The sequence below is a fragment of the Electrophorus electricus genome, chromosome 13 (assembly GCF_041902795.1).
Source record: "Electrophorus electricus isolate QZ-2024a chromosome 13, ASM4190279v1, whole genome shotgun sequence".
Lineage (NCBI taxonomy): Eukaryota > Metazoa > Chordata > Actinopteri > Gymnotiformes > Gymnotidae > Electrophorus > Electrophorus electricus.
This window is the reverse complement of record NC_137509.1, coordinates 3,042,076-3,276,950: the sequence shown is the minus strand read 5'-3', so window position 1 is coordinate 3,276,950 and position 234,875 is coordinate 3,042,076. Positions and strand designations below refer to the sequence as shown.

Sequence of the window (234,875 nt, the reverse complement as noted above, 5' to 3'; positions counted from 1 at the left end):
TCATTTAACATCACCATTGATGAAAAATTGCATTCATACATGTAGTGTTAGTCTTATGTAAGCATATCATCAAGTTTGCCTTTATTGTTGACCAAGTTATTTGCAGTATACCATAGCTGAAATATCATTCCTCCAGGACTCATCGTTCAAAATGCAACATAACATTAAGTGACAAAACAGTAAACACAGGTACAAAGGCACATCCCAGTGCAGGATACAGGACAGTGCAAAAACACAGTACTGTCTACATAATTACTGTAAACATCATTGGCAGCAACATGGCACACAGTGTGGTATACTGGTTTAAAGAAATTATTCTATTATTAAGAGTCTGTGCAGTGTGGCTTGATTTGGTGTATGCAGTGTACAGTAGCAGCAGAATGTTACTGAACAATAGTCCAATGGGTGTCTGAGGGAAAAAAGCTCTTACACATTCTAGTGGAGATAGCTCGGATACTCTGGTACCTTCTACCAGGTGATAGGGTGAATAATCCATGGGAGAGGTGGGAGGGGTCCTCGACAATGCTGGTGGCTCTGCAGTGTTTAATGTATACTGACTGAGGAAAAAAACATGCTGATGATACTCTTTGCTGTCTTCACTGACCACTGTAGGGTCTTGTGTCCTTGATGGTGTAGCTACCACATAGTGCTGCACCTACACAGCATGCTCTTATATGTTAGGAAAATGAAGTTTGGATCCAACATATTTGGCTCTACTAATCAGATAATCAGATACTACTAAAAGGCATGATTAGCTCAATCATATGTGCTGGAACTAAACTCTGCAAGGCAGCAGATCTCCTGGACTGGAGTCATTTTTTCTAACTCTATAATGTTTCACACTGAAGGCCCTCTACAAAGGAGTTGGTAAGTTTATTACACCATCCTGTGGTTAAAATGAGGATTTTCATAAGAATCATTTAATATATATTTGACTTTTCACATAAACCATACTGGCTTTTGAAATTCCCTGAATGCAGTTTCTAAACTCTGCAAGGCAGCAGATCTCCTGGACTGGAGTTATACTTTCTAACTCCATAATGTTTGACACTGAAGGCCTGCTACAAAGGATTTGTTAAGTTTATTACACCATCCTGTAGTTAAAATGAGGATTTTCATAAGAATCACTTAAATATATTTGACTTTTCACTACTGGCTTTTGAAATTCCCTGAATGCAGTTTCTAAGTGCTGATCGTGACCATTCACACATACCCAGACCCATGTGCTCTCTGTCTGGCACTGCTGAAGACACGGAAGTGCTATTTCTTAACAAAGTGCAGCGTTTGATTAGATACTGAGCTAGTTTGGAATATGAATAAAGCGAAGAGCTGCTAAGCCAATGAGAATATTTTTACCATTCATGAGTGCATATCAGAAGAAGAACAGAACATTAATAATTTTGTGTTTGGGAAAAAATGTTTTTGCATTAATTCAGTGCATTAATCCTCAAGCATTACATTTTTACTTTGCACTGCTGAAGTAAATTTGTTACAAGTTAAAAATCAAATAAAAATAAGATTTTATATATATATATATATATATATATATATATATATATATATATATATATATATATGTAATACACACACACACTAATGTAGTTAATGCAGATTAAATTGTAATTTTAACTGAATTAGAAAATATAAAACTAAAGCTTGAATAAATATTTTATTTAACCATGATAACTATAAATTTGCTATCATAAGAGAAATTCATAATTACAGTTTTGTAAGATTTTATTATATTTATTTATTTATTTGCTCTTTTGAACACACCAGCTGTATGTTGGGGGCGCACATAATGAGTGGACCAATAGACCTGTCATACAAACTCATGCATATACAGTACATGTTAAGAAATGTTAAGGTTTATTTTTAGAACGATAATGAGTTTTTAATAGCAATAGTTTTTTTTTTATTATAGCAAACAAACATTTATGAAAGAAAGACATAAGTAAACAAATAGGCTACAATAATAAGTTATAATGATATATAAGAATATTGAATTACAATTTTACATCAAAATGTATAGCGTACGAACAATGTGCAGTATGTGAGCCATCACTTAAATGTTTCACACTTGGCTAGGCATATGGGTAAAAATCAAGCCAAAAACATAACAGACTATAAAACATTAGGATGTTCATGGTGAGAGAAAATTAGAATAACAGAAAAATCTATTTATAAAAATGAAATTTAAATGTAAAAAATCCATAAAAAATACCGAATGAGCATGCACCTTGTACTGTTATCACCCTTTTAAAAATGATTATTCTTTTAATTGTACTATTTTGATTGTGGCTATTCAAAAATATTCAGCAGCATCAAGTGATCTTTACTAGATGATGTAAACTGGATACATCATTGGCAAAGTTACGGAGTATAAGCCTAAATATCTCTTTAGTTCAGATCCTGGTCCCTCCTGTCCCCTAAAGCCACAAGCTAGACTTCAGAAAACCTTGAGTACAGCAACACCACAAGGAACGGAACAACATATCCTGTAAAAACTACATTTATCATAGATTGAAGATTTAAGTTTCACAATGTTGCACTTTCTTCAGACACCTAAAAGAGAAAGATGCTTTATAAGGTCTCTTTACACATTAATTAGAAAAACATACATTTTTATGGCATTTGCATGAATGGCTTAACCTTAGTGTTCAAGCTATTGATAAAAATGTTCATTTGAAATGTTAATTTGATATGTCCTATAAGGCACATCTTTAAGAATACCCTACAGTCTCATCTAGGAAATGTTAAGGAATTGCTAGTGAACTGTCTTATCAACATGTCTGTAATGAATCACTCTTACCTGTTATTCTTTTTGCTGTGCCTTTTGCTAACCTGAGCATATGTTGAATCGGTGGGTTTAGTGGAATCACCTGGAAAAGAAGTAGAATGCAAAGACTTTTACACTGACTCAATGTCTAAAAACACTGCAGAATACCCCCTAGTGAGCAAAACATTGTTGAAATGGGATATACGACTCTGAAATTTGTTCATATTCCACATAATACAATCCTGGTAACAATTTGTGTTTTATTAATTTAATGCACATGTCAGTTCTATTGTTAAAACCTCCTACTTTCATCTTTGTAACATAGCCAATATTGTAATAAATTTTCCATCCTGTGTCTCTAACCCTGCTGCTGTGTCTCTTGTGCATGACTTTGTTTTTAGTCACTTGGAGTATTGTATTTCTCTTCTTGTAGGTATCAGTCCAAATGATCCAGAATGTTGCTGCACCTTCTGACTCACACTCGCTGTCACAACCATATTACACCTGTTCTCTAAGATCTTCACTGGCTTCTTGTAAAATACTGGATCCAATTTAAAATCCTTATGCTCACTTGCAAAACTCTTAATAATTTCATTCCTTCCTTACAAACCCAACTGTACTCTCTGCTCATCTTCAGCTGATCTGTTAACTGTTCCTTCTTCTAACCTCCATAGGTTTGGTGAGCATCCTCCAGATCAGCTCCTCATCTCTGGGCTGCGCCTCCTACAGGTTTGTCAGTCGAATTTTCTCTGCATGTTCAAAATAAATCTCAGATCTTAAAACTTACCACCAACCTGCTCTCTACAACCCTGTTTCTATTTCTTGTTTGTCCTTAGGTATTCTCTGTTCAGTATTAATGTAGCATCTCATGTATTATATTATTAAACACCCATTAAAGACTCTTGGCAAGAAGTCACCAATAAATGCCTGTTTCCTTCTTGCTGCACCATCCCATGAAGCCCATACAGGTTTATTACGGGCCACTTAAAATTTCTGGTATGGGCCGCCATGGGCCCCACACAGAAAGCAGAAATGCTGGCTACCCTAGCAGCAGTAGCACAGGGCAAAGAGAGACACTTTGGAGTTTTCAGAAACTGGGCACAGCTCGATAAGATCATACAGCTGTACAGTGGTGTAGAGCTTATTATGGTGCAGTACATCCTTGAGCAGCACCATGCAACATCTATTCACAGGCATCTCAACACACACATGCATACTTGTTCTCTTGCTTCCACACACACACACCTACAGAACAGACATTCATATGTATATAGACATATCAGTATATTAGCACACACACTGACAGTCTCATCTTTTTCCCCTCATGCTCACTACCCCCATCACCCAGCAGTGTACATTCTACCCCCATCACCCAGCAGTGTACATTCTACCCCCCATCACCCAGCAGTGTACATTCTACCCCCCATCACCTAGCAGTGAGTTTACATTCATTTATTTAGTTTAACTAGTTTTGTTGCTACTATTGTGACTATTGTACTTTTCTCTTCAAAAGTGAAAATTAAGTTCTGAGTACATCATATCAGTGCCCTCCCTGGTCTTCTCTAACAGTGCACAACAGACATGCATTAGCTTTCACACAATAAAGTAACAACTTATGGAACAGCTTCCACAGTGACTTTTTTAACACTACAGGAGCTGGAAGCATTCGGTCTATTAAATGCAAAAGTGAATCTATGATTCACAACAGAGTATATTCAGATACACTGTTTCAATCTCAGTCTCACCCGTTTGTTTTGGTTTCTTCATGGTTTTCATTTCAATTTCAGCATAAGTCACTTCACTGGGTTCTGCACCATCTGTGAAAGAGAGAAAATAACCTCATTATTTCCCCACAGTCATTTACCATCATAATCCTTTTAAAGAACTCTGCAGTTCTGGGATCAGACATCCCACACTACAGGCCTCCAGTCACACCCTGTAGTCTTCCATCAGGCAGACACTTCACTGCTTAACCCCACACAGACTACTCTCATTAACTATAAAGCTTAACCCAATACAAACTACTGTCCTCAACCAATTACAATGATGTGTTTTGTGTGGTCTATAATTTCCCAGAGGCCAGAGAAAACACGGATCATGTCTTCCTGAGGAATTTCTATATTGTCCAGATTCCATTGGCATCTTATCACTTAGTATATAAAAGAACATTTTCACTACTTTTGTTGCCACGTTTGTCACTAATGTTGTTAGAAACACTGACAAATTTACACATTTCCAAGATGCAAAATAAAGAGCAAAAGTAAATTAGTGTTTAATAAAACCATTTTCTTGCTTTATCTGGCATTTATGAAGTGGAGCTGTGATGTTCTACTGCTTACCCTTTTCTGACTTCTGTTTCAGTTCTGAGAACATCACATCAGTGCCCTCCCTGGTCTTCTCTAACAGTACAGAACACACATGCATTAGCTTTCACCACAAAAAAACAAGGTATATATATTTCATACACAAGCCCATCGCCCCACCTGTTTGTTTTGGTTTCTTCTTGGGTTTCATTTTAATTTGAGCATAAGTCACATCACTGGGTCCTGCACCAGCATCTGTTAAAGAGAAAACAAACTGCTTTCCCTCATTTTCATTCTAATTTCATAATCTTTTAAAGCTGCAACATGTAAATTAGTGGAATTACTGAGTCCAGAGGAGAAATAAATACACTGTAAAGCTTAAAATATTCCAAAGTCATAGCAGTCAGATCAGATTTGGTGGGAATCTTTTGGTCCATATCACATGCACATGCTGTGTACTGACAGCTTTGAGTGAGAAAAATGAGAGGCTTGAGTGAGAGGAGTGAGATGTTTTAGTGAGAGAAGTGAAATATATTTCAGAGAGAGGTTGTGAAAGGAGTAAATTGCTTGAATGGGAGGAATGAAAGGTTTGCTTGGGTGAGAGGTTACTTTCTTTACAAATGTTTGCAAAGTCCATGTTTGAGTTTCAGACTAAAACAGCACATTTTAGTCTGAAATTTATAGTGACAAATATACTAACAAAGAGGATCACGTAACATTTATACATTGATTTCCAACACTACAGGACAAATGTTTATGGTCAAACTCACCTCAAACCAACACTATAGGCTGCCGATCAAATGATTGTGGGGTACCTTTTGTCATAGCACCACAAACACAATTACATCATCTCCCAAATGTTTTACAATGCAGACCACACATGCTGCCATCTGACCAAAGAGCAGATTTCCAGTGTTCTAGTGTGCATTGGCTGCGTTCTTTTGCCCAAGACTTTTGCCCTGCTAGAGAGCAGTAAAGCATGTATTTCAGCTGAAATCTGTGGTTCTGTTAACTGGTGATTTATTAGGCTAATGACTTTAATATGCTTGTCCTTTTCAGTAGAGGTACCTTCCTTTCCTGGGGTATATGCATAGGAGCCAGTTTCATTGCAGCAATTGGTGGTTTTGGCAACTGCATTTATTTAAAAAAAAATTAAAAAAAACTTTTAGAGGTTTTGCTATTTTCCTAACTGACTAGCCATCACTTTTTAGAGTAATTATGGTTTGACTTTGTCTTTGCTTAGTTCAATGTAAGATTTTGGCCAAATAAATCCCTTTGTATCTACTCTACCTTGTATCTACTCTACCTTATATTTAAATATAAATAATTATCTCTGGTATTTAGACTAAGGACGGTTTTGGGAATTTATAGCATTTCTGTTACCTTTGTATTCTTATAAACTGTTGTATATGTATTTTACATATATAATTATGTGAAAATTACTATACAAAAGATAAATATTTAATTTTTGGTAGGTGTGTACAAACAGATACTGTACATCAAGTATAACTGATACCGGCATCAAACAGACATTACTGCAAATAATCTGTCAACAATCATTAAATGAACTATAACCCTGGGTTACAGTTATTGATGGTGGTAAAAAACATGTATTAACATTATAGTAGTAATGTGAACCTTATAGCTCATAAAACAAGGGCAAATTCCAAACATCCAACAACTGATGGTATATTTTTATCTTTAAGTCTGCAAGATACAATCTGTTAGTTTCTCTCCAACTCTCTCTCTCACACACACACACACACACACACACACACACACACACACACACACACACACACACACACACACACACACACACACACACACAAGATTGTAGTAAAATTGTTAATATTGGTCTTTATTCCTTTGTTTTGGGTTTTTTTGCTTTAAACCTTTGAGTAAACCACAACACTTGACCCATACATAGTATCATCTGTTTAAAATAATAATAATAATAATAATAATAATAATAATAGAGTTCATAATTTAGGGTGATACTGTATGGAAAAAAGAGACAATGTTAAGTGTCCCTCCATTCAGTCTTGTGTTCTTTTAAAATAATTTGTATTAAGTGGTATGTACCTTTACTGTGAAGTTTCAACTTTTTCAGCTCTTTTTTAGAGAAAGTTCCATCAGTTGGGCCTGTTAATGTATTATCTGACATTAACATCAGATGTCAGATATTTAGAAGTCAGTTTAGATAAGCAGAAAAGCAAAAAGTCAGTGTTCTTACTGCGGATATGCAGAGTTCTTACTATTTCCTATGTGTTTTGTTTTATTATTCACAGCATATACATACGTGTCATTGTTGGATGAAGCAGTAAAATCATTACAAACATAAAAGGGCATCCATTAAAGTAGTACATTTATTTGAGGTGAACTCTACCTGTAATCCTGTTATCAACATTGGCATAAATCAGATCACCTCCTATTAAAGAGGAAAGAAGGCCGTGTAAATAAAAGTGTTCATTTGAACAAAAAGCTGGTGAGTTCAGTAGAAACAGACCAACCTGCTTCCAGCAGTGAGGTTCCTGCAAGAGAGCTCTCGGGCCCAGTCCAACTCTGCCTCTGGCCCGTGGTCTGGCTAGTGTTCTCCTGACGTCCAGTAGGGGGAGACCGAGATCCTGTACCTCCTCACACAGTAAAACAGTCGTAAAGTTAACAGGATCACTGCTAATTTTCATTTAACAGTTAATGGAAAAGGGATAAAAATACTTTTTATCCTGTAAATTGGCAATGTTTCTGACAGCAAGAGCACATCCACCATGGTGTACAGAAGTAACATGTCTTTATATAGCCTGTATATAATTGTCATATGCTACAGATAAATGGATGCTTTCAAACCTTTGTTCTTCTTGTAGCTCAGGAACAGGATAAGTATGATAATGAGCAACAAGATTAAACTGAATCCAACAGCCGGTCCAACTATTACACCACTGGATCCAGGACCTAAGTCTGTGGAAGCAAAGTGACACATATTAATTTACATTCAGAGCACTTTATGCTTACTGAAATAATGTAAAAGAAATCAAATCTCATGAAATTTATTTCTCACCTCTGACTGAGACCCAGCTCTGTGGTGATTCTCTTCTCTCTGGGTATTCACAGTAGTAGAGACCCTCATCTGATTTTGAGATGACAGGGATGGTTATCTGTCCTGTGGTCTGGTTCCAAAAGAGTGATCCATCTTTATAGAAGTAAGATATGAGGTTAGAAGATGTTTTGTTCAATAAACATCGTAGAGTCAGAGAATCTCCCTCAGTCACAGGATGTACAGGACTGTCTAGGATCACATCACCATCTGTGAAAGAGATGCAGAAAACACAAAATGTGGAAAATACACACAAGTATTTTCACATGCATGAAATATTATTCATCTAATTCTACAAACAAATATAGTAGAATTATTATATTCTATCACTAGTCCTATGTTTCCTGAGATAAAATGTACTGGAGACCCACCATGCACTGTGATGTTGACAGGTTTACTGCTCCCTAAAGACTTAGACTGACACCAGTACACTCCAGTGTGAGATGTGGAGAGAGAGCGGATGTTGCATGTAGATCTTGTAGCTGATCCCTTGCCTGGTGGACAATTTGACAAACTCCTATTTTGTGTGTATTGCATGACTCTCCATGTAGTAGAGTTCCTCTGGTCCTCACAGCTCAGTGAGAGAGAGTGACCACTGAAGTGTTGAGTTCTGTTGGGAATGATGATCAGAGAGACTAGAGAAGACACACCTGCCAAATGAGACAAATCAAATGTTGCACAATACTGTTAAACTAATGCCACATACACGAACTGTTCACTGTACTATAGGAAAACTGATAGTTTAACTGATAGAAAATACTCAGACATTCATACTCTACAGTACTTTAAAATAACTAAATGATGGTATTTCTGTATTTAACCACCTTACCCCTAAACAAACCCTGTACACACCGGAGCTCAGTTCTCATCTCTTCACACTCTCTATTCACTCTGAGCCTTTTTGCAGTGCTTAATTCTACAGCTTTTTCTTAACACTGTATTGTTAACTGCATTGTCTTCATACAGTGTAATGTTAACTGCATTGTCTTCATACAGTGTAATGTTAACTGTATTGTCTTCTTAACTCTATTGTCCCAGTGTAAAAGCAGCAGTCCTGCTCCCTCACTCATGCAGGTGCTGCCTCGTACATGATGTCACTTGCAGATCCTGCTTATTTCTGTAGCTGGAATTCAGTAAAGCCTCTCACACTGTCTATGTAGTTTACTAAGAGTGTGCAGATATCAGCCTTTGAGCCAAAACCAGCCTTGTGCCACCTCTGTTATCTGCATGTTGTTTATACGTTCAGCTGTATATAGTATCACTATCACAGAAACTCTCTTACCAGTAATGTTTACCCAGAGCGCATCACTGTAGTGTGTGTAGTAGACTGGATTTCCTCTGCCAGCTCTACACCAGTACTGGCCTCCATCAGAAAGCTTCACTGCACTGATGGTGTAGGAGTGTGTTGCAGTGTCGGTCTCATTCTCAGGGTTCTGTGTGTGTTTGGACCAGTGAAAGCTCCATCCAGCAGACTGCTCCAGCTTACAGTACAGAGCCACTGGGTTTCCCATCAGTGCAGCTCCTTGAGGGCTAGATGTGAGTTCAGGTTTAGGTTTCAATGCTGATGGAAATGAAACAAATGATTCAGGTCATAAACTGAGTTCACATGCTGCTTCCAGACGCTTTACCACAGTCATTATATTTCAGAGACACAATCTATTAGGATGTAACATCTCAGCCTAAGTGCTGATGCAGATCTGCTCTCATGGTGACCTGAGGCTGACAGTAGAGATATTTAACTCAGACGGATGGACTGCAGCACTACTGCTGCCACTAACTCAAACAGAACAGCAGTGTATAAAGTCATGGAAGACACAGACTAAATATCTGGTGTCATCTGTAATCATACAATACCGGGATTAATAATAACTAAAGAGTTGAACACACTCACCTGATACAGTCACCGTAACAGCATCACTGGTGTGGGAGTAGCGGGATCCTCCTGCCTCTGTTCCTCTACAGGTGTAGTTACCTGTATGAGACTCTTCAGCACTACTGATTGTGTACACCTGTTCTCTGCTGACAGGACTGAGTGAACCCTCTTCATTCCAGCTGTACTGCCACCTAAAGACGCCTCTTCTCTGTATGTTACATCTCAGAGTGACAGTCTCTCCCTCAAATACCTGTGGATCAGGCTTTATGGAGGCCACAGCTTTTGGTCTTGCTGTGGAAAGATCATCAAATCCACTGAATCATTGCTTCTGTTAATGAAGTTGTTTTTATGTATATGCACAGAAAGAAGGCTATTTCTAAACTGTTACTAAAACAAATAATATGTAACAGTAGATAAGCATGAAGATTTTCCCAAATTGTGAAAATGACAAATAAATGTTGTAAATAACCTCCCCAAATTGCATTAGGCGCTACTAATATAAACAAGAGGGGGTGTTGATTTCCAATAAAATTATTCATCTCAAATTTCAGCCAGACATTATTCATCTAATATCTAAGCACAATGGTTAACATGGAAATGTTAAGGCCACATCAAGATCCGTTTACAAATGTGACAAAGGTGGAATCCTGACAAGGAAAACTTTTTTGGGAATGCAGTGATGTACTGATTTTATTACTCCGTTAAACCAAGCGTGGTGGAAACATACTGCACAGGTTGTAAAAAAAAATAAAATAAATTAGTAGTCAAAATTGAGTGTGAGCAATAGACACATGGCATATACTTCATTTGGTGAATAGGAGTAATTGCTGAGTATTTTTTTCATATATTGTCATTTTGTATAATTGCACTTTTTGTCTTGATTTGTGGATCTATATTTCTGTGTAAGTGTTACATGTGATGAATCAGTGGGACCTGCAGGAATTATTTTTGTGGGGGGAGGGGCAGGTGGTGGAGAAAGTTTTTGGGGTGTGTGATAAAATGAAATACAGCATATAGGAATTTCAGGTACACAAGTTAATACAATCTGATATTCACTCGAGAACAGCTAAGGAGTCTTTAACTGACCTATCAAATGCCATTTTCATTTGCTGTTAACTTTCACAAGCTGAATGCAACCTGACCCAAAAGAATGGTACTAGTAAATAATGAAAGGTTTAATTCTCAGTGGCTTCAATTCCTCCAACACTAAATGAGGCTGGAGAGTATTAAATGCAGAACTAAAATCAACAAAAAGCAAGTATGCATATGCTGTAGGGTCTTCTAGATGCTTCAGAATAAAATGTATGTATTGGTGTTAAGATCATGTTGCCTTTAGGAACTGGTATACTATTACTCCTATAATCTATTTCTGGTGGACAAGGAATTGCTATAATCGGATTAAACAATTAAATAATACAATTCTGCCATTCATTTTTGTAAAAATGGCTTATTGGAATGATGTAATGATTATGGTTATGCTTTTCTAAGACAGAAGGATCTGATCTCATGGTGACCTGAGGCTGACAGTAGAGATATTTAACTCAGACTGCAGCACTACTGCTGCCACTAAATCAAACAGAACAGCAGTGTATAAAGTCATGGAAGACACAGACTAAATATCTGGTGTCATCTGTAATCATACAATACCGGGATTAATAATAACTAAAGAGTTGAACACACTCACCTGATACAGTCAGTCTAACAGCATCACTGGTGTGGGAGTAGCGGGATCCTCCTGCCTCTGTTCCTCTACAGGTGAATTCACCTTCATGATAATCTTTAACACCACCGATATTGTACTCCTGTTCACTACTGATAGTTTTCTCTGAACCCTCTTTCTTCCAGCTGTATTGCCACCTATAGATGCCGCTTCCCTGTATGTCACATCTGAGAGTGACAGTCTCTCCCACAAATACCTGTGGATCAGGCTTTATGGAGGCCACAGCTTTTGGTCTTGATCGTGGAAATATAATAATATATTTCTAATAAAACATTGCTTAAAATAGTAATACTTTGATGAAGCTGTTCACATGTCTATGTACTATAAATCTACTGGTATCACAAAACTAGAGCTGCTTTTTCTACTGTATCAAGTAGATGTGAGACAGCTACAACACCCAATACAATCAGTGTGAGGGCTCCATTGGTCTGTGAGTATTTTGGCTCTTACTGACTTTGTTTGCATACAGGAATTAGCACCTTCATGGAAGTAATAAATATTAGGGATTGGCTACTCCTCCTTATGTATATCATCGCTAAACTATTTGTACTGCTGATTAATATCAAATATGTGAGTGACCTCTGCTAGCTCAGATGGCTGTACTTTCTTTTTAGCCTATGGTCTCACTTTCCAACATAATGAATACTTCTGCAACGTACACCGTATATCTAATGATTAATAACAATATTTAATTATAAATGTAACATCATATATTTTTCTAAATAATTTCAAAGCCAAAGTATAAGGAAAACAAAAAGGGAAAACTTACCTAATACTGTAATTTCAGCCACCTCACTGTAATGTGTGTGGTAGTTTCCCCTCTGTGCTCTGCAATAATACTTGAATCGTCCTACATAAGACATTATCCAACTTATTGTCTTGGAATGTTCATCTGTACTGGTCAGCGTTCCTGGTTGTCCATTGTATTTGTACCAGAGAAACTTCCATCCTACAGACAACTGTATATTACAGCTCAGTGTAACGATGTCTCCAGTGTAGACAGAGCTCTGAGGCTGCACCGTCACAGATGGTTTGGGTCTTACTGTTGATATAAAATGATGACTGTATCAGAGTCTCACACTACACAAGTAGAAGCCTTTACACCTTAAGATAGACTTTGTGTCTAATGGAGCACTTTGTTCAGTGAGATGAAATTGTCGCGATTGGCCCCTCCCTAGCATCCTGTCATCATGGTTACCGAGTCTCATGTCTTTGTTCGGTTTACTTCCCAGTTTTGTTTTCCATTCTGTTCTCTTCCTTTGCGTTGTTCTGTTGTAGCCTATTTCCATTTTTGTTTTCATATTGTTCCCTGTTACTATGTTTTCTCAGATTCCCGGTATTGGATCTCTGAACCTGGACTATTGTAACTACTCTGATTTTGGATTTGCCCCTAATAAATCTCACTCTTCTCAGCGAATGCGTCCGCCTCGTGATTGCTCTGTTACAGAAATGATGAATGTATCAGTTTCTTCATTTACAGCGCAAGTAGAAGCTTTATCGTCAGACGCTTTGTGTATAACACAGTATTTAGATTCAGTGTTTACTGAAAAAGTGTAAAATATTTGTATTCCAAAGTTAATGCTTGCTGGGTGATATTGTTTTCCTACTTGATGTTTTATAAATGCTGAACCAACTCCTGCTTAGTGCACAATATACATGCACAGCCAATTACACAACTCTGTGCTTAAAATAAATAAATAAACAGACATCTATCACAGTATGAGACAAGTCCCAGTGGAACAGCAAGTGACAAAAATTAATAAACGGAGAGAAATTTACACTTGGTCGTTTCATGCATTTTGTGTCGGAATGGCCTAATTTTAGAAGTAAAATTTAATACTGATGAAAACACAACTGTAAATTAGTGCTATATCATATTGATCACAGCAGGTTTGAAAGTATAGATCCTTAGTCATTCTCAACACCTAAGTACTGAGTGCATGGTGAGGTGATCCTGAGGTTAATGAATATTGAAGAGATGATCACACTCACCTGATACAATCAGTCTAACAGCATCGCTGTTGTGGGAGTAGCGGGATCCTCCTGCCTCTGTTCCTCTACAGGTGAATTCACCTTCATGATAATCTTTAACACCACCGATATTGTACTCCTGTTCACTACTGATAGTTCTCTCTGAACCCTCTTTCTTCCAGCTGTACTGCCACCTATAGATGCTGCTTCCCTGTATGTCACATCTGAGAGTGACAGTCTCCCCCACAAATACCTGTGGATCAGGCTTTATGGAGGCCACAGCTTTTGGTCTTGCTGTGGAAATATAATAATATATTTCTAATAAAACATTGCTTAAAATAGTAATACTTTGATGAAGCTGTTCACATGTCTATGTACTATAAATGTACTGGTATCACAAAACTAGAGCTGCTTTTTCTACTGTATCAAGTAGATGTGAGACAGCTACAACACCCAATACAATCAGTGTGAGGGCTCCACTGGTCTGTGAGTATTTTGGCTCTTACTGACTTTGTTTGCATACAGGAATTAGCACCTTCATGGAAGTAATAAATATTAGGGATTGGCTACTCCTCCTTATGTATATCATCGCTAAACTATTTGTACTGCTGATTAATATCAAATATGTGAGTGACCTCTGCTAGCTCAGATGGCTGTACTTTCTTTTTAGCCTATGGTCTCACTTTCCAACATAATGAATACTTCTGCAACGTACACCGTATATCTAATGATTAATAACAATATTTAATTATAAATGTAACATCATATATTTTTCTAAATAATTTCAAAGCCAAAGTATAAGGAAAACAAAAAGGGAAAACTTACCTAATACTGTAATTTCAGCCACCTCACTGTAATGTGTGTGGTAGTTTCCCCTCTGTGCTCTGCAATAATACTTGAATCGTCCTACATAAGACATTATCCAACTTATTGTCTTGGAATGTTCATCTGTACTGGTCAGCGTTCCTGGTTGTCCATTGTATTTGTACCAGAGAAACTTCCATCCTACAGACGACTGTATATTACAGCTCAGTGTAACGATGTCTCCAGTGTAGACAGAGCTCTGAGGCTGCACCGTCACAGATGGTTTGGGTCTTACTGTTGATATAAAATGATGACTGTATCAGAGTCTCACACTACACAAGTAGAAGCCTTTACACCTTAAGATAGACTTTGTGTCTAATGGAGCACTTTGTTCAGTGAGATGAAATTGTCGCGATTGGCCCCTCCCTAGCATCCTGTCATCATGGTTACCGAGTCTCATGTCTTTGTTCGGTTTACTTCCCAGTTTTGTTTTCCATTCTGTTCTCTTCCTTTGCGTTGTTCTGTTGTAGCCTATTTCCATTTTTGTTTTCATATTGTTCCCTGTTACTATGTTTTCTCAGATTCCCGGTTTTGGATCTCTGAACCTGGACTATTGTAACTACTCTGATTTTGGATTTGCCCCTAATAAATCTCACTCTTCTCAGCGAATGCGTCCGCCTCCTGATCGCTCTGTTACAGAAATGATGAATGTATCAGTTTCTTCATTTACAGCACAAGTAGAAGCTTTATCGTCAGACGCTTTGTGTATAACGCAGTATTTAGTTTCAGTGTTTACTGAAAAAGTGTAAAATATTTGTATTCCAAAGTTCCTGCTTGCTGGGTGATATTGTTTTCCTACTTGATGTTTTATAAATGCTGAACCAACTCCTGCTTAGTGCACAATATATGTGCATATCCAGGTACACACCTCTGTGCTTATAATAAAAAGATAAACACCTCTAGCACAGAGATTAATTTACACTTGATTGCTTCATGCATTTTGTGTCTGGACAGCCTAATTTTAGAAGAAGAATAAAATGATGATGAAAACAAACAACTGAAATTAGTGCTACATCATATTGATCACACTAGGTTTTAGAGCAACTCTGTTGTGAAAGTATAGATCCCTAGTCATTCGCAACACTTGAGTACTGAGTGCATGGTGAAGTGAGCCTGGGGTTAATGAATATTGAAGAGATGATCACACTCACCCGATATATACTATGTGCTTATTTAAGTAGTTTGGTTCACTGATATGAAATGATTAATGTATCAGACTCTGCCCTTAAAACACAAGCAGAAGCTTTATCATCTTAAGATGCTTTGTGCCTAGTGCAGTATTTACATTCAGTGTTTACTGAAGAAGTTTTAGTGGTGAAGCCTGGTAGGCAACACATTGCCTAAATGATCAAAGTGGTGTAACCAGTGTAAAATATTTGTATTCCAAAGTTGATGCTGGCTGATCTTGTTTTTCCTCTTGATGTTTCATGAGTGCTGGACCAAATCATGCTTAGTGTGCAGTATATGTGCATAAGCAAGAATGAGCAGAATGCAGCATCAAAGGGCTTTTCATGCCATATTAGATGTTGCCATTATCTGTCTCTTTTAACATGTTTCTACACAGTCAAGAGTGCATTATAGTGAGACAGTCCACAACCACATCCTCTCATTATAATTCCTCTCTGGCTCCCTGTTTTAGCACCAGAATGTTCTACATTTTGCAGTAAAGCTAAATGTAATACACCACCCATTGCTGGAGCATGTTAATCACACTGCTGTCATTGAAGTAATTTATACCAAATTTCCAGCTTGTTGCTCAATTTATTTTTCACATTCTGTGCACCTCTGTACTCATCTCTGTACTGTACTTATCTCAGTACTTATTCTAAAAAGTGCCAGTGGAGCAGCAAGGGATGCAGATAAATAAACTCTGTAGTAAATCATCATCATAAATTACCAAGCAATACTAAACAAGTATTTATGTCTGATGAGGGTGGATGAATCTGGCCTAAAACTCCACAAACACTGTAGCAGGAAAGGAAAACTAGCAGGTTTTATGACAGTGTGATGATAAATGGAATGGATGAGCCCTTCTATGTAGGGAAAGAGAGTTTGTTTTAAATACATCACTCATCCTTTACTGAGAGAGACACACATTTGTACTATCTTTGTCATTGCTCACAATTCAATAAATTATAAACAAATTACTAAAGTTTGTTCATTTGCCTATTATAAGATGAAAAATAAAATGATTAAAACAAACAACTGCAAAAATATTACTTCAGTTTGATCACACTGAGGTTATGTGAGTCACTCCATTGTAAGGATGTGTGTTCCTAATCACTCTCAATACATAGGTACTGACTGCATGGTGAGGTGAGGCTGAGTTTACTGAACATTGATCACACCTGCTTCTCTAATGCCATCGCTCTCATGGAAATAATTTATAAAGAAATATTTATTTGTGGATTGTTTGGTGATTTTTAATTTTTTTATGCCAATTACAAGATGAAGATTAAAGCAAAGTTGAGTAACTCCATTGTAAGGATGTAGGTGTCTAATCACTCTGTCAATGCATGATCACACTCACCTGATACAGTCAGTGTAACAGCATCACTGGTGTGGGAGTAGCGGGATGCTCCTGCCTCTGTTCCTCTACAGGTGTATTCACCTGCATCAGACTCTTCAACATGGCTGATTATGTACTGATTACTGTCTGAATCCTTTTTCCCACCGCTTCCTTCAGCAGAATGAACTGGATTATCTCCATCTCCTTTCTTATACCAGTTGTATGTCCACTCACTACTTCCATATTCCGGTATGACACATTTAAGAGTGACAGTCTCTCCTATGAAAAATTCTTTCCAGTCATGTTGTAATGAAAGTGTAGCTTTTGGTTGTTCTGTAAGAGCACAATATTTAAAAAATATTGTTCAATATTAAAGTTTCCCACTTGATGTTTCATGAGTGCTGAACCAAATCCTGCTAAGTGTGCAATACACATGCATAAGCAATTACACACCTCTGTGTAATATTGTTCAGTGTTAATGTTTCTGATACACGCTATGCATTCTACACTTTAACAAAAATAAATGATTTTTGTATAGTTACCTGCCTCGTTTTCCAAACTATCTAAATTGGCTCAATTTTCAGCTGTGGGAATTAATGCATATTTTTTTAGCTGACCAACTGCCCTGACATTTTACCTTGGATTGCCTTGGCACACATGTCTACTAATAAAAAGAAAAACTGCTCTTTTATAAGTACATTCCTTACTGATCCTTTAATACCTATTGTCATAACACAATACATATGGCATGTATATTGGCTAATTATTGATGTAGAAATACATGAACCAAAACAATTGTCACACCCTCTAGATCAGATCAGTCTGCCGATCAGTCATGCCTAATTATTGATGTAGAAATACATGAATTAGGCAATTAAAAAGATCATTCTTTGAACTAAAGCAATTGTCACACCATTTGCTACAGTCCCTCCTAGAGTCCACTGATCAGTCAGGCCAATCTATTAGCCACTGGGCACACCCCTGTCTGCACATACACTCTCATCCTCATCAGGAACTCTTTAAACGTCACTTCTACAATCCTCACTTTGCAAAGTCTTGTTAAGATGTCTCGTGTTGTAAGCCGTCTCTCTTGTGAATTGTCTCCGTGCCCCGTACATTCTTGCATTGTTTTTTCACCTTGCCATCGTCCGTCGATGTTGCTCCTGTTTGCCCTGCTGATTTTTGGACTGTGAGACTCTCTTTTGCATTGCCTGGTTTCCCACTGCCTGCCCCTGTTTAACCATGCTCTGCCTGACTACACTTGAAGATTTGTTTGATAGTATGTTTATTAAATGTTCACCTGCATATGCTTGCTCTATCTGTCCTTACATCAACATTATTTGGACATTCCAAGTTGCTATTTACAGACTCTAGTTCTGCTTTTAACACTTTTTGCTCCTTCCAGACTAGAGCCAAGTAGCCTTGGTCTTTATAAGTCTATCTGCAGCTGGGTATTAGACTTTCTGACACACAGACCCCCGAGCGTGAAGACTGGTGCTCAGTCACACTAAGCATGAGGACACCACAGTGATGCAGAATATTACAGCATGACACAGAGGAAGGACATGTGCAGAATAACACAGTATGAGATCAACACTGCAGAGTAACATAGTATTACCATTACATTATTACATCAAACCATTAGCTTACTATATACATATATGTGTTAATACATAACTGTGTATGCATTGAACTGTATTACTCTGCCCTTTACATTCACTACTTACAATGTTTTGAATGCTATGAATGTTTCTATCCAGCCAGACTCCATTTTTAGTGTAGACGTTGGGCCCACTGTAATAATTCAATAACAAATGTTCTGTCGTGGTGCGCTGAGTACACAGCAGGAGGGACACCACCACTCCACCCCTGCCCCCACCCACCACACCTGCCCCCTTCCCACCCTCCCAATTATTAATAATCATGAACACCTATTCCCCGTTTGCCCTCTTTTGTTCTCCACATTATTTAAACCCACATGTACGTGCCGTCGGTGCTGCACTTTTCCAGTCATCCTTTTCCTAGAGCACGTTGCCTTAGCTGCTCTCAAACTCCTTTGTTTGTTCTCAACACACTGAGTTATTACTGCTGCTGTGTCAGGTTGTTTACTCCAGTTCATTAGTAATGATAATAAAGACTCTCCAGCTTTAACTAACTACTTGCCCCTACATCACATGTTCATTACTCAGTATTAACCTCTCTGATCAGCTATTTACTATGTTTCAGGCAGTCAGTAAAATAATCACAAATTATGTTTATTTTAAATGTATATATTCTATGAAGTTTCAATATTAAAAGAATTATAATAATAAAACCTAATGTTCTTCAAAATCTGTTTGGAATGAAGGTTTTAAAAACACAAAGACCTTCATGAGTATACTGTGAGTTTCCCTTTTGTAGACAAAGAGTTAAAATGCTAATCTTATGCTCACTGAAAATACTCTTCTCATTTTAAATTCAGAACAAATAAGAAAAATTGAGCTCAGAATGTCACTTCCAGAATCCTTACATGTAGCAGGATGAGAGATCACATATACATCACGTAAATTACTTAGTGAACATGTTTAAAATATGTCAATATTGTATTATTATTACTGGAGAATTTTAAGAACTGATCTCCTATTGAATCTTATTCACCAGCATATTTGGAAGTTGTTCCCTGTTTCAGTCCACCCTCTTTGTGTATCTGTGTACATGATTACCGGTCTCTGAGTCTGCAACTTCAGTTTCAGTTGTTTGGTCACTACTGACGAGAGGTTTCGGATCTGAAACTAGGAGAAAAAGGAGGAAACTGAAGTGTGCGAACTCTGGTGAGGAAGGTGGACCCCAACTCTAAATGCATGAGTTCTGAGTGGTTCCCATCTGGCACCTGTATATTATGGGATGTGAGTTAATTCTACCTGTATATTATTGGGTGAAATTTCCTTCTACCTGTGCTGAAAGAACATCTTAGAGAAGTGGTGAGAGAGCTGCTCTGACAGATCTGTGAGGGCTGTAGGAAACAGACCAGCAGAACGAGCTGCTGCTCCTGGGAGACGGGTTTGGCTTCACAACCCTCAGCACCAAAAAGGACTCAAGTTAAGGAGTAAGTGGGAGCTGAGAGTTCAGGTAGGATGCTTCAGTATGAAGACTGGCTACCAGGGTGCTTCAGCATGAAGACTGGCTACCAGGGTGCTTCAGTATGAAGACTGGCTACCAGGGTGCTTCAGTATGAAGACTGGCTACCAGGGTGCTTCAGTATGAAGACTGGCTACCAGGGTGCTTCAGTGTCTGTTAGATTAAACCTCAGGCTGTTCTGAGAGACTGTTACACTTGATATTCAGGGTACATCAAGTCTTGTTTAAATAGCTGATGTGCACACATGGATATACTGGTGTGTTAACATTTTGTTATTGTTACTGCTGTTTGTCAGCTGATTCTAAATGGATGAGCTAAACAGACCCAGAAACTCACACTGGCTCATATTATTATTTTGCACATGTTTTGGAGGAGTTTCTGTTCCTGTCTGCCCTCTTCATCTATGTCTGTGCCTGGCATTACTTTTGTACTTTTCTTTCAGTTTCTGCTTTAGTATGGAGCTTGTGGCTACTTGCCTGTAAGTGTGAGGTATGTGTAATAAAGAGCAAAGACTCTGTTTCCTGTCTCTGAGTGGGTCAGCTTGCCATAGGGCCACTACAACATTGAATGCAACTGCAATATTTCAATATATCTTTGGTGGCCAATCTTATCTACCAAGGGCTGTGGTTGCAGGTTTTCATTCCAACCAAGGAGCAAAGACATTGCTATTACACTCAACCAGCTGGTTTTAGTCTTCATTAAGTGGATTAATCATATTGGGACTGGTCATTTTAGCTGTGTGCACTACCTTCAATGCACTTAACATCTGCAGACCCACTGGCCCTTGTGAATAAAACTGCCCACCTCTCAACTAAATGAAGATATGAGTATGAATCACCTTGAGCTTGTACGATGCAGATGAGCAGAAGCAGCACTAGAAATGTGGAGAGGCGTAAACAACATTATGCATTAATAGCACACATTCACTTCTATCACAGGCTCCAAGTGCCTTGAAGAGCTGAATTTGACTAAGTTTCACAGAATCTGTATTAATGCTGGTTCAAACACTATGCTACATTATTCTCAAATCCACATGTAAACTTATCCAAATCAATACTTGTTCATTTTGTACTGTTTTATCTGTTATCCTGTCACTCACTCTATGAACATAAACATCTTCCTGGAACAGACTAAGTAACGTCAATTTCTGAATACCTGTCACTAATTGATTAAATGATTAAATGAAAGTCCTGAAAACATTAACAAGCCAATGTACAAATATACCAACAGAGAAATCCAACTCCTGATATAATCAATAAGTAACATTACAATCCAAGTCTTTTCATTCAGAAAAAGAGAAAGTCAGTTGGACCTTATATTTCTTGAATGTCAAAAGTACCTTAAACTGAAACTCTCTACACTGACTTCAGCATACAAATAACTTAAAATCCAGCTGAGCTACAAAACTTGATTTAACCACACAGAAATTGATTACTCAGGATCCTCAGACTACATATTAACAACATATTAGCATTCACTCTAATAACATAATAATGGCATAATTCACTCACAGAGCAGCGCAGAGAGAGGACAGAAGTCCATACTGTCCTGCTAGTGACTGACTGACAATGAGAAATAATGAGTGTTAAAGCCTCAGCACTTCCTGTTTTCTTACAGTTAGACAGAGAGGTGCAGATGAAAATTCACCTATTTCTCATTTTTACAAAAACTAATTTGAGTTACACTTGAGTACTACATCATTAGCATATATAAAAATATATGCAATTGATACTTCAGCAACTACTTAAATCCTCTCCAATAAATAAATAAATAGTGATATATTAAATGCAAGGCATGTGACATCAGTTATTTTATGAACATACATTTTTGGAAATAGCATTTAATTAAATGAAGTTAGTCACCTACAATACCTTACAGTCTGATACAGTAACAAAGACAACTGGTCAATTAAAAACAGAACTGGCAAATTAGGCATTAATATAATTGCATATACTAAATACAAGTCAAGTAATGGCCATCTTCATGCACAGTACTTTGAAATGAGTGCTAATATGTAGAATCCTAAAACTACGTCCAAATATGGTGGTGAGGAGCAATAGCAACAGTAAGTTGCAGAGGAGGTACAGAGTGAACTGTTCCTGGCTCTGCATGTGTAGTGAGAAAGTTCTGTTACTGACACCCATAGTGTTGTATCAGAGTGTGAAATGTCGTAGTATAAAATCAGTGTTTAAATATGCTGTGTTCATGGGGTTAAACTCTAAACTGCTTGTTGCTTTTACCCATAGAATTGTTAAAATGAGGTATGAAATAAACTGTATCTATACAACTCCCTTTGTCCTTACTGCGGTGGTCACCATGGAGATGCATGCTGAGACTGAGTGCTGCTGTGTGTCTCTGTTCTCTGTCCTTTACCTGGTGAGCTGGTGCTGAGGACCAGCATGTTGGTAAACTGAGACTGGCCAGTATGTAGGTGACAGTCTGGACTACCAAAACTATTTCAGGGTTGTATCCTTTTATTCCATAATGTGTAACTTTATATACAGGTATCTGAAGTTTAAAAATAGATCAATTTAAAGAAGTCATTCATTGTGTTTCAGTTCCATCTCTGCTAGACCGAAATAGAACCTAAACCACATCCTCTTATAAAACAGTATGTCTCTGTCCAAGATGTGAATGTGGTATGTAAGTTTGGATGATGTGCTTGTAGCTTACTAACTGGCCATGCGCACATTTTTGTAAAGTTTTTATGAACATAAATATATTAATACTCATATTGGAATGCTGTTGTGTTCATGCAATTTATGACTGACATTTACCTGACACTTTTTTATCCAAAGCAACTTACAATTATGACTGAGCACAACTTGAGCAATTGAGGGTTAAGGGCCTTACTCAGGGGCCCAACAGTGGCAACCTGGCAGTGGTGGTGCTTGAACCAGCAACCTTCTGATTACAAATCAAACACCTTAACTGCTGAGCTACCACTGACTTCACTTGTGCACATAGATCATGATGCATTGAGTTTGCTGTGCTGAGATGCTTCTAACAAATAATACACTATACTGTTCTCAAATATTACTGGTTGAAATAATAAGTAAAATTACTGAGCCCTTGTTTGTTCTGCCACTCTCCCTGCATCCCTTCCCCAGACCAATCAGAGGCCTCAGACTGCTAAATCAAGATTGACCCCCTCCCCCCCCCCAAACTACTGACCACTGGTTTCCACTCACTTCCCCCCCTTTACTGTGAAGTCTGTGTGATTTGTAGCCTAGTTCTTTCTGTATCAGTGTTCAGAGAAATACAACTGCACAACTGGAGGCTTTTTAGGTGTCTGTTGAAGGCATCACTATGGCTGTAAGAACTGCTTCTGTGTCCTACACATCTGCAGAAACGGTCGTGCCACCACCCACTACAAAAAAGGAGCTGTTATGCCTCTTGCCTCCCATCCAGTCTCGCTCCAGTGCTCTACTTTTCTGTTCTATTACTCATCTGCCCTACCCCAGCTCACACCCTTAATTTACATCACCTGTGCCTCATTCCCAAACTCATTTATGCACAAGTATTCACTCCTCCTTCATCTTCACCAGTTTTACCAAGTTACTAAAGTTGTGCACTCAGTTACTGAGCTGTATTCGATTATTCCTGCCTGTATCTGATTATTGCTGCCTGTTGTCTCCCTGTAACTGTACTGTGTGGAGCATGGAACACAACCAGAGATTCTTTGTCCAGACTCTGTTCTGTGAAGTTCCTCTACAGCGGTTATGCATGTCCATGTCCTGTCAGAGATGAGGGTTACAAATGGTCAACTGTTATTCTGGACTGTATCAATATCAATATTCTACCATATACAAGCTGGAAAAATGTGAAGCTCAGCTCCTTATACAGCATTATATAACATAATGCTAAATACTATCAGATTAAACAATACACTAAGTACCAGCTTTAGTTTTATAAATTCCTAACACAATCTTCCTGTAAAGAATCTAAATATCTGCTGCTTGTGTTCAATAGGTTAAATCCTAAATTTGTCCATTTTAAAAGTTAAATCTGACATACCAGGCTGTCTTAGCAATAAAGAAGTTTATAAAGTTGGTTATCCACATTCTCATAACTTGCACTGTGGTATACAATAGCTCATTTTCTGCCCAAATTACTAATTTATTACAATTTGGGGTCAGATACATATTTAACTTTCATGTGCACCTGTTTCTGGTGTTGGCTGCAAATGGGATTGAGGCAATCCTCAACCCACTGAGCTGAACCAGCATAGAAGCCAAACCACAAGAACTCTCTTGATTAGTAAGTGTAAAACCTTGCCAAAAGAATTATAGCTCTGTTCAAGAAAACAAATGGAAACATTTCATAACAGACCCTTATAAATACAACATACTAATTTTCCAAGTTTGTTAAAAATGTAATGTTCTACAGCTAGAATTTGACCCTTTATAAACATAAATCATTACTAAATAACATGTGATAGGGTGGAGCTCAGCAAAGAAACAAATGCTGAAAACCAGTTTTCTTACACTGTTAATGAAAACTTACATGCAACGCAAATTTGCAGGCACACAACATACTGAGAGAGCCTGTTGCAGCTCAGTGGAAATAGAGCAGAGGACATAAAACTCAGAAAAAGCTAAAAAGAGATAAAAGACACAAAGTAGAATCAGCAACAAGTCAAATGAAAACAAAAAATAAAAGAGAAGAGGCAGTGAAACATCTATTCACAGTCTAATTAGTGGTCATCAGTGGTTACTGGAATGGGACTCACACATCATTACCAGCTCTGGTTAATGTTACACGATGCTGAAAATAACTGCAGTTAACAGAACATGCGATACCAACTAAGTGGAAGTACTTGGCAATGTATTTTGCCATACTGATGCAAACTTGACAGATTTTCTTTGTAGCCAGGCCATAAATCCACGGGTCTTAATAATAACTAGTTAGTTTAGGGAAAGTTAGACGACTACAAATAAAGTTTCACATGTGAGTTTCAATTATTATGAGAGTAGTAGTACTACTCTAATGATTATTATTATTGTTATTGGTTGGGGTGGCTCTGAAGAATATATCAGATGGGTTATACGGTTTGATTTATGTAGAATCCTCATTGAATAGATCATCTCAAAAACTGACGGTTCCTTTATTCAACAGTTTCACAAGCACACTGCAAGAGAAAAAGGAAAAAAATACACTTATTTCAAACAGTGTTACCCAAACAATTCACAATCTAGATCCACTTTCGTTAATGCACTTCAATAGCTAGATACGACACCAAAATACATTTAATAATTTGCCAATAAAATCAGTATAAAACCCAATCTACAACCGAAACATAGCATTACTCCCTTCACAACTCTTACTCGTAGATGTGAAGACACATTTCTCATGATTCAGGTTGTTAACTAACTAGCTGTTCGCTACCAAGCACATCAGCATGACCACTACAGCCAAACTTACACTAGATAAATGGTGTTCGCCGAGAGGGATCATATGCAAAACAAATAACAAATGCAAATTAAATAACATTACCTTATTCACCTTCAGCAGAGTGTTAAAAATCCATCTCGTATGCCATTACATCTGTTTGTTCTGTTGCCGGAATAACGGTTTCCACGCATAAACAGTCGATGCTGCCACGGCTCGAACAAGCAATTAAAACACTTCCTGTCCACAATATAGATTTAAGCATGTCACATTAAAAGTCTCACAAACCACGGAATAATCATTTAAAAATATTTCCTAAACAAATATCCTTTAAATATCCTTAACAACAGAGCAACCAAACAAATCACCAACAATTTAAATAAATAACGGTCACATCAATACACCCATTGGACAATGGCTGTTGTTTGTATTCCTATTTTTGTACTATACAACTCAGCGGTCTTACGGTGGCAGAGCCTCTAGAAAATGTCCCCATATAATCATTCAGTTCAGAAGCAGGACTGAGATTCTCTTGAGATTCTCTTCTCATGCAGATTGGAGAAGATGATTTAAAGCAAGCAACACCAGATTTCCCTTGCAAATCCACATATACATAAATTCTTAGAAAGAACTTCGAATTAAGTCGCCATTGTGGTATATTCATTCTGTAAAATGTGATTCTATAAACTATTTGAAATTAGTTGTTCCTCAGTATGGCTTCACAATGTACCTTGACAAATGTCCCACCCAGGTAGAATAAATGTCTTTATTATCTCTGTTGTGATTTCACATATGTTTAATGTCAGACCTACCCGTAATGTCACCTCTCATTTTCTGAGGTTTGTCTCACATCATGAATTCAGGATGCTATTGTAAAGAAATAGTAGTTTCATCCTTATGTAAACTAAGCTTGTCATCTTTTTAGAAACAAGTACATCAAGAATTTGAGGCAACTACATGAGAAATGTTTTATGTTTGTTAAATCTGCAACTTTATTTTATTAAAATGTTTCTTTTAAAATTTAATTACAAGTAAAACAGATTAGAAGATGCTAACTGTACACAAACACAAAGAACATTTTAGAAATAGCAAGAACATGTTTAATATTCTTAATACAAGTGACTATTAACATCAATTGAAACTTCAATCTGGAACTACAGTAAAAGCACCACAACCCCATTACTAGAGCTACAGTTACTGCCAGGTTTTATAAAAGAAGAAAATCCAGAAGGGGAGGTCTGCTTACAAGTTCCTCTTAGAGTAGTGGGAAAAGAGACCTCTCAGATGGAGCGATTCTTATGCAGAGGTTTATAACACACTGGATCCCAAGCTTACTGTTAAAACACATTCAGCACTATATTGGAAATAATTTCATCTCCTTAAGCAGACGTTTCAGCCTCTATCAGTTTATAAAGTCAGTTTTCTTTAGTAGTTAATTTCATTCAATGAACCATTTCTGAAGTTTGGTAAATAGATGTTCAGGAAATTGAGAGTTCTTACTTTGAGCTCTGAAGCATTTGATTGCCAAAACAAAGGACACTAGCAGATATGAAGAAGTTGCCAGTAGACTACTAAGGAGTCTGAGGACTGAGAATGGAGCTTCAGAATCTTACACGCATACACACACACACACACACACACACACACACACACACACACACACATTGTCAAAACATGGCCACCAATCATGAGTGGTGGCTGCAAGAGGCTAATAATGGTAGTCAACATATAAAACCTAAAAACAAGGTTTTTAGCTGTTTTGTTCCATAAACATTATAGAGTCAGAGAATGCACTGGGATTTACTGGACCACATTACATTTAAAGCATTTAGCTTATGTTTTGTCAAAAACAACTTACAATTCTGAATGAACACAACTTGAGCAACTGAGGGTTAAGGATCTTTCTCAGGTAGCCAATTTCACTCACAAGGAAGCTGTGCAACATCTGTTCTATATCTGCAGCGAAGGTCAACTGCTCACATCTGAAACGCATTAAGATTCATAGTAAGTTGTTTAAGTCTGGTCCTGTCAACAACATATAATTTAAGGAGATACCAAAATGTTTGGCACTGAAGTTAAATGCAACTCTAATCTGGTCTGGTTTGCATGGGTGATATACTCCAAATGTGGGTAAATAACACCATTCTTCCCCATCCATCACAGAAAGTGCTAGCTCAGTATGATCCTGATCAAAGATTTTTTGTATGAATGCCACAAAAAAGCGACTTACAGCTTGCTCTCTGTTGCTGGGGAGACGTGGTCTCAGTTTGTGAAAGGGAAGAGGAGCTACTCAGCTGTTAGAATCATCTATGCACATCTCTTTGTCCATTAACTGAATGAACTGTCTGTCCTGAATAGAGGCTGCGATCTTATGGTCATCATTTGTTTTCTCAAAAATTGTGCTTCCGCATGTTCACCCTTTTATAGCTGTCTTTTGTGGTGAATTTCTCTTTTAAACAGAGATAATTTGGGCAAGGGTGGAAATGAGGATTGCCATTGATCAAAATGTTTGTGTTATACACGTTAATAACTGCAGGCTTGTGGGTGGCACCCAAACAGATATCACCTATTACAGCCTAGCCAAGATCAAACTTCTGAGCATAAGTATGTTGTGTGGGACATTGTACTGGTCTCTTACCTTATGAACTTGAAGAATGTCATGCCCAAAGAGAAGGAGAATCTGGGCATCATGATCAAGTGGGGGAATGAGATGTGCAATGGGTTTGAGGTGAGGATGGAGTTTTGTGACCTCAGGAGTTGGTATCACAGATCTATGATCTGGAATATGATCACATTCTATGAGGGTAGGAAGAAGTACACTTATACTGCCATCTAAAGGCTGAGCAATAAAGTTCATAGCTCTTCTTCCAGCAATATCTGTGATCCTGGCACATGTCCCCTGGGAAACATTTTCGTGAGGCAGATCTTGGAACAAGATCTAGAGCTATTGACAGCTCCGCAGCTTTCCGTGCAGTTGGCGTTTACAGAAGGTAAGTCCTTTTCCTCCCTACCATGCTCGAGGTCAAGCCTTACATGCATCCATGGAGCTGGACCAGGATGAAGGGCAGCAACGTGCGCAGTGCTGTGTCACTCTACACCCAGTAAGGCTATCTTGTAATCTTTAGCCATGTGGATACTTGATGAGCAGCACCGGAAACATATACGCATCTCTTTTAGAAAAGCCTTATGTTCCTCAAGGGATTTGCTTCTAAAGCCTCTGCAGCGCTTGAGGGGATGCGGCTTTTTGTGGATTGGACAGTACCTGTCGACGTCTGCTTTGTTGCTGCCAGACTGTGACATTGTGGAAACACGTGATGGGAAGAGCTCAGTTTTGTGAGAAGAGATGAGGCCCTTGGAGTGGCCAAATCTTCTCTGGGAGTGTTCTGCCTTAACTGTTTTGCCACTGGATGAGTGAAGAATAAAGCTAGGGTCATTTTATGTGTGAACCTCTGCAGACAAACTGAGTAAAGGATGAAAATGGTGGATATGGCACTTGGTATTCCAATTTGTACTGGCCACCATGAGCTATCCATTTCTCTTGCAGCGCATATGTTCGTTTTAGAACTGTAAAATTAATCCCCCTTGCAATGTCCAAATAGGCAAGCCCAGATAAGTAACCCTCTAATTTTGCTGACTCTATTTCTCTTAACAGGTCTCCTAAGTCTCAAAGGATCATTGTTTCTGATCTTGGGGAACTCCTCAAGCCTTTTGAAAAGGGATCTCTCAATAATGTCTGGCAAACCAGAACACTCTTCGAAATATCGCCATGCCACACTGAGTCCGGCAGTAGGATCACTAACATGAACAGCTTTCATCTTTCTAACATACTCTGAAGACTGAAGACCGAGACACTTGTTCAGAAGGTCAAGTTCCTCATTGAAAGTCAGGTTTAGTCCTTCTAGAGCATTCACAAATGATGATTTCCATGCCCAGCAGTTTTTGGGGCAATCATCAAACTTAATGAGACCAGATGTGACAAGCTCCCGGCGGACTAGGTATCTAGAGATATCATTAAACCCTGTATGGTCTGGCATTTACATTATGATGCACGGCTATGACAGGTGTCTGTGGATGGTGCTGACCTTCCTGGGTGGGAAAGGGACTGTATGTTTGAGAAAATGGTTGGTGTGGCACGATGGGTTGGTTGCCTTTGTATGGCTCTCTAAGTAGATTAGAGGCTGGTGTGGCTTTTGGGCGATTACCATTTCCTTGAGCAAAATCATGACTTTCAACAACAGATATTTTGTCTGGGCTAAGTGGTACACTGTAGCCATCATGTGACTGATTTAGTGGTATGTGATCTTTGTCTTCTGACACTGTTGAAAGATTTTGATCCTACAGTAGCAAATGTTTAACTTGAAGTGCACAGATAAAAAAAGCAGTTTTCATATTAGCATACAGTTACCAATGCAAATATGTGCATTAGACAAATGTAGTGCAAACACCAGAGAGAACAGAACATAAATGAACTGTCTGTCTATATGAACAACAACCAATCAAGCAGACAGAGTGTAATAAAAAAAAAACACTGGATGGCTTTGAACTTCCTCAAACTTAATAGTAACAAATCTGAAGTCATTCTCATAGCATCTCCTTCCACTCTCAGTAAAATTTGTCAACCCACTCTATCCTGGATTTTATCACCTGCTCTGTGACTCAGGTCCATAACCTTGGTTTTATCATGGACTCTTGTGGCAAATATTAATAGCATCACCAAAATTGTCTTCTTACACCTTAAGAATATCACCAGACTGCATCCCTCACTCCCTGATTCTGTAACTCCATCTCATGCTTTTATTACAGCCAGACTGGAATACTGCAACTCAGTTCTGGTTGGGCTCCTTGCTAGTCTTCTCAAGAAGCTCCAATAACTGCAGAATTCAGTGGCAAGAGTTCTCACGCACACCAGATCACAAGAACACATAATCCCCAAGTTTAAAAAAATTTAAAATAAACTACTCTGGCTCCTGGTCCATTATCGCATACAGTAGAAAATCTTACTCCTGGTTTTTAAATCTTTACATGGTCTGGCTCCTGATTACCTTTCTGCTCTGTTGTCCAGACACAATCCCTCATGGCTGCTCCGGTCTGCAGATGCTCTTTTGCTCTCTGTTCCTCCTACCAAACTACACACGTATGGTGATGGAGTTTTTAGAGCTGCAGGCCCAAAGCTGTGGAACAACTACAGAGAATATTTCAAACTAGCATTCCACTAGCATGTTTATTATAAAGATACACTCCAAATATACACAATTACTGCTCTCTCTTGCTCTCTCTCTCATTGGTGCATTTAGTTCCGTTTTGTGTGACCTCATGTGAGGAGGTGGAGTTTCAACTTTAAGTGGATGTTGGGAGAAGATTGAAGAGAGAGGTTGTGTTCTAAATAGCCTACTACATACTAGTTATGTAATGATGGGCCCCCAATCAGTATGCTGTATGCAGTATGTGACCAAAATTAATTTTTCAAGTATGTGAAATGTACCCAGATAACATACTACTCTGGCCAAATATTCCAGTGCATGACCAGAGCAATCTTTGTGATGTACTCCAGTCATGCAACAGTGGCAGAAAAACTTTTCACAAGTGGGCAGAAACTTCAGATGTTCACGTGACCTCATAGTATGGTTTGCATTTGTTGCATACTGGATACTATACTGCATACTACTACAGGGACCAGTATACAGTATATACTGAGTGCAGTATGCAGTATACAGTATGTATTAGGCTATTTCGAACATAGCCAGAGTCAAACGTCAGACTACGTTGTTTCTGCCTAGAGGATGTCACACTGTACACACCCAACCACAATTTTTAAGCCTTTTTCCTTTGGAAGGAGGCACCTTAGAATTTAAGACATACATAAAGCCCTTTGTTAACATGGTAACTTCATTAGTGTAAGCTGTTAATAGACAGCTCTTAACAGAGTAGCTTACCAGGGGTGTGCCTATATGTTATACAACATGTACAAGGCCCAAGTGTTACACATGTTAGGTAAGAACTTTGTGCTGTCCATGTATTTATGTTCTATTTGGTTTTAGTTAGATAGGACAGGTGCTGCATTTCTTGTGACTTGAGCTTAAGGAACAGGAGTTTGGGTTTTGTTTGTTTCTTTTGTCTGTGGCTGAAAGGCACCTGCTAACAACCCTTCAGTTCTACAGTCTATGTGGTAAATACAGAACACTGACTAGAGACCCAACTTGGTCTCTTTATTTGTTACTCAATTTGCGATTTGTGATTTTTGTATAATACACACGGTTGTTCATAACATTTGTTTTGTCAATCAACCTGTCGTTCTACACACCTTCCACACCTGCCACATGTTTTCGTAACCCTCACTATCTAGAATTACTTTATTTTTTATTATTTCAATTATATTTTGGTTTAACCCAATAGAAACCATCAAGAGATCATCTAAATTTACATTGTACTGATAAAGTTGTTATAATACTATGAACTATTGAAAATGGCTGATAGTTTTGTTGTTCTGGTCAATTTTGTGTCTTATTTCTATCCAACAATTGACTCCTGGCTGGCCCTTCATTAGAGCTGTTATAATTTTCATTTCTTCTTGGTGGCCAGATCAGTGTAAATTCCTCTGCAGTAGTTCTGAGCATCAGTCCAGTTCAGTTCTGCTTTCACCACATAAAACTGGGGAGTCACACACATGGCTAGAGCCCACAGTCCTGTTAGAATAAAAACCTCCCATGAGCAGGACACTACAGTCCCTGATGTTTCATATGTTTCACTGACCTGAGAAAAGCAGGATGAAGTGCAGTGGAGCACAAGGTGTAGAAGATTCAGACATTACACAACAGTAATCCAATCTTTGCCTATCGTCTATCCACTATCAGGGATTTCAGATAATTAGAGAGAGCTCTAGCCTGAAGTGAGACAATTTTATTCTAAGATTGTGTAAATCACAAGGAACCAGATTTATAGATTTATACATTATACAAAAAGCACAGAATTTGTCATTTCTGAAAATGTATCCAGTTCACTAGTCTAAAATATTATTGCTTAAAACTGTTTAAAAGCCTAAAATGCTAGCTTTATCCTTTTTGGACCATCACACAGCACATCAACTGTCGAGCCTCAATATTTGGTTTATGAGCTCCACCTAGTGGTTCATGGAATGTCACTACACTGTTTCTACTGAATTAGAATTACACAATATCTTGTCAGTCCTCAGTGGCTACAGCACTGTATAGTTCATGGTTTTTCCTATTCTAAATCACCCTATTAAAATTATTTGATCATGTTCAGTAACTTATATAGTTGTATCTGGTATATTAGAGAAAACTCAGAGTTAAAGGTCAGGCTTTTATCCTCATCTCAACAGAAGTTACTTCACCAGAAATACCGTACACAGATACCATACACCTACTAAACTGTTCTGTGAGTTATGTGGATTCCAGAAACATTTTATTCCTGAAATTCTGCTTTTATGCAAGACATCATTTTAAATAATTGTAGTGATTTTTCAACAATACAGCACCAGTTAGGAGTTTCTAAAACACTAAAGGACTGAGTTGGGATTATGTTGTTACTTTACTAAAGTTCACATAATCAGTATTCAGTGTATAGAGGAACCATAGATCTGACGACATTATTGTTCCTTTAGCCAGCTTTCAGTGTTTTGCTTTATTTTGATGCTATTTTGATGAAACCAAACTGTGGAGTTAAAAGCATAAAGGATTTAGAAATTAAACACACTCATGAATAATCAAGATACAATTTATATCTTCATCACGAGAACATATGATGGAATTTAAAGTGAAGACAATCACATCTCTCCAGCCCTTTTTTCATGCTGATTTACATAAAGTTCCAGAAATGCAAACGAGTGTTGCTGCACCACTGTAGAATTTATCCATCCATATACAATAACCACACACCATTTCTGAAAGGTTATCCAATCCACTAGATTGAAAAATGTCTAATGTTTGGGGAAAAAAGGAGTCCGTCAGAGTCCTTCCCTGTACAGCCAGATTGAACATCATCAACTGTTCATCCTCTCACAGGGTTAAAGGTATAAAATCCCTGTTTGAATTTGTTCAGTGTCCTGACCCCCACAAAACTGCATTTCATAAACATTGAATCAATTCAAGAAAGTTCAATTAAAAATGTTTAGTACATTTTTTATTCTATAGGGTCTACAACCATGTTTTTCATTGCAGTAAACTAGTACTCAAGTTTTAGAAAGTATTTTAAAAAATGGAATGGGCCAGGTTACTGTACTAAACATCAGAGAGCATACATTTAACATCAAATAAAATGTACACGTGTGGGTGTATACATGCAGGATTAATAAATAAAATGAATGAATTGTGTATATCTAGGTGTCTGCTATATATAGCTATAGACAATGTCTTATATATAAAAACACTTTTAAAACCTTTTTTAAAAAGTCTTTTCTTACCTATAACTGATCGTGCAGCTCCTCTGTTAGTCTGTGCTTGGGTCTGCTATGTTTAGCCTTTGCTCTCTGTTCTTATAACCAAGCTCCCTACAACTGTATCTTTGGATTAATTTTTGATGCTTATTTTCATAAATTTCCATTTACCAAAATGCAAATTAAGATACACCAAATACAACAGTTTTGACCAAGTGACCACATGCTGAAGGCTATTACCAGAGCAGGGATGAAGCCCCACCCACAGCCAGACAACAGTAGGGCTCTTAGGAACAGCACATGACTGACAGATGAGGGCAAATTACAGAGACCATTACAGAGACCACCACCCTGAGACATATACAGAGACCACCACCCTGAGACCATTACAGAGACCACCACCCTGAGACCATTACAGAGACCACCCTGAGACCAGACACTGTGCAGGATAGGATGGAATAGGCCAATGAAAGGAAGGGAAGCCAAATACGCAGACCTAGTGGATCTGGAGAACGTGCTCTGTCTGTGTGTGTATGTGTGTGTGTGTGTGTGTGTGTGTGTGTGTGTGTGTGTGTGTGTGTGTGTGTGTGTGTGTGTGTGTGTGTGTGTGTGTGTGTGTGTGCCTGCCCATAGAGGTGGCTTGAAGACTGTATAAGGTCTATGGTCTCTTTGTAAGGTCTATAGTCTATATAAGGCCTATGGTCTCTGTATAAGGCTTACTGTCCCCTGGACATCACAAGTGCAAAGTATTCACAGTGCTTCACTTTTCCCACATTTTGTTATGTTACAGCCTTATCCCAAAATGGATTAAATTTATTTTCCCCTCAAAATTCTACACACAATATCCCATAATGGCAAAGTGAAAAAAGTTTGTTTGGAAGTTTTGAAAATGTATTAAAAATAGAAAACCCAAAAAATCACATGTACATAAGTATTCACAGCCTTTGCCATGACACTCAAAACTGAGCTCAGGTGCGTCCAGTTTCCACTGATCATCCTGCAGTTGTTTTGACAACTTGATTGGAGTCCACCTGTGGTAAATCCAGTTGATTGGACATGATTTGGAAAGGCACACATCTGTCTATATAAGGTCCCATAGTTGACAATACATGTCAGAGCACAAACCAAGCCATGAAGTCCAAGGAATTGTCTGTAGACCTCTGAGACAAGATTGTATCAAGGCACAGATTGGGGGAAGGGTACAGAAAAACTTCTACAGCATTGAAGGTTCCAATGAGCACAGTGGCCTCCATCATCAGTAAGTGTAAGAAGTTTGGAAGCACCAGGATTCTTCCTAGAGCTGTCCACCCGGCCAATCAGTGATTGGGGTAGAAGGACCTTAGTCAGGGAGGTGAACAAGAACCTAAGGGTCACTCTGACAGAGCTTCAGTATTGCTCTGTGGAGAGAGGAGAACCTTCCAGAAGGACAACCATTTCTGTAGCACTCCACCAATCAGGCCTGTATTGTAGAGTGGCCAGACGGATTAAAAGGCACAAGACAGTCCACTTGGAGTTTGCCAAAAGGCACCTGAAGGACTCTCAGACCATGAGAAACAAAATTCTCTGGTCTGATGAAACAAAGATTGAACTCTTTGGCCTGAATGCCAAGCGTCATGTCTGGAGGAAACCAGGCACCACTCATCAACTGGCCAATACCATCACTACAGTGAAGCATGGTGGTGGCAGCATCATGCTGTGGGGTTGTTTTTTAGCAGCAGGAACTGGGAGTCTAGTCAGGGTCGAGGGAAACATTAATGCAGCAATGTACAGAGACATCCTTGAAGAAAACCTGCTCCAGAGTGCTCTGGACCTCAGACTGGTGTGAAGGTTCTTCTTCCAACAGGACAACGATCCTAAGCACACAGCTAAGACAACAAAGGTGTGGCTTCGGGACAACTCTGTAAATGTTCTTGAGTGGCCCAGCCAGAGCCCAGACTTGAACCCTATTGAACATCTCTGGAGAGATCTGAAAATGGCTGTGCCCAGACGCTCCCCATCCAACCTGATGGAGCTTGAGAGGTTCTGCAAAGAAGAATGGGAGAAACTGCCCAAAAATAGGTGTGCCAAGCGTGTAGCATCATACTCAAAAAGACTTGAGGTTGTAATTGCTGCCAAAGGTGCTTCAACAAAGTATTAAGCAAAGGCTGTGAATACTTATGTACCTGTGATTTTTTTATTTATTTTTTTTTAAATACATTTGCAAAAATTCCAAACAAACTTTTTTCACTTTGTGATTATAGGGTATTGTGTGTAGAATTTTGAGGGAAAAAAATTATTTAATCCATTTTGGAATAAAGCTGTAACATAACAAAATGTGGAAAAAGTGAAGCGCTGTGAATACTTTCTGGTTGCACTATAAGAGGATGCAGCAGATAAGACCTCTAGATAACTGTGGAAGGAGTGGTCCAGGGAAACAGACGCAGTAGATAAGACCTCTAGATGACTGTGGAAGGAGTGATCCGTCGATGGATGCTACTGGGGCACAAGCTGGGAAATTATCACTGCCAGCTGGATTACCTGGGAGATGATGTATGATGTTTGAAAGACCGTAAACAGCCAGTGACCTTAGGTAACATCACTGATGTGTCCAAATTCATCGCTAGATGCAGGTCTTAGTTTAATAAGATGATTAAGTAGAGGAAAAACAATATACTGTGCAGTTCATTGGCCTCCTAACCAGGACTGATGAAAAACACTGGCATTGACTACAGAACAGAGGCTGTGTAGTGCCAGAGATATCCAATAGGTGGAGCTCATATACAGTTAGGCTGCACAGTTGATGTTCAGTGGGTCTGCAACAGGATTGTTATTTAAGCATAGCAGAATAAATCCATTTGGAAATCCATTTTAGTAGTACATTTTACTTTATAAGACAAAAGGACAAAGTTACTATAATCAGTTCCACAGACTCAGGCTTAAGTCTTATCTCATCATGTCCATCAAATAATCACACTTTATGGAGGGTACTGTTGGGGGCTCAGATGTTACTGTTCCACTTAAACTCATTTTATAGACGTAGACTAAACATATTCCAAACTCCATAATGATAAGCAAAAACCAATAGGAATTTGTTGTAGTGCAGCTCATAGGATCACTGACAATACATAAGCCCACAACATAAAATCACAACATGAGAATATATAAAACACATACAAATAAAACACACAATATACATAATGCAAAATTCACAAGTTCAAAAGTGCTCCATGTCCAGAGTCTCAATGAGTTTAAAAAGATCAATAAAATAAGCTGTGTGATAATACTTACTGCAAGAACCTGGTTGTAAAATGTCTAAAATCCAAAACCCCCCTCATCTTATCATACAGTACTGAAGGCAGGATTGTGATCTATAACTAATACATATAGTGATGATCTGGTTTAGTGGAGGGGTTTGAAGGGTACTGAAATAACTTTAATTATGTGTTTAACTATATGTACTGGTTACATCATGCGATGCAACCATGAATATTTAAAATGGTGTCTGAGAAAAACTTAACTCAAACTTTTTCAAAGTGGGAATTTAAATAGAGACTGGGTTATTCAGAATGATCAGGGCCCACAAAAATCTTATAACACATGTATGCACTGTATGTATTTACATATGCATGTATGTATATTCAAAATTCAAAAATTAAAAATGTATTTATATAGCACTTTTTACAACAAGCTTTACAAACGTAAAGCAGCTTTACAAATGTCCAAGTCCAAGCCCACAGTGAGCAAGACAAGGGTGACAGTGGCAAGGAAAAGCTCCCTAGAGCACGAGGAAGAAACCTTGAGAGGAACTAAGACTGAAAGGAGGGGCCATCCTCCTCTGGCTGAAAACGGACACCACAATGATAACAGTTTGAAGAGAAAAATGCATTAAATAAAAATAAAATAAGCAATTAATGATTTGTCCAACTTTCCAGAAGTCCTAGTCTTGTCCTGAGGTGTCCAGGACCCAGCCCGCAAGAGAACATCCATTAAGAGCAATGGAGAAGTAGTTGGCTAGGGTGGAGGTGTGGTGGGCTACAGCAGGGGACCTCAGGGGGTGGTGGGAGTAGCCAATGCAGCTGAGATGGGATGAGGCTCAGTAACATCATCACATCAGAGGTAGGTGTACCTCAGCAGAAAAAGAGACTAGATTAGGCATGTCCAGGTACAAAGGTGTGTAAATAAAGAAACTATTATGTGCAATGATGTAGTCTGGGCTGTTCCCCTAATACCATCAACAATTTCAAGTCTATCTAGTAAAAGGTTGTGATCTATAGTGTCAGATCAAGCAATGTAAGCAAAGAGACATAACCCTGGTCAGAAGCCAACAACAGGTCATTGATTACTTTAATTAGTGCTGTTTCCATACTGTGATTAAATGCAGCATGGAAAAAGCAGGAAAATGGCTACCAGTCCATTGAAAATGACTTATTCCTCTATAAACAATGTTTCCACAAAACCATACCATAGAATCAGTACTGGGAAGACCAGTAAAAGTTAGCCATGTTATTTGAGGGATAAAGGAGTCAGGGAGTCACGTATGGTGGCTGCAAAGACAGCAGGTGCATTTATTCATTCTCCTTGGTGACTTCAACCTTCCATCAGACAAGCTGCATTCCTCCTGCATCCTTCCACTGTTGACAGCATTTGACCTCACCCTCTACCACTCTCCTCTGACTCACAAAGCGGGCAATGTTCTGGACCTGATCTTCACCCATACCACCACAACATCAGACATCGCAGTCACCCCCCTCCACCTCTCGGACCATCACTTTCTATCCTTCTCTCTCTCCCTTCCTTCTCTTTCCATCCAGTCATCTCCAACATGTTCCTCCTTCCTCCGTCGCAATCTGCACTCCATAACTCCCTCTTCCCTTACTTCTACTATTTTGTCCACCCTTCCTCACCCTGACTCTCTATCCTCTCTCTCTTTGGATACAGTTACAAATACTTTCATTTCTACACTCTCCACATCAATGAATCTTCTGTGCCCTCTCTCCTCTAGACCCGCTAAGTCCTCCCCACCTGCCCCCTGGCTAACAGAAACACTTCACTGCCACAGGAGAGAACGAAGGACTGCAGAGAGGAGGTGGAGGAAATCTCACATAGATTCAGATCTTAGCTCATACAAGTCTCTCCTTTCCAAGTTCTCACTGGAAGTAACATCTGCAAAGTCATCCTACTACAGAGAGAAATTCGAATCATCATCATCTGATCCACGCAAGTGCTTCACTATTTTTTCTTCTCTCCTTAATCCTCCCCCTCCCCACCCTTCCTCATCTCTTACTCCAGAAAATTTTATCACCTTCTTTGAGAAGGTTGCAGCAATCCACCAGTCCTTTTCCTCTGTTCCCACTCCTCCAACTAATGTGCATTCCCCAACATCCAACTCTCTGACTTCTTTTTCTCCTCTCTCCACAGATGAAATTCTTCAACTCCGACTATATGTCCGCTGGATCCGATTCCTTCTGCTCTGTTCCAGACAACCGCAAGAGATCTGCTTCCTTTCATCTGTCATCATCAACAACTACTTATCTTCTGGATATGTGCTTACTGCATTCAAAACCGCCAGGGTGGTACCAATCCTCAAGAAGGCCACACTTGACAGCTCCAGCGTTATCACTTCTCTCTTTCCTCTCAAAAGCCCTTGAATGAGCAGTTTATAATCAATTGTCTCTTTTTCTCACCCAGAACAAGCTGCATGATCCCAATCAGTCTGGCTACAAACCGGCACATTCTACAGAAACGGCCCTCATAGCGGTGACTGAGAAACTTCATGCCGCTAAAGCTGCCAAACAGTCATCTGTTTTGATTCTTCTAGACCTTTCAGCAGCCTTTGACACAGTGAACCACAACATTCTTCTCTCTGTTCTTTCCAGGCTTGGTGTGACTGCTATGCTGATGACACTCAATTATTTCTTTCTTTTCCACCCTCTGACACGCAGGTCTCCAGATGTATTTCGGCATGCTTAACTAACATTGCATCATGGATGACAGCCCACCACTTGAAGCTCAACCCCAGTAAAACTGAGCTTCTGTTCATCCCAGGTACTCCCAACCCTTACCATGACCTTACTGTTTCCATTGAGAACTCCCTGGTATCACCATTCGAAGCTGCCCGTAGCCTGGGCGTAACTTTGGACAACCAGTTGTCGTTCTCAACTCACGTTTCTAATCTAACCCGGTCTTGCAGATTCCTCCTTTGTAACATACGAAGGATTCGACCCTTTCTTTCGCAGGAAGCTACCCAGGTGCTTGTGCAGTCTCTTGTGATCTCAAAGCTAGACTACTGCAACTCGCTACTTGCTGGTCTTCCTCTAAAAGCCATCAAACCTCTACAACTTGTCCAGAATGCAGCAGCACGACTGGTCTTCAATCTTAGGAAGTTCACACATGTTACTCCACTACTGTGCTCCCTTCATTGGCTCCCTGTAGCTGCACAAATCAGATTTAAAATCTTGATGCTTGCCTACAAATCCAAAAATGGACCAGCCCCTTCATACATGAGGTCAATGGTCAAAGCCAAACCTGTACCTCGAGTACTTTGAACCTCAAGTACTGCTCGGCTTGAAATACCTTGCTTCAGGTCTCATGGATGACGAGCATCGAGATTATTTTCTGTCCTGGCTCCAAGATGGTGGAATGAACTCCCGCTTGCTGTCCAGACAGCAGAGTCCCTTGCAGTCTTCAAACACAGACTGAAGACCCATCTCTTTGCAGAATATTTAAAGGGCAACTGACACTGCTCCCTTATTGACTGACTAGTTTAATACTTATTGTAGGGCATTATTTATGCTTTTTAACAAACTTTCGCACTTATTGTTTATAGAACTTATCATTGTTTAAGATAGACATTATGTATTTTGCACTTCTAGGGATCAGCATTCATCCCTGTATTCTACAGTATTCTAGTTCATTGGTATGTTTAATTCTAACCTACTATACTGTACTTATACTGTGTGTGTATATATATATATATATATATATATATATATATATATATATATATATATATATATATATATATACTGTGTGTATATATATATATACTGTACTCATAGATATATTCTATGAGTAAGTGACAAAGCACTTTTGTAAGTCGCTCTGGATAAGAGTGTCTGCTAAATGCCATAAATGTAAATGTTCTAAGCCTTGTGGCAAAACGTGTATTAAAATGTGTGAGTAGCAGGAAGTTTAACAACACCTGGCATGTCTGGCACAAGAGGAGCACATGGAACAATTACTTCGATTACCATCCTAAGGTCCTGTGTAAACCTTCAACCTTCAGCCCTTCCCAGATTAACAGTTGTATTATAAAGCAAAACTGTTTCTTTAATCACTAGATAGAGGATATTGCTTGCAGCACACTGGCTGCTGTGTTGATAGCTGAGCCTGATATGGTTCACAGTTTAACAAACCCACTTGATCTGTGTGTTTGCTAAAGTTTTGAGGCAAGCTCCTAGCCGGTAACTTCAGGTATCCAGGTCTGTGAGCCCTCATGCTACACCTCACTTATTGTCTGCGAAGGTATTTGTGTTTTTCCAGTTTTCCCTCTCAAGTCTGTCTCTCTCCTGAGGCTTCCCTTAGCCATTCAAGTTCCTCCTCGTGTTCTGGTTTTGTTTGGGAAGTTTTAGTTTGGTTTTCCCCAGTGCATCGGGGTTGCCATTCTTCCCGTGGTGTCCTTTGTTGTCCCTTTTTCCATGCTCAGCGTGGTGTTTAGAGTTTCCTTTTGTTTTACCTGATCCAAGATCTAACTGTTCTGCACACGGGCCCACCATCATTAGAGTATAGTTGCTCATCCAGCAGGGTGTCATCAACTAGATGCCCTGGGTTTGAGCCCATCTTACAGAGAATTAATTCATTTTGTCCTAATATTTTATTCACAATTATGAAATATGCATTTTTCATTTTTTAAATGTATGTATCTAAACAAAAAAGTGTTCTTAAGATGTTTATTAAGAGGCTAAACATTTTAAATAAGTATGAATGGTCATAGGAAAATATCTTTGTTGCAATATCTGTCTTTTTCATTGGTATGAGTTGAAAAACACAACCACATTAGTTATTATTATTAATATTATTATTATTTTATTTAGAATGATTCCTTTTATAGAGAACATCAATCTCTGTAGCATGTGAGCTCCAGAATGAAGGACACTAACAGATATGAAGAGGCTGAGGAGGCTGAGAGGTGAGAACGTCTGTACAACAGCCCTCACAACACAACCCCATGCAAATGCAACAACTACTCCCAGATGTATCAGTATTACAATGCGTCAAAATGAGCTAAAACCAAATGAGTGAAACAATCAAAGGCAGAGAATAAAGAGAATACTACAGCACATAGTATTGTTGTTGGACTCAAGGATCTTGAAAATTCAATTGTTGTTAGCAGTATCTATTTAATCTTCCTCTAAATTGGCTTTTCAAATTTCATGAACTTCTGCCTTGTTATACAAAGCAATCACATTTTATTGAATTTCCACTTTGCAAATGTATCAGTTTCCTTTAGACATCTGAGTGGTAAGACTAAAACTAACAAGTAGCCTATGGAACAACATAGATAAAAGTTCTGGTTAAAATTTTGGATAGAGTATTACTTCTTCTGTAAAGAATTACATATTCCTTCATTCTCTGAAACTTTAATACCAATGTTTGCTTAAAGACCAAGGAACCCTCAATCTCTTATCTTCTGCTAATTAAATTAATTTTACACTTCCATGTATGCAATATGAATACCGTTACAAAGTCCAATAAATGACAAATTTTGTTCCAGCAAAATTTCATACTTTTCCTTGTAAAATGGGTGGCCCTTTTCTAAAGATTATATAAGTTTTACTCTCAACAGCCAGAAAGTTGCTGCCCCTCTCATATTCTCTACCTTCCTGCTTTCAAATCCTCTTTGAGTCTGAGCAACATATACAGCTATCTATCTAGTAAAAGCCAAAGCTATCTAGCTATCAAGTAAAAGATGGAATGGTTATTCTAAGGACACACACATAGCTGTCGTGTTACACTTACATGTTGATTTTAATGTTTGTACATGTGGATCAATATACCGTATTGATTATCTTGGGATAACAGACCTAAGTTTGATTTTATAGATTTTATAGATCAGATGATCCTTCACACGTTAGAGCATCATAGTGACACCACATCTGCATCTTGTAGAATAACAAGTTAATTCTAAATGTATCAAAGCAGGCTTCACTGACCTTTTAAAGATACTAAATACCCATATGTTTATTTGACACAAATGACCATATTTTTCACAAATAAAAACTGTGGCATCCTAAACCAAATTCCTCATTTTTTCTTGAATGGAAATTGTATGAGGAGACTGTTTCAGTTATATTGCACAACTCACATATACTAATAGAACATAATTAAAACATTAATAACAGGAGTATATTATTGTGATATAATTTATGCAAGTGCCACTATGTCACTATGTACATTTAAGTACTGTAAGCATATAGGTAGGAAACCTGAAGAAGAAGAGACAGACCTCCACAGATTAATTTCCTGAAAGGGACTCACTTGCCCTTTATCACTGTTTTTCTTCAACAGGACTTCTGCTTGTATGGGACAAAGTGACAAACACTTTCCACATTCACTGTGTGTCTTATGTTCTGATCTATAATTATTTGCTGTTGGTGGATGAAAGATAAATATCAGCAACATAAATGAGAATGTTTATCAAGCACATGTACGCAACAACTATTTTTGCATGCATTGCCTAAATATGTGTGTGGTTTCATTGACTTGTACCGATTCACCATGGAGAGAATCCTGTACAGCTGCATCGGTTCCAGGTACAGTGGTCTCAACCACATGATCTCAACCACAGGAACTTACAAAGAGTGGTGAGGGCACGTGACCTCTTCACAGGCAAATGTAGTGGTTGGTGACATATTGCTCAAAAAGGACTAAGATAAAACAATAAACATATGCAAAATGTATTAAATACACATCACAATGCAATAAGGCCACTTGACTGAGAATTCATAGGACACCAGCTACTCAACTAGTACAAACTTCCAGGGACTGATAATAGGACCAAAGCAAAATACACATGTGAATTACTCCAAAGCCTCAAATCACTCCATGCTACCAAAGGGAAAGATGCCCTAATAGTGCTCAGCCATCATGTTCAGCATACACGAGGCCGCCACGATCCCCTCATAGCACCATATCCACACGGCATCTACTGCTAGCACAAACTTATAGCACGCACTTAAATGTGAACCCCCACTTGTAGGACCCTGCCTGCTGTTCAACACAGATACAGCAAGACAGGACCCTATCTGACACTTTACCTGCCAAACCTTGTAAAGCCTAATGGGTGTGTGCACATGACAAGGATTACCCATCTATGCATGAAACCTCACACTTACGCATGTGGAAGAGATGTCTATGTTTCATTTTCATTTAACATCACCATTGATGAAAAATTGCATTCATACATGTAGTGTTAGTCTTATGTAAGCATATCATCAAGTTTGCCTTTATTGTTGACCAAGTTATTTGCAGTATACCATAGCTGAAATATCATTCCTCCAGGACTCATCGTTCAAAATGCAACATAACATTAAGTGACAAAACAGTAAACACAGGTACAAAGGCACATCCCAGTGCAGGATACAGGACAGTGCAAAAACACAGTACTGTCTACATAATTACTGTAAACATCATTGGCAGCAACATGGCACACAGTGTGGTATACTGGTTTAAAGAAATTATTCTATTATTAAGAGTCTGTGCAGTGTGGCTTGATTTGGTGTATGCAGGGTACAGTAGCAGCAGAATGTTACTGAACAATAGTCCAATGGGTGTCTGAGGGAAAAAAGCTCTTACACATTCTAGTGGAGATAGCTCGGATACTCTGGTACCTTCTACCAGGTGATAGGGTGAATAATCCATGGGAGGGGTGGGAGGGGTCCTCGACAATGCTGGTGGCTCTGCAGTGTTTAATGTATACTGACTGAGGAAAAAAACATGCTGATGATACTCTTTGCTGTCTTCACTGACCACTGTAGGGTCTTGTGTCCTTGATGGTGTAGCTACCACATAGTGCTGCACCTACACAGCATGCTCTTATATGTTAGGAAAATGAAGTTTGGATCCAACATATTTGGCTCTACTAATCAGATAATCAGATACTACTAAAAGGCATGATTAGCTCAATCATATGTGCTGGAACTAAACTCTGCAAGGCAGCAGATCTCCTGGACTGGAGTCATTTTTTCTAAGTCTATAATGTTTCACACTGAAGGCCCTCTACAAAGGAGTTGGTAAGTTTATTACACCATCCTGTGGTTAAAATGAGGATTTTCATAAGAATCATTTAATATATATTTGACTTTTCACATAAACCATACTGGCTTTTGAAATTCCCTGAATGCAGTTTCTAAACTCTGCAAGGCAGCAGATCTCCTGGACTGGAGTTATACTTTCTAACTCCATAATGTTTGACACTGAAGGCCTGCTACAAAGGATTTGTTAAGTTTATTACACCATCCTGTAGTTAAAATGAGGATTTTCATAAGAATCACTTAAATATATTTGACTTTTCACTACTGGCTTTTGAAATTCCCTGAATGCAGTTTCTAAGTGCTGATCGTGACCATTCACACATACCCAGACCCATGTGCTCTCTGTCTGGCACTGCTGAAGACACGGAAGTGCTATTTCTTAACAAAGTGCAGCGTTTGATTAGATACTGAGCTAGTTTGGAATATGAATAAAGCGAAGAGCTGCTAAGCCAATGAGAATATTTTTACCATTCATGAGTGCATATCAGAAGAAGAACAGAACATTAATAATTTTGTGTTTGGGAAAAAATGTTTTTGCATTAATTCAGTGCATTAATCCTCAAGCATTACATTTTTACTTTGCACTGCTTAAGTAAATTTGTTACAAGTTAAAAATCAAATAAAAATAAGATTTTATATATATATATATATATATATATATATATATATATATATATATATATGTAATACACACACACACTAATGTAGTTAATGCAGATTAAATTGTAATTTTAACTGAATTAGAAAATATAAAACTAAAGCTTGAATAAATATTTTATTTAACCATGATAACTATAAATTTGCTATCATAAGAGAAATTCATAATTACAGTTTTGTAAGATTTTATTATATTTATTTATTTATTTGCTCTTTTGAACACACCAGCTGTATGTTGGGGGCGCACATAATGAGTGGACCAATAGACCTGTCATACAAACTCATGCATATACAGTACATGTTAAGAAATGTTAAGGTTTATTTTTAGAACGATAATTAGTTTTTAATAGCAATATTTTTTTTTATGATAGCAAACAAACATTTATGAAAGAAAGACATAAGTAAACAAATAGGCTACAATAATAAGTTATAATGATATATAAGAATATTGAATTACAATTTTACATCAAAATGTATAGCGTACGAACAATGTGCAGTATGTGAGCCATCACTTAAATGTTTCACACTTGGCTAGGCATATGGGTAAAAATCAAGCCAAAAAGACTATAAAACATTAGGATGTTCATGGTAAGAGAAAATTAGAATAACAGAAAAATCTATTTATAAAAATGAAATTTAAATGTAAAAAATCCATAAAAAATACCAAATGAGCATGCACCTTGTACTGTTATCACCCTTTTAAAAATGATTATTCTTTTAATTGTACTATTTTGATTGTGGCTATTCAAAAATATTCAGCAGCATCAAGTGATCTTTACTAGATGATGTAAACTGGATACATCATTGGCAAAGTTACGGAGTATAAGCCTAAATATCTCTTTAGTTCAGATCCTGGTCCCTCCTGTCCCCTAAAGCCACAAACTAGACTTCAGAAAACCTCGAGTACAGCAACACCACAAGGAACGGAACAACAGATCCTGTAAAAACTACATTTATCATAGATTCTCTGTGAGGCAGCTTTGACACTACTCGAGTCACTGATTGAAGATTTAAGTTTCACAATGTTGCACTTTCTTCAGACACCTAAAAGAGAAAGATGCTTTATAAGGTCTCTTCACACATTAATTAGAAAAACATACATTTTTATTCGGGTTTGCATGAATGGCTTAACCTTAGTGTTTAAGCTATTGAGAAAAATGTTCATTTGAAATGTTAATTTGATATGTCCTATAAGGCACATCTTTAAGAATACCCTATAGTTCCATCTAGGAAATGTTAAGGAATTGCTAGTGAACTGTCTTATCAACATGTCTGTAATGAATCACTCTTACCTGTTATTCTTTTTGCTGTGCCTTTTGCTAATCTGAGCATATGTTGAATCTGTGGTTTTAGTGGAATCACCTGGAAAAGAGGTAGAATGCAAAGACTTTTACACTGACTCAATGTCTAAAAACACTGCAGAATACCCCCTAGTGAGCAAAACATTGTTGAAATGGGATATACGACTCTGAAATTTGTTCATATTCCACATAATACAATCCTGGTAAAAATTTGTGTTTTATTAATTTAATGCACATATCAGTTCTATTGTTAAAACCTCCTACTGTCATCTTTGTAACATAGCCAATATTGTAATAGAATTTCAATCCTGTCTCTCTAACCCTGCTGCTGTGTCTCTTGTGCATGACTTTGTTTTTAGTCACTTGGAGTATTGTATTTCTCTTCTTGTAGGTATCAGTCCAAATTATGTTGTTGCACCTTCTGACTCACACTCGCTGTCACAACCATATTACACCTGTTCTCTAAGCTCTTGTAAAGGGAATACTATGTGCTTCAGTGATTCACATACATTCAGCACTATCCTGTTCCCTAGGAAAAATGTTTATGTAAGCAAAGAACTTTAAGGGAGTGAGACCGTAGATTAGATAAGGCGGAAGATGTCTCTCGCTTTATTGCCTGCAATCGCTTTATTGCCTGCAATTAAGGGATGACAGTCAAGCAAGATTCTTACCAGCCGGCCTGAAAGAGATAAGCAACGCTTCTGTGATTGGTCAAGGCATACAGTTAGAATTGTATATCAAGCAATGCTCTGTATGACTCGGGGCTTCTCTTGGTAGTGAGCCCCACACTCTGTGGAATCTTTCTTTTCTATTAAAACCTTTTTTACTTATTATCCACATCTGACTCCCCGTTTCATTGAATTTCCACCACAGAATTTGGCGTTGTCGGCAGGATCAGCGAGAGGCACCATGCGGAGCAGCGGTGACTAAACTTCGAGGACGCTCCTCAGAGAGAGAACTGAGCTGGAGAAAGAGGGAAACCCACAAGAATATGGGAAAGTACCTAACCAGGGAGTGACGTCCCGCTTGACTCCGGTGGTGTGCTCCGCCTGATCTAACGAACAGAAAGTAAGTGGTGAAGTTCAGTAATTTAATCCTAGAAGAAAGTGACATAGTGATCCGCCTGACTCTACCCTGGGGTGGGTCTGTAAAGTAGCATAGTACATGAGATACTAGGGCTTAAAAATAGGGTCTAGAGGACTCCGGAGTCTGGGACTCCGCCAGCCTAAGAGAATAGGCACACTGAGTAGACGTACTAGTGTAAGAAATAGGCCCGGGCCGACAGAACACCCCGTAGGGAAAGGAGTGGACTCAGTATACTAGCACGATTTGCTGGAGCGGAACTAATCCATATCGGGGGTAGATGGTGTGGATAATAAGATAAGAATAGGAAAATTGTAGAGAGTAGGTAAGTTTCCTTTGTTCTTTTGTTGCCTGGATCCAAGAAAAAAAAAAAAAAAAAAAAAAAAAAAATTGGTTATTATTATTATTATTATTATTATTATTATTATGGGTGCGGGCAACAGTAAGGAGTATGAGTTCAGTAAGGACAAGTTCTCCAGTAGCCTACTCTTTCAAATGAATAAGGACTACGGGGAACATGTAAACAAACATGTCCCATTTTGGATTAAATATTACGGTTTTAATGTCTCAGGGACTCTAAGTGTTGCATACCTGTTAAAATTAATTGAAAGAGTTAAGGTTAAGCCTAGGGAAGCTGATAAGAAAGCGCGGAAATATTTTGATGAGAACAGTGAAGACATGCTGGAAAAGGCAAAAATGTGGTTAGAAGAAGCTGAGAAAAGGCAGAAGCAGCAGGTAGGGCATAGAAAAGGTAATAATGAAGTGTCTCAGTGTGTTTCTTTAGCTGATCCTGACCTCGATGCCGCCCCGCCGAGAGCCCCCCAGCTGATTCAGCAACCACAAGCGCTAGCAAATCCACCTCCTTATCCGCAACCAGGAACTTCATTAACACCAAAGCCGTCTCCATATGACGAATTAAGACGACAACTGGAGGCAATAACCTCACCAGTGGCTCATCGCACTCGAAGTCACACCACTATAAAGCCATCTGCAGAGCCTGAGGTAGACTATGCCCCACAGTTCCCGATGGTGGAAGTGTCAGGACCTGAGGGAGTGATTATGGTCCACCGTCACTGGACTGCAGACGACATCATGAAAGCGGCCGATGGCCTGAGCAAGCCAGGTGACATCGGCGGACGACGCTTCGGACAAGAACTGATGGCATTCGTGCAGTCCTGCAGACCAACACAGGCTGAACTGAGACGGTTATTGATGATTCGACTCGGACCACAGTATAACCGCATTGATAGAAACTGGGTGGATGGAGATGTCCGTCTCCACCTGCCTGAGTGGAATGCACCGCCCCAAGGCCAACCTGACCTGAATGGCCCATACAGAGAGATGATAAGAGGGTGGAATCGAAAGGGTGGAAACAGCCTATCCAACCACCATCAACACCGATGTGATAGCATCATGCAAACAGAAAGATGACGAACCCGTCGCTGACTTTCTCGTCCGTCTGACGCGTGTCCACACTGACCATTGTGGAATTGACACACCAGCACAACGAGCAGCAGGACCTGGAGAAGTAGGTGCATGGGAAGCTCATTTGAGAAACAGCTTCCTAATGAATATGAGAAAAGACATCAGCGATCTCATTAGAAAAAAACTGCATAGGCTACAGCAGAGCTCCCCTATCTACTATTGAGGAGCATGCCAAGCATCATGAGACAATCCTGGGGAAGAAAGACGCCAGACGAGAGCGTCAACGAGCAGATACCACACACCAAGCGATGCTGACAATGCTCCAGACGGTGGGAGATCAAGGAGAAGGCCGCGGACGAGGAAGTAGTCGTGGCAGGGGACGTGGTCGCGGAAGAGGCAGAGGCAGAGGAAGAGGAAAAGGAGGAAAAATTGATTGGATGAAAGAGCAGGAATGCTACAACTGTGGAAAGCTTGGACATTTTGCCAGAAACTGTCCGGAGGAGGATAACTCGTATGACGGGGGCACAGATCAGGATCCCACAATCCACGAGTGACGGGCGGTGGAGAGGCAGGACAGCAGCGGACCACTGAGTGAAGACAGCAAAAGGGAAGTGACAAATTTAAATTACCAACTATTACAGCAGATTAGTAAAGGGCCAAGAGGCCTCCCCGAGGTAACTGTGAAAGTAGAGGGAAAAAATGTTAGGTTTTTGGTTGACAGTGGTGCCACCCACTCAGTGTTAAAAGAAGGATTAATAGAATGTAGAATGAGACAAGGATATGGGATAACCGTAATTGGAGTGGGAGGTCATCCCATTGATGAAAGGATGTCCGAGCCTCTCCGATGTAGTTTAGGGAAAAGCCAATTTAAACATAGTTTTTTGATATCAGAAACCTGTCCAATTAATTTGTTAGCTAGAGATTTAATGTGTAAACTTGGGTGCACAATTAGCAGCAACCCAGAGGGGTTGTTTGTTACGTGGGAAACACCTACACAGGGAGTCCAGCTAGAGGCAGGAGCCCCTTTGTACGTGTATGAATTGCAGTGCACTGCGGGGGAAGTACTAACACATTTTATGACTGAAGTTACTAACACGCTACCTGGTGAGCTGACAGTTAAACAAAGTGATTCTATTCACTGTACAATGAAGGTCCATGAGGGATGTGACGTTGATTTTGAACAGAAATTTGACTTAGGGGGCAGTGACAGTTTGATTATCACAGCCATAGCGTGGGACTGCGAGTGGGCTGCGGGAGTGGTGCAGCTCTCAGCTAAACAGAAATCTTTATATTCAATCTCACATGCAACACCTCATGTGTCGCTGGCTAGCGCACATGTTGACCCAGACTGGCAGAGAGTAGGGTTGTGGACAAAACGCGTGTTGAGCGCAACTGATTGGATAAAAGAACCCCAGTGTAAAATTATGTACAGCCCAAGCATAGAAGTGTGGAAAATGCCAACCCCGTATAGGCTAAGTTGCAGAAGGGGGGTCGAGCTTGTAAGTCCAAATATAGTAATTATGGCAGCCTCTGTTACCCTCTCAGAGGAGGAGGAAGAGGAACTGAAAACAGTTCCTGCAGGGTTATGGGCACAGGGAAAAAATGATGTGGGCTTAATAAAAGGATGTGAGCCTGTCCACATCACCCCAAAATCTGATTACAGACCAAGCCAGCACCAATACCCTCTAAAACCAGAGGCAGTGGAGGGCATCAGGCCTGTGTTCCAATCATTAAAACAAGCAGGAGTTATCGTACCATGCCCAGACTCACCAGTACGTACTCCAATTTTCCCAGTTAAGAAGCCAGGGAGAGATGAATGGAGATTTGTGCAGGATTTGCAGGCTGTCAACGCGGCAGTACACCCTAGAGCCCCAGAAGTTCCAAACCCGCACACTATTCTCTCTCAGATCCCACCAGACAGTAAGTGGTTCAGTGTAGTTGATTTGGCCAACGCTTTCTTTAGCGTACCTGTGCACAAGGATAGCCAATTTTGGTTTGCTTTCACTTTTGAAGGAAAGCCATACACATTCACGAGATTGTGTCAAGGGTATTGTGAATCACCAACCATTTACAATGCCGCCTTACACCGAAGCCTAGAGGCTTTAGAACTCCCTAAGGGAATAGCCTTGCTGCAATATGTTGATGATCTTTTGATTTGTGGGAGAACACGAGAAGCGTGTAAACAAGCCACGGTGGCACTGCTACATCATTTAGCAGGGGAAGGCCATAAGGCATCCAAATCCAAATTACAGTTCTGTAAGCAGCAAGTGCATTTTTTTAGGACATGACATCACTGAGCAAACGCGCATGCTGACTAAAGACCGAGTGAATGCCATTTTGACTATACCAAAGCCCATGACGAAAAAACAACTGTTGTCCTTTTTAGGAATGTGTTCCTATTGTAGGACATTCATACCATCCTATGCAGAACATGAGGGACCACTCAGAGATATAATACCGACAAAAGGGTCAAATTCCTCACAGCCGGAATGGACACCGGAAGCTGAGGCGGCCTTCACAACACTGAAACAGCTGTTACAAGTCATGCCAGCGTTGGGCATTCCCGACCCAAACAAACCATTTGAACAGACAGTGGATGTTAAAGGGCAATATATGACAAGTGTATTGACACAAAAACATGGGGACAAACAAAGGCCGGTGGCCTACTTCTCAGGAAAATTAGATACAGTCGCAGCAGGCCTACCTTTATGTGTAAGAGCTGTGGCAGCCGCCGAGAAGGCACTAGTGGCTTCCAGAGACATAGTAGGCTACGCTAAGCTTACCCTACATGTGCCTCATGCAGTGTCAAGAATACTGCAAGATCAAAAAGTGGCACATTTGTCCACTCAGCGATGGCTTAGGTACCACACTGCCTTATTAGACATGCCAAATGTTACTGTGAAACCATGCACAACTCTAAATCCCTCCACTCTATTGCCTACAGAGGAGGAAGGAGAGCCCCATGACTGCCAACAGGTGTTAGAAATTACAACATCTCCCAGAATAGATTTAAAGGAGGAACCAATATTTAATGCGGACCTGGAATTGTTTGTGGACGGTTCAGCTAAACGTGACTCTCAAGGCACTAATCAAGCAGCATATGCTGTTGTGTCACACACAGAAGTGGTGAAAGCAGAACCACTCCCATCTAATTACTCAGCGCAGGCAGCTGAACTTGCTGCACTCATATATGCGTGTAAACTAGCACAAGACAAGACCGTGAACGTCTGGACCGATTCCCGGTACGCGTGGGGAGTAGCACATGACTTTGGGGCCATTTGGAGACATCGCAACTTTCTCACCAGCTCAGGAGCAAAGATAAAGAATCACCACCTAGTAGCAGAGCTGTTGGAAGCAATTCAACTACCAAAGGAAGTAGCAATTATAAAGTGCGCTGCACACACTAAGGCAGATGACGCCGTATCAAAAGGGAATGCTTATGCGGATAAAGTAGCTCAACTCACAGCGTTACAACCGCTCCATACACAAATGGCACAAGCAGATACCGAAACCAGAATATCTACTAAAGATATCCAAAAACAAGCCACTCCACAAGATTATGTGAAATGGAAAAAAGGGGGGTGTAAACAAATAGGCGGGATATGGGTACACCAAGAAATGAACAAACCCTGTCTCCCCACAGCTTATATGAAAGGACTAATTGAGATTGCTCATGGGAGGAGTCACATGAGCAAAGGGGGGATAGTGGAGAGTATAACGAGACATTGGTATGCACCAGGAATAAACACACACACCCAAAATTTTTGTTCCCGATGTTTGGTATGTGCACAAAACACACCACACCGAGACAATCATACCAAACACGCACCCGCCGGACACCCGCCGCCTAGTGAGCCATTTCAACATTGGCAAATAGATTTTGTAGAACTAACACCAGCTGAAGGAAAGAGGTACATGCTTGTGTGTGTGTGCATGTTTAGCAAGTGGGTGGAGGCCTTCCCAACGGGAAAACAAGATAGTGATGCAGTAGCAAAAGCGCTACTGAGAGAAATTATTCCCCGGTGGGGGTTACCACAACGAGTGTCCAGTGACAATGGGACACCCTTCGTACACGAAAGACTAAAAGCTCTGACTAAATATCTAGGGGTAGATATGAGAAAACACTGCAGCTATCACCCTGCTAGTGCAGGGGCAGTAGAACGGACAAACGGCACCATTAAAGGAGGTCTAGCTAAATTAACGCAGGAAACAGGCATGAATTGGGTAAAATGCCTTCCCCTCGTCCTGTGGCAATGCCGAACCAGACCGCAGGCACGAACAGGCTTATCAGCTTTTGAGATAGTGTTTGGACGGCCTCCCAACACGGGGATCGGACCGCCCGACTGGGATACTAACCTGATCAATGAATCACTTTTGCAGTATTGTGTGTCTCTGCACAAATCTCTCTCCCATGTGTCTAAGCAGGTGAAGGCAGTTCTTCCCGAGGTGACGAATACGCCACTCCACACCCACCAACCAGGTGATTGGGTGCTGATAAAGGACTTCAGAAGGAAGCGGTGGAACCAGCCCAGGTGGAGAGGACCATTCCAAGTGCTGCTGACGACTAACACCGCCATCAAGACCGACGGAAGAGCGACATGGGTGCATCACACGCATTGTAAAAAGGCACCAGAAACGCCACCGCAGGACTAGCAAGATGCAGCACCTCCTGTGGATCAGCCTGATACTATCACGCATCAGTGTCATTACATCTAAAGATTGGTGTATACAAAAGTATGGAGGAGTAGAATTGGACTATATGGTGGGCAGTTCTACTGCATGGACTTTTGACTTATGTGACGTAATTAATTGTGCAGGAAAGAATTCATCATATCACCGATATGATACATACTTATGTTGGGATAAGGATAACTTCCATGTTTTTGCCATAACTGAAGATTTTAGTTAATAATTGTATGAGAATCAAAGGGGGGAAATGTAAAGGGAATACTATGTGCTTCAGTGATTCACATACATTCAGCACTATCCTGTTCCCTAGGAAAAATGTTTATGTAAGCAAAGAACTTTAAGGGAGTGAGACCGTAGATTAGATAAGCAGGAAGATGTCTCTCGCTTTATTGCCAGCAATCGCTTTATTGCTTGCAATCGCTTTATTGCCTGCAATTAAGGGATGACAGTCAAGCAAGATTCTTACCAGCCGGCCTGAAAGAGATAAGCAACGCTTCTGTGATTGGTCAAGGCATACAGTTAGAATTGTATATCAAGCAATGCTCTGTATGACTCGGGGCTTCTCTTGGTAGTGAGCCCCACACTCTGTGGAATCTTTCTTTTCTATTAAAACCTTTTTTACTTATTATCCACATCTGACTCCCCGTTTCATTGAATTTCCACCACAGCTCTTCACTGGCTTCTTGTAAAATACTGCATCCAATTCAAAATCCTTATGCTCACTTGCAAAGCTCTTAATAATTTCATTCCTTCCTGATTGTCTGACCTTCTCCTTCCTTACAAACCCAACTGTATTCTCTGCTCATCTTCAGCTGATCTGTTAACTGTTCCTTCTTCTAACCTCCATAGGCTTGGTTAGCATCCTCCAGATCAGCTCCTCATCTCTGGGCTTCTCCTCCTACAGGTTTGTCAGTCAAATTTTCTCTGCATGTTCAAAATAAATCTCAAATCTTAAAACTTACCACCAACCTGCTCTCTACAACCCTGTTTCTATTTCTTGTTTGTCCTTAGGTATTCTCTGTTCTAGTATTAATGTAGCATCTCATGTATTATATTATTAAACACCCATTAATTAAAGACTCTCTGCAAGAAGGAACCAATAAATGCCTGTTTCCTTCTTGCTGCACCATCCCATGAAGCCTATCCAGGTTTATTAGGGGCCACTTAACATTACTGGCATGGGCCGCCATGGGCCCCACACAGAAAGCAGAAATGCTGGCTACCCTAGCAGCAGTAGCACAGGGCAAAGAGAGTTTTCAGAAAGTGGGCACAGCTCGATAAGATCATACAGCTGTACAGTGGTGTAGAGCTTATTATGGTGCAGTACATCCTTGAGCAGCACCATGCAACATCTATTCACAGGCATCTCAACACACACATGCATACTTGTTCTCTTGCTTCCACACACACACACACCTACAGAACAGACATTCATATGCATATAGACATATCAGTATATTAGCACACACACTGACAGTCTCATCTTTTTCCCCTCATGCTCACTACCCCCATCACCCAGCAGTGTACATTCTACCCCCCATCACCTAGCAGTGAGTTTACATTCATTTATTTAGTTTAACTAGTTTTGTTGCTACTATTGTGACTATTGTACTTCTCTTCAAAAGTGAAAATTAAGTTCTGAGTACATCATATCAGTGCCCTCCCTGGTCTTCTCTAGCAGTGCACAACAGACATGAATTAGCTTTCACACAATAAAGTAACAACTTATGGAACAGCTTCCACAGTGACTTTTTTAACACTACAGGAGCTGGAAGCATTCGGTCTATTAAATGCAAAAGTGAATCTATGATTCACAACAGAGTATATTCAGATACACTTTTTCAATCTCAGTCTCACCCGTTTGTTTTGGTTTCTTCATGGTTTTCATTTCAATTTCAGCATAAGTCACATCACTGGGTCCTGCACCATCTGTTAAAGAGAGACAATAACCTCATTCTTTCCCCACAGTCATTTACCATCATAATCCTTTTAAAGAACTCTGCAGGGCATTACTCAGACATCCCACACTACAGGCCTCCAGTCACACCCTGTAGTCTTCCATCAGGCAGACACTTCACTGCTTAACCCCACACAGACTACTCTCATTAACTATAAAGCTTAACCCAATACAAACTACTGTCCTTAACCAATTACAATGATGTGTTTTGTGTGGTCTATAATTTCCTAGAGGCCAGAGAAAACACGGATCATGTCTTCCTGAGGAATTTCTATATTGTCCAGATTCCATTGGCATCTTATCACTTAGTATATAAAAGAACATTTTCACTACTTTTGTTGCCACGTTTGTCACTAATGTTGTTAGAAACACTGACAAATTTACACATTTCCAAGATGCAAAATAAAGAGCAAAAGTAAATTAGTGTTTAATAAAACCATTTTCTTGCTTTATCTGGCATTTATGAAGTGGAGCTGTGATGTTCTACTGCTTACTTTTTTCTGACTTCTGTTTCAGTTCTGAGAACATCACATCAGTGCCCTCCCTGGTCTTCTCTAACAGTACAGAACACACATGCATTAGCTTTCACCACAAAAAAAACAAGGTATATATATTTCATACACAAGCCCATCACCCCACCTGTTTGTTTTGGTTTCTTCTTGGGTTTCATTTTAATTTGAGCATAAGTCACATCACTGGGTCCTGCACCAGCATCTATTAAAGAGAAAACAAACTGCTTTCCCTCATTTTCATTCTAATTTCATAATCTTTTAAAGCTGCAACATGTAAATTAGTGGAATTACTGAGTCCAGAGGAGAAATAAATATGCTAAAGTATCTTTGTGCACCTGCAAGCTACACTGTAAAGCCTAAAATATTCCAAAGTCATAGCAGTCAGATCAGATTTGGTGGGAATGTTTTGGCCCATATCACATGCACATGCTGTGTACTGACAGCTTTGAGTGAGAATGTTCAGCTTTGAGTGTGAGGAGTGAGAGGTTTGGCTATGAGGTGTGAGAGGTTTTAGTGAGAGGTGTGAGAGGTTTCAGTGAGAGAAGTGAAAGATTTCAGTGAGAGTTTGTGAGAGGAGGAAGAAGCAACACAATTACATCATCTCCCAAATGTTTCACAATGCAGACCACACATGCTGCCATCTGACCAAAGAGCAGATTTCCAGTGTTCTAGTGTGCATTGGCTGCGTTCTTTTGCCCAAGACTTTTGCCCTGCTAGAGATCAGTAAAGCATGTATTTCAGCTGAAATCTGTGGTTCTGTTAACTGGTGATTTATTAGGCTAATGACTTTAATATGCTTGTCCTTTTCAGTAGAGGTACCTTCCTTTCCTGGGGTATCTGCATAGGAGCCAGTTTCATTGCAGCAATTGGTGGTTTTGGCAACTGCATTTATTTAAAAAAAATTAAAATAAAAAAATAAAAAAACAAAACTTTTAGAGGTTTTGCTATTTTCCTAACTGACTAGCCATCACTTTTTAGAGTAATTATGGTTTGACTTTGTCTTTGCTTAGTTCAATGTAAGATTTTCGCCAAATAAATCCCTTTGTATCTACTCTACCTTGCTAAATATAAATAATTATCTCTGGTATTTAGACTAAGGACGGTTTTGAGAATTTATAGCATTTCTGTTACCTTTGTATTCTTATAAACTGTTGTATATGTATTTTACATATATAATTATGTGAAAATTACTATACAAAAAGAAATATTTAATTTTTGGTAGGTGTGTACAAACAGATACTGTACATCAAGTGTGACTGATACCGGCATCAAACAGACATTACTGCAAATAATCTGTCAACAATCATTAAATGAACTATAACCCTGGGTTACAGTTATTGATGGTGGTAAAAAACATGTATTAACATTATAGTAGTAATGTGAACCTTATACCTCATAAAACAAGGGCAAATTCCAAACATCCAACAACTGATGGTATATTTGTATCTTTAAGTCTGCAAGATACAATCTGTTAGTTTCTCTCCAACTCTCTCTCTCTTACACACACACACACACACACACACACAAGATTGTAGTAAAATTGTTAATATTGGTCTTTATTCCTTTGTTTTGGGTTTTTTTGCTTTAAACCTTTGAGTAAACCACAACACTTGACCCATACATAGCATCATCTGTTTAAAATAATAATAATAATAATAATAATAATAATAATAATAATAATAGAGTTCATAATTTAGGGTGGTACTGTATGGAAAAAAGAGACAGTGTTAAGTGTCCCTCCATTCAGTCTTGTGTTCTTTTAAAATAATTTGTATTAAGTGGTATGTACCTTTACTGTGAAGTTTCAAGTTTTTCAGCTCTTTTTTAGAGAAAGTTCCATCAGTTGGGCCTGTTAATGTATTATCTGACATTAACATCAGATGTCAGATATTTAGAAGTCAGTTTAGATAAGCAGAAAAGCAAAAAGTCAGTGTTCTTACTGCGGATATGCAGAGTTTTTACTATTTCCTATGTGTTTTGTTTTATTATTCACAGCATATACATACGTGTCATTGTTGGATGAAGCAGTAAAATCATTACAAACATAACAGGGCAGCCATTAAAGTAGTAAATTTATTTGAGGTGAACTCTACCTGTAATCCTGTTACCAACATTGGCATAAATCAGATCACCTCCTATTAAAGAGGAAAGAAGGCAGTGTAAATAAAAGTGTTCATTTGAACAAAAAGCTGGTGGGTTCAGTAGAAACAGACCAACCTGCTTGCAGCAGTGAGGTTCCTGCAAGAGAGCTCTCAGGCCCAGTCCAACTCTGCCTCTGGCCCGTGGTCTGGCTAGTGTTCTCCTGATGTCCAGTAGGGGGAGACCGAGATCCTGTACCTCCTCTCACAGTAAAACAGTTGCAATGTTAATAGGATCACTGTTCAAGTTCATTTAACAGTTAATGAAAGGGGATAAAAACATTTTTTATGCTGTAATTTGACAATGTTTCTGACAGCAAGAACACAATCACCATGGTGTACAGAAGTAATGTGTCTATAAATAGTCTGTGTATAACTGTCATATGCTACAGATACATGGATGCTTTCAAACCTTTGTTCTTCTTGTAGCTCAGGAACAGGATAAGTATGATAATGAGCAACAAGATTAAACTTAATCCAACAGCCGGTCCAACTATTACACCACTGGATCCAGGACCTAAGTCTGTGGAAGCAAAGTGACACATATGAATTTATATTCAGAGCACTTTATGCTTACTGAAATAATGTAAAAGAAATCAAATCTCATGAAATTTGTTTCTCACCTCTGACTGAGACCCAGCTCTGTGGTGATTCTCTTCTCTCTGGGTATTCACAGTAGTAGAGACCCTCAGCTGATTTTGAGATGACAGGGATGGTTATCTGTCCTGTGGTCTGGTTCCAAAAGAGTGATCCATCTTTATAGAAGTAAGATATGAGGTTAGAAGATGTTTTGTTCAATAAACATCGTAGAGTCAGAGAATCTCCATCAGTCACAGGATGTACAGGACTGTCTAGGATCACATCACCATCTGTAAAAGAGATGCAGAAAACATAAAATGTGGAAAATACACACAAGTATTTTCACATGCATGAAATATTATTCATCTAATTCTACAAACAAATATAGTAGAATTATTATATTCTATCACTAGTCCTATGTTTCCTGAGATAAAATTTACTGGAGACCCACCATGCACTGTGATGTTGACAGGTTTACTGCTCCCTAAAGACTTAGACTGACACCAGTACACTCCAGTGTGAGATGTGGAGAGAGAGCTGATGTTGCATGTAGATCTTGTAACTGATCCCTTGCCTGGTGGACAATTTGACACACTCCTATTTTGTGTGTATTGCATGACTCTCCATTTGGTAGAGTTCCTCTGGTCCTCACAGCTCAGTGAGAGAGAGTGACCACTGAAGTGTTGAGTTCTGTTGGGAATGATGATCAGAGAGACTAGAGAAGACACACCTGCCAAATCAGACAAATCAAATGTTGCACAATACTGTTAAACTTATGCCACATACATGAACTGTTCACTGTACTGTAGGAAAACTGATGGTTTAACTGATAGAAAATACTCACATTCATACTCTACAGTACTTTAAAATAACTAAATGATGGTATTTCTGTATTTAACCACCTTACTCCTAAACAAACCCTGTACACACCTGAGCTCAGTTCTCATCTCCTCACACACTCTCTATTCACCCTGAGCCTTTTGCAGACCTTAATTCTACAGCTTTTTCTTAACACTGTATTGTTAACTGCATTGTCTTCATACAGTGCAATGTTAGCTGTATTGTCTTCATACACTGTAATGTTAACTGTATTGTCTTTTTAACTCTATTGTTCTAGTGTAAAAGCAGCAGTCCTGCTCCCTCACTCATGCAGGTGCTGCCTCGTACATGATGTCACTGGGAGATCCTGCTTGTTTCTGTAGCTGGAATTCAGTAAAGCCTCTCACACTGTCTATGTAGTTTACTAAGAGTGTGCAGATATCAGCCTTTGAGCCAAAACCAGCCTTGTGCCACCTCTGTTATCTGCATGTTGTTTATATGTTCAGCTGTATACAGTATCACTATCACAGAAACTCTCTTACCAGTAATGTTTACCCAGAGCGCATCACTGTAGTGTGTGTAGTAGACTGGATTTCCTCTGCCAGCTCTACACCAGTACTGGCCACCATCAGAAGGCTTCACTGCACTGATGGTGTAGGAGCGTGTTGCAGTGTTGGTCTCATTTTCAGGGTTTTGTGTGTGTTTGGACCAGTGAAAGCTCCATCCAGCAGACTGCTCCAGCTTACAGTACAGAGTCACTGGGTTTCCCATCAGTGCAGCTCCTTGAGGGCTAGACTTGAGTTCAGGTTTAGGTTTCACTGCTCATAGAAATGAAACAAATGGTTCAGGTCATAAACTGAGTTCACATGCTGCTTCCAGACGCTTTACCACAGTCATTATATTTCAGAGACACAATCTATTAGGATGTAACATCTCAGCCTAAGTGCTGATGCAGATCTGCTCTCATGGTGACCTGAGGCTGACAGTAGAGATATTTAACTCAGACTGATGGACTGCAGCACTACTGCTGCCACTAACTCAAACAGAACAGCAGTGTATAAAGTCATGGAAGACACAGACTAAATATCTGGTGTCATCTGTAATCATACAATACCGGGATTAATAATAACTAAAGAGTTGAACACACTCACCTGATACAGTCACCGTAACAGCATCACTGGTGTGGGAGTAGCGGGATCCTCCTGCCTCTGTTCCTCTACAGGTGTAGTTACCTGTATGAGACTCTTCAGCACTACTGATTGTGTACACCTGTTCTCTGCTGACAGGACTGAGTGAACCCTCTTCATTCCAGCTGTACTGCCACCTAAAGACGCCTCTTCTCTGTATGTTACATCTCAGAGTGACAGTCTCTCCCTCAAATACCTGTGGATCAGGCTTTATGGAGGCCACAGCTTTTGGTCTTGCTGTGGAAAGATCATCAATTCCACTGAATCATTGCTTCTGTTAATGAAGTTGTTTTTATGTATATGCACAGAAAGAAGGCTATTTCTAAACTGTTACTAAAACAAATAATATGTAACAGTAGATAAGCATGAAGATTTTCTCAAATTGTGAAAATGACAAATAAATGTTGTAAATAACCTCCCCAAATTGCATTAGGCGCTACTAATATAAACAAGAGGGGGTGTTGATTTCCAATAAAATTATTCATCTCAAATTTCAGCCAGACATTATTCATCTAATATCTAAGCACAATGGTTAACATGGAAATGTTATGGCCACATCAAGATCCGTTTACAAATGTGACAAAGGTGGAATCCTGACAAGGAAAACTTTTTTGGGAATGCAGTGATGTACTGATTTTATTACTCCGTTAAACCAAGCGTGGTGGAAACATACTGCACAGGTTGTAAAAAAAAAAACAATAAATTAGTAGTCAAAATTGAGTGTGAGCAATAGACACATGGCATATACTTCATTTGGTGAATAGGAGTAATTGCTGAGTATTTTTTTCATATATTGTCATTTTGTATAATTGCACTTTTTGTCTTGATTTGTGGATCTATATTTCTGTGTAAGTGTTACATGTGATGAATCAGTGGGACCTGCAGGAATTATTTTTGTGGGGGGAGGGGCAGGTGGTGGAGAAAGTTTTTGGGGTGCGTGATAAAATGAAATACAGCATATAGGAATTTCAGGTACACAAGTTAATACAATCTGATATTCACTCGAGAACAGCTAAGGAGTCATTAACTGACCTATCAAATGCCATTTTCATTTGCTGTTAACTTTCACAAGCTGAATGCAACCTGACCCAAAAGAATGGTACTAGTAAATAATGAAAGGTTTAATTCTCAGTGGCTTCAATTCCTCCAACACTAAATGAGGCTGGAGAGTATTAAATGCAGAACTAAAATCAACAAAAAGCAAGTATGCATATGCTGAAGGGTCTTCTAGATGCTTCAGAATAAAATGTATGTATTGGTGTTAAGATCATGTTGCCTTTAGGAACTGGTATACTATTACTCCTATAATCTATTTCTGGTGGACAAGGAATTGCTATAATCGGATTAAACAATTAAATAATACAATTCTGCCATTCATTTTTGTAAAAATGGCTTATTGGAATGATGTAATGATTATGGTTATGCTTTTCTAAGACAGAAGGATCTGATCTCATGGTGACCTGAGGCTGACAGTAGAGATATTTAACTCAGACTGCAGCACTACTGCTGCCACTAAATCAAACAGAACAGCAGTGTATAAAGTCATGGAAGACACAGACTAAATATCTGGTGTCATCTGTAATCATACAATACCGGGATTACAAATAACTAAAGAGTTGAACACACTCACCTGATACAGTCAGTCTAACAGCATCACTGGTGTGGGAGTAGTGGGATCCTCCTGCCTCTGTTCCTCTACAGGTGAATTCACCTTCATGATAATCTTTAACACCACCGATATTGTACTCCTGTTCACTACTGATAGTTCTCTCTGAACCCTCTTTCTTCCAGCTGTACTGCCACCTATAGATGCCGCTTCCCTGTATGTCACATCTGAGAGTGACAGTCTCTCCCACAAATACCTGTGGATCAGGCTTTATGGAGGCCACAGCTTTTGGTCTTGCTGTGGAAATATAATAATATATTTCTAATAAAACATTGCTTAAAATAGTAATACTTTGATGAAGCTGTTCACATGTCTATGTACTATAAATCTACTGGTATCACAAAACTAGAGCTGCTTTTTCTACTGTATCAAGTAGATGTGAGACAGCTACAACACCCAATACAATCAGTGTGAGGGCTCCATTGGTCTGTGAGTATTTTGGCTCTTACTGACTTTGTTTGCATACAGGAATTAGCACCTTCATGGAAGTAATAAATATTAGGGATTGGCTACTCCTCCTTATGTATATCATCGCTAAACTATTTGTACTGCTGATTAATATCAAATATGTGAGTGACCTCTGCTAGCTCAGATGGCTGTACTTTCTTTTTAGCCTATGGTCTCACTTTCCAACATAATGAATACTTCTGCAACGTACACCGTATATCTAATGATTAATAACAATATTTAATTATAAATGTAACATCATATATTTTTCTAAATAATTTCAAAGCCAAAGTATAAGGAAAACAAAAAGGGAAAACTTACCTAATACTGTAATTTCAGCCACCTCACTGTAATGTGTGTGGTAGTTTCCCCTCTGTGCTCTGCAATAATACTTGAATCGTCCTACATAAGACATTATCCAACTTATTGTCTTGGAATGTTCATCTGTACTGGTCAGCGTTCCTGGTTGTCCATTGTATTTGTACCAGAGAAACTTCCATCCTACAGACGACTGTATATTACAGCTCAGTGTAACGATGTCTCCAGTGTAGACAGAGCTCTGAGGCTGCACCGTCACAGATGGTTTGGGTCTTACTGTTGATATAAAATGATGACTGTATCAGAGTCTCACACTACACAAGTAGAAGCCTTTACACCTTAAGATAGACTTTGTGTCTAATGGAGCACTTTGTTCAGTGAGATGAAATTGTCGCGATTGGCCCCTCCCTAGCATCCTGTCATCATGGTTACCGAGTCTCATGTCTTTGTTCGGTTTACTTCCCAGTTTTGTTTTCCATTCTGTTCTCTTCCTTTGCGTTGTTCTGTTGTAGCCTATTTCCATTTTTGTTTTCATATTGTTCCCTGTTACTATGTTTTCTCAGATTCCCGGTATTGGATCTCTGAACCTGGACTATTGTAACTACTCTGATTTTGGATTTGCCCCTAATAAATCTCACTCTTCTCAGCGAATGCGTCCGCCTCGTGATTGCTCTGTTACAGAAATGATGAATGTATCAGTTTCTTCATTTACAGCGCAAGTAGAAGCTTTATCGTCAGACGCTTTGTGTATAACACAGTATTTAGATTCAGTGTTTACTGAAAAAGTGTAAAATATTTGTATTCCAAAGTTAATGCTTGCTGGGTGATATTGTTTTCCTACTTGATGTTTTATAAATGCTGAACCAACTCCTGCTTAGTGCACAATATACATGCACAGCCAATTACACAACTCTGTCCTTAAAATAAATAAATAAACAGACATCTATCACAGTATGAGACAAGTCCCAGTGGAACAGCAAGTGACAAAAATTAATAAACGGAGAGAAATTTACACTTGGTCGTTTCATGCATTTTGTGTCGGAATGGCCTAATTTTAGAAGTAAAATTTAATACTGATGAAAACACAACTGTAAATTAGTGCTATATCATATTGATCACAGCAGGTTTGAAAGTATAGATCCTTAGTCATTCTCAACACCTAAGTACTGAGTGCATGGTGAGGTGATCCTGAGGTTAATGAATATTGAAGAGATGATCACACTCACCTGATACAATCAGTCTAACAGCATCGCTGTTGTGGGAGTAGCGGGATCCTCCTGCCTCTGTTCCTCTACAGGTGAATTCACCTTCATGATAATCTTTAACACCACCGATATTGTACTCCTGTTCACTACTGATAGTTCTCTCTGAACCCTCTTTCTTCCAGCTGTACTGCCACCTATAGATGCTGCTTCCCTGTATGTCACATCTGAGAGTGACAGTCTCCCCCACAAATACCTGTGGATCAGGCTTTATGGAGGCCACAGCTTTTGGTCTTGCTGTGGAAATATAATAATATATTTCTAATAAAACATTGCTTAAAATAGTAATACTTTGATGAAGCTGTTCACATGTCTATGTACTATAAATCTACTGGTATCACAAAACTAGAGCTGCTTTTTCTACTGTATCAAGTAGATGTGAGACAGCTACAACACCCAATACAATCAGTGTGAGGGCTCCACTGGTCTGTGAGTATTTTGGCTCTTACTGACTTTGTTTGCATACAGGAATTAGCACCTTCATGGAAGTAATAAATATTAGGGATTGGCTACTCCTCCTTATGTATATCATCGCTAAACTATTTGTACTGCTGATTAATATCAAATATGTGAGTGACCTCTGCTAGCTCAGATGGCTGTACTTTCTTTTTAGCCTATGGTCTCACTTTCCAACATAATGAATACTTCTGCAACGTACACCGTATATCTAATGATTAATAACAATATTTAATTATAAATGTAACATCATATATTTTTCTAAATAATTTCAAAGCCAAAGTATAAGGAAAACAAAAAGGGAAAACTTACCTAATACTGTAATTTCAGCCACCTCACTGTAATGTGTGTGGTAGTTTCCCCTCTGTGCTCTGCAATAATACTTGAATCGTCCTACATAAGACATTATCCAACTTATTGTCTTGGAATGTTCATCTGTACTGGTCAGCGTTCCTGGTTGTCCATTGTATTTGTACCAGAGAAACTTCCATCCTACAGACGACTGTATATTACAGCTCAGTGTAACGATGTCTCCAGTGTAGACAGAGCTCTGAGGCTGCACCGTCACAGATGGTTTGGGTCTTACTGTTGATATAAAATGATGACTGTATCAGAGTCTCACACTACACAAGTAGAAGCCTTTACACCTTAAGATAGACTTTGTGTCTAATGGAGCACTTTGTTCAGTGAGATGAAATTGTCGCGATTGGCCCCTCCCTAGCATCCTGTCATCATGGTTACCGAGTCTCATGTCTTTGTTCGGTTTACTTCCCAGTTTTGTTTTCCATTCTGTTCTCTTCCTTTGCGTTGTTCTGTTGTAGCCTATTTCCATTTTTGTTTTCATATTGTTCCCTGTTACTATGTTTTCTCAGATTCCCGGTATTGGATCTCTGAACCTGGACTATTGTAACTACTCTGATTTTGGATTTGCCCCTAATAAATCTCACTCTTCTCAGCGAATGCGTCCGCCTCGTGATTGCTCTGTTACAGAAATGATGAATGTATCAGTTTCTTCATTTACAGCGCAAGTAGAAGCTTTATCGTCAGACGCTTTGTGTATAACACAGTATTTAGATTCAGTGTTTACTGAAAAAGTGTAAAATATTTGTATTCCAAAGTTAATGCTTGCTGGGTGATATTGTTTTCCTACTTGATGTTTTATAAATGCTGAACCAACTCCTGCTTAGTGCACAATATACATGCACAGCCAATTACACAACTCTGTGCTTAAAATAAATAAATAAACAGACATCTATCACAGTATGAGACAAGTCCCAGTGGAACAGCAAGTGACAAAAATTAATAAACGGAGAGAAATTTACACTTGGTCGTTTCATGCATTTTGTGTCGGAATGGCCTAATTTTAGAAGTAAAATTTAATACTGATGAAAACACAACTGTAAATTAGTGCTATATCATATTGATCACAGCAGGTTTGAAAGTATAGATCCTTAGTCATTCTCAACACCTAAGTACTGAGTGCATGGTGAGGTGATCCTGAGGTTAATGAATATTGAAGAGATGATCACACTCACCTGATACAATCAGTCTAACAGCATCGCTGTTGTGGGAGTAGCGGGATCCTCCTGCCTCTGTTCCTCTACAGGTGAATTCACCTTCATGATAATCTTTAACACCACCGATATTGTACTCCTGTTCACTACTGATAGTTCTCTCTGAACCCTCTTTCTTCCAGCTGTACTGCCACCTATAGATGCTGCTTCCCTGTATGTCACATCTGAGAGTGACAGTCTCCCCCACAAATACCTGTGGATCAGGCTTTATGGAGGCCACAGCTTTTGGTCTTGCTGTGGAAATATAATAATATATTTCTAATAAAACATTGCTTAAAATAGTAATACTTTGATGAAGCTGTTCACATGTCTATGTACTATAAATCTACTGGTATCACAAAACTAGAGCTGCTTTTTCTACTGTATCAAGTAGATGTGAGACAGCTACAACACCCAATACAATCAGTGTGAGGGCTCCACTGGTCTGTGAGTATTTTGGCTCTTACTGACTTTGTTTGCATACAGGAATTAGCACCTTCATGGAAGTAATAAATATTAGGGATTGGCTACTCCTCCTTATGTATATCATACACAAAGAGCTTCATGACTATACTGTGAGTTTCCCTTTTGTAGACAAAGAGTTAAAATGCTAATCTTATGCTCACTGAAAATACTCTTCTCATTTTAACTTCAGAACAAATAAGAAAAATTGAGCTCAGAATGTCACTTCCAGAATCCTTACATGCAGCAGGATGAGAGATCACATATACATCACGTAAATTACTTAGTGAACATGTTTAAAATATGTCAATATTGTATTATTATTACTGGAGAATTTTAAGAACTGATCTCCTATTAAATCTTATTCATCTGCATATTTGGAAGTTGTTCCCTGTTTCAGTCCACCCTCTTTGTGTATCTGTGTATATGATTACCTGTCTCTGAGTCCGCAACTTTGTTTGGTCACTACTGACGAGAGGTTTTGGATCTGAAACTAGGAGACAAAGGAGGAAACTGAAGTGTGCGAACTCTGGTGAGGAAGGTGGACCCCAACTCTAAATGCATGAGTTCTGAGTGGTTCCCATCTGGCACCTGTATATTATGGGATGTGAGTTAATTCTACCTGTATGTTATTGGGTGAAAGTTCCTTCTACCTGTGCTGAAAGAACATCTTAGAGAAGTGGTGAGAGAGCTGCTCTGACAGATCTGTGAGGGCTGTAGGAAACAGACCAGCAGAACGAGCTGCTGCTCCTGGGAGACGGGTTTGGCTTCACAACCCTCAGCACCAAAAAGGACTCAAGTTAAGGAGTAAGTGGGAGCTGAGTATTCAGGTAGGGTGCTTCAGTATGAAGACTGGCTACCAGGGTGCTTCAGTATGAAGACTGGCTACCAGGGTGCTTCAGTATGAAGACTGGCTACCAGGGTGCTTCAGTGTCTGTTAGATTAAACCTCAGGCTGTTCTGAGAGACTGTTACACTTGATATTCAGGGTACATCAAGTCTTGTTTAAATAGCTGATGTGTACGCATGGATATACTGGTGTGTTAACATTTTGTTATTGTTATTGCTGTTTGTCAGCTGATTCTAAATGGATGAGCTAAACAGACCCAGAAACTCACACTGGATAATATTATTCTTTTGCACATGTTTTGGAGGAGTTTCTGTTCCTGTCTGCCCTCTTCATGTATGTCTGTGCCTGGCATTACTTTTGTACTTTTCTTTCAGTTTCTGCTTTAGTATGGAGCTGGTGGTTATTTCCTGTCTCTGAGTGGGTCTCCTTGCCAGATGGCCACTACAACATTGAATGCAACTGCAATATTTCAGTATATCGTGGGTGGTCAATCTTATCTACCAAGGGCTGTGGTTGCAGGATTTCATTCCAACCAAGGAGCAAACACACTGCTATTACAACCAGCTGGTTTCAGTCTTCAGTAAGTGGATTAATCATATTGGGACTGGTCATTTTAGCTGTGTGCACTAACTTCAATGGACTTAATATCTGCAAACCCACTGGCCCTTGTGAATAAAACTGCCCACCTCTGAACTAAATAAAGAAATGAGTATGAATCACCTTGAGCTTGTACGATGCAGATGAGCAGAAGCAGCACTAGAAATGTGGAGAGGCGTAAACAACATTATACATTAATAGGACACATTCACTTCTATCACAGGCTCCAAGTACCCTGAAGAGCTGAATTTGACAAAGTTTCACAGAATCTGTATTAATGCTGGTTCAAACACTATGCTACATTATTCTCAAATCCACATGTAAACTTATCTAAATCAATACTTGTTCATTTTGTACTGTTTTATCTGTTATCCTGTCACTCACTCTATGAACATAAACATCTTCCAGGAACAGACTAAGTAACGTCAATTTCTGAATACCTGTCACTAATTTATTAAATGATTAAATGAAAGTCCTGAAAATATTAACATGCAAATGTACAAATATACCAACAGAGAAATCAAACTCCTGATATAATCAATAATTAACATTACAATCCAAGTATTTTTATTCAGAACAAGAGCAAGTCAGTTGGACCTTATATTTCTTAAATAAAAACATGTCAAAAGTACCTTAAACTGAAACTCTCTACACTGACTTCAGCATAAAAATAACTTAAAATCCAGCTGAGCTACAAAACTTGATTTAACCACACAGAACTTGATTACTCAGGATCCTCAGACTACATATTAACAACATATTAGCATTCACTCTAATAATAACATAATAATGACATAATTCACTCACAGAGCAGCGCAGAGAGAGGACAGAAGTCCATACTGTCCTGCTAGTGACTGACTGACAATGAGAAATAATGAGTGTTAAAGCCTCAGCACTTCCTGTTTTCTTACAGTTAGACAGAGAGGTGCAGATGAAAATTCACCCATTTCTCATTTTTACAAAAACTAATTTGAGTTACACTTGAGTACTGCAACATTAGCATATATAAAAATATATGCAATTGATACTTCAGCAACTACTTAAATCCTCTCCAATAAATAAATAAATAGTGGTACATCATCTTAAATGCAGGGCATGTGACATCAGTTATTTTATGAACATACATTTTTGGAAATAGCATTTAAATAAATGAAGTCAGTCACCTACAATACCTTACAGTCTGATACAGTAACAAAGTCAACTGGTCAATTAAAAACAGAACTGGCAAATTAGGGATTAACACAATTGCATATACTAAATACAAGTCAAGTAATGGCCATCTTCATGCACAGTACTTTGAAATGAGTGCTAAAATGTAGAATCCTAAACCTACATGTCCAAACATGCTGGTGAGAAGCAATAGCAACAGTAAATTTGAAAGAGGAAGTACAGAGTGAACTTTTGCTGGCTCTGCAAAGTTCTGTTACTGACACCCCTAGTGTCGTGTCAGAGTGTGAAATGTCGCAGTATAAAATCAGTGGTAATGTATGTTGTGTTCATGGGGTTAAACTCTAAATTGCTTCTTGCTTTTACCCATAGAATTGTTAAAATGAGGTATGAAATAAACTTTATCTATCCAGCTCCATCTGTCCTTACTGCGGTGGTCACCATGGAGATGCATGCTAGGACTGAGTGCTGCTGTGTGTCTCTGTTCTCTGTCCTTTACCTGGTGAGCTGGTGCTGAGGACCAGCATGTTGGTAAACTGAGACTGGCCAGTATGTAGGTGACAGTCTGGACTACCAAAACTATTTCAGGGTTGTATCCTTTTATTCCATAATGTGTAACTTTATATACAGGTATCTGAAGTTTAAATATAGGTCAATTTAAAGAAGTCCTTCTCCGTTGTGTTTCAGTTCCATCTCTGCTAGACTAGAATAGAACCTAAGCCACATCCCCTTATAAAACACCTCATCTGTGTCCAACATGTGAATGTGGTATGTATGTTTCAATGTTGTGCTTGTAACTTTAACTAAATTGGCCATGGGTGCTTTTTTGTAAAGTTATAAACACAAATATATTAATACACGTATTGGATGGTGGAATGCTTTTGTGTTCATGTCACTGATGACTTCACTGATTATCTCACTTGTGCACATCGGTCATGGTGCACTGAGCTTGCTGTGCTGACCTGCCTCTAATAAGTAAGACACTATAGTGTTCTCAAATATTACTGGTTGAAATAACAACAGGTAAAATTAGTGAGCCATTGGTTGCTCTGCCACTCTCTCTGCATCCCGTCCCCAGACCAATCAGAGGCCACAAACTGCTAAATCAAGTTCAACCTCCCCACAAACCACTGGCCACTGGTTTCCTTTCACTTCGCCCCCTTACTCATTTTGTAGCCTAGTTCTTTCTGTATCAGTGTTCAGAGAAATACAACTGCACAACTGGAGGATTTATAGATGTCTGTTGAAGGCATCGTTATGGCTGTAAGAACTGCTTCTGTGTCCTACACATCTGCAGAAACGTTCGTGCCACCACGCACTACAAAAAGGGAGCCATTATGCCGACTGCCTCTCCTCCAGTGCTCTACATGTTTGTTCTATTACTCCTCTTCCCTGCCCCAGCTCATATCCTTTTATCTCCATCACCTGTGCCTCATTCCCAGACTCATTTACCCACAGGTATACACTCCTCATTCATCTTCACCAGTTTTACCAAGTCTCTAAAGTAGGGCACTCAGTTACTGAGCTGTATTCGATTATTCCTGCCTGTATCTGATTATTGCTGCCTGTTGTCTCCCTGGAACTGTACTGTGTGGAACATGGAACACAACCAGAGATTCTTTGTCCAGACTCTGTTCTGTGAAGTTCCTCTACAGCGGTTATGCATGTCCATGTCATTTCAGAGATGAGGGTTATAAAACCACAACGTTCACTTTGGTCCTGCCCCACCACAAATGGTCCTCTACATGTGATACTGAAATATGATGCTGCATTAGCTACATGGACATCTACACAGTCAGTGAAAAGTCCATTCTTCACCTATTTGCTCATGTATGTGGGTTGAGACACTTTGTTGTGCTGCAAAAATAAAGGTGATGTCACAGAAGCTACACGTGGTGTGAATGTGCATGTGTAGCTGTTTTCATTTTGTATTCAGTGAGAAACTGAATGAAAGAGCAGAACTGTTCCTCCCCTTTCTCAGTGACTAAACCCACAGAGCTCTCTTAACACTCTCTTTATTATAATAAAGAATTACAGCTCTTTGTTCAAAAACACAAATGGCAACATTTCTGTAAGGGTTGGTGCCAGGGGGACTCCTCGAGTCAGGCACATGACCAATCGGGTTTGATGCCCAACAGCTGTGCTATGTCTATATAAGCCCAGTGACCCAGTCACTCAGCACTGGGTCTTTGCTAAAGTGTTGAGCCAAGCTCCTAGCTGGTAACTGGGTATTGCGGCCTGTGAGCCATTGTGCTACACCTTGTTAGACACTGGAGCCTTTCTGTCTTCAGGCACCCAACGAAAGGTCTCTGCTTATCAGCATGCCTCACTTTTCCCCGTCATCCTCTAGATTTAGAGAGTAGATTTAGGACACATGTACACTCTGGGCTTTCCTCAATAAAGTGGGACTCTCTTGATTCACTACCTTGGTGTCAGTGTCTTTTGACTTCCCCAGATTGATCTGGCTACAGAGGACGGAGGGCAGAGGGTAACTTGGAGGAGATTGAATCTGAAGGACTGGTCACTTTGAACCAGTTTCTAACACACCTCTCCTCTCTTCGAGGGTGCCTGTGTTTTTACACTCCCTCTCTCTTTTCCAGTTTTCCCTCTAAAATCTGTCTCTCTCTCAAGGCTTCCCGTAGTCACTAAAGCATCTCCCTGTTTTCTGGTTTTGTTTGGGAAGTTTTAAAGTTTTGTTTTCCGCAGTGCATCGGGGCTGCCATTCTTCCCGTCGCATCATTTGTTTTCCCTTTTTTCCATGCTTGGCATGATTTTTTCCACCTGTTTCTCATCCTCCATTCCTTTGAAGGTCTGTTAATGGCTGCTGCAGTCTAGCAGGAGCTCGGGCCTCCCAATAAAGCAGCCGGGTTTCGACTCCCCACCTTTTGGTTTTTTACTTCCCTTGTTTGACCTGTTCTAAGATCTAACTGTTTTGCACATGGACTCACCATCATTAAAGCACTGTAGCTCACCCTGTAGAGTGTTGGTGTCATTACCTCTCTGACCTGGATTCAAGCCCCATTACAATTTCATAACAGACCCTACTAAACAACACCTACTCATTTTCCAAGTTTGTTAAAAATGTAATGTTTTACTCATTACAACTAGAATTTGACTCTTTATAAAACATAAATAATTACCAAATAACATGTGATGGGGTGGAGCTCAGCAAAGTGTTATGTGCTATGTTTGTTTGCTGTATGTGTTCCAGGTTCACTGCCAGGATTTCCCCGTTTGAGATTCCACCCTATTCCTCACCGGGTTTCCAAGCCAACTGCTTCGGCTATCTAACGGCCCATCCCAGAAGAGGAAAGGAGTAAGAGAAGGGAGACCGGTTTGTTAGTTTGGAGTTTGTTGGGCTGTGATTGAAATTTTGACTTTTTGTGTATGACCTAGAGAGAGATTGTATAAAGAGCATCAGTATTGTTTGTTTTGTACTTTGGTGTTGGATACTGGTGGTAGGGAGTGACTGCCATTTTTGTTGGGTGTGGGTTTTGCCTCTGTTTGTGTTAGGAAGGTCTGTTGTATGTTTCTTTTGTTTGGTAGGATTATTTAGTGTGTGTTTTTCTTTCAATAGTGTGGGTTTTGTTTATTGTTTTGGCCTGGGTCACTCCTGAAGGATTTGCACCAATAAGTTTATTTGTAAGTAATATCCTCTGTAAAATACAAAAAAAAGGAGACTTCCATTTATGCTTCTGTTTGGTTTTTTTGTTGTTCGTTTGTTTTTTCTTTTCACTTACATTCCATTAGCTGTTCAGATTTATCTTTTTCCTTGTTATGACCTCACAGCCTAGATGGGGTTGTAACAAAAGAAACAAATGCCAGTTTTCTTACACTGTTAATGAAAACTTACATGCAATGCAAATTTGCAGGCACACAACATACTGAGAGAGCCTGTTGCAGCTCAGTGGAAATGAAGCAGAGGACATAAAACTCAGACAAAGCTAAAAAGAGAGAAAAGACACAAAGTAGAATCAGCAACAAGTCAAATGAAAACAAAAGATAAAAGAGAAACAGAAAATAAAGAAGTCAGAAGGTGAAGAGGCAGTGAAACATCTATTTACAGTCTAATTAGTGGTCATCAGTGATTATTGGAATGGGACTCATACATCATTACCAGCTCTGGTTAATGTTACATGATGCTGAAAATAACTGCAGTTAACAGAACATGCGATACCAACTAAGTGAAAATAATGGTTGTTTCCTTTTGGCAACGGATTTTGCCATACTGATGCAGACGTGACAGATTTTCTTCATAGCCAGGCATGAATTAGTAAAGTAAAAATTTAGCATACACATTACTTTGGCAAATGGCTGAACTTAAAAGATCTGCCACTAATCAGTAAACACTTGGCAGTGATGTGACAGCACTCTCTGCGTTTGGCCCATGTTCCTAGCTGTGTTCAAGGCCAACGTTTAAAATCATGTTTTTGTTGTGGAAAATGTCGCTTGTAGTATTTAGTATTTAAGTATGTAGTATTTAATTAGCAAATGTGAATTAAATTATGTGGGATTTATGTATTTTTATATTAAATTGAGAATGTTCCTGAAAACACTATTTCCTCCCTTCACTTGATACCATAATAAAACATAATATTGGACACTGTTAAAAGATTACATGCATAAAATGTCATGGAACGCTTGCTTCTCGTGAGTCACGTGGTTTGGTCCATGGGCGGCTCTTGTCTGTGTGTTGGTAACCACACCTGCACCCGGTTAGTGTTTTGTCTGTGTGTTTAAACCCCTGTCAAAGTGTGTAGGTTGTCGGTCATTGTCGTTGTTCATATTGTCTATGATAACCGTATTTATATTCATGTTCACCTCTTGTATTGTATGTTAAACGTATTCGTATCCGAGATCACCGTTTGTGTTATGCGTGAGTGCCATGGTTGTTTTCGTTTTATGTTAATAAACGTTTGTCCGCGGCACGGAAGTCTGTACGTCCTGCTCCTCGCCCTGCGGCACTCGGGCAATGTCACATTAAAAACTACTCCTGAAAACATTTTTCAGTTAAAATGCACAGAAAAAGGAACATTCAAAAGATATTTTTAAAAATAATAAGTAAATATATATAATCATTAAAAATGTTTAGAATTCAAAGACATAAATGGATATTAGGGCCTCATTAATCGATACTAATGAATTTATTTTCTCCCATCCCTAGTTATACTATACCCAAAGAGACATAGTAGTTTCACTTTTAATATTATGTAATATTATGTAATTTAACTTAGCTTTACTTTTACATTTTAATTTACAGAATTTGGCAGACACTCTTATAGAGAGCAACATACAAACGTGCTTTGCCATTTACTCATAGGATGTATCCTAACCAGTACAGTATCTTAGAGTCCAAGATACCAGTGAACTAGAATACTGTTGAAACATGGGGATCAATGCTGATAGAGCCTATACATGTTTTGCACTTCTAGCCATCTCAGGCACAAAGGAACAAAAGGCACAAAGATGGTAACAGGGATGATCACAGAGACAAGGAGAGGCAGAGACAAAAAGGGAGAGACAGGAACACGGACCAGGAGTGACACCAGGACCAGGGTGAAAGGCCAAGCAGGCGGCCCTGATGGGACGAAGGGCAGGGTCCAGTAGTAGTTCGGGGGATGAAGCAGACCGGGCTAAGTGGTGTCCTGGGAGCCAGGCGTACTTCGGCTACTGACGGTTCTGGTGGTCCATGGTGGCATCAGGCAGCAGCATATCTGTCCGCACCAGGGAAGACGTCACCCCAGGTGGTGATGGGCCAGGTGCTGGAAGCATGTCCACGGTCCTGGAAAACATGCAGGTGGTTGCGCTTGCCGCAGCACAGAGCACACTGCATGGCGTGTCCTCTATAATGCCGGCTGCACTGGGAGACCCTGGGCTCGGGGGACATGCAGGACAGCGTTCCCGCAGTAACAGCGGGTGAAAAGGGAGAGCCTGTCCCAGAGAGATGAGATGCAGAGGCAAGCCGTGCACACAGAAAGACATTTGTTCAAAATAAAACGAAAATGACATATGGATAACAAGGGGCACGTGCAACACATGACACATTTAATAAGGACATGTGGCTACAAATGAGGGAAAGAATCACATGGGCAAACATCACAGACAAGTGACAACTCTAACACAACCACGTAGGTGAGGAGTCTGTGGGGCACACCGTGACATGTTTTAATGTGAAAATTGACATGTTCAAGTCTCATTTACAGCATACTGACTCTCCTTTTCATCAGAGTGAGCTGAAAAACACAACACAAACAAATGAGTCACTTCACATTTTACTATCATCATTTTATTTAAAGTAATACATTCTTTGTATAGAGAATTTTTACCTTGAGCTCTGTAGCATTTAACTCCTAGAATGATGGACACTAGCAGATATGGAGAGGCTGCCAAGAGACTACTGAGCAGTCTGAGGGCTGAGAATGGGTTTAGAGCTGACAATAAAAACCAGAGAGAGCAGTAGCAGCAGTAGTAGTACATTCTCTACTTTATTTCAGTAAGCAAAACAGCAACAGGCACAGCTTACCTGTTGTTGGCGGCTCTGGACTGCATTTAAGTGATTTGCGGGCAGTCTGATTGCTCAAATTGTTGGCCGCAGTGCAGCTCAGGATAATGTCGCCATCTTCAGGTGAGAAAGTGAAGTGCAGAAAAGCTCCACTTCCATTCTGATACCCTCTCCATGTGTAAGACGCACTTGGATCTTCATAAGTTTGGCACCAAAGATGAACATCACAGGCCTTTATAGAATCCAGCCAGGTCTGGTTACTCTGAAATGTTTTCAATCCGGGCTGCATATGAAGAGATAATTCAATGAAGTGTTTTTGTGTGATAGGACATATTAGGAGTTTGTAAAATATACAGTGATGCTGGAAAGTTTGTGAACCACTTAAAAGTTTCTAGATTTATGCATGACTTTGACCCTAGAACCTCATCATATTGTCACTCAAGTCCTACAACGACCAAATCAAACAAACGAGACAAAAATATTAGTCTGTCATTTATTTATTGAGGAAAATTAAACAATATTACATATCTGTGAGTAGCAAACGTATGTAAACCTTTGCTTTCAGTATCTGGTGTGACCCCCTTGTGCAGCAATAAATGAAAGTTTAATGTTTCTGGTAATTGTTTATTAGTCCTGCACATCGGCTTGTTAGCACATTCCACAACATTTCTATGACTTGACTTGGCCATTCCAAAACCTTAACTTTATTCTTCTTTAAGCATTCTTAATAACTTGTGTGCTTAAGGTTGGTGTCTTCATGCAGGACCGATTGAGAGTCTCCTGAGCTTCAGCTCACGAAGAAAGGGCCTGACATTTTGTTTTAGAATTTGTACAATTCAGAATTCATTGATTATTCCTTCAAAGACCTTGCTTAGAAGTTACTTTGGATTCCTTTGTGACCTAATGGACTATTACACACTTGCTCTTGGTGTGATCTTTGTTGGCTGACCCCTCCTGGAAGGGTAAATTCCTTGAATTTCCTCCATTTGGACATAGTTTGTCTGTATGTGGATTGATGGAGTCCACATGAAACCAACTCTTTAAGCTTTGGTTTTGTAATCTTTTCCAGCCTGACGAGCATCAACAACTCTTCTTCTGAGGTCCTCAGAAATGTCCTTTGTTCATGCCATGATACACATACAGAAACGTGTTGTGAAGGTCAGGCTTTGCTAGATGCCTGTTCTTTAAATAATAGGGTGCCCACATGCACCTTATTGTCATCCCATTGACTGACAACTTATCTTAAATTTATCTGCTAATCCTTAATAATATAAATTGGCCACTCAAAGATATGTAATATTTTTCTCAATAAATAAATGTCTAATATGTCTAATATTTTTGTCTCATTTGTTTGATTTGGTTCTCCATTTGACCCTGTGACAATCTGATAAGGTTTTAGGTGCAAAAACATTCAGAAATATAGAAACTTGTAAAGGATTCACAAACTTTAAGCACCACTGTAGGAGTATGATATACCTTCATAAATGAGAGCAGAACATTTCTAAAGCCCAGAAGAATGACATAAGGGTTAAGGGCATGAGGGCCTCCAAAACCCATAGACCGAGTTCAGAATAGAAAAATACACACAGCCATGGCTTAACCATAGCCATACATGCTTAGCCATAACCATACATGCTTAACCATAGCCATACATGCTTAACCATAACCATACATGCTTAACCATAGCCATACGTATTTTGTTTGTATTGCATGGTTTGTATGTAATAGTGTCATAAAAATAAACAGTCCAGAAATAAGTGGGAATAATCTATACAGTAAAACCAAAATGCTACTAACTGTAGCTTTAAAAGCGGCCTGAAGGTCAAGAGATGACAGATAAAACTTATACAGGTGTACTCACCATAGACTATCAAACTAATAAACTTTGTTGGAATCAGTGTACTCCCATCTACAACAATAGAGAAGGTTCCAGAGTCTTGAACTTGAAGGGCTTCCACTTCTAAAGTAACATTAATATTGTCCACCTTTAATCTTCCCATGAACTGGTGATTCAAACTAATATGGATTTGATTTTTGCTATAGCGAGTAATTTGATGCTCTTTAAATTTCCACTGTGCATATGACACAGATTCTTTTTGGAGTCCAAGTGGTAACAGGAGGGAGCTCCCGGAAGCCCTGCGTACTGTCTCTGTGTTCTCATCAGCCAGAACACACAAACCTGGAGCAAGAAGAAAATTAATCAAACCAAACACTATGAATAGTCTCACAGTCTCACTTCACAGCTTCATTAAAAGAATGACACCAGTGAAATGGTGACTGAAAATTGCTGTCATCACTAATAATGGTGATGAAAGTTTTTTTGTTGTTGTTGTTGTTTTCTCTGCCACACAAACACATTTTCTTTTATAGAGGTTTGTAGAGCCTAAATCATTACATTTGTACAGATGGAAGTTACCAACACAGATGATACAGCATCAATATGTCAATCATTCTGCACAATACTCCTCTTATACTAGTGTAGTCATAGAGGTCTTTATGCATTTCAGTTCAAAACAAACTTAACTGCACTTTTAATAAACATTTATATATGTATTTATTTATTTATTTGTAGTACACAGTTTACTAAATGTTGGAGTACATCTTTATAGGGCAGTTTGAATGTTTTATAATACAAGTGTCTGAGTAGACAGTTTTTAAACACCTTGTGTAACTATTTGTTTTCCAGGCTAAGAATAAGGAAGTTGACTTTTATGTGAATCAATAAAACAGAAAATCACTAAGTGTGTTAACTGTACGCATACATGTACATACCCTGAATAATCCCAAGCAGCAATATTCCAGAGTATGAAACAAAATATCCATGAAAAACGTTCATTGCTCTTTGAGTAAAGTTGACGACTGTTTCCTGCTGCAGCTTGTCAGAAATGGTTGACTCAACACTACGGAAAAGGGCCAAAGAAAAAAATACACACACACACACACACACACACACACACACACACACACACACACACACACACACACACACTTCCTCACTCTCTGTAGGTCTGATGGTTATTAATCGTTAGATATTTTCTGAAGAAAGACAAAAAAGAACAAGTGAGTGTCACCCATATGAACTGAAAAAATTGATACTGTCCTTCTCATATGTACTGTCTGAAAGTATGTGTGGTTTAGGGGCTTTCTCTATTCTTGCTAATTATATCTACACAACCCACAGTGACTGGATTTCACAGACTGGGTCCATTAAAGCTGCACTAATCCAGGTGAACATGTTTACTCCCGACATAGCTTTTCTACTGACAAATGTGCTAATAAAGTTTTATTTATTTGTTAGTTTTCTGAATAAATACTCTACTATGGAAAGGACTCCACTTTCTCTGTCCACTCTTGATTAACTGATGGCCTCCTGATGGTGCAGTTAGAGTTTCAGACTGGTGGTCTTCCTGTCTGTCTTCCAGTATCTCACGTCAGCTCTGGATCATCAGCAGGCAAACGCAAAAGTGAAATATGGTCAGAGTAAAGGAGGAACTGGTGCATACATCACGCTCTTTAAAAGCAGTTTTGTGTGGGTCAGTTACCCTCAATATGCTGATCTGTTAGCAGTCCTGCTTTACTCCTAGTCGTGCTGAACATCCACAGTAAACCTTTGGAAAATGACCCTTAATCAGTGCTCAACATGCAGTGATCATATGAATGATGTCGCTGTATCATCTCCTGCTGTGACTTCCTATGGCCTCCTGAAGCACATAGAGCAGTAAATGCTACCCTGGTCAACCATAGGGCTTACTACATGCTGCTTCGAGAGGACCTGTATGACCCTACGTACATATGTTAATGTATACATATGTGATACAAAGTTAAAAACTTGTGTGCAAAAACAATATGCATTAACTGCTTCAGAGCATTTTTAAACATGAAAAACATTTATATTACATGCAATTTTGCAAACGTACATGTTAAATGTACTTAAATGACATTTTTAGAACAGTTAGATAGATGGAGGAATGCCTACATTCCTTAGTTCTGCTCTGACCACATTTACTGTAAGGCTGAAAGGGGAAGTGATACTCACATAAAGTTTAGCTTTGGTGTGGAGAGAGAACTGACCATTTTAGGTAATCATACACACTGAAGATTATACAGCATTTAACACATACAGGGCCCCATGAAACATGGAGTTCTTATTAGAAATGGAAGACTGACTTTGAGCTGTGAAACTCACAGCATGATTGACTAGTATAAGGGTCTTACAGAAGCCATCTAAAATGTCTGATCCAGAATAATTAGGAATTGTAAACGTGTTGAAGACCTATACTATAAAGCATTTACTTTAGTGTGCTGTGTGAATGTTGTCTGGACAAAAACACTTTGTTCTCATTAGCCAGAATCTATAATTGTCAAACTAAAGTTTTGTATGATAAATAATTGCACTAATAAAATTGTCAAAATATGGATTATGTATTCATCATGTTTTTGGACATATCCTACTCATAATAATTACCTATCTACCCATTAAGACATTTAAATACAACCTTTTAATAATCTAATGGAAAAGTGACATCAGAATGGCAAAAGATTTATTGTAAATTAAGGTGCAGTGTAGTGCAATATTTGGAAAGAATTAAAGCAGACACTGTCACTGTGTTCACATTAGTCAGAATCTGTTATTGTGTCAAACAAAAGTCTTGTTTGATAATCATGCAATCGTACAAATAAAATAGGCAAAAATATGGATTATGTATTGATTGTGTTTTATCTTTGATACAAATGAGTATATTATGTACGGGGAAGAACTAGCGGTGCGTAACCTAATCCTGCTGTCACGGACCAAGAACATGCAGATAACAAAGGAGGAAGCAGAGGTGCAGGTCTCCAGCTGAAATGTTCAATGAAAGGAAGAAAAATGAAATCTAATATAAAAGTGTAAAAGATGCCAACATAACATTCAATGACTGACAAGGTCATAGAAACAAAAGCAGGTTTAAATAATGAACATCATGATGGTGTAGCTGCTAATGACCAACACACACCACCTGAGGTGACATATGACAATAAACACAAGAACAACATAAACACAAGTACACATGCTCAGTGCTGCCGGATGCCGGTAGCAGTCGGCAGGGTAATAGCACTGAGACACCTACACCCACCCCACCCACAGTCTCTCCACCCTCAATCACTGTGGATGATCTCTCCCACCCCACCCACAGTCTCTCCACCCTCCATCACTGTGGACGATCTCTCCCACCCCACCCACAGTCTCTCCACCCTCCAGCACTGTGGACAATCTCTCCCACCCCACCCACAGTCTCTCCACCCTCCATCACTGTGGACGATCTCTCCCACCCCACCCACAGTCTCTCCACCCTCCATCACTGTGGACGATCTCTCCCACCCCACCCACAGTCTCTCCACCCTCCATCACTGTGGACGATCTCTCCCACCCCACCCACAGTCTCTCCACCCTCTTGTCTTACAGCAGAGGTGTCCATGCCACCACTGCTAAACTCCACAGCAGTTTCTGCCCAGATGCAGTCAGACTACTGAACCCGCTGTTACCTCTTACATTCACCTGGACCATCAAAACTCAGCCCATCACCCAGCGCTAAGTGAACTTGACCCCTGTTTTACACCTGCACTTTATCTTGTGGACTGTTATGCCATTAGAGGCACTGTAGTTAGAGACAATACAGACACTCACCCCCATCCTGCTACTACAGACACTCACCCCCATCCTGCTACTACAGACACGCACCCCCATCCTGCTACTACAGATACTCGCCTCCAACCTGCTCCTGTATAGATTTGATATCCTGCTGTTTCTGTACTTGTTGGTCAATGTTGTGTAGTACATTCACATGTATGTAGTCTTTTGTACTGCTGTACTGTTATTGTGTGTTGCACCACAGACCAGCAGAAATTACATCTCAATCCAACAAAAAAGTACGAGAAGTAAACCTCTCTGAACTAATAACATTGTTAAAAGTTAGAATAGCAACAGTTGTCCATTTGTTAATTTCTAACATTATTAATGCTAATAAATCATTTAATTAATTGTTTCAAAGTTTGAAATGCATTGATTAAGATGTTGGCTTATTAAGAACTTCAATGTAACTCATTAAGACATTCACATCATGCAGTATATTTAGGTTTGAAACCTCAAGAAGAAGCAATGCTCCAGAGTATAATATGACATTCATAAAAAGGCTCTCTGTGTCTTTATCACTGTTCTGTTGATGAAGGTCCCTGCTGCAGCTTGTAAGAGATGAGGGAGAAAAGTGAAAAAAAACCACTTCCTCACTCAGTGAGTGTCATTTACTGTGGTCTGATATCTGATATCTAAAAGTATTTGAAGTAGAGGATGAACAAGCATAAATAAATGTCAGCAACATGCGTGCAATCTGTTGTCAAGCAAATGTATACTGCAATACTTTTATAGGTGGTGTCTCGAGGTGTGTGCACCTCGTTTTCAATAACAGAGTTTACGCTGCACACTGGATTTCATCTAGACAAACATCTTAGGAGAATATGTTTGCTTTCTTTATAGCTTTTCTGGTGCATTACATGTTATTTTATTGAGTTTTACAATGCAGACTGCTCAGCCCTCTCTGGTCATCCTTAGTTGTCTTTACATCACACAGATAATTGACCTGACCTGCTGTGAAAGATAAGGAGACCCTTTATACATTGTTATACTTCTGTGTAAAAATGCATTTCTACTGTTCCAGTTTGGATGATTTGACCTTTTTGTTCATGCATGTTCAAAGTCCAGAAGTGGTAAGAGCTGCAGAAAAGGAAGTGGTTCATCGATGTGGCTCTCCAAACTGCAATGTGGCAGGCTGACACTCTACGTGCTGATGTCTTTGTTTTCTCTAATGCTACTGCAGGGATGATCAACCATTCAGACTGATCTGAGGGCTCTTTGTACACACTGAGCAATACACAGTGCACTAGTCAACCACAAAGCTTTACACAAGCTCACAGTGTGTCACTGTGGAAGTCATATATACAAAGGTCCCACCCTCTAAGATGATATATAACCTGTAACTACTCTGGCCTTTTAATGATGTGTTTTTCAACCACTGCTTTAAAGGATCAAAACATTTTTATATCTCTTTATTAAATTGAGTTCTTATGTATTTACATAATAGCCATTACATAACCATGATGACTACTTTATAACAATTATATTGTATAGGAACTCTTAAACCAGGGGTGTCCAGTATTGGTCCAGTGCAATGTTATAACCACCTTAAATAGTTTCAGCGCACCACTGTCTGGCTGAATTTGGGAATTCATTTTCTTAAACATAGTAGCATGCAGTGATGCAAAGCAGCAACATGCAAGTTGCCCAATAACTACAGTATAACTTTTTTTGGCTGTACCCACAGTGCATTGCATTGACTGTTAATTAAAGGTGATTAAACAATTAAACAAAAATTAGCATCGTTTCATTACAAGATTATGGCTCAATAATATAAATCCATTAAGTAATGAGTAACATGCTGTATGTGCGTTATAAGAACCATCACTTGTTTATAAATGTTTGAATTTGTTTAGTCATAAGAACAACATTAATTAAACTAAACAAATGTTTGCTTTTTGGTGTATTTTTTCTGTTCCTAGGATTGTGCAACATCAAATCGATGTTGTCAGTTCTGAGATCTGTTAGAGCCACTCCTCCAGCTTGTTGGTCACAGCCACAAGTGGAAGAATCTAAGTGTTTAATGAACAGAGAAACAGAATGTGGAGAAGCCTTAACTGAAATTAGGAGCCCCCGCATAAACCAATACTATTATGTAGCCAAAGACTCAGATAAGTAGTAATAAAAACTCTACACCAGACCCTCACCTGAACTTGTGTTGTTAAAGGTGATCTGTATCTATAGTGTGTAAAAACTTCAGTTTGTATTTTGGTGATTTAGTTTAGGTTCTGCACTGTTGTGTCTCTGTAGTATCAGATCAAGAATCAGCATGTAGCCTTAATATTAATCAACTTCAATTATGTGTTTGAATTTGGTGGTATATTAGAATAGAAGTGCTATAGTGAAAACAAATCTTATATGTGATATTTTCCAATATCATCCATGTTATTAATGGCAAGATAAATGATACATTATGGAAAAAGACACAGCTATCATTCTAAAGAGATGTCATGCCTTGGCTGATACCATCCCAGATCCACACAGCACACATAGTACACATTTCAATGACCACCCTCACCTGTACCTCATTATTAGCGCGACTATTTAAACCCCACAGGTGTGTGAGTTCAGTGCTTTACCTTGAATATCATAACTTACAGTTCAAATAACACTACAAATCTACACTGAATAAAACATTATGTGTAGTATACGGTCAAGCTCTAAGACACTGAAATATAGAAGTTTATGCAGTAATGGAAAAGTGATATGAGAGTGGCAACAGTTTTATTGCAAAATAAGGACATTGCAGTGTAGTACAATGTTTGGGAAGAACTAAAGCATTTACTTTAGTGTGCTGTGTGAATGTTGTCTGGATACATACACTTTGTTCTCATTAGCCAGAATCTATAATTGTGTCAAACTAATTGTGTTAAAGTTTTGTTTGATAAGTAATCGTACTAATAAAATTGTCAAAACATGGATTATTCATTATGTTTTTTGTACATATCCTAGTCTTAATAACTACCTATCTACTTACTAAGACACTTAAATACAACATTTTAATAATGTAATGGAAAAGTGACATCAGGATGGAGAAAGGGAAGACCTAACGGTGCGTAAACCTGACCCCTCTGTCATGGACAATGTCATGGACCCCTCTGTCATGGACATGCAGATAAAGGAGGTCTCCAACTGAAATGCTCAAAGAAAGGAACAAAAGTTAATTCTAAAATAAAAGTGCACAATCTACAACAAAAGATGCCAACGTGACATTCAATGACCGACAAAGTCATTGAAACAAAAGCAGGTTTACCTAAGGAACAACATGATGGCATCTTAACCCACATATTTTTATTTGTGTTGTCTGGAGGTGTGAGCACATCAGAGACTGGCTTGGTTTTCAATAACAGTCTACGCTGCACACTGGGTTTCATCTTAGACAAACAGTAGAATATGTTTGCTTTCTTTACAGCTTTTCTAGTGGATTACATGTTATTTTATTGAGTTTTATGATGCAGACTGCTCAGCCCTCTCTGGTCATCCTTAGTTGTCTTTACATCACACAGATAATTGACATGACCTGCTGCAAGAGCTAATGAGCCCCTTTATACATTGTTATACTTTATCAAAAATAGCAATGCTGTCTGCGCACTGCTGAGTTAGTTTGTGTGTATGACCACATGCTAAGTATGAGCTATGGTAGGCCTAATTATTTTCTGCTTTTAATGTACAGGGTTGGAGAGCTCTTACTAAGGTACTATTGGTTTTAATATACCAGGAATGCTTCATTTCTATTAATTCTGTTTCTCTGTTCTAGATATTTTGCTTGTAGTTCACTAGCTAGCATTAATAATGTACAGAGAGAAAAAGAGGCTTCTCTTGAGATGCTGCAGCTTTATCAGTTCAAGACAATTTTCTATATTATGAACTGATATGATCACATTATCACAGCAGTGCTAGATTACTGCTCTTTCTTTTATATATCTGGCAATTAACTGATTAAAGCACTGCTTGTTTTAAACATCCCTGTGTGCATGTCATTATTGAGGAAGCAGTCCTCAAGAAAAAAGGAGTAACATTACAGGTCTGGAAAATGTCTCCCTTTGCTGGCGAGAGACACAAGTGCAGCCAAACTCTACAGTATTTCTATGTTCTCAGTTAAAGTATAAGCATATAGCTTCAATAACCATAAATTAAGCTGAATTCTATGTTTCAAACGTAAAGACATACAGAATATAAGGGTGGCAATGTACTGTATGGTGATTATTGAAATATGATTTATTTTTTTTTTTTTTAACATCATCCAGCCTACTTCAAGATAAAATAGGTCATGAAAAATCATGATTATTTTTTTAAAAATGTTATAGAATCAAAAAAGTTAATTAAAAGATTTTGACACAGACAGGTGATGCAGTGTTGCAGTGGATATGGTTGTATGGCTTTTGCAAGTGACATTAACCTGCACGGCTTAGTGAGTTTCCAAATATGTATGGGTCCATTCATTCTAGAATTTTTGCTTCATACAGAAACGTGTTAGAGAAACTAAACCGGTTTGTCTTACTCTGGACTGCTGAGGGTATAAGGCCCTCCCAAATGAGCTCAGAATAAAACACATTAAAAAACATTACCCCATATGTATCACGGTACGGCCCATCCCCCCGAACGTCTCCTCGTATGTGAGTGTGTGTGTGTGTGTGTGTGTGTGTGTGTGTGTGTGTGTGTGTGTGTGTGTGTGTGTGTGTGTGTTCGTCAATTTGGCACACCCTCCCTGTGTCTCATACCTGCTCCTCATTGTCATTAGTTTACGTGTCTCTGTTGTCGTTGTTTGACCTCATTAGCCTGCGTGCTACGTCGTGTATGTTATATGTGAAAATAAAATGTGTGTTTCTGTTTATGCGACTCGTCACACCACGGAACTTGTGCGCCCGTCCCGAAGCCTCGTAGAGGCAGGAAGGAGGCAGCACCAGTGCCCACCCCAGAGACGGGAAAGGTGGCTGGAGTGCCTCCTGAGGCAGGACAGCAAAGGTGGCCAGCCCCCAAATCGACGAGGGGTGATTCCCCACAGGCGGGTTGGACTGCAGGCCAGCCAACAACTGGGGCCCAGAGCTCTCGCTGGCGTACCTGCACGCGTTAATTTGTTAAATAATGTTGTACCCGTCCCAGTCACTGTGTCTATCCCTGTCACGTTGTTTGTACCAGTCATTTTGTCCCCTTTGGTTTCTGTGCCTGTGCCAGTTAGTGTGTCCGTCAATCTTCTTATTCTAGACATATTCTAAATTCTATACAGTACATAGATACTGATAAAAGCTGAATTGAAACCTACTGATATGGCCAGTATACTGGATGCTATCATTTGAACTAAAAACTTAGAATCTTTGTTAAGTATCTTCAATTTATGTATCATTTTGTAGAAATTAGTACAAGAACATTTTTTCTGAAGTTTTCAAAGACTTTGTACAAAGCCTTGTCCTTTCAGAAAGTCATTATGTGCCTTAGCTGATGTACAGCATACATAAAGTCACATGTCCTGAAGCAGTGTGCCAGACTAAGAAGCACCATGAAGGGCTCTCATTGCTGTTTGTGGTTAGCAGATGACCATTTTCTCATGCTTCAGCTTAGGTAAAAAAAAACCTAATTTGCTCACTCACCGTGGATCTGCTGTGTAATAATACATACTTGTTTCCTGTAGGTATTTGAAAAGGCACAAATAGCAGCACTATAAAAACCCATACTGTCTAAACCCCCGCAATCTATGATTTAAGGAGAATTAATACATTTTGTCCTAATTTGTTCTAATATTTTATTCACAATTCTGAAATAAATATTTCATGCATTTTTCATTTTTATCTATCTATACAACAAACGTTTTCTTATTAACATGTTCATTAAGAGGCTAAACATTTTTAAATAAGTATGAATAGTTATAGGAAAATGTCTTTTTTGCCGTATCGTCTTTTTCATTGGGATGAGTTGAAAATCACAACCACATTAATAATTATTACATTTTGAAAAATGTTATTATTGTTTTATTTAGAGCGATCAATTCCTTTTATAGAGAACATCAATCTCTGTAGCATGTGAGCTCCAGAATGAAGGACACTAACAGATATGAAGAGGCTGAGGAGGCTGAGAGGTGAGAACATCTGTATGACAGCCCTCACAACACAACCCCATGCAAATGCAACAACTTCTCACAGGTGTATCAGTATCACAATGTCTCAAAATGAGCTAAAACCAAATGAGTGAAACAATCAAAAGCAGAGAATAAAGAGAATATTACAGCACATAATATTGTTGGACCCAAGGATCTTGAAAATTCAATTGTTTGTTACCAGTATCTATTTAATCTTCCTTTAAACTGGCTTTTCAAATTTCATGAAGATAAAAGTTCTGGTTAAAATTTTGAATAGAGTATTACTTCTTCTGTAAAGAATTTCATATTCCTTCATTCTCTGAAACTTTAATACCAATGTTTGCTTAAAGACCAAGGAACCCTCAATCTCTTATCTTCTGCTACAAATTTTGTTCCAGCAAAATTTCATACCTTTCCTTGTAAAATGGGTGGCCCTTTTGTAAAGATTATATAAGCTTTACTCTCAACAGCCAGAAAGTTGCTGCCCCTCTCATATTCTCTACCTTCCTGCTTTCAAACCCTCTTTGAGTCTGAGCAACCTATACAGCTATCTATCTAGTAAAAGCCAAAGCTATCTAGCTATCAAGTAAAAGATGGAATGGTTATTCTAAGGACACACACATAGCTGTCCTGTTACACTTAAATGTTAATTTTAATGTTTGTACATGTGGATCAATATACCGTATTGATTATCTTGGGATAACAGACCTAAGTTTGATTTTATAGATTTTATAGATCAGATGATCCTTCACACGTTAGAGCATCATAGTGACACCACATCTGCATCTTGTAGAATAACAAGTTAATTCTAAATGTATCAAAGCAAGCTTCACTGACCTTTCAAAGATACTAAATACCCATATGTTTATTTGACACAAATGACCATATTTTTCATAAATAAAAACTGTGGCATCCTAAACCAAATTCCTCATTTTTTCTTGATGGAAATTGTATGAGGAGACTGTTTCAGTTATATTGCACAACTCACATATACTAATAGAACATAATTAAAACATAAATAACAGGAGTATATTATTGTGATATAATTTATGCAAGTGCCACTATGTCACTATGTACATTTAAGTACTGTAAGCATATAGGTAGGAAACCTGAAGAAGAAGAGACAGACCTCCACAGATGAATTTCCTGAAAGTGACTCACTTGCCCTTTATCACTGTTTTTCTTCAACAGGACTTCTGCTTGTATGGGACAAAGTGACAAACACTTTCCACATTCACTGTGTGTCTTATATGTTCTGATCTGTAATTATTTGCTGTTGGTGGATGAAAGATAAATATCAGCAACATAAATGAGAATGTTTATCAAGCACATGTATGCAACAAATATTTTTGCATGCATTGCCTAAATATGTGTGTAGTTTCACTGACTTGTACCGATTCACCATGGAGAGAATCCTGTACAGCTGCATCGCTTCCTGGTACAGTGGTCTCAACCACATGATCTCAACCACAGGAACTTACAAAGAGTGGTGAGGTCACGTGACCTCTTCACAGGCAAATGTAGTGGTTGGTGACATATTGCTCAAAAAGGACTGAGAGAAAACAATAAGCATATGCAAAATTTATTAAATACACATCACAATGCAATAAGGCCACTTGACTGAGAATTCATAGGACACCAGCTACTCAACTAGTACAAACTTCCAGGGACTGATAATAGGACCAAAGCAAAATACACATGTGAATTATTCCAAAGCCTCAAAACACTCCATGCTACCAAAGGGAAAGATGCCCTAATAGTGCTCAGCCATCATGTTCAGCATACACGAGGCCCCCACGACCCCCTCGTAGCACCATATCCACACGGCATCTACTGCTAGCACGCACTTAAACGTGAACCCCCACTTGTAGGACCCTGCCTGCCGTTCAACACAGATACAGCAAGACAGGACCCTATCTGACACTTTACCTGCCAAACCTTGTAAAGCCTAATGGGTGTGTGCACATGACAAGGATTACCCATCTATGCATGAAACCTCACACTTACGCATGTGGAAGAGATGTCTATGTTTCATTTTAATTTAACATCACCACTGATGAAAAATTGTATTCATACATGCAGTGTTAAAGTCTTATGTAAGCATATCGTCAAGTTTGCCTTTATTGTTGACTAAGTTATTTGCGGGTATACCATAGCTGAAATATCATTCCTCCGGGACTCATTGTTCAACATGCAACATAAAGTTCAGAGATAAAACAATAAACACAGTTACAAAGGCACCTTGCAGTGCAGGATACAGGACAGTGCAAAAACACAGTACTGTTTACATAATTACTGTAAACATCATTGGCAGCAACATGGCACACAGTGTGGTATACTGGTTTAAAGAAAATATTCTATTATTAAGAGTCTGTGCAGTGTGGCTTGATTTGCTGTATGCAGTGTACAGTAGCAGCAGAATGTTACTGAATAATAGTCCAATGGGTGTCGGAGATAGCTCGGATACTCTGGTACCTTCTACCAGATGATAGGGTGAATAGTCCATGGGAGGGGTGGGAGGGGTCCTCTACAATGCCGGTGGCTCTGCAGGGTTTAATGTATACTGACTGAGGAAAAAACCATGCTGATGATACTCTTTGCTGTCTTCACTGACCACTGTAGGGTCTTGTGTCCTTGATGGTGTAGCTACCACATAGTGCTGCACCTACACAGCATGCTCTTATATGTTAGGAAAATGAAGTTTGGATCCAACACATTTGGCTCTACTAATCAGATAATCAGATAATACTAAAAGGCATGATTAGCTCAATCATATGTGCTGGAACTAAACTCTGCAAGGCAGCAGATCTCCTGGACTGGAGTCATTTTTTCTAACTCTATAATGTTTCACACTGAAGGCCCTCTACAAAGGAGTTGGTAAGTTTATTACACCATCCTGTAGTTAAAATGAGGATTTTCATAAGAATCATTTAAATATATATGACTTTTCAATACTGGCTTTTGAAATTCCCTGAATGCAGTTTCTAAGTGCTGATCGTGACCTTTCACACATACCCAGACCCATGTGCTCTCTGTCTGGCACTGCTGAAGACACGGAAGTGCTATTTCTTAACAAAGTGCAGCGTTTGATTAGATACTGAGCTAGTTTGGAATATGAATAAAGCGAAGAGCTGCTAAGCCAATGAGAATATTTTCACCATTCATGAGTGAATATCAGAAGAAGAACAGAACATTAATAATTTTGTGTTTGGGAAAATATATGTTTTTGCATTAATTCAGTGCATTAATCCTCAAGCATTACATTTTTACTTTGCACTGCTTAAGTAAATTTGTTACAAGTTAAAAATCAAATAAAAAATAGGATATATATATATATATATATATATATATATATATATATATATATATATATATATATATATATATAGGTAATACACACACACACTAATGTAGTTAATGCAGATTAAATTGTAATTTTAAGTGAATTAGAAAATATAAAACTAAAGCTTGAATAAATATTTTACTAAACCATGATAACTATAAATTTGCTATCATAAGAGAAATTCATAATTACATTTTTGTAAGATTTTATTATATTTATTTATTTATTTGCTCTTTTGAACATACCAGCTGTATGTTGGGGGCGCACATAATGAGTGGACCAATAGACCTGTCATACAAACTCATGCATATACAGTACATGTTAAGAAATGTTTTGTCCTATAAAGGTTTATTTTTGGAACGATAATGAGTTTTTAATAGCAATAGTTTTTTTTTTTATGATAGCAAAGAAACATTTATGAAAGAAAGACATAAGTAAACAAATAGGCTACAATAATAAGTTATAATGATATATAAGAATATTGAATTACAATTTTACATCAAAATGTATAGCGTACGACCAATGTGCAGTATGTGAGCCATCACTTAAATGTTTCACACTTGGCTAGGCATATGGGTAAAAATCAAGCCAAAAAGACTATAAAACATTAGGATGTTCATGGTGAGAGAAAATTAGAATAACAGAAAAATCTATTTATAAAAATGAAATTTAAATGTAAAAAATCCATAAAAAATTCCAAATGAGCATGCACCTTGTACTGTTATCACCCTTTTAAAAAAGATTATTCTTTTAATTGTACTATTTTGATTGTGGCTATTCAAAAATATTCAGCAGCATCAAGTGATCTTTACTAGATGATGTAAACTGGATACATCATTGGCAAAGTTACGGAGTATAAGCCTAAATATCTCTTTAGTTCAGATCCTGGTCCCTCCTGTCCCCTAAAGCCACAAGCTAGACTTCAGAAAACCTTGAGTACAGCAACAAAACAAGGAACGGAACAACATATCCTGTAAAAACTACATTTATCATAGTTCTCTGTGAGGCAGCTTTGACACTACTCGAGTCACTGATTGAAGATTTAAGTTTCACAATGTTGCACTTTCTTCAGACACCTAAAAGAGAAAGATGCTTTATAAGGTCTCTTCACACATAAATTAGAAAAACATACATTTTTATTCAGGTTTGCATGAATGGCTTAACCTTAGTGTTTAAGCTATTGAGAAAAATGTTCATTTGAAATGTTTATTTGATATGTCCTATAAGGCACATCTTTAAGAATACCCTACAGTTTCATCTAGGAAATGTTAAGGAATTGCTAGTGAACTGTCTTATCAACATGTCTGTAATGAATCACTCTTACCTGCTATTCTTTTTGCTGTGCCTTTTGCTAACCTGAGCATATGTTGAATCGGTGGGTTTAGTGGAATCACCTGGAAAAGAGGTAGAATGCAAAGACTTTTACACTGACTCAATGTCTAAAAACACTGCAGAATACCCCCTAGTGAGCAAAACATTGTTGAAATGGGATATACGACTCTGAAATTTGTTCATATTCCACATAATACAATCCTGGTAACAATTTGCGTTTTATTAATTTAATGCACATGTCAGTTCTATTGTTAAAACCTCCTACATCTTTGTAACATAGCCAATATTGTAATAAAATTTCAATCCTGTCTCTCTAACCCTGCTGCTGTGTCTCTTGTGCATGACTTTGTTTTTAGTCACTTGGAGTATTGTATTTCTCTTCTTGTAGGTATCAGTCCAAATGATCCAGAATGTTGTTGCACCTTCTAACTCACACTCACTGTCACAACCATATGACACCTGTTCTCTAAGATCTTCACTGGCTTCTTGTAAAATACTGCATCTAATTCAAAATCCTTATGCTCACTTGCAAAGCTTTTAATAATTTCATTCCTTCCTTACAAACCCAACTGTACTCTCTGCTCATCTTCAGCTGATCTGTTAACTGTTCCTTAGTCTAACATCCATAGGTTTGGTGAGCATCCTCCAGATCAGCTCCTCATCTCTGGGCTGCTCCTCCTACAGGCTTGTCAGTCAAATTTTCTCTGCATGTTCAAAATAAATCTCAGATCTTAAAACTTACCACCAACCTGCTCTCTACAACCCTGTTTCTATTTCTTGTTTGTCCTTAGGTATTCTCTGTTCTAGTATTAATGTAGCATCTCATGTATTATATTATTAAACACCCATTAAAGACTCTTGGCAATAAGTCACCAATAAATGCCTGTTTCCTTCTTGCTGCACCATCCCATGAAGCCCATCCATGTTTATTACGGGCCACTTAAAATTTCTGGTATGGGCCGCCATGGGCCCCACACAGAAAGCAGAAATGCTGGCTACCCTAGCAGCAGTAGCACAGGGCAAAGAGAGACACTTTGGAGTTTTCAGAAAGTGGGCACAGCTCGATAAGATCATACAGCTGTACAGTGGTGTAGAGCTTATTATGGTGCAGTACATCCTTGAGCAGCACCATGCAACGTCTATTCATAGGCATCTCAACACACACATGCATACTTGTTCTCTTGCTTCCACACACACACACCAACAGAACAGACATTCATATGCATATAGACATATCAGTATATTAGCACACACACTGACAGTCTCATCTTTTTCCCCTCATGCGCACTACCCCCATCACCCAGCAGTGTACATTCTACCCCCCATCACCTAGCAGTGAGTTTATATTCATTTATTTAGTTTAACTAGTTTTGTTGCTACTATTGTGACTATTGTACTTTTCTCTTCAAAAGTGAAAATTAAGTAAATAAATACATTTTAAATGGTGCTCTGTGTTCAATTGCCCACCACCACATTCCAGCACTTATGAAGCAGAGCTGTTTACATTTATGGTATTTACCTAATGCTTTTATCCAAAGCAACTTACAATTATGACTGAGTACAACTTGAGCAATTGAGGGCTAAAGGCTTTGTGCAGAGGCCCAACAGCTGGTCAGTGGTTGGGCTTGAACCAACAACCATCCCATTACAAGGCAAGGACCTCAACCATTGAGCTACCACTGCCCTCAATTACACATGTTTCAATTCTGAGTACATCATGTCAGTGCCCTCCCTGGTCTTCTCTAACAGTGCACAACAGACATGCATTAGCTTTCACACAATAAAGTAACATCTTATGGAACAGCTACGACAGTGACTTTTTTAGCACTACAGGAGCTGGAAGCATTTGGGCTATTAAATGCAAAAGTGAATCTATGATTCACAACAGAGTATATTCAGATATACTTTTTCAATCTCAGTCTCACCCGTTTGTTTTGGCTTCTTCATGGTTTTCATTTCAGTTTCAGCATAAGTCACATCACTGGGTCCTGGACCATCTGTGAAAGAGGGAAAAAAACCTCATTCTTTCCCCACCGTCATTTACCATCATAATCCTTTTAAAGAACTCTGCAGGGCATTACTCAGACATCCCACACTACAGGCCTTCTCCAGTCACACCCTGTAGTCTTCCATCAGGCAGACACTTCACTGCTTAACCCCACACAGACTACTCTCATTAACTATAAAGCTTAACCCAATACAAACTACTGTCCTTAACCAATTACAGTGATGTGTTTTGTGTGGTCTATAATTTCCCAGAGGCCAGAGAAAACATGGATCATGTTTTTCCGAGGAATTTCTATATTGTCCAGATTCCATTGGTATCTTATCACTTAGTATATAAAAAACATTTTCACTACTTTTGTTGCCACTTTTGTCACTAATGTTGTTAGAAACACTGACAAATTTACACATTTCCAAGATGCAAAAGTAAATTAGTGTTTAATAAAACCATTTTCTTGCTTTATCTGGCATTTATGAAGTGGAGCTGTGATGTTCTACTGCTTACCGTTTTCTGACTTCTGTTTCAGTTCTGAGTACATCACATCAGTGCCCTCCCTGGTCTTCTCTAACAGAGCACAACACACATGCATTAGCTTTCACCACAAAAAAACAAGGTATATATATTTCATACACAAGCCCATCGCCCCACCTGTTTGTTTTGGTTTCTTCTTGGGTTTCATTTTAATTTGAGCATAAGTCACATCACTGGGTCCTGCACCAGCATCTGTTAAAGAGAAAACAAACTGCTTTCCCTCATTTTCATTCTAATTTCATAATCTTTTAAAGCTGCAACATGTAAATTAGTGGAATTACTGAGTCCAGAGGAGAAATAAATATGGTAAAGTATCTTTGTGCACCTTCAAGCTACACTGTAAAGCCTAAAATATTCCAGAGTCATAGCAGTCAGATCAGATTTGGTGGGAATGTTTTGACCCATATCACATGCACATTCTTTTGTGTACTGACAGTTTTGAGTGAGAAGAATGTTCAGCTTTGAGTGTGAGGAGTGAGAGGTTTGGCTGTGAGGAGTGAAAGGTTTTAGTGAGAGGTGTGAGAGGTTTCAGTGAGAGAAGTGAAAGATTTCAGTGAGAGTTTGTGAGAGGAAGAAGAGGCTTGAATGGGAGGGATGAAAGGTTTGCTGGGGTGAGAGGTTACTTTCTTTACACATGTTTGCAAAGTCCATGTTTGAGTTTCAGACTAAAACAGCACATTTTAGTCTGAAACTTATAGTGACAAATATACTAACAAAGAGGATCATGTAATATTTATACATTGATTTCCAACCACATACACTACAGGACAAATGTTGTTTACGGTCAAACTCATCTCAAACCAACACTATAGGGTGCCGATCAAATGATTGTGGGGTACCTTTTGTCATAGCACCACAAACACAATTACATCATCTCCCAAATGTTTCACAATGCAGACCACACATGCTGCCATCTGACCAAAGAGCAGATTTCCAGTGTTCTAGTGTGCATTTGCTGCATTCTTTTGCCCAAGACTTTTGCCCTACTAGAGATCAGTAAAGCATGTATTTCAGCTGAAATCTGTGGTTCTGTAAACTGGTGATTTATTAGGTTAATGACTTTAATATGATTGTCCTTTTCAGTAGAGGTACCTTCCTTTCCTGGGGTATTTGCATAGGAGCCAGTTTCATTGCAGCAATTGGTGGTTTTGGCAACTGCATTTATTTAAAAAAAAAAACTTTCAGAGGTTTTGCTATTTTCCTAACTGACTGGCCATCACTTTTTAGAGTAATTATGGTCTGACTTTGTCTTTGCTTAGTTCAGTGTAAGATTTTGACCAGATAAATCCCTTGGTATCTACTCTACCTTGCTAAATATAAATAATTATCTCAGGTATTTAGACTAAGGATGGTTTTGAGAATGTATAGCATTTCTGTTATCTTTGTATTCTTATAAACTGTTGTATATGTATTTTCATAAATAATTACGTGAAAATTACTATACGAAAGAGAAATATTTAATTTTTGTTAGGTGTGTACAAACAGATACTGTACATTAAGTGTGACTGATACCGGCATCAAACAGACATTACTGTGAATAATCTGTCAACAATCATTAAATGAACTATAACCCTGGGTTACAGTTATTGATGGTGGTAAAAAACATGGATTAACATTATAGTAGTCACGTGAACCTTATAGCTCATAAAACAAGGGCAAATTCCAAACATCCAACAACTGATGGTATATTTCTATCTTCAAGTCTGCAAGATACAATCTGTTAGTTTCTCTCCAAGTCTCTCTCTTACACACACACACACACACACACACACACACACACACACACACAAAAGATTGTAGTAAAATTGTTGATATTGGTCTTTATTCCTTTGTTTTTGTGTTTTTTGCTTTAAACCTTTGAGTAAACCACAACACTTGACCCATACATAGTATCATCTGTTTAAAATAATAATAATAATAATAATAATAATAATAATAATAGGGTTCATAATTTAGGGTGGTACTGTATGGAAAAAAGAGACAGTGTTAAGTGTCCCTCCATTCAGTCTTGTGTTCTTTTAAAATAATTTGTATTAGGTGGTATGTACCTTTACTGTGAAGTTTCAAGTTTTTCAGCTCTTTTTTTGAGTAAGTTCCATCAGTTGGGCCTGTTAATGTATTATCTGACATCAACATCGGATGTCAGATATTTAGAAGTCAGTTTAGATAAGCAGAAAAGCAAAAAGTCAGTGTTCTTACTGCGGATATGCAGAGTTCTTACTATTTCCTGTGTGTTTTGTTTTATTATTCACAGCATATACATACGTGTCATTGTTGGATGAAGCAGTAAAATCATTACAAACATAAAAGGGCAGCCATTAAAGTAGTAAATTTATTTGAGGTGAACTCTACCTGTAATCCTGTTACCAACATTGGCATAAATCAGATCACCTCCTATTAAAGAGGAAAGAAGGCAGTGTAAATAAAAGTGTTCATTTGAACAAAAAGCTGGTGGGTTCAGTAGAAACACAAACCAACCTGCTTGCAGCAGTGAGGTTCCTGAAAGAGAGCTCCCAGGCCCAGTCCAACTCTGCCTCTGGCCCGTGGTCTGGCTAGTGTTCTCTTGATGTCCAGTAGGGGGAGACAGAGATCTTGTACCTCCTCACACAGTAAAGCAGTTGCAACGTTAATAGGATCACTGTTCAATTTCATTTAACAGTTAATGGAAAATGGATAAAAATACCTTTTATGCTGTAAATTGACAATGTTTCTGGCAGCAAGAACACAATCACCATGGTGTACATAAATAATTTGTCTTTAAATAGTCTGTGTATAATTGTCATATGCTACAGATACATGGATGCTTTCAAACCTTTGTTCTTCTTGTAGCTCAGGAACAGGATAAGTATGATAATGAGCAACAAGGTTAAACTGAGTCCAACAGCCGGTCCAACTATTACACCACTGGATCCAGGACCTAAGCCTGTGGAAGCGAAGTGACATAAGTATGAATTTACATTCAGAACACTTTACTGAAATAATGTAAAATAAATCAAATATCATGAAAAGGATTTCTCACCTCTGACTGAGACCCAGCTCTTTGGTGACTCTTTTCTCTCTGGGTATTCACAGTGGTAGAGACCCTCATCTGATTTTAAGATGGCATGGATGATTATCTGTCCTGTGGTCTGGTTCCAAAAGAGTGATCCATCTTTATAGAAGTAAGATATGAGGTTAGAAGATGTTTTGTTCAATAAACATCGTAGAGTCAGAGAATCTCCCTCAGTCACAGGATGTACAGGACTGTCTAGGATCACATCACCATCTGTAAAAGAAATGCAGAAAACATAAAATGTGGAAAATACACACAAGTATTTTCACATGCATGAAATATTATTCATCTAATTCTACAAATAAATATAGTAGAGTTATTATATTCTATCACTAGTCCTATGGTTCCTGTGATAAAAATGACTGGAGACCCACCATGCACTGTGATGTTGACAGGTTTACTGCTCCCTAAAGACTTAGACTGACACCAGTACACTCCAGTTTGGGCTGTGGAGAGAGAGCTGATGTTGCATGTAGATCTTGTAACTGATCCCTTGCCTGGTGGACAATTTGACAAACTCCTATTTTGTGTGTATTGCATGACTCTCCATGTAGTAGAGTTCCTCTGGTCCTTACAGCTCAGTGAGAGAGAGTGACCACTGAAGTGTTGAGTTCTGTTGGGAATGATGATCAGAGAGACTAGAGAAGACACATCTGCCAAATCAGACAAAACAAATGTTGCACAATACTGTTAAACTTATGCCACATACACGAACTGTTCACTGTACTATAGGAAAACTGATAGTTTAACTGATAGAAAATACTCAGACATTCATACTCTACAGTACTTTAAAATAACTAAATGATGGTATTTCTGTATTTAACCACCTTACTCCTAAACAAACCCTGTACACACCTGAGCTCAGTTCTCATCTCCTCACACTCTCTATTCACTCTGAGCCTTTTTGCAGTCCTTAATTCTATAGCTTTTTCTTAACCCTGTATTGATAACTGCATTGTCTTCATACAGTGTAATGTTAGCTGTATTGTCTTCTTAACACTGTATTGTTAACTGTATTGTCTTCTTAACACTGTAATGTTAACTGTATTGTCTTCTTAACTCTAAAACCAGCCTTGTGCCTCCACTGTTATCTGCATGTTGGTTATATGTTCAGCTGTATATAGTATCACTATCGCAGAAACTCCCTTACCAGTAATGTTTACCCAGAGCGCATCACTGAAGTGTGTGTAGTAGACTGGATTTCCTCTGCCAGCTCTACACCAGTACTGGCCTCCATCAGAAAGCTTCACTGCACTGATGGTGTAGGAGCGTGTTGCAGTGTTGGTCTCATTCTCAGGGTTCTGTGTGTGTTTGGACCAGTAAAACCTCCATCCAGTAGACTGCACCAGCTTACAGTACAGAGTCACTGGGTTTCCCATCAGTGCAGCTCCTTGAGGGCTAGATGTGAGTTCAGGTTTAGGTTTCACTGCTGATGGAAATGAAACAAACGGTTCAGCTCATAAATTAAGTTCACATGCTGCTTCCAGACGCTTTACCACAGTCATTATATAACAGAGTGACACAATCTATTAGGATGTAACATCTCAGCCTAAGTGCTGATACAGATCTGATCTCATGGTGACCTGAGGCTAATAGTGGAGGTAAATCAGACTGATGGACTGCAGATATTTAGTGTCATCTGTAGTCATATTATGTTGTAGTTAATAATAACTAAAGAGTTGAACACACTCACCTGATGCAGTCAGCGTAACAGCATCACTGGTGTAGGAGTAGCGGGATCCTCCTGCCTCTGTTCCTCTACAGGTGTAGTTACCTGTATGAGACTCTTCAGCACCACTGATTGTGTACACCTGTTCTCTGCTGACAGGACTGAGTGAACCCTTTTTCTTCCAGCTGTACTGCCACTTAGAGACGCCTCTTCTCTGTATGTTACATCTGAGAGTGACAGTCTCTCCCTCAAATACCTGTGGATCAGGCTTTATGGAGGCCACAGCTTTTGGTCTCGCTGTGGAAAGATCATCAAAACCACTGAATAATTGCTTTTTTTTGGTGAAGTTGTTTTCATGTATATGCAGATAATGGAAAACAGAAAGAAGGCTATTTCTAAACCTTTAACTGTTACTAAAAGAAATAATATGTAACAGTAGATAAACATGAAGACTTTCTCAAATTGTGAAAATGACAAATAAATGTTGTAAATAACCTCCCCAAATTGCATTAGGCATTACTAATATAAACAAGAGCGGGTGTTGAATTCCAATAAAATTATTCATCTCAAATTTCAGCCAATGACATTATTCATCTAATATCTAAGCACAATGGTTAACATGGAAATGTTAAGGCCACATCAAGATCCGTTTACAAATGTGACAAAGGTGGAATCCTGACAAGGAAAACTTTTTGGGGAATTCAGTGATGTACTGATTTTATTACTCCGTTAAACCAAGCGTGGTGGAAACATACTGCACAGGTTGTAAAAAAACCAAACAAATTAGTAGTCAAAATTGAGTGTGAGCAATAGACACATGGCACATACTTCATTTGGTGAATAGGAGTAATTGCTGAGTATTTTTTTCATATATTGTCATGTTGTATAATTGCACTTTTTGTCTTGATTTGGGGATCTATATTTCTGTGTAAGTGTTACATGTGATGAATCAGTGGGACCTGCAGGAATTATTTTTGTGGGTGGAGGGGCAGGTGGTAGAGAAAGTTTTTGGGGTGTGTGATAAAATGAAATACAGCATATAGGAATTTCAGGTACACAAGTTAATACAATCTGATATTGTAAGGGTTGGCACCAGGCCGAGGCCCCCTCCGGCCACCAGAGGGAGGCCGCGAGTCAGGCACACTACTAATCAGGCTGGGCTACACCTATATAAACTCAGTGACCCAGTCACTCAGTGTGGGGTCTTTGCTAAAGTGTTGAGCCAAGCTCCTACCTGGTAACTTTTGTGTATTGAGGTCTGTGAGCCCTTGTGCTGCACCTCTCTTCAGCTCTGTGAGGGTGTCTTTGTTATTACATGTCCCCTCCCCTCTCCAGTTTTCCCTCTCAAGTCTGTCTCTCTCCCAGGGCTCCCCTTAGCCATTAAAGTTCCTCCCTGTTTTCTGGTTTTGTTTGGGAAGGTTAAGTTTTGTTTTCCCCAGGTCATCGGGGTTGCCGTTCTTCCCGTGTTGTGCTTTGTTCTCCCTTATTCCATGCTTGGTGTGGTGTTTAGTTTTTCCTCTCATTTTGCCTGTTCTAAGATCTAACTGTTTTGCACACGGGCCACCATCATTAAAGCGTGGTAGCTCACCCAGTAGACTGTTGGTGTCATCTGATCTGGGTCTGAGCCCCATTATAGATATTCACTTGAGAATAACTAAGGAGTCATTAACTGACCTATCAAATGGCATTTTCAGTTGCTTTTAACTTTCACAAGCTGAATGCAACCTGACCCAAAAGAATGGTACTAGTAAATAATGAAAGGTTTAATTCTCATTGGCTTTAATTCCTCCAACACTAAATGAGGCTCGAGAGTATTAAATGCAGAACTAAAATCAACAAAAAGCAAGTATGCATATGCCATAGGGTCTTCTAGATGCTTCAGAATAAAATGTATTTAATGGTTTTAATATCATGTTGCCTTAGGAACTGGTATACTATTACTCCTATAATCTCTTTCTGGTAGACAAGGAATTGCTATAGTCGGATTAAACAATTAAATAATACAATTCTGCCATTCATTTTTGTAAAAATGGCTTATTGGAATGATGTAATGAATATGGTTATGCTTTTCTATGACAGAAGCATAACTATGACATTTGTGTCTTTTAAAGCTAAGAAGGATTTGCAAAATGTATACAAAGTGAAAAATTTTCTTTACTCGTTAATAAGGATACAAAAGCAACTCTTTCTCTGGTCACCAATCTCACAGACAAACTCAGCGGACATGTGTTGTAAAATATAACAGGAATGTGTATCCAGGAATAATTGAAGATGTGGATACAGAGAACTGCACTCTTGTCCAAACTATGAGCCGTGTAAGACATAACTGCTTCTTTTGGCCAGTGAGGGATGATATTCTGCAATATCTGGAAGAAATTGTGCTCCCATGTTGAAATATGAGATGTCAAGGAGGTCTTTGGGTTCTAAGAATCATAACTAAAATAGAGCTCATGGATATTACTGGACATACATGTGCTCTCTGACAACTCGTTTTCTCCATTTCTTTTTCTCTCAGTTTCTCTCTCCACCTTTCATCTCTCTATAATCTCACGTGGTAGTTTAGTGGTTAAGGTACTTGACTTGTACTTGGTAGTTTGCTGGTTCGCACCCACCACTGCCAAGAAATCCAATCCCATGGATCAAGAAAACCTAGTCATTTCATTGTCATTGGCCTACAACACTCGTGCAGGGCAAAGCCAGCAGTACACTAAAAAACACATTCTCTCTCAGTGCCATCCAGATGGTTTGGCATCTGAACGAGTCATAAGGACAGACATTTTCTTTTTTTGTTTGATAAACAAAATAGTATTGTTTGGTATTGTTTGATAAGCATGCTCTGCCCTGTTAATCACTCTCACAGGTTACTTAAACAGATTTGATTTTCTTTCCATTCTTTTTCTTTATTTATCAGTTAGCCACTTCAGTCCACATGAATCTACTTTGAGTTAATTTGTTTCCGTTACAGTGTTTGTTACATATTTTGTAATATAACGATTTTAGTGAACTCAGTACCTCTGGTCATTAGTAGAATCGTAATCAATGATTTATATGCATGTTCTCCTATTTCTGTTTATCCAATAAATATACCCTTAGAAATAACTCTTGTGAGTAAAGAGTGGTATTCTACTTTTTGGTAGATGAGACATCATGTTATCGAAGTGGTGACCTTTATGGGTTGAGACTGAATTAATAATCATTAATACATTAATTTAAATGATTTCATTTTCCCTGGTAATCAGGGTGGTGCCCAATTATTATCAATTTGGATGGACAATTTATGAAAGTTTTATATTTATCTATGAAAATATCTCATAGATCTCATAGAACATAGATTGCTTTATTATTCCTTAACTTATAGTACTGCTATTCTGTATCTCACAGTGTAGTGTATGGGGTTAAATAATATACCCATTATTAGGTACACGTGGTCTACATTTAACAGTTACATTTATATCTCCGTCAATGTACAATATCAAATATCAGAATACTGCCTTTGCTTATTTATGAAATCTCAACACTGATGCATGTGTGTGACTTCAGGAAGAGAGTGGCAGAGGGGCTTGTAGAGACAAAAGTGCAGATACATAAATCACTATGCAGATGAAAATATAAAACATCACTTACCAGCTGCTGTGATCTTGACTACGTCACTGTAATGTGTGTAGTATTGTCCCCTTCGTGCACCGCAACCATATTCTGAAGTTGCTTCTTCAGAGACTGTCACATCCATTATATTGTTTTTTCTTACAGTGGTCCATGATTTTGGCTGCTGAGGGTAAATGTACCATAAAAACATCCATCCAGTAGACTGCTGTACCTCACAGCTTAGAGTAACAGTGTCTCCAGTGTAGACAGACGTCTGAGGCTTAACCTTCACAGTTGGTTTGGGTTTTGCTGTTAATATGAAATGAGGAAGGTATTAGAATCTCCATTTACAACACAAGGGGAAACTTTATTATTTGTGGAAATAGCAGCATTTGTGCCTAATGTGGCATTTAGATTCAGTGAATTCATTTAGATTCAGATACTAAAAAAGCTGCAGTGGTGAAGGTTGGACGTATAATTTATTATTAAAATTATCAAAGTTGCATAACAGGTATGAAGTATTCCAAAATGAATGCTTGCTGGGTTTAACCAGCTTTTCCAAGTTTCATTCATACTGAACCAAATCCTGCTTATGCACAATATATAAGCACCACCAATCTCTGTATGTATAAAAACAATGATGTATTACAATGAGAGACAAGTGCCAGTGGAGTAGGAAGGGATATATGAATAAATTGAGACTATTTACACTTGGTCTTTTCATGCATCGTGTATCAGGAATGTCCAATTGAAAGCAAACTGTACATTGTACTATCACATCAGTTTGATCACCATAATTTTAAGAGAGCAAATTCATTATGAAGATGTTGGTCTCTGATTGCAAGTTCAAAATAACAGTATTCTTTTTTCACTTTTAAAATAATTTGCTGTTGCCAGTGAAACTTTATAGTGACGGCACAATGGGAGTCACTGAAAGGAGCAGTGAAGGGGATGTGTAGGGTCCTTTATTATGGAAGCAGCATCTTTCCTCTCAACACACCATCTGTACAGCTCTGATAGTGGACTTTGCCTTTCTGATTATTTATTCTCACCTGGTTTTACTCTTGGCAGTGAGAAAGGTGCACTAGGATGTAATATTGCAAAGTTGATCTGATTCAACAAGGGATTTAATCAACGAATTAAGCATTGTTGATATTTCATATATACAAAATCATCATGTTGGGAGAAGGACAAAAATTCATTTATTTCTGTGTTCCTATATTTATAGGCTTCAACCTGCTCTACTACCCTGAATTTCATCTCTAGAGGTTCAAAAAGAGGATGAAAAGAGTTAATTTCTTGATTCTGTACACAGCACAACTACTCAGTAGTAGCTGAGGACACTTCTCCAAGTGAAGGGTAGTCCTCATACTATGTGTCACACTCACCCTGAGACACAGAGTGAGCAGCATTTATGCAACATTTATGGCACACAGTGTCTCTACCTGGGAAGTTTTTCCATGAAACTTTCTTCCCTACAAGACATCTACCACGGTCTTATTGTACAGGTTCTGTTTGATTTGGTTGACAGTTTTTTTGTCACATCTCTCATACTTTTGATACTGAGATGAATTTCTGATTGTCATCTTGCTTCTGATGGCATCTCATTTCATGTCAGGGGTTTTTCCTGCATCTACACTACAGTATAACACAGCGTGTTGATTTTTCACAGTCTCATTTCAACATACTTTTAGTATAGACAAGGCTAGAGCTAAATCAGCATCTACCTGAATAAGTTCAGTCAGTGTCTGTTTCCAACTTTTGTTCTTTCCCTGATTAATTCTTCAATATTGTGCTAAAATTTCAATGCTTTGATCATTTATGAACAGCTATGATAAATTCCATTGTACTTTCCCCTCTTCCTGGCACTGATAATTAAACTGGGCTCTCTCAAATACTGTATGATGTTATGCTTACCAAAACAGAGCTGCGTTTTGATGTATTTCCTTTTTGTCTAACTCAATCATTGACATACAGAGAATACTGTCTGCATCATCTCCCACAGCCAAGATTTCACCTGGTGTTCTTTCGTTTTTAATACGCAGTTGAGATTCACTGTCAGATCCATGTGGGCCACTCTGATGTGTTGGATAAGTTAAAGGGCCCTAAATGTGTTATGTGTATTGCCAAAACTGCCATTATCTTTTTTTCAGTGGGTTAGTAGCTAAACTGGTAATATTTTAGTTGGCATTATGAGTCTATGTTATGTATTCATGTTTTGCAAACAATTTGTCCTCTCTTTTATGTCTGGTGTTCCAGATATGGCTAAACATGGATTGTTAAAATAAAACACAGACATATGTGACTTACACAACATTGCCAACTTTATAACCATCTAAAAATAGTGCTTATTTAGCAGACACTGAGGCACAAGTGGATTCTCAATGACCGGCACATCTATATGAACAAAGATGGATTCAACACACAGTATTTCAAATTAAAATAAATTATATGAAACCATGAATCAGACAAAACTCCAGACAAAAGCTGGTAACAAAATTAAGACTAGAAAACTTGAGAAACATGAAAGCTTCAGTAGAACCTCTGAATAAATAGTCGGATTGGAAGAATCAAAACAAAATGAAAGACACGTATCGTGCAATATGTTGTTATCAATCGGTTAAACACTTTGTCACTACTGGGTTTCTCTCTTACCATCAACAGAAATTGTTGAACCCTATTTATCATTTACACCAATTCTGCTCTAATGTGTTAATTCCTGACCTACTGAGCGCACCATCAACCATATGCCACATTTATCACTTAACTAGCTGCTTCCCCCAGCTGCATTTCACACTGTACGTCTCAGCTTGCACAACAATGCCAACTTTTGTCACCCTGTAAAAAGGTGAAAACAAGTGGTGAGGCCTGGTAGGCAACACATAGCTCAGATGATCAAAGTTGTGTAACCAGTGTAAAATATTTGTATTCCAAGGGTGATGTTGGGTGATCTTGTTTTTCCTCTTGATGTTTCATGAGTGCTGAACCAAATCCTGCATAGTGTACAGAATATGTGCATAAGCAAGTACGAGCAGAATGCAGCATCAAAGGGCTTTTCATGCCACATTAGAGTTTGCCATTATCTGTCTCTTTTAACATGTTTCTACACAGTCAAGAGTGTATTATAGTGAGCCAGTTCACAACCACATCCTCTCATTATAATTCCTCTCAGGCTCCCTGTTTTAGCACCAGAATGTTCTACATTTTGCAGTAAAGCTAAATGTATTACACTGCCCAATGCTGGATCATGTTAATCACACTGCTGTCATTGAAGTAATTTATACCAAATTTCCAGCTTGTTGCTCAATTTATGTTTCACATTCTGTGCACCTCTGTACTCATCTCTGTACTGTGCTTATCTCTGTACTTATTCTAAAAAGTGCCAGTGGAGCAGCAAGGGATGCAGATAAATAAACTCTGTAGTAAATCATCATAAAAAATTACCAAGCATTACTAAACAAGTATTTATGTCTGATGAGGGTGGATGAATCTGGCCTAAAACTCCACAAACACTGTAGCAGGAAAGGAAAACTAGCAGGTTTTATGACAGTGTGATGATAAATGGAATGAATGAGCCCTTCACAATTAAATCATTTATAAAGAAATAAAGTTTATAAAGTTTGCTCACTTTGCCTATTATAAGATGAAAATTAAAATGATTAAAACAACTGTAAATAAAATATTTTCTTTGATCACATTAAGGTTAATAGAGTGACTCCATTGTAAGGATGTGTGTTTCTAATCACTCTCAATGCATATGTACTGACTGCATGGTGAGATGAGTTTACTGAACATTGATCACACTCACTTCTCTGATGCCTCTGCTCTCATTTAAATAATTTATGAAGAAATATTTAGGTTTGTGAATTGTTTGGTGTTTTTTTGCATATTATACTGTAAATATTAAAATGATTAAAATAAAGTTTAAAAAGTTTTTAAACTTTATTTAAACTCCATTGTAAGGATGGACGAAGGACAAACATATCAGCATTCGCAGAAAACCAGGTAGGTGACCACGGACAACAGGTTACAAACATAACATGCGATACTATCGTGAACATAAAAATGTAGTTGAACATAATCAAACATGAACTTGATAAAAGACGGACAACCCTGTTCTCTCCTGCAACAGTTTAAATACACTCAGACATTAGAGACAGAAGCCGGTACAAGTGTGTGAAAATGAGCGTGGTCACAAACAAAGAGACAAACTCCCACATCACGCGGTGGTCTATACCACGTGACCAGTGGGACTGAGAGCAGTCGGTGACAGTCTAATCACTCTGTCAATACATAAGTACTGAGTGCATGATCACACTCACCTGATACAGTCAGTGTAACAGCATCACTGGTGTGGGAGTAACGTGATCCTCCTGTCTCTGATCCTCTACAGGTGTATTGACCTTCATGAGTATCTTTAACACCACCGATACTGTACTCCTGTTCACTACTGACAGTTCTCTCTGAACCCTCTTTCGTCCAGCTGTACTGCCACCTATAGACTCCTCTTCCCTCTATGTCACATCTGAGAGTGGCAGTCTCTCCCGCAAATACCTGTGGATCAGGCTTTATGGAGGCCACAGCTTTTGGTCTTGCTGTGGAAAGATCATCAAATCCACTGAATAATTGTTTTTTTTAGTGAAGTTGTTTTCATGTATATGCAGATAATGGAAAACAGAAAGAAGGCTATTTATAAACCTTTAACTGTTACTAAAACAAATAATATGTAACAGTAGATAAGCATGAAGATTTTCTCAAATTGTGTAAATGACAAATAAATGTTGTAAATAACCTCCGCAAATTGCATTAGGCACTACTAATATAAACAAGAGGGGGTGTTGATTTCCAATAAAATTATTCATCTCAAATTTCAGCCAGACATTATTCATCTAATATCTAAGCACAATGGTTAACATGGAAATGTTAAGGCCACATCAAGATCCGTTTACAAATGTGACAAAGGTGGAATCCTGACAAGGAAAACTTTTTTGGGAATGCAGTGATGTACTGATTTTATTACTCCGTTAAACCAAGCGTGGTGGAAACATACTGCACAGGTTGTAAAAAAACCAAACAAATTAGTAGTCAAAACTGAGTGTGAGCAATAGACACATGGCACATACTTCATTTGGTGATTAGGAGTAATTGCTGAGTATTTTTTTCATATATTGTCATGTTGTATAATTGCACTTTTTGTCTTGATTTGGGGATCTATATTTCTGTGTAAGTGTTACATGTGAAGAATCAGTGGGACCTGCAGGAATTATTTTTGTGGGGGGAGGGGCAGATGGTGGAGAAAGTTTTTGGGGTGCGTGATAAAGTGAAATACAGCATATAGGAATTTCAGGTACACAAGTTAATACAGTCTGATATTGTAAGGGTTGGCACCAGGCCGAGGCCCCCTCGGGCCACCAGAGGGAGGCCTCGAGTCAGGCACACTACTAATCAGGCTGGGCTACACCTATATAAACTCAGTGACCCAGTCACTCAGTGTGGGGTCTTTGCTAAAGTGTTGAGCCAAGCTCCTAGCCGGTAACCTTTGGGTATTGAGGTCTGTGAGCCCTTGTGCTACACCTCTCTTCAGCTCTGCGAGGGTGTCTTTGTTATTACATGTCCCCTCCCCTCTCCAGTTTTCCCTCTCAAGTCTGTCTCTCTCCCAGGGTTCTCCTTAGCCATTAAAGTTCCTCCCTGTTTTCTGGTTTTGTTTGGGAAGTTTTAGTTTTGTTTTCCCCAGGTCATCGGGGTTGCCGTTCTTCCCGTGTCGTCCATTGTTCTCCCTTATTCCATGCTTGGTGTGGTGTTTAGTTTTTCCTCTTGTTTTACCTGTTCTAAGATCTAATTGTTTTGCACACAGGCCCACCATCCTCAAATTATTTACACATATAACATAGTGCCTTTCTAATACCAAAAGGCGCTTTACAATCTAGAATCTAGCTACCTCGCTACATTTCGCTAAACTATGAAGTGCACCTTTATTTTTTGGCTATAGTTAGCACTGCTTTGTTATTTAAATGATTGTGAATCATGATGGAGGATTTTGCTAATGTTCACACAATTAACTGAGGTGCTTTCTGTATTAATATTAATATTAATACAGAATTAATATTAGCTAGCTAGTTATATATCTATGTTAACAATAACAGCTATCTACCTAGCAACCTAGTATAGTACCTACCTTATTTGCATCTGTACACAAATAATGCATTTGGTGTCTTTCTATAAAAACATACAGTATGAACTCATAGATAGATCTAGATAGATAGATCTTTTTTATATCCTTTTAGAGAAGTTTAGAGAAAACTGTGTTGGGAACAAGGCCAAAATAGTCCAATATTGATGTTCAAAACATTAAAACTGGAAAATGTTCTTCCAACACTTTGTAGGTGTAATAAATCCACAGATTGGGATGGCACTAACCCTGTAACAGTATCTTTATACCCAAGGAACCATGATCCTAAATTCCATCAGACTCAAAACTTACCAGGGCAGCCAGGTTTTCTCATCCCACAGAGATGTACAAGTTTCTTTTCCCACAGCTTCACAAAGTAATAACTTGATATTTTAACCTACTATGATGTCAAATGGTAATCAGCCAGTAATGTTTGGGTATCTTAATATTATCGTTAAACTGTGATGTTTGGTTTTATTATTTGAGAAATGTCCTTTGTTTCATTATTCTCTTCAATATTCATTTGCTTTATTCCTCACAATCAATTTACGTTTATGTTGCTTACCTCCTGTTTACTGTAAACAAATTGTTAACCACTTGAAATTGTATTTACTAGAAATCTTATTTGTACCAATTAAGCAGAACCCCTAAACCCTTAGTCTATGAGTTACCACCAAAGAACTTTAACAAGAATGTTTTGTGCCAGGTGTGCACATTTTTGTTTAGCATTGGTTGCTTTTCTTGTTGCTGGTAACCCAGTGAAAAGCCTTGTGTGCAGAGATGGAGGCGGGACTACTGCTTTAAAGGTGGACCACCTTGCTGAAATGGAGCAGCACTGATCTGGGGCATGCTAGAGATCAGTTACTTAAGACATCTTGCGAATTTGTGAACTCTACTGTTGTTGAGTGTTATTTATGAGATTACTGTTAGGTCTCCCCTATCTGTCAGAGTGGACAAGTAAGGTAACGTGGTTACAGGTGAATACAATGTATAGATGTGGTATCTCAGGGGCGGGTGCCACTTTATAGTATTGTTAATCAGGAAAGTTATACGGTAGGCAGGGAAGCCGTTTTATTATTTCCGTTTCTTTGGCACCATCCACAATGTCCACCTGTACTTCTTGACCACTCAAGATTTGTTCTCATTCCTTAAACCACGTGCTCTCGCCATTGATGTCTGTTTTTATCGCTAAACGTAAATAGATATAAACACAGAAGTTATTAGTGTTGGTTTCATGCTCGGTTACTTTACACGCGCACACACTTCTCATAGGACTGTTACAACCTGTTGTCTTGCCATCAACCAGGAGCATGTAACAAAGAAGAAATCAAGACTTAAACTTTTCTTTTTAAAACTAAGCCAATAACCTCTACAACAGTCATCAAGAGCAAGCATGGGTCACATAACCACTGATACCAAAGCTCCTGTTTCTGAAAGGCCTAACCTAAAAGGCCTCTGACTCTAACTGAACCAGCTCCTAACTCCAATCCCATGGGTCAAGAAAACCTGGTCATTTCATTGTCAGTGGCCTATATCACTCATGCAAGGTCAATGGACTAGAAAACAGACTCTCTCTAAAGGCCATCCAGATGATATAATGGAAATGGACTCTCTCTCTCTCTCTCAGTGCTATCCAGATGGTTTGACATTGTCGAGCCTAATGACTCATAAGGATAGACATTTCCTTTTTATGTTACCAGCTGATATAAATAGTTAATTTAACTGTTTATACATCAAAACTGGTCAGTTAACTCCTTCCTTTCATCTGCTAAGCAGCCTCTTCAGTCCTAATTAGTTCTCTCTCAGGTTGTTTCAATAAGTTGTCTATTTCTTCTAAGTCTTCCAGTTATACTTTGTCACACTCTCTCAAAACGAATCTTGTTTGGTATTGTTTGATAAGCATGCTCTGCCCAGTTAATCACTCTCACAGGTTACTTAAACAGATTTGATTTTCTTTCCATTATTTTTCTTTATTTATCAGTTAGCCACTTCAGTCCACATGAATCTACTTTGAGTTAATTTGTTTCCGTTACAGTGTTTGTTACATATTTTGTAATATAACGATTTTAGTGAACTCAGTACCTCTGGTCATTAGTAGAATCGTAGTCAATGATTTATATGCATGTTCTCCTATTTCTGTTTATCCAATAAATATACCCTTAGAAATAACTCTTGTGAGTAAAGAGTGGTATTCTACTTTTTGGTAGATGAGACATCATGTTATCGAAGTGGTGACCTTTATGGGTTGAGACTGAATTAATAATCATTAATACATTAATTTAAATGATTTCATTTTCCCTGGTAATCAGGGTGGTGCCCAATTATTATCAATTTGGATGGACAATTTATGAAAGTTTTATATTTATCTATGAAAATATCTCATAGATCTCATAGAACATAGATTGCTTTATTATTCCTTAACTTATAGTACTGCTATTCTGTATCTCACAGTGTAGTGTATGGGGTTAAATAATATACCCATTATTAGGTACACGTGGTCTACATTTAACAGTTACATTTATATCTCCGTCAATGTACAATATCAAATATCAGAATACTGCCTTTGCTTATTTATGAAATCTCAACACTGATGCATGTGTGTGACTTCAGGAAGAGAGTGGCAGAGGGGCTTGTAGAGACAAAAGTGCAGATACATAAATCACTATGCAGATGAAAATATAAAACATCACTTACCAGCTGCTGTGATCTTGACTACGTCACTGTAATGTGTGTAGTATTGTCCCCTTCGTGCACCGCAACCATATTCTGAAGTTGCTTCTTCAGAGACTGTCACATCCATTATATTGTTTTTTCTTACAGTGGTCCATGATTTTGGCTGCTGAGGGTAAATGTTCCATAAAAACGTCCATCCAGTAGACAGCTGTACCTCACAGCTTAGAGTAACAGTGTCTCCAGTGTAGACAGACGTCTGAGGCTTAACCTTCACAGTTGGTTTGGGTTTTGCTGTTAATATGAAATGAGGAAGGTATTAGAATCTCCATTTACAACACGAGGGGAAACTTTATTATTTGTGGAAATAGCAGCATTTGTGCCTAATGTGGCATTTAGATTCAGTGAATTCATTTAGATTCAGATACTAAAAAAGCTGCAGTGGTGAAGGTTGGACGTATAATTTATTATTAAAATTATCAAAGTTGCATAACAGGTATGAAGTATTCCAAAATGAATGCTTGCTGGGTTTAACCAGCTTTTCCAAATTTCATTCATACTGAACCAAATCCTGCTTATGCACAATATATAAGCACCACCAATCTCTGTATGTATAAAAACAATGATGTATTACAATGAGAGACAAGTGCCAGTGGAGTAGGAAGGGATATATGAATAAATTGAGACTATTTACACTTGGTCTTTTCATGCATCGTGTATCAGGAATGTCCAATTGAAAGCAAACTGTACATTGTACTATCACATCAGTTTGATCACCATAATTTTAAGAGAGCAAATTCATTATGAAGATGTTGGTCTCTGATTGCAAGTTCAAAATAACAGTATTCTTTTTTCACTTTTAAAATAATTTGCTGTTGCCAGTGAAACTTTATAGTGACGGCACAATGGGAGTCACTGAAAGGAGCAGTGAAGGGGATGTGTAGGGTCCTTTATTATGGAAGCAGCATCTTTCCTCTCAACACACCATCTGTACAGCTCTGATAGTGGACTTTGCCTTTCTGATTATTTATTCTCACCTGGTTTTACTCTTGGCAGTGAGAAAGGTGCACTAGGATGTAATATTGCAAAGTTGATCTGATTCAACAAGGGATTTAATCAACGAATTAAGCATTGTTGATATTTCATATATACAAAATCATCATGTTGGGAGAAGGACAAAAATTCATTTATTTCTGTGTTCCTATATTTATAGGCTTCAACCTGCTCTACTACCCTGAATTTCATCTCTAGAGGTTCAAAAAGAGGATGAAAAGAGTTAATTTCTTGATTCTGTACACAGCACAACTACTCAGTAGTAGCTGAGGACACTTCTCCAAGTGAAGGGTAGTCCTCATACTATGTGTCACACTCACCCTGAGACACAGAGTGAGCAGCATTTATGCAACATTTATGGCACACAGTGTCTCTACCTGGGAAGTTTTTCCATGAAACTTTCTTCCCTACAAGACATCTACCACGGTCTTATTGTACAGGTTCTGTTTGATTTGGTTGACAGTTTTTTTGTCACATCTCTCATACTTTTGATACTGAGATGAATTTCTGATTGTCATCTTGCTTCTGATGGCATCTCATTTCATGTCAGGGGTTTTTCCTGCATCTACACTACAGTGTAACACAGCGTGTTGATTTTTCACAGTCTCATTTTCACATATTTTTAGTATAGACAAGGCTAGAGCTAAATCAGGATCTACCTGAAGAAGTTCAGTCAGTGTCTTTTTCCAACTTCTGTTCTTTCCCTGATTAATTCTTCAATATTGTGCTAAAATTTCAATGCTTTGATCATTTATGAACAGCTATGATAAATTGCACTGTACTTTCCCCTCTTCCTGGCACTGATAATTAAACTGGGCTCTGTCAAATACTGTATGATGTTATGCATACCAAAACAGAGCTGCGTTTTGATGTATTTCCTTTTTGTCTAACTCAGTCATTGACATACAGAGAATACTGTCTGCATCATCTCCCATAGCCAAGATTTCACCTGGTGTTCTTTCGTTTTTAATACGCAGTTGAGATTCACTGTCAGATCCATGTGGGCCACTCTGATGTGTTGGATAAGTTAAAGGGCCCTAAATGTGTTATGTGTATTGCCAAAACTGCCATTATCTTTTTTTCAGTGGGTTAGTAGCTAAACTAGTAATATTTTAGTTGGCATTATGAGTCTATGTTATGCATTCATGTTTTGCAAACAATTTGTCCTCTCTTTTATGTCTGGTGTTCCAGATATGGCTAAACATGGATTGTTAAAATAAAACACAGACATATGTGACTTACACAACATTGCCAACTTTTATAAGCATCTAAAAATAGTGCTTATTTAGCAGACACTGAGGCACAAGTGGATTCTCAATGACCGGCACATCTATATGAACAAAGATGGATTCAACACACAGTATTTCAAATTAAAATACATTATATGAAACCATTAATCAGACAAAATTCCAGACAAAAGCTGGTAACAAAATTAAGACTAGAAAACTTGAGAAACATGAAAGCTTCAGTAGAACCTCTGAATAAATAGTCGGATTGGAAGAATCAAAACAAAATGAAAGACACGTATCGTGCAATATGTTGTTATCGATGGGTTAAACACTTTGTCACTACTGTGTTTCTCTCTTACCATCAATAGAAATTGTTGAACCCTATTTATCATTTACACCAATTCTGCTCTAATGTGTTAATTCCTGACCTACTGAGCGCACCATCAACCATATGCCACATTTATCACTTAACTAGCTGCTTCCCCAGATGCATTTCACACTGTACGTCTCAGCTTGCACAACAATGCCAACTTTTGTCACCCTGTAAAAAGGTGAAAACAAGTGGTGAGGCCTGGTAGGCAACACGTAGCTCAGATGATCAAAGTTGTGTAACCAGTGTAAAATATTTGTATTCCAAGGGTGATGTTGGGTGATCTTGTTTTTCCTCTTGATGTTTCATGAGTGCTGAAGCAAATCCAAATGCAGAACTAAAATCAACAAAAAGCAAGTATGCATATGCCGTAGGGTCTTCTAGATGCTTCGGAATAAAATGTATGTAATGGTGTTATCATGTTCCTTTAGGAACTGGTATACTATTACTCCTATAATCTATTTCTGGTGGACAAGGAATTGCTATAATCGGATTAAACAATTAAATTAAACAATTCTGCCATTCATGTTTGTAAAAATGGCTTATTGGAATGATGTAATGAATATGGTTATGGTTCCTAAGAATCATAACTAAAATAGACCTAATGGGTATTACTGGACATACTTGTGCTCTCTCACAACTCGTTTTCTCCATTTCTTTTTCTGTCAGTTTCTCTCTCCTGTATAGTGTACAGAATATGTGCATAAGCAAGTACGAGCAGAATGCAGCATCAAAGGGCTTTTCATGCCACATTAGAGTTTGCCATTATCTGTCTCTTTTAACATGTTTCTACACAGTCAAGAGTGTATTATAGTGAGCCAGTTCACAACCACATCCTCTCATTATAATTCCTCTCAGGCTCCCTGTTTTAGCACCAGAATGTTCTACATTTTGCAGTAAAGCTAAATGTATTACACTGCCCAATGCTGGATCATGTTAATCACACTGCTGTCATTGAAGTAATTTATACCAAATTTCCAGCTTGTTGCTCAATTTATGTTTCACATTCTGTGCACCTCTGTACTCATCTCTGTACTGTGCTTATCTCTGTACTTATTCTAAAAAGTGCCAGTGGAGCAGCAAGGGATGCAGATAAATAAACTCTGTAGTAAATCATCATAAAAAATTACCAAGCATTACTAAACAAGTATTTATGTCTGATGAGGGTGGATGAATCTGGCCTAAAACTCCACAAACACTGTAGCAGGAAAGGAAAACTAGCAGGTTTTATGACAGTGTGATGATAAATGGAATGAATGAGCCCTTCACAATTAAATCATTTATAAAGAAATAAAGTTTATAAAGTTTGCTCACTTTGCCTATTATAAGATGAAAATTAAAATGATTAAAACAACTGTAAATAAAATATTTTCTTTGATCACATTAAGGTTAATAGAGTGACTCCATTGTAAGGATGTGTGTTTCTAATCACTCTCAATGCATATGTACTGACTGCATGGTGAGATGAGTTTACTGAACATTGATCACACTCACTTCTCTGATGCCTCTGCTCTCATTTAAATAATTTATGAAGAAATATTTAGGTTTGTGAATTGTTTGGTGTTTTTTTGCATATTATACTGTAAATATTAAAATGATTAAAATAAAGTTTAAAAAGTTTTTAAACTTTATTTAAACTCCATTGTAAGGATGGACGAAGGACAAACATATCAGCATTCGCAGAAAACCAGGTAGGTGACCACGGACAACAGGTTACAAACATAACATGCGATACTATCGTGAACATAAAAATGTAGTTGAACATAATCAAACATGAACTTGATAAAAGACGGACAACCCTGTTCTCTCCTGCAACAGTTTAAATACACTCAGACATTAGAGACAGAAGCCGGTACAAGTGTGTGAAAATGAGCGTGGTCACAAACAAAGAGACAAACTCCCACATCACGCGGTGGTCTATACCACGTGACCAGTGGGACTGAGAGCAGTCGGTGACAGTCTAATCACTCTGTCAATACATAAGTACTGAGTGCATGATCACACTCACCTGATACAGTCAGTGTAACAGCATCACTGGTGTGGGAGTAACGTGATCCTCCTGTCTCTGATCCTCTACAGGTGTATTGACCTTCATGAGTATCTTTAACACCACCGATACTGTACTCCTGTTCACTACTGACAGTTCTCTCTGAACCCTCTTTCGTCCAGCTGTACTGCCACCTATAGACTCCTCTTCCCTCTATGTCACATCTGAGAGTGGCAGTCTCTCCCGCAAATACCTGTGGATCAGGCTTTATGGAGGCCACAGCTTTTGGTCTTGCTGTGGAAAGATCATCAAATCCACTGAATAATTGTTTTTTTTAGTGAAGTTGTTTTCATGTATATGCAGATAATGGAAAACAGAAAGAAGGCTATTTATAAACCTTTAACTGTTACTAAAACAAATAATATGTAACAGTAGATAAGCATGAAGATTTTCTCAAATTGTGTAAATGACAAATAAATGTTGTAAATAACCTCCGCAAATTGCATTAGGCACTACTAATATAAACAAGAGGGGGTGTTGATTTCCAATAAAATTATTCATCTCAAATTTCAGCCAGACATTATTCATCTAATATCTAAGCACAATGGTTAACATGGAAATGTTAAGGCCACATCAAGATCCGTTTACAAATGTGACAAAGGTGGAATCCTGACAAGGAAAACTTTTTTGGGAATGCAGTGATGTACTGATTTTATTACTCCGTTAAACCAAGCGTGGTGGAAACATACTGCACAGGTTGTAAAAAAACCAAACAAATTAGTAGTCAAAACTGAGTGTGAGCAATAGACACATGGCACATACTTCATTTGGTGATTAGGAGTAATTGCTGAGTATTTTTTTCATATATTGTCATGTTGTATAATTGCACTTTTTGTCTTGATTTGGGGATCTATATTTCTGTGTAAGTGTTACATGTGAAGAATCAGTGGGACCTGCAGGAATTATTTTTGTGGGGGGAGGGGCAGATGGTGGAGAAAGTTTTTGGGGTGCGTGATAAAGTGAAATACAGCATATAGGAATTTCAGGTACACAAGTTAATACAGTCTGATATTGTAAGGGTTGGCACCAGGCCGAGGCCCCCTCGGGCCACCAGAGGGAGGCCTCGAGTCAGGCACACTACTAATCAGGCTGGGCTACACCTATATAAACTCAGTGACCCAGTCACTCAGTGTGGGGTCTTTGCTAAAGTGTTGAGCCAAGCTCCTAGCCGGTAACCTTTGGGTATTGAGGTCTGTGAGCCCTTGTGCTACACCTCTCTTCAGCTCTGCGAGGGTGTCTTTGTTATTACATGTCCCCTCCCCTCTCCAGTTTTCCCTCTCAAGTCTGTCTCTCTCCCAGGGTTCTCCTTAGCCATTAAAGTTCCTCCCTGTTTTCTGGTTTTGTTTGGGAAGTTTTAGTTTTGTTTTCCCCAGGTCATCGGGGTTGCCGTTCTTCCCGTGTCGTCCATTGTTCTCCCTTATTCCATGCTTGGTGTGGTGTTTAGTTTTTCCTCTTGTTTTACCTGTTCTAAGATCTAATTGTTTTGCACACAGGCCCACCATCCTCAAATTATTTACACATATAACATAGTGCCTTTCTAATACCAAAAGGCGCTTTACAATCTAGAATCTAGCTACCTCGCTACATTTCGCTAAACTATGAAGTGCACCTTTATTTTTTGGCTATAGTTAGCACTGCTTTGTTATTTAAATGATTGTGAATCATGATGGAGGATTTTGCTAATGTTCACACAATTAACTGAGGTGCTTTCTGTATTAATATTAATATTAATACAGAATTAATATTAGCTAGCTAGTTATATATCTATGTTAACAATAACAGCTATCTACCTAGCAACCTAGTATAGTACCTACCTTATTTGCATCTGTACACAAATAATGCATTTGGTGTCTTTCTATAAAAACATACAGTATGAACTCATAGATAGATCTAGATAGATAGATCTTTTTTATATCCTTTTAGAGAAGTTTAGAGAAAACTGTGTTGGGAACAAGGCCAAAATAGTCCAATATTGATGTTCAAAACATTAAAACTGGAAAATGTTCTTCCAACACTTTGTAGGTGTAATAAATCCACAGATTGGGATGGCACTAACCCTGTAACAGTATCTTTATACCCAAGGAACCATGATCCTAAATTCCATCAGACTCAAAACTTACCAGGGCAGCCAGGTTTTCTCATCCCACAGAGATGTACAAGTTTCTTTTCCCACAGCTTCACAAAGTAATAACTTGATATTTTAACCTACTATGATGTCAAATGGTAATCAGCCAGTAATGTTTGGGTATCTTAATATTATCGTTAAACTGTGATGTTTGGTTTTATTATTTGAGAAATGTCCTTTGTTTCATTATTCTCTTCAATATTCATTTGCTTTATTCCTCACAATCAATTTACGTTTATGTTGCTTACCTCCTGTTTACTGTAAACAAATTGTTAACCACTTGAAATTGTATTTACTAGAAATCTTATTTGTACCAATTAAGCAGAACCCCTAAACCCTTAGTCTATGAGTTACCACCAAAGAACTTTAACAAGAATGTTTTGTGCCAGGTGTGCACATTTTTGTTTAGCATTGGTTGCTTTTCTTGTTGCTGGTAACCCAGTGAAAAGCCTTGTGTGCAGAGATGGAGGCGGGACTACTGCTTTAAAGGTGGACCACCTTGCTGAAATGGAGCAGCACTGATCTGGGGCATGCTAGAGATCAGTTACTTAAGACATCTTGCGAATTTGTGAACTCTACTGTTGTTGAGTGTTATTTATGAGATTACTGTTAGGTCTCCCCTATCTGTCAGAGTGGACAAGTAAGGTAACGTGGTTACAGGTGAATACAATGTATAGATGTGGTATCTCAGGGGCGGGTGCCACTTTATAGTATTGTTAATCAGGAAAGTTATACGGTAGGCAGGGAAGCCGTTTTATTATTTCCGTTTCTTTGGCACCATCCACAATGTCCACCTGTACTTCTTGACCACTCAAGATTTGTTCTCATTCCTTAAACCACGTGCTCTCGCCATTGATGTCTGTTTTTATCGCTAAACGTAAATAGATATAAACACAGAAGTTATTAGTGTTGGTTTCATGCTCGGTTACTTTACACGCGCACACACTTCTCATAGGACTGTTACAACCTGTTGTCTTGCCATCAACCAGGAGCATGTAACAAAGAAGAAATCAAGACTTAAACTTTTCTTTTTAAAACTAAGCCAATAACCTCTACAACAGTCATCAAGAGCAAGCATGGGTCACATAACCACTGATACCAAAGCTCCTGTTTCTGAAAGGCCTAACCTAAAAGGCCTCTGACTCTAACTGAACCAGCTCCTAACTCCAATCCCATGGGTCAAGAAAACCTGGTCATTTCATTGTCAGTGGCCTATATCACTCATGCAAGGTCAATGGACTAGAAAACAGACTCTCTCTAAAGGCCATCCAGATGATATAATGGAAATGGACTCTCTCTCTCTCTCTCAGTGCTATCCAGATGGTTTGACATTGTCGAGCCTAATGACTCATAAGGATAGACATTTCCTTTTTATGTTACCAGCTGATATAAATAGTTAATTTAACTGTTTATACATCAAAACTGGTCAGTTAACTCCTTCCTTTCATCTGCTAAGCAGCCTCTTCAGTCCTAATTAGTTCTCTCTCAGGTTGTTTCAATAAGTTGTCTATTTCTTCTAAGTCTTCCAGTTATACTTTGTCACACTCTCTCAAAACGAATCTTGTTTGGTATTGTTTGATAAGCATGCTCTGCCCAGTTAATCACTCTCACAGGTTACTTAAACAGATTTGATTTTCTTTCCATTATTTTTCTTTATTTATCAGTTAGCCACTTCAGTCCACATGAATCTACTTTGAGTTAATTTGTTTCCGTTACAGTGTTTGTTACATATTTTGTAATATAACGATTTTAGTGAACTCAGTACCTCTGGTCATTAGTAGAATCGTAGTCAATGATTTATATGCATGTTCTCCTATTTCTGTTTATCCAATAAATATACCCTTAGAAATAACTCTTGTGAGTAAAGAGTGGTATTCTACTTTTTGGTAGATGAGACATCATGTTATCGAAGTGGTGACCTTTATGGGTTGAGACTGAATTAATAATCATTAATACATTAATTTAAATGATTTCATTTTCCCTGGTAATCAGGGTGGTGCCCAATTATTATCAATTTGGATGGACAATTTATGAAAGTTTTATATTTATCTATGAAAATATCTCATAGATCTCATAGAACATAGATTGCTTTATTATTCCTTAACTTATAGTACTGCTATTCTGTATCTCACAGTGTAGTGTATGGGGTTAAATAATATACCCATTATTAGGTACACGTGGTCTACATTTAACAGTTACATTTATATCTCCGTCAATGTACAATATCAAATATCAGAATACTGCCTTTGCTTATTTATGAAATCTCAACACTGATGCATGTGTGTGACTTCAGGAAGAGAGTGGCAGAGGGGCTTGTAGAGACAAAAGTGCAGATACATAAATCACTATGCAGATGAAAATATAAAACATCACTTACCAGCTGCTGTGATCTTGACTACGTCACTGTAATGTGTGTAGTATTGTCCCCTTCGTGCACCGCAACCATATTCTGAAGTTGCTTCTTCAGAGACTGTCACATCCATTATATTGTTTTTTCTTACAGTGGTCCATGATTTTGGCTGCTGAGGGTAAATGTTCCATAAAAACGTCCATCCAGTAGACAGCTGTACCTCACAGCTTAGAGTAACAGTGTCTCCAGTGTAGACAGACGTCTGAGGCTTAACCTTCACAGTTGGTTTGGGTTTTGCTGTTAATATGAAATGAGGAAGGTATTAGAATCTCCATTTACAACACGAGGGGAAACTTTATTATTTGTGGAAATAGCAGCATTTGTGCCTAATGTGGCATTTAGATTCAGTGAATTCATTTAGATTCAGATACTAAAAAAGCTGCAGTGGTGAAGGTTGGACGTATAATTTATTATTAAAATTATCAAAGTTGCATAACAGGTATGAAGTATTCCAAAATGAATGCTTGCTGGGTTTAACCAGCTTTTCCAAATTTCATTCATACTGAACCAAATCCTGCTTATGCACAATATATAAGCACCACCAATCTCTGTATGTATAAAAACAATGATGTATTACAATGAGAGACAAGTGCCAGTGGAGTAGGAAGGGATATATGAATAAATTGAGACTATTTACACTTGGTCTTTTCATGCATCGTGTATCAGGAATGTCCAATTGAAAGCAAACTGTACATTGTACTATCACATCAGTTTGATCACCATAATTTTAAGAGAGCAAATTCATTATGAAGATGTTGGTCTCTGATTGCAAGTTCAAAATAACAGTATTCTTTTTTCACTTTTAAAATAATTTGCTGTTGCCAGTGAAACTTTATAGTGACGGCACAATGGGAGTCACTGAAAGGAGCAGTGAAGGGGATGTGTAGGGTCCTTTATTATGGAAGCAGCATCTTTCCTCTCAACACACCATCTGTACAGCTCTGATAGTGGACTTTGCCTTTCTGATTATTTATTCTCACCTGGTTTTACTCTTGGCAGTGAGAAAGGTGCACTAGGATGTAATATTGCAAAGTTGATCTGATTCAACAAGGGATTTAATCAACGAATTAAGCATTGTTGATATTTCATATATACAAAATCATCATGTTGGGAGAAGGACAAAAATTCATTTATTTCTGTGTTCCTATATTTATAGGCTTCAACCTGCTCTACTACCCTGAATTTCATCTCTAGAGGTTCAAAAAGAGGATGAAAAGAGTTAATTTCTTGATTCTGTACACAGCACAACTACTCAGTAGTAGCTGAGGACACTTCTCCAAGTGAAGGGTAGTCCTCATACTATGTGTCACACTCACCCTGAGACACAGAGTGAGCAGCATTTATGCAACATTTATGGCACACAGTGTCTCTACCTGGGAAGTTTTTCCATGAAACTTTCTTCCCTACAAGACATCTACCACGGTCTTATTGTACAGGTTCTGTTTGATTTGGTTGACAGTTTTTTTGTCACATCTCTCATACTTTTGATACTGAGATGAATTTCTGATTGTCATCTTGCTTCTGATGGCATCTCATTTCATGTCAGGGGTTTTTCCTGCATCTACACTACAGTGTAACACAGCGTGTTGATTTTTCACAGTCTCATTTTCACATATTTTTAGTATAGACAAGGCTAGAGCTAAATCAGCATCTACCTGAAGAAGTTCAGTCAGTGTCTTTTTCCAACTTCTGTTCTTTCCCTGATTAATTCTTCAATATTGTGCTAAAATTTCAATGCTTTGATCATTTATGAACAGCTATGATAAATTGCACTGTACTTTCCCCTCTTCCTGGCACTGATAATTAAACTGGGCTCTGTCAAATACTGTATGATGTTATGCATACCAAAACAGAGCTGCGTTTTGATGTATTTCCTTTTTGTCTAACTCAGTCATTGACATACAGAGAATACTGTCTGCATCATCTCCCACAGCCAAGATTTCACCTGGTGTTCTTTCGTTTTTAATACGCAGTTGAGATTCACTGTCAGATCCATGTGGGCCACTCTGATGTGTTGGATAAGTTAAAGGGCCCTAAATGTGTTATGTGTATTGCCAAAACTGCCATTATCTTTTTTTCAGTGGGTTAGTAGCTAAACTAGTAATATTTTAGTTGGCATTATGAGTCTATGTTATGCATTCATGTTTTGCAAACAATTTGTCCTCTCTTTTATGTCTGGTGTTCCAGATATGGCTAAACATGGATTGTTAAAATAAAACACAGACATATGTGACTTACATAACATTGCCAACTTTTATAAGCATCTAAAAATAGTGCTTATTTAGCAGACACTGAGGCACAAGTGGATTCTCAATGACCGGCACATCTATATGAACAAAGATGGATTCAACACACAGTATTTCAAATTAAAATAAATTATATGAAACCATTAATCAGACAAAATTCCAGACAAAAGCTGGTAACAAAATTAAGACTAGAAAACTTGAGAAACATGAAAGCTTCAGTAGAACCTCTGAATAAATAGTCGGATTGGAAGAATCAAAACAAAATGAAAGACACGTATCGTGCAATATGTTGTTATCAATGGGTTAAACACTTTGTCACTACTGTGTTTCTCTCTTACCATCAATAGAAATTGTTGAACCCTATTTATCATTTACACCAATTCTGCTCTAATGTGTTAATTCCTGACCTACTGAGCGCACCATCAACCATATGCCACATTTATCACTTAACTAGCTGCTTCCCCAGATGCATTTCACACTGTACGTCTCAGCTTGCACAACAATGCCAACTTTTGTCACCCTGTAAAAAGGTGAAAACAAGTGGTGAGGCCTGGTAGGCAGCACGTAGCTCAGATGATCAAAGTTGTGTAACCAGTGTAAAATATTTGTATTCCAAGGGTGATGTTGGGTGATCTTGTTTTTCCTCTTGATGTTTCATGAGTGCTGAAGCAAATCCAAATGCAGAACTAAAATCAACAAAAAGCAAGTATGCATATGCCGTAGGGTCTTCTAGATGCTTCGGAATAAAATGTATGTAATGGTGTTATCATGTTCCTTTAGGAACTGGTATACTATTACTCCTATAATCTATTTCTGGTGGACAAGGAATTGCTATAATCGGATTAAACAATTAAATTAAACAATTCTGCCATTCATGTTTGTAAAAATGGCTTATTGGAATGATGTAATGAATATGGTTATGGTTCCTAAGAATCATAACTAAAATAGACCTAATGGGTATTACTGGACATACTTGTGCTCTCTCACAACTCGTTTTCTCCATTTCTTTTTCTGTCAGTTTGTCTCTCCTGCATAGTGTACAGAATATGTGCATAAGCAAGTACGAGCAGAATGCAGCATCAAAGGGCTTTTCATGCCACATTAGAGTTTGCCATTATCTGTCTCTTTTAACATGTTTCTACACAGTCAAGAGTGTATTATAGTGAGCCAGTTCACAACCACATCCTCTCATTATAATTCCTCTCAGGCTCCCTGTTTTAGCACCAGAATGTTCTACATTTTGCAGTAAAGCTAAATGTATTACACTGCCCAATGCTGGATCATGTTAATCACACTGCTGTCATTGAAGTAATTTATACCAAATTTCCAGCTTGTTGCTCAATTTATGTTTCACATTCTGTGCACCTCTGTACTCATCTCTGTACTGTACTTATCTCAGTACTTATTCTAAAAAGTGCCAGTGGAGCAGCAAGGGATGCAGATAAATAAACTCTGTAGTAAATCATCATAAAAAATTACCAAGCAATACTAAACAAGTATTTATGTCTGATGAGGGTGGATGAATCTGGCCTAAAACTCCACAAACACTGTAGCAGGAAAGGAAAACTAGCAGGTTTTATCACAGTGTGATGATAAATGGAATGGATGAGCCCTTCACAATTAAATCATTTATAAAGAAATAAAGTTTATAAAGTTTGCTCACTTTGCCTATTATAAGATGAAAATTAAAATGATTAAAACAACTGTAAATAAAATATTTTCTTTGATCACATTAAGGTTAATAGAGTGACTCCATTGTAAGGATGTGTGTTTCTAATCACTCTCAATGCATATGTACTGACTGCATGGTGAGATGAGTTTACTGAACATTGATCACACTCACTTCTCTGATGCCTCTGCTCTCATTTAAATAATTGATGAAGAAATATTTAGGTTTGTGAATTGTTTGGTGTTTTTTTGCATATTATACTGTAAATATTAAAATGATTAAAATAAAGTTTAAAAAGTTTTTAAACTTTATTTAAACTCCATTGTAAGGATGGACGAAGGACAAACATATCAGCATTCGCAGAAAACCAGGTAGGTGACCACGGACAACAGGTTACAAACATAACATGCGATACTATCGTGAACATAAAAATGTAGTTGAACATAATCAAACATGAACTTGATAAAAGACGGACAACCCTGTTCTCTCCTGCAACAGTTTAAATACACTCAGACATTAGAGACAGAAGCCGGTACAAGTGTGTGAAAATGGGCGTGGTCACAAACAAAAAGACAAACTCCCACATCACGCGGTGGTCCATACCACGTGACCAGTGGGACTGAGAGCAGTCGGTGACAGTCTAATCACTCTGTCAATACATAAGTACTGAGTGCATGATCACACTCACCTGATACAGTCAGTGTAACAGCATCACTGGTGTGGGAGTAACGTGATCCTCCTGTCTCTGATCCTCTACAGGTGTATTCACCTTCATGAGTATCTTTAACACCACCGATACTGTACTCCTGTTCACTACTGACAGTTCTCTCTGAACCCTCTTTCGTCCAGCTGTACTGCCACCTATAGACTCCTCTTCCCTCTATGTCACATCTGAGAGTGGCAGTCTCTCCCGCAAATACCTGTGGATCAGGCTTTATGGAGGCCACAGCTTTTGGTCTTGCTGTGGAAAGATCATCAAATCCACTGAATAATTGCTTCTGTTAATGAAGTTGTTTTTATGTATATGCACAGAAAGAAGGCTATTTCTAAACTGTTACTAAAACAAATAATATGTAACAGTAGATAAGCATGAAGATTTTCTCAAATTGTGTAAATGACAAATAAACGTTGTAAATAACCTCCGCAAATTGCATTAGGCACTACTAATATAAACAAGAGGGGGTGTTGATTTCCAATAAAATTATTCATCTCAAATTTCAGCCAGACATTATTCATCTAATATCTAAGCACAATGGTTAACATGGAAATGTTAAGGCCACATCAAGATCCGTTTACAAATGTGACAAAGGTGGAATCCTGACAAGGAAAACATTTTTGGGAATGCAGTGATGTACTGATTTTATTACTCCGTTAAACCAAGCGTGGTGGAAACATACTGCACAGGTTGTAAAAAAAACAAAAAAACAAATTAGTAGTCAAAATTGAGTGTGAGCAATAGACACATGACACATACTTCATTTGGTGAATAGGAGTAATTGCTGAGTATTTATTTTCATATATTGTCATTTTGTATAATTGCACTTTTTGTCTTGATTTGGGGATCTATATTTCTGTGTAAGTGTTAGAGTGTTGAGCCAAGCCCCTAGCTAGTAACTTTTGGGTATTGAGGTCTGTGAGCCCTTGTGCTGCACCTCTCTTCAGCTCTGTGAGGGTGTCTTTGTTTTTATGTGTCCCCTCCCCTCCTCTCTCCAGTTTTCCCTCAATTCTGTCTCTCTTCCAGGGCTCCCCTTAGCCATTAAAGTTCCTCCCTGTTTTCTGGTTTTGTTTGGGAAGTTTTAGTTTGGTTTTCCCAAGGTCATCGGGGTTGCTATTCTTCCCGTGTTCAACTGAAAACTAAATGTATTGCACCTTGTTTGCCCTTCAACATACACATATAAAAGTTGTGCTTTTACAATAATAATGGTCTTATGGTTATGTGGATCTATAGTGGACATCTGCAATCCATTCTTACACGTTCATTAAATGTTTAATGCAACTCTAAATGTTTTGCATTCCTTATGGAAGAGTGGGGGGGGGGGGTCCTGATTTAATGCAAAATAAATCAAATATGATGAATTGGATTTCCCACCTCTGACTGAGACCCAGCTCTGTGGTGACGCTCTTCTCTCTGGGTATTCACAGTGGTAGAGACCCTCATCTGATTTTGAGATGGCATGGATGGTTATCTGTCCTGTGGTCTGGTCCTGAATGAATGATCCATCTTTATAGAAGTAAGCTATGAGGTTTGAAGGTGTTTTGTTCAATAAACATTGTAGAGTCAGAGGATCTCCCTCAGTCACAGGATGTACAGGACTGTCCAGGATCACATCACCATCTGTAAAAAAGAGATGCAGAAAACATAAAATGTGGAAAATACACACAAGTATTTTCACATGCATGAAATATTATTCATCTAATACTACAAATAAATATAGTAGAGTTATTATATTCTATCACTAGTCCTATGGTTCCTGATATAAAATTTACTGGAGACCCACCATGCACTGTGATGTTGACAGGTTTACTGCTCCCTAAAGACTTAGACTGACACCAGTACACTCCAGTGTGGGCTGTGGAGAGAGAGCTGATGTTGCATGTAGAGCTTGTAACTGATCCCATGTCTGATGGACAGTCTGACACACTCCTATTTTGTGAGTCCTGCATGACTCTCCATGTAGTAGAGTTCCTCTGGTCCTCACAGCTCAGTGAGAGAGAGTGACCACTGAAGTGTTGAGTTCTGTTGGGAATGATGATCAGAGAGACTGGAGAAGACACATCTGCCAAATCAGACAAAACAAATGTTACACAATACTGTTAAACCTATGCCACATACACTAACTGTTCACTGTACTATAGGAAAACTGATAGTTTAACTGATAGAAAATACTCAGACATTCATACTCTACAGTACTTTAAAATAACTAAATGATGGTATTTCTGTATTTAACCACCTTACTCCTAAACAAACCCTGTACACACCTGAGCTCAGTTCTCATCTCCTCACACTCTCTATTCACTCTGAGCCTTTTTGCAGTCCTTAATTCTATAGCTTTTTCTTAACCCTGTATTGATAACTGCATTGTCTTCATACAGTGTAATGTTAGGTGTATTGTCTTCTTAACACTGTATTGTTAACTGTATTGTCTTCTTAACACTGTAATGTTAACTGTATTGTCTTCTTAACTCTAAAACCAGCCTTGTGCCACCACTGTTATCTGCATGTTGTTTATATGTTCAGCTGTATATAGTATCACTATCGCAGAAACTCCCTTACCAGTAATGTTTACCCAGAGCGCATCACTGAAGTGTGTGTAGTAGACTGGATTTCCTCTGCCAGCTCTACACCAGTACTGGCCTCCATCAGAAAGCTTCACTGCACTGATGGTGTAGGAGCGTGTTGCAGTGTTGGTCTCATTCTCAGGGTTCTGTGTGTGTTTGGACCAGTAAAACCTCCATCCAGTAGACTGCACCATCTTACAGTACAGAGTCACTGGGTTTCCCATCAGTGCAGCTCCTTGAGGGCTAGATGTGAGTTCAGGTTTAGGTTTCACTGCTGATGGAAATGAAACAAACGGTTCAGCTCATAAATTAAGTTCACATGCTGCTTCCAGACGCTTTACCACAGTCATTATATAACAGAGTGACACAATCTATTAGGATGCAACATCTCAGCCAAAGTGCTGATGCAGATCTGATCACATGGTGACCTGAGGCTGATAGTGGAGGTAAATCAGACTGATGGACTGCAGATATTTGGTGTCATCTGTAGTCATATTATGTTGCGGTTAATAATAACTAAAGAGTTGAACACACTCACCTGATACAGTCAGCGTAACAGCATCACTGGTGTGGGAGTAGTGGGATCCTCCTGCCTCTGTTCCTCTACAGGTGTAGTTACCTGTATGAGACTCTTCAGCACCACTGATTGTGTAAAGCTGTTCTCTGCTGACAGGACTGAGTGAACCCTCTTCATTCCAGCTGTACTGCCAACTAGAGACTCCTCTTCCCTGTATGTTACATCTGAGAGTGACAGTCTCTCCCACAAATACCTGTGGATCAGGCTTTATGGAGGCCACAGCTTTTGGTTTCACTGTAGAAAGATCATCAAATCCACTGAATAATTGCTTCTTTTAATGAAGTTGTTTTCATGTATATGCACAGAAAGAGAGTGACAGTCTCGCCTATGAAAACTTCTGTCCAGTCATGTTGTAATGTAAGTGTAGCTTTTGGTCGTTCTGTAAGAACACAATATTAAAAAATTATTTTTCAATATTAAAGATTCCCACTTGAGGTTTCATGAGTGATGAACCAAATCCTGCTAAGTGTGCAATACACATGCATAAGCAATTACATACTTCTGTATTGTTCAGTGTTAATGTTTCTGATACACACTATGTACTCTACACTTTAGCAAAAATAAAAGATTTTGGTATAGTTACCTTCCTGGTTTTCCAAACTATATAAATTGGTTCAATTTTCAGCTGTGGAAATTAATGCGTATTTTTTTAGCTGTCCAGCTTCCCTGACACTTTAACTTGGATTGCCATGGCACACATGTCTACTAATAAAGAGAAAAACTGCTTTTTTATAAGTACATTCCTTACTAAACCTTTAATACCTATTGTCATAACACAATACATATGGCATGTATATTGGCTAATTATTGATGTAGAAATACATGAACCAAAACAATTGTCACACCCTCTAGATCAGATCAGTCTGCAGATCAGTCATCCCTAATTATTGATGTAGAAATACATGACTTAGGCAACTAAACAAGTGATTCTTTGAACCAAAGTAATTGTCACATCATTTGCTAGAGTCCCTCCTAGAGTCCACTGATCAGTCAGGCCAATCTATTAGCCACTGCACACACACCCGTCTGCACATACACTCTCATCCTCATCAGGAACTCTTTAAACGTCACTTCTACAATCCTCACTTTGCAAAGTCTTGTTAAGATGTCTCGTGTTGTAAGCCGTCTCTCTTGTGAATTGTCTCCGTGCCCCGTACATTCTTGCATTGTTTTTTCACCTTGCCATCGTCCGTCTTGTTGCTCCTGTTTGCCCTGCTGATTTTTGGGCCGTGAGACTCTCTTTTGCATTGCCTGGTTTCCCACTGCCTGCCCCTGTTTAACCATGCTCTGCCTGACTACACTTGTTTGTTTGTTTGATAGTATGTTTATTAAATATTCACCTGCATATTCTTCCTCTATCTGTCCTTACATCAACATTGTTTGGACATTCCAAGTTGCTATTTAAAGACTCTAGTTCTGTTTTTTGTTCCTTCCAGACTGGTGTTACAACCAAGTAGTCTGTGTAAGTCCATCTGCAGCTGGGTATTAGACTTTCTGACACACAGACCCCACAGGGTGAGGACTGGTGCTCAGTCACACTAAGCATGGGGACACCACAGTGATGCAGAATATTACAGCATGACATAGAGAAAGGACATGTGAAGAATAACACAGTATGAGATCAACACTGCAGAGTAACATAGTATTACCATTACATTATTACATCAAACCATTAGCTTACTATATACATATATGTGTTAATACATAACTGTGTATGCATTGAACTGTATTACTCTGCCCTTTAGATTCACTACTTACGATGTTTTGAATGCTATGAATGTTTCTATTCAGCCAGACTCCATTTTTAGTGTAGACGTTGGGCCCACTGTAATAATTCAATAACAAATGTTCTGTCGTGGTGCGCTGAGTACACAGCAGGAGGGACACCACCACTCCACCCCTGCCCCCACCCACCACACCTGCCCCCTTCCCACCCTCCCAATTATTAATAATCATGAACACCTATTCCCCGTTTGCCCTCTTTTGTTCTCCACATTATTTAAACCCACATGTACGTGCCGTCGGTGCTGCACTTTTCCAGTCATCCTTTTCCTAGAGCACGTTGCCTTAGCTGCTCTCAAACTCCTTTCTTTGTTCTCAACACACTGAGTTATTACTGCTGCTGTGTCAGGTTGTTTACTCCAGTTCAGTAGTAATCATAATAAAGACTCTCCAGCTTTAACTAACTACTTGCCCCTACATCACATGTTCATTACTCAGTATGAACCTCTCTGATCAGCTATTTACTATGTTTCAGGCAGTCAGTAAAATAATCACAAATTATGTTTATTTTAAATGTATATATTCTATGAAGTTTCAATATTAAAAGAATTATAATAATAAAACCTAATGTTCTTCAAAATCTGTTTGGAATGAAGGTTTTAAAAACACAAAGACCTTCATGAGTATACTGTGAGTTTCCCTTTTGTAGACAAAGAGTTAAAATGCTAATCTTATGCTCACTGAAAATACTCTTCTCATTTTAACTTCACAACAAATAAGAAAAATTGAGCTCAGAATGTCACTTCCAGAATCCTTACATGTAGCAGGATGAGAGATCACATATACATCACGTAAATTACTTAGTGAACATGTTTAAAATATGTCAATATTGTATTATTATTACTGGAGAATTTTAAGAACTGATCTCCTATTGAATCTTATTCACCTGCATATTTGGAAGTTGTTCCCTGTTTCAGTCCACCCTCTTTGTGTATCTGTGTACATGATTACCTGTCTCTGAGTCTGCAACTTCAGTTTCAGTTGTTTGGTCACTACTGACGAGAGGTTTCGGATCTGAAACTAGGAGAAAAAGGAGGAAACTGAAGTGTGCGAACTCTGGTGAGGAAGGTGGACCCCAACTCTAAATGCATGAGTTCTGAGTGGTTCCCATCTGGCACCTGTATATTATGGGATGTGAGTTAATTCTACCTGTATATTATTGGGTGAAGGTTCCTTCTACCTGTGCTGAAAGAATATCTTAGAGAAGTGGTGAGAGAGCTGCTCTGACAGATCTGTGAGGGCTGTAGGAAACAGACCAGCAGAACGAGCTGCTGCTCCTGGGAGACGGGTTTGGCTTCACAACCCTCAGCACCAAAAAGGACTCAAGTTAAGGAGTAAGTGGGAGCTGAGAGTTCAGGTAGGATGCTTCAGTATGAAGACTGGCTACCAGGGTGCTTCAGTATGAAGACTGGCTACCAGGGTGCTTCAGTATGAAGACTGGCTACCAGGGTGCTTCAGTATGAAGACTGGCTACCAGGGTGCTTCAGTATGAAGACTGGCTACCAGGGTGCTTCAGTATTAAGACTGGCTACCAGGGTGCTTCAGTATGAAGACTGGCTACCAGGGTGCTTCAGTATGAAGACTGGCTACCAGGGTGCTTCAGTATGAAGACTGGCTACCAGGGTGCTTCAGTGTCTTTTAGATTAAACCTCAGGCTGTTCTGAGAGACTGTTACACTTGATATTCAGGGTACATCAAGTCTTGTTTAAATAGCTGATGTGTACACATGGATATACTGGTGTGTTAACATTTTGTTATTGTTATTGCTGTTTGTCAGCTGATTCTATATGGATGAGCTAAGTAGCCCCAGAAACTCACACTGGCTCATATTATTCTTTTGCACATGTTTTGGAGGAGTTTCTGTTCCTATCTATCCTCTTCATCTATGTCTGTGTACTTCTCTTTCAGTTTCTGCTTTAGTATGGAGCTTGTGGCTATTTGCCAGTAAGTGTGAGGTATGTGTAATAAAGAGCAAAGACTCTGTTTCCTGTCTCTGAGTGGGTCTGCTTGCCATATGGCCACTACAACATTGAATGCAACTGCAATATTTCAATATATCTTGGGTGGTCAATCTTATCTACCAAGGGCTGTGGTTGCAGGTTTTTATTCCAACCAAGGAGCAAACACATTGCTATTACACTCAACCAGCTGGTTTCAGTCTTCATTAAATGGATTAATCATATTGTGACTGGTCATTTTATCTGTGTGTACTACCTTCAATGCACTTAACATCTGCAGACCCACTGGCCCTTGTGAATAAAACTGCCCACCTCTCAACTAAATAAAGATATGAGTATGAGTCACCTTGAGCTTGTACGATGCAGATGAGCAGAAGCAGCACTAGAAATGTGGAGGCGTAAACAACATTATGCATTAATAGGACACATTCACTTCTATCACAGGCTCCAAGTGCCTTGCAGAGCTGAATTTGACGAAGTTTCACAGAATCTGTATTAATGCTGGTTCAAACACTATGCTACATTATTCTCAAATCCACATGTAAACTTATCCAAATCAATACTTGTTCATTTTGTACTGTTTTATCTGTTATCCTGTCACTCACTCTATGAACATAAACATCTTCCTGGAACAGACTAAGTAACGTCAATTTCTGAATACCTGTCACTAATTGATTAAATGATTAAATGAAAGTCCTGAAAACATTAACATGCAAATGTACAAATATACCAACAGAGAAATCCAACTCCTGATATAATCAATAAGTAACATTACAATCCAAGTCTACAATCCAAAGAGCAAGTCAGTTGGACCTTATATTTCTTGAATGTCAAAAGTACCTTAAACTGAAACTCTCTACACTGACTTCAGCATAAAAATAACTTAAAATCCAGCTGAGCTACAAAACTTGATTTAACCACACAGAACTTGATTACTCAGGATCCTCAGACTACATATTAACAACATATTAGCATTCACTCTAATAACATAATAATGGCATAATTCACTCACAGAGCAGCGCAGAGAGAGGACAGAAGTCCATACTGTCCTGCTAGTGACTGACTGACAATGAGAAATAATGAGTGTTAAAGCCTCAGCACTTCCTGTTTTCTTACAGTTAGACAGAGAGGTGCAGATGAAAATTCACCCATTTCTCATTTTTACAAAAACTAATTTGAGTTACACTTGAGTACTACATCATTAGCATATATAAAAATATATGCAATTGATACTTCAGCAACTACTTAAATCCTCTCCAATAAATAAATAAATAGTGATATATCATATTAAATGCAAGGCATGTGACATCAGTTATTTTATGAACATACATTTTTGGAAATAGCATTTAATTAAATGAAGTCAGTCACCTACAATACCTTACAGTCTGATACAGTAACAAAGACAACTGGTCAGTTAAAAACAGAACTGGCAAATTAGGCATTAATATAATTGCATATACTAAATACAAGTCAGGTAATGGCCATCTTCATGCATGGTACTTTGAAATCAGTGCTAAAATGTAGAATCCTAAAACTACATGTCCAAATATGGTGGTGAGGAGCAATAGCAACAGTAAGTTGCAGAGAAAGTACAGAGTGAACTGTTGCTGGCTCTGCATGTGAAGTGAGAAGGTTCTGTTACTGACACCTCTAGTGTCGTATCAGAGTGAAAAATGTCGTAGTATAAAATCAGGTTATGAATATGTTGTTTTCATGGGGTTAAACTCTAAACTGCTTGTTGCTTTTACCCACAGAATTGGTCAAATGAGGTGTGAAATAAACTTTATCTATCCAGCTCCATCTGTCCTTACTGCGGTGGTCACCATGGAGATGCATGCTGGGACTGACTGCTGCTGTGTGTCTCTGTTCTCTGTCCTTTACCTGGTGAGCTGGTGCTGAGGACCAGCATGTTGGTAAACTGAGACTGGCCAGTATGTAGGTGACAGTCTGGACTACCAAAACTATTTCAGGGTTGTATCCTATTATTCCATAATGTGTAACTTTATATACAGGTATCTGAAGTTTAAAAATAGATACATTTAAAGAAGTCATTCATTGTGTTTCAGTTCCATCTCTGCTAGACTAGAATAGAACCTAAACCACATCCCCTTATAAAACACCTCATCTCTGTCCAACACGTGAATGTGGTATGTAAGTTTGATGTGCGTGTAGCTTTTACTAATTGGCTATGGGCACTTTCTGTAAAATTTTTATGAACACAAATATATTAATACTCATATTGGATGGTGGAATGCTGTTGTGTTCATGTCATTGATAACCTACATTTACCTGACGCTTTTTATCCAAAGCAAGTTACAATTATGACTGAGTACAACTGAGGGTTAAGGGCCTTGCTCAGGGGCCCAACAGTGGCAGCGCTTTAACCAGCAACCATCCAATTACAAGTCAAGCACCTTAACTGCTGAGTTACCACTGACTTCACTGATTACCTCACTTGTGCACATAGATCATGGTGCACTGAGTTTGCTGTGCTGAGATGCTTCTAATAAATAAGACATTATAATGTTCTCAAATATTACTGGTTGAAATAAGTAAAATTACTGAGCCATTGGTTGTTCTGCCACTCTCTCTGCCTCGCTTCCACAGACCAATCAGAGGCCACAGACTGCTAAATCAAGGTCAACCTCCCCACAAACTACTGACCACTGGTTTCCAGTCACTCCCCACCCCTTACTGTGAAGTCTGTGTGATTTGTAGCCTAGTTCTTTCTGTATCAGTGTTCAGAGAAATACAACTGCACAACTGGAGGCTTTTTAGGTGTCTGTTGAAGGCATCACTATGGCTGTAAGAACTGCTTCTGTGTCCTACACATCTGCAGAAACGGTCGTGCCACCACCCACTACAAAAAAGGAGCTGTTATGCCTCTTGCCTCCCATCCAGTCTCGCTCCAGTGCTCTACTTTTCTGTTCTATTACTCATCTGCCCTACCCCAGCTCACACCCTTAATTTACATCACCTCATTCCCAAACTCATTTATGCACAAGTATTCACTCCTCCTTCATCTTCACCAGTTTTACCAAGTCTTTAAAGTTGTGCACTCAGTTACTGAGCTGTATTCGATTATTCCTGCCTGGATCTGATTATTGCTGCCTGTTGTCTCCCTGTAACTGTACTGTGTGGAGCATGGAACACAACCAGAGATTCTTTGTCCAGACTCTGTTCTGTGAAGTTCCTCTACAGCGGTTATGCATGTCAATGTCCTGTCAGAGATGAGGGTTACAAATGGTCAACTGTTATTCTGGACTGTATCAATATCAATATTCTACCATATGCAAGCTGGAAAAATGTGAAGCTCAGCTCCTTATACAGCATTATATAACATAATGCTAAATACTATCAGATTAAACAATACACTAAGTACCAGCTTTAGTTTTATAAATTCCTAACACAATCTTCCTGTAAAGAATCTAAATATCTGCTGCTTGTGTTCAATAGGTTAAATCCTAAATTTGTCCATTTTAAAAGTTAAATCTGACATACCAGGCTGTCTTAGCAATAAAGAAGTTTATAAAGTTGGTTATCCACATTCTCATAACTTGCACTGTGGTATACAATAGCTCATTCTCTGCCCAAATTACTGATTTATTACAATTTGGGGTCAGATACATGTTTAACTTTCATGTGCACCTGTTTCTGGTGTTGGCTGCAAGTGGGATTGAGGTAATTAAAACAGAAACCTCTACATGTGATACTGAAATATGATGCTGCATTAGCTACATGGACATCTACACAGTCAGTGAAAAGTCCATTCTTTGCCTATTTGCTCATGTATGTGAGTTCAGACACCTTGTTGTGCTGCAAAAATACAGGAGCTGCCACAGAAGCTACACATGGTGTGAATGTGCATGTGTAGCTGTTTTATTTTTGTCTTCAGTGAGAAACTGAATGAAAGAGCAGAACTGCTCCTCCCCTTTCTCAGTGACTAAATGCACAGAGCTGAACCAGCATAGAAGCCAAACCACAAGAACTCTCTTAACTCCCTTTATTTGTAAGTGTAAAACCTTGCCAAAAGAATTACAGCTCTGTTCAAGAACACAAATGGAAACATTTCATAACAGACCCTTATAAATACAACATACTAATTTTCCAAGTTTGTTAAAAATGTAATGTTCTACAGCTAGAATTTGACCCTTTATAAACATAAATCATAACTAAATAACATGTGATAGGGTGGAGCTCAGCAAAGAAACAAATGCTGAAAACCAGTTTTCTTACACTGTTAATGAAAACTTACATGCAATGCAAATTTGCAGGCACACAACATACTGAGAGCCTGTTGCAGCTCAGTGGAAATAGAGCGGAGGACATAAAACTCGGACAAAGCTAAAAAGAGAGAAAAGACACAAAGTAGAATCAGCAACAAGTCAAATAAAAACAAAAGAAAAAAGAGAAACAGAAAATAAAGAAGTCAGAAGGTTGGGGTGGCTGTGAAGAATATATCAGATGGTTTATACGGTTTGGTTTATGTAGAATCCTCATTGAATAGATCGTCTCTAAAACTGATAGTTCCTTTATTCGACAGTTTCACAGGCACACTGTAATAGAGAAAGAAAAAATACACTTATTTCAAATAGTGTTACCCAAACAATCCACAATCTATATCCACTTTCGTTCCACTTCATTAGCTAGATACGACACCAAAATACATTAAATCATTTGCTAATAAAATCAGTATAAAACCCAATCTACAACCGAAACATATCATTACTCCCTTCACAACTCTTACACGTAGATATGAAGACACATTTCTCATGATTCAGGTTGTTAACTAACTAGCTGTTCGCTACCAAGCACATCCGCATGACCGCTACAGCCAAACTTACACTAGATAAATGGTGTTCGCCGAGGGACCATATGCAAAACAAACAATACATAGTGAACAAACAATTAAATAACATTACCTTGTTCACCTTCAGCAGAATATTAAAAGTCAATCTCATATGCCATTACATCTATTTGTTCTGTTACCTTTATAAAGGTTTCCACCCATACACAGTCGATGGTGCCACGGCTCAAACAAGCAATTAAAACACTTCCTGTCCACAATATAGATTTAATCATGTCACAATAAAAGTCACATAAACCACGGAATAGTCAATTAAAATATTTCCCAAAGAATTTAAATATCCTTAACAACAGAACAACCAAACAAATCACCAACAATTTAAATAAATAACGGTCACATCAATACACCCATTGGACAATGGCTGTTATTTGCATTCCTATTTTTGTACTATACAACTCAGCTGTACATGTAATGGACATGACATTGCAAGAGCCTCTAGAAAATGTCCTCACATACTCATTCAGTTCAGAAGCAATACTGAGATTCTCTTGAGATTCTCTTCTCATGCAGACTGGAGAAGAGAATTTAAAGCAAGCAACAATAGATTTCCCTTGCAAATCCACATATACATGAATTCTGAGAAAGAACTTCTAATTAGGTGGCCATTGTTTCGGTATATTGATCCTGTAAAATGTGATTCTATAAACTATTTGTTGGCTCAGTGTGGCTTCACAATGTAGCTTCACAAACGTCCCACCCAGGTAGAATAAATGTCTTTATTATCTCCGTTGTGATTTCACATATGTTTAATGTCAGAGCTACCCGTAATGTCACCTCTCATTTTCTGATACTGGCCTCACATCATGAATTCAGGATGCTATTGTAAAGAAATAGTAGTTTCATCCTTATGTAAACTAAGCTTATCATCTTTTTAGAAACAGGTACATCAAGAATTTGAGGCAACTACATGAGAAATGTTTTATGTTTGTTAAATCTGCAACTTTATTTTATTAAAATGTTTATTTTGTAATAACAAGTGAAAGCAGATTAGAATCATCCTTCAGCTATGTTAAAAAGATCCCATTACTGAATTAAGCATATTACTGATAAAAAATATTACATATCAGAAATGTATAAAGATGATAACTTCACAAACACAAAGAATATTTTAGAAATATTATAGTACAATTTGTACATATTAAAGAAATAGAAATATTTGTCACAGTAGCAGAAAGGTGGTTGGTCTAGTATGTAACAGTGCTGCTGCCTTCCCTCTGGGGGACTAGGGGTTAATCCCAGTCTAGGAAGTGCACTATGCTACACTAGTAAGAGTCCTTGGGCAAGACTCCTAACACTACACTTGCCTTCCTCTGGAACAAGCTTGAAAATTGTATGTCACTCTGGATAAGAGTGTCTGCCACATGTGTTGATGTGTTAAATACTAAAAAAATAAAATACAATAAAAAATATTTAGTTTTGTAAGTAATTAAGATAGATAGCAACAATGGTATTGAACCATTTAAACTTCACAGGATGTGTGAAAATGATGTTTGTAAGAAAATATAGACACATGGTATGTAAAATAAAATAGCAAGAACATGTTTAACATACTTAGTACAACTGCCTATTAACATAAACTGAAGCTTCAATCTCGAACTAGAGTAACAGCACCACAACCCCAATACTAGAGCTGCAATTACTGCCAGGTTTTATAAAAGAAGAAGATCCAGAAGGGGAGGTCTGCTTACAAGTTCCTCTTAGAGTAGTGGGAAAAGAGACCTCTCAGATGGAGTGATTCCTATGCAGAGGTTTATAACACACTGGATCCCAAGCTTGCTGTAAAAACACATTATTCAGCACTATATTGGAAAGAATCTAATCTCTTTAAGCAGACGTTTTAGCCTCTACCAGTTTATAAAGTCAGTTCTCTTTAGTAGTTAATTTCATTCAATGAACCATTTCTGAAGTTTGGTGAACATATGTTCAGGAAATTGTGAGTTCTTACTTTGAGCTCTGAAGCATTTGACTGCCAAAACAGAGGACACTAGCAGATATGGAGAAGTTGCCAGTAGACTACTGAGGACTGAGAATGGGGCTTCAGAATCTTACACACATACACACACACACACGCACACACACACACACACACACACACACACACACACACACACACACACACACACACACACACACACACACACATTGTCAAAAGTGGCCACCAATTATGAGTGGTGGCTGCAAGAGGCTAATAATGGTAGTCAACATATAAAACCTAAAAACAAGGTTTTTAGCTGTTTTGTTCCATAAACATCATAGAGTCAGAGGACAGACTGTGATGGACTGGACCACATTACATTTAAAGCATTTAGCTTACGTTTTGTCAAAAACAACTTACAATTCTGAATGAACACAACCTGAGCAATTGAGGGTTAAGGGTCTTTCTCAGGTAGCCAACCTCACTCACAAGGAAGCTGTGCAACATCTGTTCTATATCTGCAGTGAAGGCCACCTGCTCGCGTCTGCAACGCATAGTAAGCTGTTGTTTAAGTCTGGTCCTGTCAACAACACATCATTTAAGGAGTTACAAAAATGTTTGACACTGGAGTTAAATACATCTCTAGTCTGGTCTGGTTTGCGTGGGTGATATACCCCAAATGTATGTAAATAACACTATTCTTCCCCATCCATCAAAGAAGGTGCTACCTCAGTATGATCCCGATTGAAGATTTTTTGCATGAATGCCACAAAGTGGTTCCTCATCTCAGGCTTTTGAGTGTACAGAACGGAGAGGTAAAGCAACTTATAGCTTGCTCCGTTGCTGGGGAGACGTGGTCTCAGTTTGTGAGAGGGAAGAGGGGCTACTCAGCTGTTAGAATCATCTATGCACATCTCTTTGTCCATTAACTGAATGAACTGTCTGTCCTCAATAGAGGCTGTGATCTTATGGTCATCGTTTGTTTTCTCAAAAATTGTGCTTCCGCATGTTCACCCTTTTATAGCTGTCTTTTGTGGTGAATTTCTCTTTTAAACAGAGATAATTTGGGCAAGGGTGGAAATGAGGATTGCCATTGATCAAAATGTTTGTGTTATACACGTTAATAACTGCAGGCTTGTGGGTGGCACCCAAACAGATATCACCTATTACAGCCTAGCCAAGATCAAGCTTCTGAGCATAAGTATGTTGTGTGGGACATTGTACTGGTCTCTTACCTTATGAACTTGAAGAATGTCATGCCCAAAGAGAAGGAGATCAAGATCGAGTGGGGAATTGAGATGTGCAATGGGTTCGAGGTGAGGATGGAGTTTTGTGACCTCAGGAGTTGGTATCACAGATCTATCATCTGGAATATGATCACATTCTGTGAGGGTAGGAAGAAGTACACTTATACTGCCATCTAAAGGCTGAGCAATAAAGTTCATAGCTCTTATTCCAGCAATATCTGTGATCCTGGCACATGTCCCCTGGGAAACACTTTCGTGAGGCAGATCTTGGAACAAGATCTAGAGCTATTGACAGCTCCGCAGATTTCCGTGCAGTTGGCGTTTACAGAAGGTGAGTCCTTTTCCTCCCTGCCATGCTCGAGGTCAAGCCTTACATGCATCCATGGAGCTGGACCATGATGAAGGGCAGCAACGTGCGCAGTGCTGTGTCACTCTACACCCAGTACGACTATCTTGCAATCTTTAGCCATGTGGCTACTTGACGAGCAGCACCGGAAACATATACGCATCTCTTTTAGAAAAGCCTTACGTTCCTCAAGGGATTTGCTTCTAAAGCCTCTGCAGCGCTTGAGGGGATGCGGCTTTTTGTGGATTGGACAGTACCTGTCGACGTCTGCTTTGTTGCTGCCAGACTGTGACCTTGTGGAAACACGTGATGGGAAGAGTTCAGTTTTGTGAGAAGAGATGAGGCCCTTGGAGTGGCCAAATCTTCTCTGGGAGTGTTCTGCCTTAACTGTTTTGCCACTGGATAAGTGAAGAATAAAGCTAGGGTCATTTTATGTGTGAACCTCTGCAGACAAACTGAGTAAAGGATGAAAATGGTGGATATGGCACTTGGTATTCCAATTTGTACTGGCCACCATGAGCTATCCATTTCTCTTGCAGCGCATATGGCCGTTTTACAACTGTAAAATTAATCCCCCTTGCAATGTCCAAATAGGCAAGTCCAGATAAGTAACCCTCTAATTTTGCTGACTCTATTTCTCTTAACAGGTCTCAAAGGATCATTGTTTCTGATCTTGGGGAACTCCTTAAGCCTTTTGAAGAGGGATCTCTCAATAATGTCTGGCAAACCAGAACACTCTTCGAAATATCGCCATGCCACGCTGAGTCCGGCAGTAGGATCACTAACATGAACAGCTATCATCTTTCTAACATACTCTGAAGACTGAAGACCGAGACACTTGTTCAGAAGGTCAAGTTCCTCATTGGAAGTCAGCTTTAGTCCTTCTAGAGCATTCACAAATGATGATTTCCATGCCCAGCAGTTTTCGGGGCAATCATCAAACTTAATGAGACCAGATGTGACAAGCTCCCGGCGGACTAGGTATCTAGAGATATCACTAAACCCTGTATGGTCTGGCATTCACGTTATGATGCACGGCTATGACAGGTGTCTGTGGATGGTGCTGACCTTCCTGGGTGGGAAAGGGACTGTATGTTTGAGAAAATGGTTGGTGTGGCACGGTGGGTTGGCAGGATCTGTTTGCCTTTGTATGGCTCTCTAAGTAGATTAGAGGCTGGTGTGGCTTTTGGGCGATTTCCATTTCCATTACTTTATTTTTTATTATTTCAATTATATTTTGGTTTAACCCAATAGAAACCATCAAGAGATCATCTAAATTTACATTGTACTGATAAAGTTGTTATAATGCTATGAACTATTGAAAATGGCTGATAGTTTTGTTGTTCTGGTCAATTTTGTATCTTATTTCTATCCAATAATTGACTCCTGGCTGGCCCTTCATTAGAGCTGTTATAATTTTCATTTCTTCTTGGTGGCCAGATCAGTGTAAATTCCTCTGCAGTAGTTCTGAGCATCAGTCCAGTTCAGTTCTGCTTTCACCACATAAAACTGGCAAGTCACACACATGGCTAGAGCCCACAGTCCTGTTAGAATAAAAACCTCCCATGAGCAGGACACTACAGTCCCTGATGTTTCATATGTTTCACTGACCTGAGAAAAGCAGGATGAAGTGCAGTGGAGCACAAGGTGTAGAAGATTCAGACATTACACAACAGTAATCCAGTCTTTGCCTATCGTCTATCCACTATCAGGGATTTCAGAGAATTAGAGAGAGCTCTAGCCTGAAGTGAGACATTTTTATTCTAAGATTGTGTAAATCACAAGGAACCAGATTTATAGATTTATACATTATACAAAAAGCACAGAATTTGTCATTTCTGAAAATGTATCCAGTTCACTAGTCTAAAATATTATTGTTTAAAACTGTTTAAAAGCCTAAAATGCTAGCTTCATCCTTTTTGGACCATCACACAGCACATCAACTGTCGAGCCTCAATATTTGGTTTATGAGCTCCACCTAGTGGTTCATGGAATGTAGTGACACTGTTTCTACTGAATTAGAATTACACAATATCTTGTCAGTCCTCAGTGGCTACAGCACTGTATAGTTTATGGTTTTTCCTATTCTAAATCACCCTATTAAAATTATTTGATCATTTTCAGTAACTTATATAGTTGTATCTGGTATATTAGAGAAAACTCAGAGGTGAAAGGTCAGGCTTTTATCCTCATCTCAACAGAAGTTACTTCACCAGAAATACCGTACACAGATACCATACACCTACTAAACTGTTCGGTGAGTTATGTGGATTCCAGAAACATTTTATTCCTGAAATTCTGCTTTTATGCAAGACATCATTTTAAATAATTGTAGTGATTTTTCAACAATACATCACCAGTTAGGAGTTTCTAAAACACTAAAGGACTGAGTTGGGATTATGTTGTTACTTTACTAAAGTTCACATAGTCAGTATTCAGTGTATAGAGGAACCATAGATCTGACGACATTATTGTTCCTTTAGCCAGCTTTCAGTGTTTTGCTTTATTTTGATGCTATTTTGATGAAACCAAACTGTGGAGTTAAAAGCATAAAGGATTTAGAAATTAAACACACTCATTAATAATCAAGATACAATTTATATCTTCATCACGAGAACATATGATGGAATTTAAAGTGAAGACAATCACATCTCTCCAGCCCTTTTTTCATGCTGATTTACATAAAGTTCCAGAAATGCAAACGAGTGTTGCTGCACCACTGTAGAATTTATCCATCCATATACAACAACCACACACCATTTCTGAAAGGTTATCCAATCCACTAGATTGAAAAATGTCTAATGTTTGGGGAAAAAAGGAGTCCGTCAGAGTCCCTCCCTGTACAGCCAGATTGAACATCATCAACTGTTCATCCTCTCACAGGGTTAAAGGTATAAAACCCCTGTTTGAATTTGTTCAGTGTCCTGACCCCCACAAAACTGCATTTCATAAACATTGAATCAATTCAAGAAAGTTCAATTAAAAATGTTTAGTACATTTTTTATTCTATAGGGTCTACAACCATGTTTTTCATTGCAGTAAACTAGTATTCAAGTTTTAGAAAGTATTTTAAAAAATGGAATGGGCCAGGTTACTGTACTAAACATCAGAGAGCATACATTTAACATCAACTAAAATGTACACGTGTGGGTGTATACATGCAGGATTAATAAATAAAATGAATGAATTGTGTATATCTAGGTGTCTGCTATATATAGCTATAGACAATGTCTTATATATAAAAACACTTTTAAAACCTTTTTTAAAAAGTCTTTTCTTACCTATAACTGATTGTGCTCCTCTGTTAGTCTGTGCTTGGGTCTGCTATGTTTAGCCTTTGCTCTCTGTTCTTATAACCAAGCTCCCTACAACTGTATCTTTGGATTAATTTTTGATGCTTATTTACATAAATTTCCATTTACCAAAATGCAAATTAAGATACACCAAATACAACAGTTTTGACCAGGTGACCACATGCTGAAGGCTATTACCAGAGCAGGGATGAAGCCCCACCCACAGCCAGACAACAGTAGGGCTCTTAGGAACAGCACATGACTGACAGATGAGGGCAAATTACAGAGACCATCACCCTGAGACCATTACAGAGACCACCCTGAGACATATACAGAGACCACCACCCTGAGACCATTACAGAGACCACACTGAGACCAGACACTGTGCAGGATAGGATGGAATAGGCCAATGAAAGGAAGGGAAGCCAAATACGCAGACCTAGTGGATCTGGAGAACGTGCTCTGTCTGTGTGTGTGTGTGTGTGTGTGTGTGTGTGTGTGTGTGTGTGTGTGTGTGTGTGTGTGTGTGTGTGTGTGTGTGTGTGTTTGTGTGTGTGTGTGTGTGCCTGCCCATAGAGGTGGGTTGAAGACTGTATAAGGTCTATGGTCTCTTTGTAAGGTCTATAGTCTATATAAGGCCTATGGTCTCTGTATAAGGCCTACTGTCACCTGGACATCACAAGTGCAAACTATTCACAGTGCTTCACTTTTCCCACATTTTGTTATGTTACAGCCTTATCCCAAAATGGATTAAATTTATTTTCCCCTCAAAATTCTACACACAATATCCCATAATGGCAAAGTGAAAAAAGTTTGTTTGGAAGTTTTGAAAATGTATTAAAAATAGAAAACCCAAAAAATCACATGTACATAAGTATTCACAGCCTTTGCCATGACACTCAAAACTGAGCTCAGGTGCATCCAGTTTCCACTGATCATCCTGCAGTTGTTTGACAACTTGATTGGAGTCCACCTGTGGTAAATCCAGTTGATTGGACATGATTTGGAAAGGCACACATCTGTCTATATAAGGTCCCATAGTTGACAATACATGTCAGAGCACAAACCAAGCCATGAGGTCCAAGGAATTGTCGGTAGACCTCTGAGACAAGATTGTATCAAGGCACAGATTGGGGGAAGGGTACAGAAAAACTTCTACAGCATTGAAGGTTCCAATGAGCACAGTGGCCTCCATCATCAGTAAGTGTAAGAAGTTTGGAAGCACCAGCATTCTTCCTAGAGCTGTCCACCCGGCCAATCAGTGATTGGGGTAGAAGGACCTTAGTCAGGGAGGTGAACAAGAACCTAAGGGTCACTCTGACAGAGCTTTAGCATTGCTCTGTGGAGAGAGGAGAACCTTCCAGAAGGACAACCATTTCTGTAGCACTCCACCAATCAGGCCTGTATTGTAGAGTGGCCAGACGGAAGCCACTCCGCATTAAAAGGCACAAGACAGCCCACTTGGAGTTTGCCAAAAGGCACCTGAAGGACTCTCAGACCATGAGAAACAAAATTCTCTGGTCTGATGAAACAAAGATTGAACTCTTTGGCCTGAATGCCAAGCGTCATGTCTGGAGGAAACCAGGCACCACTCATCACCTGGCCAATACCATCACTACAGTGAAGCATGGTGGTGGCAGCATCATGCTGTGGGGTTGTTTTTTAGCAGCAGGAACTGGGAGTCTAGTCAGGGTTGAGGGAAACATTAATGTAGCAATGTACAGAGACATCCTTGAAGAAAACCTGCTCCAGAGTGCTCTGGACCTCAGACTGGGGTGAAGGTTCTTCTTCCAACAGGACAACAATCCTAAGCACACAGCTAAGACAACAAAGGTGTGGCTTCGGGACAACTCTGTAAATGTTCTTGAGTGGCCCAGCCAGAGCCCAGACTTGAACCCTATTGAACATCTCTGGAGAGATCTGAAAATGGCTGTGCCCAGACGCTCCCCATCCAACCTGATGGAGCTTGAGAGGTTCTGCAAAGAAGAATGGGAGAAACTGCCCAAAAATAGGTGTGCCAAGCGTGTAGCATCATACTCAAAAAGACTTGAGGTTGTAATTGCTGCCAAAGGTGCTTCAACAAAGTATTAAGCAAAGGCTGTGAATACTTATGTACCTGTGAATTTTTATTTATTTATTTTTTAAATACATTTGCAAAAATTCCAAACAAACTTTTTTCACTTTGTGATTATAGGGTATTGTGTGTAGAATTTTGAGGGAAAAACTTAATTTAATCCATTTTGGAATAAAGCTGTAACATAACAAAATGTGGAAAAAGTGAAGCGCTGTGAATACTTTCTGGATGCACTATAAGAGGATGCAGCAGATAAGACCTCTAGATAACTGTGGAAGGAGTGGTCCAGGGAAACAGACGCAGTAGATAAGACCTCTAGATGACTGTGGAAGGAGTGATCCGTCGATGGATGCTACTGGGGCACAAGCTGGGAAATTATCACTGCCAGCTGGATTACCTGGGAGATGATGTATGATGTTTGAAAGACCGTAAACAGCCAGTGACCTTAGGTAACATCACTGATGTGTCCAAATGCATCGCTAGATGCAGGTCTTAGTTTAATAAGATGATTAAGTAGAGGAAAAACAATATACTGTGCAGTTCATTGGCCTCCTAACCAGGACTGATGAAAAACACTGGCATTGACTACAGAAGTAGAGGCTGTGTAGTGCCAGAGATATCCAATAGGTGGAGCTCATATACAGTTAGGCTGCACAGTTGATGTTCAGTGGGTCTGCAACAGGATTGTTATTTAAGCATAGCAGAATAAATCCATTTGGAAATCCATTTTAGTAGTACATTTTACTTTATAAGACAAAAGGACAAAGTTACTGTAATCAGTTCCACAGACTCAGGCTTAAGTCTTATCTCATCATGTCCATCAAATAATCACACTTTATGGAGGGTACTGTTGGGGGCTCAGATGTTACTGTTCCACTTAAACTCATTTTATAGACGTAGACTAAACATATTCCAAACTCCATAATGATAAGCAAAAACCAATAGGAATTTGTTGTAGTGCAGCTCATAGGATCACTGACAATACATAAGCCCACAACATAAAATCACAACATGAGAATATATAAAACACATACAAATAAAACACACAATATATATAATGCAAAATTCACAAGTTGAAAAGTGCTCCATGTCCAGAGTCTCAATGAGTTTAAAAAGATCAATAAAATAAGCTGTGTGATAATACTTACTGCAAGAACCTGGTTGTAAAATGTCTAAAATCCAAAACCCCCTTCATCTTATCATACAGTACTGAAGGCAGGATTGTGATCTATAACTAATACATATAGTGATGATCTGGTTTAGTGGAGGGGTTTGAAGGGTACTGAAATAACTTTAATTATGTGTTTAACTATATGTACTGGTTACATCATGCGATGCAACCATGAATATTTAAAATGGTGTCTGAGAAAAACTTAACTCAAACTTTTTCAAAGTGGGAATTTAAATAGAGACTGGGTTATTCAGAATGATCAGGGCCCACAAAAATCTTATAACACATGTATGCACTGTATGTATTTACATATGCATGTATGTATATTCAAAATTCAAAAATTAAAAATGTATTTATATAGCACTTTTTACAACAAGCTTTACAAATGTAAAGCAGCTTTACAAATGTCCAAGTCCAAGCCCACAGTGAGCAAGACAAGGGTGACAGTGGCAAGGAAAAGCTCCCTAGAGCACGAGGAAGAAACCTTGAGAGGAACTAAGACTGAAAGGAGGGGCCATCCTCCTCTGGCTGAAAACGGACACCACAATGATAACAGTTTGAAGAGAAAAATACATTAAATAAAAATAAAATAAGCAATTAATGATTAGTCCAACTTTCCAGAAGTCCTAGTCTTGTCCTGAGGTGTCCAGGATCCAGCCCGCAAGAGAACATCCATTAAGAGCAATGGAGAAGTAGTTGGCTAGGGTGGAGGTGTGGTGGGCTACAGCAGGGGGTGGTGGGAGTAGCCAATGCAGCTGAGATGGGATGAGGCTCAGTAACATCATCACATCAGAGGTAGGTGTACCTCAGCAGAAAAAGAGACTAGATTAGGCATGTCCAGGTACAAAGGTGTGTAAATAAAGAAACTATTATGTGCAATGATGTAGTCTGGGCTGTTCCCCTAATACCATCAACAATTTCAAGTCTATCTAGTAAAAGGTTGTGATCTATAGTGTCAGATGCTGCACTCAGATCAAGCAATGCAAGCAAAGAGACATAACCCTGGTCAGAAGCCAACAACAGGTCATTGATTACTTTAATTAGTGCTGTTTCCATACTGTGATTAAATGCAGCATGGAAAAAGCAGGAAAATGGCTACCAGTCCATTGAAAATGACTTATTCCTCTATAAACAATGTTTCCACAAAACCATACCATAGAATCAGTACTGGGAAGACCAGTAAAAGTTAGCCATGTTATTTGAGGGATAAAGGAGTCAGGGAGTCACGTATGGTGGCTGCAAAGACAGCAGGTGCATTTATTCATTCTCCTTGGTGACTTCAACCTTCCATCAGACAAGCTGCATTCCTCCTGCATCCTTCCACTGTTGACAGCATTTGACCTCACCCTCTACCACTCTCCTCTGACTCACAAAGCGGGCAATGTTCTGGACCTGATCTTCACCCATACCACCACAACATCAGACATCGCAGTCACCCCCCTCCACCTCTCGGACCATCACTTTCTATCCTTCTCTCTTTCCCTTCCTTCTCTTTCCATCCAGTCCTCTCCAACATGTTCCTCCTTCCTCCGTCGCAATCTGCACTCCATAACTCCCTCTTCCCTTACTTCTACTATTTTGTCCACCCTTCCTCACCCTGACTCTCTATCCTCTCTCTCTTTGGATACAGTTACAAATACTTTCATTTCTACACTCTCCACATCAATGAATCTTCTGTGCCCTCTCTCCTCTAGACCCGCTAAGTCCTCCCCACCTGCCCCCTGGCTAACAGAAACACTTCACTGCCACAGGAGAGAACGAAGGACTGCAGAGAGGTGGTGGAGGAAATCTCGCATAGATTCAGATCTTAGCTCATACAAGTCTCTCCTTTCCAAGTTCTCACTGGAAGTAACATCTGTAAAGTCATCCTACTACAGAGAGAAATTTGAATCATCATCATCTGATCCACGCAAGTGCTTCACTATTTTTTCTTCTCTCCTTAATCCTCCCCCTCCCCACCCTTCCTCATCTCTTACTCCAGAAAATTTTATCATCTTCTTTGAGAAGGTTGCAGCAATCCGCCAGTCCTTTTCCTCTGTTCCCACTCCTCCAACTAATGTGCATTCCCCAACATCCAACTCTCTGACTTCTTTTTCTCCTCTCTCCACAGATGAAATTCTTCAACTCCGACTATATGTCCGCTGGATCCGATTCCTTCTGCTCTGTTCCAGACAACCGCAAGAGATCTGCTTCCTTTCATCTGTCATCATCAACAACTACTTATCTTCTGGATATGTGCTTACTGCATTCAAAACCGCCAGGGTGGTACCAATCCTCAAGAAGGCCACACTTGACAGCTCCAGCGTTATCACTTCTCTCTTTCCTCTCAAAAGCCCTTGAATGAGCAGTTTATAATCAATTGTCTCTTTTTCTCACCCAGAACAAGCTGCATGATCCCAATCAGTCTGGCTACAAACCGGCACATTCTACAGAAACGGCCCTCATAGCGGTGACTGAGAAACTTCATGCCGCTAAAGCTGCCAAACAGTCATCTGTTTTGATTCTTCTAGACCTTTCAGCAGCCTTTGACACAGTGAACCACAACATTCTTCTCTCTGTTCTTTCCAGGCTTGGTGTGACTGCTATGCTGATGACACTCAATTATTTCTTTCTTTTCCACCCTCTGACACGCAGGTCTCCAGATGTATTTCGGCATGCTTAACTAACATTGCATCATGGATGACAGCCCACCACTTGAAGCTCAACCCCAGTAAAACTGAGCTTCTGTTCATCCCAGGTACTCCCAACCCTTACCATGACCTTACTGTTTCCATTGAGAACTCCCTGGTATCACCATTCGAAGCTGCCCGTAGCCTGGGCGTAACTTTGGACAACCAGTTGTCGTTTTCAACTCACGTTTCTAATCTAACCCGGTCTTGCAGATTCCTCCTTTGTAACATACGAAGGATTCGACCCTTTCTTTCGCAGGAAGCTACCCAGGTGCTTGTGCAGTCTCTTGTGATCTCAAAGCTAGACTACTGCAACTCGCTACTTGCTGGTCTTCCTCTAAAAGCCATCAAACCTCTACAACTTGTCCAGAATGCAGCAGCACGACTGGTCTTCAATCTTAGGAAGTTCACACATGTTACTCCACTGCTGTGCTCCCTTCATTGGCTCCCTGTAGCTGCACAAATCAGATTTAAAATCTTGATGCTTGCCTACAAATCCAAAAATGGACCAGCCCCTTCATACATGAGGTCAATGGTCAAAGCCAAACCTGTACCTCGAGTACTTTGAACCTCAAGTACTGCTCGGCTTGAAATACCTTGCTTGAGGTCTCATGGATGACGAGCATCGAGATTATTTTCTGTCCTGGCTCCAAGATGGTGGAATGAACTCCCGCTTGCTGTCCAGACAGCAGAGTCCCTTGCAGTCTTCAAACACAGACTGAAGACCCATCTCTTTGCAGAATATTTAAAGGGCAACTGACACTGCTCCCTTATTGACTGACTAGTTTAATACTTATTGTAGGGCATTATTTATGCTTTTTAACAAACTTTCGCACTTATTGTTTATAGCACTTATCATTGTTTAAGATAGACATTATGTATTTTGCACTTCTAGGGATCAGCATTCATCCCTGTATTCTACAGTATTCTAGTTCATTGGTATGTTTAATTCTAACCTACTATACTGTACTTATACTGTGTATATATATATATATATATATATATATATATATATATATATATATATATATATATATATATACTGTACTCATAGATATATTCTATGAGTAAGTGACAAAGCACTTTTGTAAGTCGCTCTGGATAAGAGTGTCTGCTAAATGCCGTAAATGTAAATGTACTAAGCCTTGTGGCAAAACGTGTATTAAAATGTGTGAGTAGCAGGAAGTTTAACAACACCTGGCATGTCTGGCACAAGAGGAGCCCATGGAACAATTACTTCATTTACCATCCTAAGGTCCTGTGTAAACCTTCAACCTTCAGCCCTTCCCAGATTAACAGTTGTATTATAAAGCAAAACTGTTTCTTTAATCACTAGATAGAGGATATTGCTTGCAGCACACTGGCTGCTGTGTTGATAGCTGAGCCTGATATGGTTCACAGTTTAACAAAGCCACTTGATCTGTGTGTTTGCTAAAGTTTTGAGGCAAGCTCCTAGCCGGTAACTTCAGGTATCCAGGTCTGTGAGCCCTCATGCTACACCTCACTTATTGTCTGCGAAGGTGTTTGTGTTTTTCCAGTTTTCCCTCTCGAGTCTGTCTCTCTCCTGAGGCTTCCCTTAGCCATTCAAGTTCCTCCTCGTGTTCTGGTTTTGTTTGGGAAGTTTTAGTTTGGTTTTCCCCAGTGCATCGGGGTTGCCATTCTTCCCGTGGTGTCCTTTGTTCTCCCTTTTTCCATGCTCAGCGTGGTGTTTAGATTTTCCTTTTGTTTTACCTGATCCAAGATCTAACTGTTCTGTACACGGGCCCATCCTCATTAGAGTGTAGTTGCTCACTCAGCAGGCTGTCGGTGTCACCTAGCTGACCCGAGTTTGAGCCCATCTTACAGAGAATTAATTCATTTTGTCCTAATATTTTATTCACAATTATGAAATTTTTCATTTTTTAAATGTATGTATCTAAACAAAAAAGTGTTCTTAAGATGTTTATTAAGAGGCTAAACATTTTAAATAAGTATGAATGGTCATAGGAACATGTCTTTGTTGCAATATCTGTCTTTTTCATTGGTATGAGTTGAAAAACACAACCACATTAGTTATTATTATTATTTTATTTAGAGTGATTCCTTTTATAGAGAACATCAATCTCTGTAGCATGTGAGCTCAAGATTGAAGGACACTAACAGATATGAAGAGGCTGAGGAGGCTGAGAGGTGAGAACATCTGTACAACAGCCCTCACAACACAACCCCATGCAAATGCAACAACTACTCACAGATGTATCAGTATCACAATGCATCAAAATGAGCTAAAACCAAATGAGTGAAACAATCAAAAGCAGAGAATAAAGAGAATATTACAGCACATAGTATACCCAGACCCATGTGCTCTCTGTCTGGCACTGCTGAAGACACCGAAGTGCTATTTCTTAACAAAGTGCAGCGTTTGATTAGATACTGAGCTAGTTTGGAATATGAATAAAGCGAAGAGCTGCTAAGCCAATGAGAATATTTTTACCATTCATGAGTGCATATCAGAAGAAGAACAGAACATTAATAATTTTGTGTTTGGGAAAAAATATGTTTTTGCATTAATTCAGTGCATTAATCCTCAAGCATTACATTTTTACTTTGCACTGCTTAAGTAAATTTGTTATAAGTTAAAAATCAAATAAAAATAAGATTTTATATATATATATATATATATATATATATATATATATATATATATATATATATATATATATATATATATATATAAATAATACACACACACACACACTAATGTAGTTAATGCAGATTAAATTGTAATTTTAACTGAATTAGAAAATATAAAACTAAAGCTTGAATAAATATTTTATTTAACCATGATAACTATAAATTTGCTATCATAAGAGAAATTCATAATTACATTTTTTTAAGATTTTATTATATTTATTTATTTATTTGCTCTTTTGAACACACCAGCTGTATGTTGGGGGCGCACATAATGAGTGGACCAATAGACCTGTCATACAAACTCATGCATATACAGTACATGTTAAGAAATGTTAAGGTTTATTTTTAGAACGATAATGAGTTTTTAATAGCAATAGTTTTTTTTTTATTATAGCAAACAAACATTTATGAAAGAAAGACATAAGTAAACAAATAGGCTACAATAATAAGTTATAATGATATATAAGAATATTGAATTACAATTTTACATCAAAATGTATAGCGTACGACCAATGTGCAGTATTTGAGCCATCACTTAAATGTTTCACACTTGGCTAGGCATATGGGTAAAAATCAAGCCAAAAACAAAACAGACTATAAAACATTAGGATGTTCATGGTGAGAGAAAATTTGAATAACAGAAAAATCTATTTATAAAAATGAAATTTAAATGTAAAAAATCCATAAAAAATACCAAATGAGCATGCACCTTGTACTGTTATCACCCTTTTAAAAATTATTATTCTTTTAATTGTACTATTTTGATTGTGGCTATTCAAAAATATTCAGCAGCATCAAGTGATCTTTACTAGATGATGTAAACTGGATACATCATTGGCAAAGTTATGGAGTATAAGCCTAAATATCTCTTTAGTTCAGATCCTGGTCCCTCCTGTCCCCTAAAGCCACAAGCTAGACTTTAGAAAACCTCGAGTACAGCAACACCACAAGGAACGGAACAACAGATCCTGTAAAAACTACATTTATCATAGATTCTCTGTGAGGCAGCTTTGACACTACTCGAGTCACTGATTGAAGATTTAAATTTCACAATGTTGCACTTTCTTCAGACACCTAAAAGAGAAAGATGCTTTATAAGGTCTCTTCACACATTAATTAGAAAAACATACATTTTTATTCGGGTTTGCATGAATGGCTTAACCTTAGTGTTTAAGCTATTGAGAAAAATGTTCATTTGAAATGTTAATTTGATATGTTCTATAAGGCACATCTTTAAGAATACCCTATAGTTTCATCTAGGAAATGTTAAGGAATTGCTAGTGAACTGTCTTATCAACATGTCTGTAATGAATCACTCTTACCTGTTATTCTTTTTGCTGTGCCTTTTGCTAACCTGAGCATATGTTGAATCTGTGGTTTTAGTGAAATCACCTGGAAAAGAGGTAGAATGCAAAGACTTTTACACTGACTCAAGGTCTAAAAACACTGCAGAATACCCCCTAGTGAGCAAAACATTGTTGAAATGGGATATACGACTCTGAAATTTGTTTATATTCCACATAATACAATCCTGGTAAAAATTTGTGTTTTATTAATTTAATGCACATATCAGTTCTATTGTTAAAACCTCCTACTGTCATCTTTGTAACATAGCCAATATTGTAATAGAATTTCAATCCTGTCTCTCTAACCCTGCTGCTGTGTCTCTTGTGCATGACTTTGTTTTTAGTCACTTGGAGTATTGTATTTCTCTTCTTGTAGGTATCAGTCCAAATTATGTTGTTGCACCTTCTCACTCACAAACATATTACACCTGTTCCCTAAGATCTTCACTGGCTTCTTGTAAAATACTGCATCCAATTCAAAATCCTTATGCTCACTTTCAAATCTCTTAATAATTTCATTCCTTCCTGATTGTCTGACCTTCTCCTTCCTTACAAACCCAACTGTACTCTCTGCTCATCTTCAGCTGATCTGTTAACTGTTCCTTCTTCTAACCTCCATAGGTTTGGTGAGCATCCTCCAGATCAGCTCCTCATCTCTGGGCTGCTCCTCCTACAGGTTTATCAGTCAAATTTTCTCTGCATGTTCAAAATAAATCTCAGATCTTAAAACTTACCACCAACCTGCTCTCTACAACCCTGTTTCTATTTCTTGTTTGTCCTTAGGTATTCTCTGTTCTAGTATTAATGTAGCATCTCATGTATTATATTATTAAACACCCATTAAAGACTCTTGGCAAGAAGGAACCAATAAATGCCTGTTTCCTTCTTGCTGCACCATCCCATGAAGCCCATCCAGGTTTATTAGGGGCCACTTAACATTACTGGCATGGGCCGCCATGGGCCCCACACAGAAAGCAGAAATGCTGGCTACCCTAGCAGCAGTAGCATAGGGCAAAGAGAGACACTTTGGAGTTTTCAGAAAGTGGGCACAGCTCGATAAGATCATACAGCTGTACAGTGGTGTAGAGCTTATTATGGTGCAGTACATCCTTGAGCAGCACCATGCAACATCTATTCACAGGCATCTCAACACACACATGCATACTTGTTCTCTTGCTTCCACACACACACACCTACAGAACAGACATTCATATGCATATAGACATATCAGTATATTAGCACACACTGACAGTCTCATCTTTTTCCCCTCATGCTCACTACCCCCATCACCCAGCAGTGTACATTCTACCCCCATCACCCAGCAGTGTACATTCTACCCCCCATCACCTAGCAGTGAGTTTACATTCATTTATTTAGTTTAACTAGTTTTGTTGCTACTATTGTGACTATTGTACTTTTCTCTTCAAAAGCGAAAATTAAGTTCTAAGTACATCATATCAGTGCCCTCCCTGGTCTTCTCTAACAGTGCACAACAGACATGAATTAGCTTTCACACAATAAAGTAACATCTTATGGAACAGCTTCCACAGTGACTTTTTTAACACTACAGGAGCTGGAAGCATTCGGTCTATTAAATGCAAAAGTGAATCTATGATTCACAACAGAGTATATTCAGATACACTGTTTCAATCTCAGTCTCACCCGTTTGTTTTGGTTTCTTCATGGTTTTCATTTCAATTTCAGCATAAGTCACATCACTGGGTCCTGCACCATCTGTGAAAGAGAGAAAATAACCTCATTCTTTCCCCACAGTCATTTACCATCATAATCCTTTTAAAGAACTCTGCAGGGCATTACTCAGACATCCCACACTACAGGCCTCCAGTCACACCCTGTAGTCTTCCATCAGGCAGACACTTCACTGCTTAACCCCACACAGACTACTCTCATTAACTATAAAGCTTAACCCAATACAAACTACTGTCCTTAACCAATTACAATGATGTGTTTTGTGTGGTCTATAATTTCCCAGAGGCCAGAGAAAACATGGATCATGTTTTTCCGAGGAATTTCTATATTGTCCAGATTCCATTGGCATCTTATCACTTAATATATAAAAGAACATTTTCACTACTTTTGTTGCCACTTTTGTCACTAATGTTGTTAGAAACACTGACAAATTTACACATTTCCAAGATGCAAAAGTAAATTAGTGTTTAATAAAACCAGTTTCTTGCTTTATCTGGCATTTATGAAGTGGAGCTGTGATGTTCTACTGCTTACCCTTTTCTGACTTCTGTTTCAGTTCTGAGAACATCACATCAGTGCCCTCCCTGGTCTTCTCTAACAGTAAAGAACACACATGCATTAGCTTTCACCACAAAAAAACAAGGTATATATATTTCATACACAAGCCCATCGCCCCACCTGTTTGTTTTGGTTTCTTCTTGGGTTTCATTTTAATTTGAGCATAAGTCACATCACTGAATCCTGCACCAGCATCTGTTAAAGAGGAAACAAACTGCTTTCCCTCATTTTCATTCTAATTTCATAATCTTTTAAAGCTGCAACATGTAAATTAGTGGAATTACTGAGTCCAGAGGAGAAATAAATATGCTAAAGTATCTTTGTGCACCTGCAAGCTACACTGTAAAGCCTAAATATTCCAAAGTCATAGCAGTCAGATCAGATTTGGTGGGAATGTTTTGGCCCATATCACATGCACATGCTTTTGTGTACTGACAGCTTTGAGTGAGAAGAATGTTCAGCTTTGAGTGTGAGGAGTGAGAGGTTTTAGTGAGAGGTGTGAGAGGTTTCAGTGAGAGAAGTGAAAGATTTCAGTGAGAGTTTGTGAGAGGAGGAAGAAACAACACAATTACATCATCTCCCAAATGTTTCACAATGCAGACCACACATGCTGCCATCTGACCAAAGAGCAGATTTCCAGTGTTCTAGTGTGCATTGGCTGCGTTCTTTTGCCCAAGACTTTTGCCCTGCTAGAGATCAGTAAAGCATGTATTTCAGCTGAAATCTGTGGTTCTGTTAACTGGTGATATATTAGGCTAATGACTTTAATATGCTTGTCCTTTTCAGTAGAGGTACCTTCCTTTCCTGGGGTATCTGCATAGGAGCCAGTTTCATTGCAGCAATTGGTGGTTTTGGCAACTGCATTTATTTTAAAAAAATAAAAATTAAAAAATTAAAAAAAAAAACTTTTAGAGGTTTTGCTATTTTCCTAACTGACTAGCCATCACTTTTTAGAGTAATTATGGTTTGACTTTGTCTTTGCTTAGTTCAATGTAAGATTTTCGCCAAATAAATCCCTTTGTATCTACTCTGACTTGCTAAATATAAATAATTATCTCTGGTATTTAGACTAAGGACGGTTTTGAGAATTTATAGCATTTCTGTTACCTTTGTATTCTTATAAACTGTTGTATATGTATTTTACATATATAATTATGTGAAAAGTACTATACAAAAAGAAATATTTAATTTTTGGTAGGTGTGTACAAACAGATACTGTACACCAAGTGTGACTGATACCGGCATCAAACAGACATTACTGCAAATAATCTGTCAACAATCATTAAATGAACTATAACCCTGGGTTACAGTTATTGATGGTGGTAAAAAACATGTATTAACATTATAGTAGTATGTGAACCTTATACCTCATAAAACAAGGGCAAATTCCAAACATCCAACAACTGATGGTATATTTGTATCTTTAAGTCTGCAAGATACAATCTGTTAGTTTCTCTCCAACTCTCTCTCTCTTACATACACACACACACACACACACACACACACACACACACACACACAAGATTGTAGTAAAATTGTTAATATTGGTCTTTATTCCTTTGTTTTGGGTTTTTTTGCTTTAAACCTTTGAGTAAACCACAACACTTGACCCATACATAGCATCATCTGTTCAAAATAATAATAATAATAATAATAATAATAGAGTTCATAATTTAGGGTGGTACTGTATGGAAAAAAGAGACAGTGTTAAGTGTCCCTCCATTCAGTCTTGTGTTCTTTTAAAATAATTTGTATTAAGTGGTATGTACCTTTACTGTGAAGTTTCAAGTTTTTCAGCTCTTTTTTAGAGAAAGTTCCATCAGTTGGGCCTGTTAATGTATTATCTGACATTAACATCAGATGTCAGATATTTAGAAGTCAGTTTAGATAAGCAGAAAAGCAAAAAGTCAGTGTTCTTACTGCGGATATGCAGAGTTCTTCCTATTTCCTATGTGTTTTGTTTTATTATTCACAGCGTATACATACGTGTCATTGTTGGATGAAGCAGTAAAATCATTGCAAACATAAAAGGGCATCCATTAAAGTAGTAAATTTATTTGAGATGAACTCTACCTGTAATCCTGTTACCAACATTGGCATAAATCAGATCACCTCCTATTAAAGAGGAAAGAAGGCAGTGTAAATAAAAGTGTTCATTTGAACAAAAAGCTGGTGGGTTCAGTAGAAACAGACCAACCTGCTTGCAGCAGTGAGGTTCCTGCAAGAGAGCTCTCAGGCCCAGTCCAACTCTGCCTCTGGCCCGTGGTCTGGTTAGTGTTCTCCTGATGTCCAGTAGGGGGAGACCGAGATCCTGTACCTCCTCACACAGTAAAACAGTCGTAAAGTTAACAGGATCGCTGCTAATTTTCATTTAACAGTTAATGGAAAAGGGATAAAAATACTTTTTATCCTGTAAATTGGCAAAGTTTCTGACAGCAAGAGCACATCCACCATGGTGTACAGAAGTAACATGTCTTTAAATAGCCTGTATATAATTGTCATATGCTACAGATAAATGGATGCTTTCAAACCTTTGTTCTTCTTGTAGCTCAGGAACAGGATAAGTATGATAATGAGCAACAAGATTAAACTGAGTCCAACAGCCGGTCCAACTATTACACCACTGGATCCAGGACCTAAGTCTGTGGAAGCAAAGTGACATATGAATTTACATTCAGAGCACTTTATGCTTACTGAAATAATGTAAAAAAAATCAAATCTCATGAAATTTATTTCTCACCTCTGACTGAGACCCAGCTTTGTGGTGATTCTCTACTACTGTGAATACCCAGAGAGAAGAGACCCTCATCTGATTTTGAGATGACAGGGATGGTTATCTGTCCTGTGGTCTGGTTCCAAAAGAGTGATCCATCTTTATAGAAGTAAGATATGAGGTTAGAAGATGTTTTGTTCAATAAACATCGTAGAGTCAGAGAATCTCCCTCAGTCACAGGATGTACAGGACTGTCTAGGATCACATCACCATCTGTAAAAGAGATGCAGAAAACACAAAATGTGGAAAATACACACAAGTATTTTCACATGCATGAAATATTATTCATCTAATTCTACAAACAAATATCACTAGTCCTATGTTTCCTGAGATAAAATTTACTGGAGACCCACCATGCACTGTGATGTTGACAGGTTTACTGCTCCCTAAAGACTTAGACTGACACCAGTACACTCCAGTGTGAGATGTGGAGAGAGAGCTGATGTTGCATGTAGAGCTTGTAACTGATCCCTTGCCTGGTGGACAATTTGACACACTCCTATTTTGTGTGTATTGCATGACTCTCCATTTGGTAGAGTTCCTCTGGTCCTCACAGCTCAGTGAGAGAGAGTGACCACTGAAGTGTTGAGTTCTGTTGGGAATGATGATCAGAGAGACTAGAGAAGACACACCTGCCAAATGAGACAAATCAAATGTTGCACAATACTGTTAAACTTATGCCACATACATGAACTGTTCACTGTACTGTAGGAAAACTGATGGTTTAACTGATAGAAAATACTCACATTCATACTCTACAGTACTTTAAAATAACTAAATGATGGTATTTCTGTATTTAACCACCTTACTCCTAAACAAACCCTGTACACACCTGAGCTCAGTTCTCATCTCCTCACACACTCTCTATTCACTCTGAGCCTTTTTGCAGTCCTTAATTCTACAGCTTTTTCTTAACACTGTATTGTTAACTGCATTGTCTTCATACAGTGCAATGTTAGCTGTATTGTCTTCATACACTGTAATGTTAACTGTATTGTCTTCTTAACTCTATTGTTCCAGTGTAAAAGCAGCAGTCCTGCTCCCTCACTCATGCAGGTGCTGCCTCGTACATGATGTCACTGGGAGATCCTGCTTGTTTCTGTAGCTGGAATTCAGTAAAGCCTCTCACACTGTCTATGTAGTTTACTAAGAGTGTGCAGATATCAGCCTTTGAGCCAAAACCAGCCTTGTGCCACCTCTGTTATCTGCATGTTGTTTATATGTTCAGCTGTATACAGTATCACTATCACAGAAACTCTCTTACCAGTAATGTTTACCCAGAGCGCATCACTGTAGTGTGTGTAGTAGACTGGATTTCCTCTGCCAGCTCTACACCAGTACTGGCCTCCATCAGAAAGCTTCACTGCACTGATGGTGTAGGAGCGTGTTGCAGTGTTGGTCTCATTCTCAGGGTTCTGTGTGTGTTTGGACCAGTAAAACCTCCATCCAGTAGACTGCACCAGCTTACAGTACAGAGTCACTGGGTTTCCCATCAGTGCAGCTCCTTGAGGGCTAGATGTGAGTTCAGGTTTAGGTTTCACTGCTCATAGAAATGAAACAAATGGTTCAGCTCATAAATTAAGTTCACATGCTGCTTTCAGACGCTTTACCACAGTCATTATATTTCAGAGACACAATCTATTAGGATGTAACATCTCAGCCTAAGTGCTGATGCAGATCTGCTCTCATGGTGACCTGAGGCTGACAGTAGAGATATTTAGCTCAGACTGATGGACTGCAGCACTACTGCTGCCACTAACTCAAACAGAACAGCAGTGTATAAAGTCATGGAAGACACAGACTAAATATCTGGTGTCATCTGTAATCATACAATACCGGGATTAATAATAACTAAAGAGTTGAACACACTCACCTGATACAGTCAGCGTAACAGCATCACTGGTGTGGGAGTAGCGGGATCCTCCTGCCTCTGTTCCTCTACAGGTGTAGTTACCTGTATGAGACTCTTCAGCACCACTGATTGTGTAAACCTGTTCTCTGCTGACAGGACTGAGTGAACTCTCTTCATTCCAGCTGTACTGCCACCTAGAGACACCTCTTCTCTGTATGTCACATCTGAGAGTGACAGTCTCTCCCTCAAATACCTGTGGATCAGGCTTTATGGAGGCCACAGCTTTTGGTCTTGCTGTGGAAATATAATAATATATTTCTAATAAAACATTGCTTAAAATAGTAATACTTTGATGAAGCTGTTCACATGTCTATGTACTATAAATCTACTGGTATCACAAAACTAGAGCTGCTTTTTCTACTGTATCAAGTAGATGTGAGACAGCTACAACACCCAATACAATCAGTGTGAGAGCTCCACTGGTCTGTGAGTATTTTGGCTCTTACTGACTTTGTTTGCATACAGGAATTAGCACCTTCATGGAAGTAATAAATATTAGGGATTGGCTACTCCTCCTTATGTATATCATCGCTAAACTATTTGTACTGCTGATTAATATCAAATATGTGAGTGACCTCTGCTAGATCAGATGGCTGTACTTTCTTTTTAGCCTATGGTCTCACTTTCCAACATAATGAATACTTCTGCAACGTACACCGTATATCTAATGATTAATAACAATATTTAATTATAAATGTAACATCATATATTTTTCTAAATAATTTCAAAGCCAAAGTATAAGGAAAACAAAAAAGGAAAACTTACCTAATACTGTAATTTCAGCCACCTCACTGTAATGTGTGTGGTAGTTTCCCCTCTGTGCTCTGCAATAATACTTGAATCGTCCTACATAAGACATTATCCAACTTATTGTCTTGGAATGTTCATCTGTACTGGTCAGCGTTCCTGGGTGTCCATTGTATTTGTACCAGAGAAACTTCCATCCTACAGACGACTGTATATTACAGCTCAGTGTAACGATGTCTCCAGTGTAGACAGAGCTCTGAGGCTGCACCGTCACTGATGGTTTGGGTCTTACTGTTGATATAAAATGATGACTGTATCAGAGTCTCACACTACACAAGTAGAAGCCTTTACACCTTAAGATAGACTTTGTGTCTAATGGAGCACTTTGTTCAGTGAGATGAAATTGTCGCGATTGGCCCCTCCCTAGCATCCTGTCATCATGGTTACCGAGTCTCATGTCTTTGTTCGGTTTACTTCCCAGTTTTGTTTTCCATTCTGTTCTCTTCCTTTGCGTTGTTCTGTTGTAGCCTATTTCCATTTTTGTTTTCATATTGTTCCCTGTTACTATGTTTTCTCAGATTCCCGGTTTTGGATCTCTGAACCTGGACTATTGTAACTACTCTGATTTTGGATTTGCCCCTAATAAATCTCACTCTTCTCAGCGAATGCGTCCGCCTCCTGATCGCTCTGTTACAGAAATGATGAATGTATCAGTTTCTTCATTTACAGCACAAGTAGAAGCTTTATCGTCAGACGCTTTGTGTATAACGCAGTATTTAGTTTCAGTGTTTACTGAAAAAGTGTAAAATATTTGTATTCCAAAGTTCCTGCTTGCTGGGTGATATTGTTTTCCTACTTGATGTTTTATAAATGCTGAACCAACTCCTGCTTAGTGCACAATATATGTGCATATCCAGGTACACACCTCTGTGCTTATAATAAAAAGATAAACACCTCTAGCACAGAGATTAATTTACACTTGATTGCTTCATGCGTTTTGTGTCTGGACAGCCTAATTTTAGAAGAAGAATAAAATGATGATGAAAACAAACAACTGAAATTAGTGCTACATCATATTGATCACACTAGGTTTTAGAGCAACTCTGTTGTGAAAGTATAGATCCCTAGTCGTTCGCAACACTTGAGTACTGAGTGCATGGTGAAGAGAGCCTGGGGTTAATGAATATTGAAGAGATGATCACACTCACCCGATATATACTATGTGCTTATTTAAGTAGTTTGGTTCACTGATATGAAATGATTAATGTATCAGACTCTGCCCTTAAAACACAAGCAGAAGCTTTATCATCTTAAGATGCTTTGTGCCTAGTGCAGTATTTACATTCAGTGTTTACTGAAGAAGTTTTAGTGGTGAAGCCTGGTAGGCAACACATTGCCTAAATGATCAAAGTGGTGTAACCAGTGTAAAATATTTGTATTCCAAAGTTGATGCTGGCTGATCTTGTTTTTCCTCTTGATGTTTCATGAGTGCTGAACCAAATCATGCATAGTGTACAGAATATGTGCATAAGCAAGTATGAGCAGAATGCAGCATCAAAGGGCTTTTCATGCCACATTAGAGTTTGCCATTATCTGTCTCTTTTAACATGTTTCTACACAGTCAAGAGTGCATTATAGTGAGACAGTCCACAACCACATCCTCTCATTATAATTCCTCTCTGGCTCCCTGTTTTAGCACCAGAATGTTCTACATTTTGCAGTAAAGCTAAATGTAATACACCACCCATTGCTGGAGCATGTTAATCACACTGCTGTCATTGAAGTAATTTATACCAAATTTCCAGCTTGTTGCTCAATTTATGTTTCACATTCTGTGCACCTCTGTACTCATCTCTGTACTGTACTTATCTCAGTATTTATTCTAAAAAGTGCCAGTGGAGCAGCAAGGGATGCAGATAAATAAACTCTGTAGTAAAGCATCATCATAAATTACCAAGCATTACTAAACAAGTATTTATGTCTGATGAGGGTGGATGAATCTGGCCTAAAACTCCACAAACACTGTAGCAGGAAAGGAAAACTAGCAGGTTTTATGACAGTGTGATGATAAATGGAATGGATGAGCCCTTCTATGTAGGGAAAGAGAGTTTGTTTTAAATACATCACTCATCCTTTACTGAGAGAGACACACATTTGTACTATCTTTGTCATTGCTCACAATTCAATAAATTATAAACAAATTACTAAAGTTTGTTCATTTGCCTATTATAAGATGAAAAATAAAATGATTAAAACAAACAACTGCAAAAATATTACTTCAGTTTGATCACACTGAGGTTATGTGAGTCACTCCATTGTAAGGATGTGTGTTTCTAATCACTCTCAATACATAGGTACTGACTGCATGGTGAGGTGAGGCTGAGTTTACTGAACATTGATCACACCTGCTTCTCTAATGCCATCGCTCTCATGGAAATAATTTATAAAGAAATATTTATTTGTGGATTGTTTGGTGATTTTTAATTTTTTTATGCCAATTACAAGATGAAGATTAAAGCAAAGTTGAGTAACTCCATTGTAAGGATGTAGGTGTCTAATCACTCTGTCAATGCATGATCACACTCACCTGATACAGTCAGCATAACAGCATCACTGGTGTGGGAGTAGCGGGATGCTCCTGTCTCTGTTCCTCTACAGGTGTATTCACCTGCATCAGACTCTTCAACATGGCTGATTATGTACTGATTACTGTCTGAATCCTTTTTCCCACCACTTCCTTCAGCAGAATGAACTGGATTATCTCCATCTCCTTTCTTATACCAGTTGTATGTCCACTCACTACTTCCATATTCCGGTATGACACATTTAAGAGTGACAGTCTCTCCTATGAAAAATTCTGTCCAGTCATGTTGTAATGAAAGTGTAGCTTTTGGTTGTTCTGTAAGAGCACAATATTTAAAAAATATTGTTCAATATTAAAGTTTCCCACTTGATGTTTCATGAGTGCTGAACCAAATCCTGCTAAGTGTGCAATACACATGCATAAGCAATTACACACCTCTGTGTAATATTGTTCAGTGTTAATGTTTCTGATACACGCTATGCATTCTACACTTTAACAAAAATAAATGATTTTTGTATAGTTACCTGCCTCGTTTTCCAAACTATCTAAATTGGCTCAATTTTCAGCTGTGGGAATTAATGCATATTTTTTTAGCTGACCAACTGCCCTGACATTTTACCTTGGATTGCCTTGGCACACATGTCTACTAATAAAAAGAAAAACTGCTCTTTTATAAGTACATTCCTTACTGATCCTTTAATATCTATTGTCATAACACAATACATATGGCATGTATATTGGCTAATTATTGATGTAGAAATACATGAACCAAAACAATTGTCACACCCTCTAGATCAGATCAGTCTGCCGATCAGTCATGCCTAATTATTGATGTAGAAATACATGAATTAGGCAATTAAAAAGATCATTCTTTGAACTAAAGCAATTGTCACACCATTTGCTACAGTCCCTCCTAGAGTCCACTGATCAGTCAGGCCAATCTATTAGCCACTGTGCACACCCCTGTCTGCACATACACTCTCATCCTCATCAGGAACTCTTTAAACGTCACTTCTACAATCCTCACTTTGCAAAGTCTTGTTAAGATGTCTCGTGTTGTAAGCCGTCTCTCTTGTAAATTGTCTCCGTGCCCCGTACATTCTTGCATTGTTTTTTCACCTTGCCATCGTCCGTCTATGTTGCTCCTGTTTGCCCTGCTGATTTTTGGACGGTGAGACTCTCTTTTGCATTGCCTGGTTTCCCACTGCATGCCCCTGTTTAACCATGCTCTGCCTGACTACACTTGAAGGTTTGTTTGATAGTATGTTTATTAAATGTTCACCTGCATATGCTTGCTCTATCTGTCCTTACATCAACATTATTTGTTTGGTCACTACTGACGAGAGGTTTTGGATCTGAAACTAGGAGAAAAAGGAGGAAACTGAAGTGTGCGAACTCTGGTGAGGAAGGTGGACCCCAACTCTAAATGCATGAGTTCTGAGTGGTTCCCATCTTGCACCTGTATATTATGGGATGTGAGTTAATTCTACCTGTATGTTATTGGGTGAAAGTTCCTTCTACCTGTGCTGAAAGAACATCTTAGAGAAGTGGTGAGAGAGCTGCTCTGACAGATCTGTGAGGGCTGTAGGAAACAGACCAGCAGAACGAGCTGCTGCTCCTGGGAGACGGGTTTGGCTTCACAACCCTCAGCACCAAAAAGGACTCAAGTTAAGGAGTAAGTGGGAGCTGAGAGTTCAGGTAGGGTGCTTCAGTATGAAGACTGGCTACCAGGGTGCTTCAGTATGAAGACTGGCTACCAGGGTGCTTCAGTATGAAGACTGGCTACCAGGGTGCTTCAGTATGAAGACTGGCTACCAGGGTGCTTCAGTATGAAGACTGGCTACCAGGGTGCTTCAGTATGAAGACTGGCTACCAGGGTGCTTCAGTATGAAGACTGGCTACCAGGGTGCTTCAGTGTCTTTTAGATTAAACCTCAGGCTGTTCTGAGAGACTGTTACACTTGATATTCAGGGTACATCAAGTCTTGTTTAAATAGCTGATGTGTACACATGGATATACTGGTGTGTTAACATTTTGTTATTGTTATTGCTGTTTGTCAGCTGATTCTATATGGATGAGCTAAGTAGCCCCAGAAACTCACACTGGCTCATATTATTCTTTTGCACATGTTTTGGAGGAGTTTCTGTTCCTATCTACCCTCTTCATCTATGTCTGTGTACTTCTCTTTCAGTTTCTGCTTTAGTATGGAGCTTGTGGCTATTTGCCAGTAAGTGTGAGGTATGTGTAATAAAGAGCAAAGACTCTGTTTCCTGTCTCTGAGTGGGTCTGCTTGCCATATGGCCACTACAACATTGAATGCAACTGCAATATTTCAATATATCTTGGGTGGTCAATCTTATCTACCAAGGGCTGTGGTTGCAGGTTTTTATTCCAACCAAGGAGCAAACACATTGCTATTACACTCAACCAGCTGGTTTCAGTCTTCATTAAATGGATTAATCATATTGTGACTGGTCATTTTATCTGTGTGTACTACCTTCAATGCACTTAACATCTGCAGACCCACTGGCCCTTGTGAATAAAACTGCCCACCTCTCAACTAAATAAAGATATGAGTATGAGTCACCTTGAGCTTGTACGATGCAGATGAGCAGAAGCAGCACTAGAAATGTGGAGGCGTAAACAACATTATGCATTAATAGGACACATTCACTTCTATCACAGGCTCCAAGTGCCTTGCAGAGCTGAATTTGACGAAGTTTCACAGAATCTGTATTAATGCTGGTTCAAACACTATGCTACATTATTCTCAAATCCACATGTAAACTTATCCAAATCAATACTTGTTCATTTTGTACTGTTTTATCTGTTATCCTGTCACTCACTCTGTGAACATAAACATCTTCCAGGAACAGACTAAATAACGTCAATTTCTGAATATCTGTCACTAATGCATGATTAAAGTCATGAAAACATTAACATACAAATATACCAACAGAGAAATCAAACTCCTGATATAATCAATAATTAACATTACAATCCAAGTATTTTTATTCAGAACAAGAGCAAGTCAGTTGGACCTTATATTTCTTGAATAAAAACATGTCAAAAGTACTTTAAACTGAAACTCTCTACACTGATTTCAGCATAAAAATAACTTAAAATCCAGCTGAGCTACAAAACTTGATTTAACCACACAGAACTTGATCACTCAGGATCCTCAGGCTACATATTAACAACATATTAGCATTCACTATAATTATAACATAATAATGACATAATTCACTCACAGTGCAGCGCAGAGAGAGGACAGAAGTCCATACTGTCCTACTAGTGACTGACTGACAATGAGAAATAATGCGTGTTAAAGTCTCAGCACTTCCTGTTTTCTTACAGTTAGAGACAGAGAGGTGCAGATGAAAATTCACACATTTCTCATTTTTACAAAAACTTATTTGAGTTATACTTGAGTACTACATCATTAGCATATATAAAAATATATGCAATTGATACTTCAGCAACTACTTAAATCCTCTCCAATAAATAAATAAATAGTGATATATCATATTAAATGCAAGGCATGTGACATCAGTTATTTTATGAACATACATTTTTGGAAATAGCATTTAATTAAATGAAGTCAGTCACCTACAATACCTTACAGTCTGATACAGTAACAAAGACAACTGGTCAGTTAAAAACAGAACTGGCAAATTAGGCATTAATATAATTGCATATACTAAATACAAGTCAGGTAATGGCCATCTTCATGCATGGTACTTTGAAATCAGTGCTAAAATGTAGAATCCTAAAACTACATGTCCAAATATGGTGGTGAGGAGCAATAGCAACAGTAAGTTGCAGAGAAAGTACAGAGTGAACTGTTGCTGGCTCTGCATGTGAAGTGAGAAGGTTCTGTTACTGACACCTCTAGTGTCGTATCAGAGTGAAAAATGTCGTAGTATAAAATCAGGTTATGAATATGTTGTTTTCATGGGGTTAAACTCTAAACTGCTTGTTGCTTTTACCCACAGAATTGGTCAAATGAGGTGTGAAATAAACTTTATCTATCCAGCTCCATCTGTCCTTACTGCGGTGGTCACCATGGAGATGCATGCTGGGACTGAGTGCTGCTGTGTGTCTCTGTTCTCTGTCCTTTACCTGGTGAGCTGGTGCTGAGGACCAGCATGTTGGTAAACTGAGACTGGCCAGTATGTAGGTGACAGTCTGGACTACCAAAACTATTTCAGGGTTGTATCCTATTATTCCATAATGTTTCACTTTATATACAGGTATCTGAAGTTTAAAAATAGATACATTTAAAGAAGTCCTTCTCTTCGTTGTGTTTCAGTTCCATCTCTGCTAGACTAGAATAGAACCTAAACCACATCCCCTTATAAAACACTTCATCTCTGTCCAACACGTGAATGTGGTATGTAAGTTTGATGTGCGTGTAGCTTTTACTAATTGGCTATGGGCACTTTCTGTAAAATTTTTATGAACACAAATATATTAATACTCATATTGGATGGTGGAATGCTGTTGTGTTCATGTCATTGATAACCTACATTTACCTGACGCTTTTTATCCAAAGCAAGTTACAATTATGACTGAGTACAACTGAGGGTTAAGGGCCTTGCTCAGTGGCCCAACAGTGGCAGCGCTTGAACCAGCAACCTTCTGAATACAAATCAAGCACCTTAACTGCTGAGCTACCACTGACTTCACTTGTGTATATAGATCATGGTGCACTGAGTTTGCTATGCTGAGATGCTTCTAACAAATAATACACTATACTGTTCTCAAATATTACTGGTTGAAATAATAAATAAAATTACTGAGCCATTGGTTGTTCTGCCACTCTCTCTGCATCCCTTCCCCAGACCAATCAGAGGCCACAAACTGCTAAATCAAGATCAACCTCCCCCACAAACTACTGACCACTGGTTTCCACTCACTTCCCCCCCTTTACTGTGAAGTCTGTGATTTGTAGCCTAGTTCTTTCTGTATCAGTGTTCAGAGAAATACAACTGCACAACTGGAGGCGTTTTAGGTGTCTGTTGAAGGCATCACTATGGCTGTAAGAACTGCTTCTGTGTCCTACACATCTGCAGAAACGGTCGTGCCACCACCCACTACAAAAAAGGAGCTGTTATGCCTCTTGCCTCCCATCCAGTCTCGCTCCTGTGCTCTACTTTTCTGTTCTATTACTCATCTGCCCTACCCCAGCTCACACCCTTAATTTACATCACCTGTGCCTCATTCCCAAACTCATTTATGCACAAGTATTCACTCCTCCTTCATCTTCACCAGTTTTACCAAGTTACTAAAGTTGTGCACTCAGTTACTGAGCTGTATTCGATTATTCCTGCCTGTATCTGATTATTGCTGCCTGTTGTCTCCCTGTAACTGTACTGTGTGGAGCATGGAACACAACCAGAGATTCTTTGTCCAGACTCTGTTCTGTGAAGTTCCTCTACAGCGGTTATGCATGTCCATGTCCTGTCAGAGATGAGGGTTACAAATGGTCAACTGTTATTCTGGACTGTATCAATATCAATATTCTACCATATGCAAGCTGGAAAAATGTGAAGCTCAGCTCCTTATACAGCATTATATAACATAATGCTAAATACTATCAGATTAAACAATACACTAAGAACCAGCTTTAGTTTTATAAATTCCTAACACAATCTTCCTGTAAAGAATCTAAATATCTGCTGCTTGTGTTCAATAGGTTAAATCCTAAATTTGTCCATTTTAAAAGTTAAATCTGACATACCAGGCTGTCTTAGCAATAAAGAAGTTTATAAAGTTGGTTATCCACATTCTCATAACTTGCACTGTGGTATACAATAGCTCATTCTCTGCCCAAATTACTGATTTATTACAATTTGGGGTCAGATACATGTTTAACTTTCATGTGCACCTGTTTCTGGTGTTGGCTGCAAATGGGATTGAGGCAATTAAAACAGAATCCTCTACATGTGATACTGAAATATGATGCTGCATTAGCTACATGGACATCTACACAGTCAGTGAAAAGTCCATTCTTTGCCTATTTGCTCATGTATGTGAGTTCAGACACCTTGTTGTGCTGCAAAAATACAGGAGCTGCCACAGAAGCTACACATGGTGTGAATGTGCATGTGTAGCTGTTTTATTTTTGTCTTCAGTGAGAAACTGAATGAAAGAGCAGAACTGCTCCTCCCCTTTCTCAGTGACTAAACGCACAGAGCTGAACCAGCATAGAAGCCAAACCACAAGAACTCTCTTAACTCCCTTTATTATTAAGTGTAAAACCTTGCCAAAAGAATTACAGCTGTTCAATAACACAAATGGAAACATTTCATAACAGACCCTTATAAATACAACATACTAATCTTCCAAGTTTGTTAAAAATGTAATGTAAAACACATTCAGCACTATATTGGAAATAATTTCATCTCCTTAAGCAGACGTTTCAGCCTCTATCAGTTTATAAAGTCAGTTTTCTTTAGTAGTTAATTTCATTCAATGAACCATTTCTGAAGTTTGGTAAATAGATGTTCAGGAAATTGAGAGTTCTTACTTTGAGCTCTGAAGCATTTGATTGCCAAAACAAAGGACACTAGCAGATATGAAGAAGTTGCCAGTAGACTACTAAGGAGTCTGAGGACTGAGAATGGAGCTTCAGAATCTTACACGCATACACACACACACACACACACACACACACACACATTGTCAAAACATGGCCACCAATCATGAGTGGTGGCTGCAAGAGGCTAATAATGGTAGTCAACATATAAAACCTAAAAACAAGGTTTTTAGCTGTTTTGTTCCATAAACATTATAGAGTCAGAGAATGCACTGGGATTGACTGGAGCACATTACATTTAAAGCAATTAGCTTATGTTTTGTCAAAAACAACTTACAATTCTTAATGAACACAACCTGAGCAACTGAGGGTTAAGGATCTTTCTCAGGTAGCCAATTTCACTCACAAGGAAGCTGTGCAACATCTGTTCTATATCTGCAGCGAAGGTCAACTGCTCACATCTGAAACGCATTAAGATTCATAGTAAGTTGTTTAAGTCTGGTCCTGTCAACAACATATCATTTAAGGAGATACGAAAATGTTTGGCACTGAAGTTAAATGCAACTCTAATCTGGTCTGGTTTGCATGGGTGATATACTCCAAATGTGGGTAAATAACACCATTCTTCCCCATCCATCACAGAAAGTGCTAGCTCAGTATGATCCTGATCGAAGATTTTTTTGTATGAATGCCACAAAAAAGCGACTTACAGCTGGCTCTCTGTTGCTGGGGAGACGTGGTCTCAGTTTGTGAAAGGGAAGAGGAGCTACTCAGCTGTTAGAATCATCTATGAACATCTCTTTGTCCATTAACTGAATGAACTGTGTCCTCAATAGAGGCTGTGATCTTATGGTCATCATTTGTTTTCTCAAAAATTGTGCTTCCGCATGTTCACCCTTTATAGCTGACTTTTGTGGTGAATTTCTCTTTTAAACAGAGATAATTTGGGCAAGGGTGGAAATGAGGACGGCCATTGATCAAAATGTTTGTGTTGTACACGTTAATAACTGCAGGCTTGTGGGTGGCACCCAAACAGACATCACCTATTACAGCCTAGCCAAGATCAAGCTTCTGAGCATAAGTATGTTGTGTGGGACATTGTACTGGTCTCTTACCTTATGAACTTGAAGAATGTCATGCCCAAAGAGAAGGAGAATCTGGGCATCAAGATCGAGTGGGGAATTGAGATGTGCAATGGGTTCGAGGTGAGGATGGAGTTTTGTGACCTCAGGAGTTGGTATCACAGATCTATCATCTGGAATATGATCACATTCTATGAGGGTAGGAAGACACACACTTATACTGCCATCTAAAGGCTGAGCAATAAAGTTCATAGCTCTTCTTCCAGCAATATCTGTGATCCTGGCACTTTCGTGAGGCAGATCTTGGAACAAGATCTAGAGCTATTGACAGCTCCGCAGATTTCCGTGCAGTTGGCGTTTACAGAAGGTGAGTCCTTTTCCTCCCTGCCATGCTCGAGGTCAAGCCTTACATGCATCCATGGAGCTGGACCAGGATGAAGGGCAGCAACGTGCGCAGTGCTGTGTCACTCTACACCCAGTACGACTATCTTGCAATCTTTAGCCATGTGGCTACTTGACGAGCAGCACCGGAAACATATACGGATCTCTTTGAGAAAAGCCTTACGTTCCTCAAGGGATTTGCTTCTAAAGCCTCTGCAACGCTTGAGGGGATGCGGCTTTTTGTGGATTGGACAGTACCTGTCGACTTCTGCTTTGTTGCTGCCAGACTGTGACATTGTGGAAACATGTGATGGGAAGAGCTCAGTTTTGTGAGAAGAGATGAGGCCCTTGGAGTGGCCAAATCTTCTCTGGGAGTGTTCTGCCTTAACTGTTTTGCTACTGGATGAGTGAAGAATGAAGCTAGGATCATTTTGAATTGGAACCTCTGCAGACAAACTGAGTTAAGAATGATAATGGTGGATATGGCACTTGGTATTCCAATTTGTACTTGCCACCATGAGCTGTCCAATTTTCAAGTTTCAAGTTTGGTTTATTTGTCACATACATAGTCATACACAGTATAACTCGCAGTGAAATTGTTGAGTTATACTGTGTATGACTATGTATGTGACATTTATCTTGCAGTGCATATGGCAGTTTTTCAACTATAAGATTAATCCCCCTTGCAGTGTCCAAATAGTAACCCTAAGTCCAAATAAGTAACCCTCTAATTTTGCTGACTCTATTTCTATTAACAGGTCTCCTAACTCTCAAAGGATCATTGTTTCTGATCTTGGAGAACTCCTCAAGCCTTTTGAAGAGGGCTCTCGCAATAATTTCTGTCAAACACTCTTCGAAATGCTAGCATGCCATGCTGAGTCCAGCAGTAGGATCACTAACGTGAACAACTCTCATCCTTCTAACATACACTGAAGACTGAAGACCTAACCATTTGTTCAGAAGGTCAAGTTCCTCATTGGAAGTCAGGTTTAGTCCTTCTAGAGCATTCACAAATGATGATTTCCATGCCCAGCAGTTTTTTAGGGCAATCATGAAACTTAATGAGACCAGATGTGACAAGCTCCCGGCGGACTAGGTATCTAGAGATATCATTAAAGCCTGTATGGTCTGGCATTCACGTTATGATGCTTGGTTATGACAGGTGTCTGTGGATGGTGCTGACCTTCCTGGGTGGGAAAGGGACTGTATGTTTGAGAAAATGGTTGGTGTGGCACGGTGGGTTGGTAGGATCTGTTTGCCTTTGTATGGCTCTCTAAGTAGATAAGAGGTTGGTGTGGCTGTTGGGCGATTACAATTTCCTTGAGCAAAATGACGACTTTCAACAACAGATATTTTGTCTGTGCTTAGTGGTACACAGTAGCCATCATGTGACTGATTTAGTGATATGTGATCTTTGTCTTCTGACTGCCGATGAAATTGCAATGTGGAGTGACACTCGACATAGTCACTTGTTCTCTTCTCTTTAGAATCACGAGGGATGCCTGAGACATCTTAGCCTTACTACTCTCACCTAAATCCAGCTCAGCCACAGCAGATTCAAGAATCTCAGCCTCTGCCGAGGCAACAGCAACTTCCTTTTCATGTTGCAGAGTAGTAAGTGCAGCTTCCATCTGTGCTTCCTGCACTTCCTGCATTGGGCCCTTTCTACCATGAGCTCTGTCTCTCTTTTAACATAAGTAGAACGAGCGCGTGCTGCCTCTGCTCTGGCAAGAGCCTTGGCAGCTACGATACTTGCCGATGACCCGCTCTTATAAAGGCTTGTTATAACAGACCTAGTGTCAAAGGGTTTTTCTGTTGAATCATTAGGTTGAGTAACTTGCTGCATCTTCGTGTTTTCACCACCGTCCATCTTTGCGCAGCTATAACCTCTCACAGGTGGATGCCGTGCCGGTCCATGACTAATTCTCGAAAGGACTGCTGCGTTGACCCTGCAGTGCTGATGCTTTTCACTACTCTGTCCCCTATGTGTGTGCTGGCATGAATCGACAGGTTCGTGAGATCTAAACATTGAGATCTGGAAGGCCTGAATAAAAACAAGCAGCGAAGTAAAGTTTAACGTTCTTTACTTGTATATCTTGAGCAACATAAGGTTCCAGGGTTTCTCTTTTTGCTTTGTGAAACTTCCTTTGCTTTGTGCTTTTACATCTTTACACACTTAAATGATGTTCTGCTTAACAAATGAAAATTAAGAGTTCCAGTGAACATCAGCTTGGTATAAACATGGACACTGTTGAAAGATTTTGGTCCTACAGTAGCAAATGTTTAACTTGAAGTGCACTGATAAAAAATGCAGTTTACATATTAGCATACAGTTACCAATGCAAATACGTGCATTAGACAAATGTAGTGCAAACACCAAAGAGAACAGAACTTAAATGAACTGTCTGTCTGTCTATATGAACAACAACCAATCAAGCAGACAGAGTGTAATAAAAAAAAAACACTGGATGGCTTTGAACTTCCTCAAACTTAATAGTAACAAATCTGAAGTCATTCTCATAGCATCTCCTTCCACTCTCAGTAAAATTTGTCAACCCACTCTATCCTGGATTTTATCACCTGCTCTGTGACTCAGGTCCATAACCTTGATTTTATCATGGACTCTTGCGGCAAATATTAATAGCATCACCAAAATTGTCTTCTTACACCTTAAGAATATCACGAGACTGCATCCCTCACTCCCTGATTCTGTAACTCCATCTCATGCTTTTATTACAGCCAGACTGGATTACTGCAACTCAGTTCTGGTTGGGCTCCTTGCTAGTCTTCTCAAGAAGCTCCAATAAGTGCAGAATTCAGTGGCAAGAGTTCTCACGCACACCAGATCACAAGAACACATAATCCCCAAGTTTAAAAAAATTTAAAATAAACTACTCTGGCTCCTGGTCCATTATCGCATACAGTAGAAAATCTTACTCCTGGTTTTTAAATCTTTACATGATCTGGCTCCTGATTACCTTTCTGCTCTGTTGTGCAGACACAATCCCTCATGGCTGCTCCGGTCTGCAGATGCTCTTTTGCTCTCTGTTCCTCCTACCAAACTACACACGTATGGGGATGGAGTTTTTAGAGCTGCAGGCCCAAAGCTGTGGAACAACTACAGAGAATATTTCAAACTAGCATTCCACTAGCATGTTTATTATAAAGATACACTCCAAATATACACAATTACTGCTCTCTCTTGCTCTCTCTCTCATTGGTGCATTTAGTTCCGTTTTGTGTGACCTCATGTGAGGAGGTGGAGTTCCAACTTTAAGTGGATGTTGGGAGAAGATTGAAGAGAGAGGTTGTGTTCTAAATAGCCTACTACATACTAGTTATGTAATGATGGGCCCCCAATCAGTATGCTGTATGCAGTATGTGACCAAAATTAATTTTTCCAGTATGTGAAATGTACCCAGATAACATACTACTCTGGCCAAATATTCCAATGCATGACCAGAGCAATCTTTGGGATGTACTCCAGTCATGCAACAGTGGCAGAAAAACTTTTCACAAGTGGGCAGAAACTTCAGATGTTCACGTGACCTCATAGTATGGTTTGCATTTGTTGCATACTGGATACTATACTGCATACTACTACAGGGACCAGTATACAGTATATACTGAGTGCAGTATGCAGTATACAGTATGTATTAGGCTATTTCGAACATAGCCAGAGTCAAACGTCAGACTACGTTGTTTCTGCCTAGAGGATGTCACACTGTACACACCCAACCACAATTTTTAAGCCTTTTTCCTTTGGAAGGAGGCACCTTAGAATTTAAGACATACATAAAACCCTTTGTTAACATGGTAACTTCATTAGTGTAAGCTGTTAATAGACAGCTCTTAACAGAGTAGCTTACCAGGGGTGTGCCTATATGTTATACAACATGTACAAGGCCCAAGTGTTACACATGTTAGGTAAGAACTTTGTGCTGTCCATGTATTTATGTTCTATTTGGTTTTAGTTAGATAGGACAGGTGCTGCATTTCTTGTGACTTGAGCTTAAGGAACAGGAGTTTCGGTTTTGTTTGTTTCTTTTGTCTGTGGCTGAAAGGCACCTGCTAACAACCCTTCAGTTCTACAGTGTATGTGGTAAATACAGAACACTGACTAGAAACCCAACTTGGTCTCTTTATTTGTTACTCAATTTGCGATTTGTGATTTTTGTATAATACACACGGTTGTTTATAACATTTGTTTTGTCAATCAACCTGTCGTTCTACACACCTTCCACACCTGCCACATGTTTTCGTAACCCTCACTATCTAGAATTACTTTATTTTTTATTATTTCAATTATATTTTGGTTTAACCCAATAGAAACCATCAAGAGATCATCTAAATTTACATTGTACTGATAAAGTTGTTATAATACTATGAACTATTGAAAATGGCTGATAGTTTTGTTGTTCTGGTCAATTTTCTGTCTTATTTCTATCCAATAATTGACTCCTGGCTGGCCCTTCATTAGAGCTGTTATAATTTTCATTTCTTCTTGGTGGCCAGATCAGTGTAAATTCCTCTGCAGTAGTTCTGAGCATCAGTCCAGTTCAGTTCTGCTTTCACCACATAAAACTGGGGAGTCACACACATGGCTAGAGCCCACAGTCCTGTTAGAATAAAAACCTCCCATGAGCAGGACACTACAGTTCCTGATGTTTCATATGTTTCACTGACCTGAGAAAAGCAGGATGAAGTGCAGTGGAGCACAAGGTGTAGAAGATTCAGACATTACACAACAGTAATCCAGTCTTTGCCTATCGTCTATCCACTATCAGGGATTTCAGAGAATTAGAGAGAGCTCTAGCCTGAAGTGAGACATTTTTATTCTAAGATTGTGTAAATCACAAGGAACCAGATTTATAGATTTATACATTATCCAAAAAGCACAGAATTTGTCATTTCTGAAAATGTATCCAGTTCACTAGTCTAAAATATTATTGTTTAAAACTGTTTAAAAGCCTAAAATGCTAGCTTCATCTTTTTTGGACCATCACACAGCACAGCAACTGTCGAGCCTCAATATTTGGTTTATGTGCTCCACCTAGTGGTTCATGGAATGTCACTACACTGTTTCTACTGAATTAGAATTACACAATATCTTGTCAGTCCTCAGTGGCTACAGCACTGTATAGTTCATGGTTTTTCCTATTCTAAATCACCCTATTAAAATTATTTGATCATGTTCAGTAACTTATATAGTTGTATCTGGTGAATTAGAGAAAATTCAGAGGTGTAAGGTCAGGCTTTTATCCTCATCTCAGCAGAAGTTACTTCACCAGAAATACCGTACACAGATACCATACACCTACTAAACTGTTCGGTGAGTTATGTGGATTCCAGAAACATTTTATTCCTGAAATTCTGCTTTTATGCAAGACATCATTTTAAATAATTGTAGTGATTTTTCAACAATACAGCACCAGTTAGGAGTTTCTAAAACACTAAAGGACTGAGTTGGGATTATGTTGTTACTTTACTAAAGTTCACATAGTCAGTATTCAGTGTATAGAGGAACCATAGATCTGACGACATTATTGTTCCTTTAGCCAGCTTTCAGTGTTTTGCTTTATTTTGATGCTATTTTGATGAAACCAAACTGTGGAGTTAAAAGCATAAAGGATTTAGAAATTAAACACACTCATTAATAATCAAGATACAATTTATATCTTCATCACGAGAACATATGATGGAATTTAAAGTGAAGACAATCACATCTCTCCAGCCCTTTTTTCATGCTGATTTACATAAAGTTCCAGAAATGCAAACGAGTGTTGCGGCACCACTGTAGAATTTATCCATCCATATACAACAACCACACACCATTTCTGAAAGGTTATCCAATCCACTAGATTGAAAAATGTCTAATGTTTGGGGAAAAAAGGAGTCCGTCAGAGTCCTTCCCTGTACAACCAGATTGAACATCATCAACTGTTCATCCTCTCACAGGGTTAAAGGTATAAAACCCCTGTTTGAATTTGTTCAGTGTCCTGACCCCCACAAAACTGCATTTCATAAACATTCACAGTGCTTCACTTTTCCCACATTTTGTTATGTTACAGCCTTATCCCAAAATGGATTAAATTTATTTTCCCCTCAAAATTCTACACACAATATCCCATAATGGCAAAGTGAAAAAAGTTTGTTTGGAAGTTTTGAAAATGTATTAAAAATAGAAAACCCAAAAAATCACATGTACATAAGTATTCACAGCCTTTGCCATGACACTCAAAACTGAGCTCAGGTGCATCCAGTTTCCACTGATCATCCAGCAGTTGTTTTGACAACTTGATTGGAGTCCACCTGTGGTGAATCCAGTTGATTGGACATGATTTGGAAAGGCACACATCTGTCTATATAAGGTCCCATAGTTGACAATACATGTCAGAGCACAAACCAAGCCATGAAGTCCAAGGAATTGTCTGTAGACCTCTGAGACAAGATTGTATCAAGGCACAGATTGGGGGAAGGGTACAGAAAAACTTCTACAGCAATGAAGGTTCCAATGAGCACAGTGGCCTCCATCATCAGTAAGTGTAAGAAGTTTGGAAGCACCAGGATTCTTCCTAGAGCTGTCCACCCGGCCAATCAGTGATTGGGGTAGAAGGACCTTAGTCAGGGAGGTGAACAAGAACCTAAGGGTCACTCTGACAGAGCTTCAGCATTGCTCTGTGGAGAGAGGAGAACCTTCCAGAAGGACAACCATTTCTGTAGCACTCCACCAATCAGGCCTGTATTGTAGAGTGGCCAGACGGAAGCCACTCCGCATTAAAAGGCACAAGACAGCCCACTTGGAGTTTGCCAAAAGGCACCTGAAGGACTCTCAGACCATGAGAAACAAAATTCTCTGGTCTGATGAAACAAAGATTGAACTCTTTGGCCTGAATGCCAAGCGTCATGTCTGGAGGAAACCAGGCACCACTCATCACCTGGCCAATACCATCACTACAGTGAAGCATGGTGGTGGCAGCATCATGCTGTGGGGTTGTTTTTTAGCAGCAGGAACTGGGAGTCTAGTCAGGGTCGAGGGAAACATTAATGCAGCAATGTACAGAGACATCCTTGAAGAAAACCTGCTCCAGAGTGCTCTGGACCTCAGACTGGGGTGAAGGTTCTTCTTCCAACAGGACAACGATCCTAAGCACACAGCTAAGACAACAAAGGTGTGGCTTCGGGACAACTCTGTAAATGTTCTTGAGTGGCCCAGCCAGAGACCAGACTTGAACCCTATTGAACATCTCTGGAGAGATCTGAAAATGGCTGTGCCCAGACGCTCCCCATCCAACCTGATGGAGCTTGAGAGGTTCTGCAAAGAAGAATGGGAGAAACTGCCCAAAAATAGGTGTGCCAAGCGTGTAGCATCATACTCAAAAAGACTTGAGGTTGTAATTGCTGCCAAAGGTGCTTCAACAAAGTATTAAGCAAAGGCTGTGAATACTTATGTACCTATGAATTTATTTATTTTTTTTAAATACATTTGCAAAAATTCCAAACAAACTTTTTTCACTTTGTGATTATAGGGTATTGTGTGTAGAATTTTGAGGGAAAAAATTAATTTAATCCATTTTGGAATAAAGCTGTAACATAACAAAATGTGGAAAAAGTGAAGCGCTGTGAATACTTTCTGGATGCACTATAAGAGGATGCAGCAGATAAGACCTCTAGATAACTGTGGAAGGAGTGGTCCAGGGAAACAGACGCAGTAGATAAGACCTCTAGATGACTGTGGAAGGAGTGATCCGTCGATGGATGCTACTGGGGCACAAGCTGGGAAATTATCACTGCCAGCTGGATTACCTGGGAGATGATGTATGATGTTTGAAAGACCGTAAACAGCCAGTGACCTTAGGTAACATCACTGATGTGTCCAAATGCATCGCTAGATGCAGGTCTTAGTTTAATAAGATGATTAAGTAGAGGAAAAACAATATACTGTGCAGTTCATTGGCCTCCTAACCAGGACTGATGAAAAACACTGGCATTGACTACAGAACAGAGGCTGTGTAGTGCCAGAGATATCCAATAGGTGGAGCTCATATACAGTTAGGCTGCACAGTTGATGTTCAGTGGGTCTGCAACAGGATTGTTATTTAAGCATAATAGAATAAATCCATTTGGAAATCCATTTTAGTAGTACATTTTACTTTATAAGACAAAAGGACAAAGTTACTGTAATCACTTCCACAGACTCAGGCCTAAGTCTTATCTCATCATGTCCATCAAATAATCACACTTTATGGAGGGTACTGTTGGGGGCTCAGATGTTACTGTTCCACTTAAACTCATTTTATAGACGTAGACTAAACATATTCCAAACTCCATAATGATAAGCAAAAACCAATAGGAATTTGTTGTAGTGCAGCTCATAGGATCTCTGACAATACATAAGCCCACAACATAAAATCACAACATGAGAATATATAAAACACATACAAATAAAACACACAATATACATAATGCAAAATTCACAAGTTCAAAAGTGCTCCATGTCCAGAGTCTCAATGAGTTTAAAAAGATCAATAAAATAAGCTGTGTGATAATACTTACTGCAAGAACCTGGTTGTAAAATGTCTAAAATCCAAAACCCCCTTCATCTTATCATACAGTACTGAAGGCAGGATTGTGATCTATAACTAATACATATAGTGATGATCTGATTTAGTGGAGGGGTTTGAAGGGTACTGAAATAACTTTAATTATGTGTTTAACTATATGTACTGGTTACATCATGCGATGCAACCATGAATATTTAAAATGGTGTCTGAGAAAAACTTAACTCAAACTTTTTCAAAGTGGGAATTTAAATAGAGACTGGGTTATTCAGAATGATCAGGGCCCACAAAAATCTTATAACACATGTATGCACTGTATGTATTTACATATGCATGTATGTATATTCAAAATTCAAAAATTAAAAATGTATTTATATAGCACTTTTTACAACAAGCTTTACAAATGTAAAGCAGCTTTACAAATGTCCAAGTCCAAGCCCACAGTGAGCAAGACAAGGGTGACAGTGGCAAGGAAAAGCTCCCTAGAGCACGAGGAAGAAACCTTGAGAGGAACTAAGACTGAAAGGAGGGGCCATCCTCCTCTGGCTGAAAACGGACACCACAATGATAACAGTTTGAAGAGAAAAATACATTAAATAAAAATAAAATAAGCAATTAATGATTAGTCCAACTTTCCAGAAGTCCTAGTCTTGTCCTGAGGTGTCCAGGACCCAGCCCGCAAGAGAACATCCATTAAGAGCAATGGAGAAGTAGTTGGCTAGGGTGGAGGTGTGGTGGGCTACAGCAGGGGACCTCAGGGGGTGGTGGGAGTAGCCAATGCAGCTGAGATGGGATGAGGCTCAGTAACATCATCACATCAGAGGTAGGTGTACCTCAGCAGAAAAAGAGACTAGATTAGGCATGTCCAGGTACAAAGGTGTGTAAATAAAGAAACTATTATGTGCAATGATGTAGTCTGGGCTGTTCCCCTAATACCATCAACAATTTCAAGTCTATCTAGTAGAAGGTTGTGATCTGTAGTGTCAGATGCTGCACTCAGATCAAGCAATGCAAGCAATGCAAGCAAAGAGACATAACCCTGGTCAGAAGCCAACAACAGGTCATTGATTACTTTAATTAGTGCTGTTTCCATACTGTGATTAAATGCAGCATGGAAAAAGCAGGAAAATGGCTACCAGTCCATTGAAAATGACTTATTCCTCTATAAACAATGTTTCCACAAAACCATACCATAGAATCAGTACTGGGAAGACCAGTAAAAGTTAGCCATGTCATTTGAGGGATAAAGGAGTCAGGGAGTCACGTATGGTGGCTGCAAAGACAGCAGGTGCATTTATTCATTCTCCTTGGTGACTTCAACCTTCCATCAGACAAGCTGCATTCCTCCTGCATCCTTCCACTGTTGACAGCATTTGACCTCACCCTCTACCACTCTCCTCTGACTCACAAAGCGGGCAATGTTCTGGACCTGATCTTCACCCATACCACCACAACTTCAGACATCGCAGTCACCCCCCTCCACCTCTCGGACCATCACTTTTTATCCTTCTCTCTCTCCCTTCCTTCTCTTTCCATCCAGTCCTCTCCAACATGTTCCTCCTTCCTCCGTCGCAATCTGCACTCCATAACTCCCTCTTCCCTTACTTCTACTATTTTGTCCACCCTTCCTCACCCTGACTCTCTATCCTCTCTCTCTTTGGATACAGTTACAAATACTTTCATTTCTACACTCTCCTCATCAATGAATCTTCTGTGCCCTCTCTCCTCTAGACCCGCTAAGTCCTCCCCACCTGCCCCCTGGCTAACAGAAACACTTCACTGCCACAGGAGAGAACGAAGGACTGCAGAGAGGAGGTGGAGGAAATCTCGCATAGATTCAGATCTTAGCTCATACAAGTCTCTCCTTTCCAAGTTCTCACTGGAAGTAACATCTGCAAAGTCATCCTACTACAGAGAGAAATTGGAATCATCATCATCTGATCCACGCAAGTGCTTCACTATTTTTTCTTCTCTCCTTAATCCTCCCCCTCCCCACCCTTCCTCATCTCTTACTCCAGAAAATTTTATCACCTTCTTTGAGAAGGTTGCAGCAATCCACCAGTCCTTTTCCTCTGTTCCCACTCCTCCAACTAATGTGCATTCCCCAACATCCAACTCTCTGACTTCTTTTTCTCCTCTCTCCACAGATGAAATTCTTCAACTCCGACTATATGTCCGCTGGATCCGATTCCTTCTGCTCTGTTCCAGACAACCGCAAGAGATCTGCTTCCTTTCATCTGTCATCATCAACAACTACTTATCTTCTGGATATATGCTTACTGCATTCAAAACCGCCAGGGTGGTACCAATCCTCAAGAAGGCCACACTTGACAGCTCCAGCGTTATCACTTCTCTCTTTCCTCTCAAAAGCCCTTGAATGAGCAGTTTATAATCAATTGTCTCTTTTTCTCACCCAGAACAAGCTGCATGATCCCAATCAGTCTGGCTACAAACCGGCACATTCTACAGAAACGGCCCTCATAGCGGTGACTGAGAAACTTCATGCCGCTAAAGCTGCCAAACAGTCATCTGTTTTGATTCTTCTAGACCTTTCAGCAGCCTTTGACACAGTGAACCACAACATTCTTCTCTCTGTTCTTTCCAGGCTTGGTGTGACTGCTATGCTGATGACACTCAATTATTTCTTTCTTTTCCACCCTCTGACACGCAGGTCTCCAGACGTATTTCGGCATGCTTAACTAACATTGCATCATGGATGACAGCCCACCACTTGAAGCTCAACCCCAGTAAAACTGAGCTTCTGTTCATCCCAGGTACTCCCAACCCTTACCATGACCTTACTGTTTCCATTGAGAACTCCCTGGTATCACCATTCAAAGCTGCCCGTAGCCTGGGCGTAACTTTGAACAACCAGTTGTCGTTCTCAACTCACGTTTCTAATCTAACCCGGTCTTGCAGATTCCTCCTTTGTAACATACGAAGGATTCGACACTTTCTTTCGCAGGAAGCTACCCAGGTGCTTGTGCAGTCTCTTGTGATCTCAAAGCTAGACTACTGCAACTCGCTACTTGCTGGTCCTCCTCTAAAAGCCATCAAACCTCTACAACTTGTCCAGAATGCAGCAGCACGACTGGTCTTCAATCTTAGGAAGTTCACACATGTTACTCCACTGCTGTGCTCCCTTCATTGGCTCCCTGTAGCTGCACGAATCAGATTTAAAATCTTGATGCTTGCGTACAAATCCAAAAATGGACCAGCCCCTTCATACATGAGGTCAATGGTCAAAGCCAAACCTGTACCTGGAGTACTTTGAACCTCAAGTACTGCTCGGCTTGAAATACCTTGCTTCAGGTCTCATGGACCACAAGCATCGAGATTATTTTCTGTCCTGGCTCCAAGATGGTGGAATGAACTCCCGCTTGCTGTCCAGACAGCAGAGTCCCTTGCAGTCTTCAAACACAGACTGAAGACCCATCTCTTTGCAGAATATTTAAAGGACAACCGACACTGCTCCCTTATTGACTGACTAGTTTAGTACTTATTGTAGGGCATTATTTATGCTTTTTAACAAACTCTAGCACTTATTGTTTATAGCACTTATCATTGTTTAAGATAGACATTATGTATTTTGCACTTCTAGGTATCAGCATTCATCCCTGTATTCTACAGTATTCTAGTTCATTGGTATGTTTAATTCTAACCTACTATACTGTACTTATACTGTATATATATATATATATATATATATATATATATATATATATATATATATATATATATATATATACTGTACTCATAGATATATTCTATGAGTAAGTGACAAAGCACTTTTGTAAGTCGCTCTGGATAAGAGTGTCTGCTAAATGCCGTAAATGTAAATGTACTAAGCCTTGTGGCAAAACGTGTATTAAAATGTGTGAGTAGCAGGAAGTTTAACAACACCTGGCATGTCTGGCACAAGAGGAGCACATGGAACAATTACTTCGATTACCATCCTAAGGTCCTGTGTAAACCTTCAACTTTCAGCCCTTCCCGGATTAACAATTGTATTATAAAGCAAAACTGTTTCTTTAATCACTAGATAGAGGATATTGCTTGCAGCACACTGGCTGCTGTGTTGATAGCTGAGCCTGATATGGTTCACAGTTTAACAAAGCCACTTGATCTGTGTGTTTGCTAAAGTTTTGAGGCAATCTCCTAGCCGGTAACTTCAGGTATCCAGGTCTGTGAGCCCTCATGCTACACCTCACTTATTGTCTGCGAAGGTGTTTGTGTTTTTCCAGTTTTCCCTCTCAAGTCTGTCTCTCTCCTGAGGCTTCCCTTAGCCATTCAAGTTCCTCCTCGTGTTCTGGTTTTGTTTGGGAAGTTTTAGTTTGGTTTTCCCCAGTGCATCGAGGTTGCCATTCTTCCCGTGGTGTCCTTTGTTCTCCCTTTTTCCATGCTCAGCGTGGTGTTTAGATTTTCCTTTTGTTTTACCTGATCCAAGATCTAACTGTTCTGCACACGGGCCCACCATCATTAGAGTGTAGTTGCTCATCCAGCAGGGTGTCTGTGTCATCAACTAGATGTCCTGGGTTTGAGCCAATTGTTTGAGACAATTCATTTTGTCCTAATATTTTATTCACAATTATGAAATATGCATTTTTCATTTTTTAAATGTATGTATCTAAACAAAAAAGTGTTCTTAAGATGTTTATTAAGAGGCTAAACATTTTAAATAAGTATGAATGGTCATAGGAAAATATCTTTGTTGCAATATCTGTCTTTTTTATTGGTATGAGTTGAAAAACACAACCACATTAGTTATTATTATTAATATTATTATTATTTTATTTAGAGTGATTCCTTTTATAGAGAACATCAATCTCTGTAGCATGTGAGCTCCAGAATGAAGGACACTAACAGATATGAAGAGGCTGAGGAGGCTGAGAGGTGAGAACGTCTGTACAACAGCCCTCACAACACAACCCCATGCAAATGCAACAACTACTCACAGATGTATCAGTATCACAATGCGTCAAAATGAGCTAAAACCAAATGAGTGAAACAATCAAAGGCAGAGAATAAAGAGAATACTACAGCACATAGTATTGTTGTTGGACTCAAGGATCTTGAAAATTCAATTGTTGTTAGCAGTATCTATTTAATCTTCCTCTAAATTGGCTTTTCAAATTTCATGAACTTCTGCCTTGTTATACAAAGCAATCACATTTTATTGAATTTCCACTTTGCAAATGTATCAGTTTCCTTTAGACATCTGAGTGGTAAGACTAAAACTAACAAGTAACCTATGGAACAACATAGATAAAAGTTCTGGTTAAAATTTTGGATAGAAAAGAATTACATATTCCTTCATTCTCTGAAACTTTAATACCAATGTTTGCTTAAAGACCAAGGAACCCTCAATCTCTTATCTTCTGTTAATTAAATTAATTTTACACTTCCATGTATGCAATATGAATACCGTTACAAAGTCCAATAAATGACAAATTTTGTTCCAGCAAAATTTCATACTTTTCCTTGTAAAATGGGTGGCCCTTTTGTAAAGATTATATAAGTTTTACTCTCAACAGCCAGAAAGTTGCTGCCCCTCTCATATTCTCTACCTTCCTGCTTTCAAATCCTATTTGAGTCTGAGCAACCTATACAGCTATCTATTTAGTAAAAGCCAAAGCTATCTAGCTATCAAGTAAAAGATGAAATGGTTATTCTAAGGACACACACATAGCTGTCTTGTTACACTTAAATGTTGATTTTAATGTTTGTACATGTGGATCAATATACCGTATTGATTATCTTGGGATAACAGACCTAAGTTTGATTTTATAGATTATATAGATCAGATGATCCTTCACACGTTAGAGCATCATAGTGACACCACATCTGCATCTTGTAGAATAACAAGTTAATTCTAAATGTATCAAAGCAGGCTTCACTGACCTTTTAAAGATACTAAATACCCATATGTTTATTTGACACAAATGACCATATTTTTCACAAATAAAAACTGTGGCATCCTAAACCAAATTCCTCATTTTTTCTTGAATGGAAATTGTATGAGGAGACTGTTTCAGTTATATTGCACCACTCACATATACTAATAGAACATAATTAAAACATAAATAACAGGAGTATATTATTGTGATATAATTTATGCAAGTGCCACTATGTCACTATGTACATTTAAGTACTGTAAGCATATAGGTAGGAAACCTGAAGAAGAAGAGACAGACCTCCACAGATGAATTTCCTGAAAGGGACTCACTTGCCCTTTATCACTGTTTTTCTTCAACAGGACTTCTGCTTGTATGGGACAAAGTGACAAACACTTTCCACATTCACTGTGTGTCTTATATGTTCTGATCTATAATTATTTGCTGTTGGTGGATGAAAGATAAATATCAGCAACATAAATGAGAATGTTTATCAAGCACATGTATGCAACAACTATTTTTGCATGCATTGCCTAAATATGTGTGTGGTTTCACTGACTTGTACCGATTCACCATGGAGAGAATCCTGTACAGCTGCATCGGTTCCTGGTACAGTGGTCTCAACCACATGATCTCAACCACAGGAACTTACAAAGAGTGGTGAGGGCACGTGACCTCTTCACAGGCAAATGGAGTGGTTGGTGACATATTGCTCAAAAAGGACTGAGAGAAAACAATAAGCATATGCAAAATTTATTAAATACACATCACAATGCAATAAGGCCACTTGACTGAGAATTCATAGGACACCAGCTACTCAACTAGTACAAACTTCCAGGGACTGATAATAGGACCAAAGCAAAATACACATGTGAATTACTCCAAAGCCTCAAAACACTCCATGCTACCAAAGGGAAAGATGCCCTAATAGTGCTCAGCCATCATGTTCAGCATACACGAGGCCGCCACGATCCCCTCGTAGCACCATATCCACACGGCATCTACTGCTAGCACAAACTTATAGCACGCACTTAAACGTGAACCCCCACTTGCAGGACCCTGCCTGCTGTTCAACACAGATACAGCAAGACAGGACCCTATCTGACACTTTACCTGCCAAACCTTGTAAAGCCTAATGGGTGTGTGCACATGACAAGGATTACCCATCTATGCATGAAACCTCACACTTACGCATGTGGAAGAGATGTCTATGTTTCATTTTCATTTAACATCACCATTGATGAAAAATTGCATTCATACATGCAGTGTTAGAGTCTTATGTAAGCATATCATCAAGTTTTCCTTTATTGTTGACCAAGTTATTTGCAGTATACCATAGCTGAAATATCATTCCTCCAGGACTCATCGTTCAAAATGCAACATAACGTTAAGTGATAAAACAGTAAACACAGGTACAAAGGCACATCCCAGTGCAGGATACAGGACAGTGCAAAAACACAGTACTGTCTACATAATTACTGTAAACATCATTGGCAGCAACATGGCACACAGTGTGGTATACTGGTTTAAAGAAATTATTCTATTATTAAGAGTCTGTGCAGTGTGGCTTGATTTGGTGTATGCAGTGTACAGTAGCAGCAGAATGTTACTGAACAATAGTCCAATGGGTGTCTGAGGGAAAAAAGCTCTTACACATTCTAGTGGAGATAGCTCGGATACTCTGGTACCTTCTACCAGGTGATAGGGTGAATAATCCATGGGAGGGGTGGGAGGGGTCCTCGACAATGCTGGTGGCTCTGCAGTGTTTAATGTATACTGACTGAGGAAAAAAACATGCTGATGATACTCTTTGCTGTCTTCACTGACCACTGTAGGGTCTTGTGTCCTTGATGGTGTAGCTACCACATAGTGTTGCACCTACACAGCATGCTCTTATATGTTAGGAAAATGAAGTTTGGATCCAACATATTTGGCTCTACTAATCAGATAATCAGATACTACTAAAAGGCATGATTAGCTCAATCATATGTGCTGGAACTAAATTCTGCAAGGCAGCAGATCTCCTGGACTGGAGTCATTTTTTCTAACTCTATAATGTTTCACACTGAAGGCCCTCTACAAAGGAGTTGGTAAGTTTATTACACCATCCTGTGGTTAAAATGAGGATTTTCATAAGAATCATTTAATATATATTTGACTTTTCACATAAACCATACTGGCTTTTGAAATTCCCTGAATGCAGTTTCTAAACTCTGCAAGACAGCAGATCTCCTGGACTGGAGTTATACTTTCTAACTCCATAATGATTGACACTGAAGGCCTGCTACAAAGGATTTGTTAAGTTTATTACACCATCCTTGAGTTAAAATGAGGATTTTCATAAGAATCATTTAAATATATTTGACTTTTCACTACTGGCTTTTGAAATTCCCTGAAAGCAGTTTCTAAGTGCTGATCGTGACCATTCATACATACCCAGACCCATGTGCTCTCTGTCTGGCACTGCTGAAGACACGGAAGTGCTATTTCTTAACAAAGTGCAGCGTTTGATTAGATACTGAGCTAGTTTGGAATATGAATAAAGCGAAGAGCTGCTAAGCCAATGAGAATATTTTTACCATTCATGAGTGCATATCAGAAGAAGAACAGAACATTAATAATTTTGTGTTTGGGAAAAAATATGTTTTTGCATTAATTCAGTGCATTAATCCTCAAGCATTACATTTTTACTTTGCACTGCTTAAGTAAATTTGTTACAAGTTAAAAATCAAATAAAAATAAGATATATATATATATATATATATATATATATATATATATATATATATATATATATATATATATATAATGTAATACACACACACACACACTAATGTAGTTAATGCAGATTAAATTGTAATTTTAACTGAATTAGAAAATATAAAACTAAAGCTTGAATAAATATTTTATTTAACCATGATAACTATAAATTTGCTATCATAAGAGAAATTCATAATTACATTTTTGTAAGATTTTATTATATTTATTTATTTATTTGCTCTTTTGAACACACCAGCTGTATGTTGGGGGCGCACATAATGAGTGGACCAATAGACCTGTCATACAAACTCATACATATACAGTACATGTTAAGAAATGTTAAGGTTTATTTTTAGAACGATAATGAGTTTTTAATAGCAATAGTTTTTTTTTATGATAGCAAACAAACATTTATGAAAGAAAGACATAAGTAAACAAATAGGCTACAATAATAAGTTATAATGATATATAAGAATATTGAATTACAATTTTACATCAAAATGTATAGCGTACGAACAATGTGCAGTATGTGAGCCATCACTTAAATGTTTCGCACTTGGCTAGGCATATGGGTAAAAATCAAGCCAAAAAGACTATAAAACATTAGGATGTTCATGGTGAGAGAAAATTAGAATAACAGAAAAATCTATTAATAAAAATGAAATTTAAATGTAAAAAATCCATAAAAAATACCAAATGAGCATGCACCTTGTACTGTTATCACCCTTTTAAAAATGATTATTCTTTTAATTGTACTATTTTGATTGTGGCTATTCAAAAATATTCAGCAGCATCAAGTGATCTTTACTAGATAATGTAAACTGGATACATCATTGGCAAAGTTACGGAGTATAAGCCTAAATATCTCTTTAGTTCAGATCCTGGTCCCTCCTGTCCCCTAAAGCCACAAACTAGACTTCAGAAAACCTCGAGTACAGCAACACCACAAGGAACGGAACAACAGATCCTGTAAAAACTACATTTATCATAGATTCTCTGTGAGGCAGCTTTGACACTACTCGAGTCACTGATTGAAGATTTAAGTTTCACAATGTTGCACTTTCTTCAGACACCTAAAAGAGAAAGATGCTTTATAAGGTCTCTTCACACATTAATTAGAAAAACATACATTTTTATTCGGGTTTGCATGAATGGCTTAACCTTAATGTTTAAGCTATTGAGAAAAATGTTCATTTGAAATGTTAATTTGATATGTCCTATAAGGCACATCTTTAAGAATACCCTATAGTTTCATCTAGGAAATGTTAAGGAATTGCTAGTGAACTGTCTTATCAACATGTCTGTAATGAATCACTCTTACCTGTTATTCTTTTTGCTGTGCCTTTTGCTAATCTGAGCATATGTTGAATCGGTGGTTTTAGTGGAATCACCTGGAAAAGAGGTAGAATGCAAAGACTTTTACACTGACTCAATGTCTAAAAACACTGCAGAATACCCCCTAGTGAGCAAAACATTGTTGAAATGGGATATACGACTCTGAAATTTGTTCATATTCCACATAATACAATCCTGGTAAAAATTTGTGTTTTATTAATTTAATGCACATATCAGTTCTATTGTTAAAACCTCCTACTGTCATCTTTGTAACATAGCCAATATTGTAATAGAATTTCAATCCTGTCTCTCTAACCCTGCTGCTGTGTCTCTTGTGCATGACTTTGTTTTTAGTCACTTGGAGTATTGTATTTCTCTTCTTGTAGGTATCAGTCCAAATTATGTTGTTGCACCTTCTGACTCACACTCGCTGTCACAACCATATTACACCTGTTCTCTAAGATCTTCACTGGCTTCTTGTAAAATACTGCATCCAATTCAAAATCCTTATGCTCACTTGCAAAGCTCTTAATAATTTCATTCCTTCCTGATTGTCTGACCTTCTCCTTCCTTACAAACCCAACTGTATTCTCTGCTCATCTTCAGCTGATCTGTTAACTGTTCCTTCTTCTAACCTCCATAGGTTTGGTGAGCATCCTCCAGATCAGCTCCTCATCTCTGGGCTTCTCCTCCTACAGGTTTGTCAGTCAAATTTTCTCTGCATGTTCAAAATAAATCTCAAATCTTAAAACTTACCACCAACCTACTCTCTACAACCCTGTTTCTATTTCTTGTTTGTCCTTAGGTATTCTCTGTTCTAGTATTAATGTAGCATCTCATGTATTATATTATTAAACACCCATTAAAGACTCTCTGCAAGAAGGAACCAATAAATGCCTGTTTCCTTCTTGCTGCACCATCCCATGAAGCCTATCCAGGTTTATTAGGAGCCACTTAACATTACTGGCATGGGCCGCCATGGGCCCCACACAGAAAGCAGAAATGCTGGCTACCCTAGCAGCAGTAGCACAGGGCAAAGAGAGACACTTTGGAGTTTTCAGAAAGTGGGCACAGCTCGATAAGATCATACAGCTGTACAGTGGTGTAGAGCTTATTATGGTGCAGTACATCCTTAAGCAGCACCATGCAACATCTATTCACAGGCATCTCAACACACACATGCATACTTGTTCTCTTGCTTCCACACACACACACCAACAGAACAGACATTCATATGTATATAGACATATCAGTATATTAGCACACACACTGACAGTCTCATCCTTTTCCCCTCATGCTCACTACCCCCATCACCCAGCAGTGTACATTCTACCCCCCCCATCACCTAGCAGTGAGTTTACATTCATTTATTTAGTTTAACTAGTTTTGTTGCTACTATTGTGACTATTGTACTTCTCTTCAAAAGTGAAAATTAAGTTCTGAGTACATCATATCAGTGCCCTCCCTGGTCTTCTCTAACAGTGCACAACAGACATGAATTAGCTTTCACACAATAAAGTAACATCTTATGGAACAGCTTCCACAGTGACTTTTTTAACACTACAGGAGCTGGAAGCATTCGGTCTATTAAATGCAAAAGTAAATCCATGATTCACAACAGAGTATATTCAGATACACTTTTTCAATCTCAGTCTCACCTGTTTGTTTTGGTTTCTTCATGGTTTTCATTTCAGTTTCAGCATAAGTCACATCACTGGGTCCTGCACCATCTGTGAAAGAGAGAAAATAACCTCATTCTTTCCCCACAGTCATTTACCATCATAATCCTTTTAAAGAACTCTGCAGGGCATTACTCAGACATCCCACACTACAGGCCTCCAGTCATACCCTGTAGTCTTCCATCAGGCAGACACTTCACTGCTTAACCCCACACAGACTACTCTCATTAACTATAAAGCTTAACCCAATACAAACTACTGTCCTTAACCAATTACAATGATGTGTTTTGTGTGGTCTATAATTTCCCAGAGGCCAGAGAAAACACGGATCATGTCTTCCTGAGGAATTTCTATATTGTCCAGATTCCATTGGCATCTTATCACTTAGTATATAAAAGAACATTTTCACTACTTTTGTTGCCACGTTTGTCACTAATGTTAGAAACACTGACAAATTTACACATTTCCAAGATGCAAAATAAAGAGCAAAAGTAAATTAGTGTTTAATAAAACCAGTTTCTTGCTTTATCTGGCATTTATGAAGTGGAGCTGTGATGTTCTACTGCTTACCCTTTTCTGACTTCTGTTTCAGTTCTGAGTACATCACATCAGTGCCCTCCCTGGTCTTCTCTAACAGTACAGAACACACATGCATTAGCTTTCACCACAAAAAAACAAGGTATATATATTTCATACACAAGCCCATCGCCCCACCTGTTTGTTTTGGTTTCTTCTTGGGTTTCATTTTAATTTGAGCATAAGTCACATCACTGGGTCCTGCACCAGCATCTATTAAAGAGAAAACAAACTGCTTTCCCTCATTTTCATTCTAATTTCATAATCTTTTAAAGCTGCAACATGTAAATTAGTGGAATTACTGAGTCCAGAGGAGAAATAAATATGCTAAAGTATCTTTGTGCACCTGCAAGCTACACTGTAAAGCCTAAAATATTCCAAAGTCATAGCAGTCAGATCAGATTTGGTGGGAATGTTTTGGCCCATATCACATGCACATGCTTTTGTGTACTGACAGCTTTGAGTGAGAAGAATGTTCAGCTTTGAGTGTGAGGAGTGAGAGGTTTGGCTGTGAGGTGTGAGAGGTTTTAGTGAGAGGTGTGAGAGGTTTCAGTGAGAGAAGTGAAAGATTTCAGTGAGAGTTTGTGAGAGGAGGAAGAAGCAACACAATTACATCATCTCCCAAATGTTTCACAATGCAGACCATACATGCTGCCATCTGACCAAAGAGCAGATTTCCAGTGTTCTAGTGTGCATTGGCTGCGTTCTTTTGCCCAAGACTTTTGCCCTGCTAGAGATCAGTAAAGCATGTATTTCAGCTGAAATCTGTGGTTCTGTTAACTGGTGATTTATTAGGCTAATGACTTTAATATGCTTGTCCTTTTCAGTAGAGGTACCTTCCTTTCCTGGGGTATCTGCATAGGAGCCAGTTTCATATAAATCCCTTGGTATCTACTCTATCTTGCTAAATATAAATAATTATCTCAGGTATTTAGACTAAGGACGGTTTTGAGAATTTAGAGCATTTCTGTTACCTTTGTATTCTTATAAACTGTTGTATATGTATTTTACATATATAATTATGTGAAAATTACTATACAAAAGAGAAATATTTAATTTTTGGTAGGTGTGTACAAACAGATACCGTACATCAAGTGTGACTGATACCGGCATCAAACAGACATTACTGCAAATAATCTGTCAACAATCATTAAATGAACTATAACCCTGGGTTACAGTTATTGATGGTGGTAAAAAACATGTATTAACATTATAGTAGTAATGTGAACCTTATAGCTCATAAAACAAGGGAAAATTCCAAACATCCAACAACTGATGGTATATTTGTATCTTTTAGTCTGCAAGATACAATCTGTTAGTTTCTCTCCAACTCTCTCTCTCTTACACACACACACACACACACATACACACACACACACACACACAAACAAGATTGTAGTAAAATTGTTAATATTGGTCTTTATTCCTTTGTTTTGGGTTTTTTTTGCTTTAAACCTTTGAGTAAACCACAACACTTGACCCATACATAGCATCATCTGTTTAAAATAATATTAGAGTTCATAATTTAGGGTGATACTGTATGGAAAAAAGAGACAGTGTGAAGTGTCCCTCCATTCAGTCTTGTGTTCTTTTAAAGTAATTTGTATTATGTGGTATGTACCTTTACTGTGAAGTTTCAAGTTTTTCAGCTCTTTTTTAGAGAAAGTTCCATCAGTTGGGCCCGTTAATGTATTATCTGACATTAACATCAGATGTCAGATATTTAGAAGTCAGTTTAGATAAGCAGAAAAGCAAAAAGTCAGTGTTCTTACTGCGGATATGCAGAGTTCTTCCTATTTCCTATGTGTTTTGTTTTATTATTCACAGCATATACATACGTGTCATTGTTGGATGAAGCAGTAAAATCATTGCAAACATAAAAGGGCATCCATTAAAGTAGTAAATTTATTTGAGGTGAACTCTACCTGTAATCCTGTTACCAACATTGGCATAAATCAGATCACCTCCTATTAAAGAGGAAAGAAGGCAGTGTAAGTAAAAGTGTTCATTTGAACAAAAAGCTGGTGGGTTCAGTAGAAACAGACCAACCTGCTTGCAGCAGTGAGGTTCCTGCAAGAGAGCTCTCAGGCCCAGTCCAACTCTGCCTCTGGCCCGTGGTCTGGTTAGTGTTCTCCTGATGTCCAGTAGGGGGAGACCGAGATCCTGTACCTCCTCACACAGTAAAACAGTCGTAAAGTTAACAGGATCGCTGCTAATTTTCATTTAACAGTTAATGGAAAAGGGATAAAAATACTTTTTATCCTGTAAATTGGCAAAGTTTCTGACAGCAAGAGCACATCCACCATGGTGTACAGAAGTAACATGTCTTTAAATAGCCTGTATATAATTGTCATATGCTACAGATAAATGGATGCTTTCAAACCTTTGTTCTTCTTGTAGCTCAGGAACAGGATAAGTATGATAATGAGCAACAAGATTAAACTGAGTCCAACAGCCGGTCCAACTATTACACCACTGGATCCAGGACCTAAGTCTGTGGAAGCAAAGTGACACATATGAATTTACATTCAGAGCACTTTATGCTTACTGAAATAATGTAAAAGAAATCAAATCTCATGAAATTTATTTCTCACCTCTGACTGAGACCCAGCTTTGTGATGATTCTCTTCTCTCTGGGTATTCACAGTAGTAGAGACCCTCATCTGATTTTGAGATGACAGGGATGGTTATCTGTCCTGTGGTCTGGTTCCAAAAGAGTGATCCATCTTTATAGAAGTAAGATATGAGGTTAGAAGATGTTTTGTTCAATAAACATCGTAGAGTCAGAGAATCTCCCTCAGTCACAGGATGTACAGGACTGTCTAGGATCACATCACCATCTGTTAAAGAGATGCAGAAAACACAAAATGTGGAAAATACACACAAGTATTTTCACATGCATGAAATATTATTCATCTAATTCTACAAACAAATATAGTAGAATTACTATATTCTATCACTAGTCCTATGTTTCCTGAGATAAAATTTACTGGAGACCCACCATGCACTGTGATGTTGACAGGTTTACTGCTCCCTAAAGACTTAGACTGGCACCAGTACACTCCAGTGTGAGATGTGGAGAGAGAGCTGATGTTGCATGTAGATCTTGTAACTGATCCCTTGCCTGGTGGACAATTTGACACACTCCTATTTTGTGTGTATTGCATGACTCTCCATTTGGTAGAGTTCCTCTGGTCCTCACAGCTCAGTAAGAGAGAGTGACCACTGAAGTGTTGAGTTCTGTTGGGAATGATGATCAGAGAGGCTAGAGAAGACACACCTGCCAAATCAGACAAATCAAATGTTGCACAATACTGTTAAACTAATGCCACATACACGAACTGTTCACTGTACTGTAGGAAAACTGATGGTTTAACTGATAGAAAATACTCACATTCATACTCTACAGTACTTTAAAATAACTAAATGATGGTATTTCTGTATTTAACCGCCTTACTCCTAAACAAACCCAGCACACACCTGAGCTCAGTTCTCATGTCCTCACACTCTCTATTCACTCTGAGCTTTTTTTCAGTCCTTCATTCTGCATCTTTTTCTTAACCCTGTATTGTTAATTGAATTGTCTTCACACAGTGTAATGTTAGCTGTATTGTCTTCTTAACTCTATTGTTCCAGTGTAAAAGCAGCAGTCCTGCTCCCTCACTCATGCAGGTGCTACCTCGTACATGATGTCACTGGGAAATCCTGCTTATTTCTGTAGCTGGAATTTAGTAAAGCCTCTCACACTGTCTATGTAGTTTACTAAGAGTGTGCAGATATCAGCCTCTGAGCCAAAACCAGCCTTGTGCCACCTCTGTTATCTGCATGTTGTTTATATGTTCAGCTGTATATAGTATCACTATCGCAGAAACTCTCTTACCAGTAATGTTTACCCAGAGCGCATCACTGAAGTGTGTGTAGTAGACTGGATTTCCTCTGCCAGCTCTACACCAGTACTGGCCTCCATCAGAAAGCTTCACTGCACTGATGGTGTAGGAGTGTGTTGCAGTGTTGGTCTCATTCTCAGGGTTCTGTGTGTGTTTGGACCAGTGAAAGCTCCATCCAGCAGACTGCTCCAGCTTACAGTACAGAGTCACTGGGTTTCCCATCAGTGCAGCTCCTTGAGGGCTAGAGTTGAGTTCAGGTTTAGGTTTCACTGCTAATAGAAATGAAACAAATGGTTCAGGTCATAAACTGAGTTCACATGCTGCTTCCAGACGCTTTACCACAGTCATTATATTTCAGAGACACAATCTATTAGGATGTAACATCTCAGCCTAAGTGCTGATGCAGATCTGCTCTCATGGTGACCTGAGGCTGACAGTAGAGATATTTAGCTCAGACTGATGGACTGCAGCACTACTGCTGCCACTAACTCAAACAGAACAGCAGTATATAAAGTCATGGAAGACACAGACTAAATATCTGGTGTCATCTGTAATCATACAATACCGGGATTAATAATAACTAAAGAGTTGAACACACTCACCTGATACAGTCAGCGTAACAGCATCACTGGTGTGGGAGTAGTGGGATCCTCCTGCCTCTGTTCCTCTACAGGTGTATTTACCTGTATGAGACTCTTCAGCACCACTGATTGTATAAAGCTGTTCTCTGCTGACAGGACTGAGTGAACCCTCTTTCTTCCAGCTGTACTGCCACTTAGAGACGCCTCTTCCCTCTATGTTACATCTGAGAGTGACAGTCTCTCCCTCAAATACCTGTGGATCAGGCTTTATGGAGGCCACAGCTTTTGGTCTTGCTGTGGAAAGATCATCAAAACCACTGAATAATTGCTTTTTTTTGGTGAAATTGTTTTCATGTATATGCAGATAATGGAAAACAGAAAGAAGGCTATTTATAAACCTTTAACTGTTACTAAAAGAAATAATATGTAACAGTAGATAAACATGAAGACTTTCTCAAATTGTGAAAATGACAAATAAATGTTGTAAATAACCTCCCCAAATTGCATTAGGCATTACTAATATAAACAAGAGCGGGTGTTGAATTCCAATAAAATTATTCATCTCAAATTTCAGCCAGACATTATTCATCTAATATCTAAGCACAATGGTTAACATGGAAATGTTAAGGCCACATCAAGATCCGTTTGTCACATTTGTAAAGGTGGAATCCTGACAAGGAAAACTTTTTTGGGAATGCAGTGATGTACTGATTTTATTACTCCGTTAAACCAAGCGTGGTGGAAACATACTGCACAGGTTGTAAAAAAAACCAACAAATTAGTAGTCAAAATTGAGTGTGAGCAATAGACACATGGCACATACTTCATTTGGTGAATAGGAGTAATTGCTGAGTATTTTTTTCATATATTGTCATGTTGTATAATTGCACTTTTTGTCTTGATTTGGGGATCTATATTGCTGTGTAAGTGTTACATGTGATGAATCAGTGGGACCTGCAGGAATTATTTTTGTGGGGGGAGGGGCAGGTGGTAGAGAAAGTTTTTGGGGTGTGTGATAAAATGAAATACAGCATATAGGAATTTCAGGTACACAAGTTAATACAATCTGATATTGTAAGGGTTGGCACCAGGCCGAGGCCCCCTCCGGCCACCAGAGGGAGGCCTCGATTCAGGCACACTACTAATCAGGCTGGTCTACACCTATATAAACCCAGTGACCCAGTCACTCAGTGTGGGGTCTTTGCTAAAGTGTTGAGCCAAGCTCCTACCTGGTAACTTTTGGGTATTGAGGTCTGTGAGCCCTTGTGCTGCACCTCTCTTCAGCTCTGCGAGGGTGTCTTTGTTATTACATGTCCCCTCCCCTCTCCAGTTTTCCCTCTCAAGTCTGTCTCTCTCCCAGGGCTCTCCTTAGCCATTAAAGTTCCTCCCTGTTTTCTGGTTTTGTTTGGGAAGGTTAAGTTTGGTTTTCCCCAGGTCATCGGGGTTGCCGTTCTTCCCGTGTTGTGCTTTGTTCTCCCTTATTCCATGCTTGGTGTAGTGTTTAGTTTTTCCTCTCATTTTGCCTGTTCTAAGATCTAACTGTTTTGCACACGGGCCCACCATCATTAAAGCGTGGTAGCTCACCCAGTAGACTGTTGGTGTCATCTGATCTGGGTCTGAGCCCCATTATAGATATTCACTTGAGAATAACTAAGGAGTCATTAACTGACCTATCAAATGGCATTTTCAGTTGCTTTTAACTTTCACAAGCTGAATGCAACCTGACCCAAAAGAATGGTACTAGTAAATAATGAAAGGTTTAATTCTCAGTGGCTTCAATTCCTCCAACACTAAATGAGGCTGGAGAGTATTAAATGCAGAACTAAAATCAACAAAAAGCAAGTATGCATATGCCATAGGGTCTTCTAGATGCTTCAGAATAAAATGTATTTAATGGTGTTAATATCATGTTGCCTTAGGAACTGGTATACTATTACTCCTATAATCTCTTTCTGGTAGACAAGGAATTGCTATAATCGGATTAACCAATTAAATAATACAATTCTGCCATTCATTTTTGTAAAAATGGCTTATTGGAATGATGTAATGAATATGGTTATGGTTCCTAAGAATCATAAATAAAATAGAGCTGATGGGTATTACTGGACATACTTGTGCTCTCTCACAACTCGTTTTCTCCATTTCTTTTTCTGTCAGTTTCTCTCTCCACATTTCATCTTGCCATCTTTCTCACATGCACCTCTCTTTCTCATTTTATGTTCAGCATCATGTTTCAAAGTGAAAGTAATGGAAGCATTGCTTATCACAGACTGCTGCTCTTTCCAGGGGTCACATAGTTCGTTCCGCAGCCTGCAGTGGGAATTCCCTGTTATTGTTCTTGTTTGGAGCCTCACCTCTGGTGTCTGCACACACCTGCACATTTTGTGTATTTAAACTGATGTTGGCACGTGCAGTTTTGTCAGTCGTTGAACATGTATAAGTACGTTTGTCGTCGCTCGTTAGTGTTAGTGTTCATGATGTTTCATGTGCTTCGTTCTCACAGTTTAAGTGAGTGCCCTTGTCTTCTGTGTTTCTCAATAAATGTCTATTACTGTCGAGGGAGTCTGAGCGACCTGCTCCTTGACCTGTGGCATTCGAGCCGTTACATTGCTGAGTATTGTTTAGCTAAAGTATTAACCCAAACATGCCAACTATATGGACTACCATTTTTTCTCCTTAGAGAAATGTGCAATAATTACATTTTCTGCTGTTTTAGTGTGATGTTGGTTACATTTGATTTGGTGTGTCTTTATTGTATTTTAAATTGCCAGTTTTTCACTGATATCATCACCAAAACATTTTCATTATCAAACACGATGTAATTACTGCCATGCAACTTAATTCACAGCCAAAGAAGTTTTAAAACTGTTTTATTTTCAATGTTGTGCTTTTATATGAAAAACATAATGAAATACCTTTCAAGAAAAAAAAAACATCTAAACTTTTCTACACATTAAACAAATGTGTATTTTGTAGAACACAGAAAATGTTTTGGTTGTGCAAATATGAAAAATATGTGATGTGTTTACAATGGTTACAATACAAATTAGTCCAAATTATCTGCTTGTTATATGTTACACTTTTTCACACAGTTTTATGTAAACCTTTCCAGCTTCAGTACTGAAATAAATCAAAGGTTTCATTCCAAAATGTATTCGTGAATATCCTTTTTTATATCTATAGAGTGGGCTTTATTTATCAGTGCATATTATGATACGATGGACAGCAAACTGTCATTCTTTCACTTCCATGGATGGTAACACATGATGCGTGAGTCTTAATTTGATATTACCATTAATATTATTTACACATATATAGTGCCTTTCTAATACCAAAAGGCGCTTTACAATCTAGAATCTAGCTACCTCGCTACATTTCACTAAACTATGAAGTGCACCTTTATTTTTTGGCTATAGTTAGCACTGCTTTGTTATTTAAATGATTGTGAATCATGATGGAGGATTTTGCTAATGTTCACACAATTAACTGAGGTGCGTTCTGTATTAATATTAATATTAATACAGAATTAATATTAGCTAGCTAGTTATATATCTATGTTAACAATAACAGCTATCTACCTAGCAACCTAGTATAGTACCTACCTTATTTGCATCTGTACACATATAATGCATTTGGTGTCTTTCTATAAAAACATACAGTATGAACTCATAGATAGATCTAGATAGATAGTTCTTTTTTTATCCTTTTAGAGAAGTTTAGAGAAAATTGTGTTGGGAACAAGGCCAAAATAGTCCAATATTGATGTTTAAAACATTAAAACTGGAAAATGTTCTTCCAACACTTTGTAGGTGTAATAAATCCACAGATTGGGATGGCACTAACCCTGTAACAGTATCTTTATACCCAAGGAACCATGATCCTAAATTCCATCAGACTCAAAACTTACCAGGGCAGCCAGGTTTTCTCATCCCACAGAGATGTACAAGTTTCTTTTCCCACAGCTTCACAAAGTAATAACTTGATATTTTAACCTACTATGATGTCAAATGGTAATCAGCCAGTAATGTTTGGGTATCTTAATATTATCGTTAAACTGTGATGTTTGGTTTTATTATTTGAGAAATGCCCTTTGTTTCATTATTCTCTTCAATATTCATTCCTCACAATCAATTTACGTTTGTTGCTTACCTTGTGTTTAGTGTAAACAAATTGTTAACCACTTGAAATTGTATTTACTAGAAATCTTATTTGTACCAATTAAGCAGAACCCCTAAACCCTTAGTCTATGAGTTACCACCAAAGAACTTTAACAAGAATGTTTTGTGCCAGGTGTGCATGTTTTTGTTTAGCATTGGTTGCTTTTCTTGTTGCTGGTAACCCAGTGAAAAGCCTTGTGTGCAGAGATGGAGGCGGGACTACTGCTTTAAAGGTGGACCACCTTGCTGAAATGGAGCAGCACTGATCTGGGGCATGCTGGAGATCAGTTACTTAAGACATCTTGTGAATTTGTGAACTCTACTGTTGTTGAGTGTTATTTATGAGATTACTGTTAGGTCTCCCCTATCTGTCAGAGTGGACAAGTAAGGTAACGTGGTTACAGGTGAATACAATGTATAGATGTGGTATCTCACTTTATAGTATTGTTAATCAGGAAAGTTATACGGTAGGCAGGGAAGCTGTTTTATTATTTCCGTTTCTTTGGCACCATCCACAATGTCCACCTGTACTTCTTGACCACTCAAGATTTGTTCTCATTCCTTAAACCATGTGCTCTCGCCATTGATGTCTGTTTTTATCGCTAAACGTAAATAGATATAAACACAGAAGTTATTAGTGTTGGTTTCATGCTCGGTAACTTTACACACGCACACACTTCTCATAGGACTGTTATAACCTGTTGTCTTGCCATCAACCAGGAGCATGTAACAAAGAAGAAATCAAGACTTAAACTTTTCTTTTTAAAACTAAGCCAATAAACTCTACAACAGTCATCAAGAGCAAGGATGGGTCACATAACCACTGATACCAAAGCTCCTGTTTCTGAAAGGCCTAACCTAAAAGGCCTCTGACTCTAACTGAACCAGCTCCTAACTCCAATCCCATGGGTCAAGAAAACCTGGTCATTTCATTGTCAGTGACCTATATCACTCATGCAGGGTCAATGGACTAGAAAACAGACTCTCTCTAAGGGCCATCCAGATGATATAACGGAAAATGGACTCTCTCTCAGTGCTATCCAGATGGTTTGACATTGTCGAGCCTAATGACTCATAAGGACAGACTTTTCCTTTTATGTTACCAGCTGATATAAATAGTTATTTAACTGTTTATACATCAAAACTGGTCAGTTAACTCCTTCCTTTCATCTGCTAAGCAGCCTCTTCAGTCCTAATTAGTTCTCTCTCAGGTTGTTTCAATAAGTTGTCTATTTCTTCTAAGTCTTCCAGTTATACTTTGTCACGCTCTCTCAAAACGAATCTTGTTTGGTATTGTTTGATAAGCATGCACTGCCCAGTTAATCACTCTCACAGGTTACTTAAACAGATTTGATTTTCTTTCCATTCTTTTTCTTTATTTATCAGTTAGCCACTTCAGTCCACATGAATCTACTTTGGGTTAATTTGTTTCCGTTACAGTGTTTGTTACATATTTTGTAATATAACGATTTTAGTGAACTCAGTACCTCTGGTCATTAGTAGAATCGTAATCAATGTTTTATATGCATGTTCTCCTATTTCTGTTTATCCAATAAATATACCCTTAGAAATAACTCTTGTGAGTAAAGAGTGGTATTCTACTTTTTGGTAGATGAGACATCATGTTATCGAAGTGGTGACCTTTATGGGTTGAGACTGAATTAATAATCATTAATACATTAATTTAAATGATTTAATTTTCCCTGGTAAACAGGGTGGTGCCCAATTATTATCAATTTGGATGGACAATTTATGAAAGTTTTATATTTATCTATGAAAATATCTCATAGATCTCATAGAACATAGATTGGTTTATTATTCCTTAACTTATAGTACTGCTATTCTGTATCTCACAGTGTAGTGTATGGGGTTAAATAATATACCCATTATTAGGTACACGTGGTCTACATTTAACAGTTACATTTATATCTCCGTCAATGTACAACATCAAATATCAGAATACTGCCTTTGCTTATTTATGAAATCTCAACACTGATGCATGTGTGTGACTTCAGGAAGAGAGTGGCAGAGGGGCTTGTAGAGACAAAAGTGCAGATACATAAATCACTATGCAGATGAAAATGTGAAACATCACTTACCAGCTGCTGTGATCTTGACTACGTCACTGTAATGTGTGTAGTATTGTCCCCTTCGTGCACTGCAATCATATTCTGAAGTTCCTTCTTCAGAGACTGTCACAATCATTATATTGTTTTTTCTTACAGTGGTCCATGATTTTGGAAGCTGAGGGTAAATGTACCATAAAAACGTCCATCCAGTAGACTGCTGTACCTCACAGCTTAGAGTAACAGTGTCTCCAGTGTAGACAGACGTCTGAGGCTTAACCTTCACAGTTGGTTTGGGTTTTGCTGTTAATTTGAAATGATGAAGGTATTAGAATCTCCATTTACAACACGAGGGGAAACTTTATTATTTGTGGAAATAGCAGCATTTGTGTCTAATGTGGCATTTAGATTCATTGAATTCTTTTAGATTCAGATACTAAAAAAGCTACAGTGGTGAAGGTTGGATGTGCAATATATTATCTAAATTATCGAAGTTGCATAACAAGTATGAAGTATTCCAAAATGAATGCTTGCTGGGTTTAATCAGCTTTTCCAAGTTTCATTCATACTGAACCAAATCCTGCTTATGCACAATATATAAGCACCACCAATCTCTGTACTTATAAAAACAATGATGTATTACAATGAGAGACAAGTGTCAGTGGAGTAGGAAGGGATATATGAATAAACTGAGACTATTTACACTTGGTCTTTTCATGCACCGTGTATCAGGAATGCCCAATTGAAAGCAAACTGTAAATTGTAATATCACATCAATTTGATCACCATAATTTTAAGAGAGCAAATTCATTATGAAGATGCTGGTCTCTGATTGCAAGTTCAAAATAACAGTATTCTTTTTTCACTTTTAAAATAATTTGTTGTTGCCAGTGAAACTTTATAGTGACGGCACAATGGGAGTCACTGAAAGGAGCAGTGAAGGGGATGTGTAGGGTCCTTTATTATGGAAGCAGCATCTTTCCTCTCAACACACCATCTGTACAGCTCTGATTTCGGACTTTGCCTTTCTGATTATTTATTCTCACCTGGTTTTACTCTTGGCAGTGAGAAAGGTGCACTAGGATGTAATATTGCAAAGTTGATCTGATTCAACAAGGGATTTAATCAACGAATTAAGCATTGTTGATATTTCATATATACAAAATCATCATGTTGGGAGAAGGACAAAAATTCATCTATTTCTGTGTCCATATATTTATAGGCTTCAACCTGCTCTACTTCCTTGAATTTGATCTCTAGAGGTTCAAAAAGAGGATGAAGAGAGTTAAATGCTTGATTCTGTACACAGCACAACTACTCAGTAGTAGCTGAGAACACTTCTCCAAGTGAAGGGTAGTCCTCATACTATGTGTCACACTCACCCTGAGACACAGAGTGAGCAGAATTTATGCAACATTTATGGCACACAGTGTCTCTACCTGGGAAGTTTTTCCATGCAAGTTTCTTCCCTACAAGACATCTACCACGGTCTTATTGTACAGGTTCTGTTTGATTTGGTTGACAGTTTTTTTGTCACATCTCTCATACTTTTGATACTGAGATGAATTTCTGATTGTCATCTTGCTTCTGATGGCATCTCATTTCATGTCAGGGGTTTTTCCTGCATCTACACTACAGTATAACACAGCGTGTTGATTTTTCACAGTCTCATTTCAACATACTTTTAGTATAGACAAGGCTAGAGCTAAATCAGCATCTACCTGAATAAGTTCAGTCAGTGTCTGTTTCCAACTTTTGTTCTTTCCCTGATTAATTCTTCAATATTGTGCTAAAATTTCAATGCTTTGATCATTTATGAACAGCTATGATAAATTCCATTGTACTTTCCCCTCTTCCTGGCACTGATAATTAAACTGGGCTCTCTCAAATACTGTATGATGTTATGCTTACCAAAACAGAGCTGCGTTTTGATGTATTTCCTTTTTGTCTAACTCAGTCATTGACATACAGAGAATACTGTCTGCATCATCTCCCATAGCCAAGATTTCACCTGGTGTTCTTTCGTTTTTAATACGCAGTTGAGATTCACTGTCAGATCCATGTGGGCCACTCTGATGTGTTGGATAAGTTAAAAGGCCCTAAATGTGTTATGTGTATTGCCAAAACTGCCATTATCTTTTTTTCAGTGGGTTAGTAGCTAAACTAGTAATATTTTAGTTGGCATTATGAGTCTATGTTATGCATTCATGTTTTGCAAACAATTTGTCCTCTCTTTTATGTCTGGTGTTCCAGATATGGCTAAACATGGATTGTTAAAATAAAACACAGACATATGTGACTTACACAACATTGCCAACTTTTATAAGCATCTAAAAATAGTGCTTATTTAGCAGACACTGAGGCACAAGTGGATTCTCAATGACCGGCACATCTATATGAACAAAGATGGATTCAACACACAGTATTTCAAATTAAAATAAATTATATGAAACCATGAATCAGACAAAACTCCAGACAAAAGCTGGTAACAAAATTAAGACTAGAAAACTTGAGAAACATGAAAGCTTCAGTAGAACCTCTGAATAAATAGTCGGATTGGAAGAATCAAAACAAAATGAAAGACACGTATCGTGCAATATGTTGTTATCAATCGGTTAAACACTTTGTCACTACTGGGTTTCTCTCTTACCATCAACAGAAATTGTTGAACCCTATTTATCATTTACACCAATTCTGCTCTAATGTGTTAATTCCTGACCTACTGAGCGTACCATCAACCATATGCCACATTTATCACTTAACTAGCTGCTTCCCCCAGCTGCATTTCACACTGTACGTCTCAGCTTGCACAACAATGCCAACTTTTGTCACCCTGTAAAAAGGTGAAAACAAGTGGTGAGGCCTGGTAGACAACACGTAGCTCAGATGATCAAAGTTGTGTAACCAGTGTAAAATATTTGTATTCCAAGGGTGATGTTGGGTGATCTTGTTTTTCCTCTTGATGTTTCATGAGTGCTGAACCAAATCCTGCATAGTGTACAGAATATGTGCATAAGCAAGTACGAGCAGAATGCAGCATCAAAGGGCTTTTCATGCCACATTAGAGTTTGCCATTATCTGTCTCTTTTAACATGTTTCTACACAGTCAAGAGTGTATTATAGTGAGCCAGTTCACAACCACATCCTCTCATTATAATTCCTCTCAGGCTCCCTGTTTTAGCACCAGAATGTTCTACATTTTGCAGTAAAGCTAAATGTATTACACTGCCCAATGCTGGATCATGTTAATCACACTGCTGTCATTGAAGTAATTTATACCAAATTTCCAGCTTGTTGCTCAATTTATGTTTCACATTCTGTGCCCCTCTGTACTCATCTCTGTACTGTGCTTATCTCTGTACTTATTCTAAAAAGTGCCAGTGGAGCAGCAAGGGATGCAGATAAATAAACTCTGTAGTAAATCATCATCATAAATTACCAAGCAATACTAAACAAGTATTTATGTCTGATGAGGGTGGATGAATCTGGCCTAAAACTCCACAAACACTGTAGCAGGAAAGGAAAACTAGCAGGTTTTATGACAGTGTGATGATAAATGGAATGGATGAGCCCTTCACAATTAAATCATTTATAAAGAAATAAAGTTTATAAAGTTTGCTCACTTTGCCTATTATAAGATGAAAATTAAAATGATTAAAACAACTGTAAATAAAATATTTTCTTTGATCACATTAAGGTTAATAGAGTGACTCCATTGTAAGGATGTGTGTTTCTAATCACTCTCAATACATATGTACTGACTGCATGGTGAGATGAGTTTACTGAACATTGATCACACTCACTTCTCTGATGCCTCTGCTCTCATTTAAATAATTGATGAAGAAATATTTAGGTTTGTGAATTGTTTGGTGTTTTTTTGCATATTATACTGTGAATATTAAAATGATTAAAATAAAGTTTAAAAAGTTTTTAAACTTTATTTAAACTCCATTGTAAGGATGGACGAAGGACAAACATATCAGCATTCGCAGAAAACCAGGTAGGTGACCACGGACAACAGGTTACAAACATAACATGCGATACTATCGTGAACATAAAAATGTAGTTGAACATAATCAAACATGAACTTGATAAAAGACGAACAACCCTGTTCTCTCCTGCAACAGTTTAAATACACTCAGACATTAGAGACAGAAGCCGGTACAAGTGTGTGAAAATGGGCGTGGTCACAAACAAAGAGACAAACTCCCACATCACGCGGTGGTCTATACCACGTGACCAGGGGGACTGAGAGCAGTCGGTGACAGTCTAATCACTCTGTCAATACATAAGTACTGAGTGCATGATCACACTCACCTGATACAGTCAGTGTAACAGCATCACTGGTGTGGGAGTAACGTGATCCTCCTGTCTCTGATCCTCTACAGGTGTATTCACCTTCATGAGTATCTTTAACACCACCGATACTGTACTCCTGTTCACTACTGACAGTTCTCTCTGAACCCTCTTTCGTCCAGCTGTACTGCCACCTATAGACTCCTCTTCCCTCTATGTCACATCTGAGAGTGGCAGTCTCTCCCGCAAATACCTGTGGATCAGGCTTTATGGAGGCCACAGCTTTTGGTCTTGCTGTGGAAAGATCATCAAATCCACTGAATAATTGTTTTTTTTAGTGAAGTTGTTTTCATGTATATGCAGATAATGGAAAACAGAAAGAAGGCTATTTATAAACCTTTAACTGTTACTAAAACAAATAATATGTAACAGTAGATAAGCATGAAGATTTTCTCAAATTGTGTAAATGATAAATAAATGTTGTAAATAACCTCCGCAAATTGCATTAGGCACTACTAATATAAACAAGAGGGGGTGTTGATTTCCAATAAAATTATTCATCTCAAATTTCAGCCAGACATTATTCATCTAATATCTAAGCACAATGGTTAACATGGAAATGTTAAGGCCACATCAAGATCCGTTTACAAATGTGACAAAGGTGGAATCCTGACAAGGAAAACTTTTTGGGGAATGCAGTGATGTACTGATTTTATTACTCCGTTAAACCAAGCGTGGTGGAAACATACTGCACAGGTTGTAAAAAAACCAAACAAATTAGTAGTCAAAATTGAGTGTGAGCAATAGACACATGGCACATACTTCATTTGGTGATTAGGAGTAATTGCTGAGTATTTTTTTCATATATTGTCATGTTGTATAATTGCACTTTTTGTCTTGATTTGGGGATCTATATTTCTGTGTAAGTGTTACATGTGATGAATCAGTGGGACCTGCAGGAATTATTTTTGTGGGGGGAGGGGCAGATGGTGGAGAAAGTTTTTGGGGTGCGTGATAAAGTGAAATACAGCATATAGGAATTTCAGGTACACAAGTTAATACAGTGTGATATTGTAAGGGTTGGCACCAGGCCGAGGCCCCCTCGGGCCACCAGAGGGAGGCCTCGAGTCAGGCACACTACTAATCAGGCTGGGCTACACCTATATAAACTCAGTGACCCAGTCACTCAGTGTGGGGTCTTTGCTAAAGTGTTGAGCCAAGCTCCTAGCCGGTAACCTTTGGGTATTGAGGTCTGTGAGCCCTTGTGCTACACCTCTCTTCAGCTCTGCGAGGGTGTCATTGTTATTACATGTCCCCTCCCCTCTCCAGTTTTCCCTCTCAAGTCTGTCTCTCTCCCAGGGTTCTCCTTAGCCATTAAAGTTCCTCCCTGTTTTCTGGTTTTGTTTGGGAAGTTTTAGTTTTGTTTTCCCCAGGTCATCGGGGTTGCCGTTCTTCCCGTGTCGTCCATTGTTCTCCCTTATTCCATGCTTGGTGTGGTGTTTAGTTTTTCCTCTTGTTTTACCTGTTCTAAGATCTAATTGTTTTGCACACAGGCCCACCATCCTCAAATTATTTACACATATAACATAGTGCCTTTCTAATACCAAAAGGCGCTTTACAATCTAGAATCTAGCTACCTCGCTACATTTCACTAAACTATGAAGTGCACCTTTATTTTTTGGCTATAGTTAGCACTGCTTTGTTATTTAAATGATTGTGAATCATGATGGAGGATTTTGCTAATGTTCACACAATTAACTGAGGTGCTTTCTGTATTAATATTAATATTAATACAGAATTAATATTAGCTAGCTAGTTATATATCTATGTTAACAATAACAGCTATCTACCTAGCAACCTAGTATAGTACCTACCTTATTTGCATCTGTACACAAATAATGCATTTGGTGTCTTTCTATAAAAACATACAGTATGAACTCATAGATAGATCTAGATAGATAGATCTTTTTTTTATCCTTTTAGACAAGTTTAGAGAAAACTGTGTTGGGAACAAGGCCAAAATAGTCCAATATTGATGTTCAAAACATTAAAACTGGAAAATGTTCTTCCAACACTTTGTAGGTGTAATAAATCCACAGATTGGGATGGCACTAACCCTGTAACAGTATCTTTATACCCAAGGAACCATGATCCTAAATTCCATCAGACTCAAAACTTACCAGGGCAGCCAGGTTTTCTCATCCCACAGAGATGTACAAGTTTCTTTTCCCACAGCTTCACAAAGTAATAACTTGATATTTTAACCTACTATGATGTCAAATGGTAATCAGCCAGTAATGTTTGGGTATCTTAATATTATCGTTAAACTGTGATGTTTGGTTTTATTATTTGAGAAATGTCCTTTGTTTCATTATTCTCTTCAATATTCATTTGCTTTATTCCTCACAATCAATTTACGTTTATGTTGCTTACCTCCTGTTTACTGTAAACAAATTGTTAACCACTTGAAATTGTATTTACTAGAAATCTTATTTGTACCAATTAAGCAGAACCCCTAAACCCTTAGTCTATGAGTTACCACCAAAGAACTTTAACAAGAATGTTTTGTGCCAGGTGTGCACATTTTTGTTTAGCATTGGTTGCTTTTCTTGTTGCTGGTAACCCAGTGAAAAGCCTTGTGTGCAGAGATGGAGGCGGGACTACTGCTTTAAAGGTGGACCACCTTGCTGAAATGGAGCAGCACTGATCTGGGGCATGCTAGAGATCAGTTACTTAAGACATCTTGCGAATTTGTGAACTCTACTGTTGTTGAGTGTTATTTATGAGATTACTGTTAGGTCTCCCCTATCTGTCAGAGTGGACAAGTAAGGTAACGTGGTTACAGGTGAATACAATGTATAGATGTGGTATCTCAGGGGCGGGTGCCACTTTATAGTATTGTTAATCAGGAAAGTTATACGGTAGGCAGGGAAGCCGTTTTATTATTTCCGTTTCTTTGGCACCATCCACAATGTCCACCTGTACTTCTTGACCACTCAAGATTTGTTCTCATTCCTTAACCCACGTGCTCTCGCCATTGATGTCTGTTTTTATCGCTAAACGGAAATAGATATAAACACAGAAGTTATTAGTGTTGGTTTCATGCTCGGTTACTTTACACACGCACACACTTCTCATAGGACTGTTACAACCTGTTGTCTTGCCATCAACCAGGAGCATGTAACAAAGAAGAAATCAAGACTTAAACTTTTCTTTTTAAAACTAAGCCAATAACCTCTACAACAGTCATCAAGAGCAAGCATGGGTCACATAACCACTGATACCAAAGCTCCTGTTTCTGAAAGGCCTAACCTAAAAGGCCTCTGACTCTAACTGAACCAGCTCCTAACTCCAATCCCATGGGTCAAGAAAACCTGGTCATTTCATTGTCAGTGGCCTATATCACTCATGCAAGGTCAATGGACTAGAAAACAGACTCTCTCTAAAGGCCATCCAGATGATATAATGGAAATGGACTCTCTCTCTCTCTCTCAGTGCTATCCAGATGGTTTGACATTGTCGAGCCTAATGACTCATAAGGACAGACATTTCCTTTTTATGTTACCAGCTGATATAAATAGTTAATTTAACTGTTTATACATCAAATCTGGTCAGTTAACTCCTTCCTTTCATCTGCTAAGCAGCCTCTTCAGTCCTAATTAGTTCTCTCTCAGGTTGTTTCAATAAGTTGTCTATTTCTTCTAAGTCTTCCAGTTATACTTTGTCACACTCTCTCAAAACGAATCTTGTTTGGTATTGTTTGATAAGCATGCTCTGCCCAGTTAATCACTCTCACAGGTTACTTAAACAGATTTGATTTTCTTTCCATTCTTTTTCTTTATTTATCAGTTAGCCACTTCAGTCCACATGAATCTACTTTGAGTTAATTTGTTTCCGTTACAGTGTTTGTTACATATTTTGTAATATAACGATTTTAGTGAACTCAGTACCTCTGGTCATTAGTAGAATCGTAATCAATGATTTATATGCATGTTCTCCTATTTCTGTTTATCCAATAAATATACCCTTAGAAATAACTCTTGTGAGTAAAGAGTGGTATTCTACTTTTTGGTAGATGAGACATCATGTTATCGAAGTGGTGACCTTTATGGGTTGAGACTGAATCAATAATCATTAATACATTAATTTAAATGATTTCATTTTCCCTGGTAATCAGGGTGGTGTCCAATTATTATCAATTTGGATGGACAATTTATGAAAGTTTTATATTTATCTATGAAAATATCTCATAGATCTCATACTACATAGATTGCTTTATTATTCCTTAACTTATAGTACTGCTATTCTGTATCTCACAGTGTAGTGTATGGGGTTAAATAATATACCCATTATTAGGTACACGTGGTCTACATTTAACAGTTACATTTATATCTCCGTCAATGTACAATATCAAATATCAGAATACTGCCTTTGCTTATTTATGAAATCTCAACACATGCATGTGTGTGACTTCAGGAAGAGAGTGGCAGAGGGGCTTGTAGAGACAAAAGTGCAGATACATAAATCACTATGCAGATGAAAATATAAAACATCACTTACCAGCTGCTGTGATCTTGACTACGTCACTGTAATGTGTGTAGTATTGTCCCCTTTGTGCAGCACAACCATATTCTGAAGTTCCTTCTTCAGAGACTGTCACATCCATTATATTGTTTTTTCTTACAGTGGTCCATGATTTTGGCTGCTGAGGGTAAATGTTCCATAAAAACGTCCATCCAGTAGACTGCTGTACCTCACAGCTTAGAGTAACAGTGTCTCCAGTGTAGACAGACGTCTGAGGCTTAACCTTCACAGTTGGTTTGGGTTTTGCTGTTAATATGAAATGATGAAGGTATTAGAATCTCCATTTACAACACGAGGGGAAACTTTATTATTTGTGGAAATAGCAGCATTTGTGCCTAATGTGGCATTTAGATTCAGTGAATTCATTTAGATTCAGATACTAAAAAAGCTGCAGTGGTGAAGGTTGGACGTGTAATGTATTATTAAAATTATCAAAGTTGCATAACAAGTATGAAGTATTCCAAAATGAATGCTTGCTGGGTTTAACCAGCTTTTCCAAGTTTCATTCATACTGAACCAAATCCTGCTTATGCACAATATATAAGCACCACCAATCTCTGTATGTATAAAAACAATGATGTATTACAATGAGAGACAAGTGCCAGTGGAGTAGGAAGGGATATATGAATAAATTGAGACTATTTACACTTGGTCTTTTCATGCATCGTGTATCAGGAATGTCCAATTGAAAGCAAACTGTAAACTGTACTATCACATCAGTTTGATCACCATAATTTTAAGAGAGCAAATTCATTATGAAGATGTTGGTCTCTGATTGCAAGTTCAAAATAACAGTATTCTTTTTTCACTTTTAAAATAATTTGCTGTTGCCAGTGAAACTTTATAGTGACGGCACAATGGGAGTCACTGAAAGGAGCAGTGAAGGGGATGTGTAGGGTCCTTTATTATGGAAGCAGCATCTTTCCTCTCAACACACCATCTGTACAGCTCTGATAGTGGACTTTGCCTTTCTGATTATTTATTCTCACCTGGTTTTACTCTTGGCAGTGAGAAAGGTGCACTAGGATGTAATATTGCAAAGTTGATCTGATTCAACAAGGGATTTAATCAACGAATGAAGCATTGTTGATATTTCATATATACAAAATCATCATGTTGGGAGAAGGACAAAAATTCATTTATTTCTGTGTTCATATATTTATAGGCTTCAACCTGCTCTACTACCCTGAATTTCATCTCTAGAGGTTCAAAAAGAGAATGAAAAGAGTTAATTTCTTGATTCTGTACACAGCACAACTACTCAGTAGTAGCTGAGGACACTTCTCCAAGTGAAGGGTAGTCCTCATACTATGTGTCACACTCACCCTGAGACACAGAGTGAGCAGCATTTATGCAACATTTATGGCACACAGTGTCTCTACCTGGGAAGTTTTTCCATGAAACTTTCTTCCCTACAAGACATCTACCACGGTCTTATTGTACAGGTTCTGTTTGATTTTGTTGACACAGTTTTTTTGTCACATCTCTCATACTTTTGGTACTGAGATGAATTCCTGATTGTCATCTTGCTTCTGATGGCATCTCATTTCATGTCAGGGGTTTTTCCTGCATCTACACTACAGTGTAACACAGCGTGTTGATTTTTCACAGTCTCATTTTCACATATTTTTAGTATAGACAAGGCTAGAGCTAAATCAGGATCTACCTGAAGAAGTTCAGTCAGTGTCTTTTTCCAACTTCTGTTCTTTCCCTGATTAATTCTTCAATATTGTGCTAAAATGTCAATGCTTTGATCATTTATGAACATTTATGATAAATTGCACTGTACTTTCCCCTCTTCCTGGCACTGATAATTAAACTGGGCTCTGTCAAATACTGTATGATGTTATACATACCAAAACAGAGCTGCGTTTTGATGTATTTCCTTTTTGTCTAACTCAGTCATTGACATACAGAGAATACTGTCTGCATCATCTCCCATAGCCAAGATTTCACCTGGTGTTCTTTCGTTTTTAATACGCAGTTGAGATTCACTGTCAGATCCATGTGGGCCACTCTGATGTGTTGGATAAGTTAAAGGGCCCTAAATGTGTTATGTGTATTGCCAAAACTGCCATTATCTTTTTTTCAGTGGGTTAGTAGCTAAACTAGTAATATTTTAGTTGGCATTATGAGTCTATGTTATGCATTCATGTTTTGCAAACAATTTGTCCTCTCTTTTATGTCTGGTGTTCCAGATATGGCTAAACATGGATTGTTAAAATAAAACACAGACATATGTGACTTACACAACATTGCCAACTTTTATAAGCATCTAAAAATAGTGCTTATTTAGCAGACACTGAGGCACAAGTGGATTCTCAATGACCGGCACATCTATATGAACAAAGATGGATTCAACACACAGTATTTCAAATTAAAATAAATTATATGAAACCATTAATCAGACAAAATTCCAGACAAAAGCTGGTAACAAAATTAAGACTAGAAAACTTGAGAAACATGAAAGCTTCAGTAGAACCTCTGAATAAATAGTCGGATTGGAAGAATCAAAACAAAATGAAAGACACGTATCGTGCAATATGTTGTTATCGATGGGTTAAACTCTTTGTCACTACTGTGTTTCTCTCTTACCATCAATAGAAATTGTTGAACCCCATTTATCATTTACACCAATTCTGCTCTAAGGTGTTAATTCCTGACCTACTGAGCGCACCATCAACCATATGCCACATTTATCACTTAACTAGCTGCTTCCCCAGATGCATTTCACACTGTACGTCTCAGCTTGCACAACAATGCCAACTTTTGTCACCCTGTAAAAAGGTGAAAACAAGTGGTGAGGCCTGGTAGGCAACACGTAGCTCAGATGATCAAAGTTGTGTAACCAGTGTAAAATATTTGTATTCCAAGGGTGATGTTGGGTGATCTTGTTTTTCCTCTTGATGTTTCATGAGTGCTGAAGCAAATCCAAATGCAGAACTAAAATCAACAAAAAGCAAGTATGCATATGCCGTAGGGTCTTCTAGATGCTTCGGAATAAAATGTATGTAATGGTGTTATCATGTTCCTTTAGGAACTGGTATACTATTACTCCTATAATCTATTTCTGGTGGACAAGGAATTGCTATAATCGGATTAAACAATTAAATTAAACAATTCTGCCATTCATGTTTGTAAAAATGGCTTATTGGAATGATGTAATGAATATGGTTATGGTTCCTAAGAATCATAACTAAAATAGACCTAATGGGTATTACTGGATATACTTGTGCTCTCTCACAACTCGTTTTCTCCATTTCTTTTTCTGTCAGTTTCTCTCTCCTGCATAGTGTACAGAATATGTGCATAAGCAAGTACGAGCAGAATGCAGCATCAAAGGGCTTTTCATGCCACATTAGAGTTTGCCATTATCTGTCTCTTTTAACATGTTTCTACACAGTCAAGAGTGTATTATAGTGAGCCAGTTCACAACCACATCCTCTCATTATAATTCCTCTCAGGCTCCCTGTTTTAGCACCAGAATGTTCTACATTTTGCAGTAAAGCTAAATGTATTACACTGCCCAATGCTGGATCATGTTAATCACACTGCTGTCATTGAAGTAATTTATACCAAATTTCCAGCTTGTTGCTCAATTTATGTTTCACATTCTGTGTACCTCTGTACTCATCTCTGTACTGTGCTTATCTCTGTACTTATTCTAAAAAGTGCCAGTGGAGCAGCAAGGGATGCAGATAAATAAACTCTGTAGTACATCATCATAATAAATTACCAAGCAATACTAAACAAGTATTTATGTCTGATGAGGGTGGATGAATCTGGCCTAAAACTCCACAAACACTGTAGCAGGAAAGGAAAACTAGCAGGTTTTATGACAGTGTGATGATAAATGGAATGGATGAGCCCTTCACAATTAAATCATTTATAAAGAAATAAAGTTTATAAAGTTTGCTCACTTTGCCTATTATAAGAAGAAAATTAAAATGATTAAAACAACTGTAAATAAAATATTTTCTTTGATCACATTAAGGTTAATAGAGTGACTCCATTGTTAGGATGTGTGTTTCTAATCACTCTCAATACATATGTACTGACTGCATGGTGAGATGAGTTTACTGAACATTGATCACACTCACTTCTCTGATGCCATTGCTCTCATTTAAATAATTTATGAAGAAATATTTAGGTTTGTGAATTGTTTGGTGGGGTTTTTTGCAAATTATTCTGTAAATATTAAAATGATTAAAATAAAGTTTAAAAAGTTAAGAGAGTGACTCCATTGTAAGGCTGGACGAAGGACGAACATATCAGCATTCACAGAAAACCAGGTAGGTGACCACGGACAACAGGTTACAAACATAACATGCGATACTATCGTGAATTTAAAAATGTAGTTGAACATAATCAAACAAGAACTTGATAAAAGATGGACAACCCTGTACTCTCCTGCAACAGTTTAAATACACGCAGACATTAGACACGGAAGCCGGTACAGGTGTGTGAACATGGGCGTGGTCACAAACAAAGAGACAAACTCCCACATCACGCGGTGGTCCGTACCACGTGACCAGTGGGACTGAGAGCAGTCGTTGACAGTCTAATCACTCTGTCAATACATAAGTACTGAGTGCATGATCACACTCACCTGATACAGTCAGTGTAACAGCATCACTGGTGTGGGAGTAACGTGATCCTCCTGTCTCTGATCCTCTACAGGTGAATTCACCTTCATGATAATCTTTAACACCACCGATATTGTACTGCTGTTCACTACTGATAGTTCTCTCTGAACCCTCTTTCTTCCAGCTGTACTGCCACCTATAGACGCTGCTTCCCTGTATGTCACATCTGAGAGTGACAGTCTCCCCCACAAATACCTGTGGATCAGGCTTTATGGAGGCCACAGCTTTTGGTCTTGCTGTGGAAATATAATAATATATTTCTAATAAAACATTGCTTAAAATAGTAATACTTTGATGAAGCTGTTCACATGTCTATGTACTATAAATCTACTGGTATCACAAAACTAGAGCTGCTTTTTCTACTGTATCAAGTAGATGTGAGACAGCTACAACACCCAATACAATCAGTGTGAGGGCTCCACTGGTCTGTGAGTATTTTGGCTCTTACTGACTTTGTTTGCATACAGGAATTAGCACCTTCATGGAAGTAATAAATATTAGGGATTGGCTACTCCTCCTTATGTATATCATCGCTAAACTATTTGTACTGCTGATTAATATCAAATATGTGAGTGACCTCTGCTAGATCAGATGGCTGTACTTTCTTTTTAGCCTATGGTCTCACTTTCCAACATAATGAATACTTCTGCAACGTACACCGTATATCTAATGATTAATAACAATATTTAATTATAAATGTAACATCATATATTTTTCTAAATAATTTCAAAGCCAAAGTATAAGGAAAACAAAAAAGGAAAACTTACCTAATACTGTAATTTCAGCCACCTCACTGTAATGTGTGTGGTAGTTTCCCCTCTGTGCCTTGCAATAATACTTGAATCGTCCTACATAAGACACTATCCAACTTATTGTCTTGGAATGTTCATCTGTACTGGTCAGCGTTCCTGGGTGTCCATTGTATTTGTACCAGAGAAACTTCCATCCTACAGACGACTGTATATTACAGCTCAGTGTAACGATGTCTCCAGTGTAGACAGAGCTCTGAGGCTGCACCGTCACAGATGGTTTGGGTCTTACTGTTGATATAAAATGATGACTGTATCAGAGTCTCACACTACACAAGTAGAAGCCTTTACACCTTAAGATAGACTTTGTGTCTAATGGAGCACTTTGTTCAGTGAGATGAAATTGTCGCGATTAGCCCCTCCCTAGCATCCTGTCATCATGGTTACCGAGTCTCATGTCTTTGTTCGGTTTACTTCCCAGTTTTGTTTTCCATTCTGTTCTCTTCCTTTGCGTTGTTCTGTTGTAGCCTATTTCCATTTTTGTTTTCATATTGTTCCCTGTTACTATGTTTTCTCAGATTCCCGGTTTTGGATCTCTGAACCTGGACTATTGTAACTACTCTGATTTTGGATTTGCCCCTAATAAATCTCACTCTTCTCAGCGAATGCGTCCGCCTCCTGATCGCTCTGTTACAGAAATGATGAATGTATCAGTTTCTTCATTTACAGCACAAGTAGAAGCTTTATCGTCAGACGCTTTGTGTATAACGCAGTATTTAGTTTCAGTGTTTACTGAAAAAGTGTAAAATATTTGTATTCCAAAGTTCCTGCTTGCTGGGTGATATTGTTTTCCTACTTGATGTTTTATAAATGCTGAACCAACTCCTGCTTAGTGCACAATATATGTGCATATCCAGGTACACACCTCTGTGCTTATAATAAAAAGATAAACACCTCTAGCACAGAGATTAATTTACACTTGATTGCTTCATGCGTTTTGTGTCTGGACAGCCTAATTTTAGAAGAAGAATAAAATGATGATGAAAACAAACAACTGAAATTAGTGCTACATCATATTGATCACACTAGGTTTTAGAGCAACTCTGTTGTGAAAGTATAGATCCCTAGTCATTCGCAACACTTGAGTACTGAGTGCATGGTGAAGTGAGCCTGGGGTTAATTAATATTGAAGAGATGATCACACTCACCCGATATATACTATGTGCTTATTTAAGTAGTTTGGTTCACTGATATGAAATGATTAATGTATCAGACTCTGCCCTTAAAACACAAGCAGAAGCTTTATCATCTTAAGATGCTTTGTGCCTAGTGCAGTATTTACATTCAGTGTTTACTGAAGAAGTTTTAGTGGTGAAGCCTGGTAGGCAACACATTGCCTAAATGATCAAAGTGGTGTAACCAGTGTAAAATATTTGTATTCCAAAGTTGATGCTGGCTGATCTTGTTTTTCCTCTTGATGTTTCATGAGTGCTGGACCAAATCATGCTTAGTGTGCAGTATATGTGCATAAGCAAGAATGAGCAGAATGCAGCATCAAAGGGCTTTTCATGCCATATTAGATGTTGCCATTATCTGTCTCTTTTAACATGTTTCTACACAGTCAAGAGTGCATTATAGTGAGACAGTCCACAACCACATCCTCTCATTATAATTCCTCTCTGGCTCCCTGTTTTAGCACCAGAATGTTCTACATTTTGCAGTAAAGCTAAATGTAATACACCACCCATTGCTGGAGCATGTTAATCACACTGCTGTCATTGAAGTAATTTATACCAAATTTCCAGCTTGTTGCTCAATTTATTTTTCACATTCTGTGCACCTCTGTACTCATCTCTGTACTGTACTTATCTCAGTACTTATTCTAAAAAGTGCCAGTGGAGCAGCAAGGGATGCAGATAAATAAACTCTGTAGTAAAGCATCATCATAAATTACCAAGCAATACTAAACAAGTATTTATGTCTGATGAGGGTGGATGAATCTGGCCTAAAACTCCACAAACACTGTAGCAGGAAAGGAAAACTAGCAGGTTTTATGACAGTGTGATGATAAATGGAATGGATGAGCCCTTCTATGTAGGGAAAGAGAGTTTGTTTTAAATACATCACTCATCCTTTACTGAGAGAGACACACATTTGTACTATCTTTGTCATTGCTCACAATTCAATAAATTATAAACAAATTACTAAAGTTTGTTCATTTGCCTATTATAAGATGAAAAATAAAATGATTAAAACAAACAACTGCAAAAATATTACTTCAGTTTGATCACACTGAGGTTATGTGACTCACTCCATTGTAAGGATGTGTGTTTCTAATCACTCTCAATACATAGGTACTGACTGCATGGTGAGGTGAGGCTGAGTTTACTGAACATTGATCACACCTGCTTCTCTAATGCCATCGCTCTCATGGAAATAATTTATAAAGAAATATTTATTTGTGGATTGTTTGGTGATTTTTAATTTTTTTATGCCAATTACAAGATGAAGATTAAAGCAAAGTTGAGTAACTCCATTGTAAGGATGTAGGTGTCTAATCACTCTGTCAATGCATGATCACACTCACCTGATACAGTCAGTGTAACAGCATCACTGGTGTGGGAGTAGCGGGATGCTCCTGCCTCTGTTCCTCTACAGGTGTAGTCACCTGCATCAGACTCTTCAACATGGCTGATTATGTACTGATTACTGTCTGAATTCTTTTTCCCAACACTTCCTTCAGCAGAATGAACTGGATTATCTCCATCTCCTTTCTTATACCAGTTGTATGTCCACTCACTACTTCCATATTCCGGTATGACACATTTAAGAGTGACAGTCTCTCCTATGAAAAATTCTGTCCAGTCATGTTGTAATGTAAGTGTAGCTTTTGGTTGTTCTGTAAGAGCACAATATTTAAAAAATATTATTCAATATTAAAGTTTCCCACTTGATGTTTCATGAGTGCCGAACCAAATCCTGCTAAGTGTGCAATACACATGCATAAGCAATTACACACCTCTGTGTAATATTGTTCAGTGTTAATGTTTCTGATACACGCTATGCATTCTACACTTTAACAAAAATAAATGATTTTTGTATAGTTACCTGCCTCGTTTTCCAAACTATCTAAATTGGCTCAATTTTCAGCCAATTTTCAGCTAATAAAAAGAAAAACTGCTCTTTTATAAGTACATTCCTTACTGATCCTTTAATACCTATTGTCATAACACAATACATATGGCATGTATATTGGCTAATTATTGATGTAGAAATACATGAACCAAAACAATTGTCACACCCTCTAGATCAGATCAGTCTGCCGATCAGTCATGCCTAATTATTGATGTAGAAATACATGAATTAGGCAATTAAAAAGATCATTCTTTGAACTAAAGCAATTGTCACACCATTTGCTACAGTCCCTCCTAGAGTCCACTGATCAGTCAGGCCAATCTATTAGCCACTGTGCACACCCCTGTCTGCACATACACTCTCATCCTCATCAGGAACTCTTTAAACGTCACTTCTACAATCCTCACTTTGCAAAGTCTTGTTAAGATGTCTCGTGTTGTAAGCCGTCTCTCTTGTGAATTGGCTCCGTGCCCCGTACATTCTTGCATTGTTTTTTCACCTTGCCATCGTCCGTCGATGTTGCTCCTTTTTGCCCTGCTGATTTTTGGACTGTGAGACTCTCTTTTGCATTGCCTGGTTTCCCACTGCCTGCCCCTGTTTAACCATGCTCTGCCTGACTACACTTGAAGGTTTGTTTGATAGTATGTTTATTAAATGTTCACCTGCATATGCTTGCTCTATCTGTCCTTACATCAACATTATTTGGACATTCCAAGTTGCTATTTACAGACTCTAGTTCTGCTTTTAACACTTTTTTGCTCCTTCCAGACTAGAGCCAAGTAGCCTTGGTCTTTATAAGTCTATCTGCAGCTGGGTATTAGACTTTCTGACACACAGACCCCCAAGCGTGAAGACTGGTGCTCAGTCACACTAAGCATGAGGACACCACAGTGATGCAGAATATTACAGCATGACACAGAGGAAGGACATGTGCAGAATAACACAGTATGAGATCAACACTGTAGAGTAACATAGTATTACCATTACATTATTACATCAAACCATTAGCTTACTATATACATATATGTGTTAATACATAACTGTATGCATTGAACTGTATTACTCTGCCCTTTACATTCACTACTTACAATGTTTTGAATGCTATGAATGTTTCTATCCAGCCAGACTCCATTTTTAGTGTAGACGTTGGGCCCACTGTAATAATTCAATAACAAATGTTCTGTCGTGGTGCGCTGAGTACACAGCAGGAGGGACACCACCACTCCACCCCTGCCCCCACCCACCACACCTGCCCCCTTCCCACCCTCCCAATTATTAATAATCATGAACACCTATTCCCCGTTTGCCCTCTTTTGTTCTCCACATTATTTAAACCCACATGTCGGTGCTGCACTTTTCCAGTCATCCTTTTCCTAGAGCACGTTGCCTTAGCTGCTCTCAAACTCCTTTGTTTGTTCTCAACACACTGAGTTATTACTGCTGCTGTGTCAGGTTGTTTACTCCAGTTCATTAGTAATGATAATAAAGACTCTCCAGCTTTAACTAACTACTTGCCCCTACATCACATGTTCATTACTCAGTATGAACCTCTCTGATCAGCTATTTACTATGTTTCAGGCAGCCAGTAAAATAATCACAAATTATGTTTATTTTAAATGTATATATTCTATGAAGTTTCAATATTAAAAGAATTATAATAATAAAACCTAATGTTCTTCAAAATCTGTTTGGAATGAAGGTTTTAAAAACACAAAGACCTTCATGAGTATACTGTGAGTTTCCCTTTTGTAGACAAAGAGTTAAAATGCTAATCTTATGCTCACTGAAAATACTCTTCTCATTTTAAATTCAGAACAAATAAGAAAAATTGAGCTCAGAATGTCACTTCCAGAATCCTTACATGTAGCAGGATGAGAGATCACATATACATCACGTAAATTACTTAGTGAACATGTTTAAAATATGTCAATATTGTATTATTATTACTGGAGAATTTTAAGAACTGATCTCCTATTGAATCTTATTCACCAGCATATTTGGAAGTTGTTCCCTGTTTCAGTCCACCCTCTTTGTGTATCTGTGTACATGATTACCTGTTTCTGAGTCTGCAACTTCAGTTTCAGTTGTTTGGTCACTACTGACGAGAGGTTTCGGATCTGAAACTAGGAGAAAAAGGAGGAAACTGAAGTGTGCGAACTCTGGTGAGGAAGGTGGACCCCAACTCTAAATGCATGAGTTCTGAGTGGTTCCCATCTGGCACCTGTATATTATGGGATGTGAGTTAATTCTACCTGTATATTATTGGGTGAAAGTTCCTTCTACCTGTGCTGAAAGAACATCTTAGAGAAGTGGTGAGAGAGCTGCTCTGACAGATCTGTGAGGGCTGTAGGAAACAGACCAGCAGAACGAGCTGCTGCTCCTGGGAGACGGGTTTGGCTTCACAACCCTCAGCACCAAAAAGGACTCAAGTTAAGGAGTAAGTGGGAGCTGAGTGTTCAGGTAGGGTGCTTCAGTATGAAGACTGGCTACCAGGGTGCTTCAGTATGAAGACTGGCTACCAGGGTGCTTCAGTATGAAGACTGGCTACCAGGGTGCTTCAGTATGAAGACTGGCTACCAGGGTGCTTCAGTATGAAGACTGGCTACCAGGGTGCTTCAGTATGAAGACTAGCTACCACAGTGCTTCAGTGTCTGTTAGATTAAACCTCAGGCTGTTCTGAGAGACTGTTACACTTGATATTCAGGGTACATCAAGTCTTGTTTAAATAGCTGATGTGCACACATGGATATACTGGTGTGTTAACATTTTGTTATTGTTACTGCTGTTTGTCAGCTGATTCTAAATGGATGAGCTAAACAGACCCAGAAACTCACACTGGCTCATATTATTATTTTGCACATGTTTTGGAGGAGTTTCTGTTCCTGTCTGCCCTCTTCATCTATGTCTGTGCCTGGCATTACTTTTGTACTTTTCTTTCAGTTTCTGCTTTAGTATGGAGCTTGTGGCTACTTGCCTGTAAGTGTGAGGTATGTGTAATAAAGAGCAAAGACTCTGTTTCCTGTCTCTGAGTGGGTCAGCTTGCCATAGCGCCACTACAACATTGAATGTAACTGCAATATTTCAATATATCTTTGGTGGCCAATCTTATCTACCAAGGGCTGTGGTTGCAGGTTTTCATTCCAACCAAGGAGCAAAGACATTGCTATTACACTCAACCAGCTGGTTTTAGTCTTCATTAAGTGGATTAATCATATTGGGACTGGTCATTTTAGCTGTGTGCACTACCTTCAATGCACTTAACATCTGCAGACCCACTGGCCCTTGTGAATAAAACTGCCCACCTCTCAACTAAATGAAGATATGAGTATGAATCACCTTGAGCTTGTACGATGCAGATGAGCAGAAGCAGCACTAGAAATGTGGAGAGGCGTAAACAACATTATGCATTAATAGCACACATTCACTTCTATCACAGGCTCCAAGTGCCTTGAAGAGCTGAATTTGACAAAGTTTCACAGAATCTGTATTAATGCTGGTTCAAACACTATGCTACATTATTCTCAAATCCACATGTAAACTTATCCAAATCAATACTTGTTCATTTTGTACTGTTTTATCTGTTATCCTGTCACTCACTCTATGAACATAAACATCTTCCTGGAACAGACTAAGTAACGTCAATTTCTGAATACCTGTCACTAATTGATTAAATGATTAAATGAAAGTCCTGAAAACATTAACATGCAAATGTACAAATATACCAACAGAGAAATCCAACTCCTGATATAATCAATAAGTAACATTACAATCCAAGTCTTTTCATTCAGAAAAAGAGCAAGTCAGTTGGACCTTATATTTCTTGAAAGTCAAAAGTACCTTAAACTGAAACTCTCTACACTGACTTCAGCATAAAAATAACTTAAAATCCAGCTGAGCTACAAAACTTGATTTAACCACACAGAACTTGATTACTCAGGATCCTCAGACTACATATTAACAACATATTAGCATTCTCTTTAATAACATAATAATGGCATAATTCACTCACAGAGCAGCGCAGAGAGAGGACAGAAGTCCATACTGTCCTGCTAGTGACTGACTGACAATGAGAAATAATGAGTGTTAAAGCCTCAGCACTTCCTGTTTTCTTACAGTTAGACAGAGAGGTGCAGATGAAAATTCACCCATTTCTCATTTTTACAAAAACTAATTTGAGTTACACTTGAGTACTACATCATTAGCATATATAAAAATATATGCAATTGATACTTCAGCAACTACTTAAATCCTCTCCAATAAATAAATAAATAGTGATATATCATATTAAATGCAAGGCATGTGACATCAGTTATTTTATGAACATACATTTTTGGAAATAGCATTTAATTAAATGAAGTTAGTCACCTACAATACCTTACAGTCTGATACAGTAACAAAGTCAACTGGTCAATTAAAAACAGAACTGGCAAATTAGGCATTAATATAATTGCATATACTAAATACAAGTCAAGTAATGGCCATCTTCATGCACAGTACTTTGAAATGAGTGCTAAAATGTAGAATCCTAAAACTACGTCCAAATATGGTGGTGAGGAGCAATAGCAACAGTAAGTTGCAGAGGAGGTACAGAGTGAACTGTTCCTGGCTCTGCATGTGTAGTGAGAAAGTTCTGTTACTGACACCCATAGTTTTGTATCAGAGTGTGAAATGTCGTAGTATAAAATCAGTGTTTAAATATGTTGTGTTCATGGGGTTAAACTCTAAACTGCTTGTTGCTTTTACCCATAGAATTGGTCAAATGAGGTATGAAATAAACTTTATCTATCCAGCTCCATCTGTCCTTACTGCGGTGGTCACCATGGAGATGCATGGTGGGACTGAGTGCTGCTGTGTGTCTCTGTTCTCTGTCCTTTACCTGCTGAGCTGGTGCTGAGGAGCAGCATGTTGGTAAACTGAGACTGGCCAGTATGTAGGTGACAGTCTGGACTACCAAAACTATTTCAGGGTTGTATCCTTTTATTCCATAATGTGTAACTTTATATACAGGTATCTGAAGTTTAAAAATAGATACATTTAAAGAAGTCATTCATTGTGTTTCAGTTCCATCTCTGCTAGACCAAAATAGAACCTAAACCACATCCTCTTATAAAACAGTATGTCTCTGTCCAGCATGTGCTTGTAGCTTTTACTAACTGGCCATGCACACATTTTTGTAAAGTTTTTATGAACATAAATATATTAACACTCATATTGGAATGCTGTTGTGTTCATGTAATTTATGACTAACATTTACCTGACACTTTTTTATCCAAAGCAACTTACAATTATGACTGAGCACAACATGAGCAATTGAGGGTTAAGGGCCTTGCTCAGGGGCCAACAGTGGCAAACTGGCAGTGGTGGTGCTTGAACCAACAACCTTCTGATTACAAACCAAGCACCTTAACTGCTGAGCTACCACTGACTTCACTTGTGTACATAGATCATGGTGCACTGAGTTTGCTATGCTGAGATGCTTCTAACAAATAATACACTATACTGTTCTCAAATATTACTGGTTGAAATAATAAATAAAATTACTGAGCCATTGGTTGTTCTGCCACTCTCTCTGCATCCCTTCCCCAGACCAATCAGAGGCCACAAACTGCTAAATCAAGATCAACCTCCCCCACAAACTACTGACCACTGGTTTCCAGTCACTTCCCCCCCTTTACTGTGAAGTCTGTGATTTGTAGCCTAGTTCTTTCTGTATCAGTGTTCAGAGAAATACAACTGCACAACTGGAGGCTTTTTAGGTGTCTGTTGAAGGCATCATTATGGCTGTAAGAACTGCTTCTGTGTCCTACACATCTGCAGAAACGGTCGTGCCACCACCCACTACAAAAAAGGAGCTGTTATGCCTCTTGCCTCCCATCCAGTCTCGCTCCAGTGCTCTACTTTTCTGTTCTATTACTCATCTGCCCTACCCCAGCTCACACCCTTAATTTACATCACCTGTGCCTCATTCCCAAACTCATTTATGCACAAGTATTCACTCCTCCTTCATCTTCACCAGTTTTACCAAGTCTCTAAAGTTGTGCACTCAGTTACTGAGCTGTATTCGATTATTCCTGCCTGGATCTGATTATTGCTGCCTGTTGTCTCCCTGTAACTGTACTGTGTGGAGCATGGAACGCAACCAGAGATTCTTTGTCCAGACTCTGTTCTGTGAAGTTCCTCTACAGCGGTTATGCATGTCCATGTCCTGTCAGAGATGAGGGTTACAAATGGTCAACTGTTATTCTGGACTGTATCAATATCAATATTCTACCATATACAAGCTGGAAAAATGTGAAGCTCAGCTCCTTATACAGCATTATATAACATAATGCTAAATACTATCAGATTAAACAATACACTAAGTACCAGCTTTAGTTTTATAAATTCCTAACACAATCTTCCTGTAAAGCATCTAAATATCTGCTGCTTGTGTTCAATAGGTTAAATCCTAAATTTGTCCATTTTAAAAGTTAAATCTGACATACCAGGCTGTCTTAGCAATAAAGAAGTTTATAAAGTTGGTTATCCACATTCTCATAACTTGCACTGTGGTATACAATAGCTCATTCTCTGCCCAAATTACTAATTTATTACAATTTGGGGTCAGATACATGTTTAACTTTCATGCGCACCTGTTTCTGGTGTTGGCTGCAAATGGGATTGAGGCAATTAAAACAGAAACCTCTACATGTGATACTGAAATATGTTGCTGCATTAGCTACATGGACATCTGCACAGTCAGTGAAAAGTCCATTCTTTGCCTATTTGCTCATGTATGTGGGTTCAGACACCTTGTTGTGCTGCAAAAATACAGGAGATACCACAGAAGCTACACGTGGTGTGAATGTGCACGTGTAGCTGTTTTAGTTTTGTCTTCAGTGAGAAACTGAATGAAAGAGCAGAACTGCTTCCTCAGTGACTAAACCCACTGAGCTGAACTAGCATAGAAGCCAAACCACAAGAACTCTCTTGATTAGTAAGTGTAAAACCTTGCCAAAAGAAGTACAGCTCTGTTCAAGAAAACAAATGGAAACATTTCATAACAGACCCTTATAAATACAACATACTAATTTTCCAAGTTTGTTAAAAATTTAATGTTCTACAGCTAGAATTTGACCCTTTATAAACATAAATTATTACTAAATAACATGTGATAGGGTGGAGCTCAGCAAAGAAACAAATGCTGAAAACCAGTTTTCTTACACTGTTAATGAAAACTTACATGCAATGCAAATTTGCAGGCACACAACATACTGAGAGCCTGTTGCAGCTCAGTGGAAATGGAGCAGAGGACATAAAACTCAAACAAAGCTAAAAAGAGAGAAAAGACACAAAGTAGAATCAGCAACAAGTCAAATGAAAACAAAAAATAAAAGAGAAACAGAAAATGAAGTCAGAAGGTGAAGAGGCAGTGAAACAACTATTCAGAGTCTAATTAGTGGTCATCAGTGGTTACTGGAATGGGACTCACACATCATTACCAGCTCTGGTTAATGTTACATGATGCTGAAAATAACTGCAGTTAACAGAACATGTGATACCATCTAAGTGGAAGTACTTGACAATGTATTTTGCCATACTGATGCAAACTTGACAGATTTTCTTTGTAGCCAGGCCATAAATCCACGGGTCTTAATAATAACTAGTTAGTTTAGGGAAAGTTAGACGACTACAAATAAAGTTTCACACGTGAGTTTCAATTATTATGAGAGTAGTGGTACTACTCTAATGATTATTATTATTGTTATTGGTTGGGGTGGCTCTGAAGAATATATCAGATGGGTTATACGGTTTGGTTTATGTAGAATCCTCATTGAATAGATCATCTCAAAAACTGACGGTTCCTTTATTCAACAGTTTCACAAGCACACTGTAAGAGAAAAAGAAAAAAATACACTTATTTCAAACAGTGTTACCCAAACAATTCACAATCTAGATCCACTTTCGTTAATGCACTTCAATAGCTAGATACGACACCAAAATACATTTAATAATTTGCCAATAAAATCAGTATAAAACCCAATCTACAACCGAAACATAGCATTACTCCCTTCACAACTCTTACTCGTAGATGTGAAGACACATTTCTCATGATTCAGGTTGTTAACTAACTAGCTGTTCGCTACCAAGCACATCAGCATGACCGCTACAGCCAAACTTACACTAGATAAATGGTGTTGGTCGAGAGGGATCATATGCAAAACAAACAATACATGGTGAACAAACAATTAAATAACATTACCTTGTTCACCTTCAGCAGAGTGTTAAAAATCCATCTCGTATGCCATTACATCTGTTTGTTCTGTTGACGGAATAACGGCTTCCACGAATAGACAGTCGATGCTGCCAAGGCTTGAACAAGCAATTAAAACACTTCCTGTCCACAATATAGATTTAAGCGTGTCACATTAAAAGTCTCACAAACCACGGAATAATCATTTAAAATATTTCCTAAACAATTTAAATATCCTTAACAACAGAACAACCAAACAAATCACCAACAATTTAAATAAATAACGGTCACATCAATACACCCATTGGACAATGGCTGTTGTTTGTATTCCTATTTTTGTACTATACAACTCATCGGTCTTACGGTGGCAGAGCCTCTAGAAAATGTCCCCATATAATCATTCAGTTCAGAAGCAGGACTGAGATTCTCTTGAGATTCTCTTCTCGTGCAGACTGGAGAAGATGATTTAAAGCAAGCAACACCAGATTTCCCTTGCAAATCCACATATACATAAATTCTTAGAAAGAACTTCGAATTAAGTCGCCATTGTGGTATATTCATTCTGTAAAATGTGATTCTATAAACTATTTGAAATTAGTTGTTCCTCAGTATGGCTTCACAATGTAGCTTGACAAATGTCCCACCCAGATAGAATAAATGTCTTTATTATCTCTGTTGTGATTTCACATATGTTTAATGTCAGACCTACCCGTAATGTCACTTCTCATTTTCTGAGCTTGGTCTCACATCATGAATTCAGGATGCTATTGTAAAGAAATAGTAGTTTCATCCTTATGTAAACTAAGCTTGTCATCTTTTTAGAAACAAGTACATCAAGAATTTGAGGCAACTACATGAGAAATGTTTTATGTTTGTTAAATCTGCAACTTTATTTTATTAAAATGTTTCTTTTAAAATTTAATTACAAGTAAAAACAGATTAGAATCATCCTTCAGCTATGTTAAAAAGATCCCATATTATTAAGCATATTACTGCTAAGAAAATATTACATATAAGAAATGTATGAAGATGCTAACTGTACACAAACACAAAGAACATTTTAGAAATATTATAGTACAATTTGTACATATCAAAGTAATAGAAATATTTGTCACAGTAACAGAAAGGTGGGTGGTCTAGTAAGTAACAATGCTGCCTCCCCTCTGGGGGACTAGGGGTTAATCCCTGTCTGGGAACACACTATGCTACACCAGTAAGAGTCCTTGGGCAAGACTCCCAACACTACACTTGCATTCCCCTGGGACAAACTTGAAAATTGTACGTCGCTCTGGATAAGAGTCTCTGCCAAATGTGTTGATGTGTTAAATACTAAAAAACTAAAATACAATAAAAAATATTTAGTTTTGTAAGTAATTAAGCTAGATAGCAACAATGGTATTGAACCATTTAAACTTCACAGGATGTGTGAAAAGGAAATATTTGTACAAAATATAGACACTTGGTGTGTAAGATAAAATAGCAAGAACATGTTTAATATTCTTAATACAAGTGACTATTAACATCAGTTGAAACTTCAATCTGGAACTACAGTAAAAGCACCACAACCCCATTACTAGAGCTGCAGTTACTGCCAGGTTTTATAAAAGAAGAAAATCCAGAAGGGGAGGTCTGCTTACAAGTTCCTCTTAGAGTAGTGGGAAAAGAGACCTCTCAGATGGAGTGATTCTTATGCAGAGGTTTATAACACACTGGATCCCAAGCTTGCTGTTAAAACACATTCAGCACTATATTGGAAATAATTTCATCTCCTTAAGCAGACGTTTCAGCCTCTATCAGTTTATAAAGTCAGTTTTCTTTAGTAGTTAATTTCATTCAATGAACCATTTCTGAAGTTTGGTAAATAGATGTTCAGGAAATTGAGAGTTCTTACTTTGAGCTCTGAAGCATTTGATTGCCAAAACAAAGGACACTGGCAGATATGAAGAAGTTGCCAGTAGACTACTGAAGAGTCTGAGGACTGAGAATCTTACACACACACACACACACACACACACACACACACACACACATTGTCAAAACATGGCCACCAATCATGAGTGGTGGCTGCAAGAGGCTAATAATGGTAGTCAACATATAAAACCTAAAAACAAGGTTTTTAGCTGTTTTGTTCCATAAACATTATAGAGTCAGAGAATGCACTGGGATTGACTGGACCACATTACATTTAAAGCATTTAGCTTATGTTTTGTCAAAAACAACTTACAATTCTTAATGAACACAACCTGAGCAACTGAGGGTTAAGGATCTTTCTCAGGTAGCCAATTTCACTCACAAGGAAGCTGTGCAACATCTGTTCTATATCTGCAGCGAAAGTCAACTGCTCACATCTGAAATGCATTAAGATTCATAGTAAGTTGTTTAAGTCTGGTCCTGTCAACAACATATAATTTAAGGAGATACCAAAATGTTTGGCACTGAAGTTAAATGCAACTCTAATCTGGTCTGGTTTGCATGGGTGATATACTCCAAATGTGGGTAAATAACACCATTCTTCCCCATCCATCACAGAAAGTGCTAGCTCAGTATTATCCTGATCGAAGATTTTTGTATGAATACCACAAAAAAGCGACTTACAGCTAGCTCTCTGTTGCTGGGGAGACGTGTTCTCAGTTTGTGAAAAGGAAGAGGAGCTACTCAGCTGTTAGAATCATCTACGCACATCTCTTTGTCCATTAACTGAATGAACTGTCTGTCCTCAATAGAGGCTGCGATCTTATGGTCATCATTTGTTTTCTCAAAAATTGTACTTCCGCATGTTCACCCTTTTATAGCTGTCTTTTGAGGTGAATTTCTCTTTTAAACAGAGATAATTTGGGCAAGGGTGGAAATGAGGATGGCCATTGATCAAAATGTTTGTGTTATACATGTTAATAACTGCAGGCTTGTGGGTGGCACCCAAACAGATATCACCTATTACAGCCTAGCCAAGATCAAACTTCTGAGCATAAGTATGTTGTGTGGGACATTGTACTGGTCTCTTACCTTATGAACTTGAAGAATGTCATGCCCAAAGAGAAGGAGAATCTGGGCATCATGATCAAGTGGGGGAATGAGATGTGCAATGGGTTCGAGGTGAGGATGGAGTTTTGTGACCTCAGGAGTTGGTATCACAGATCTATCATCTGGAATATGATCACATTCTGTGAGGGTAGGAAGAAGCACACTTATACTGCCATCTAAAGGCTGAGCAATAAAGTTCATAGCTCTTCTTCCAGCAATATCTGTGATCCCTGCACATGTCCCCTGGGAAACATTTTCGTGAGGCAGATCTTGGAACAAGATCTAGAGCTATTGACAGCTCCGCAGATTTCCGTGCAGTTGGCGTTTACAGAAGGTGAGTCCTTTTCCTCCCTGCCATGCTCGAGGTCAAGCCTTACATGCATCCATGGAGCTGGACCAGGATGAAGGGCAGCAACGTGCGCAGTGCTGTGTCACTCTGCACCCAGTAAGGCTATCTTGCAATCTGTAGCCATGTGGCTACTTGACGAGCAGCACCGGAAATATCTTTTAGAAAAGCCTTACGTTCCTCAAGGGACTTGCTTCTAAAGCCTCTGCAGCGCTTGAGGGGATACGGCCCTTTTGTGGATTGGACAGTACCTGTCAACGTCTGCTTTGCTGCTGCCAGACTGTAACATTGTGGAAACACGTGATGGGAAGAGCTCAGTTTTGTGAGAAGAGATGAGGCCCTTGGAGTGGCCAAATCTTCTCTGGGAGTGTTCTGCCTTAACTGTTTCACCACTGGATGAGTGAAGAATGAAGCTAGGATCATTTTGAATGTGAACCTCTGCAGACAAACTGAGTACAGAATGAAAATGGTGGATATGGCACTTGGTATTCCAATTTGTACTGACCACCATGAGCTATCCATTTCTCTTGCAGTGCATATGGCAGTTTTTCAACTATAAGATGAATTCCCCTTACAGTGTCCAAATAGGCAAGTCCATATAAGTAACCCTCTAATTTTGCTGACTCTATTTCTCTTAACAGGTCCCCTAACTCTCAACGGATCCTTGTTTCTTATCTTGGGGAACTCCTCTAGCCTTTTGAAGAGGGC

At 38.6% G+C, this 234,875-nt stretch overlaps 7 protein-coding genes and 5 long non-coding RNA genes across 16 annotated transcripts; all 12 read right to left on the bottom strand.

The window, feature by feature from the left end:
* Positions 1-1,766: 1,766 nt before the first annotated feature.
* LOC145643531 (Fc receptor-like protein 5) lies at positions 1,767-12,254 on the bottom strand. The gene is made up of 13 exons (XM_081695043.1): positions 12,249-12,254; positions 11,734-12,031; positions 10,068-10,340; positions 9,459-9,737; positions 8,548-8,826; positions 8,141-8,386; positions 7,930-8,040; positions 7,596-7,718; positions 5,263-7,513; positions 5,119-5,178; positions 4,525-4,596; positions 2,813-2,882; positions 1,767-2,565 (listed from the first exon to the last, which is right to left on the bottom strand). Exons 1-9 carry the CDS (start codon positions 12,252-12,254, stop codon positions 7,452-7,454), a joined length of 1,677 nt encoding a protein of 558 aa, XP_081551169.1. The 3' UTR covers positions 1,767-2,565; positions 2,813-2,882; positions 4,525-4,596; positions 5,119-5,178; positions 5,263-7,451.
* A 221-nt stretch (positions 12,255-12,475) lies between these two features.
* Positions 12,476-22,003, bottom strand: LOC145643436 (leukocyte immunoglobulin-like receptor subfamily A member 2). Of its 3 annotated transcripts, none has more exons than XM_081694685.1 (7): positions 21,742-22,003; positions 21,069-21,104; positions 19,816-19,884; positions 17,135-17,446; positions 14,566-14,838; positions 13,762-14,034; positions 12,476-12,811 (listed from the first exon to the last, which is right to left on the bottom strand). In XM_081694685.1, the coding sequence occupies exons 1-7, from the start codon at positions 21,770-21,772 to the stop codon at positions 12,498-12,500; spliced, it is 1,308 nt and encodes a 435-aa protein (XP_081550811.1). In that variant the 5' UTR covers positions 21,773-22,003; the 3' UTR covers positions 12,476-12,497. The 3 variants fall into 3 exon arrangements, with proteins under 3 accessions (XP_081550811.1, XP_081550812.1, XP_081550813.1); XM_081694687.1 differs by having other exon boundaries at positions 12,730-12,811; positions 13,762-13,826; XM_081694686.1 differs by lacking the exon at positions 19,816-19,884.
* A 1,409-nt stretch (positions 22,004-23,412) lies between these two features.
* LOC113569479 (uncharacterized) lies at positions 23,413-25,832 on the bottom strand. Of its 3 annotated transcripts, none has more exons than XR_014115842.1 (3): positions 25,727-25,832; positions 24,395-25,361; positions 23,413-23,967 (listed from the first exon to the last, which is right to left on the bottom strand). It is a non-coding gene; the product is annotated as an uncharacterized LOC113569479 (long non-coding RNA). The 3 variants fall into 3 exon arrangements; XR_014115844.1 differs by having other exon boundaries at positions 23,413-24,524; positions 24,737-25,361; XR_014115843.1 differs by having other exon boundaries at positions 23,413-24,827; positions 25,281-25,361.
* A 20,297-nt stretch (positions 25,833-46,129) lies between these two features.
* Positions 46,130-122,368, bottom strand: LOC113568870 (Fc receptor-like protein 5). The gene is made up of 16 exons (XM_081695042.1): positions 122,229-122,368; positions 113,052-113,321; positions 104,228-104,497; positions 100,628-100,900; positions 100,085-100,363; positions 99,309-99,587; positions 98,902-99,147; positions 98,695-98,805; positions 98,361-98,480; positions 98,235-98,276; positions 97,931-98,005; positions 96,000-96,074; positions 95,856-95,915; positions 95,272-95,343; positions 47,254-47,323; positions 46,130-47,005 (listed from the first exon to the last, which is right to left on the bottom strand). Exons 1-16 carry the CDS (start codon positions 122,332-122,334, stop codon positions 46,972-46,974), a joined length of 2,382 nt encoding a protein of 793 aa, XP_081551168.1. The 5' UTR covers positions 122,335-122,368; the 3' UTR covers positions 46,130-46,971.
* LOC145643519 (Fc receptor-like protein 5) lies at positions 56,947-63,953 on the bottom strand. The gene is made up of 11 exons (XM_081695020.1): positions 63,944-63,953; positions 63,282-63,554; positions 61,616-61,888; positions 61,007-61,282; positions 60,097-60,375; positions 59,690-59,935; positions 59,479-59,589; positions 59,146-59,268; positions 59,022-59,063; positions 57,056-58,777; positions 56,947-56,970 (listed from the first exon to the last, which is right to left on the bottom strand). Exons 1-10 carry the CDS (start codon positions 63,951-63,953, stop codon positions 58,656-58,658), a joined length of 1,755 nt encoding a protein of 584 aa, XP_081551146.1. The 3' UTR covers positions 56,947-56,970; positions 57,056-58,655.
* LOC145643442 (leukocyte immunoglobulin-like receptor subfamily A member 3) lies at positions 64,023-67,612 on the bottom strand. The gene is made up of 4 exons (XM_081694695.1): positions 67,336-67,612; positions 66,113-66,385; positions 65,309-65,581; positions 64,023-64,358 (listed from the first exon to the last, which is right to left on the bottom strand). The coding sequence occupies exons 2-4, from the start codon at positions 66,204-66,206 to the stop codon at positions 64,045-64,047; spliced, it is 681 nt and encodes a 226-aa protein (XP_081550821.1). The 5' UTR covers positions 66,207-66,385; positions 67,336-67,612; the 3' UTR covers positions 64,023-64,044.
* Positions 67,923-70,391, bottom strand: LOC145643451 (uncharacterized). The gene is made up of 3 exons (XR_014115853.1): positions 70,069-70,391; positions 69,385-69,420; positions 67,923-68,308 (listed from the first exon to the last, which is right to left on the bottom strand). It is a non-coding gene; the product is annotated as an uncharacterized LOC145643451 (long non-coding RNA).
* A 10,127-nt stretch (positions 122,369-132,495) lies between the features above and the next one.
* Positions 132,496-135,795, bottom strand: LOC145643454 (uncharacterized). Its single transcript, XR_014115856.1, has 3 exons — positions 134,785-135,795; positions 134,119-134,154; positions 132,496-132,834 (listed from the first exon to the last, which is right to left on the bottom strand). It is a non-coding gene; the product is annotated as an uncharacterized LOC145643454 (long non-coding RNA).
* A 1,966-nt stretch (positions 135,796-137,761) lies between these two features.
* LOC145643447 (uncharacterized) lies at positions 137,762-138,799 on the bottom strand. The gene is made up of 2 exons (XR_014115849.1): positions 138,695-138,799; positions 137,762-138,328 (listed from the first exon to the last, which is right to left on the bottom strand). It is a non-coding gene; the product is annotated as an uncharacterized LOC145643447 (long non-coding RNA).
* A 15,422-nt stretch (positions 138,800-154,221) lies between these two features.
* Positions 154,222-157,108, bottom strand: LOC145643452 (uncharacterized). Its single transcript, XR_014115854.1, has 3 exons — positions 157,036-157,108; positions 155,350-155,419; positions 154,222-155,101 (listed from the first exon to the last, which is right to left on the bottom strand). It is a non-coding gene; the product is annotated as an uncharacterized LOC145643452 (long non-coding RNA).
* Positions 157,109-159,314: 2,206 nt separating this feature from the next.
* LOC113569016 (Fc receptor-like protein 5) lies at positions 159,315-166,298 on the bottom strand. Its single transcript, XM_081695041.1, has 11 exons — positions 166,277-166,298; positions 165,661-165,972; positions 163,221-163,364; positions 162,288-162,560; positions 161,679-161,957; positions 160,768-161,046; positions 160,382-160,627; positions 160,173-160,283; positions 159,839-159,958; positions 159,715-159,756; positions 159,315-159,470 (listed from the first exon to the last, which is right to left on the bottom strand). The coding sequence occupies exons 1-11, from the start codon at positions 166,296-166,298 to the stop codon at positions 159,349-159,351; spliced, it is 1,950 nt and encodes a 649-aa protein (XP_081551167.1). The 3' UTR covers positions 159,315-159,348.
* Positions 166,299-191,133: 24,835 nt separating this feature from the next.
* LOC145643530 (Fc receptor-like protein 5) lies at positions 191,134-230,932 on the bottom strand. The gene is made up of 21 exons (XM_081695040.1): positions 230,810-230,932; positions 229,790-230,437; positions 226,577-228,772; positions 225,904-225,939; positions 224,622-224,690; positions 222,020-222,331; positions 219,451-219,723; positions 214,014-214,283; positions 209,475-209,747; positions 198,956-199,228; positions 198,347-198,625; positions 197,468-197,746; positions 197,061-197,306; positions 196,850-196,960; positions 196,516-196,635; positions 196,392-196,433; positions 194,605-194,679; positions 194,461-194,520; positions 193,870-193,941; positions 192,198-192,267; positions 191,134-191,949 (listed from the first exon to the last, which is right to left on the bottom strand). Exons 3-21 carry the CDS (start codon positions 226,605-226,607, stop codon positions 191,916-191,918), a joined length of 2,925 nt encoding a protein of 974 aa, XP_081551166.1. The 5' UTR covers positions 226,608-228,772; positions 229,790-230,437; positions 230,810-230,932; the 3' UTR covers positions 191,134-191,915.
* Between the last annotated feature and the right edge of the window lie 3,943 nt (positions 230,933-234,875).

Excerpts from the sequence above, each read along its gene's own strand:
- LOC145643442 (XM_081694695.1), bottom strand. The coding sequence starts at position 66,206 with ATGTCTTATGTAGGACGATTCAAGTATTATTGCAGAGCACAGAGGGGA. Across the intron at positions 65,582-66,112 it reads GGCTGAAATTACAGTATTAG|CAAGACCAAAAGCTGTGGCC; the intron begins GTAAGTTTTCCC and ends ATATTTCCACAG. Across the intron at positions 64,359-65,308 it reads TGTTAGACTGATTGTATCAG|TAAGACCCAAACCATCTGTG; the intron begins GTGAGTGTGATC and ends TTATATCAACAG.
- LOC113568870 (XM_081695042.1), bottom strand. The coding sequence starts at position 122,334 with ATGGATGTGACAGTCTCTGAAGAAGCAACTTCAGAATATGGTTGCGGT. Across the intron at positions 98,006-98,234 it reads TGTTGGTAACAGGATTACAG|ATAATACATTAACAGGCCCA; the intron begins GTAGAGTTCACC and ends TGTTGATGTCAG. Across the intron at positions 95,344-95,855 it reads GAAACAGAAGTCAGAAAACG|ATGGTCCAGGACCCAGTGAT; the intron begins GTAAGCAGTAGA and ends CCTCTTTCACAG.
- LOC145643531 (XM_081695043.1), bottom strand. Across the intron at positions 9,738-10,067 it reads TGTTACGGTGACTGTATCAG|CATTGAAACCTAAACCTGAA; the intron begins GTGAGTGTGTTC and ends CATTTCCATCAG. Across the intron at positions 7,514-7,595 it reads AACCTCACTGCTGGAAGCAG|GAGGTGATCTGATTTATGCC; the intron begins GTTGGTCTGTTT and ends CCTCTTTAATAG.
- LOC145643436 (XM_081694685.1), bottom strand. The coding sequence starts at position 21,772 with ATGGACTTCTGTCCTCTCTCTGCGCTGCTCT. Across the intron at positions 19,885-21,068 it reads CTGCATCGTACAAGCTCAAG|TTTCAGATCCGAAACCTCTC; the intron begins GTGATTCATACT and ends TTTTTCTCCTAG. Across the intron at positions 14,839-17,134 it reads TGTTACACTGACTGTATCAG|TAAGACCCAAACCATCTGTG; the intron begins GTGAGTGTGATC and ends TTATATCAACAG.
- LOC113569016 (XM_081695041.1), bottom strand. The coding sequence starts at position 166,298 with ATGTGTGCCAAGGCAATCCAAG. Across the intron at positions 161,958-162,287 it reads TGTTACGCTGACTGTATCAG|CAGTGAAACCTAAACCTGAA; the intron begins GTGAGTGTGTTC and ends CATTTCTATGAG. Across the intron at positions 159,757-159,838 it reads AACCTCACTGCTGCAAGCAG|GAGGTGATCTGATTTATGCC; the intron begins GTTGGTCTGTTT and ends CCTCTTTAATAG.
- LOC145643530 (XM_081695040.1), bottom strand. The coding sequence starts at position 226,607 with ATGGACTTCTGTCCTCTCTCTGCGCTGCTCT. Across the intron at positions 219,724-222,019 it reads TGTTACACTGACTGTATCAG|TAAGACCCAAACCATCTGTG; the intron begins GTGAGTGTGATC and ends TTATATCAACAG. Across the intron at positions 197,747-198,346 it reads GCTCTGGGTAAACATTACTG|GTGTGTCTTCTCTAGCCTCT; the intron begins GTAAGAGAGTTT and ends CTGATTTGGCAG.
- LOC145643519 (XM_081695020.1), bottom strand. Across the intron at positions 59,269-59,478 it reads GAGCTACAAGAAGAACAAAG|GAGGTACAGGATCTCGGTCT; the intron begins GTTTGAAAGCAT and ends TTACTGTGAGAG. Across the intron at positions 58,778-59,021 it reads TGTTGGTAACAGGATTACAG|GCCCAACTGATGGAACTTTC; the intron begins GTAGAGTTCACC and ends ATACATTAACAG.